This window comes from Ovis aries, chromosome 13 (genome assembly GCF_016772045.2).
Source record: "Ovis aries strain OAR_USU_Benz2616 breed Rambouillet chromosome 13, ARS-UI_Ramb_v3.0, whole genome shotgun sequence".
NCBI classification, from domain to species: domain Eukaryota; kingdom Metazoa; phylum Chordata; class Mammalia; order Artiodactyla; family Bovidae; genus Ovis; species Ovis aries.
In genome coordinates, this window is record NC_056066.1 from 75,175,797 (window position 1) to 75,464,154 (window position 288,358).

The 288,358-nt window shown below is 47.2% G+C and overlaps 5 protein-coding genes, 1 long non-coding RNA gene and 1 pseudogene across 8 annotated transcripts; 3 read left to right on the forward strand and 4 right to left on the reverse strand.

Moving 5' to 3' along the window:
* Positions 1-12,548: 12,548 nt before the first annotated feature.
* On the forward strand, positions 12,549-24,371 carry LOC121816281 (putative zinc finger protein 840). Its single transcript, XM_042230382.1, has 4 exons — positions 12,549-12,642; positions 15,774-15,900; positions 16,635-16,730; positions 21,902-24,371. Exons 1-4 carry the CDS (start codon positions 12,610-12,612, stop codon positions 23,155-23,157), a joined length of 1,512 nt encoding a protein of 503 aa, XP_042086316.1. The 5' UTR covers positions 12,549-12,609; the 3' UTR covers positions 23,158-24,371.
* Positions 24,372-31,778: 7,407 nt separating this feature from the next.
* Positions 31,779-36,936, reverse strand: LOC105609556 (thyrotropin-releasing hormone receptor-like; annotated as a pseudogene).
* Positions 36,937-47,382: 10,446 nt separating this feature from the next.
* OCSTAMP (osteoclast stimulatory transmembrane protein) lies at positions 47,383-54,742 on the reverse strand. 2 transcript variants are annotated; one of them, XM_042230224.2, is made up of 3 exons: positions 54,463-54,742; positions 50,559-51,564; positions 47,383-48,730 (listed from the first exon to the last, which is right to left on the reverse strand). In XM_042230224.2, the coding sequence occupies exons 1-3, from the start codon at positions 54,504-54,506 to the stop codon at positions 48,410-48,412; spliced, it is 1,371 nt and encodes a 456-aa protein (XP_042086158.1). In that variant the 5' UTR covers positions 54,507-54,742; the 3' UTR covers positions 47,383-48,409. The 2 variants fall into 2 exon arrangements, with proteins under 2 accessions (XP_042086158.1, XP_042086157.1); XM_042230223.2 differs by having other exon boundaries at positions 47,383-48,775; positions 54,463-54,734.
* A 5,372-nt stretch (positions 54,743-60,114) lies between these two features.
* Positions 60,115-146,766, reverse strand: SLC13A3 (solute carrier family 13 member 3). Of its 2 annotated transcripts, XM_027977271.2 has the most exons (13): positions 146,618-146,766; positions 118,439-118,704; positions 115,385-115,548; positions 97,242-97,308; positions 91,126-91,311; positions 87,744-87,869; positions 83,173-83,268; positions 82,136-82,240; positions 80,380-80,477; positions 75,929-76,041; positions 64,433-64,594; positions 63,181-63,318; positions 60,115-61,811 (listed from the first exon to the last, which is right to left on the reverse strand). In XM_027977271.2, exons 1-13 carry the CDS (start codon positions 146,726-146,728, stop codon positions 61,635-61,637), a joined length of 1,809 nt encoding a protein of 602 aa, XP_027833072.2. In that variant the 5' UTR covers positions 146,729-146,766; the 3' UTR covers positions 60,115-61,634. The 2 variants fall into 2 exon arrangements, with proteins under 2 accessions (XP_027833072.2, XP_042086159.1); XM_042230225.1 differs by lacking the exon at positions 87,744-87,869.
* A 113-nt stretch (positions 146,767-146,879) lies between these two features.
* On the forward strand, positions 146,880-148,631 carry LOC121816239 (uncharacterized). Its single transcript, XR_006055732.2, has 2 exons — positions 146,880-147,180; positions 148,349-148,631. It is a non-coding gene; the product is annotated as an uncharacterized LOC121816239 (long non-coding RNA).
* Positions 148,632-178,788: 30,157 nt separating this feature from the next.
* Positions 178,789-182,053, reverse strand: TP53RK (TP53 regulating kinase). Its single transcript, XM_004014619.5, has 2 exons — positions 181,751-182,053; positions 178,789-179,374 (listed from the first exon to the last, which is right to left on the reverse strand). Exons 1-2 carry the CDS (start codon positions 182,031-182,033, stop codon positions 178,896-178,898), a joined length of 762 nt encoding a protein of 253 aa, XP_004014668.1. The 5' UTR covers positions 182,034-182,053; the 3' UTR covers positions 178,789-178,895.
* A 3,975-nt stretch (positions 182,054-186,028) lies between these two features.
* On the forward strand, positions 186,029-201,259 carry SLC2A10 (solute carrier family 2 member 10). The gene is made up of 5 exons (XM_027977272.3): positions 186,029-186,130; positions 194,734-196,002; positions 196,543-196,665; positions 198,455-198,590; positions 199,110-201,259. The coding sequence occupies exons 1-5, from the start codon at positions 186,127-186,129 to the stop codon at positions 199,186-199,188; spliced, it is 1,611 nt and encodes a 536-aa protein (XP_027833073.2). The 5' UTR covers positions 186,029-186,126; the 3' UTR covers positions 199,189-201,259.
* The last annotated feature ends 87,099 nt before the right edge of the window (positions 201,260-288,358 follow it).

Below are 288,358 nucleotides of genomic sequence, written 5' to 3' on the forward strand. Positions count from 1 at the left end.
TTAATGATCTGAGAATCATTCATTGGAATTCTAAATAATATCTAGGTAGGTATTTCCTGGGTTAAAAACTGTTCCCTCCAGGTGACCTTAATAAGCTTCCCATCAGTAGTCAAAATATAAACTTGATTGCAAGACAGCAAAATCTGAGTTGGGATCATTTATGTAAAATATGAGAAAATATTCTTTCCCTAAGTTATATTTTCAAAAGGTTCAATCTACAAGGTTTCAAAAAAGAAAATGTAAGAAATGACTCTAATCTCACCACGCATTTGGAACTGAAGTATTGGGTTGGTCAAAACATTCTTTCATTTTTTAAGTACGAGTCTTGACTATACCATGTCTCTGCCCTTCCTACCCATCTAGTTGTGGCTCCTTCTTGAAATCTTTTAGAAGATCTTTTCTGCTAGTCTTCTGATCTTTCTCATCAATAGTTGCTCTTTAAACAGTTGTAATTTTGGTGTGCTCATGGGAGGAAGTGAACTCAGGGTCCTCCTACTCTGCCATCTGGGCCATGCCTCAGTGGTGGAGAGTCTTATATTTACTTTATACTTTTGTAATTTGTTTTATCTCATAAAGCAAAACCCAAATATCTAACAACTGAATGTTGTCGTTCAGTCACTAAATTGTGTCTGACTCTTTGTGACCCCATGGACTGCAGCACACCAGGCTTCCCTGTCCTTCACTATCTCCTGGAGATAAAAAGATCAGTGATAAAACTAAGTGTAAGATTAGCAAAAATATAAATACTGGTAGAACCCAGGGCTATAGAAAGTGATAGCAATGATTCATAAATGTACTAGAGTTCAGAATTCAAACTGGCAACTTACTTGAGTTTTATGCTTCAACATGTGGAACATACATAATTTAGATTCCTCTTTGAAAGAGTAATTCTGTGACTTTGAACACAGTATGCAGGAGACCTGGGCTCAATCCCTGCATTGGGAAGATCCCCTAGATGAGGCCATGGTAACCCACTCCAGTATTCTTGCCTGGAGAATCCCCATGGACAGAGGAGCCTGGCGGGCTACAGTCCATGGGGCTGCAAAGAGTTGGACATGACCGAGCAACTAAGCACACACACATGTACTGGTGATGAAATTCACAGAGGTTTATATACAAGTTAACAGACCGCTCCTTACGTTAACAAATGGATACAATGCAAGTTCCTTGTAATAAAATCGATGGATAAATCTAGTATGGCACTCTTAGTATTCAAGAAGCATCCAAATTAGTGTACTACTTATATTGAGCCACATATTAACTCGGGCTTCTCAGGTGGCTCAATGGTAAAGAATCTGCCTGCTAATGCAGGAGACTCAAGTTCAATCCCTGGGTCAGGATGAGCCCCTGGAGGAGGACATGGCAACCCACTCCAGTATTCTTGCCTGGAGAATCTCATGGACAGAGGAGCCTGCTGGGCTACAGTCCATGGGGTCACAAAGAGTCAGACACGACTGAGTGACGGAGCATGTATGCACATATTAACTCATCAAAATCTATGGCTGAAAGAAAAACATAGGTGTAAAACCCTTTGTCTATTGAGTGTAACTTCTTAGTGTACCGTTTAAATAGGCAATTCTTAGAGAAATTATTCAGTTCAAACAATGTCAGTGCCTTATTTTTAAAAATACTGATGTTGCTTTTATTTTTATTAACTTAACTTTATTTATTTATTTGGCAATGCCAAATAAGAGATCTTAGTTCCCCGACTGGGGATTGAACCTGTACCCCCCCCCCCCCAGCATTGGAAGCACAGAGTCTTAACCCACTGAACCATTAGGGAAGTCTCCTGATACTGCTTTTAAATAATAACCTTTGAAATGCGAGGCTGCACTTACTCTTCACCACTCTGCCACTTTCCAATCACATATTGCCACTCTATTTTTGTATTCCCTGACACATGCACAAACAGCTTGTGATTTATATTGTGCTGTGACAGAGATATTACTTTGCTGACTAAGGTTCATCTAGTCAAGGCTATGGTTTTTCCTGTGGTCATGTATGGATGTGAGAGTTGGACTGTGAAGAAGGCTGAGCACCTAAGAATTGATGCTTTTGAACTGTGGTGCTGGAGAAGACTCTGGAGAATCCCCTGGACTGCAAGATCCAACCAGTCCATTCTGAAGGAGATCAGCCCTGGGATTTCTTTGGAAGGAATGATGCTAAAGCTGAAACTTAGTACTTTGGCCACTCATGCAAAGAGTTGACTCATTGGAAAAGACTCTGATGCTGGGAGGAATTGGGGGCAGGAGGAGAAGGGGACAACTGAGGATGAGATGGCTGGATGGCATCATTGAGTCGATGGACATGAGTCTGAGTGAACTCTGGGAGTTGGCTATGGACAGGGAGGCCTGGCGTGCTGCGATTCATGAGGTCGCAAAGAGTCGGACATGACTGAGTGACTGAACTGAACTGAACTGAACTGTGACAGTCTAATTTCATTTTCTTTTTGTCTTTCCATTAGCCTGCCAACCAACTTTGGATTTTTCTCCTGAACTTCATGAATCCATGGGTGCCTTCTGACAGAGCTCACACTCGAGTGCATAGCAAAGATTTTACACACTAAGGCAAAGCCATGAGTGTGATAACTGTGGAACAGCATTCAGTCATCTCTCACACTTAATTCAACATAACAAAATTCTTCAGTAGAGAAATCATACAAATATAACGGGTATGCAAAGACCTTTAGACATCCATTTACTACTCACCAAAGCATTCATGCTTTAGAGCAACTCTTTGAATGTCATAACTGTGGCAATACTACTAGAGCTTCAGGGTTTATGCAGCATCAGAAAAAGGATACGGGATCGAAATGATACAAATGTGATGCATGTTACAAGGTCTTTAATTTTTATTCACTCCTTATTCAGCATCAGAGTTCACACTGGAGAGAAACCCTTTCAGTGTGATAGGTGTAGAAAGGCCTTCAGCCAAAAGTTAACCATGCAATGACATAAAGAAACTCATACTCTAGGGCAAAGCTTTGAATGTAGCAGGTGTGAGGACATCTTTGACAGTCATTCAAAGTTTATGGAACACTGGGCAACTCCCTGGGCAACGAGTACTGATCGGGCTAAGTTCAGTTCAGTTCAGTCACTCAGTCGTGTCCGACTCTTAGTGATCTCATGAATCGCAGCACGCCAGGCCTCCCTGTCCATCACCGACTCCTGGAGTTCACTCAGATTCACATCCATCGAGTCAGTGATGCCATCCAGCCATCTCTTACTCTGTCGTCCCCTTCTCCTCCTGTCCCCAATCCCTCCCAGCATCAGAGTCTTTTCCAATGAGTCAACTCTTCGCATGAGGTGGCCAAAGTATTGGAGTTTCAGCTTTAGCCTCATTCCTTCCAAAGAAATCCCAGGGCTGATCTCCTTTAGAATGGACTGGTTCAATCTCCTTGCAGTCTAAGGGACTCTCAAGAGTCTTCTCCAACACCACAGTTCAAAAGCATCAATTCTTCAGTGCTCAGCCTTCTTCACAGTCCAACTCTCACATCCATACATGACCACAGGAAAAACCATAGCCTTGACTAGATGGACCTCAGTCGGCAAAGTAATGTCTCTGCTTTTGAATATGCTATCTAGGTTGGTCATAACTTTTCTTCCAAGGAGTAAGCGTCTTTTAATTTCACTGATCGGGCTACGCATACTCAATCAACAGCATGCAAACGTGACAACTGTGAAAAGTCCTTTAGGTCTTACTCATACTTTAGGAGACATCAGAGAACTCATAGTGGAGAGAAACCCTTCAAATGTGCTGTATGTGAAAAGACCTTTAGCCAAGAAGAGGTCTTGAAATGGAATTAAAAAATTCACACTGGAGAGAAGCCTTTTCATTGTCAAGTATGTGGATGTAATTTTATCAGTAACTTTTAGCTTATCCAGCATGCAAGAATTCATATTGGAGAAAAACCACATAGATGGGACCAGTGTGGCAAGACCTTCAGAGCTGCATCTGTTCTTAGAATTTATAAAGTAAATTCCAGTTGAGCCATTTCAAATCCTGAAAGATGATGCTGTGAAAGTGCTGCACTCAATAGGCCAGCAAATTTGGAAAACTCAGCAGTGGCCACAGGACTGGAAAAAGTCAGTGTTCATTCCAATCCCAAAGAAAAGCAATGCCAAAGAATGCTCAAGCTACCACACAACTGCACTCATCTCACATGCTAGTAAAGTAATGCTCAAAATTCTCCAAGCCAGGCTTCAACAATATGTGAACTGTGAACTTCCAGATGTTCAATCTGGTTTTAGAAAAGGCAGAGGAACTAGAGATCAAATTGCCAACATCTGCTGGATCATCGAAAAAGCAAGAGAGTTCCAGAAAAACATCTATTTCTGCTTTATTGACTATGCCAAAGCCTTTGACTGTGTGGATCACAATTTCAAGAGATGGGAATACCAGACCACCTTACCTGCCTCTTGAGAAACCTATATGTAGGTCAGCAAGCAACAATTAGAACTGGACATGGAACAACAAACTGGTTCCAAATAGGAAAAGGAGTATGTCAAGGCTGTATATTGTCACCCTGCTTATTTAACTTATATGCAGAATACATCATGAGAAATGCTGAGCTGGAAGAAGCACAAGCTGGAATCAAGATTGCCGGGAGAAATATCAATAACCTCAGACATGTAGATGACACCACTCTTATGGCAGAAAGTGAAGAGGAACTAAAAGCCTCTTGATGAAAGTGAAAGAGGAGAGTGAAAAAGTTGGCTTAAAGCTCAACATTCAGAAAAAGAAGATCATGGCATCCAGTCCCATCACTTCATGGGAAATAGATGGAGAAACAGTGTCAGACTTTATATTTTTGGGCTCCAAAATCACTGCAGATGGTGATTGCAGTGATGAAATTAAAAGATGCTTACTCCTTGGAAGGAAAGTTATGACCAACCTAGATAGCATATTCAAAAGCAGAGACATTACTTTGCCAATAAAGATCCATCTAGTCAAGGCTATGGTTTTTCCAGTAGTCATGTATGGATGCAAGAGTTGGACTGTGAAGAAAGCTGAGCACCGAAGAATTGATGCTTTAGAACTGTAGTGTTGGAGAAGACTCTTGAGAGTCCCTTGGACTTCAAGGAGATCCAACCAGTCCATTCTAAAGGAGATCAGCCCTGGGTGTTCTTTGGAAGGAATGATGCTAAAGCTGAAACTCCAGTACTTTGGCCACCTCATGCGAAGAGTTGACTCATTGGAAAAGACTCTGATGCTGGGAGGGATTGGGGGCAGGAGGAGAAGGGGATGACAGAGGATGAGATGGCTGGATGGCATCACTGACTCGATGGACGTGAGTCTGAGTGAAGTACGGGAGTTGGTGATGCACAGGGAGGCCTGGCGTGCTGCGATTCATGGGGTCGCAAAGAGTCGGACACGACTGAGCGACTGAACTGAACTGAACTGAACTGAACTGAATTCACTTAGAAGTGAAACCTTTTGCTTGTGATCAGTGTGAAAAATCTTTAACAAGGAAAGTATACCATGTTCAACATCAGAAAATTCATAGGAAATAGAATTTCTAAAATCATGGTAATACTGAAAAGGCCTTTGGGTATTACATGGTCTTTATTAAATGTCTGAGAATTTATCCCGAGAAACCCTATTTATAGCTAAATAACTTTGCATGTTGATTATAAGATTCCATGCTTGTTCCTCAGAATGTACACAGCATGAAAAATCTTAGAATAAAACTAGCTTATGAAATTTAGCATTTTTTTTACAATGCAAGGAAACAGCATCATAGGATGACAGATTTAATATTTTCTCTTACTTTGATCATGATTCTTGGAAATATCCACTAGAAAAATGACTGAGAGGGTTCAGCCTAGGATTTGAAATAAGCCAAGGCATTGCTCTCATCATAGTCCCTACATTGAGAGTAGAAAGGGAGGAAGACTAATGTAATAAGAAAAATTAAATTTAGCTCATAATCTTATTTCAGTGGATGAATAAATTAGGTCAGGAACAAATCTTCAAAAATCGAGGCAACATGGTCAATGATAAAACGACTTATGAGAGAAAACTATATATCAAATCCAAGTGGGCATAAGTGATACGAACTCTTCCTAGGATTAAAACCAAAGAAAATTCCTATCTACAGAGACTAAAAGCCTTAACTGACTTGCTCCTTAAATCTGAAACTAAAATAGGGGTTGGTGATGGGTATTGACATCTGTAATAAAAATTAAAATGCTGAGAGTGACAAAATGTTTCTGCTGTCTTGTCTGAATGGATGTAATGCCTGTGATATCTGGGCTTGTGCAGTTATGTAGAGAAAAATGACATATTGCAACAGAAGGCTGTTGGACTTCAAAACCATTCTGAACGTGGAGAATCTATGGTCATGTTTTACTTGGAAGGAACTACATTTCTTAATGGATTAATAAGTAAACACAAAGCTTTTGAGCATCTGCTGCATGGTGGATTTCTGACACAAAGTCAGAATCCATCTCACATTGCTCTATGAATTCTTTCAACCATTAATGACAAAGTGCCCCTGTCCAGCTTAAGGCAGAGGGTATGGTTTAATAAGTTTCTCAGGCCTGATTCTAATGCACAGACAACAGGGGAATAGGACCTTAAGTTATTGTTTCTTCCCTGTCACTCCTCTCTCTGATATTATGATGGCTTTTCCAAAGAAAGGCCTTGCCAGGTGGCGCTAGTGGTAAAGAATCTGCCTGCCAGTGCAGCAGACACAAGAGATTTGAGTTCGATCCCTGGGACAGGAAGATCCCCTGGAGAAGGAAATGGCAAGCCACTCCAGTATTCTCGCCTGGAGAATCCCATGGACAGAGAAGCCTGGTGGGCTCCAGTTGATGTGGCTGCAAAGAGTCGCACATGACTGAGCACCCAAACAAAACATAACCTCCAAAGAAAATTTGGCTTTGGGTTTCCGGGTGAGCCTTGCATGCCCAACTCACTAACAGCCTAAAGAGGAAGATGCATGATTCTCCAAGTCACAGTTGAAGAGATCCTCAACTCTCTTGCCTCTGCAGGACCCATTCCACTTTGACTGAATTCAACTTGGAGGAGCTGAAACTAATTGCACTTGGCTAAAAAATATTTCAGAAATAGCCAAGAACACAGAAATGAGATTATAAACATGGTCATGAAGACAGATACATTACCGGCCTAGGTAACTCATGACTTCCTCAGTTAATGAGACCAAGGAAAGACTTAAGACTAATGCGTATCACGACACCTTCCCCATCTTTGTGTCCTTTGCTGCTGTTGTTTAGTCACTCAGTCGTGTGTGACTCTTTGTGACCCCACGGACTATAGCCCCCCAGGCTCCTCTGTCCATGAGATTTCCCAGGCAAGAATACTGGAGTGGGTTACCATTTCCTTCTTCAGGGGATCTTCCCAACCCAGAAGTCGAACTTGCATCTTCTGCACTGGCAGCTGGTTCTTTTACTGCTGAGCCACCAGGGAAGCCCCATCTTCAGTCCCTAAAATCCAGCAAATTAAGTGGCATATGTATAGTGATGACCCGATGGAAGAAAACTTCCATCGGTCCATCACTCCAACACCTGAATCCAAATGACAGGAAAGAAAACAAAAGAAGCTGAATATAACACTAAAGAAACTTGTTCTGAAAAGCTGGCATTCACAAATAGGCTATGAGTACATGAGTAATAGGCCCCTCATTTAAAAAAAATCAAAACTAACATTTTTCTCCTGTCCCCACATTGCCATGTTTGTTTGGGGTTTTTACAGACTGTAAGCCAGTCTCAGCCTCTGAATTAACCATTTGAACTTAATTGTTTAAGAGGTAAAGAAAAAGGCACTCATAAAATTTTGGTCATCCAAAGACATGATTGAGAAAATCCAGGTAAAAATCACCTTATGCTTTTAACTTTTAATATACCCTTTATGTTTAACATATGCTTTTAATTTAATGTATGTAAACTTTTTTAACATATCCATTTATAAATAATGGATTTATTATTTATTATACATATGGATATGTTTGCTACATTTAATATAAGGTTTTCAATACAAAAATGATAGTCATGAATGACATATTTATCTTGGAATATCTGATTATAATAGTATTATACACACATCCACTTTTCTTTAATTTTGTCATTTAATCTTTTATATTGGATACTTATGGTCACCCTTTTGAGGAGCTATTAAGCTCCAACAAAGTTGCTCTGGTCAGAGTGGGCTTGGCCTGTAGGAAGAATGGATTCAGATTCTAATTCCATCACAAAGAGTTGGGGTGTTGATGGTACAGAGGTAAACACAGCTGCCTTCTATCACAAAGAGTTGGGGACCTGTACTATCTCATCTAACTTATATGTTCTAAACATCTCATTTAAAAAATTGAAAAAGTATTGCTCTTGCTTCCAAGCAACAGGACCAAGATGATGAGATACAAAAGAACTACAGAGAGGGATCTTTGCAGGATGGAGGGCAGAATCCTGAGAATCAACTTCAATTTTCCAGCATTCTCCTACTCTAGCATCTGGTGTGTCTTTGTAACTTAAGTCAGAATTTACAGTATATGTTTGATTGTCTCTATTCCTGCGCCTCTGCCCTAGTCCCTGCCGCATTATATGTGGCTTGGACATCTGTAAGAATCACAGACTTCAAACTTGATCTGAGGAGTCCCTTTACACACTCTCTCTAGGAATGGCATAACCATCACCTAAACCGCAAACCCTTAGGCAACACTGAAGTAAGTCAGAAAGAGAAAAACAAACATTAATGCATATATGTGGAATCTAGAAAAAATGGCAGAGATGACCTTATTTGCAAAGTAAAAACAGAGACACAGATACAGAGAAGACACATATGGACACCAAGGGGAGGAAAGGGAGGTGGGATGGATTGGGAGATTGGGACTCACACACACACACTACTGTGTATAAAGCAGATCGCGAAAGAGAACACCCTGTGTAGCACAGGGAACTCTACGTACTAATGCACTGCGGTCACCAAAATGGGAAGGAAGTCCAAAAGGGAAGGGACATATGTAAACGTGTGGCTGATTCCCTTCACTGTACAGCGGAAACTAACACGACATTGTGAAGCAATTTTTACTCCAATAAAAACTAATTTAAAAATAAAGATGAGAAAACAGAGGTGAAAGTACCTAAGCCCCTAAGTGCTAAGTCGCTCAGTAGTGCTCAACTCTGCAGCTCCCACGGACAGTAGCCTGCCCAGGCTCCTCTGTCCATGGGGATTCTCCAGGCAAGAATACTGGAGTGGGTTTCCATGCCCTCCTCCAGGGGATCATCCCAACCCGAAAGATTGTGAATATTAAGGAGATGATCATGATTTCTGCCTCTGTAATTACAGTGTCAGAGTGTCTGGTGGCAACTGTCAAGATATCCAGCCCTGGGTTCAAAGACATTTGGGATATATCCCATCAGTACGACAACTGTCTGGCTGTATAATAAAAAAAAATAACCTGTTTGGATTTCTTGTCACTAAAATGAATTAACAACTGTATCTATACCAGTAGGATTTGAAGATGCTGAAATAAAATAATTCATACTAGTGCAATGGAGGGTGATAGGATACTCTCAAAATAATGTCCTTTGGGGGCACATTAAGCACTGTTCGCTGGAAGGAAAAGTTTTGTATAGAAAGAGAAAAGCCACAGTCTCTAGTCCATGAATGAAGTCTTGGAAGAGAGAACATATTTTTAAAAATCTGTGCAGCACGAAGTATGAAAAATAAGTGGGTCTCTAGTATTGGTGGTTGATGAGCCGGGCTAAGGAACAAATGTGTCCAGGTGAGGAAGGCTTAGAAATGTGAACTTATCCCAGGATTATGCCCTGAAGGGTGTGCCAAAGAGCTGTCTTTCAAGTTGGCCAGATCGGGAAGCCCTGTGCTGTCCTCCCGTGCTATGTGACCTTGGGCAAATAGCTTACTTCTCAAATCCTCCTTTTTGTCTCCAAAATAAGAATAGTGATTATTTTTAAAGGGTGACTGTGTCAGGGAATGAGATCATGAGTATCGAATGACTTAGCTAGGTTCTCAGGATCTGGCTAAAATGGCCATAAGGTACGTAAAAGGTACAACATCTTTACTTTCAAGCACAAGCTGGAATCAAGATTGCCAGGAGAAATATCAATAACCTCAGATATGCAGATGACACTACCCTTAAGGTAGAAAGCGAAGAGGAACTAAAGAGCCTCTTGATGAAAGTGAAAGAGGAGAGTGAAAAGCTTGGCTTAAAGCTCAACATTCAAAAAACTAAGATCATGGCATCCAGTCCCATCACTTCATGGCAAACAGATGGGATAACAATGGAAACAGTGAGAGACTTTATTTTCTTGGGCTCCAAAATCACTGCAGATGGTGACTGCAGCCATAAAAATAAAAGATGCTTGCTCCTTGGAAGAAAAGCTATGAACCTAGACAGCATATTAAAAAGCAGAGACAGTACTTTGCTGACAAAGGTCTGTCTGGTCAAAGCTATGGTTTTTCCAGTAGTCATGTATGGATGTGAGAGTTGGACCATAAGGAAAGCTAAGCGCTGAAGAATTGATGCTTTTGAACTGTGGTGTTGGAGAAGACTCTTGAGAGTCCCTTGGTCTGCAGAAGATCAAACCAGTCAATCCTGAGAAATCAGTCCTGAATATTCATTGGAAGGACTGATGCTGAAGCTGAAACTCCAATACTTTGGCCACCTGATGTGAAGAACTGACTCATCTGAAAAGACCCTGATGCTGAGAAAGATTGAAGGCAGGAGGAGAAGGGGACAACAGAGGATGGATGGATGGCATTACTGACTCAATGGACATGAGTTTGAGTAAGCTCCGGGAGTTGGGGATGGACAGGGAGGCCTGGCGTGCTGCAGTCCATGGGGTCACAAAGAGTCAGATACAACTGAGCGACTGAACTGAACTGATGAAAGTGTTAGTTGCTCAGTAGTGTGACTCTTTGTGACCCCATGGACTGTAGCCCATCAGGCTCTTCTGTTCATGGAATTCTCCAGGCAAGAATACTGGAGTGGGTAGCCATTCCCTTCTCCAGGGGATCTTCCCCACCCACAGATCAAAGTCAGGTCTCCTGCATTGCAGGCAGATTCTTTATTATCTGAGTAAGGGAAGCCCTTTACTTTCTTTTTTTTTTTTGTAAGTGACCAATCATTTTTTATTATATCATTTTTGGAATAGCCCTTTACTTTCAAAGCCAACTCTATTTGCTCAGCCACAAATGATGGCAGGAAACATATTCATATCACTCTAAGGTAGTTTCACATCTTCATTCTTTTTCTTTTTTTAAATGAGTAAATTTTTATTGTACTTTTATTTTCATTGTTAAGTCTCTCGGCCTTGCCATACAGCATGTGGGATCTTAGTTCCCCAGGCAGGACAAAACCTGTGCTCTCTGCATTAGCAGCATGGAGTCTTGACCACTGACCATCAGGGAAGTCCCCACATTCATTCTTAAAACAGACTAGTCCCCACATCCTCATTCTTAAAACAGACTCTTGCGAAGTTGTCAGTTGATTGAGAAACAAGGTTCTGATCTCAAAGATGCTCTCAGGCACGTCCTCTCCCCATGTGTTCTTTCTCTTTCCTCCTTTTGTGCCTGTGAATCAAGTGTTCCCTGCACGAGGGCCAGATAAGAAGTGAAGGAGCAGGGGGGCATCTCAGGGCTGGGTGCGGTCCGTGTGCTTAATCACACCTGCAAAGTCCCTTTTGCCACGTAAGGTAATATAGGATCCGGGAATCAGGATGTGGTCCTCTTGCCGCAGTGGTGATGATGGTCATTATCCTGTGGACCATACCCTGCATCATTTCCAGACCCTGTCTGGGGCAAGTGGCACATGGGATTCTCCTGTGCCTGCTACTGGTGATGGGCCATGGGGAAGAGGAGGTACTATCAGATACCATCTTCCTACCGAAAGCAGGTAACTGTCTCTCCTCCTCCATGCAGCTGCCTCATGTGGGGCAGGGGCACCAGGTGAGACACCCCCCTCATCTCAGAGATTCAAGCGGGAAGAGAATCAACCAGAGGATATGTTACATGACACAGTGGGGATACATGGTAGGGGGTGAATAAGACCACTAGGGAATTTCCAGCCTAAATCTTGACCTACACACCACATCCCCTAATCCTTTCTGTGTCTAACATACTCAAGATCAAAAGGGCTGAGAGTCCTGCAGGCAGTGATGGGCCTTGATTGGGAAATGAGAAGGTTCTGGGTGTGATGAGCTGGGCTTTATATAAGCAGGCCCTTGGTGCATGCCGGGCTTGCTGGCTGTGTGGGAGCTGATCTGTGTGGGACGGTGAGTTTGTGCTCTGTTGCACTGGGAAGCAGAGGACGTTTTGTGCACTGCACACCTGGGAAATAGAGCGGCACGCTCTGGCACATGGGCACAGGCCCCATACAGCTGCAGTTCCAGCTGCCGCAGGCTCACACGTGGGCTCCTTGTGGAGCCCGGGAGAAGAGGCGATGTGTCAGGCTGAGACTGGGAGGCTGTCCTGCATTCCTGGCTTCCTCTGTGTATATGGTTGAGGTGGTCGGGATTTGGGGTGGGGATGGGGGTTTGGACCTTTGGTCTCATGTACTTCTGCTCTCAGTTTTAAGGTGTGACCTCTCTGGAGTGTTTTGCCTTGAGAACGGAAGGAGGAGGAGGAAACATGGTTCTTTCATTTCTGAAGGTGATATCACAGGTGAATCAATCGCTTACTTCTGAATTCCTTCCTAAATACCAATTTACCGGCCTAATAATCCTTGGCTGTTTGGAGCCATAAGGGAGTCTGTTGCAGGTCTCTCCCCTGGCTTCTGGTGGGTGCCAGCTGTCCTGGGCTTTCCTTGGCTTGCGGGTGCCTCGCTGTGGTCTCTGCCTTTATCCTCTGATTGTCTTCTCCCTGGGTCTCTTCACACAGTTGTCCCTCAGTGCATGTCTGCCACTGTATCCAGATTTCCCCTCCCTAAACCATTGGATTAAGGCCCACCTGAAGCTCGTTTTAACCTGATGACTTCTGCAAAAACCCTATTTTCAAGTAAGGTCACATTCTGAGGTCTTGGGGGTCAGAACTTCCATGTACCGTTTTTGGTGGTCTGACTTTTTGTGACCCCATTGACTGTAGCCCGCCTGGCTCCTCTGTCCATAGGATTCTCTAGGCAAGAATACTGGAGTGGGTTGCCATTTCCTTTTTCAGGATCTTCCCGACCCAGGGATCAAACCCAGGTCTCCTGCACTGCACACAGATTCTTTACCATCTGAGCTACGAGGGAAGCCTGTCGTTCTGGGACCTATAAAGGCACAGGCTTCCCAAGTGGCTCAGTGGTAAAGAATCTGCCTGTCGATGCAGGAGCTACAGGAGATGTGAGTTCAATCCCTGGGTCGGGAAGATCCCCTGGAGGAGGAAATGGCAACCCACTCCAGTATTCTTGCCTGGAGAATCCGATGGATGGAGAACCTGGCCGGTTACAGTCCATGGGGTCGCAAAAGAGTCGGACATAACTGAGAGACTGAGCATGCACATGTGAATGCATAACAGCCCGACACAAAGAGCTAACAAGGATTCTTCTGGGAGAGAACTTCTCTTTCTGTTATGGTCATTCATTATTCAACTTCCTTTTTGCTTTTTAAAAAGCATTCACTTATTGGGCTGTGCTGGGTCTTAGTTGTGGCATGCAGGGTCTTTTTTAGTTGCTGCGTGTGAATTCTTAGTTGTAGCATATGGGATCAAGTACCCTGACCAGGGATGGATCCCGGACCTCTTGCGCTGGAAGCTGGGAGTTTCAGCCACTGTACCACCAGAGAAGTCCCTGGTTAGTCAAATTTTCAAGTCCAAATTGATGCGTTTTATCTGCCTTCATTTTTAAAGGATATCTTCACTGGGTATAGAACTCCAGATACACGGCCTCAATCAAATGCCCCGTTATTCCACTTTCCACTCTGGCTGGAACCCCACATTCTTACCAGCACCACGTGACCTTCAAAACTTCTGTTTGACTCAGTATCCCAGCAGCTGTTCTCACAAGTTTGGCCCTGTGGTCAGCTATGGACCCAAGGGAATTTTTCATATCAGTGTTTAAGGCTCCCTGTCTAGCACCCTGCCCTCCAAGCCCAGTTGTGTTGGAAGCTCCAAACTCTGGTATCCAACCCCTCCATCCAGCAAGGTCACTGCTCTCTACATGGGTTCTATGTCCTTACCCTGTGGCTCTAGAAACCCCATCAAAGAAAATGTCAGGATGATACATGCTTTTCCTCTGTCAAGGATCACAGCCCTTGAATACGTTGATTTCCAATATGTAAATGTAAGGGTATGTTTATTTATCTAGCTTTTCCTGCTCTTTCACAGAGAGAGGGTAACTAAAGCAACTACTCTATCATTGTTGCTGATGTTCAGTCACTAAAGTCTTGTCTGACTCTGCAACCCTGTGGACTACAGCACGCCAGGCTTCCCTGTCCTTCACCATCTCCTGGAGTTTGCTCAAACTCACGTCCATTGAATCAGTGATGCCACCCAACCATCTTGTCCCCTGTCATCCCCTTCTCCTTCTGCCTTCAATCTTTCCCAGCATCAGGGTCTTTTCTAATGAGCTGATTCTTCACATCAGGTGGCCAAAGTATTGGAGCCTCAGCATCAGTCCTTCCAATGAAAATTCAGGATTGATTTTCTTTAGGATGGACTGGTTTGATCTCCTTGCTGTCCAAGGGACTCTCAAGAGTCTTCTAGTTTTCTCTAACACCACAGTTTGAAAGCGTCAGTTCTTCGGTGTTCAGTCTTCTTTATGGTCCAACTCTCACATCTGTACTCTCACATCCAATTCTCACATCACTCCATCATGGACAGAACCAAAGGTGTCGGTTCTTTCATTTAAACCACAGGCCAAGCTGATTTCTGGAGAAGGCAATGGCACCCTACTCCAGCAGTTTTGCCTGGAGAATCCCATGGATGGAGGAGCCTGGTGGGCTGCTGTCCATGTGGTCGCAAAGAGGCGGACACGACTGAGTGACTTCACTTTCACTTTTCACTCTCATGCATTGGAGAAGGAAATGGCAACCCACTCCAGTGTTCTTGCCTGGAGAATCCCAGGGACGGCGGAGCCTGGTAGGCTGCCGTCTATGGGGTCGCACAGAGTCGGACACGACTGACGTGACTTAGCAGCAGGAGCAGCAAGCTGACTTCATTTTTGAAGGTCTGCCTTGATGCTTCGGCCCATATAATCTCAGTCCTTATCTGTCCACACTGTCTGACACTGAGCAAGTGACTGTATTAATCACGGTCCTCTGGAGAAACAGAACCATCAGGATCTCCATATTATCTATCTAAATAAATACAATGATTTATGATAAGGCTGAGAATAATGTGATTATGAAGGCAGAGAAGTCCCAACATCTGCAGTCAACTGGAGATCGGGAAAGCTGATGGTGTAAGTTCCAGGTCTGAAGTCTGGCAGGCTTGAAACTCAAGTAGAGGGGTGTTTCAGGAACAGACTGATGTCCTAGTCCAAAGGTCAGGACATTGTCCTTATCATCCCACCCGCCTGGGGCTCTGACTTGGAGGCCTGCAGTCATAATCCCACAGATGGTAGCTTCACCCCACTGACTCCTCAGCCAAACACATACACCAAAGGCATGTTTCTTAAGCTGTTACTTTTCCACGAGGATAGGTAATTTTGCCTTCCAAACTCTCTAAGGACAAAGTTTATTTCTTATAGTTTCTGTTGTGTGTGTGTGTGTTCATTCCTTGTTCTGCCTGCCTCCCTATTATGGACAACTTGAAAGTTGTCTACCAAGGGCCACTCAGAAGCATGTATACTTATACAGTATCAACTGTTATTTCAGGAGTCAGTGAAGTTTAGAGACGTGGCTGTGGTCTTTTCTCCGGACCAGTGGGCTCATCTGAGCCCTAAAAAGAGAGAGCTGTATCGGGATGTGATGCTGGATACCTGTGATCACCTTGTGTCATTGGGTAAGAAGATCTTTCCTTGTTAGTTTAAAATTGCCCAAGGTGGAATTTTCCCTTCCATGGGAATATCTGCAAAGGCCCTAGAAACATTTGGCTGAATTCAACTCGATGTTCCTCAGTAAGGTACTGGTGCTGTGTGATGATTAAGTTCAGTTCAGTTCAGTCATGTCCTACTCTTTGCGACCCCATGAATCGCAGCACGCCAGGCCTCCCTGTCCATCACCAACTCCCGTACTTCACTCAGACTCACGTCCATTGAGTCAGTGATGCCATCCAGCCATCTCATCCTCTGTCATCCCCTTCTCCTCCTGCCCCCAATCCCTCCCAGCATCAGAGTCTTTTCCAATGAGTCAACTCTTCACATGAGGTGGCCAAAGTACTGGAGTTTCAGCTTCAGCATCATTCCCTCCAAAGAAATCCCAGGGTTGATCTCCTTCAGAATGGACTGGTTGGATCTCCTTGTGATGATAGGAGAGGGCATTATCATTCAGTGATGATGGATTCTTCACATTCTCCACCGTCTTCCAAACGATCACACTTTTTTAAAAACATCATGCCTCTTAGGCTAGTGTCTGCCTAAGAAATACCTAAAAAAAAAAAGAGAGAAAAGAAACCTAAAAAAAAACCCAAAAAAACAGCTCCTGAAAGATTTTTGAGGTGATAATGAATCTCATTAGAAGTCTAGGTTGGATTTCTGTAATTACTACAGCAAGGTGAAGATCATTTATTTTTCTTAGGACACTGGGCTTACAAAGCAGAAGTGATGTCCTCTTTGAGGCAAGGGAAGGAGCCCTGGATACTGGAGAAAGAGGTGACGAGTGCTCCATGCCCAGGTAATTGACAAGGAACAAACATGTGGAGGCTGTCCCCACTCATACCCTAACTGGTCAGAGTGACCTGGACCCCCAAGGTGACGAGAAGCGAGCTCCCCAGAGAAATCCTATTCCTACCCCACATCCATTCTTCTCCCTGTACTCCCCTTGTTGATCTCTGGCCTTAGGATGCTAAATGGTGCGCTGGGAAACTTCTGAAACTTAAATGACCACACGAAGGGACAGAGGTATGAATAGCTAAACTGGTCAAATAATTTATCAGTGATTAGAATGGATGGGCTCAGAAGAGTGTCCTGAAAAGCTCCCCCATTTTTTTTCCCAAGAAAGAGTTAGGGAGATTGTCTTCTGTCTATATTCAGATAACAGGTTAATTAGATACTGAATAACAGATGAAAAAAGTAATCAAGGTTACCATCTAATTGGAGAGAAATGACAAGCCCATCACAAATAGAAAGTAGAAATTGCCAGAATGCAAGATGATCCAGAAATTTCAGAGAAACTCTAAATTTCAGTGTATAATAGAGAGCATAGCTCACTAACAGACCTCTGAAAGTCAAGGGACAAAAAGTTAAGTTTGCCCAGATGGTGATCTGGGCTTTGGACATCCTTAGAGCTGAGTAAGTTACTAAATGCTTCAAAAAATGCTAAATGCTTATAAGCCATAGACATTTTGGAAAGTGAGCCTGTAATCCAGGAAGAAATTAAAAGGTTTTTATAAGAACTGTTCACTAGGATTCCAAGTAATCCTGGGCTGTCTTTGTTTTTAAAAACTTAATAAGCTGACCCCCAACTTCTCTCCTACCCCCAAATTATCTATGCACATGAATCATCTTTTGAACTTTCACCTCTATTCCATCAATATGTTGGTCTGTCTTTATCTTTTGTCTGGCAAAGTGACAGGAGGGCTAGAAGTTTTAGGTACAGAGAACGGAGCCAATCATAGTGTTCAGTTTATAGTCAATAATCACTGTTGATTATTGAGAATTATATTATATGAGAATCCATTCTTTTGTGTTCCCTTCATCTGTAGCCTATGATTTCATTAATCTTCCTGTCCCATGACAACCAGTTTAATATCTTTTCTATGTTGTTAAATATGCAGACCTTTGTTATAAAATACACATCACTGTTTTACATATGGCATTTTAATTTAAATGGCATGCTGTAAAACTTTTCTTATTCCAGTTATCTTTGAGATCTCTACATGTTCAGTATACACATTTTCTTTTATAGTTCAGTGGCTTAACAGTGTTAAGTTTTGCTTAACAGTGGCTACATCTGTCCAACTCATTCTGATCAAAATCTCACATGTTCCTCTAAGAACCTGTGTAATAATTTCTCTGGGTCACAGGGCATCTCCAAACAACTTCACAAATATTCCCAGATTTTTTTCTGGACATCTGTTAACTGTATAAGCGTTAACATCTGTTAATTGTACAAGGTCCTCTTCCTGCGTCTTACCAATGCCTGGTAATAATCTGCATTTTAATTGTTCTATTTTGACAGTAAAATGTTACCTCCTTGCTTTAATTCTTCTTTCTTTAATAGTAAGATGAAGCTCCCATGATATTCTTGCTATCCACTCAGTATTCAGCTTTTCTGAATTGCCTCTTTGTATTCTTTGCCCATTTCTAATGGTTTTCTCTTTTCTTTGTTGGAAATTGAATTTTCTTTTATGTTTTAGATAATTTTTGCTTGGTTTAAGACATATGAAAACTTCCACCAATCTGTCATCTGCCTCTTGATTCTGAAGCTTTTCTTGACCAGAAATCTTCATTTTGATGTAATCGCATCCTTCACATTTTTTGCGGTAGTTTTTACTTAATATCTTTCTGTTGTTGTTTAAGAAGCCCATTCCATCCTAGGTAACACACATAGTTTCGTGTTAGCTTTGCGTGCGTGCTCAGTGGCTTCAGTCATGTCTGACTCTTTGTGACCCCGTGGACTGTAGCCCGCCAGTTTCCTCTGTCCACAGGATTCTCCACTCAAGAATACCAGAGTGGGTTGCCATTCCCTCCTCCAGGGGATCTTCCCAAACCAAGGATCGAACCTGCAACTCCTACATTGCAGGCAGATTCTTTTACCGCTGAGCCACTGGAGAAGCCCCTTGTTAACTTTTGAGGCTTAAAATTCATACTTAACATCTTTAATCTCTCTGGTTTTGAAAGAGGGGGATTTTTGTACACAGTGTAAGAAATCAATCAGCCCCATTTTTTTCCTGGATAGTGAGCCAGTTTTTATGACACTACCAACTCACCCATCCTGTCCTCACGGCCTTGTGATGCCGTCCTTATCGCATACAAGGCTGCTGCTTACTCGTTCAGTCGTGTCCAACCCTTTGCAACTCCATGGACTGTTGTTCGCCAGGCACCTCTGTCCATGGGACTTTTCAGGCAGGAATACTGGAGTGGGCTGCCTTTTGCTTCTCCAGGGACATATAAGGTATCTATACAGATAAGTCATCTTCTGAACTTGTTCTTTATCCCATTAATGTATTTGTCTGTTCTGTGTTAGTACCATATTCTTCCTATTGGTTTCCTAGGGAGTATTCATTCATACTTGGGAGGTATTCCCATTGGTTCTTTTGTCTAAAATCAGTTACCTAACCATGGACTGGATTCTTCCCCTGATGTTTGTACTGTATTTTAATACTTTTACTTGATACTTTAAAACTTTGCCTCCTCCTGCTTTGGTTCTTTTATTAAAACTATTCAACATAACATTGCTGCTAAGTCGCTTCAGTCGTGTCCGACTCTGTGCGACCCCATAGACGGCAGCCCACCAGGCTTCCCTATCCCTGGGATTCTCCAGGCAAGAACACTGGAGTGGGTTGCCATTTCCTTCTCCAACGCATGAAAGTGAAAAGTGAAAGTGAAGTCGCTCAGTCGTGTCCGACTCTTCGCAACCCCATGGACTGCAGCCTACCAGGCTCCTCCATCCATGGGATTTTCCAGGCAAGAGTACTGGAATGGGGTGCCATTGCCTTCTCTGCAACATAACACAGTAAAGGCCAATATTCAAAGTCTCAAAAATAACAATTATGACCATAACAAATATACATGACCTAATAGATGTGTGCAAAAATGAATGGTTTTATGAACTAAATTAAGTGGCTATGATAGTTTAAATTGTGTGCAGAGTCTTATAATGATTACTCATTTATGAATGATATGGGAAAAGACCATGTTTTTAAAAGAAATGCTTAAAACACAACTAAGTTTATATAAGTGTTATTAATTCAGTCAAATAAACTTTCTCAATAAGGAAAAAACTCAATAGAATACGAATACCAAGTCTGTAAGTCCATAAACATTTAAGCTTGCCATGCTTCAGATTAAACCCCTTTATCAGTATTAAACAAACTTACATATTTAGCATATAGGAATGGTCTCCGATTTTTTTTCCATTCCTTTGGTTAAATCCAAACTTTGTATGAGAGAAAATGTCTTTTTTTTTTTTTTTTTTTTTTTTTGCTTTCATTTTTGAAAGGGTTTTGCTGGGCATGAACTCTGGTTGACAGATTTTTGTTTTCTTTTAATACATTAAAGATTTTCCTTTTTTTTTTTTTGCTTGCAGTGTTCCAATGAAGAATCTGATGTACATGTACAGCATCTTTTTCCCCTCTGGCTGATTCTACAGTTTTCTCTGCATCACTGACTTTGAGCAGTTTGACAATGATGTCTTGGTGTGATTCTCCTCATGTTTCCTATGCTTGACTTCATTGGACTTCTTGGATCTGTGGGTTTATAAGTGTTCACTCGGCTTGGACATTTTTTTGCCATTACTTCTTTAAGTATTTTTCTCTCTGGTCCTTCTTTCTCCATTTCTCATCTCTTTTCAGAGATCCTAGTTGCCCATATATTAAGCCATTTGAAGTTGGCAAATCTTCTAACATTTTTATCCTTCTTTTGGGACTTATATTAATGGATGGTAATACTTCTCTTTGAATCCTGACTGTTCTAACTTTTGCGTTACATACTCTATTTCTTCATCATTTCCCCTCCGGGTTCTCCAACAAGGTTTCCCATGTTACTGTGTTGTCTTTGACTATATAATTTTGTCTTTGGCATACAATGTTTCTATACATGTGAATTATTAGGTTGAAATATTGTATTTCCAAACCAATTTTCACCACTAGATTTCATCTTACGGGGCAATGTCTTATGGTTTAGACATATCACTCGTGTGTGTCTTTAAACTGTTCCTCTGTATTCATACATTTTCTAATAACTTCAGTAGCATTTTAAAATCTAGAATGATAAAGTTAACAGAAACCCATGCTAGTTCTCCACCGTCAATTAACCTTCTTAATTGAAAATCTCCTAACAGTTAATCCATTTTATTTAGATTTCTTTATTACAAAAAAAAACCTAGAAATTATCTTTTTTTGTCAAATTGGGGGGGTCATAAGGTTGATAAAGTCTAGAGTGATTAAGATATGGAAAGTAATGATGAGCTCACGCAATGTAAGAACTTGAGTAGGTGTGGGTATACATAAACAATAAGGCTCCTTTTCATTTCTAAGAATCTATGTCTAGAATACATTTCAACAAATTAACAAAGATGTGTATATATGACTGTTCTTAGTGTTCTCAGAAATAACAAAATGAACAGAACTCAAATATCCAAGTAGAGCTCTGGCCCAATCAATAATAGCCCTGTCCTGTAGTAAAATGTTAAAGATTAATACAGTGGATAGACCAGGTTCATAGTTACTCACAGAGAGACCCTCTCCCAGTTTGTTGCTCAAAGGAAAGTATTTAAAGTCTAATTACTTTCATAAATTGCTGTATCTCTAGAGAGAAAATTTAAAGGACCTTAAGGAAAGTAAAACTTTAATCCTTGCTTAGAATCACCTGTGGCTGCTTTTAGAGTCTTTAAACGTTTCTGTTTTGGTGATTACAATGGCAACAAATCATTTTTCAGTTACAAAAATAAGTATTTCAAATTTAAAGAAATTTTTCATTGGATATATGTTGATCACTTAAATTATTCTTGCACTCGGAGAACACTTCTCTCGCGCTCCTCTCCTGGTAAGCTCCAGCTTCTCATCCCACCCCTCCCAAGTCCCCAGTCGCTGAACCCTTCTGTCCCCGCTCCCCCAACTAGCAGCCTCATTTGCTGTGATGCCTGGCTTTAATTTTATTTTTCTCCCTCTGTCTTCCCATTAGCATGTCAACCAGCATTGGTGGATTATCAGGCCCTTTATGAATCTATGAGTACCTTCAGGCAGAACCCTCACCAAACAAAATATCAAGAACTTTCGGTTTTCGTTCAGCATCATGAATGTGACGACTGCAGCATGGCATTCAGCTGTAGCTCACAGCTTGCTGAACACCAGCGGATCCACCAGGTAGAGAAAGCCCCCAGAGACGACGAAGAGGCAAAGGCCTTTAGGCATCGCGCGTCATTTACAAGGCTCCAGAGCGTCGACACTCTGGATAAACACTTTGAATGTGACCAATGCGGCGAAACCTTTAACAGAGCTTCCAAGTTCATTCAGCATCAGAGCACCCACAGCAGGCTGAAACCACACAAGTGTGACGTGTGTCCGCGGGCCTTCCAGTTCCTTTCATCCCTGATCACACATCAGAGATTTCATGCCGGCAAGAGCCCACGACTGGCTCAACATCAGAGAACTCCTGAACGAAACAAACTCTTTGTCTGCACGTTTTGTGGAAGGGCCTTTCACAGTTTCTCAGAAAAAATGCAACACCACAAAACTCATACTAGAAAGAAATATTACACATGTGATCACTGCAAAAAGGACTTCAACCCATACTCACAGTTTCTCTTACATCAAAGAGTTCACTCTGGAGAGAGACCCTACAAGTGTAATGATTGTGAAAAATCCTTTAAAAGCCAATCGAATCTTAACAAACATCAGAAAATTCATACTGGAGAGAAGCCCTTTTCATGTGATGAATGCGGGAAGACCTTCACCCAGCTCGTAGATCTTCAGCGTCATAAACAAATCCGCACTGGGGAGAAACTTTACAGCTGTGATCATTGTAAAAAGACCTTTATCCGTTTGTCATATCTAACGCGGCATCAAAGAACCCATGCTGGAGAGAGACCCTACAAGTGTAACGTTTGTGAAAAAACCTTTAAACATCAGTCAAATGTTATTAGACACCAGAAAAGACATTCTGAAGAGAGGCCAGAGACGCCCTTTCAATGCGATGGATGTGAAAAGACCTTTCGCTATTACTATGACCTTAACCAACATAAAAAAATTCATACTGGAGAGAAATCTTATAAATGTAGTGAATGTCAAAAGGCTTTTAACCATAGTTCAAATCTTAGTAAGCACATGAAAATCCATACTGGAGAGAAGCCCTTTGTATGTGACCAGTGTGGAAAAGCGTTCAGTCTAAATTCAAAACTGTCTCGACATCTGCAAACTCATGATAAAAAGAATCCCTGACTGCTTAGAAATCACTTACCTTTTACTAGAAATCGAAAATCTAAACCAAATAGATCAACGTGGGAAGGGTGTTAGCCAAAGTGCATTTCTTCTGCATGAATTCATCCTGTGTGGAATATTTTAGAAATTTAAATACAAGTTGAAGAAACGGGGAGATGCGATCAGAGACATATTTTCTGTATTTCACTGACTCAGTTCTTTGAGCAAAAGCAGCTAAACGGGCCCAAGCAGAATTCGAACCTGAAAACAGCAGTTCCTCTGATGGGACGTAGACTCATAGGCAGCTTGAGGGTGGAGTAACAAGAACAGACTCATTTTGCTGATTGTTCATTATCTGTTTTCACTGGATGAGTAAAATCCTAGTTTTAACAGAGGTGGCTCTCTATTTTGTATGGAGGGGATACAACTCTGATCCAGGTGTAAGTAAGGACCACAAAAGCCATTTCTTTGGAATTAAAACTTCAGAGAAGAAGAAACTTTGCCAGTGGACAATGAAAACAAAAGGTGGGTCACGATTTAAAAACCTAAGAGAAAGTTAAGAGGGAAGACATGAGAAATTTAAAGGCGGTGGGTCAGTGGGCTACAAGACAATGTTTCTGCTCCATGTCTAAATGGATAGAATTCATAGGCATCCAGCTTCCTGGAGTAGTTGGCACCATTCTTGAATGTACCCAGAGAACCAAGAGGAGACGGAGAGATGGCAACAATTCTATGACTTCGATTCAGGACTTGGAGAATCTATAGTAGTGTTATTCAAAATAAGTGGATTTCCTGTATTCCCTGATAAATAAGTCTCAAGTTTTCTAGGGCCTGCTAACACTGGTGGGAAATGTTCATACATTCAAGTCTTGTGTCAGAAATCTACACTTTTCTGAATCAGTTCCCATAATCATTGGTGGCAGCTTAGCCCTGTTCAGTCAAGTGGGGTTGGGTGTAGTCGAACACGTCTCTTTAGGACTGGTCTCAAGCCATAGAAATTGATGGAAAGACATTCAGTTTCTTCTTTGAGGGTCATTCTCGCATCTTTCTGACCTCCATTCTCGCATCTTTCTGACCTCCGCTTTCCCAGAGTATTATAGTGGCTGCCACATAGCTACATTGTTGTGTAATCATTGGAGGCAGCTCCTCATCCCATGTTAATTCCTTACGTGCTTTCTTTTTAATCTCTAAGAAAGGGTATGGACATAAGCTCACTTTTTGCAAATAACCTATAAAATTATGTGTCTGAGTTATATATACACAAAGAAAATGCAACTGAAGTAAGTTTAAAAGATGAGTATAAAATAAATGTGATCAATGCAATTATGAAAATGTAAAATGATTATTGGGGTAAGGAGGGGAAAATGGGGCAATTACTCCTTTGGTTTTTAAAATTCTGGTTTAAAGTCAAATTAAACGGGAACTATTCTATGTGTTTAAAATATATTAAGAATTTCCAACATGGCTCTTAACTCTGGAGTCTTTATTATAAGGAGGAAAGAAAGAAGCTTAACAGAACAGCTTGTTCTAAAAAGTCTAGTATTCCAAATTTGCTAACAGATTCAATAGAAACCTAGATTCCAATAAATGTCTTTCTTTGGGGTGGCGGGGAAGGGCTTCCCTGGTGGCTCAGAGGTTAAAGCATCTGCCTGCAATGTGGGAGACCCAGGTTTGGTCCCTGGAGAAGGAAATGGCAAATTTTTTGTAATATCTGTTGCCATGATTCCTGGGAATAATCACTATAAACCCTAAGTCTCTAATTACATGAAAAAGGAAAAAGTTAAAAAATAAAAACAGGAAATAGCCATTATGCAAAAGTTAGGCCATTCAAGACATTCTCATTGGAAAGTTTCAGCTGAAAAAATTTCCTATTGGATTTTAACATTAAAACCACATAAGATATTTTTACTGTTTAAGAAAATAATAAGAGTTGTTGGTATGATAAATGGAGAGCGAGCGAGAACTGCTTATATAGAGATTTAAAATGTCATCTAAACACTAACTTAGCGTGTACAACTTTTTCTTTTTGCTTTTAATAATTAATTCCTTATTTAAATTGAGTTTTCACTGTCACACATTTGAGGATAGAATCCAACAGGGTGTTGATGTGAGCTACCCCCTGGCCCCCAACGAAAGATACACTGAAGTCTTAACCCCCGCGTGCAGGAAAAACTCAGTTCTCCTGTGTTCTCCTTAACTTTCACACTACCACCACACTGACACTTCTCGAACCAGATATGTGGGGGGTTTTCCCACACCAAGCCATTCTGTGATATTGCTTGGGGGTCATAATTCAACCCAATTCTGACTATCTACCCGGGGATTGTGTCAGATTAAGGTTAAGGGCCCAAGTCCCAAAAGACTGCCCCTCATCCCTAACTTCAAATCCCAAGTTTAGGTGGTCACCTGTGCTTTGGTATGTTGGCTCTAAATCGGAAGTTCCTCTGACCACACCCCACTCCCTGCTGGAGTTTGCCTGAGCAATTTACAGAACTTGCTTGAGCAAGTTGCTAGAGCAACTCAGGTGAACAGCTTATTGTAAAAGGAAATTAGGGATATGGACAAACATTCAGATGGAAGAGATATGTAGGGCAAGGTATGTGGGAAGGAGCCTGGGGTTTCTGGGCCTGTCATTCACCCAGCAACTCCACTTGGAAGCTCTCCAAATCCCATTCTGTTGGGATTTTTATGGAGGCAGCATCATCATTTCTCCATTTCTATTTCTCCATTTCTCAAATCTCTTGAGATCCACTCCAAAACGTGGGAAGTAAATCCCTAAACAACTTACCTGGGATTTGTTCATCTTTAAAGTAGAGAACCAAGAGTGATGACTTCAAAGCTGGATAAGAAAGAATGAAGAATGGAATCATGAGACATCTAACACAGCAGCTCTTACTATTATTTACCAAGAAAATGGCCCTTTGATCCATCTGGTCCAAGAAGCACAGGAAACAACGCAGTGAGGGAATATCCACTTGTCAGAATTCTGGAATGATCATGTAGAACTTTTTATACTGAGAAAATGGAAGTAGTGGGCTTGCTTCCCTGGTGGCTTGGCAGTAAAGAATCTGCCTGCCAATGCAAGAGACTCAAGTTTGATCCCTGGGTCAGGAAGATCCCCTGGAGAAGGAAATGGCAACCCACTCCAGTATTCTTGCCTGGGAAATCCCATGGACAGAGGAGTCTGGCGGGCTACAGTCCATGGGTAGAAAAAGAGTCAGAGGTGACTTAGCAACCAAAGCAAAAAGGTAAGCGATGGTTTGCATATGGATGAGTCCTCAAGAAGTGCCTTTTTCTCTTTAACACATCTGCACCCTTCCTTTGCCCTTCCATTGCAATGCACATTTTTTCTTCTGAAAGTTGAACGGAGGCTTTCATGAATCACGATGATCAATCAATGGTCTTCGAATATGGTGTGATCACCCAGGTTTTGCTCACCCTGGAGAGGAAAATTCTGACCCCCAAACTCTTCTTTCAGGGATTCTTCTGTCTCTGCCTTAACATCCTAGGGAGAGGTTTCAGTTTAGAAATATGTTCTTCCAGGTGTGATTTCTGTCCTTGGGGCCTCCTGCTTTTTCCTTCACTGGGATGGTTTTCTTTCTACCAGGGCATAGCAGCCACATTTCCATCAGTTGGACTCTGCATTTGGACTCCCAGTGTTCAAGTGCCTGCTGAGCTGGACCTTTTCTAAAGTCCAATTAAGACTGCAGAGTGAGACAAAGCTGCAGGAGGCGGAACGAGCCTAGGAGCCTCGATTATACCTTGTGACCTAAGGAAAATAGGTCCAATGCTGTGATTATCAAAATACATAGTATAATTGCTTCCTAGGGCACACAGAAGGCAAGTCATCATGTCAGAAAAAACCCAGTGAGGGTAGGCAGGGGGGAATATATATTACAAAGATCATGCATGTGTGCTAGGTTGCTTCAGTCATGGGCAACTCTTTATGACCCCGTGGACTCCTGCCAGGCTCCTCTGTCCATGGGATTCTCTAGGCAAGAATACTGGAGTGGGTTGCCATGCCCTCCTGCAGGGGATCTTCCTGACCCAGGGATTGAGCCTGCATCTCCTGCATTGCCAGGTGGGTTCTTTGCCACCAGTGCCACCTGGGAAGCCCCACAAATAAAGCCCCACAAATAAAGCCCCACAGTGAGACTGGGAGTAAAACAGACCTCACTAAAACAGATTTTTAAACAGTTTTAAAGTTTATTCATTTACCAGGGAATAAATCACTTTAGCTCCCTGTAAACGAAGTTATAAAATGTGCTCCTAAAGGTGAGGTAATGCCAACTTCACAGCCTGATTGGGTGGACTGAGTGAGAGATCTAAAAGTCTTTATAACATTGATCGCAAGGGATACAAGTCCGGAATGTATTGTATTCTGGCTTGCTCCCTGCAACACGTGGGCTCTTATGTTCCCTGACCAGAGATCCAACCCAAGCCCCGGTGGCGGAAGTGTGGACTTAACTCCTGGACTGCCAGGGAAGTCCCATGCGCTTGCTTTTTACAAGCGCTATCTCGTTTTACCTCAGAACAACCCAATGAGGCAAATATTATTCCTAGGCTCACTTTTCAGATGAGAAAACATGATGAGTGTAAATAAGATGCCCTGGGAAGCAGTGCTCTACTGTGACAGGACCTGGTCTAAACACAAACACCGTGCTCTTAAAACCTCATGCGGCACAGCAGACATCACCCCAGCCCCCCAGCCCCCTGAAATCTTTTCCGGTCAAATCTGCTCCCTGGCCATTCCCGCCAACTGAAGCTCACATTTTTTTTCTTCCAATATATGCACAGTATAAAATAACTAATACAATGATTATAATATTTGTTTCTATAATAAATATTCCTTCCCAAAATAAATAAATAAATAAATATTCCTTCCCTTCCCTGCTGTTTTCCACTACTCTTCAACCCAGCCCAAAAGGCTGCAGATCTAAGTTGCATCAGTGGAACTTTGGGGACAAGATTTTAGCTATTTGTTTACTGGCTCAGTTGTGTCCGACTCTCTGCCACCCCATGGACTGCAGCACATAGGGCTTCCCTGCACATCACCTGGAGTTTGCTCAAACTCATGTCCATTGAGTCAGTGATGCCATCCAACCATCTCATCCTCTGTCGCTGCCCCCTTCTCCTCTTGCCTTCTTTGCTGCTCCTAAGTTGCTTCAGTCATGTCCGACTCTGTACAACCCCATAGACGGCAGCCCACCAGGCTCCCCTATCCTTGGGATTCTCTAGGCAAGAACACTGGAGTGGGTTGCCATTTCCTTCTCCAATGCATGAAAGTGAAAAGTCAAAGAGAAGTCGCTCAGTCGTGTCTGACTCTTCGCGACCCCATGGACTGCAGCCTACCAGGCTCCTCCATCCATGGGATTTTCCAGGCAAGAGTACTGGAGTGGGGTGCCATTGCCTTCTTGCCTTGCCTTCTTTAGCCATGTACAAACCTTGCACCTTCTCAGGGCACCTTCTTTTTTCAAAAGGGGGGGCTGCAGGGAGCGCCCGTCAGGAGGCCTGCAAGTCAGGAGCTCTGCCCCCTGTCGCCTTTCTCCCGACCATCGACCATAGGGGAACCCACCTCGGGGCGTCCCTGGAAAGGGATGCGGGCAGAGAGCGAGTCCACTATCCACGTACCAAGGCCAGCTCCGCCCAGCCCTTCGCCCCAGGCCCCGAGGGCTCAGAGCTCCCTGCCAACCCTTTAACTTGCGGGCGCACCCGCTTCGCCCGGGTGACCGCGGAAAGGCGGGTTCCGGACGCTGCAGGACTCTTTCCCCGGAACAGCCTACAGAACTGGAACGCGGACTCGGCAGAAAACTGGATAGCACGGTAGGTAGCTCATTGGCAACGCCGCGTGCGCAGAAGAGGCCGCCGAGCCGTCCTCCCCAGGGCTCCCCAAGGGGCGGTCCACGCTTTTCCGGACTACATTCTCCATAAGGCGCCGCGGCCGCCGCCCACAGCGGGGGCTCCTTAGAGGAGTTTCTGGGGTCATCACCCGGCTTGGGTGATTGCCCGGAACCATTAATACAAAAAGAAAAGGTGCCAATGAACTTCATCGAAGACTACAGATGAGAAGTGAAGATGACAGACGGTGAAATGTCCCCCCAAATGCAAGTGATTCCCCAGGCCTTATGCTTCTCTTAAACCTCTAGGAACATCAGAAGGCCTTCCCAGGTGGCGCTACAAGTAAAGAATCTGCCTGCCAACGTAGGAGACGTAAGAGATGCGGGTTCAATCCCTGTATCCGGAAGATCCCCTGGAGGAGGGCATAGCAGCCCACTTCTGTGTTTTTACCTGGAGAATCCCATGGATTCTAGCCTGGTGGGCTAGCTCAATAGGGTCGCACAGTCAGACAGGCAAAAGCGACTTAGCAGCAGCAGAAACACTAGAGGCTGATAGTCCCTTATTCTTCCTGCTGTTGTTCCCACTCAACATCAGAAAATGCACTGGGGAGTATGCCCACTGAGCATTTCACATGTGAGAAAGCCTTCTGCCATAGCCTGGATCTCATAGGGGAGCAATCAGAAAAATGTGTGTTGCATGGTTGCCTGGTTTAGTGGCTTGGAAAGAGTAGGATTGAAGCATTGAGTGCAGACAAGAATATTAGAGGAAAAAGAGGGAATTTATCAGTTCAGTTCAGTTCAGTGGCTCAGTCGTGTCCGACTCTTTGTGACCCCATGAATTGCAGCACGCCAGGCCTCCCTGTCCATCACCAACTCCCGGAGTTTACTCAAACTCATGTCTATCAGTTGGTGATGCCATCCAGCCATCTCATCCTCTGTCGTCCCCTTCTCCTCCTGCCCCCAATCCCCCCCCTGCATCAGGGTCTTTTCCAATGAGTCAACTCTTCACATGAGGTGGCCAAAGTATTGGAGTTTCAGCTTTAGCATCAGTCCTTCCAATGAACACCCAGGATTGATCTCCTTTAGAATGGACTGGTTGGATCTCCTTGCAGTCCAAGGGACTCGCAAGAGTCTTCTCCAACACCACAGTTCAAAAGTGTTAATGACCAGGAATCGATAAGAAGCCAGACAAGAAATTCAGGCAAGGCTTTATTGGGGCCCCTGCTGCAGCAGTGGGGAGTGAAGGCAGAGGACACAGGATAGATTCCTAGTTGGGGAGCTAGAAGTCCACATTCCTGTCAGCCAAAAAGCCAGCCTATAACAACAAGAGAAATATTGTAACAAATTCAATAATGACTTTTACCATTGTCCACACATAGTATTTTTTAAAGAAATAAAACATAAGACAAATCTATTAAGCATAATTCTGTTTTTTTACATATACACATTTAGATAAAGTTATGTACATAAAATACATATGATTGTGTAAATTTAGATAAAATTTAGAAAGATATTGCAAGAATGAGGGGGAAACAGGGAAAGGGGCTGGGGTCTTGAGTTCTATAGCTTCCTAGGTCTCCAACTCCACGCCTCAGGCCTGTCATCACAGAGCTCAGGGACTGGTCCTCGGAGGCGATGATTAGTCAGGGAGTCTAGGGGGAGGGGAGGGGAGAAGTAGGGGAGAGGTGGGAGAGGAGGGTAGATGGCTGGAGGGTAGATGGCTGGAGGGCAGATAGGAAAGAGAAGAAACCAATAAAAAGGCAGACGAGCAAGCAGATATTGGACAATGCAGTTGCCACTGTGGCCACTAGGTGGAGGTATTATCGCAGATCAGCGGCCATTGAGGGCAGGTGAACTTCGTTCCCGGGGCAGAAGGCTCCCGCTCCTGTTAATCTGGGTCGACTCCTCTGTGATGGATATCTATTATTGTTAGTTGTTTCGCTCTTTCATGTGTTGGAGAAGGAAATGGCAACCCACTCCAGTATTCTTGCCTGGAGAATCCCAGGGACGGAGGAGCCTAGTGGGCTGCCGTCTATGGGGTCACACGGAGTCGGACACGACTGAAGCGACTTAGCAGATCGCTTTTGTTTGGTCCTCCTGACATCTATACCACTTTTTCCTGATAACAAGCACTTCCATTTTTCTTTGGGGAACAACCCTATTCCCATTAAGGTCTACCATATACACTCACATAGGCTGTGCACTGCACAACTTCATGGGATCTGTCCATTTTAGACTGCTGGGTGGTGCCCACAGGAACCGAGCAGCACTCAGCCCACATAACCGTCAGTGTCAGCCATGGAATGATGGTCCAGTAAGCTACCCATCCTACTTCTGGTCTAGGTGGAGTTGATTCATTCTGATATGGATGCCATAAAGTCACTGCCCATTAACTCCTGCCGTGTGGATCCCTCGAGTTATCCTGGTTACGATTCTTTCCAGCTCCAACCAATTCCTTTCTGATTTCATTAGCCAGAGATACTTTCTGTTGCCAACAAAGAACTTAACAAGTCACAATCTGCACCTCAGCTCTTCCTCAAACTGGAAGCTAGATCTCAGCAACGGGTCTTGAGTATTAGGATTAAAATTTGTTTTTATTCATTATCTATTCATTTGTGGTTCAGCTGGTAAAGAATCTGCCTTCAATTGGGGAGACCTAGGTTCGATCCCAGGGTTGGGAGGATCCCCTGGAGAAAGGGAAAGGCTACCCACCCCAGTATTCTGGCCTGGAGAATCCCATGGACTATATAGTCCATGGGGTCATAAAGAGTCAGACACGATTGAGCAACTTTCATTTTCATTCATTCATTTATTCATATAATAAATATTTGGGAGCATCTCTTAGATTTGTATATTTATTGAATTTGTATATTTATTTAAATATTTGTATATTTATTGAAACTGTTTTACTAAATACAAAAATCTAGGCTGTCTGTGATGTAAATAGAGATCCCTAGGGTTGTGCAGTGCACAGCTCATGCACCTCTCCCGAGCAGCCCTGGACACCACTCTCTCCTCCAATCCCATGTCTCTGATGCATGGAGACCCCTTCACCTCAATAGGGGTAAATGGGGGGATCTCGCCGTGAAGTGGCAGGATCCCCTTTCTGTAAGGACATCATGCTCCCTGGTTTCTTCCAAGAGGCCAGTCTGTCCTGGGAACAGTCTCCGATGACCCTGTCATAAACAGGATTGGCCTCCTGGGGCGGGGGCTTGGGCCGGGCCAGGTGGCACTGAAACAGTCCATGGAAGGCCTCCCGGAAACGCTGGGACATGAGGGCATAGACGATGGGGTTGACGGCGCTGTTCACTGACGGCGCTGTTCACGTAGATGCAAAGGCGGCAGGAGAGAAGGAAGCCAAGGTTGAGGTAGGGCGGGCTCAGGAAGGAATTCACCACCACCAGGGCGCGGTAGGGCAGCCGCAGCAGAGCGAAAAGGACCACCACCACAGCCAGCATCTTGGTGACCTGCCGGGTGAGACAGGAAAACAAGAAATGCGTGGGTGCCAAGGGAGAATCCTGGCTTCCAGGTCTCTCTGTAACACAAGAGTGTCCGGGCCTGGCCAATCTGTGATTGCACGCATGTCCTCACTTCAACTCCATCCTCACCAAGAAAACCGCTCTGCATCCTTCTCTGCTCTGCTCAGGTCTTCGGAAACCTCCCAGCTCCAATCCACCTCCAAAGCCTTTGAATGGGCGGCTCCCACATACTGGATGCAAATTCACTCATCCACTGAGCTTCAGGCCCTTTCTCTATAGGATGGAGACACGGTACTGCTGTCATCATAGGTGGACACAAGGACTGAAGGAGTTCATGCCAGTAAAGAACGTAGAATAGTGCCAGCCATAGGAGAGATGCTTTTGTGGGTTTATTGTGGGTTTACTGCTGCTGTTGCTGCTGCTAACATAACCTCTACTACCACTATTGCAACTGTGTGAGGTTCAGAGCAGCAACAGCTGGGTTAGAATCCTTGCTCCACTGCAAACCAGCTGTTTGGCCTCGGACTGTCCCTCTCTCCAGCTACATCACTTCTCCCCAACACCCAGCCACATGCTTCTTTCCGGCTCTTTCACTCACCCTGCCCCCTCCCTTCTGATTCTCCGTCCTGCCTTTGCTCTTGGCCACCTGTTTGCCCCTCCCTGCTCCCTCCTCTTCACTTCCTAACTCTTCAGATCTCCGCAGCACTTCTCTCAAAGCACAGACTAAATGAAGCCTCCAAGAGGAGTGCTCGCTGGAAGGCGTTTCAAAAGATGCAGTTTCTAAATTCTGGAATGAAATCGCCACAAGGGGGCGTCTGTCAAGGGAGCCGGGACATCACTAACACTGAGGAGGCTAGCAGCGCCCACGAGCCCCGGACCCTGGAGTCCTCAGTGACCCCTCCAGAGACCAAACATGGTGGCAAACGTTATGAGCTTCAACTGCTCAAATAGTTCTTGAAGAGCTTAATGAGCTGCAACTGCTCAAATAGTCCTGTCACCGGTTCTGTGACCAGCAGACCCTGGATACATTCAATCAGCTCTGGGGAACAGGGGAGAGACAACTTTCTCATCAAGGCAGAAGCTAGCCTGGTTTTCCAGAGTACAATTACTTCTTAGAGTCTGTGAGTTTAGTTCCTCTCCTAAGAGGCTTGGCTCTGGCTGAGTCAATAAATTCATGTTATATAATATTCTCCAGGAACCATGAAAAATCACAGGAATCCCCTAGAAGGACTTGACTTCTGACTGTACCAAATTCAGATCCTGTTCCATTCTATTTTACGTTCACTTGGGTGAGAAATACCAGCAGTGCGGTGGGCCCTGGAGCCAGGTTTCCTGGGTTCAAATCTTGGTTCTGTCACTTACCAACTCTGTGACCTTGGGCAGCCTTTCTGTGACCCAGTTTCCTCTGAGATGATGACATGATACATCACGGAGTTGGTGTAAAAACTCAATGTTATAAAAATAAAACATAAATGCCCGAACAAAACAATAGCAATAGGTACCATATATTGAACACTTACTACACATCAGATTTATATTTATTACCATCCGCTGAGGTAGATAGACACTGTAATTATTTTTATTTTCCAGTGGAAGAAATCAAGTCTCAGCAAGGTGAAGTGACTTACCCAAAGCCACACAGCAAGACATTAACAAAGCTAGGGGTTAGAACCTAGGTCTAGAATACTCTTTTTACTTCTAGAAGTTTCACCTACAGCATAGGTCAGGCAGGATTTTGATCCCAGTCCTTCCGGGTTGAGCCTGAGAGCAGAAACAGTAGTAAATAAGTGTGAGGACAGAAGTTGCATTTGTCTGGAACCAAAACTTTCTATTTTAGGCTTGTTCAGCCCATGTCCTGCCACCTTCCCTCTAAAAACTACTTTGATCTAAGTTGTCTGCAAGCAGGATGGGCCAAAGGGGCTTTTTGGGGCAGTTGGAAGAGCCCCCCCCAACAGTGTGCCCATTCCAAGAGGGAGGGAGATGGCACAGATGGTTCTTGCCTGGCTCAGGAGTGATTCAGCCAGGACGAGGTGCCTCCGCCTCCCACACAAGCTGTGGGTCGGGGTGGCAGGCTGAAGATAAAGACCGGCTGGACCCAGAGAGCGGTCCTCCCACCTCTATTCCTGGAAACCCCTGTGGTATGGTGAAACTGCTGGAACAGGGGTGAAGATACAGGGATGGGTAGTTGGGTTCCTGCTCCCAGGTCCCCTGCCATGTCACCTCGGTCCCTCCCTTGTCCCCTCTGCCTATTGCCTTTTCCGTAAATTCAGGTAGTAAACCTCCCGAACAGGAGTGATTTCAGGAACCATCAGATAATCAGGCACACAGCAAGCACTCAGTAAATGCTGGATTCCTCCCCAGGATCCTTTCTCCTCTTGTGCTTTCAGACTGTCCACTGAAGCAGCTTTAGCACCAGAGGGTGTGGAATTGTCTTGGAAAGTCACTTCACCTCTCTGAGCCTCACTTTCCTCATCAGTAGAAGAAGGGGAATAATGGCTATGGTGGAGGGACTCACTGAGGAAGTATAAAAATAAATCGACATGAATTTAGCCTTTAGCGTCCGACTCTTCGCGACCCCATGGACTGTAGCCTGCCAGGCTCCCCTGTCCATGGGATTTTCCAGGCAAGAATACTGGAGTGGGTTGCCATTTCCTTCTGCAGGGGATCTTCCCGACCCAGGGATTGAACTTGGGTCTCCTGCACTGCAGGCAGACTCTTCACCACGTGAGCCATGAGGAAAGCCCAAGTTTGTGACATTGACTCTAAATGAATTATTCCATTTCTGCTGGCACTCCAAAGTGCTGCAGATTGCCCTTATCTCGTACAACAGGAGAGGAAACAAGCTCAGAAAGGCAGAAGTGATCTCTCCCAAAACAAGCCCAATAAGTGTCATGACCCGGATTTGAGCTTGACTCCAGAGGGCTTCCCTGGTGGCTCAGACCGTCAAGAATCTGCGTGCAATGCAGGAAACCTGGGTTCCATCCCTGGGTGGGGAAGCTCCCCGCCCTGCAGAAGGGAATGGCTCCCCACTGCAGTATTCTTGCGTAAAGAATTTGGACAGAGGCGCCTGGTGGGTTACAGTCCACGGGGTCGCAAAGTCGGACACGACTGAGCCACTAACCCTTTCACTACATTTTTGACTGCAGAAGGGCCCAAGGTGCCATCCACCCATCTGCTGCAGGCTCAGTACAGGGGTCTGAAAGAGGGGGGAGGAGGGCCCTACCTACTTCCGGGAGTTGAGGGCGCCACTCCTGCCGCGGGAAGACAAGCGCCCTTGGCCAGCGGGGCCGCCCTGGTGCACAGAGTCCCGGGTCACCAGGAGGCAGCGGCCCCGCGAAGAGGACGCGCGCTATGAGCGCGTAGCACACGGTGGCCAAGCCCAGGGGCAGCGCGTAGAAGAGCGCGAAGTCCAGGAAGCAGACAGGCAGGTAGAGGGAGCGCGGCACGCGGTAGCCTCACTGCACCTGCACGCCGTCGGCCTTACGCGGTCTCGCGCTTGTCCACCAGGAAGAGCCAGAGCACGCAGCAGGCGCCGGTGCCCAGCCACACCAGCGCCGCGATGCGCTTGGCCTGCGCCGCCGTGCACAGAGCCTGGGCGCTCAGAGGGCGGCAGATGGCGAGGTAGTGCTCCACCGTGAACGCGGTGATGGAGCCCGTGGACGCGTTGATGCCCACGTACTGCAGGTAGGTGATGCCCAGGCAGCCGGCGTGGCCGAAGATCCAAACCCGGGCGGAGGCCGCCTCGGTCACAGCGGGCACTCCAGCCGCCAGGAGCACCAGGAGGTTCGCAGTGGCCTGGCTCACCAGGTAACAGTTGGTGGACGTGACCATGTGGCGGCTCCGGGCCACCACCAGGACCACCATGGTGTTGCCCGCCACCCCCACGGCGCACACGAGGGGCACCAGGGTCAAGGTCACTGCCTGGACAGTCAGTGGGGGGCGGGGCATGAAGCCCGGGCCCGACGAGTTTGCGTGCTCAGAGTGCTCGGGGGCTTCTCCATGCGCCCCGGTCCGCGCTGCCCCGCGAAGGCTGCAGCGAGTTGGGGAATGACTCCAGGTGCAAAGGTGTCCTGGGAGAATCTCCCTGAAGGAAGCTGCGCGTCTCGGGGAGGAGGGGCGGGTCTAGCAGCTGTCTCCAGCTCAACTGGTTTCTCCAACTCCAGGTAGGGTCTCACTGCCCCCACCCGGGACGCTGGGAACTCGGAGGCATCAGGAATTAGGCTTGTGCTGCTCAGTTGGCGCGATCGCTCCCGGGGTGGGGTTGACTGCAGCAGAGCATTCTGGATTGTAGGGTCGCGCTCCAGCAGGGGGACCGGGCACCCGAATGCCGCGTCCTTCAGGACCAACTGCTGGAGCGCTCTCAGCTCCTACCTTTCCTCTCCAGGTCTGCAGGCTCAGGACTGTAGACTCGGGGATCCAGTCGATGAAGCTCGCGGTGCGCGGACTGACCGATCCTTTGCCTCTCTAACCTCTTCGCTCGGCTCTGCACAGGCAGGCTCCTCTACTGTTGCCTTGTCCTCTCCACTGATGCCACTTGGCTCATTCCGGTTGCCCCAGCTCGGCACCAGTTCTTTCCACCAGCTCCTGGCACCGCACGAGGTCAGATCGGGGACGGTGCGGTGGGGAACGGAAGTTGAAAAAGGAAAGGTGAGCCCTGCTCGCGCGCCCCTACCCTGGGCTTTGCGTCCTTCTTTCTCTACAGGAGCATCTCCTCTGGACCCGGAGGTGGGCGGCGGGATAGGGAGGAGTCGAAGACCCGCTGGCTTTCCAACACAGTTCCGGGATCCTATCCCATTCTCCCTGGCAGAAACCTCAGCCCTGCTCCTGACAAATGGGGAGCAGAGACCTAGAGCTGCGGGAAAGGAAAGCTACTTGCTTCTCTGTACTTGGGTTGCTCCTGTCTCCTCCTAAACCAGTGAAGTTGCTCAATCGTGTCCGACTCTGCGATCCCAACGACTGTAGCCTACCAGGCTCTTCCATTCATGGAATTTTCCAGGCAAGAGTACTGGAGTAGGTTGCCATTTCATTCTCTTGCTTACTTTTCCCAATTTTCTTTCCTTCCTTCTGAAGCTGAGCTGTAAATTCTTGGAGGGTGCCCCGCCCCACAAGAATCTCTCCCTTCCAGATGGTGCCATTCACAGGGCACAAACCTGTTAGGAATCTTAAGTTCTGTTCTTGCTGCTGAAAAGATGCTTAAGGATAGTTGAATGAATGAAAGGACTTGTCTCTTCACTAGAGGAAGCTCTTTGAAGGTGGGACCACACTAAGCTTCATAAGAGGCATAGAGGCTGCTTCCAGGGAGCCTAGCTTCCTGCCTGCCTCTAGCAGATGCTAACAGTTGTTTGCTGCTGAGGATCCGTCGATTATGCTCTCTAAAAATTATTTCTTCATCTGTGAAATAGAATAATAATGATAAAACACATCTCGGAGTGTCCTTGGGAGGCTCACATGATTGATGTGGGGAAAATCCATGTGAAACACTTAGCTGTGCTTGACTGTGGCAAGGGGCGAATATATGGGTAGTTACAGTTCTATCCCTGTCTCTCCATCTCTATCATCCATCTATCTATTGCTGTATCCCTCTCCTCCCCCTTCTTCTTCCCCTTCTTCTCTGAAGAGCTTGCTGTGTCTACAAATCTGATAAATGGACAAAGAAAGAACGAGAGGGAACTTGCCAGGGGAGTATTCTGGGGGCACCAGCCAAAATTCCATTGTCCCTGTTGTCAGTCTCTATCACAAATGATGACTAATGTGTATGAACCACCAGGTATTGCCTGGCGATGCTCTGTGTGCTCCCCAAATATGTAATTCTATACTCTCTGTGTCCTATGGGGAAAGTACTATTAGATCCCCACTCTGCCCTGTTCAAAGTTCTGACACACAATCCATGAGCTTTATAACACAGGTGGTTGCCAGATAATGATAACGGGACACAAGTGAACCAAACTGTCCTCAATTATCAGAAAGCAAAGACTATCCAAGTGGGAAGGGAAACCCACTCAATAATTTAACACATGTGCACTGATGGCCTTCTGTTATGTTAGAGCTGGGTTGTTGTTGTGAATAGCCAACTTAGAATTAGGCAAAGTGGGCATGATTGCTCCCCTTTTACAGATGTGGAAACAGGGTTTTAGAGAGATGAAGTGATCTACTTGGTGTTAATTGACAGTAGAGATAAAGTCGGTGTTGGAACCAGAACTAGCTGGTTCTAAACCTTCCACCAGACCCTGCCCTTTTGAAGGCATTTCAGTTAGGGGGCCACTGTGAACACAAAAAAACTTGGTCCCTGGCTTCCTAGCACTTATAGTGTAGTAAGGGAGGAAGGCAGGAAGCAAATAGATAATTACACGTGTCATAAGAGTTTTAAGATGCTACAGCAGTGTGAGTTGGAGAGCCATAGTTTTTTTTTTATCTTTTTATTTTAGGTTTTGACCACACCGTGTAGCAAGTGGGATCTCAGTTCCGCAACCAGTGACTGAACCCACACCCCCTGCGTTGGAAGCACAGAGTCCTAGTCGCTAGACCACCAGGGAAGTCATGGTAATGCAATCCCAAGAAAGTGACGTTTAAGCAGAGTTCCTGGTCATTCTGTTTGTCCATCATCAATTCTATCCCAAACAATTTAAGTTACTAGTTTTCTCTTCACCCAGGATCCACAAAAAATAAATTTTATATAGTATCTTAGTATACCTCTCACACTCACATGCACGCAACGAGCTGAAACGATTTTTACAAAATTACACTTGGGCTTACTAGGAGCAATGTGTGCTGGTATTTTCTATTCTATTTTATTTTTTAGAAAGACTGGTTGCCATCTGTTAATTTGGTTCCTGATCCACATTTTGTGGCCCATCCTTTGAAAAACATTTCAGCCAGTCTTGCTAGTCCCATCTCTCCTCCCAGTGATCAGGGTGGAAAGAAGTGAGAGACTAATTCTAGTTAATGAATCATGAAGGATTATTGCTGCAGTGGAGGGGGGTGCTCTGGGGAGGTTATATTCTTATATAACCAGCTCTAGTGGAAGGGAGGGGTGGGGCAGAGAAAGAGAGAGAGAGGGAGAGAGGGGAGGGAAGACTCTAGGAGAGTCACAGGAGGGACACACCGGGCCGTCTGCAGTCCAATGGTTGTGATGGTGCTACAAGAGGGAGCCTTCTTCCTCTCACTCCTGTAAATTGCTGCATGAAGAACCTCTGGTCTGAGACCTGAGCACAGGTGGGTGGTCTTGCTGTTTCACAGACTGCTCCCACCCTCTTTGATCAACAGGGAAGAGACAAGAGCCCCTGAGAGCTGATACTGCAGAGTTGCCCAGTCCTGGACCTGAGATTGGAACCCAGCACTTGAACTCACGTCTAGGATCACCTTGGCATTTCCAGGTGGGCAGTGAGGTGGGGCAGCAGAGTTGTTGGCCTTCTTACCTGGTACCTTTTCTTCCCGGCAGTCATCCCAAGGGTGGTCCTGTGGCAGCCAGCAGAGGGCGTCAGCTGCTGCCAGCTTTCCAGGTCCCTGGACCATTCACCGTCTCCGGCTGGAGACCCCAGGGCTCTCTCCCTCACCTCAGTCAAGGGAAATTAGCACCACCTCGCCCATCTGACTTGCTCTGAAGTCAGAGTAGGAGAAAGGTCAACATTCACATTTGTGACTCTGGGAAAAATCACATAATCCTCTCTGAACCTCAGGCTTCTCATCTGTAGACTTTGCTCATGCCAGAGGGCTCTTGGGATAGAAGACAGAAGGAGGTTCCAGCCCCGTGTTTTCCAGTCTCTAGGCCAAAGAGGAAGAGGCTCCTGAGGTAAAGTGTGGGACTGTCAGGAGAGCTGGAACTGGCCTTTACTCTGCTCCGTCCTTCTGGGCCGAGCACCCAGCAGGGAGCCCGGTGGGTGTCCTGAAAGGAGCTAAGCCTCAGACAAGCGATCTGACAACCTCCTCCTCATCATTTCTGTCCTTCATAAACATCAAACTTGTCTCCACTTTAGGGCCTTTGCACTTGCAGCTTTTCCTGTCTGGAATGTTCTTTCCTTTTGTTTTTGCAGGTCTGTCTCCTGCTTATCCTTCAGGCCTCAAATCAAAAGCTATCTCCTTAGAGAGGCTGTCCCTGGCCACCCCATCTAAGATTGCTGACCACCCTCTTTGTCTCCAGGTGAAATTATCTTGCTAACTTATTACCTTGCTTGTTGCCAGTCTTTCATCTAGGATGTAAGTTTCATAAGGAGCTTCATGTGTCCCTTTTACCACTGGATCACCAGACCTCAGCACAGGGCTTAATATACAGAGTTGTCCAATAAATATTCATTGAGTAAACGTAAGAAATGTTGGACATCTCAGGTGGTGCTAGTGGTAAAGAACTTGCCTGCCAGTGCAGGAGATGTAAGTCATGTGATTGTGACTTAATCCCTGGGTTGGGCAGATCCCCTGGAGGAGGGCAGGGCAACCCAGTATTCTTGCCTAGAGAATCCCATGAACAGAGGAGCCTGGTGGGCTGCAGTCCATAGGGTCACAAAGAGTCAGACACGACAGAAGTAACTTATCACAGCACAGCACACAGCACGTGAGATGTTGGTGAATTCTGTGCATTTGTAAAGCCTGGGCCAGACGCTTCTTTCCATGCGTATCTCACATGGATAGAGGAAAGCTCTGTTAGCTCCCACTGAAAGGAAGGGAAAACAACGTACAGAGAGACTTAGTGATTTGTTCAGTGTCACACAACTACTAACTAAGTGGTGGAGTCTGAACTCTGTTGTTTGTTAGCTGTGCGGCTTTGGGGAAAATAGTTAACCCCTCTGAATCTCAATTTCTTTGCCTCTAAACAAAGATGACAATACCATTGATCTCATACACTTCTGTGAGGTTTAAACCAGATGATGTACATGGGGGTTTTATAGAGTTTGGGGCACATCTGATGGTGTGCTGGAGCCAGCTCATGAGAGTCAGTTGCAGGCATCCATTCCTAGGTCCTCTTCCAGTGACAACATGTGGGTTGCTTGAAATCACATGGTAGGAGTATTTACACCATGGAAATCAGCAAACACTATATATGAGGGCTTTTTTTTTTTTTCTTAAAGAGCCAGTTGTTAAGCATTTACTAGCAAACTCCGCACACCCAGCAAACGCTAGCTATTATTATCTGTAATGCTCTCATTTTTATAGGGGCAAAAGTTCATGTAATACTTGGGAAATTTTTTTAAAATGTGTGGGTGAGTCACTGCCCATGCAAATGACAAGGCAGCTTTGTGAGAGCGGACGTGATGGGGGCTGGGTGTCGGGGAGACTAGCGTGCTCCTCGGGAATGAGGACAAACACCTTTGGGGAGTGGGTGGAAGAGTGGCCGGAGTGCGGCCAGCTCAGTGCAATTGCTGACTCACAGCTGAAAAATACCCCAGAGCTGAGGGCGTAGGGGTGCAGGGGGCAGATGGCAGGATTTCTGTTCTCCATCCTTGTGAAAACCCAACCACTGGGATGTGCCTTTGGATGTCAGTTCCATTAAAGGACGGATCAGAGGTGCTGGCTTGAAGCTCCATCTGTGTGTCCTCCCTCTGTAATGACATGTGACTGCAGGGAACCCGACTCACTGGGCTCGCCTTGAGTCCTGGCATTCAGATAAACACTTTGGTAGCAACATAGAGTGAAAGGGAAAGTAATTTTATTTTTAGTGGAGTTTCTGGAGAAAACCCCAAGGGGAGTAATACACCACAAAAATGTTTTTAATAATCCCCTTTTCTCATCTCTGTGTCTCAGTGTTTCATCCTCCAGGTAGCAACGTTATGAATATTTCCTCTTTCCCTCTTATTTCTAACCTGCCTGCCTCCCATCTGAAAAGTATCCATCTCTAGGGCAAATATGATACACAATCCATTCTTCTTCCTAATAGCCAATCAATCCTCCTTTTCAATGGGGTTTTCAACTGGGTAAAACCTTAACCCGTAGCATTCAGTAGAGCAGAGGAGACCAGAATGGAATAGATAGACTGCACTAGAATAGAACAGAACCAGATATGATTACATGGACTGCGACAGAATAGGACAGGAGAAAAACATCAAAGTGCATTGCACAAGTTAAGACTAAGCGTGGGGTCTTCCCTGGGGGTCCAGGTTTGATCTCTGGTCAGGAAACTAAGATCCTATTTGCTGTGGAGCAACCATGCCCACATGGGGCAAATATAGAGGCTGCGAGCTCTGGAGCCTGCGTGAGATGAATGAGTCCACGTGCCACAACCAAAGACCCTGTATGACACAAGGAAGATGCCGCAACGAAGACCTGACACAGACAAATGAATAAATAATTTTAAAAAACTGTTTTTCATTAAAATTTTATTTTAGTTTGTGTGTGCATGTGTGTGTATGTGTGTGTGTGTGTGTGTGTGTGTGTGTGTGTGTGTGTGTGTGTGTGCAGGCTCAGTTGCTTCAGTCATGTTCAACCGTTTGTGACCCCATGGACTGTAGCCCACCAGGCTCCTCTGTGCATGGGATTCTCCAGGCAAGAATACCGGAGTGGGTTGCCATTCCCTTCTCCAGGGGGTCTTCCCCACCCAGGGATCGAACCCGGGTCTCCTGCATTGCAGGTGGTTTCTTTACCACGGAGCCCCTGGGAAAGCCCGTGTGTGTGTATGTGTATGTGTGTAGTTGCAAAGAGACAGGTATTTTCTGTGTGGGCTGAGGTCAAAAAAGTTTCAAAGTCATTGTTTTGGCATGTCTTCTCAAAGTATAGTTTTTCAGTCTTTGGAAAACCGAAATCTGTTTCCCAGCCTTACAGATTGGATTCCAGTGTGATTGTGGTTCTCTCGCTAGTGGTAAAGAACCCGCCTGCCAATGCAGGAGATGTAAGAGACACGGGTTTAATCCCTGGGTCAGGAAGATCCTCTGGAGGAGGGCATGGCAACCCACTCCAGTACTCTTGCCTGGAGAATCCCATGGACAGAGGAGCCTGCTGGGTCAGAGTCCATGGGGTCGCACAGAATCAGACACCCCTGAGGTGATACAGCATACACGTGCAATTTGTGAGGTGAAAGTAGAGTTGCAGTTTCGTTGCTTCTATTTCTATTGGTAAGCAGTGTCCTGAAAGCCTGATCACCGTGTACAGCCATGCAAGGCAGGGATGCTCAGCCCTTCACCTGGGGATGCATCATTCATGTGGCCCGTGCTATGGACCGCTTCCCCTACAGGTGCGCCTGTGGTAGCCCTGCTGGAGGTGCAGGGATCTCAGTATTAGGGGACTAGTATTTTGGGAGTCGAAAGGCCAAGCCTGGGCATCCATGTTTTTGGGGGCCAAGTCTCCCACATGCAGCCTGGCTCTGGTTACAGAGGCACCTTTCTCATCTGTCTACACAGCTAAGAGAGTGCATCCTGAGATCCAGCAGTTTGAACCCTGCTTCCTGATTTCTTACCTTCCTGATTTATCCCAGAGCCAAGTTCCTTGGTTAAGGCAGCTCTGGACCCTCATTCCTGGACGTCCTTTCCTCTAGTACTTCCAACCTTTCATAAGGACTCATTCCCTGTGTTAAATATCTCCTGGCTTAAAATATCTAAGGAATTTTCTTTAATCTGTAATCAAACCCTAACTGAGAGGGCACCCAGTTCAGGTCACATTAGTCCTTTTCAAATTAGATCAAATTAGTTTCATATTTCTTTTTTTTTTTCCAAACTTCAAACTTTTTATTTTGTATTAGGGTATCAGTTCAATTCAGTCACTCAGTTACATCTGACTCTTTGCGACCCCATGGACTGAAGCACACCAGGCCTCCCTGTCCATCACCAACTCCCAGAGTACACTCAAATTCAGGTCCATCGAGTTGGTGATGCCATCCAACCATCTCTTCCTCTGTGGTCACCTTCTCCTCCTGCCTTCACTCTCTCCCAGCATCAGGGTCTTTTCCAATGAGTCAGTTCTTCACATCAGGTGGCCAAAGTATTGGAGTTTCAGCCTCAGCATCAGTCCTTCCAATGAATATTCAGGACTGATTTATTTTACGATTGACTGGTTTGATCTCCTTGCAGTCCAAGAAACACTCAAGAGTCTTCTCCAACACCACAGTTCAAAACATCAGTTCTTCAAAGTACTTAGCTTTCTTTATGGTCCAACTCTCACATCCATACATGACTACTGGAAAAACCATAGCTTTGACTAGACAGACCTTTGTTGGCAAAGTAATGTCTCTCTCTGCTTTTTAATATGCTGTCTAGGTTGGTCATAGCTTTTCTTCGAAGGAACAAGCGTCTTTTAATTTCATGGCTGCAGTCATCATCTGCAGTGATTTTGGAGCCCAAGAAAATAAAGTCTCTCACTGTTTCCATTGTTTTCCCATCTATTTGCCATGAGGGGATACCATGATCTTAGTTTTTTGAATGTTGAGTTTTAAGCCAGCCTTGAAGTCAGGCGTATACATGTAACCACACCCCACTCCCATCCAGGTTGGCACATAACACTGAATAGAGTTCCATGTGCTATACAGTAGGTTCTAGTTGGTTATCCATTTTGAATACAGGAGTGTGTACGTGACCTTATCTACCCATTACTCAGATTGCACACAAAGGAAGACCTAGAAACTGACTCAGAAGCAAGAAAACTTTTTTTTAGATGTTTAGGAGTGATGATGAACAGTTTGCATCTCCTATTTTGTTTTTTAAATCTGTTGTTATAAACAACAGCAAAAGACAACTCATGGCTTTATTTTATGGTACTTAATCAGGATGTGGGCTGCTGTCTATGGGGTCACAAAGAGTCGGACATGACTGAAGCGACTTAGCAGCAGCAGCAGCAGATCCGCTCTAGCCAGAATCTGGAGGGGAGTGGAGGGCATCAGGGGAGAGAGGAGTGCTTGGCTCTGGGGACCCCACAGCCCCACTTTCTCCTACTCTGCCAGCCTGGGACGACAGGCTGCCCACACTCCTTGGCTCACGGCCCCTCCCTCACAACAAAATCACCCAAACCTCTGCTCTGGCCATCATATCCCCTCTTCCCGACTCTGTCCTTCCTTCTCCCTCTTGTGATGACATTGCCCTCCCCAGCACACATTATATTTCAGGATAATCTCCCCATTTCAAGACACTTGACAGTCACATCTGCAAAACCCCTTTGGCCATGTCAGGTAACATACTCACAGGTTTTGAGGATTAGGGCGTGGACCGCTTTGGGGGGCGTTATTCTGTCCACCACATGCTTGGTCCTGAGGGAGCTGGCCTTGGCACGCAAAGCTGATGGCTGGAGTCTGATGCGATTCTCCCAAACATACTGGCTGTTCAAGTGGAGACACTTGGCTTGGGATGTGCTCTTACCGCTTAGCATCTTCCCGTTTGGCCACAAACTCAGCCTGCTTCCAGTGCCTGACCACCCCCTCCTTCAAGCCCCAGATCTTCAGGAAGGAGCTGAGACCAGAGAGAATGCAATTCTACCTCCTGGGACTTCCCTGGTGGTCCAGTGGCTAAGAGTCCGAGCTCCCAAGGTGGGTGGCCAGGCTTCAATCCCTGCAGGGAACTAGCTCCCACATACCTCAACTAAAGATCCCACGTGCAGCTAAGACCCAGTGCAGCCAAATAAGTGAACAAGCAAGTATTTTAAAACATTCTACCACCAGGTATCTGGCTGTGTACATAATCATTACTGAGCCCTTGCTCGGCTTCTGCTTGAGATGCTAGGAAAACTGTGGAAGACCAGACAGATAGCATGGAGTTTGCATGCTCGTGGGCATGTCATGAAACACACCTTCAAGTAAACAAACAAACAAAAGGAGAGAGCTAAATATACAAATGCATACGTAAGACAATAAAGGATATTGGTAGAATTATGTATAAAGATGATGGAACAATTTAATATGAAAGAGCAGGGGTCAGCAACCATTTTATTTAAAGAGCCAGGTGATAAATATTTCAGATTTCCTACACCATGTCTGAACTACTCATATTTCCCATCACAGCAAAGGAAGTCAGAGACTACTTAAATAAGTGTATCAAAAGTCCAATAAAACCTATTCATGGAAACAAACCTGATCTGGCCCACAGATTGGAGCTTGCTGACTCCTGCGATAGAGGAGGACTAGGTGGGATGGGACAATTTTAGGTAGAGTAGTCAGGGAAGTCTTCTCTGAGGAGGTGATACTTAAGCTAATGTCCCAGTGATGCAAAGAAGCTGGCCTTGATTGAAGCAAGAGTGTTCTAGGATGTGGGAATAGCAAGAATATCACCTTGAGGTGCAAACCAGCCTCTGGGGAGCTTAAGTCCATGCAAGCGAGGGAGAGGCTGACTCGGTCAAGAATTTGTAACACAGGCAGGAAAGAGATCTCAAAGGGATAACTTAGGAGAGTTTAATGAAGACACAGAGGTGGGGACTTGGTGAAGGGAAGGATGGGGACACCGCCAAAGACCTGTACCTGGTAGATTGGTACCTCTGGAAATGCAGCAGGGATTGCAGCCACGGGGCAGGGGTCACGCAGAGCAGGAACACGGGCCTCTGCCAGGAGGTCTCCCAGACTAACATCCTGACCTCTCTCCCCGCTCCCACGTTAGACCTCCTGCCAGCGCATACTGTTGGCTGAGCCCAACCAGAGGTCAGAGGTCAAGGGAGTGACAGAATCACTAAAGGTCAGATGCCTGGGAAAGAGAGCAGTGAGAGAAGGGCAGAAAATGACCTAGAGGGAAAGACAGGGAGTACCAAGCCCACAGGGTAAGGAGCTGCAACAGTATCATAATTTCGATAGGGATGAAGTGGCCATAAACTACAACTACCCATCAATTTGAATTTCAGATAAACAACAAATATGGGTCTCATGTAAGTATCTTCAGGATGTACTTATACAAAACCTGTATTGGTGTTTATCTGAAACTCAAATTGAACCAGGTATCATGTACATTTATTATTATTTTTTAAATTTTTATTTTTACTTTATTTTACTTTACATTACTGTATTGGTTTTGCCATACATTGACATGAATCCACCACGGGTGTACATGCGATCCCAAACATGAACATTTATTTGCAAAACTTGGCAACCCTAGTTTGGAAACCCCTGAAGGAACTGGAAGGAAAGGAATAACAATCTAATTTAGAATTTAATAAATAAAATATATTTATAAAACCGAGAAAATTTTAATGACTATAAATAAGTCTAGAGGATTCAGGAACACATAGATAAGTTCCAGGGAGAATTTCAGACACAATGAGGGTGCAAAGTCTCCAGCTACGGGGGACAGCAGCCAACGCAGTGGGCAGCCTGGACGGAAGCCCCCCGACTTGCCCAGAGGAAGCCTGTCTGCACCATGTATCATCCTTTTCTGTTTATCCAGGCCTTTGCTGCCCACCGTCTCACCCCATCCTTACTATGTTTCCATGAGCAAAGGAGGTCACATTAATTGTTGTTGCTGCTGCTGCTAAGTCGCTTCAGACGTGTCCGACTCTGTGTGACCCCATAGATGGCAGCCCACCAGGCTCCCCCGTCCCTGGGATTCTCCAGGCAAGAACACTGGAGTGGGTTGCCATTTCCTTCTCCAATGCATGAAAGTGAAAAGTGAAAGTGAAGTCACTGAGTCATGTCCAACTCTCAGCGACCTCATGGACTGCAGCCCACCAGGCTCCCCCGTCCCTGGGATTCTCCAGGCAAGAACACTGGAGTGGGTTGCCGTTTCCTTCTCCAATGCATGAAAGTAAAAAGTGAAAGTGAAGTCACTGAGTCATGTCCAGCTCTCAGCGACCTCATGGACTGCAGCCTACCAGGCTCCTCCGTCCATGGGATTTTCCAGGCGAGTACTGGAGTGGGGTGCCATTATGCAGTCCTTATTCAGATACAGAAACCAAAGCTCAGAGATGGGAAGCAATCTACCCAAGGTTACACAGGGAGGCAGAAGAGGTACCAAGGTTACAACTCAGGTCTGGGCGACGCCAAAGCTCTTTCCCCTCAGTCTCACTGCTCCGTGTCCTTCTAGGCATCCCGCAGGTCTGTCTACCTGTGCTGGGCGCTTGCTGCCAGCCTAGGGGTCAGGAGCAGGAGGAAGCATCTTGCGGCTGTGCTGGCTGGCCTCGGTGCCTGTCATATCTTCGCTGGAGGCGGGCATGAAGGTGGCGGACCCTTCTGGCCTCCTGGGTCCTGAAGAAGGAGGCAGCGATGCTGTGCCGCAAGCGGCGGGCATAGGTCTCCAGGAGGACCGTGGAGCAAGCCACGAGCTGCAGGGCACCTGCAGCCAGGAGTGCGGCCGTGTGCGGGCGCTGGGCGGGCAGCAGCGGGCAGCCAGGGGCAGTGAAGCGCAGCTCCCACTGGAAAGAGTTGTGGGCAGAGAGGTAAGGGTTCTCTGGAGGCGGCTGGTTGAAGAGGAAGGGGATGAAGCCCAGGACGGTGTACTTAGCCTTCAGAAAGGAGGGAAAGGTCAAGTCAGCAGACACCCCGGCCATTCCCTCCCCGACAAACAGATGCTTCTGGGGCTGGACGGGTCCAACTTTCCCTGCCTGCGTGTCTGCAAACTGGGCGCAGAAGTAACTCCTACTTCCTGGGCTTGAGGAGGGCCCAATGAGATCAGGAATCAGAAACAAGCTTTTTGCCCAATGAAAAGCACCAGACAAATGCTATTTTATTATTATTATTATTCTCTTTGCAGAGAATGCTTTAGAGAAAGCCAATTCATGCCTATGGGCATTTTTCTCTCCTTTGAGCCTTTAGTGCATACTTCAGACATTCTAATCCATCAAATAAACACAGTTGTATGAGGTTGATTCTATCAAGAGCCTCATTTAAAAGATGGGAACCTAAGGTCACACTGAGAGCTACATGCAACCCACCGAGGGATCAGTCCCAGCCAGAGTGGGTCCCAATGTCCTGCTTCTATTACTACGTATGTGTATGCTCAGTCATATCTGATTCTTGAGTGACCCCATGGACTGTAGACCACCAGGGTCCTCTGTCCATGGAATTTTCCAGGCAAGAATACTGGAGTGGGTTGCCATGCCCTCCTCCAGGGGATCTTCCCGACCCAGGGATCAAACTTACATCTCTTATGTTTCCTGCATTGGCAGGTGGGTTCTTACCACTAGCACCGCCTGGGAAGCCCATACAGAATAAGTATTCAATAAATATTAACTACTAATATTATTAGCTCAGAGTCTGATACTTTGGCATGTTTTACACAGTGGATTTCTGTGCGAGATCTCACCATTAAAAAGAAGATTTGTGGCCAAAGAAGATTAAAAATCACAAAACTAGATGAGATAGTAAATTTTTCCAATAGTAAATAGATGGTATTTTATATATCACTATTAAAATAGTAAATATTTCAGGCTTGGTAGGTCATACAATCCCTCTTGCAAATATTCAGCTTCATAGAACAGGCATAGACAATACATGGACATGGCTAATTTGAGTCCAATAAAACTCAATTTACAAACACAGCAAGCTGGCAGAATTGGCCTGTGGCTCTTGTTGGTGGACTCCTGATCTTGACCATTGGTAAGGTCACCTCTAGTCTATTATCTATAGATGTGAGCTATTAATAACAGCCACTATTTATTAAACATCTCCTATGTGGCATGGAGCCTACTAGATACTTCTAGAGACTACCACGTTTTAAGGCTCATGGTCATCTTGTAGGAGGATTGATCCAGTTTGTACACATGAGAAAAATGAGGCTGGGACATGCTGTCACACGTGAAGAGTGACTTTGGGGGGCAAGTTATTGTAAATGTCTCTGGGTATCAGTATCCAGAGTGATAAGGGGTGAAAACAGAACCCACTGCCTTAGTCTGTCCTGAGAATTAAATGCGTTTATCTGCCAAAGCCTCTGGATCTCATGCTTATCCAAGGACGAAGACTTGCAGGCAAGTAAAACTCCATTATGAGTCAAGGGTTTAACAAACCCTATCCTTTCCCTTAGGCTTCCCTGATGGCTCAGACTGTAAAGAGTCTGTCTGCAATGCAGGAGATGCAGGTTCGATCCCTGGGTCAGGAAGATCCCCTGGAGAAGGAAATGGCAACCCACCCCAGTATTCTTGCCTGGAGAATCCCATGGACAGAGGAGCCTGGTGGGCTACAGTCCACAGGGTTGCAAACAGTCTGACACGACTGAACGACTAAACAATAGCAGCAATCCTTTGCCTCAAGGAAATGACTCTGTTTACACCTTCCGGGCACAGCACTTACATCGTACTTGATGGTGAGCGTGACGGGCACAGCGGGCAGCTCCCGAGCCCAGCCCACGGCTGCCTGCGCCAGGAGGAAGGCCACGTGGTCCAGGGCCACCGTCACCGCCATGGCCAGCAGGAGCAGGGTGAACAGCCCCAGCCTCACCAGACAGCTCAGCAGTTCCGCCTGGGACAGCCTCGGCCGGGCTGCCCAGAGCAGCCAGGCTGGAGGGGAGGCCGTCAGGTGGGTGGCCCCGACTTCTGCCAGCCGCTGAGTCAGCTGCCGGGTGGCATAGATGTTATCAAACCGCAGGTCGGTCAGGTAGCAGTGGAGGTACCAGGCTGAGTCCAACAGGAGGCCCAGCATAAAGAGCCCAGTGACCACCCTCTGGGTCCCCAGTGCTACCACCCGGGCCGAGGACTCCAGGCTAGAGAAGTCCTCCAGGACCTGCTGGGTGACCCTGAGCACATGGAGCCGGAAAGCGGCGGCACTGTCACCCTGGGCCTGGAGCGTCAGGCCTTGGCTGCCCGCCTGGCCGTCAGGGCCCAGGGCCTGGGATCCTGTCTGCAGCCAGTGAGTGGTGTTGAGCAGACTCTCCAAGGAGCCCTCCGTGACGCACCTCAGCACCTGCCCAGCGGCACGCAGGTTGGCCAGGACATTGGGCACCACGGCGACGGTCAGGGTGGCGGTGCTCCAGGACAGAAGAAGCCGGCGCCCTTGCTCTGTGCCGAGCGTGGGCACACTGAGCGCAAACAGGCAGCGGGCGGGGGGCACCAGGACCAGCCCCAGGAAGGCCAGGAGGCCGCAGACAGTGGCCACTACGGCCGAGGGCCTGAGAGGATAAAGCAGCGAGGACGCCAGCCAGCAGTAGGTCAGACTCGCGGCAGCAAGGGCCAGGGCACCACACAGGAGGACCTGGGTCAGCAGCTGGCCACAGCTGGCTGGGATGGGCTTTGAGTAGGCAATCCAGGTGGCCTGCAGCAGGGCAAGGGCCTTGCGGAGCCCCAGGTACCAGTATCTCCACCTGCACAAAAGTAAATCGGGGGAACCTCTATCAGGAGGGTTGGAGGGTTGCCTGTTTGCCCAGGGGTCCTGTCCTAAAAACTCTTCAACTGTTAACAGGCTCCATCCTCTTAGCTATACAGGTGGGCACAGCTCCCAATTGGTGGGCCAATCAGAGTAACCCATCCCAAACCCACATGACCCAAGCTGAGCCAATCAGAGCCTTCCCAGGACTATTCTCACTGAGTTAGGAGGAAAAGAACCCAGATTACTGAGGATGTGTGTCTGGGCTGTTTATGTCTTGTGAGGGCAACCGGTACAGGGGACTGAAAGAGTCATGGAGAGAGAAGCACAGATGGAAGAGAAAATGCACAAGAGAGAAATAGGGAGAGGTGCTGGGTGTGTTAGTCACTGTCGTGTCCAGTTCTTTGCAACCTCATGGAGTATATAGCCCCACCAGGCTCCTCTGTCTATGGAATTCTCCAGGCAAGAATACTGAAGTGGGGAGCCATTCACTTCTCCAGGGGATCTTCCTGACTAGGGGATCGAACCCAGGTCTCCCACATTGCAGGCAGATTCTTTACCATCTGAGCCATCAAGGGAGTCCCAGGGAGGGGTGCTATTTCACTTGACTTCATAGTTTTGGTCAGCTCACTGTGTGACCCCGGACATTCCTTCTTTATAGACCTCTGTCTCCTCTATAATTTAGGGGATGGAGAGAGTGGACCAGCTGATCTGAGGAAAATTTCTCCTCTATTATACTCTTATTTATTCATTTGACAAACATTTGTTAAGCAGTTGTGCTAGTCATTGGAGAAGCAGGAATGAATAAAACAGAGGAGAATTTCTGACCTCATAGAGCTTCCTTTGAAGCGTGACAGCAGAGGAATAGTAAGGAGAGCTGGGTTCTGGATATGTTTTGTTGGAAAAACCAACATGACTGGCAGACTGATTGATTGGCTGTGGGTGGGAGAGAGAGAACAGAGTCAGCATGACAGGGAGGTTTTGTGCCTGACCAGCTGAAAGCCCTGAGGTGATGTTTCCTGAGATGGGAAACCTGTGGTTGAAACAGGCTTGAGTGGAGGGGGCAGAGGGGAAACTGAGACGCCGGTTCAGCCATTTGGCAGAACTGCCGTGTGTGATTAAAAACACAGTCTGGAATTCAGAGAAGAGATCAGGCAGGAGATAGAAAGTTGGGAGTCATGGACTGATAGATGGTCTTTAAAGATGGGGAAGATGAAATTCTTTAAGACCCTGTGTAGCCAGGAAGGAGAGAGCTCCAAGGACAGACCATCATGGCACTCCAGAGTTCATGGGCTGGGAGGTGAGGAGGGGATTGGGAGTGAAGGAGACTGAGAACCAGGCCAAGTGGGGCTTGGGAAGCCAGGTCAATGAAGTGTTTCAAGAAGAAGAGAGTGATCCAATGTGCCAAGTGCTGCTGGTGGGTCAAGAAAGATGAGGGCTGAGCAATGACCATTGGATTTAGCCACCTGGAGGTCACTGGTGATGTGGACAAGGGCAGCTTGGAGGCATGTTGGGCCAAAACCTAGCTAGAGTGGACTCATGGGAGACTGGACAGAGAAGAACGTGAGACATAAGTGTAGACAGCAGTTCCAGGTCATTTGTGCAGTAACGGTGCTGAGAAATTGTATAGTAGCTGATGTGGGAAATGGGACCAAGTTCATTTAAGTTAGAAAAAGTCTAGCATGTTGGTAGATGGAGGATCCAATCAAGAGTGGAGACAGTGATGAAGGGGCGGATCCCTGGAGTAATATCCTTCAGTGGGTGGCAGGGCATGGAAGCTAGGGCTGGTCTTAGAAAGGAGCAGGGGACTTTCATCCTAAGTAGTAGGTAGGATGGCAGAGAAAATGGGTACAGGTGATGATGAATGGACAGGCAAGGCGTAGGTGCATATGTATCAGCATCATCCGATCCACACAGAACAGAGCAATAGTTAAGTGTGTGACCTCCAGACTGCTTGGGTTCAAATCCCCACTTCACCACTCACCATCTGTGTGACCTTGGGCAAGTTTCTTTCTACCAGCCTCAGTTTTCTCATCTGTAAAATGGTACAACAGAAGTGGTACCTCACAGGGTCGTTTTGTGTCTGGCACATAGCAAGTACCACGTCAGCCATGATCTATCATGAGAGCATCAATTTCACCAATATAGGGACTTGGTCTCTCTTGATCACTGATATATGCCAAGTACCCAGAATAGTGTCTGATGTATAGTGGGTGCTCCGTAAATATTTGTAGGCTGTTACATGTTTGTTTCTGTTTGTTCAGGGTAGCAGGAAGCCAGATCAGCATTGACGGTGAGAATGCTGGAAGAGATGATGGAAATTTGAAGATGGACAAGAAGGTGTAAAATATTTGTCCAGGAGAGTCAGTGAGTAAATGAACTAGGGAAGTTATATACATGCTGGGCAGCGTTGAGGACCCACTTGAGGATAGGGATGATGAATTACGGTCTTCCCAGCCCCTGATGGCATTTTAATTTGGAACTAAGCTTTCTATTGTATAATTCATATTCAGAACATGATAGCTGTTAAAATGATAGCTAATCATTTAAATGATATTGGAATGGAAAACCAGTTCTAAGTCATATTGTGTACCATGGTGCATTGAATGTTGTAAAGGATAAGGAGTCAGTTGCCATTCACTGGGTGTTTACTCTGAGCCAAGCACGATGGCAAGCAGTAAGTGTGCATTTTCTCATTTAGCTCTCACAACGGTCTCACAGACATTATTATTACTCCCATTTCACAGCTTAGGAAAGTGAGACTTAAAGAGGTGAAGATTTCCCCGAGGTCACACTACCGGGGAACAGCAGAGCTTGCGACCTAGGCTCATACCCATCAGGCTTGTTGACTGTGTTCTTGCCTGTGGCCCCCAGTGTCCAAAGTCCCCAGACCTACCTGGTCCTGATGAGGTGTTCAAGTGTCCCCCTGGGGGGCCTCATGCTTCCTGAACAGCAGCAGATGTGGGCAGGCGGGCTCAGGCAGCGATGGCAGGTGGAGGGGAAGTGGGGGGAATTGCGTCCTCCAGGACTTGGGAAATCCTGTCACTTCTGCTTTTCTGCCCTTAATCAAGTGCTCCTGATGGCCTTGTCCCGCCCTGCTTGGGTCCACCTCCCAGGGGGTTGGGCAAGCTGCCTCATCCTCTTCTGGCCGGCAGGAGCTGCTGGAAGGTATGGGAGGAGGGAAATGGTCTTTTACAAGCAACACTACTAAACCTGATAGCAGGAAGGTAGAATTAGTCCCATTTCACAGAAGAGGAAACTGAGGCTCAGGGGAGCAATGCAGCTCATTGGTGGTGGTATTGGGGATAGACCTCAGCTCAGCTTCTCCTTTCCCTCCCACTGAACAGTTATGTGCCCCCAGAGGAGCCTGGTCCCTAGCTCTTAGCGGGTGGAAACCCACAGGAGACCACTGGACCTCTGCTATGATTCTTTCTGACCGTCAGTGGCTCTGGACCCTCTCTCAGCTCCCTTCCTGTCTTTATTCCAACGTGGACCTGGCTTTGAATCACAGCTTTGTCCCACCGCCACCCCCCACCCCCACCCAACCAGCTGTGTGACTTTGGGCAAGTGACCTCACCTCTCTGTCTCAGTTTCCTCCTCTTAACAGAGAGTGCTTATAAGAGCAGTTAGCATTTATTGAGCACTTGCTAAGGATGAGGCAAACTCCTAAGTAGCTTCTAATCATGCCCACAGAATTGCTTCTCCCAACAATGCTGTTATTTCCATTCTTCAGTTCAGAAAATTGATCCAGAGACTTAAGTCCCTCAATCCAGCCACTTAGCTAGTAATAGCTAGAGCCACAGTTTTTAGTCAGTAGTCTTGCTCCAGAATTTCCTGGTCAGCCCCTGGGCCCTACTGGTGAGGAGGGAAGAATTCACAAGATTCACACTGACCTTGGGATGCATCCGGCCCTGGCAAGAGTAGGCTATCAACATGAATTCCCTGTGCGGGGGCTCTACTGCAGTCACTGCCCTGCGGGTACACTTCCAGGCTTTCCTGAAAGCCAATCTCTCCCTGGAAAGCAGACACCCCTCCCCTGCCCCTCACCCGACCCAGGGTCTCTGTGCCCATCACTGCCAGCAGGACCATCTGCCCCAGGAGGCCTCTCCTGAGCCCCCAGCGCCCCACCCTGCAGGACAGACTGGTGCAGGGGGCACACCTAGGCGACATTCCAGACTCCCTGTCATTTCCCTTCTAAGGACATCGGCTGGGTCCCTTGCTCAGGCCTGAGGGAGGGCGTCCCACGGCTCAGATAAGGGAAGTGACATTCTCATAGTCATGCAATTGGGATGAGACACCTGCAGGCCTCAGAGGGCCGAACACCCTGCCCGGATCACAGCCTGGGAAGCCGGGCCACCGTCAAGTCTGCCAAGAGCTGGGGACCCAGAGTAGATCAAGAGCAGGAAATGCAGGCACCTGCAAGGCAAGCAGCAGGGTGAGCCCGATGGAAAGAGCGGTGAGCTGCCACGTGGAGACCCTTCGAGAAGCGTAGCTTCTACTCTGCTCCCTGAACAGTGTTGAAGCCCCTTGAAAATGAGGCCTAACATTACCAGAGTGGCTAGTTTTTCCAAAGAAGCCACTCATTCCCATTTTTATGGAAAGTCCCTCAATTTAAAAGCTAACTTTAAAAAAAAAAAAAAATGCAAGACCATGTGCAGGCCAATCTTGGTAGGTCTGTGGGCCCGTGTGAGGGTCGCTGGATCACAGGCTCTGCAGGAAACCTCAGCAGACCGGTGCAGGGGGCTGTCTTGCTGTTTCTCTGCTGCAGGGGCTCTGGGCTGGAGGCCATAGACCTGCACTGAGATGCCAGCTGTGCCTCTTAGTGTGCTGTGTGACCTTGGGAAAGACACTGTCCCTCTCTGAACTTTAATATATTCTGCTATGAAGAGAATACTAGTACCTACTTCTTAGGGTTGAGAATTCAATCTGATAATGTATGTACAGGGTCCGGTAAACAATATATAAACTTTCCAGGCCTGTTCCTTTCAACCTGGGCTAACAGCTTGGCCTGAGTGAGCCCCAGGCTTCTCAGATCAGATTGTACAGGCCTCTGCAATGCCCACTGGACCGGAGCCCTGGCCTGGGCCTCATCACAAAGGAAACTTCAGATCCTTGTGGTGGTTGGAAGGGAGAGTCTTGGGAAGACACTGTCATTTGTTTAGTTCTCACACTGGCATCAAGGAGCTGATTGATCAAGAAGCATGTTGGTCATCTTTCCAGGGCCTCTGGTGGACGCATAAAATCTGGGAGGATGGGAGCAAAGGGAGGGAAGGGGCAGAAGATATTTTTGGCTTTTTTCAGCAAATGTAGGCAGTCAATTCTGCCTATATAAGTGCTGGTCTGAGTTCAGGCCCACAGCATCCAGAAGGAGTGTCTGAATCATCAAAAACAGAATGAACTTTGTTGAGGGGAATTTCTGGGTAGAGGATTCAGAGCCATAAGACAGAACAGAAAGAGGAAGTGGTAAGCCTTCAGATCTAGAATCATAATCAGAAGTCCATAGACTATCAGAGTCATTGGGTTTTACAGCTTGTGGGTATAGTATGTTGCCACCATCCATCCCATTGGCTTGAGAAGGTAGAGAGGTGGCTAGATTCTTATCAAGTCGGCCGTGCTAGCCAAGAGAAACGATGTGAGTCACATACATAATTAAAAGATTTCTAATAGTCATACAAAACTGAAATTAATAAAATATTTTATCCAACCTACTACCTCCCAAGTATTATCCTTTCAACATGTAATCAATATAAAAAAGTATTGAGGACCTGGATGAGGTCCACCAAAGGATCCCCGTGCATCCTGGCTTCTGTTGGTATGATGGTAAATTTTATGTGTCAACTTGGTTGGGCCACAGTATCCAGATATTTGGTCAAATATTATTCCAGATCTTTCTGTGAAAGTGTTTCCAGATGAGATTTTACATTTAAATCAATGGAGTTTGAATAAAGCAGGTTGCTCTATCTCATGTGGTGGGCCTCATCTAATCAGTTGAAGGCCTGCAAGGAACAAAAGACTGACACCCCCTGACTCCCTTTAGACTTGAACTGAAACTCTTTCCATATATATGCATCTTGTTGGTTCCGGAGAACCCCGAACAATACAGCTGGGTTGGGGAGCCCCAGGAGAACTGAGAGAGAAAGGGGAGGAGGGAGATCCAGGGTGGCTACCTCCCTATGGGGTCACCAAGGACTGGATATGGCCCTGGACTAACGTTTCCAGCTCCAGGTCAGCATCTGTCCTTGAGCCCCAGGGCTGGAAGGTGCTTCTCCATGGCTGGTCCTATCGCCCGTCACCACCAGGGTCCATGCTTTCTCTTGTGGTTTCCATAAGCGACCATCTGCTCACACCTTGCAACTAGACCTTCTACTAAAATCTCCTCACATGAGCTAGTTTATGTGTAAATCTCTTTTGGAGACCCTGACTATGATGCCCATCTCTCAGAGAGGGAAACCAAAGTCCAAACAGACAAGGATCTGCTTAAGGTCATACAGATGATGTGGGTGGAGCCAGGTGTCCAATGCGGTTCATTGAACTTCTACCCAATGATTTTTATTCCCCTCCCCTCCATTTCCCATCAGGGTTTCCATTCCTCTGCCCACATGACTCTGCTCTTCCATTTGATGCTGAAATCTGTCCATTTCCTCCTCTCTCACTCTGCATCTCATCACTTCCACCTGTGGCCATGTTTCCCCAGTGTGAAATAACCCCCCCATTCTCCAGTGATGGCTTCCATCCCCGTGGTACCTCAAACAACACTGGCATGAATATCCTCTCATATTCTTCAGGGATCCAGGCAGTAATTCTGCTGCGATATAAGCCCAAGAATTGGATGGGCCGCAGGGAATGCCAATAGTGGCTCTCCTTGATAACTCCCAAGGTGCTTGCCAGGACGACAATGATAGTTTGCTGTCTTGCCAACAGAACAGGAGGGTTTCTGTGTCTTCCCATTTCACCATCACTCACTGTCTACTTTTCTAGTTTTTGCTAGTCTGATGGGTGCATTGTTGAGTCTTGGTTTAACTCGCACACATCTGATCACAAGCGATCTGAGCATCTCTTTAGAAACCTGCTGGCCACTTTCACGTCCCTTTTCAGAATGGCATGTTTGTGTCTTTCACTCAATTTTCTCTTGAGTGCCATGACGGAAGGCCTCCAAAGTTGGTGGCCAGTCATCTTCTCCCCTGTTTGTGGGTGACACGCCTTCCATCAAGGAGCAAAGTTATTTCCCTCCCATTGAACCAGGCTAACCCTGTGACCTGCTTTGACCAATAGAATGCATTGAAATTGATGTTTTGGACTCCCAAGCCCAGGCCTTAAGGGGCCTGTGGCTTCTGCTTTTGCCTTCTGAGAAGTCCGCTGTCATGTACAGCAGTCCAGGCTGAGCTCCTGAGAAGCCACATGACCCTTGAGGTGTCCAAAGCCACCATGGACATTCCAGCTCCAGCAAAACCCCCAGAGGAGTGGCCCCACCCACACCATGTACAGCAGAGAGAAAACCATACTGCTGAACTCTGACTAAATGCAGAAATGTGTTGCATTTTTAGGCCCTGAACTTTGGGCTGATTTGTTATGTAACCACTGGTAAGGGCCTGCTAAGTTTTTGTCTCTTTTGAGTTCTGGGTATTTCTTGTGAGTTACAGATGAGTTACTGGTATATTTCTAATGACTCTGTACCACCTCTGCCATCCCCCTTCCTCCCACAGTAAGGTGAGCACATGGCTGACTCCTCCTGGCCTTGGTCCAGTGCTGCTTCCTCAGAGAAGTCCTCCCTGACCACCCCAGCTAACATAGCCTCAGAGTAGGTTTGTTACACTGGCCAGTTCATTTTCTTCTTAGCCTATGTTATAACCCAGAGTCACCTTATTTGTTTACCTGCCTACTGCCTGTCTCCAGGGATACGTTCTATGTGGCTAGGGACAGTGAACTAGCATAAAATAGGTTCTAAATAAATACTGTTGGATGAATAAAAGGAAGAATAAATGAATAAAGAAATAAGCCAAAAAAACCCTGGGTCAAAGAGTAAGATTGTTTTGTCATAATTTCTAGCATAGATTTATTTATCAAATATTTACTGAGCACCTACCATGTGCCAGAAACTGTTCTAAGTGTTGGACGTACAGCACCGAACAAAAGAAAGTTTGCATTCTCATAGGTTTATATTCTAGAGGGTGAGAAAATTAATAAAAAAGAAAATAATACAGCTTCCTGACTAAATACTAAGAAAACTATAGCAGGGCAAGGGGTTAAAAAGTAATGGGGTAATATTTAGACCCGATGGTGAAGGAAGCCTCTCTGGGGAGGTGACATTTGAGCAGAGACCTGAATAAAGTGAGGAAACAGGCATATATTTGGGAGCAAAGTGTTCTAGGCAACGGGAAGAGCATGTGCAAAGGCCCTGAGGCAGGAGAGCTGGAGTGTGTGGCTGGAGTGGAGTGGAGAAGGGAGAGCAGTGAGGACATGAGGTCAATTCTGTGACACCCCAAGTTCCAGAATGTGGGGCTCTGCAGCCATAAAATGGCTACCAAGGCAGATGATTTCCAGGCCCAGGGTTGATTAACATTCTTTATTTTACAGCATTTTAAATCAGAAGTATTTGAAATCACTGTTCATCTGGTGATAAGCCCCTTGGGTTTCTCTGTGAATGAACTTCTCCCCTACCCCTTCCTATGGGAGGGCACCCCCCAGTCCCAGTGGGCTGTAACTGTGACTAAATCCTGAAGGAACCCCGTACAGGAAGGACGGGAGCCTCTTCTTCCTCCTCCCTGCCACTTCCAGGGAAAGGTCCATGACTCACACGTACTGTTCCAAGAACAAGTATAGTCCCCAGGGTACGGCTCCCCAGCGGAGCTGCTCGGGGAACCGCATTCCCCCGGAGGAGGCGTAGGAAGGGGGGCCGTGAGCTTTCTGGGCCCTCAGCTGAGCTGACGACTGGCTGCTGATTGCAGAGAGATTTCCTGAGTGCCTGTCGCGTCCAAATTGCACTGTTTCCGGGAGTTGGGGGTGCCGAGATGTTCCCGCTTGAAACATGGAAGGAGCACATCCTTCAGGACGGGCCCCACCAGCCCCCAGCTCAGGGGACATTATCCTTGTCTGTAGAAGAGGATTACGGGGTTTCCCTGCCTAAGACACTGGACGTTTTACAAGGCCTTGATTTCTCTTTTGACTTTTCTCTCTCCCCTGGAAAACGTGGCCCTTGCTAATCACACACGGTTACCACCTGGGATGGGGGCAGGGAGGCAAAAAGAGGCTCTGGGAATAAGAAGGCAGCCCATGTGGGAGGCGCCTGGCTGGAGGAGCCATGGACCACCTGTTAGGGGGGAACGGCCCACACTTGGCCTGGCCCTGGAACTGCGGCCACACTGATTCAGACTAATCAGGAAAATCTGAAAAAGCTTGGGTAGAAAGGTCTAGAATTCCCCCTTGTGTGCTCGGGAGCCCAGAGAAACAGCAAAGAGGCTCTGCTCAGTCTCCATGTCCTCAGGATGTCATCGGTCTCTCCCCTGTCTCCAGGGACTGAAAATAAACCTGGCTTCTAGGTATCAGCAAGGCTGATATTCAAACAACTGGTACAGAAAGGGCCCCCACCAAACAGAGCACACACCAGCTAGGAACAGCTGGAACAGCTGGACGGGGACATGGCAGCCCCAGCCTCTGGAAGGAAGGTGACCCCTAAAGGCAGGATGCTCTCTCCAGATGAACCTTGTGTCGTCAGTGAGGGATCCAGGGGATCTCCTGCCCCTGCTGTTCAAGCTAAATGCCATTCCGGATTGGCTTACTGTTGCTGAAACTGGGCTTTCCTGCATCCTAACCACAGATCAACTCAGAGATAAAGGAGCTTGTTTCTCAGGCAGCAGAACTGGGAGGAAGTGGCTCCCTGAACTGTGTGGGAGACGAGTAGGTATCCTAGATAACAAAACTGTGGACCCAAGTAGACCACTGGAAGTCACCCTTGCTTGCTGTGCACTGGATCACAGAGAAGAATTGCTTGATCTGCCTGTGGGGTCCCAGCAGCAGAGGATGGCAAAACCCCCGGGAGGGCCCAGCCCGAAGAGAGTTCCTGAGGGGGGCTCAGAGGGTCCGATATGTGCCGTTAGCCAAGCTGGATGGCAGTGCTGTGACGTTGGCTAAGTGGAGGTCGGCCCAGTCTGGGAAGGTGCCCAGCTGGAAGATGGTCTGTGCCCAAGTATTCATGGCCAAGCTGAGCAGCAGGACGCCCATCAGGTTCATCAGGAGTCCCGTCCGCACCTGCAAGGGAGCCCAGAGTGAGGCAGGGTTCTACTGGAGGCCCATTATACAGATGGGGAAACTGAGAGTCAGAAAGTCTTTCACCCAATATGGAACACCTGGGAGAGATGGAGGGGGAGCACAAACCCAAGACGGTTGATACCCAAGACCCTTCCATCTTTACACGCCCTAGGCTGACCCTCAAGGAGCTGAAAATGTCCCCTTTCGTTCAGTGGTTTCTAGGTGGCAGGCATTGTGACATGCAATTGTCATAGAGCAATGTCATTTACCCCAAAAGCAACCCTTTTAGGGTTGTTCTTATTATTATTCCCATTTTATAGAAGAGGAAAATGAGGCCCAGAGCAGTTGGCTCACCCCAGCATCACACAACTTGAAAACAACCTGCTTTGATCATTAAACATCCCCCTTGCTTTGCATTTCCTGTCTCCTTGGAGGCAGGCCTGTGTCTCCCCTACCTGGTACCACCCCCGCGCCTGGAACATGGAATGTGCTCAGCAAACACTTGTAAGGTGAATGAACCAAGGAAGGAATGAATGTCTGTCTCCCCAGGTCCCTGCTGCCTCTCTGCTCTGTCAGCTCTTCCTGCCGCTCACTCTTGTTTTCTCTCCCTTTGTCCTGCTGGGGTCTCCGTGCCTGGAGACCCTACATCGGCTAAGAACATTGAGCAGATCCCTCTCTCTGCAGCCCCTGAACTGCGCGGTGCAATCATCCGAGGCAGCCAGTGGAGGGAGAAGGGCAGTAGGAAGCAGGCCGAGGAAGAGGCTCAGCTTGGAGGAGAGCCTTGCTAAAAACTGGGATTCCGCCCACGACCGTTCTTGGCTTCTGTCTCCTCTCCAGGTGACCGGGCAATGACGTGCACCCCTATGTCCCTGGTGTGGTCAGCTGCTCCGTCTCCCCTAGAGATGCTGCCCGGCCCGGAGTGCTTGGCCAAACAAGTCAGAAGACGGTGGGGGTTGGGGGGGGGTGGCCCAGAGAGAGGGGAAGGCCCTCATCTCCGAGGCAAACTTTGGAAAGCAGCAGCCGAGTCCGCACTTCCTGAAATCACCTAAGCAATCATCCCACAGTGTTTGCTAGAAGTATCAATTCTGGTCCCACTCAGAATGACCTGTTCTGGAATTGGGGAGCGGGGGAGAGTGGGAGTTCTGCCTCGGTTACTTGCCTGCTCCTGGTCCGCCCACTCCTCGGGGCCTCTGCTGGAATACGCCTGCGGGGGAGAGCAGGAATCCTGCCCCAGTCCCTTGCCTGCCCCTGGTCCACCCACTGCTCAGGGCCTCTGCTGGAATACGCCTGTGGGGGAGAGCAGGAGTCCTGCCCCGGTCCCTTGCCCGCCCACTACTCGGGGCCTCTGCTGGAATACGCCTGCACTCACCATGTCTTTGACCAGCAAGTGTCCAGAGGCGAAGGCGATTGAGTTGGGGGGCGTCGACACTGGGAGCATGAAGGCGTAGGAGCAGCCGACGGTGCCAGGGATCATCAGGTACAGGGGGTGCACCCGCAGACGGATGGCCTGGGCCCGGCAGTCAGGGACGAGACCGAAACAGAGGCAGACAGAGAAACCACACGCGAGGTGGAGACGGGAGGAGAGTGAGGGACACGGCGAGAGATGGGGAGACGGGAGGAGAGCCAGAGATGTCCGGAGAGGGATGCACGGAGGGACAGAGAACAAGGGAAACAAACGAGAAGGTGAATTTAAAGGCACACGGAGAGAAGTGCAGCCAGAAATACAGACACGCAGGCCGAAGGAGAGACACACAGACAAGAAGAGGACCATACAGAGGGAGACAGGAGAACGTTCCTAGGTCAGCAACCTTCCAAGGTCCTGCGCAGGTTTATCAGGGAGGACGGGCAGGGGAAATTATTCTAGAACTCTCCCTCTCCACCTTGAGTGCGTATCAGAGTCACCTTGGAGGGCTGGTGGCCCCATCTCTCACAGAGTTGCTGAGTCAGCATGTGTGGGGTTTGTTTCGGCTGGGGGCGGGTGGGAGGCTGGTGGTGGCAAGAATTTGCATTTCTGACAAGATCCCAGATGATGCTGACGCTGCTGGTCCACATTTTGAGAATTTTGAAAATGTGCTGGGATCACATATTGAGAATCACAATTCTAAAACCTCATGCCCTCTGCCTGGTCCTTCTCAAATGGTCCAAACAAGTAGGTAGAGAGCAGGGATGCTGCTGAACATCCTACAATGCAGAGCTTCACATAGCAGAATTATCTGGCCCCAACTGTCCATGGTGCTGAGAACCTCTGCTTTAAAGGGAAGCTAGAGCTTTGCCTACCGTTAGAATTTCTGGTATCGTTATCTGTCTACTCAGATTTTCTACTTCTTCTTAGTCCATATTTGGTCATTTCTGTTTTCCTAGAAAACTCTTTATGTCACCACGGGTTGCTTTTCCCAAAGGAGGCCCTCTGGTGTGCTTTGAAAATATTTACTGTTTATGCATTTCTTAGAGAAAAAAAAAAGTATTAAAAAAATCATGGTTCTGACACTTTTATGCATTTTGGACAAGAATGATGACAATTGTGGCCCCCGTGGAGCTCCCAGGATCAAGGAAGAGACGGGTGAACCTGTGTTGGGGGGGGATGTTGCCCTCCCATCCCAGGACCCTGTAAGGACCCTCACCAGCTCTGCCAGGACGGGCAGAAAGATGATGATCGTGGCTGTGTTGCTGGCAAACTCGGTGAAGAAGGCGACCACCACGGTGATAAGCAGTACAGCCAGCACCGGGGGCACGTTCTCCAGGGGGTGCAGCTGCCCGCCGATCCACGCCGACAGCCCCGACTCCTGCGGAGGCAGGAAGCAAGAGCACCTCTTTACACCCAGCCTGCTGCCGCCTGCCACCCCCGAGCCTGGGCCACGTGGGAGGGGGTCAGGACTGGCTAAGAGTGATAACTACACTCTTTCACATACAGGTTGACTGAGGTTCAGAGAGGGTAGATCAGCTGCCCAAGGTCACATATTCAATCAGCCTCTCTGCTTCCCGAGCTGCCCTCTACTCCATACTCCACAGGCCCAGGGCCCAAACCCCCGGATCCTTCAAATAATCCATGTGGTTCTCCCAATAGTTCATTTGGTTTGGGTAGCCCTCATTTGAGTGGGAGAGGGAACCACTGGAACCTCCATGTTAAATCTTCTCATTCCTCCAATGATAGCTATCACTTCCAAAAATATTAACTTATTTATACAAAATATTCATTATTAAATTTTATAATTATTATGTATCAGTACATATTAAATATATAATATATGATATATATAATATATATGATATATTTATCATATATAATAGAAAACATGCATCAGCTAGAGGTCAAATACAACACAATTAATGTGTGAGTGCTCAGTTGCTAAGTCATGTCTGACTCTTTGCAACCCCAGACTATAGCCCACCAGGCTCCTCTGTCCATGGGACTCTCCAGGCAAGAAAACTGGAGCAGGTTGCCATTTTCTTCTCCAGGGCACCTCCCCAACTCAGGGATCGAACCCATGTCTCCTGCACTGCTGGCACATTCTTTACCACCAAGCCACCAGGGAAGCCCAGCACAATGAACAGGATTACCAACAATAAAGATGTTTATGATAATTATTACAATGATGGTACACAAACACTACCATTATTATTTGTATCATTATTCATTAGCATAAGAATCATTAACCGTTCAGCAAAGTAAATATTCCTTCCTGTGTTACAGAGAAGGAATCCTAACTTGGTGAAGTTTTTGTGACTTGCTCAGTGTCCCCAAAATACTAAGATGCGTTTTGCACTCAGGGCCACGGAGTCAGTATACTAACATTCTCCCGCAAAGCGCCCTGTCACCACGTACTCTCCAGTGGACACATCAGACTGTCACTGCGCCTCTTAATGAAGGGCAGTGCCCAGAGCTGACCACAGCTCTCCAGGGCAGTAAAGACAAGGTCGATTGTCGTCTCTCTGACTCCAGACTCCACCTGCCATCAATGCTGCGGAATTATCTCCAAGCTCTCTCGCTCTGCTGACTTCTCCAGGAACTACTCTACTTGCGGGTATTTAATAATGATACTCTCCCACTTCCGCCCTCTAGGCTTCAAATGTATCCTTAATAACCCAGAATCCAATGCACCTTCGTTAAGTCCCCAAAGCAAGAAAACGGATGTAAAATTGTGCTCGATGCTGCCCCCTGGTGGTGCCACGCGGCAATATAGGGATAAGGCTACAGCGGCGCCACCTGTAGGTCGTTTTGTTGACAAAGATAAAGCAGCTGGTGGCTCAGATGGTAAAGCGTCTGCCTGCAATGAGGGAGAACTGGGTTCGATCCCTGGGTTGGGAAGATCTCCTGGAGAAGGAAACGGCGACCCACTCCAGTACTCTTGCCTGGAAAATCCCACGGACTGAGGAGCCTGGTAGGCTACAGTCCCTGGGGTCGCAAAGAGTTGGACACGACTGAGTGACTTCACTTTCAGACTTAGGAGCGGATCAAGGCCAGGGTTGGGTTAGACCCCTAACACTTAGCCAAGCATATGTCTCAGTTCAGTTCAGTCAGTTCAGTTGCTCAGTCGTGTCCGACTCTTTGCAACCCCATGAATTGCAGCACGCCAGGCCTCCCTGTCCATCACCAACTCCCGGAGTTCACTCAGACTCACATCCATCGACTCAGTGATGCCATCCAGCCACCTCATCCTCTGTCGTCGCCTTCTCCTCCTGCCCCCAATCCCTCCCAGCATCAGAGTCTTTTCCAATGAGTCAACTCTTCGCATGAGGTGACCAAAGTATTGGAGTTTCAGCTTTAGCATCATTCCTTCCAAAGAAATCCCAGGGCTGATCTCCTTCAAAATGGACTGGTTGGATCTCCTTGTAGTCCAAGGGACTCGCAAGAGTCTTCTCCAACACCACAGTTCAAAAGCATCAGTTCTTCGGCGCTCAGCCTTCTTCACAGTCCAACTCTCGCATCCATACATGACCACAGGAAAAACCATAGCCTTGACTAGACGGACCTTAGTCGCCAAAGTAATGTCTCTGCTTTTGAATATGCTATCTAGGTTAGTCATAACTTTCCTTCCAAGGAGTAAGCGTCTTTTAATTTCATGGCTGCAATCACCATCTGCAGTGATTCTGGAGCCCCCCAAAATAAAGTCTGACACTGTTTCCACTGTTTCCCATCTATTTCCCATGAAGTGATGGGACCAAATGCCATGATCTTCGTTTTCTGAATGTTGAGCTTTAAGCCAACTTTTTCACTCTCCTCTTTCACTTTCATCAAGAGGCTTTTTAGCTCCTCTTCACTTTCTGTCTTAAGGGTGGTGTCATCTGCATATCTGAGGTTATTGATATTTCTCCCAGCAATCTTGATTCCAGCTTGTGCTTCTTCCAGTCCAGCGTTTCTCATGATGTACTCTGCATAGAAGTTAAATAGGCAGGGTGACAATATACAGCCTTGACGTACTCCTTTTCCTATTTGAAACCAGTCTGTTGTTCCATGTCCAGTTCTAACTGTTGCTTCCTGACCTGCACACAGATTTCTCAAGAGGCAGGTCAGGTGGTTTGGTATTCCCATCTCTTGAAGAATTTTCCACAGTTTATTGTGATCCACACCATCAAAGGCTTTGACATAGTCAATAAAGCAGAAATAGATGTTTTTCTGGAACTCTCTTGCTTTTTCGATGATCCAGCAGATGTTGGCAATTTGATCTCTGGTTCCTCTGCCTTTTCTAAAACCAGCTTGAACATCAGGAAGTTCATAGTTCACATATTATTGAAGCCTGGCTTGGAGAATTTTGAGCATTACTTTACTAGCGTGTGAGATGAGTGCAATTATGCAGTAGTTTGAGCATTCTTTGGCATGGCCTCTCTTTGGGATTGGAATGAAAACTGACCTTTTCCAGTCCTGTGGCCACTGCTGAGTTTTCCAAATTTGTTGGCATATTGAGTGCAGCACTTTCACAGCATCATCTTTCAGGATTTGAAATAGCTCCACTGGAATTCCATCACCTCCACTAGCTTTGCTCGTAGTGATGCTTTCTAAGGCCCACTTGACTTCACATTCCAGGATGTCTGGCTCTAGATGAGTGATCACACCATCGTGATTATCCGGGTCGTGAAGCTCTTTTTTGTACAGTTCTTCTGTGTATTCTTGCCACTCCACCTGCCATCAATGCTGCGGAATTATCTCCAAGCTCTCTCGCTCTGCTGACTTCTCCAGGAATTACTCTACTTGCGGGTATTTCATAATGATACTCTCCCGCTTCCGCCCTCCAGGCTTCAAATGTATCCTTAATAACCCAGAATCCAATGCACCTTCGTTAAGTCCCCAAAGCAGGAAAACGGATGTAAAATTGTGCTCGATGCTGCCCCCTGGTGGTGCCACGCGGCAATATCCAATAAGGCTACAGCGGCGCCACTTGTAGGTCGTTTTGTTGACAAAGATAAAGCAGTTGCAGGCTTAGGAGGGGATCAAGGCCAGGGTTGGGTTAGACCCCTAACACTTAGCCAAGTGCACATCTACCACAGCCCTTTTGTCAGTGCAATATCTTTTGGAAATAACACACTTCGCTTTATCAGAGAACAGGTATGCATTTCTTTTGTGAATAGAAAATTTGCTGTTTATCCAAAACTAAGCTTTCACCGTGGATTCTAGAATATAGTTTACTATTTTGATACAAATAAAATAAGTTATTTTATTTGTCCCTACACCATGACTTAAAAGTTATCTTCAAGGAATGAATAATAAATGCTTAAAGATAATTCCCTAGAAGAGACCTTATAAAAAGTAAGGTTCTTCTTTCACACCAGCACTGTTTGATAACCTAGAAATTATAGTGTATGGCAGAGTCCAGACCCTGGCTGCTCCTCTGGTGCAGGGAACCCTGCAGGGAAAAATGGGGCCACTAGTTTTTCTCAGAGGCCACGGCTCTGGCAAAGAGACCGACGGCAGTGTGTGTAATTAAATGGAGAAGGGCTGGGGAGAGGGAATATTAATGACTTGGATGAATGAGGAGCCAAGAGCTTCCCTGTAGCTGGGCCTCTGGGTGCCAGGCTTCCAGCCAACCTCCCCACAGCCACTCAGGGGCCTTGGCTCAGTTTCCATAGCCGGAGGGAGGTCTGGCAGCTTCGCGAGAGAGGAGACTCCCCACAACCAGGGGCTCTTGGGGGGACTCAAGGGGCTTCACCTGCCCTTTCCTGTTCCCTTAGGAATCCATGGAAACACACAACCACAAGGTTTTCCCAGGGACTCCAGGACCAGCAACTTGCAAGGGCAGAGGCGGCATGCCCAGGAGGTGAGGAGAAAGGGCTCTGGAATCAGATTAGACTTGTTCCCCCACCTTCATCCATTCTGCTGCGTCTTCCTCGGCAAGTAACTAAACCTTTCTGTGCCTCAGGTCCTTATCTGTAAACTGAGATGTGGTATTGCTTGTCCTCGGGGTTACAGACTCTCCCGGCTAGTTCAGCTGGTAGAGCGTGGAAGTCCTGATCCCAGCGTTGTGGGTTCGAGCTGCACATTGGGCAGCTGTTCTTCAACATTTGGGCTTCCCTTGTGGCTCAGTTGGTAAAGAATCTGCCTGCAATGTGGGAGACCTGGGTTTGATTCCTGGGTTGGGAAAGATCCCCTGGAGAAGGGAAAGGCTACCCACTTCAGTATTCTGGCCTGGAGAATTCCATGAACTGTACAGTCCATGGGGTCACAAAGAGTCGGACACGACTGAACAAATTTCACTTTAGGGGGTTATGGTTGGGAGAAAAGGAACTAATCTCTAAAGTTCTTATAAAAATGCTTGGGTACCAGGTAAGTGCCCCAAACATGCCATTGGCCATTAGTGGCATCCAGTCACGAGATACCAGCAGTGGTGGGACACTCAAGAAACTGCCTTGAGTAGTGGTTGTCAAACTGTTCCTTACAGCCCCCAGGGTGCCAAGAGGTGCCTCAGGCCACTGATGCAGTATGAGAGGGGAAGGCGGAGCTGGCAGGACGGTGACCCTTCTTTCTCCTCCTTTCTCACTTCTATGAGGTCCTTTCTTCCTGATTTCGCTGATATACAGAAGGAGCAGATCTTAAAGGAGGATATTATGGTAGAAATGAAATGTTTCAGGTTGAAATCTCCATAGAAAACCCTTGAAAAATCTCTTTAAAGGCCTCATAAAGACAGTAGGCTCAGCCGTGTGTGCACAACTCGACGTAAGAATTCTCAGGTAGGGACTTCCCTGCTGGTCCTGCGGTTAAGATGCAACTAAAGACCCTGCGTGCCACAACCAAAACCCAGTGCGGCCAAATGAAATAAATCAATAAAGTAATAAATATTTTACAGAAGACTGATACTAAAAAAATAGAATTCTTAAGTGGAGAGAGCCAGTGAACTTGATTAAAGGAAAAGAAGAAAAGACTCCACACACATGCCTGAGCCTTCAGACCACTGTACTGCTACCGGCTGTGTGGCATTGGGCAACCTAATGAATGTCTCTGCTCCTTGCTTTCTTCAAAGTACAGGTAAAAACAATTCCTATATATAAAAGTACCAAACAGGGCTTATATTACTTATTTAATTTAATAAACACTTAATACAGTGCTTATTCTAGGCTGAGAACTCTCCTCAGTACTTTGCTAACATTAGCTTATTAATCCTCAGAACAGCTCCACGAAGGAGTGGTGATGTGGGTGTCTGTTGTTCCAACTGTTTGTGACCCCATGGACTGTAGCCCGCCAGCCTCTTCTGTCCATGGGATTCTCCAGGCAAGAATACTGGAGTGGCTGCCGTGCCCTTCTCCAGGGAACAAACCTGTGTCTTCTGCATCTCCTACGCTGGCAGGCAGATTCTTTACCACTGTGCCACCCGGCAGGGATGTAGTAGTACAGTCATCCATATCTTATGGTTGAAGAAACTGAGGCACAAAGAGGTCGTGATATGCTCAAATAAGTGAAATGAGTTTGGAATTTTGCGCTCAGAATCTGGCTCTTACTTCATAAGGCTACCTCTCCAATAAAATGATAAAAACAGTAAGAACAGCAATAATAACAACTCTCCTGCAGAAAATGGGGGATTCAGGAGAATACACATGTTGCTACTTGCCTATAGGGTCTAACTCAGCAGTGGCCACAGGACTGGAAAAGGTCAGTTTTCATTCCAATCCCAAAGAAAGGCAATGCCAAAGAATGCTCAAACTACCGCACAATTGCACTCATCTCACACGCTAGTGAAGTAATGCTCAAAATTCTCCAAGCCAGGCTTCAGCAATACGTGAACTGTGAACTTCCAGATGTTCAAGCTGGTTTTAGAAAAGGCAGAGGAACCAGAGATCAAATTGCCAACATCTGCTGGATCATCGAAAAAGCAAAAGAGTTCCAGAAAAACATCTATTTCTGCTTTATTGACTATGTCAGGGCCTTTGATGGTGTGGATCACAATAAACTGTGGAAAATTCTGAGAGAGATGGGAATACCAGACCACCTTACCTGCCTCTTGAGAAACCTGTATGCAGGTCAGGAAGCAACAGTTAGAACTGGACATGGAACAACAGACTGGTTTCAAATAGGAAAAGGAGTATGTCAAGGCTGTATATTGTCACCCTGCTTATTTAACTTATATGCAGAGTACATCATGAGAAACGCTGGACTGGAAGAAACACAAGCTGGAATCAAGATTGCTGGGAGAAATATCAATAACCTCAGATATGCAGATGACTCCACCCTTATGGCAGAAAGTGAAGAGGAACTAAACAGCCTCTTGATGAAAGTGAAAGAGGAGAGTGAAAAAGTTGGCTTAAAGCTCAACATTCAGAAAACGAAGATCATGGCATTTGGTCCCATCACTTCATGGCAAATAGATGGGGAAACAATGGAAAAAGTGGCTGAGTTTATTTTTTGGGGCTCCAAAATCACTGCAGATGGTGATTGCAGCCATGAAATTAGAAGACGCTTACTCCTTGGAAGGAAAGTTATGAGCAACCTAGACAGCATATTCAAAAGCAGAGACATTACTTTGTCAACAAAGGTCCGTGTAGTCAAGGCTATGGTTTTTCCAGTGGTCATGTATGGATGTGAGAGTTGGACTATAAAGAAAGCTGAGTGCCGAAGAACTGATGCTTTTGAACTGTGGTGTTGGAGAAGTCTCTTGAGAGTCCCTTGGACTTCAGGGAAATCCAACCAGTCCATCCTAAAGGAGATCAGTCCTGGGTGTTCACTGGAAGGACTGATGTTGAAGCTGAAACTCCAGTACTTTGGCCACCTGATGAGAAGAGCTGACTCATTTGAAAAGACCCTGATGCTAGAAAAGATTGAGGGTAGGAGGAGAAGGGGATGACAGAGGATGAGATAGTTGGATGGCATCACCAACACAATGGACATGGGTTTGGGTGGACTCCAGGAGTTGGTGATGGACAGGGAGGCCTGGCGTGTTGCAGTTCATGGGGTTGCAAAGAGTTGGACATGACTGAGCGACTGAACTGAACTGATGATAGGGTCTGTTCCGCCCTGATTTAATACCAACTTGTATCACCTGAATATATTTGTAGATTGTTGTAGATAGAGATTAAACGAGATATGCATGAAGGTGCCAGAATTAGACCAATTTTTAATTCATGATACAATAAAACTATAACAACAATAAAAGTGGTGAGCCCTCTGCATTAGCCACCTGCCAGGTACTTGCCATCCATCATGTCATCCGTCCTCAGAACATCCCATTTTACAGGTCATGGCCAATAAATGCTTACTGAGAGAGCATGTTAAGTACCAGGACTTTTCCAGACGCCTAGAAGAGCGATGGAGAAGACAGATATGGTCCTTGCCCTCATGGAGCTTACATTCTAGTAAGAGAGACACCAATAAACAAATGAACAGGATTTCCTGCAGGGAGTGGAGGGGGGCGGCGAGTTGTTGTTTGCTGTGTTTAGTTGCTCTTTTGTGACCCCTGTGAACTGTAGTTGGCCAGGCTCCACTGTCAGTGGGATTTCCCAGGCGAGAATCCTGGAGTGGGTTGCCATTTCCTTCTCCAGGGTCGGGGGTGGTCTTCCCAACCCAGGGAGTGAACCTGCACCTCCTGCATTGGCAGCCAGATCGTTTACCACTGAGCCACCAGGGAAGCCCACAGCCTGAGGGGTAGCTATGGCTACAGGAAGTACTCAGGGTGATGAGAGAGGGGGGTGCTGTGTGTCGGGTGGAGGCTACCTTAGATATGGTGCCAGAGAGGGTTTCTCCGAGGATGTGACCTTGAAGCCGAGACCTGAGGGTAAGGACTCAGAGATCTCAGGGGAGAGCATTCGGCAGAGAGGAAGCAGGTGCAAAGGTCCTGGGGGTGCAAATGAGTTTAGTGTGGCCGAGGAGCAGGCCAGTGGGGCTGGAGAGGAGCCCTGAGGGGACAGAGATAAGAGCTGATGTCGGGGTGATGGGCGGGGGCTGTTCTCTGGAGGTCCAGGCTAACTTTCAGACTAGAGTCTAACTAGGTGGGGGAGGCATGGACAGGGGGCTGGGAGCGGGGCTGTTGTCTGGAGGTCCAGGCAAACCTTCAGACTAGAGTCTAACTATGTAGGGGAGGCACAGACAGCTTTGCAGCAGGAGGAGACTGGCGAGAGCATCAGGCAGGTTTAAGCAAGTTACTCAAGCTCAGCGCAAGCACTGGGGTCTGCTTCTAGCCCCTCAGAACCAGCAGGTGGGCATCTACACATCCAGGCTCCCTGTGGGCCTGGTCTGAGGGCCTCCAAGCCCCGGGAGGCCTGGCGGTGACCTGGCGAGGGCACTGGGCCAGGGCTGGGAAATAGGACGTGCCATGAGCACTCTGGTCCCTCCTGGGACAGGCCGCTTGGGGAGGGGATGGTGTGAGCAGGGGTTGGGGGAGGGGGCCGCTGTCACACAAAGTCTTTATTGCACAGAAACCCCGGCTGGCTGCCCAAGGCTGGGCCGGGAGCCAGACTGGCCTCCCCAGCATGCTCAGCGGTCCTGCAGCCCAGCTCCCACTGCGAGCCGGGCTTTGTCCACCACTCCGAGCACAGAGAAGTCTCTGGGGTGCAGGTCAGGCTCAGGGTGAGGCAAGGGCCATGTCCTCTCATTAAATGGCACCATTTCTACGAGTTGCTCAGGGCAAGAACCTCCACTTTTCCAATCCACTTAGTAACTGTCACAACTCTATGCGATGGGCACCATTACTGTGCCCATTTTACAGATTAGGAAATGGAGGCGCACAGCTCAGAGGTAGAGGACTAACTCCAACCCAGGTGGTCTGAGTCCACTGCCCATGCTTTCCACTTTTGCCCTGCACGGCCTCCTAAGACCTGGCTAACATGCCACTTCCTCCTGGAAGCCTTCCCTGCTATGTCCCAAGCAAGAGGCAGTAGTGAGAGGAGTCTGACAAGCTCAAATCCCAGCTCTGCCCCCTGTGAGCTGTGTTCCCTCATGCTCTGGAGCCCGTGTGCCACATTTGGAGAATTGGTGTGCTGCCACGGAAGATCCTGTGTGACACAGCTAAGGCCGGTGGCTCAGACGGTAAAGTGTCTGCCTGCAGTGCGGGAGACCTAAGTTCGATCCCTGGGTTGGGAATATCCCCTGGAGAAGGAAATAGCAACCCACTCCAGTACCCTTGCCTGGAAAATCCAATGGACAGAGGAGCCTGGTAGGCTACAGTCCATGTGGTTGCAAAGAGTTGGACATGACTGAATGACTTAAAAAAGACCCAACACAGCCAAATAAAAATAAATAAATAATATTTTTAAAATCCTGAATTTTAAAAAGTCAGCAATCTGAGAAGTAATTTCAGCTTTCTTTTACCTTAATTTCCGATTGACCCTTAACCGGCTGTGGTTTTGAAATCTGGGGGTAGGGTGGGGCCCAACTTCATGAGCTGTGGGTTCAAATACAACTCTGCCAGCTTTTGGTTGCACAAACATGGGCAACTTATTCAGCCTTGAGTTGCCTCTGTTTCATCTTTGAAAGGAGAATGACCACAACATCTACTTCAGCGGTGCCTTTGAAGATTAGCGGAGTCAATATTTGCATAGCGCTTCCCGCGGTGCCTGGCACTTGGGAAGTTCTCAAGAGTGAGTGTTAGGAGGCTGGACTCTGAAATCAGATGGACTAGAGTTTGAACCTCAGCACCCAAGCAGAGGGCAACTGCATGACATTAAGAGAGCTGCTTAATTTTCCCAGGCCTCAGTTTTCCTACCTGTAAAATGGGGATAAAAATATTCCCTAGCCCTGAGGGTCAGTGCGGCGATTTCATGAGCTAATAGGTTACTGCATGTTGGACACTGAGGCTGCGCTTCCACTGAGCAGGTCTGGCTGTGCTGAAAACGTGTGCCTCCCAAAATTGTTCTCTGTCAGTGCCTCGCTCACCTCAGTCTAGTCCTGGCTCTGCCTCCGTGCTCACAGAGCCCTTTCGGTTCAGTTCAGTTCAGTCGCTCAGTCGTGTCTGACTCTTTGTGACCCCATGAATTGCAGCACACCAGGCCTCCCTGTCCATCACCAACTCCCAGAGTTTACCTAATCTCATGTCCATCGAGTTGGTGATGCCATCCGGCCATCTCATCCTCTGTCATCCCCTTCTCCTCCTGCCCCTGATCCCTCCCAGCATCAGGGTCTTTCCCAATGAGTCAACTCTTTGCATGAGGTGGCCAAAGTATTGGAGTTTCACACAGCCCTTTAGAACCACATTAATAGTAACACTAAGTAGTTAATATTCATAATATCTGGGCTCTAGAGCCAAACTACCTGGCCTCTAATCCTGAGGACATAGCTGTGTGGCCTTAGGCAGGTTACTTTACCTCTCTGTGCCTCAGTTTCCTAATCTACAGAATGGGGATAATGGTGGCATCTACCTCCCAGGCTTGCTGGGAGGTTTAAATCCACTAATATGTGTAAAGCATGATGAACAGTGCCTGTGGCAGGGTCAGCCTGCTAGGGTCATCCTCTGTTCGCACAGGACCCTCGGGTCATGATATTAGTATTAGCAGTACTGGCACAATGCTCACTGCCAGCTCCTTGAGGTCCCACACTGTACCATTTTCCTCTCTCTCTGGGCAGCACCAGGCACGGCAGGGAGCTGTAATCATCCCCACGTGGGAGATGGGGCGTCTGTGCGGCCGGTGGGGCTCGCTCTGTCCCACGCCTGCAGCTGCCCCAGAACGGGCGCTTACCTCCCCGAGCTGCCGCATGCCCCTCTTACCTCGCAGCCTTTGGCCATGGCAAAGCCCCCTCCCAGGAGAAGGATGATGTTCCAGGGCACCGTATCCTGGGCCCTCTTCCACGTCAGCAAGGGTACTGTCTCTGTGTTGGGAGCTGGGCAGAGAGAAGGCACTCAGCTTGGGAGGGGATATCCAGCTCCTCCCACCATCCCACTACCCCGGGGCAGGGGAGGGACCCAACACACTCTCAGGACCCTCAACCGGAGGAGGGAACATCAGCCCCTGGAGCCCCATCTCCGTGGGGACACACAGGGGTCTCCAGGAAGCCACAGTCTGGCTTCAGCATCCCATTTAGGAGTTTCAGGGAAAAAAGACAGAAGCATCATGTTGGGGCATTTGCTCTACTCAGAATCTTCTGGAATTGCATAGTTCACATCCAGAACATCCTTTCAGTTCCTAACAGCCCTTCTGGGTAAGCGTTACTTTCACCCTCATTTACACGAGAAAAGGTCCTCTTTGTAACTGAAATGAGGCAAATTGTATTTCTTCAAAAGCAGAGGTGTCTGCAGTGGATGGAACAAGGGGCTGGTGAACGTCTGCTGAAAAGGGCTGGAGAGGCACTAATTCAGGCTCTGCAGGTTTCTGTTGTGGTCAGGCTGCCACGGAAGCACGGAAGCAGCCACAGCGACGGCAGACACACGTGGATGGGGCAGCGTTTCCACGAAATTCCATTTTCAAAGCAGGTGGCAGCCGGATTTGGCCCCCGGGTGGTAGTTTGTCATCCCTGCACTGAGAGCACCCTCCTGGACCTTGGTTTGCTGCAGGTCCCTGGAACATGACCTTGCCTCTCAGAGCCCCCATATCCTCAGCTGACCCCTGACACAATAATGGAAGCTGGTAGGTCCTTGTGGGCACTGATGAGGCAGTGATGGAGCTGTGGGCAGAGGGACATTTCGGTTCAGTTCACAGCTGCCTGGCACCTGGAAGTCACTCCATAAACACTTGTCAGATGATATATACAACACACGGAGCCCAGTGCCTGGCACCAAGTAAGCTCCCTGGAACCGGGCCTTCTCACTGCGGGCTGCCAGCAGCCTCCCTGGAGGAGGATGGGTCTGACCCATTCAAGGTTCCCCCGCTGCCAGGACAGTCCCTGGTTAAACACTTTTTGATATTTTTGTTTCCCCTTTTTTCTGTTTTTCAAAATTTTATAGCATGGTTATCTAAAACAAAAGTTTCTAACTGGATAATAAAGGCAATCCAAAGCTACTTAATAAAGCTCCTCTACTTAACAGTCCATGGGGTCACAAAGAGTTGGACATGACTGAAGCGACTTAGCACATATGAGATGCACGCAGCCCATGGGTGAATACATGTGGTCCTGATGTCACACACCACCAGTGGATTCACGGGCCAAACCCAAGTATGAGTAAGCCCAGAGCTGGAAGAGGCAGCTGGAGACATCCGGTGGCCCAGCCCCTGGCCTTTAGGTGATAAAATAGTATTTCACTAAAGGCAATGGCAACCCACTCCAGAACTTTTGCCTGGAAAACCCCATGGGCAGAGGAGCCTGGTAGGCTGCAGTCCATGGAGTCGCTATGAGTCGGACGCAGCTGAACGACTTCACTTTCACTTTTCACTTTCTGCATTGGAGAAGGAAATGGCAATCCACTCCAGTGTTCTTGCCTGGAGAATCCCAGGGACAGAGGAGCCTGGTGGGCTGCCGTCTATGGGGTCGCACAGAGTCGGACACGACTGAAGCGACTTAGCAGTAGCAGCAAAGAGGCACCCAAGGTCTGAAAAAGTGACCCACCTAGAAGGTAAGGGTTGTACAAGCAGAAGGAGGAGGCCCTGAGGATGAGTTTAAGGGAGTTAAGATAATGAGGTTAAGTGAGTTAAGTGGTGAGAGTTTATAAAACTGCTCGCCATATGGTGAAATTAATTAATGTCAGCTGTTATGGCCTTTATTATCTTCCCACCCAACCATGCCCTTGGCACCATTTCTTATAAACGCAGCCTTTGACTGAATTTCTCACTTCCGGCTCTACATTATACTCTCTGCCTTCTAGAGCAGGAGCTGAAGGCACAGACTTTGAGGTTGAACTAGAATTCACTCCCGGCTCTGCCATTAAGCTGTGTGACTGGAGCCAAGTGCCTCTACCTCTCTGAGCTTCAGAGGTCTCATCTGCCAAAGGGAGCAGTAGTACCTCCCCGGAGACCAATTCGGACGATGACCTGGGCCGTGTGTGCAACGGGCTCAGCACGGGGTGTGGGCCGGAGTGAGTCCTTGGTCATTTCATCAGCAAGTGTATACTGGGGACCTACCCTAGCCCCTGAGGATATGGAAGTGGCCAAAACAGGAAAAAAAAACCAAAAAACCCTCCTGTTGGAAAACTTACATGTTGGGAAATTTTATGCGCTATGGAAAGAAAAAAGAAAATATAGGAAAGAGACTGAGAGTGCAGAAGAGGAGCGCTTTTCTAGATGGTGCAGTCAGAGAAGGCTTCTTCTCTGGAAAGGTGACCTTAGGACAGAGTTTGGAGAGAGTGATGGAGTGAGCCATTCGGATGTCTGGAGGAAGAGCCTGTTGGGCAGAGAGGGAGCGGAAGCGATCATCATCACCCACACCACGGTCATCCTCTTTCTCCACTTCAACAACACCATCCACAGCAGCCTCCTCCTCGCCTTCCTCCGCCTCTTCATCGTCACCCACATCACCGTCGCCAGCCACAAGCGCAGTGCACAGCACCCAGCAGGCGGAGCCTCAGTGCTTGGGGAGCAGTCATAGAGGGAGCCGCAAGTACCACTGAGACCCGCAGAGGAATGGGAGGCAGTGGGCAAGATGAAGAAAGTCAAGCTTGGCTTGGATGTCTGGGGTCCACCTCCCGTCTCTTTTTAACTGGCGGTGCGACCTTAATCAAGTCACTTTCTCTCCATGAGCACTGACGGACCACTCTCTAAGGCGGTGTGGAAGGCATGGGTGTCGAGTCCTGGAGTCAACGCTTTAGGAGAGTAGCAGAAAGTGTGTGGGACTCGATGCTTCGAGGGACAGAAACCGGGGGCAGGAAGTAGGAGGAGCAGCGGGAGTAGGTACTGGGTGGGAGTGGGTGTTCTCAGGGGGACCACTCTACCGGGGAACAGAAGCTAGAATTAGGCAGGAGCGCTAATGAGGTAGAAGTTACACAGATGCCAAAGCTCAGAAACAGGAGAAACTCTGAAAACAAAAAAGTTAAAAAAGTGAAAGTGTTAGACCATCAGTCGTGTCGAACTCTTTGGGACCCCATGGACTGTAGCCTACCAGGCTCCTCTGTCCATGGAATTCTCCAGGCAAGAATCCTGGAGTGGGTTGCCATCCCCTTTTTTCCAGGGGATCTTCCCAATCCAGGGATCGAACCTGGGTCTCCTGAACTGTAGGCGGATTCTCTACCATCTGAGCTACCAAGAAACTCTGAACAGATCAAGAAATGATACAGGGAGTGGATGGTGAGGAAAGCCAGCTGGAAGCAAGACAGAGAAGCAGGGATGAAGAGAACAGTGGCAGAGCCTCAAAGCCCACAGTCTAAGCCACCTGACCCCAGGCTTGGGGTCCATTTCTGCCAGAGTAAACTCCACACATGCAGACCTCCACTCCTCCTGGAAACAGGAGCTGCCACTGGAATACGTGTTTCTTCCCCCAACAATAGGGGTTAGATCACAACCCCTATTTCCTGACCTCTGGCCTGGAGCTCATCCCACAGCCTCGGAGGGTGACCGGCCAGCAGCGGCCTCTGTCACCGGGAGCAGATGTTAGCACCTTCTTCTGCAGACACCAGCTGAAACCCCCGTGGGGTCACAATCTGGAGGTCTGAAGCCAGCCTACAGACGCTTTGGTTTGGGTGCTCAGTGATTTCCTGAGGCTGGAATTGAACGCCTGGGTCTAGGTTTGCCGCAGTCCCCTGCTTCCTGCCTGTCTAGAACCCAGCAGGAGATTTCCATCTCCGGCTCCTTAGGCTCTTGCTTTGGGCCCAGAGTTTTTCTGGGCAGAGCCGAGGCTATTATAGAGGCACTTACATGACTAAAGAAAATAAGTGTCCACAAATTTCTTCTTCAAGAAATAAAGATTTTATTTGTGGACACTGAAATCTGAATTTCATGTCATGTTCACGAATCAGAAATATATATATATATATATATATATATATATATATATATATATATATATATATTCTTTTCAACCATTTAAAAAATGTGAAAGCCATTATTCTGAGTTCAGGGACTGTACAGAAACAGCCACCAGCTGGGTTTGACCCAGAGACTCTAATTGCTAACCCTTGCCCTGGACTATCACCTCTGGCACCTCTGTACCCAGACCTGGTAAAAGCTCAGACAGGGAGAAGGAAGCAGTGGGATCGTGCGTTTGTACAATGAGGCTGTCAGTCTCAGGAGGGTCCCGCCTTCAGGCCACTGATCACCACGCTCCAGGCCACCGATGCCCTGGCCTTGCCCACCTTACCTTTAAAGTCAAACCACCACTTGAGGGACGGCTTTTGTGACGGGAAGAAGAACAAGATGGTGACAACGGACACGCCGGTGACAGCGTCAGAAATAAACCTGCAAGGACAAGGCATCTCAGAAGGCCAAGGCTTGGCAGCTTTGCAGCTGAGGATCTGTGGCAGGGGCTTAGGCCCACTGGGAGGGGACGCTGTTGGAGGCCAACGATTGCTCTGCACTGCGCTCGGCAAGCGAGCTGCCTGTGGATGCGAACGCTCTTTATCCACAGCTCCCTGGGACGTTTAGACTCTGCTGGAGCCAAACCAATATTTATCCTCCCACTTCAAGGACCCTAGGAAGAGGGATTTGATCAAGGAGGGGAGAATCTGAGAGCTGCCAAAGGCTGGAGTCTGTGGAATCCCTATGCATCACTATAACTGGGGCTCCTGTGAAGCCCTGAGTGTATTTGTTCAGTTCCTGTTTGCACTCCTCCTGGGGTGGGCAGCTTAGCACACAAAGATGCAACCCAGAGATGAAGCTCACATCAGCAGAGCCCACCTCACAGCCCCTTGAAACCTCCCTGCCACCTTCCAAGAATCCACAATGTGTCCGGGGGGGATATCAACCCCACCGAAGTCTCAGAGACAGTCCTCAGGGGCAGGTATCTTCCCTTTCAAATAAGGAATCTGAGTCTCAGAGAACAGCAGCAACTTGCTCAGGGCCAGACCATGGTCTGTAGAAGAGATGACTTTGAACGCAGATATTTCTGGCTCTGAGTTCAATAAAGCACAGAGCCAAATGCCAACAAAGGCGCTTTCAGCCCACACATTTGGGAAGAAGAGTATTCAAATTGCCAAGAAACTGGGAAAGATGGTCAGTATCAAAGTAACAGAGAAACACAGATGAAAACACGTGCTAACAGACAAGTAAAACGTGAAAAGGCTGACAATATCTAATGGGGATGTTGAGAAACACAGGCTATTGGTGGAAAAATAAACTTTCTGAAGGGGGAGTGGGGGAGCTGGCAGTACGTTTCAAAACTTTACGTGTGAATACCCCTTGATCCAGTTCTTGTACGTCTAGGAATTTATCTTCAGGGAATAACTGGGCTCTTGTACACAGATTATGTACCAGGATGTTCATTACTGATAAGAACAAAAAAAGGGGGGGGGATTTTTAGTAGGGACATGTTTAAATAAATTGTGTATTATCATATGTATAATGAAGTACCCCTTGCTTGTTTTAAAAAAAGACAAAAAATAACATCAACTGTTATGTTTGACACGGAAATTCAACTGAGATACCTTGTAAACTAAAAAAAAAAAAAAAAAGCAAGTTTTTGGCACTTTCCTGCTGGTCCAGTGGTTAAGAATCCACCTGCAGGGGACATGTGTTCCATTGCAGTCCAGGAATATCCCACATGCCGCGGGGCAACTGAGCACCTAACAGGTGCTCAATAAAAGTTGACTGATTGAATAATGGAATGAATGAATGAGCCACGTGCTCAGGGCTGCACAGTTTGTAGTGGCGGAACTGGCATTCGAACCCAGTTTTGTCTGATTCCAAAGGCAGAGCTCTTATCACACGAGAACCCAGATATTTTATCATCCAAACCTAAGCTCTTCTGAGAGCAAAAGAAGGAACTGGTAATAACCACACGGGATGAGAGGCGGAAGCCTAGCCCAGCTCTCCCCAGCGGCTCTGCCTCCTTAGCTCCGGGGGGCCCAGCCCTTAGGCTCCCCTACTGGACTCCATCCCACGGGTCCCCAGAGTCTCACCCAGGGGTGAAGAGGCTGGCCCAGCCAGGGATGAACTTCGGGTCCCGGGAGAAGAGAAGGATGGCGAACACGCAGAAAAGGATGAACACGGCCTGTTCGGCAAACCTGCGACGCAGAGATGTGAACACCGGGGTGACCCTGGGCTTTGGCCTGACAGCAGCAAGGGAAGGCCTGGGGCGGGGGCCCACTGGGTGCGGGTGTGGCTACGCCTAGGCCCTGCCTCTGAGAGCCGGAAGTAGTGGTTCACTGCCTCGGCGGGAGGTCCGAGACTGAGGGACGGGGAGTGCCGGGTGTAACCGGTTCCTTTCCTGGGGCTTCCATGTGCCCCCAGCATCCTTCCTAAGCATCAGGCCCACCTCCCTGCAAACACGTCATATCATTCCCAGGGTCCTAGGGACAATCCAGAGAGAGAAAGAAAGCGAGACACGGACAGAGTCAGAAAACCAGAGAGAAAGGCAACTGATGGGAACAGAGAGGTAGGCAAAAGAGGGGAACAGTCAGATATCCAGAGTGGGGCAGATACAGAGAGCGACAAACACGGAGAGAGGGGCAGACAGAGGCAAAAGAGAGACCCCCCAAATGTTGGAGTTAAATATCTACCCAGTGTGCCCATTTCACAGATCAGGAAGCAGCGCCCAGAGAGGGTTAGTGCTTTGCCCAAGGCCACACAGGAAGTTAGTAGCAGAGTCAGACCTGTGTGTGGGCCTGCTGACTCTTGGTTATTTTCACGTTAACATGCACTGAACGAGGTGCTGGGAGCCACCTGAGGCAGGGATCAGGAGGGAAAGCGGGCCCTAGGCAGGGAGGCGACATGTCCCCACTCCAAGCCTGAGAGGTTTGCTGGTCCTCGGGGTATCGACCCCAGTGCCAGGGCAAGAGGCTGACTGTGTTAAGTCATCTCCCTACCCTCCGTCTCCAGGCTCCCAGGCTTTTGGTCTTGAAATTCCCTCTGGACTCAGTCCCCAAGAGGTAGCTCTCCTGAAAGTCTAGCGCCCAGTTCTTTTCCCACCCCAAGCGAGGATCTCTGCGCCACGTACTTGATGGGCCCCAGGCTCTGGAATTCCTCCCGAATCGTGTCTCGAGCCCTATTTTCTGCATCAGTTCTGAGCTCAGATTTCTTCTTCCTCCAGCCCCTGAAACAGAAAGCGGGGAAGTTAGCAGTGGCCAGTGCAGTCTAAAACACCTCAGCAACCCACCTCCATCTAGCCAGGCCTCTTTGCCTCTGTTTTGGAGACTCTGTGACAGCCTGCTGGGTGGTCACCCTGCCTTCTTGTTCCCTTTCTAAAACCTGTTCTGCCCACCTATAGCCTGGATGGTCTTTTAAAAATGTGAATCTGATCATTTGGCTCCCAGGCTTAAAATCTTTTTTGGGGTCAAACAGACTCAGGAATAAACCATACACACCAGGGAAATAAAATACAAAGTCCAGAAATAGACCCCACCATAAATGGGGATTTAGTCTATGATAAAGTTGGTGCCCCAGCTTGTTGTAGGAAAGATGACCTATTCAGTCAATGATGTAAGTCATACAGATCAATGGAATCTAATAGAGCGTCCAGAAATAAACCCACAGTTCTACGGTCAATTGATTTCTGATAAAGGTACCAATACCATTCAACGGGGAAAGAACAGTCTTTCATCAAACGGTCTTAAGACGACTGGATGCGTATGTGCGAGCTCAGTTGCTCGGTCCTGTCTGACTCTTTAGAGACCCCATGGACTACAGCCCACCAGGCTCCTCTGTCCAAGGGATTCTCCAGGCAAGAATACTGGAGTGGGTTGCCATTTCCTCCTCCAGGGAATCTTCCTGACCCAGGGATCGAACCCTCATCTCCTGCCTTGGCAGGCAGATTCTTTACCACTGAGCCACCTGGGAAGGCCCAAGACAACTGGACAGCCACATGCAAAAGGATGAACGTGGAGCCCCCTACCTCTTGGTACACACAAAATTTAACTCAAAATGGTTCAAAGACCTAAACATAAGAAGAGGGAGACCTATAAAATTTTTAGAAGAAAACATAGAGATAAATTCTCATGGCCTCAGATTAGGCACATATTTCTTAGATATGACATGAAAAGCACAAGCAAACAAAAATAAACTGACTTCATTAAAATTAAAAATGTTTGTGTGTCAGGAAAAGGTATCGAGACAACTCGATGGTTATCTGGAACAACAAAAAATGCTGACTCCAAATCTGTAGCCCAAAGTTGCATCCTTACACTGCACCCTAAAGGACAAGCTCCAAATAGATGAAAAGATGTAAACATACAAAATACAAAAATACTAGAAGAAAACATGGGACTGTTCTTTCATAACTCTATAATGGGAAGGAAGACCTTTCTAACTGCAATTGAAAATTTAGAAGCCACATGAGATAAAATCGATAATTTCACCTCATAAAATGCTTCTAAAAATTTATGCACAGAAGAAAGCATGATAAGCAAAGTGAAAAATCAGGAAAAAAAAGTTGTAACTCATACTCAAAATAAGCACTAATCTTTCAATAAAGAGAAAATACTAGAAATCAATAAAACCAAGACCAGCAATCAAGTTTTTAAATGTACAAAGTGTATAAACACACAGTTAAACAATTCACAGGAGAGGAAATACCAGGGTCTCATATGAATATATGAGGGTTTCATATGAATATATGAGGGTTTCATATGAATATATGAAAAGTTTTCATCTTACCCCTTAGTATGAAAAATTCTTCAAAATTACTCCTAAAGTAAATGCAAATTATTTTTCTCTTATCAGATTGGCAAAAATCCACCTTGCTGCATGGAAACAGATGCTCTCAAATATTGTATTTATTTTTTATTTTTTTGGCCGCACCTTAGAGGACACAGGATCATAGTTCCCTGATCTGGGATTGAACCCAGGCCTCCTGTATTGGGAGCACAGAGTCTTAACCACTGAATCACCAGAGAAGTCCCTTATATATTATAAGTAGGGGAATGTGTGTGCTTAGTTGCTCAGTTGTGTCTGACTCTTTGCGACCCCATGGACTGCAGCCCACTAGGCTCCTCTGTCCATGGGGATTGCCCAGACGAGAATAATGGAGTGGGTTGCCTCCTGTTGGTTGGTTCCTCCTCCAGGTAATCTTCCCAACCCAGGGATCAAACCCCTGTCTCCTACTTGGCAGGCAGATTCTTTTCCACTGAAAGTGAAAGTTGCTCAATTGTGTCCGACTCTTGCGACCCTATGGACTATACAGTCTATGGAATTCTCCAGGTCAGAATACTGGAGTGGGTAGCCTTTCCCTTCTCCAGGGTATCTTCCCAACCCTGGGATCAAACCCATGTCTCCCACATTGCAGGCAGATTCTTTACCAGCTAAGCCACAAGGAAAGCCCAAGAATCCTGGAGTGGGTAGCCTACCCTTCTCTAGCAGATCTTCCTGACACTGGAATCAAACTGGGGTTTCCTGCATTGCAAGTGGATTCTTTACCAACTGAGTTATCAGGGAAGCTGTATTCCACTGAACCACCCAGGAAACCCAGACTTCATTTTTATCCCCTATCTACAAGTGAAAATTGTAGAAATTAAAGAGGTAAAGCCTCAGGGAGGGGACAGAGTCGCTCAAAGTCACGCAGAACCATGATGTGAAATCTGGTTTATCTGAGTCCAATGTCTGGGCTTGCTTCTCTGGACTAAGCCGGGCTTTGAACCCCAAGTTTCTGCTCTGACAGGTCAAGAAACACCACAGTCAGAGCTTTTCTATTCTCAAGGGGTTTTCATATCTCTTTGATCTTGAATAGCTCTTACTGGTCCCATTTTACAGATGAGAAAAATTAAGGCCCAGAGAGGTGAGGAAACTGAGTCAGAGAATGACTTTATGACATGCCTGCTACTCCAGCCCTGAGCTGAAGCTCCTATGTGAGTATTTTCCCAGACCCACACATTCATAAAGGAAATCAGTCCTGGAAGGATTCATTGGAAGGATTGATGCTGAAGTTGAAACTCCAATACTTTGGCCACCTGATGTGAAGAACTGACTCCTTGGAAAAGACCCTGATGCTGGGGAAGATTGAAGGCAGGAAGAGAAGGGCACAACAGAGGATGAGATGGTTGGAGGGCATCACTGACTCAATGGACATGAGTTTGAGTAAACTCCGGAAGTTGGTGACGGACAGGGAGGCCTGGTGTGCTGCAGTCCACGGGGTCGCAAAGAGTCGGACACGACTGAGCAACTGAACTGAAGTGAACTGACACATTCGTAACTCCCTTCACAAATGTTCCTATGTTCACGTGCCATGGGCTCCAACTAGATTTAGCATTTTAATTAAAGGCAGATATTTAAATAGAAAGCTTTCTATCACTGCCATAAATAGCAAACAAGAATCACCTGTCAACCCATAAAAAGAAAGAAAGTACCCATAAAAATAAAGACATGAAAGCAAAGCAACATTATTACATCTGGCTGGATACCACTGCTGGCTTAAGTCTCTGGGCCTGAGACTCGCTCTTCCTGTTTTAAAAGGATGATTTGGAAATGTTCAGTTCAGTTCAGTTCAATTGCTCAGTCGTGTCCGACTCTTTGCGACCCCATGAATCGCAGCATGCCAGGCCTCCCTGTCTATCACCAACTCCCGGAGTTCACTCAGACTCACGTCCATCGAGTCAGTGATGCCATCCAGCCATCTCATCCTCTGTCATCCCCTTCTCCTCCTGCTCTCAATCCCTCCCAGCATCAGAGTCTTTTCCAAGGAGTCAGTTCTTCACATCAGGTGGCCAAAGTATTGGAGTTTCAGCTTAACATCATTCCTTCCAAAGAAATCCCAGGGCTGATCTCCTTCAGAGTGGACAGGTTAGATCTCCTTGCAGTCCAAGGGACTCACAAGAGTCTTCTCCAACACCACAGTTCAAAAGCATCAATTCTTTGGCACTCAGCTTTCTTCACAGTCCAACTCTCGCATTCATACATGACCACTGGAAAAACCATAGCCTTGACTAGACGGACCTTTGTTGGCTAAGTAACATCTCTGCTTTTGAATATACTATCTAGGTTGGTCATAACTTTTCTTCCAAGGAGTAAGTGTCTTTTAATTTCATGGCTGCAGTCACCATCTGCAGTGATTTTGGAGCCCCCCAAAATAAAATCTGACACTGTTTCCACTGTTTCCCCATCTATTTCCCATGAACTGATGGGACCAGATGCCTAGAGAGATGTTAAAGTTTTTCCCCACCTTACTGAGACTTTCTCCCCAGCATAAGCAGCATTGATAAAGGAATATTTTTCTCACTATCAGAGTCAGTGTTATTTGATACCTTGTCCTCAGGCTGCCCCAAATTACCTCCTGTACTGAGGCCCCGTGAAATGAGAAACACTGAACAGCGTTTCCTGTGGTGTGAGTGTGGACCTGACTTAAGGAATAATACAATTCGTGATTATTGATGGTGGGTGGCATTCACCCAGGGCCTGAGCTCAGCAGGCAAGATCCCACACCACCTGTAATCCCCACCCCCTGGGAGGCCAGGATGACTACGGGCACTATATCCGACTGGAAACTGGAAGGACTTAGGAGGGTCACTCGCAAGGGAGCGGGAAGCTGGGACCCCAGCCCGGTTCCATCTGCTGCAAAGCTCAAGTTAAGTGCCCGGGTACCTCAGGGTTATCCCTCCATAGAGGAAGGAGATCCAGAGCCAGCCCACCAACAGGAACAGCAGCATGAGAGGAAAGGCGAAGATGAACCAGGAGCCGAAGTTCACCACGTCGCACTGTGGGAAGAAACTGGAGAAAAGAGAGAGGTGAGAGCCCGCCAGCGTCAGCCAGACGGATGGATGGACACATCCCTACAGAGGAAAACTGAAGGAAGTATGCTCGGTATTCACAGGGGCGCTGAAGCGCTTCAGATTTTTCCCCACTGTATTTTCTGAGTAATATATTGTGTTGCCCAAAAAGTTCATTCCATTTTTTCATGGTCTGGAAAAAACAACCCCAAACAAACTTTTTGGCCAACCCAATATAAAGTTCCTATATCAGGTGTGATCAGAATAAACCAATACGATGTACTTGGGGAGGGAAGACCAAGGCGAACACTCAGGGCAGCCATTTCCCTGTCTCACCACATGCCCTGCTGGAAAATCAGAACCTCCTATAAACCCCACATTCCTTTCAAATACCTCCCTTCCCGATGAGAAGGCCCAGGCTTATGCAATTAAACGTTGTATACGTTTTGCATGTAATTTGCATGCCCTTTACTCAGAACCCTTCATGTTGGATATTTTTACTTAAAGTTCCAGCATTTTCTCCCTAATCTCTTTTCAAGGCTTGCTCACATCAGAGTGAATAGGCAGCCTGAAAACCCTCTGACAGCAAATGCCCTCCCATGTCCCCCGTCTCTCAACTCTGGACCAGCCCCTGAGGGCCTCAGTACTCCCATCTTTCCTGTCCATCCCTGTGGACAGCCTCCAGCAAGAACTAACACTGAACACCCTGCTTTGTCCTCCTAGCTGACTGACCCTTTGCTGGCACTTCCTGCTAACCGAGGAGACAAATGGGTCATCCTGGATGGTCCCCATATCTGAAGCAGAACCATCTTGGCTTCTGGTTTTCAGTCTCACAGCCAGGCTTTGCTCAAAGAATGGAGATGAAAAGACACCAAAGGTTTGCAATGGGGGCTGGAATCAACTGGGAAAAGACCAATGCCTGGCCCCCATGCCCAACCTCTGAAATCAGCATCTCTGCAGCTGAGACCCAAGCATATGTTTTTTCACCTTTCCTGGAGACTCTAAACACACCCATGGCTGAGAATCACTGTTTTTTACAGATCTGCCTCTTGAGAAACCTATATGCAGGTCAGGAAGAAACAGAACTGGACATGGAAAAACAGATTGGTTCCAAATAGGAAAAGGAGTATGTCAAGGCTGTATATTGTCACCCTGCTTATTTAACTTATATGCAGAGTACATCATGAGAAACGCTGGGCTGGAAGAAGCACAAGCTGGTATCAAGATTGCCGGGAGAAATATCAATAACCTCAGATATGCAGATGACACCACCCTTATGGCAGAAAGTGAAGAGGAGCTAAAAAGCCTCTTGATGAAAGTGAAAGAGGAGAGTGAAAAAGTTGGTTTGAAGCTCAACATTCAGAAAACTAAGATCATGGCACCCGGTCCCATCACTTCATGGGAAATAGATGGGGAAACAGTGGAAACAGTGTCAGACTTTATTTTGGGGGGGCTCCAAAATCACTGTAGATGGTGATTGCAGCCATGAAATTAAAAGACGCTTACTCCTTGGAAGGAAAGTTATGACCAACCTAGATAGCATATTAAAAAGCAGAGATATTACTTTGCCAACAAAGGTCCATCTAGTCAAGGCTATGGTTTTTCCTGTGGTCATGTATGGATATGAGAGTTGGACTGTGAAGAAAGCTGAGCGCTGAAGAATTGATGTTTTTGAACTGTGGTGTTGGAGAAGACTCTTGCGAGTCCCTTGGACTGCAGCGAGATCCAACCTGTCCATCCTAAAGGAGACCACCCCTGGGTGTTCATTGGAAGGACTGATGCTGATTCTGAAACTCCAATACTTTGGCCACCTCATGCGAAGAGTTGACTCATTGGAAAAGACCCTGATGCTGGGAGGGATTGGGGGCAGAAGGAGAAGGGGATGACAGAGGATGAGATGGCTGGATGACATCACCTACTCGATGAACATGAGTTTGAGTGAACTCTGGGAGTTGGTGATGGACAGGGAGGCCTGGTGTGCTGTGATTCATGGTGTTGCAAAGAGTTGAATATGACTGAGTGACTGAACTGAACTGAAAATCAAAGGATTTGAGAACCTGAGAATATGGTAGAGAGTTAAGGTTTTAAAATCAGCTTGTGAGGTAAGACATGGGTGCACTTAAGTTTTCTCATGAAAATAACTTTGAATACCCACAAGTATAGAACTGACTTACGTACATCAAACCCACTCTCAGGAAGACCAATGCAGTTAGCTTTTCCTCCATCATCCCTATAAATCCTTGATTCTTTGGCTGAATACCAGATAAAGACGTCAGCCAGCACATGGAGCCATGTTGAATATCATGTTGTTCTGTTGTTTTGTTAAATGCTTACATTTGGATTCACATGGATTAATTTAATATATGAAACATTTCCACAGTAACAAAACCTTAGAAACCCCACCTCTCAGAATCTTGGAATCTGAAAGTACTTAGAATCTTGAAATACAAGGATTTTTAACATCTTCAGACGAAGAGGTTTGGAAAAAATGGAATTGATGTCAAACCATCAGAGAATCCATCTCTTTGATTCTCACACCCTGACAAATGGCCACTCAACCTCTGTCTGAACAGGTTCGGTGATGGGGAGATTTTACTTGGCAGAGTCCACTCCACTGCTGGCCCATGTGCCTGGCTGCAAGGCTTCTCAGAGGACATCACAGCCACACACCAGTACCTCCTACTGGGGTTGGTTTTAGAAGGAGATGTCACGTCATGTCACCCCTCTGCTCTCAGCTCTCCTCTGACTCTCCTGACAGTGCCTGCCCTGGTCTTCTTACCTTAGCCCCTTCTGCACCCCAGCCCGGCCAGTCTTTGGGCTGCTTCCCACCTTTGTACAGGCTATTCCTTCTGTCTGAGGTGCTCTTCCCTCCTGCGTCCACAAAGTTCACCCCATCACTTCTGGGTCTCTGCTCAAATGTCACCATATTAGAGGGATGGCACAATACCGACCAACCTAGATAAAACAGCGCCCACTCCTCTTACCTCTGCCCCCTTCTTCTGCTCGATTTTATTTCATAACGGATCACGCCAACATATTATATATTCCCTTGCTTTTCCCTTTATTGTTTGTCTCTCCCACCAGAATGGAAGTTCCCCAGAGCAGGGATTTTGCTGGGCTTTGGGCATCGCTGGGTCCCCAGAGCCTGGACAATGGTAGACACCCAAGACACATCCCTGGATGTTGGGTGAAGGAGGAGGAGAGGAGTAGAACAGGCAGAAGCCCCAGTGCCGGGGACGGGGAGCACTCGCTCTTACCTCTTGAGCTGGCCGAGCAGGATGAGGTTGGGGGCTGTGCCCGTGAGGGTGGCGGTGCCCCCGATGCTGGCCGAGTAGGGGATGGAGATGAGGAAGCCCTTCCAGATGTTCCTGCGATATTCCTCCTCCTTCTTGGAGGTAGGGTGGAGATCCGTTGGAGCCTCTGCCTCCTCAGGGCAGTCTTTGCTTTAAACAAACCCAAAGAGAAGCCATTCAGAATTCCTGGCCTTGTGGAGAAACACACTGCCCGGGATGGGAGAGCTAGAAGGCAATTGGCATGGGAATCAAACACTTCTAAAAATGTGCAACCCTTCAGCTTAAGCGTTCTACTCTAAGAAGTTGTCCTAAACTAATACTTGGTATTAAATATAACTTAAATGGAAAACTTCATTTAAATATCCATCAAAAAAGGATTGGCTAGATTAAGACGATCCTGTTTCTAGATGGAATACCAAAGCAGTTAATAAAAATGGTGATTTAGATGGGTATTTATTCAGATGAAAGATGCCCATTATATAAAGTGAAAAGGTAGGTAACAGCACTACTTACTTCTTTTATTTTAAAAATATACACATATTTCATGAATATATGAGTATTAAGAAAAGTCTAGAATGATATACACAAAGTTGCTTTGGGGACTTTCGCGGGGATGGAATTACATATTCCCCCCCCCCCTTTTACTTTTTATTTGTATTTTCTGGGTTATTTTCCTGGTACCTTTGTGGAGTTTGGGAAATAATATAGTCAAAAATTGTTAATTATATAATTAAAAGATAATGATGCTGACACAAATTTATTGAGGTGAAAAGACATCCACTACACTCAGTTAGCTGAGGTAATAGGTTATAAAATGCATGTATAGCATGGTCAGTGATTTTGTTAAAAATACACACACACACACACACACACACACACACATAGATAAATGGTCTAGAATAGTATTCACTTAACTCTTCTAGTCTATCTTTGGGAGTGAGGTGCTGAGTACATTTTTGTTTTTGTTTAAGAGTTCTTTTTCTTTTATCTGTGCAACTATAAAATGTTTATTAGTGGATGAAATTAAGAATTATCTTTGTGTAAAAATCAATTTTTTTTTAAGAATGTAAGACACTTCAACTATCTTGGGGCTTTAATCACTAACATGAAGGGCCATTTCTCCAGTGGGTGGTGAGGATGTGATCTGGGGTCTAAAAGGAAGACAAGGGCTGGAAGCAGCTGGAGACAGATGCCATGCTTGGTTATCCAGGGTGAGAGGCCCAGTCAGGGACCTGTGGGCTCCCTCGGACCTGGGGCTCCAACCAGACTGAGCCTCACAGGAGACTAAGAGCAGAAAGTGTTCTTCTCGTGCACCCCCTTCCTAGTTTGGATGGAAAACTGAGGCCCAGAGTGGGGCTTGAGGAACATAGGGAAAACCATTAGACCATTCAGGTATGACCTAAGTCAAATCCCTTCCGATTATACAGTGGAAGTGACAGATAGATTCAAAGGATTAGATATGACAGATAGAGTGCCCAATGAACTATGGATGGAGATTCGTGACATTGTACAGGCGGCAGTGATCAAGACCATCCCCAAGAAAAAGAAATTCGAAAGGCAAAATCATTGCCTGAGGATAGCTGTGAAAAGAAGACAGTTCAGTTCAGTTCAGTTCATTTCAGTCGCTCAGTCGTGTCCGATGCTTTGCGACCCCATGAATTGCAGCATGCAGGCCTCCCTGTCCATCACCATCTCCCGGAGTTCACTCAAACTCATGTCCATCGAGTCGGTGATGCCATCCAGCCATCTCATCCTCTGTCATCCCCTTCTCCTCCTACCCCCAATCCCTCCCAGCATCAGAGTCTTTTCCAATGAGTCAACTCTTCGCATGAGGTAGCCAAAGTATTGGAGTTTCAGCTTTAGCGTCATTCCTTCCAAAGAACACCCAGGACTGATCTCCTTTAGAATGGACTGGTTGGATCTCCTTGCAGTCCAAGGGACTCTTAAGAGGCTTCTCCAACACCACAGTTCAGTTTGACTCCTGGGAGGGGTGGCGGCTGAGAAGAGCAACCCTATGTCCAAGGAGCGGTGACTGCGTGGGTGCAGGAGGGCCAAGAGGAGCTACTCCATGTTCAAGGTCAGGAGGGGCGGCCATGAGGACATACCCCTTGTCCAAGGTAAGGAGCAGCAGCTGCGCTTTGCTGGAGCAGCCATGAAGAGATACTCCATGTCCAAGGTAAGAGAAACCTAAGTAAGATGATAGGTGTTGCAAAAAGGCATCAGAGGGCAGACACACTGAAACCATAATCACAGAAAAGAAGACAAGCTAAAGGCAAATGAAAAAAGGGAAGATATAAGCATCTGAATCCAGAGTTCCAAAGAATAGCAAGGAGAGATAAGAAAGCCTTCCTCAGTGATCAATGCAAAGAAACAGAGGAAAATAATAGGATGGGAAAGACTAGATCTCTTCAGGAAAATTAGATATGCCAAGGGAACATTTCATGCAAAGATGGACACAATAAAGGACAGAAATATTATGGACCTAACCTTGTAAGAAAAGTTATGATCAACCTAGATAGCATATTCAAAAGCAGAGACATTACTTTGCTGACTAAGGTCCGTCTAGTCAAGGCTATGGTTTTTCCAGTGGTCATGTATGGATGTGAGAGTTGGACTGTGAAGAAGGCTGAGCACTGAAGAATTGATGCTTTTGAACTGTGGTGTTGGAGAAGACTCTTGCAAGTCCCTTGGACTGCAAGGAGATCCAACCAGTCCATTCTGAAGGAGATCAGCCCTGGGTGTTCTTTGGAAGGAATGATGCTAAAGCTGAAACTCCAGTACCTCATGTGAAGAGTTGACTAATTGGAAAAGACTCTGATGCTGGGAGGGATTGGGGGCAGGAGGAGAAGGGGATGACAGAGGATGAGATGGCTGGATGGCATCACGGACTCGATGGATGTGAGTCTGAGTGAACTCTGGGAGTTGGTGATGGACAGGGAGGCCTGGCGTGCTGCGATTCATGGGGTTGCAAAGAGTTGGACACAACTGAGCGACTGAACTGAATTGAACTGAACTGAACAGAAGCAGAAGATATTAAGAAGAGGTGGCAAGAATACACATAAGAACTATATAGAAAAGATCTTCATGACCCAGATAACCACGATGGTGTGATCACTCACCTGGAGTCAGACATCCTAGAGTCCGAAGTCAAGTGGACCTTAGGAAGTATCACTACAAACCAAGCTAGTGGAGGTGATGGAACTCCAGCTGAGCTATTTCAAATTCTAAAAGGTAATGCTGTGAAAGTGCTGTACTCAATATGCCTGCAAATTTGGAAAACTCAGCAGTGGCCATAGGACTGGAAAAGGTCAGTTTTCATTCCAATCCCTAAGAAAGGCAATGCCAAAGAATGCTCAAACTACCTCACAATTGCACTCATCTCACACGCTAGTAAAGTAATGCTCAAAATTCTCCAAGACAGGCTTCAACAATACATGAACCATGAAAATGCAGATGTTCAAGCTGGATTTAGAAAAGGCAGGGGCACCAGAGATCAAATTGCCAACATCCATTGGATCATCGAAAAAGCAAGAGAGTTCCAGAAAAACATCTATTTCTGCTTTATTGACTATGCCAAAGCCTTTGACTGTGTGGATCACAGCAAACTGGAAAATTCTTCAACAGATGGGAATACCAGACCACCTTATGTGCCTCCTGAGAAATCTGTATGCAGGTCAAGAAGCAACGGTTAAACTGCAACAACGGACTGGTTCCAAATTGGGAAAGGAATACCTCAAGGCTGTATGTTGTCACCCTGCTTATTTAACATCTATGCAGAGTATAGCATGTGAAATGCAGGGCCGGGTGAAGCATGAGCTGGAATCAAGATTGCTGGGAGAAATAGCAATAACCTCATATATGCAAATGATACCACCTTTATAGCAGAAAGTGGAGAAGAACTAAAGAGCCTCTTGATGAAAGTGAAAGACGAGAGTGAAAAAGTTGGCTTAAAGCTCAACATTCCAAAAACTAAGATCATGGCACCTGGTCCCATCATTTCATGGCAAATAGATGGGGAAGCAATGGAAACAGTGTCAGACTTTATTTTGGGGGCTCCAAAATCACTGTAGGTGGTGATTGCAGCCATGAAATTAAAAGATGCTTACTCCTTGGAAGGAAAGCTATGACCAACCTAGATAGCATATTAAAAAGCAGAGACATTACTTTGCAAACAAAGGTCCGTCTGGTCAAGGCTATGGTTTTTCCAGTGGTCATGTATGAATGTGAGTTGGACTATAAAGAAAGCTGAGTCCTGAAGGATTAATGCTTTTGTACTGTGGTGTTGGAGAAGACTCTTGAGAGTACCTTGGACTGCAGGGAGATCCAATCAGTCCATCCTAAAGGAAATCAGTCCTGGATATTCTTTGGAAGAACTGATGCTGAAGCTGAAACTCCAATACTTTGGCCAATTGATGCAAAGAACTAACTCATTTGAAAAGACCCTAATGCTGGGAAAGATTGAAGGCAGGAGGAGAAGGGGACGACAGAGGATGCAATGGTTGGATGGCATCACCAACTCGATGGACATGAGTTTTAGCAAGCTCTAAGAGTTGGTGATGGACAGGGAAGCCTGGTAATCTGCAGTCCATGGGGTCTCAAAGAGTCAGACACGATTGAGCAACTGAACTGAACTGAACTGAGAGTGGGGCTGGGGTCTGCAACCAATGGACACAAGAGTTCCAGAGGGTAGGGATCAGTGCTTTTCCAACAGACTCAGCACAAGCTCTGCCTGGGTAGATGGTTAAAACAGATACCCAGGTTGCAAGGTGGTGAGTGGTGGGGCCAACTACAGAACCGTATCTCAAAGGTGGACTCAAAGCCCCCAAACATGGTGCCAGGGAGGAGCACAGGCCTCAGGATAAGACAAACTGATGTAAAATCATGCCCCTATCTGCTAGACCCTTCATCCGTTCCCATCTCATTCAAAGTAAAAACTACATCAATGGCCTGTGGGGTCCCACAGGCTCTGTCCCCAGCCAGTGCCCTCCTGCCACACAAGCAATCTCTGTGAGCCCATCTCCAGCCACACTAGCATCCCGGCTGCCTTGAACTCTCAGGGCTTTGTACCTGCTGGCTCCTCTGCTAAGAATACTCTTCCCACAGATTCCCCAGGACCCTTCACCTTCCCCCGGTGTTTGCCCAAGAATGACCTTCTTAGTGAGGTCTTCCCTGACACACATTTAAATACTGCCCTTTCCCTCCCCCAACCCCCTCCCTAGCCTGCTTTCCAATGCTTTGTTCTCCTGTTCATTGCCATGTGCCTGACAGTACCTGGCTCATGGGAAGTTCTCTATAAATTTGCTGAATGAAGGAAACAGACCTGACTGATGCCCAGCAATGATGCCTTGAGCAAGTCACCTTACTCCCTGCTGTTTGCTTCATTATCATGAAATTGAGATAACGATACCATTAATAACAAGCATTACCATCTGTGCACGGAAGGCCTAACAAGCGGCTTTATCTACATGATCTCATTTAATCTCAAAAACAACCCGCAAAAAGAACACAGATGGGTTCTGACATCATGTCCAGCTGGTAGGTGAAACTGAGTTTCAGAGAGGGGGAGTGATGTGTGCAAACCAACAGAGCTGGTAAGTGGCAAAGCCAGGGTTCAAAGTCAAGTCTGCTTGACCCCAAGCACCCAGGTCTTATATCCTCGCTGCTGTATACAAAAAATACCAAGACTAACTGTGCCATCAGTGTCCAGATGCTTCCTGAGTCACACAGGTGTGAAGGGCTGCTACTGTCTCGGGATCTTTTGTCTTCAGACAAAGCTTTAGCTTGGCCCGGTACACCCTCTCCTCCTTGACGATCGTGTGGTTTGCGCCTCCTGCTCTTCTGGTCCTTCCTTCCAGACCCTTCACCTCAGCAGACCTTTAGGGGCTTACTGTACTCCCCTGCCCATCCCATGTTTTCTTTTTTCAAGGAGGCTGGAGCTCAGGGAGAAGTGGTGGTAACTTAGGCATTGGGTCATTGGGAGAAGAATGGGGGGTGGGGATTGCCTGCAGCATGGAATTCTTGTTCATCCTCTCCTTGGATCAAGCATGGGCTCCTCTATGAATTTCACCAGGAGAACTCACTCTTCTGTGCCAGCAATGAATTGCATCTCCGTGGGCACAGTGTGCAAGCCGTTTTTCCGCACAGCAGCTAGGAGAAAAGAGCATGAGGTCTTTAGTGGGATGTAGCAGGTGGGACAGAAGCGTCCCCTTCTGGTGTAGTCAATCAAGAGTACTTCCTCAGGTCCCAGCCTATACTAGTCATTGGACTAAAAAAAAAGACACTCAAAATTCCATCCTTCTACCCAACTTGTTCCTATAAGGAGAGGGCTTCAGGCCTGGGGGCAGGAAGTTAGCTGCAAGGCAGCTGGACAAGCCATAACTCAAGCCTAGGCTAACCTCGACTGTTATTGTCAAGGGGATGTTTGGGAAAGACTGGCTACGTGTGGTAATGGATCAGCAATGGGATGGGTGACCCCAATCTGCCACTCATTCAAAACACATCTATTGAGCACCTACTGTGTACTATTGACCATCAGCTTGGGGTACACAGTGAATAATATAGGACAATGTCCTTGCTCCCACAAAAGCACTATTCTAGAGAGGATGACTGACAATAATCAAGAAAGAAAACTTCGGGTGTCAGGGAACGTTTAATTTTAAGGAATCCTATATGTTGTTTTCTGTTTCTCAGGGGCCTTCTGTTCCTTATCAGTTCCTGGAAAACAGGAATGAGCAGAGCTGCACGCAGTTCTCAGGACTGAGGTCATGACCTTTCAGTAACCTTTTACTTTTCTATAAAACTACTTAGTCATGTTCCTATTTTCGATACACGGGTTGTCTTCAGGCGCTGTGATGATTGTTATTCCCCTAGTTACTGTTGTTACGGCCCCATGACGATTGGCATTCCCTTGGTTACTGTTGTCATGCATCTGCTTTCCATGGTTTTGCTCAACTTTATATTTTTCTGCCTAAAGCTTCCGTGTATAACAATATATATGCACACGCCACCATGATTAAAGCACCCTTGTTCCACTAGAGACTTGGGTCCCCCAAGTCCTTCTTTTCTTCGTCTTCTTTTCATCGACTCCTGTCCCCAGGTTCTGGTCTGTCAAGACCAAAATAAGTGGCGCCCGAACAGGGACCTGGAGTACTCCCTTGGCAAGCTGGTGGAGTGACTGTGGACCCACTGAGGTCGGTAAGTGTGGGGTAACGGGACAAACGGCTGGACAGCCCCACCGCTTTTCAACTTTGCTTCATCATTTATTTAAAGTTCAAGGACTCTCGGTTTCATGTCAGTGAATAGAGGCTTGTCTCCAAATGGTAACTGAACATAATCCCTGGTTCCCTGATGAAGGTAGTTTTGATTTAGAGATTTGGAACCAGGTTAAACAGAATGTTGAATGAGCTGCAAGATGGGGAAAAAATATTCCAATAAATTTCTGGCCGTTATGGGCCCTCATTAAAGCTGTAATTTTGCCATTTCAAGGAAATTCTAGCCCCCCCCCCCCCCAATATTTGACAACAGGCAGAACACTTGTTACATGAATATGAATTAGATGATGAAACTTTACAAAAGGCCCAATTAGAACAACATAAAATATTTCAGAATTTTCCCACCAGCACTGCTCTGGTTGCCCCAAGTGCTCCTCCTCCTCTTGCAACGGGCGCCAAACCGAAAGTCCTCTCAACTCAAGGACAAGATGACTCTGATAATGACTCTTCCGAGGCTGACAATACTTTCCTTGATGATAATGATAAGCCTTTAACTTGTACTCGTATTTATGAGAAAACACTATCTACTCATTCTCCTTCACGACGAAGGCTTTCTGGATTGCTGGCTTTACAATCTCGAATCTCTGAGGCTGATGACTTTTCTGCGTTTCCTGTTTTAAAAAATCCTTATGCTCAAGGCCAAATTATACCTCAACATCAATACATTGATTTTTCTCACATGCAACAGATGAAAAAAGTTGTAACTATGTACAGCCCTCATTCTTCCTTTACTAAGGAACTTTTAAATGCTATGGCATCTTCTGTCGGAAATTTTGTTCCTTATGATTGGCGACTTTTGATAAAGGCTCTTCTTAAGCCAGGAGAATATCTTCAAAGGACAATGTGGTTTCAGGATGTAGCCCGAGATCATGCCAATTCTAATGCTGGCGCTCCCCAAAACCAAATTACTTTTGAAATGTTAACCAGTACAAGGCAGTTTGATGTGGTGAAAGCCCAAATACAATGCCCTCCCTTATTACATGAGCAATTGAAAGAAGTTGCCCTTGAAGCTTGGGATCAAATGACTCCTCAGGGAGAACCTAAAGGCAGCTACACAAAAATATTTCAAGGACCTAATGAAGCCTATGCTGTTTTTTTTAACTAGATTGGAAGTTGCTATTTCCCATAGTGTTATTGGAGAAGAAGCCAAAAGGCAACTAGGAAAACTGCTTGCTTATGAGAATGCAAATCAGAAATGTCAAAGAGCTATCTCTCCAATCCGTGAGACTGGGGCTATTATCGACTATTTGAAGGCTTGTCGCAATTTAGGACCAGAAACTGAAAAAATGCAAATGCTAGCTGAAACAATGGCTTCTGCCTTTAAGAAGGAGAATGAAAGATGTTTTGCATGTGGAGATAAAACACATTTAAAAAAGGATTGCCCTAAAAAGCACACACAAAAAATTAAAACTGTTGAAAAACCCCCAGAAATTTGCCCTCGTTGCCCTAAGGGGATACATTGGGCCAGGGAATGTCAGTCTAAATATGATGTTGAAGGAAAGCCTATTTTGGGAAACTCCAAGCTGGGGACTCCTCAGGTCCCCATCAACAAAAACCAGGGGCAAACTTCATCTTTTCCCTCAAACCCTCAACATCTGGCAGTGCTGCCATTGATATACCAGGCCTAAATGATTTTCTCCTTTTTCCTCAAGCAGTCCCTTTTAGAATACCTACCAGACTTTTTGGACCCCTATCCCCACAAACCTTCAGTCTTTTACTTGGCCAATCTAGTCTGACTTCTAAAGGAATTACTGTTCACCCTGGAGTAATTGATTCAGATTATAAGGGAGAAATTAAAATTATGATGTCATCTCAGATATTATGGCAATTTAAAAAGGGAGATAAAATTGCTCAATTACTTCTTTTACCTTACATTTCTATTAACTCCTCTGATGGTATGTGGACAGATGGATTTGGCAGTACAGATCAAAAATTATCCTTATGGACATCAATTATATCTGAATATACCTGACCAAATATAAATATCAAAATTAATGGCAAAAAATTTTCTGGTCTTCTTGATACTGGATCTGATATTACTATTATCTCCAAACATTTATGGTCCAAATCTCGGCCTATCCAGAGAATTTCTTGCCAGATTGCAGGAGTTTCTCAAACCAAAGTACAAGAGGTTTATCAAAGTGTCCAAATACATCCATGTGAGGGACCAGAAGGCCAGCCCACAACATGATAACCTTATGTGAAAGATGCACCCCTTAATTTAATAGGAAGAGATTTACTTATGCAATGACAAGCTCAAACATGTATTCCACATTTTTCCTAGGGGCCACTGCTCACTTAACAAACAATGCAATTATTAAAATTACTTGAAAAGTGACAAGCCTATTTGGGCAGAGCAGTGGCCCCTTATAAAAGAGAAACTAGAGGCTGCTGAGGAACTTATCTATACACAATTGAAATAGAAACATATTGAGGAATCTTGTTCTCCTTGGAATTCTCCCATTTTTGTAATAAAAAAGAGATCTAGCAAATGGCATCTCTTAACAGACCTTAGAAAAGTTAATGCATCTATGAAACCTATGGGTACATTACAACCAGGAATTCCATCACCTACCATTATTCCTCAAACTGGCATATTATTATTATAAATTTACAGGATTGCTTTTTTACTATACCTTTACACACTCTAGACTGAGAAAGATTTGCCTTCTCTTTTCCTTTTCCTAATCACATTGGGCCTCATAAATGATATCAATGGACTGTATTGCCTCAAGAAATAATTAATTCTCCCACCATGTGTTAATATTATGTAGCCAAAGCCCTTGAACCTGTGGGAAAACAATTTCCTGACTTTCCTATTATTCATTATATGGATGATATATTGTTTTTGGCTCCATCTGTTTTAGAGACTCAACATATGTTTGATATAGCTCAACGATGCTTAAAAGACTCTGGATTAATTATTGCCCCTGAAAAAATTCAAACCTCTACACCTTACCATTACTTAGGATCTATTGTTAATAGACAACATATTACTCCCCAACTAACACAAATTCGTATTGATAAATTATCAACCTTGAATGATTTTCAAAAACTTTTAGGTGATATAAACTGGATTAGACCCTCTTTGGGCATTGCAAATTATCAACTGACTAATTTATTTAATACTTTGAAAGGAGATCCTGATTTAAATAGCCCTCATTCACTTTCACAAGAGACACGAGAGGAATTCTGTTTAGTACAAAATAAATTACAAAAATAATTTCTTACTCGTATTAGGCTTGAATTGCCTTTAAAGTTATTTAAACTCCCCTCTCTCCGTTCTCCCACCAGACTTCTTGCCCAACAAGAACACCCAGTATAATGGATCTATATGGCAAAACCAATACAATATTGTAAAGTAAAAATAAATAAATAAATAAATAAAATCTGAAAAAAAAAAATAACCGATCTATACCCATTTTAGAGGGACAAAGTCATGCCCTATCTTTATTTAATCACTCTAATAATTATCAATGGGAGAAATAGAACTAAGACTTTGATTGGCTCCAATCCCCATAAAATTGTATTACCTATTAATGAAACTCAATTTGAAAATGCATTACAAACTTCTACCAATTTCCAAATAGCCTTCTTAGACTATTTCATTTCATTATCCTTCTAATAAATTTGAAATTTCTTCAAAAATACTGAATTTATTATCTCTCACATTGTTACATCCCAACCTATACCTCAAGCTGATGTTTTCTATATAGATGGGACTAAAAACTCTAAAGCCTCATTTGGGTGTCTCAAAAAATATAAGGTCTTTTATACTAAATTTCATTCTGCTCAACAAAATGAATTATATGCTCTTATTCAGGTTATTCACCTACATCCTTACCCTATTAATATAGTTTCTGATTCTTCATATTCAGTTTTTGTATTAAAAATTATAGAAACTTCTACCATAAATTCTAATCAATCTATTATTCAACAACTTTTTCTTGAATCACAATCCATTATTATATATTACTCGTATTTGAGCACATTCTGGCCTTCTCGGTCCAATGACTCATGGTAATGAACAAACTGATAAACTTGTTTCTTTTCTACTCCCAAAGAACAACATGCTCTATTCCATAATAATGCTGGCTCCTTATACCAGATTTGGAAAATTCCATACTGCCATGCTAAAGAAATCATTAATAATTGCTCTATTTGTAGACCCCAACACCTTCGACCCATTTCACAAGGTATCAATCCTCGAGAATTACAACCCAATGAATTATGGCAAATGGATGTGACTCAATGCCCTGAGCTTTCTCCATCTTCTTTTTTACATGTCTGTATTGATACAAATCTTCTTCTATATGGGCCACACCTTTTTGAGGCAAAGCTACACAACTTGTTATAACCCACCTGTTAGCTTGCTTTGCAGTAATGGGAACACCTAGTTCCCTAAAAACAGACAATGGTCCTGCTTATATCTCTAACCAATTCAAAAAAATTTTACAATCTTTTTTTTAATCAAACATATTATAGGCATTCCTTATAATCCACAAGCATAAGACATAGTTGAACAGCACATCACACACTGAAACTACAAATAAAAAAATTTAAAAAGGGGGAATGCACAGGAACAATTCTATCTTCCCTATCCAGAGCAGACTTTACTAGATTCCAACAAAAAGACTCTGATGCTGGGAGAGATTGGGGGCAGGAGGAGAAGAGGACAACAGAGGACGAGATGGCTGGATGGCATCACCGACTCGATGCACGTGAGTTTGAGTGAACTCTGGGAGTTGGTGATAGACAGGGAGGCCTGGCATGCTGCAATTCATGGGGTCACAAAGAATTGGACACGACTGAGCGAGTGAACTGAACTGAACACAAGATATTCTTTAATCCTATAACTATTGTTAATAGAGCTTTATTTGTTTTAAACTTTTTAAACTTACCACAAGGAGATATCTTGACAAGAGCGGAAAAACATTTTGAGGAATTGAAGGACACTTCTCTTCCTCTGCCCATTTGGTATGAAGACGGGCTAACTAAACAATGGAAATCTGGGAAATTAATCTTACAGGAAAAGGGGTATGCTTGTATTTCTCCAGATGGATCCAACGAACTCACCTGGCTCCCTCTTCAGAAGATCTGCCCCAAGGGAGGCTCTGGCATTCAAAATAAAGATGAAACCAAAAAACCCGCAGAGGGAAGAAATTCCAATACAGGCCATGGCGGCTCTGAAAATCTCCAAGAAGACCAAAACATTCGGGTTGCGATGAAAGTGGTGGAGAAAGTAAAACTGGGCGAAGCAATGGAAGTGACTGCAGAGTGGGGAGGAGGAGCAGGTAGACTCGTGATCAGGTCAACAGACGAGACAGATGAGCCGATGGCATGTGAGCTGAGACCTCAAGGATTAAAAGGAGTCAATCATACGAAGAGTTGTGGGAAGAGGGACTGGGGCAACAGGAACAGCAAATGCAAAGGCCCTGAGGTGAGCGTGTGTCTGGTATGTTGAGAAGCAGAAGGAAGACCAGTGGGGCTGGAGGGGCCTGATGGAGAGGGAGATTAGGAGGAGGTGGGAGATGGGGCAGGGGCTGGGGTAGCAGAAAGTGGTCTGGATCACACAGAGGTCTTGGGGCTCACCGTAAGAATTTTAGCTTCTCCTCTGAGCCAGTTGGGAGTGGAGGCAGGGGAGAGGTTGAGCAGAGGAGAGTCAGAAAAGGATATGACTTCATTTCTAAAGAATCCCTTGCTTGACAGGTCAGCCTCCCCACAGGAGAAAACTGAAGAGATTAAAATTTCCTGCAGCTGAAACCATCACCAAGAGCAAAAGATCCATCCCTGGGCATTGGAAGTGTGATTAATAACTGAACACATGGGTTCAGGGGTCAAGTCTCCATCAGTTGCTTTGTGACATTAGGTCAGTGTGGTTCTCAGCTAGGGTTGATGCTGCTTCCAAGGGATACTGGACAATGTCTGGAGAAATTTTTGATTGTAGCAACGGGGATGAAGGTGGTGGGGGTGCTACTGGTACCTAATGGTCAGAGGTCGGGGATGCTGCTAAACATCTTGTAGTACATAAGTCACCCCCACAAGAAAGAATTTTCCCATCTAAGATGTCAAATAGTGCCAAAGTTAAGAAACTGGCTTAGATAAATCCCTTAATCTCCTTGAACTTCTTTAATCCATAAAAGTAATAATTCCCCTGGGGTTATCAAGAGAATTAAAGAATTGATTTATTTGCTATAGACAGAATATTTTCATTCCTTCCCACCCCCTTCCAAATTCAAATGTTGAAACCAAATCCCCAGTCTGAGGGTGGTGTTAAGAGGTAGTGCTTTGGGAGGTGACTAGGTCATGAGGGTGGAGCCCTCATCAATGGGATTAGCGCCCTTATAAAAGACCTCACAGAACTCCCTTGCCACTTCTACCACGTGACTACACAGCCAGATGATAGCCAGGCGGTCTGTGAACCAGGAAACAGGCCCCCAACAGATGCTGGATCTGCTGGTGCCTTGATCTTGGACTTTGCAGCCTCCAGAATAGGGAGACATAAGTACTCAGCCTGTGGTATTTTTGTTGTAGCAGCATGAACAACTGAAACACCATTTAAAGCAAGGACCAGCAAACTTCTTCTGCAGAAGGCCAGGCAGTAAATATTTTCGGCTTTGGGGGCCATATGATGTCTGTTATAACTACTCAAATCTGCCATGGTATCATGAAAGCAGCCCTAGATAATACGGAAATGAATAAGTGTGACTAAACCTTTATTTTTGGACACTGAAGATTTCACATAATCTTCACATGTCATAAAATCTTCTGCTTGATTTATACAACTATTTAAAAACATAAGAGCTATGCTTAGCTCACAGGCTAGATGAAAAACAAGTGGCAGGCTAGATTTGGTACACCCAAGTTTGCCAGCCCCTGAGTTTAAAAATTTAACAGGAATCTGAGCACTAGTGAGGAAATGTGGGTTACTATTACGAAAGTACAAGAAAATGGCCCCTGGAGTCTGGAACTGGTCTGACCCAGCTACGACACAGCATCCTCTTGTTGGACCTAGATAATCTTACACATCACTGACTCCAGTTACTCTGAGACTGATAAAATGAGCCAGACTGAGAACACTGTGATCTTGTTTAAGCACAAAGCCACTTGCCACCCACAAAATGCCAAGCATCCCCTTCTCTTGCTAAAGAAATGGCTACTTCTTACCTAATCACAGAATTGTCCACAGGTTTGTTTTCCTTTTACTGTTCGCTTTGTTTTCGGCTGAGCTGGGTCATCCTTGCAGTGCGTGGGCTTAGTTGCCCTGCGACATGGGGGATCTTCGTTTCCGACCAGGGATCGAACCCATATCTCCAGTATTGCAAGGTGGATTCTTAGCCACTGGACCACCAGTTTCTGACAGCACCCAACCTAAAGCAAACCCTGCTTCCTTAGGTCCCCATCCCCACCCCAAATGCTTCAACCAAAGTCTGAATAGTGGGAGGTTCTTTCTAATATCTCTGAGTTCTTTGTCACTGCCCACGGTGTGTATGTTTCCTCACTGCAGCAATGATAACAAACTCAGCCTGTTTACCTACAAATGCGCTTTGGCCACTTTGGACAAAGGAGGAAGGGTCTAGATTGCAGCTCTGGCCCTTTCCCTGTCTGACCTCAGGGGCTTGGGGAAGTCTCTTCCCTTCTCCACTCTGGGCTGTTCTTTTCCTGCTGGTACGAGGGAGCAGGGTTCCACCGTGGCCGACTGTCGTTTTTACTGTGCCTAAGGCTGGGGTCTGAAGGGTAAATTCAGATCGTCTCACCCTGGGCCATGGGGAAAGGGCCTCAGGGCTCCCATGGTGGGAGCTCACATTCAAATGCAACGCCTGAGGCTGGAGGCCAGGGCACTAAAGCAGGAAGTGAATGGTTGTTCATAGGACACTGATGCTGGGGTGGTGGTGGGATGCAGAGTCACTCCCTGGAGGCTGACCAGACAGGGAAAACTCTGACCCAGTGACTCCCAGCGGCCACCCATCCCTCACTCACTCTGTACTCTTCTTAACTTGGTCAGGAACAGCTGTCCTGCAGCATCAGATACTTGCAAAGCTCACCAGCATCTCAGGTATAACCACAGCCTGTCCTCCTCAGCCCTGGATGAACATTAGAATGTCCTGAGAAAGCCCAGGTCCCACTCTGGAGGTTCTGGTTTAGAGGCTCTGGGACCTCAGTATTTTTTGAAAGCTCTACAGCTGGTTCTGTTGTGCAGCCAGGATTGAGAAAGCGTCCTTGAATTTAGAGATGTGGAACTGATGTCTCCAGTGGCTGTCCATGACCCTACGGGGTAGGGGGTTGTGTGTGCTCACCAGTTTGCCAGAGTCCCTACCTGGCCCCTTTCTCATCCCTGGAACCTGGTCGTTGCCAGCATCAGATCTGGAGAGCCGGATATAAAACCCTAGGGCTGCAGACAAGGCATGCATGCATGCTAAGTCGCTTCAGTCTTGCAAAGTTGACTCTTTGCAACCCCATGGACTGTAGCCCGCCAGGCTCCTCTGTCCATGGGATTCTCCAGGCAAGAACATCGGAGCAGGTTGCCATTCCCTCCTCCAGGGGATTTTCCTGACCCAGGGATCGAAACTGGGTCTCCTGCATTGTGGGCAGATTCTTTACCGTCTGTGCCACCAGGGAAGCCCACAGACAAAGCAGAGGAGGATATTCACACAGACACACAGACACACACACACGACTGTAAACAGTACTTATTGGTAGCAATTAAGATTAGGAAGGAGAGACTTTACTTTTTCTTTATGCAAATTAGTTCCATTCCATTAGTAATGTGAAACAGTTTGATACCAAGTATTATTTCCCTCTAATAACGATGCCTTTAACACAGCTATTGACTGTGCCAATCACAATCAACTGTGGAAAATTCTGAAAGAGATGGGAATACCAGACCAGCTGACCTGCCTGTATGCAGGTCAGGAAGCAACAGTTAGAACTGAACATGGAACAACAGACTGGTTCCAAATAGGAAAAGGAGTATGTCAAGGCTGTATATTGTCACCCTGCTTATTTAACTTTTATGCAGAGTACATTATGAGAAACGCTGGACTGGAAGAAGCACAAGCTAGAATCAAGATTGCCGGGAGAAATATCAATAACCTCAGATATGCAGATGACATCACCCTTATGGCAGAAAGTGAAGAGGAACTAAAGAGCCTCTTGATGAAAGTGAAATTGGAGAGTGAAAAAGTTGGCTTAAAGCTCAACATTCAGAAAACGAAGATCACAGCATCCAGTCCCATCACTTCATGGGAAATAGATGGAGAAACAGTGGAAACAGTGGCCAACTTTATTTTGGGGGCTCCAAAATCACTGCAGATGGTGACTGCAGCCTTGAAAGTAGAAGATGCTTGCTCCTTGGAAGGAAAGTTGTGAGCAACCTAGATAGCATATTAAAAAGCAGAGACATTACTTTGTCAACAAAGGTCCATCTAGTCAAGGCTATGGTTTTTCCTGTGGTCATGTATGGATGTGAGAGTTGGACTGTGAAGAAAGCTGAGCACCGAAGAATTGATGCTTTTGAACTGTGGTTTTGGAGAAGACTTGAGAGTCCCCTGAACTGCAAGGAGATCCAACCAGTCCATCCTAAAGGAGATCAGTCCTGGGTGTTGATTGGTAGGACTGATGTTGAAGCTGAAACTCCAATACTTTGGCTACATGATGCAAAGAGCTGACTCATTTGAAAAGACCCTGATGCTGGGAAAGATTGAAGGAGGAGGAGAAGGGGACGACAGAGGATGAGATGGCTGGATGGCATCACCGACTCAATGGACATGGGTTTGGGGGGACTCTGGGAGTTGGTGATGGGCAGGGAGGCCTGGCATGCTGCAGTTCATGGGGTCGCAAAGAGTTGGACATGACTGAGCGACTGAACTGAATAACGATGATGATAAGGTCAATGAAGATGAAGTAGAAAAAAAAAAATTGGAAAACCAAGGTGCTACTCAGCCCTTCATCCCTTTGCTTCCTGTGACCACGGTGACTCACATGACCACATGAAAACAGGCCAAAGTCTCCAAAGATTGTAACTTCCCTGGGTCCAGAAATCACTGGCTGGTTAGGAGCTTGGTGCTTATGTAAGGTCTTATTCAAATAATAACAATCCCGGAGCTGGTATCAGGAAGGGGGAGCTGAACATTCACATTTGTAATCTTACAGCAGTTGGGAACAACCTGGGAGAGCTGGGCAGGGTTATTACCTTCCTCTTTACACCTAGGGAAACAGGCCTGGACAGATAGGGTAAGGTCGGGATTGAGATGACCCATTGGGTCATCATAATGACCCAATTGAATTTTGGGGGCAGAGTTTTTAATGGCAGAGTCGGGCTTGTTCCCAGGACTGTTGATTTGCCACCCCTGAGTCTTGCCCCATCTCCAAAGGCATCTACCTGGCTCAAACCTAGAACATCTAACTATAATGTAACCTCCCCAGCATGACTGAAATATTCTTGAAGTGAAAGGCTCTTAGGAAAGAGTTCTTGCGTCAAATTTGGAAAAGAGCACCCCAGGGAGAACAAAGACCCCCAGGGTAGGTAGGTTTACACCTGTTCATTTATTTAACACTCACAACCACTTGGGCAGTAAGGATTTATATCTCCATTTTATATATTAGGAAACTGAGGCTTAGAGCAATTCAGTAACTGGTTTGTTTATTAATTGATAGATTCCACACATTTATTGATCACCTACTACATGCCAAACAGTGTTCTAGGTGAACAATACCATAGTTCACAGCAAGGAAAAGGATGGACAGAAGCTCCCTTGGAACTTGGAGTTCATGGAGATGGGTAATCAACAAATAAATCCTTCTCACTTAGGAGTCATGGGAAACTTCAATCTGAATCAAGGTGTAAGGTCTTATTACCCACTCTTTTTGATTCTTGGAACCCTTATACTGGTTTTTATATAATGGCAACTATGTAACTGCCACGTATTACCCACGTCTGTGTGCCAGGATCTCAATTCTCATGTACGCTTCACAATGATATACACAAAATGGGAGGTTTTGTCCTCATTTTATAGATGAGGACAGAGCCTTGGGAAGAGGCCCCTCTCCCAGCCTCATGAATGAAGAGGGAAGGAGAGGGCAGTGCTTAGCTCAGCCGACAAGACTGCTTTTGAAATGATGGCATCTTTGTCATTCCTAAAGGAAAGACATAGGTGGCAAGCCAGCTTTTTTTCTTTCTTTTTAGTTAATTTATTTGGCTGTGCTGGGTCTTAGTTGCGGCTCGAGGGATCTTTAATTGCAGCATGTGGGATCTAGCTCCCTGACCAAGGATTGAACCCAGGATCGAACTGCATTGGGAGCATAGTCTTAGCTACTGAACTACCAGGGAGGTCCCGAGCCAGCCTTCTCTGGGCAGAAAAAAGGAGAGGAAAGCATTGTAGAGTCTAGGTTCAAAAGCCTGGTGGTCCCCTTATTGGCTGAGGGGCTTTGGGCAAATACTTCACCATTCTGTGCATCAGTTTTGCCCTCTGTGAAATGGGCCACCCCTTCAGGGATGAAGTGCAGGATCTAATCGGAGCATGCATTGTAGCAGGATGCTGGAGAAACCACCACCCATGCGGCCCTGATCCCCCAGGCAGTGCAAGGAGCCAAGTGTGTAACAGAACTTCAGAGAAGCAGCGGGGCTGCCCTCCAAGACTGAGGACCCCCAGGGTCTTGTCCAGCGAGCCCTGCCCTGCCCCAGGTCTATCTCATCCTGGCACGTGCCTGTAAGCACAGATTCCAGATTCAGACAAAACTCGGCAACTAACGCACCATGTTGCTTTGGGCAAATCATTTTGCCTCTCTGACCCTCAGTCTCTTCATCTTTAAAATGGGGATGATCTTCTTCATAGTACGGTTATGAAGATTAAATGAGGGAATGGGTCTGAAAAATTTAGCACAGGCACAGGGCGTCTTTAGAAAATGGCAGCTCACATCACCCTCACTGTTGCTGCTCTAGGTTCCCCTCAGGGACCTTGAGCCTCCAGGAGCCTCCACCCTGGCCTGGCCCCTGACCAGAGTCTCCACTCCGTCTACCCCTGCCCTCTCCTCCTGCCACCGGGACAGAACACAGAAAGTGGATGAAAGGGAATGAATGTCTCTTTGCCCTGGAATTACCTGGTTTAGGTCTGAGGGCTGATCATTAACCAGTCCCTGCTCTCTGATCCCACCGCCTATGAAAGCAGGTGTCTGCTCCCGCCCCCCGCCGGGTCTCCTGCCTCCCAACATCCTGCAGAGTAGGGGAAGAGACTCTGGATCTGACACTGTGTGTGACCTTGGGCAAGCCCCTTCCCCTTCCTGAGTCTCAGGTTTTGCTTATTCTTTCACATAACTGGCTTTCACACTTTTTTCCCCCTTTGCCACTAAACTCTTGGGGGAGGGGGGAAGACTTCTGTGGGAGGCAGATTAACAGAAGAGGACAGACTGTAAAGTCGAGCAGACTGGATTCAAAATACCGGAGCTGCTGTTTTGAAACCACGTGACCTTGGGGACTACAATCAACCACTTTTTCAGTTTCTCCCTCCTTTTCCACTCTTCTAAATGAGGTCAATGCTAGTTCCATGTCATTCAAGGGTAAGGCCCTAAGATGAGACCTATTTAGCACGAAGTAAGTGCTCAACAAACATCAGAGACAGTTACTTGGAAGCTCAGGGTATAACGTATTATAAAGAGGGAGCAGCTGGTTTGAAATGATAGAAGGAGCAGAGTTAACTACTTGCTGCCACCCCAGTGACTATGAGGCAGTCTCTTGGAGCCCCAGGACTCAGGGGAAACAGTTTGAAAACTGACAAAGCCAATACTGAAATTGACCCCACAGACTGTAACTTGTCAAGCTCCTCTGTCCATGGGATTCTCCGGGCAATAATACTGGAGAGGGTAGCCATGCACTTCTCCAGGGGATCTTCCCAACCCAGGGATCGAACCTGGTCTCCTGCATTGCAGGCAGATTCTTTACTGTCTGAGCCATTACTAGGCATCTGCTAGGGAATACTCAAGATCTGCACACTGTGGTCCACAGGCTGAATCCTGCCTGTTGCCTGCCAGCTATGGTTTTAAGTGGATGGAAAAAAAATCGGTAGAAGAATAATGTTTTGTGATGTAAAAATTATACAAGGTTTTAATTTCAGCACCCACAAGCAAAATTTCATTGGACCACAGCCACACCCACTCATTTACATATCATCTATGGATGGTTTCTCCCTGCAAGGGCAGAGTTTGAGTGGTTGTGACAGAGTGGCCAGCAAAGGGTTAAATATGTTACCGTCTTGTCATTTACAGAAAGAGTTTGCTGACCCCTGCCATAGAACATCTCTTCCTGCCCACATGGAAGACTTTGACCTTGTATAGATCACGGCTTTGCCACTTCATCAACAATGTGATTGATTCTGGACATACCATGTCACCTCTCTGAACCTCCCCTGTAAAGGACATAACTATTTCTAGCATTCAGGGCTGTCGTGAAAAGAAAATAAGCAAGACCCTTGATTGCATGACGGAGAAATGCCCGTATCACAGTAAGTGAGATGAACTCAGATGGTGTGTGCCTGTGTACTCAGTCACTCAGTCGTGTCCAACTCTGCAACCACAGAGACTGTAGCCCCCAGTCTCCTGGAATTTTCCAGGCAAGAATACTGGTGTGGGTTGCCATGCCCTCCAGGGATCGAATCTATGTCTCCTGCGGCTTCTGCATTGGCAGGCAGATTCTTTACCACTCAGCCTCCTGGGAAGCCAACTTAGATGGTACATGAATCAGAGTTTAGATTTTTAACAGATAGGTAATTATCTTCATGCATATTCGAAAAAATAGCACACACAAGGGTCACGGTTTCATAGATAAGTCTTGTTGTGTTTGTTGGGGTAAATGATCGAAAGGTACTGCGGCAGACCCACCATCTCAGCTCTCAACACACACCTTCCATCTTTGGGTCCCAGGTAGCATCTGTCATCTGCAGCATCCTATTCACATCTCAGCCAGACGGAGTAGGAAGCAGGCAGGGAAGGACCAGAAGCTGCACACACCATTCCTACTCATACCCCATTGGCTAATCGTGATCACATGACCATATCTAACTGCGAGGGAAGCTGAGACATTCAGCCTTTTCTCTGCACAGTCATGTGCCAAGGTGGGGGTTCTATTATTAAAACTGCAAAGGAAGAATTGAGATTGCAATCTCTGCCCTCTTATATATCAATTTAAAAACCTCCTTGAAACACATCTGCATAAACATCTGAGTTAAATCTGAGTTAAATTCACCCATTCCAGTCCATCTTAGTTCACTGATTCCTAGAGTGTTGATGTTCACTCTTGTCATCTCCTGATAAACGGGGAAACAGTGAAAACGGTGGCTGACTTTATTTTTCTGGGCTCCAAAATCACTGCAGATGCTGACTGCAGCCATGAAATAAAAAGACACTTACTCCTTGGAAGGAAAGTTGTGACCAACCTAGACAGCATATTAAAAAGCAGAGGCATTACTTTGCCAACAAAGGTCCATCTAATAAAGGCTATGGTTTTTCCAGTGGTCATGTATGGATGTGAGAGTTGGACTATAAAGAAAGCTGAGTGCCGAAAAATTGATGCTTTTGAACTGTGGTGTTGGAGAAGACTCTTGAGAGTCCCCTGGACTGCAAGGAGATCCAACCAGTTCATCCTAAAGGAGATCAGTCCTGGATGTTCATTGGACTGATGCTAAAGCTGAAACTCCAATACTTTGGCCACCTGATGTGAAAAGCTGACTCATTTGAAAAGACTCTGATGCTGGGAAAGATTGAGGGCAGGAGGAGAAGGGGACGACAGAGGATGAGATGGTTGGATGGCATCACTGACTCAATGGACATGGGTTTGTGAGGACTCCGGGACTTGGTGATGGACAGGGAGGCCTGGCGTGCTGCAGTTCATGGGGTCACAAAGAGTTGGACACGACTGAGCAACTAAACTGAACTGTGTAAACAAAAAGAAAGACGTTTTAAAGCAGACAGGATATGGCAGCCATTTTGAAATTAGGAAGGGAAGACCAAGGGAATCACAGAGAAGCCAGTGAACAGTCTTGACATCCCTGTGTCTGTGAAATGACCTGGCACTGCCCTTCTCTGACAAGGAAGATAACCCTTTGTTCTTTAAGTCACTTGCAGACAGGCATCCTCTTATCTGCAACCAAAAGAATTCTCACTGATGCTGCTGATTCCACGGGGAAGGGAGTGGGCTCTGTAGCCAGGCTGCCTGGGTGCAAAGCTGTGCTCTGCCATTTGCATGCTGTGTGACTCAGAGAAGTCAGTTCTCCTCTCTGAGCCCTCATTTAGTCATTTAAAGATATGGCAGCCACTTGTGTTTTGTCACCTTTAGAACACAATTTCTGAGATTTAACTGAGTCTAATTCCTCAGCTCACAGTAGGTTCTCATTCTGTGTTGCACGAGGCCACTCTTATTTATTTATTAATTTGGTCCCTTTTATCCCCATTTCCCAATTCTGTCCTTTTCAAAGCAACCCCTCTGATGCATTGAATGTGTAGCTTTTCCTTTGTTTATGTTCTTGCAAAATGTTCTGTCTTTTCTAAGTATTTTTAATTTACATAATGGTGTTGTGTTCTCTTGGGTCAGCCCAAACATTTGTTTGCGTTTTTCCATGAGGTGTTACAGGTTTCCCTGATAGTTCAGTTGGTAAAGAATCTGCCTGCAATGCAGGAGACCCCGGTCCAGTTGCTGTGTCGGGAAGATACCCTAGAGAAGGGATAGGCTACCCACTCCAGGATCCTTGAGTTTTGATGTGGCTCAGCTGGTGAAGAATCCGCCTGCAATGTGGGAGACATGGGTTCGATCCCTGGGTTGGAAAGATCCCCTGGAGAAGGGAAAGGCTACCAACTCCAGTATGCTGGCCTGGAGAATTCCATGGACTGTATAGTCATGGGGTCGCAAAGAGTCGGACACGACAGAGCGACTTTCACTTTCACTTTCATAAGGTGTTACAGAAAGCCCAGCGAACTTTTGGGCCAAACCAATATGACTCATTCTGGCTTTCCCAATCACAGCTAGGTTTTACAAGATTTATATAAATATGCGTGAATGCTAAGTTGCTTCGGTCGTGTCCGACTCTTTGTAACCCTTTGGACTGTAGCCCGCCAGGCTCCTCTGTCCATGGGATTCTCTAGGCAAGAGTATTGGAGTGGGTTGCCATGCACTCTTCCAGGGGATCTTCTCAACCCAGAGATCAAACCCACATTCCCTGTGGTTCCTGCATTTCAAGCGTATTCTTGACTGTTGAGCCAATGGAGAAGGCTTATATAACTTTATATGCCTCTGAATCTTTCCTCCAGAAAGCAGTTTGGTGCTCAGTGAGGGTGCTCTCCACAACCTACCTCCTCCATTACTGGCGGTGGTGGCTGTATCTGAACCCTGGCCTTGACCCAGCATACCATAGGGATTGCTGCGCCAAAGATGGTCACATGACATGAGCCTCCTTCTGGACTTTTGGTACTTGCATTCAGGGTTAAATTTCTGCATTCCAGGGTATATGAACCCTTAATTTTATTAAATATTTGCAGAATGCCCTTAGGAAAGGCTGATTGTTCACACTCTGTAGCAGCAAAGAGAGTTCCAGCGGCCCCCATTCCTGCCAACATTGGGCACTCTCCAGCCTTCTTATTTTTGCCAATCTCACTGAAGTACATTTCGTTGTTGTTTCAGTTTACATAGTACCTACTTCATAAGGGTGTTTTGAGAGGCCAAGGAGGTAATGTACGTAAAGTGTTTAACTCATTGCTTAGTACATAGTAAATGCTCAATAAATGCACTTTTTACAAACGGTACTGTGGTTTGATTTAGCTAATCCTCAGTTATTCTCATTATTAAACTTGGCACATAGTAGGTGCTCAATAAGTGCATCCCCTCTGCCTTCCCCGACATGGCTTGATCATTCCCACTCCCACTCTCCTACCCTGGTGGAGTTGCTCCCAGTCCCTTCCCACAGACTTACCCGCAGTCTCTTCACTCTCCCAGCTGAGGTCCTTATGAGAATCCCTGTGGCCGAAGAGACTCTTCAAGATGGCATTGGCGATGGGCAGCATCATGGCGGTAGAGGCAGTGTTGCTCAACCACATGGACAGAAACGAGGTGGTCGCCATCATCCCCAGGATGAGCCTGGGAACAGAGGGAGTTAGGGGCAGATCTAGAACCGGGGCCCCTGGTCCCAGTTTGCATCCCACTTGTCTACAGATGGAAAGTCAAGGCCCAGTGAGGATAAGCCAGTGACCAGTGGAAACCAAATCTGCTCAGCATGCTTATTCTAGCTCTTAAGGAAATTGACTAGCTGTAGGTAAGTGAACTGACCTCAGGTACCCAAGGTAAAATAGTTCCAGAGGGGAACCAACCTTAAATTTTCTCTCCTTTGCCCCCAAATCCTCAATAGCACCCATCGCAGAAAAAAAGATGCCTTGACACCAAGATTTTTCACTATTTTACCCTCAACAGTCTTTCCAGCCTCCTCTCCTTCATCCCTTCTTCCCAGGCACCCCTCTCAGGCTCTGCTGAATTTCTCATCAGCCCCCAAACATGCCTACTGATGCCCGGACTGCCTGCCATCACTTGGTCCTTCCCACCAATAGGAATCCAAATTTAGTGGGGTTTTTTCCTTTACATTGAACTCTTAATCCACCTGGAATTTATTTAGATGTATAGACAGCATATTAAAAAGCAGAGACATTACTTTGTCAACAAAGGTCCGTGTGGTCAAGGCTATGGTTTTCCAGTGGTCATGTATGGATGTGAGAGTTGGACTATAAAGAAAGCTGAGTGCCGAAGAACTGATGCTTTTGAACTGTGGTGTTGGAGAAGACTCTTGAGAGTCCCTTGGACTGCAAGGAGATCCAACCAGTCCATCCTAAAGGAGATCAGTCCTGGGTATTCACTGGAAGGACTGATGTTGAAGCTGAAACTCCAATACTTTGGCCACCTGATGCAAAGAGCTGACTCATTTGAAAAGACCCCATTGCTGGGAAAAATTGAGGGCAGGAGGAGAAGGAGACAACAGAGGATGAGATGGTTGGATGACATCACCGACTCAATGGACATGAGTTTGGGTAAACTCTGGGAGTTGGTGATGGACAGGGAGGCCTGGTGTGCTGGTTCATGGGGTCGCAAAGAGTCGGACACGACTGAGCGACTAAACTAAACTGATAAAGCAAAGTCAGATCTAAGAAGATTTTTTCTAATGAATCAATTATACCAATATCTACCATTTATTGAATCCTTCCCTTCCCCACAGATCTAGATTTCTTCCAGATTATTTATTATGTGTTTTAAAAATCTGCTTCTGAACTAGTGTCATACTGTTTTCATTGTTATAACTTTAAAACCCTGAATATTCATTGGAAGGACTGTTACTGAAGCTCCAATACTTTGGCCACCTGATATGAGGAGCCGACTCATTGGAAAAGACCCTGATGCTGGGAGAGACTGAGGGCAGGAGGAGAAAGGACGACAGAGCTTGAGATAGTTGGATGGCATCACCAGTTCAATGAACATGAGTTTGGGCAAACTTGGGAGATAGTAAAGGACAAGAGAGCCTGGCGTGCAGCAGTCCATGGGGTCTCAAAGAGCTGGGCAAAACTTAGTGACTGAACAACAACAAACCCTAAAACGCATTTGACAGTAGCCTCAGCCTCTCTTCAGTGTCAGATATAACCTCCTCTAGGAGGAAGTCACCTGGGCGGCATCCAGCTTCTCAGCCTCATTTGCTCCCCACGTGGCAACCAAGAGGAATTTTTTAAAAATGCCAATCTAGTCATGTCAATCCCCAGCTTAGAATTCTTTAAAGCAGAGATTCATAGACAGAGGGGCCATGGATATAATTCAGGACGGAAATGATGGGAGTAAATGAAGCTCTACTTTACTAAGATCTAATATTCCCTCATAGGTTAGTTGGTAAAGAGTCCGCCTGCAATGCAGGAGACCTGGGTTCAATTCCTGGGTTGGGAAGATCCCCTGGAGAAGGGAAAGGCTACCCATTCCAGTATTCTGGCCTGGAGAATTCCATGGGCTATATAGTCCATGGGGTCCCAAAAAGTCAGACACGACTGAGCAACTTTCACTTTCACTTTCACTTCAATAGAAATTGAATATTTCCTTCAGTGATTAATGAAAACAATAAAGTTCAGTATTATTAGAAGGGACTTGGTTACAGCCTCAAAACTACAATTACTAGGTTGTCACTAGATCTCATCGTTTATTGTGTTAATAAAGAAGTTCATATGGTATTCTCTCAGAAATTTTTTTCTATCACGAATTTGTGTGGTTTTAAAACATTATTTGGATAAGTTCATTTTGCTGTGATTGTTGTTGTTTTAAGTCCTACATGTGCTTTATGCATTTAAATAACATTACTGGGAAGGAAGCCTTAAGATGCAGCAAACTGCAAAAAAAAAAAAAAAAAAAAAAAGAACAACAACTTCATTTTAAAGGCCATTCAGTTCTCTTAAAATGAAAGCCTGAATCCTATCCAAGAGTCCTGAGGCCCCGCACGAATGGACCCTATCTCCTTGTCTCTCCAAGGCCATCTTTCCATCCACTTCCCACCCACTGGGTCACCTTGGCTGGTAAATAGAAAATCAGGATGACAGAGCCAGTACTTACTGTGCAGACTCTCATATCATTATTTTATAGGCAGAGAGAGGTCACTCCCAGAACAGGAAAGGTAGGATTCAGCCCCAAGTCACCTGAGTCAAACTGCTAACACGGCCCCTCTCTAAACCTACTGGACACGAATCCCTGGGGTGAGGTCTGCGAACCAATGTTTCAACTGACTCCCAAGTGATTCTTATGTAATTTTGAGAACTGCCCAAGAGCCTAGCACTGTGTCTGGCACACAGAGCGGGGCTCACTAAATATTTGGGGAATGAATGAACAAGTGGATGGTGGGACATGATGAGTTTGTCACTCCGGATGATCAGAGCAGGAAGGGTGGGGCTGGGCTCTGAGAATGGGGTCCCTCTGCCTCCCCACCCCTGGGCTGGACCCCATTACCTGGCCTTACCTGGCTGGCTGGACCCCGGTGAGCATCAGGACCTTGAGGGCAATTCTCCGGTGCAGGTTCCACTCCTCGATGGCGCTGGCCATGATCAGACCGCTGAGGAAGAGGAAGTTGGTGTCCAGGAAGTACTGGGCGCAGACCTTGTTGGAGGGCAGGATGCCCAAGAAGGGGAAGAGGACGATGGGCAGCAGGGCCGTCACCGAGAGGGGCAGGGCCTCGGTGCACCAGTACACCGCCATGAGCAGGATGACAAACAGGCAGCGACCTTCCTGCAGCGGGGAGATGCAAGCTTAGGAGGGTCAGCAGAGCTTGGGGTGGCGGGGACAGAGGAGGTCCTGGTGCAAGGCCCATCCCTGAGGCACATTCCTTGGGGAGGCAGTGGAGAGGGTACGCGCCCAAAGCTCAGACCTTGACCAGGTGGTGTCACCGATCTGAGCCTCATTTTACTCAACTATAAAGTGGGGGAGCCATACCTGTCATTTTATAGGACTGTGCGAAGGTCACTTGAAATACCCCCATTGTCTTTGAAGCAGTCCCTGAGATGAGCACGAGAGTGAAAGTGGTTTGGGGGACTTCCCTGGCGGTCCAGTGGTTAAGACTCAGTGTTTCCACCACAGGGGGCACAGGTTTGATCCCTGGTGGGGGAGCTAAGGTCTTTCACGCCACATGGCACAGCCAAAAAGAGAGAGTGTGTGAAAGTGAAAGTAGTTTGCTTGATGGGCAATCCTAGAGAGCTCTGAAAGGGCACTGAGGAAGTGAAATAGAGAAGGAAGCCAAGATGCCGTCTTAACGAGACGGTTACCACTGTGGGCAGGTGGGGTGCGATCTTGATCAGGACCCCTGAAGAAAGGGTAGATCAGGCCTCAGTCCCCCCGGGAGGCAAGGAAGCTGCCAACTCTTGGTCATCATTGGTTGAGGGTTGCTTGTGGGAGCGTTAACTCCCCAGCACTCGGGCCTGCCCTGTGCAGCAGCTGGAGAACATGCTCCTGCCGAGCATCCTGGGTTCAGTAAGAAGCTGCTGGCCTGTGCAGGATGGTGAGTGCCAAAGGGGATGCAGAGAGAGCAGCAGAGGCTACTGCTGCACCCATACACGGCATTTAGCACCATGTCCAATACCTGGTACACACTCTATGAAGAGTGACAATAGTTACTGATATTTATTGGGTTATTGGTCTTCCCAGGTGGCTCAGTGGTAAAGAATCCACCTGCCAGTGTAGGAGATGCAGGTTCGATTCCTGGGTGGGGAAGATCCACTGGAGGAGGAAACAGCAACCCACTCCAGTATTCTTGCCTGGAGAATCCCATGGACAGAGGAGCCTGGTGGACTATAGTCCACGGTATTGCAAAGCAGTCAGACATGATTTAGTGACTAAACAACAGCAACAACCTTGGGTTATTAAGTACCAGGTGTTGTTTATTCCTCACAAAATCCCAGTGAAGTAGGTGCAATTAATATGACCATTTGATGGATTGGCAATTTAAGATGCAAGGAGGTCACTAGCGAGGCAATGACTGTGAACCAAAGCAGTCTGCCTCCAGAGCCAACTCTCTTAACCAAATTGTCAGCTGATTACTAGAATCTAGGACAGCCTGACAATGCAATTTCAAAGATCCAAAGCAAAACAGATTGAGGCTGATTCAAACGCAGTCTATTCCAGAGACATCCTCACAGACACTCGGAAATAATGTTTCACCAACGAGTTAGGCATCTCTTAGCACGGTCAAGTTGACTGATGAAATTAACCTGAAAGCAGATGTTTATACCTTACTGGTTTTCTCCTCCACTAGAATGTAAACTCTAGGAGGGCTGGGATTGTGTCCCTGAAGCCAAGAGCAGTGTCTGGAACTTTTAGTAGGAACCCAAAGTATTTCTTGACGTGACTAATACTTGTAACTCAGAGACAATGCTCACAGTACTTACAACTCACTGTCTTCCATTCCGCAAACATTACTCCTGACCAGACTGGGAGTTGAGACTAGGAAAATGACTGAGATATTGTCATGCACTTTTACCAGCAAATCTGTGCCAATCACAGGACCATTTTCAATAGTTCTTCTCAAGCTCAAGTGACCTTATCAGACTCTACCCACCCAGTATTCCTCAAGTGGTGTGCTGGGAAATGTTTAACAACTGACTCTCTGAAAAACTGCAGCTATGTGTGTGTAAAAGTTCTTAATTACTATTCAATTCAGCTAAGAATTCACTCAAGTCATCGATCAATGAGTTTAGTTCCACTATGAATGTGTGTGTGCTAAGTTATGTCTAGCTGTTTGCAACTCCATGGATTATAGCCCACCAGGCTCCTCTGTCTAGGAATTTTCCAGGCAAGAAGACTGGAGAGGGTTGCCATTTCCTACCAGGGCATCTTCCAGACCCAGGGATTGAACCCGTATCTCCTGCATTGGCAGGCAAATTCTTTACCACTAGTGCCACCTGGAATGTTAGTTATATTTTCCTTTATATTAATTATTAAGACAAAATGGACTCAATGACTAGTCCATTTATCAATGGTGTGTCTTCTTTATTGAATCAAATGATGGTTTTCAAATACTGGAGGAGGGGACTTCCCTGACGGTTCAGTGGTTACAACTTTGCCTTCCAGTGCAGGGGGGTGCGGGTTTGTTCCCTGGTTGGAGAGCCAAGATCCCACGTGCTTCATGGTCAAAAAACCAAATCATAAGGCAGAAGCAATATTGTAATAAACTCAATAAAGACTTTAAAAAAATGATCCACATGAAAAAACGTTGGACCAAAAGTTCCTCATTTTTTGTGCTATTCATAATGTCACAGCTATAGACAATACATTTTAAGTGTGATCTGCATTTTTAAATTTTCCCATCACCTTAAGACTAGACAAGCACCCAAACAATAAGCCAAGCCCTGATTTGTAGTGTTTACTGATTTCTGTGAGATGAGTGCAATTGTGCAGTAGTTTGAGCATTCTTTTGCATTGCCTTTCTTTGGAATTGGAATGAAAACTGACCTTTTCCAGTCCTGTGGCCACTGCTGAGTTGGAAGGAATGATGCTAAAGCTGAAGCTCCAGTACTTTGGCCACCTCATGCGAAGAGTTGACTCATTGGAAAAGATGGGAGGGATTGGGGGCAGGAGGAGAAGGGGACGACCGAGGATGAGATGGCTGGATGGCATCATGGACTCGATGACCGTGAGTCTGAGTGAACTCCGGGAGTTGGTGATGGACAGGGAGGCCTGGCGTGCTGTGATTCATGGGGTCGCAAAGAGCTGAACACGACTGAGCGACTGAACTGAACTAAACTGAACTGATTTCTGTGGTGTGAATACCTCCACATGGCTGATTTCAAGCCACCAACTTACATCACTGGGCACAGAATGCTCAGAGATGGACAGTATAACAACACTATACAGTATTTCCACTGCACATTTAGAGGTGAATGATAGTAGAAGTAGATAACCATAGGTGTGAATAACATCAAGACCTTACAAAATAGTAACACAACTAGGAAGTAATGAGCTTTGACTATATACTACCTTTGTTTTGATACATTTTATTTAATACCAGTTCATAAAATTTCACCTTAAATAGGTCAACAACTATGTTCAACAACCAGCTAGCAAAATTCATGAAAATCTAGCCATTGGGTCTCGTGAGCCAGAAGTACACAGGCTCCAGTCACTGTTGTGGGCCTCCAAGCAGAAGAACAAACATGGAAAGCCCCCAAGGAGTCAAGGTCATTCTGGTGCAAACTTGATATTCTTCAACCCATGTGTGGTATCATGCTCCATCATGCATCCATCGTTTAAAAATAATACAACTGTTTGCTGTCAAAGCTTGCTGCTGGCTTTGGAAGATACGCCACATCTATCCTGATTTATATACCACCTGACAGGCCAATAGGTATTTGAAAAAGATATCAAGCAAATACCATAGGCTGGGTGGCTTAAACAGTAGACAATTATTTTTCACAGTTCTGGAGACCAGAAGCTCTGAGGTCCAGGTGTCAGCAGATTTGGGGAGAACTCTGTTTGTGACTTATAGATGGCTGTCTTCTCCTTACGTCCTTACTTGGTCCTTCTTTGGTGCCAGGCATAGAGAAACATGCTTTCTTCTAATAAGAGCTATAATTTCATTCCCAGGCTTCCCAGGTGGCGCTAGTGGATAAAGAACCCACGGGCCAAGGCAGGAGACCAAAGAGTTTTGGGTTCGATCCCTGGGTCAGGAAGATCCCCTGGAGGAGGAAATGGCAACCCACTCCAGTATTCTTGCCTGGGAAATCCCATGGACAGAGGAGCCTGGCAGGCTATGGCCCATAGGGTCGCAAAGAGTCAGACACGACTGAAGTGACTTAGCACATAGCACAATTCCATCCCCACCCTCATGAACTGATCTAATCTTACAGCTTCAAAAGGATACTAAATAGATAGTATGAACCACTTGATACCAATAAATTTGATAACTTGGAGGAAATAGAAAACTTCTTGGAAAACATAACTTATTCAATTATTAGAGAAAGAAATAGAAAAACTATTTCATTGACTTTGAAAGAAATGGAATCAATCATTAAAAATCCCCCTGCAAAAAAACAAAAAATAATTCTAAGCCCTGCTGGCTTCAATGGTAATTCTACCAAATGTTTAAGGACTAAATAATATCTATCTTACCCAAATCCTTCCAGAGAATAGAGGGGAAAAAGGAGCACCTCTCAATCCATTTTGTGAGGCCAGAGTAACCCTGTTACCTGGGTTATCCTGACAAAGGTATGAAGCAAATGGAAAAGAATATTATAATAGTTGAGGTCACTTGGAAAATTTGAGCTCTGAGAAGCTCTGTTTAGAACTGCCTTCTCAATCCTGCCTCCCATCAGTATGCAGCAGAATAATTATAGTAATAATGACAACCACCAACATGTTTTGAGTATTTATTAAATTCCAGGCATTTGACATGTATTAATTCATTTAACGAGAGGCCCTATTATTTTTCAGAGGGGATTACAGAAGACATTGGTTTAGTCATGCGTGTGAAGCTATGACCCAGATAATTCGGTCCCATGGTGGTGTTGCAATTCGTGAACGGCACATCTAAACAGAAATTCTAATTTTTAAACTCTTTTCCCTTAAACATTTAAAGGACTCCGAGTATAACGAGAGCTAACAAGTGCTTACAACTGGCCAGGTACTTTTCCTAGTAATTTACATGCATTAGCTTTTTCCATTCCATAGCTCCTTTTGGAGGCAGGTATTATTAATATCCATTTTACTGATGGGACAACTGAGGCAAAGGGGGTAAGCCAGGTATCTTGCCCTAAGTTAGTGAGGCAGACCCAGGATTTGAACTCAAGGTGGCCTGACTCCAGAGTTTGCGCTCTGTACTGCTTCACATCTCTGCATGATCCGCGGCTGCCCTTGCCAGATTCCTGCTCTAGATCTCTAGCATCCGTGGAATCTCTCAAATTCCTAGATCAAAAGAACCCCTCTGAAGCTCACTGGCCTGGCCTTGCCATCTGTGTCCCTCCATCACGTCTCATCGGTGCTCCCACTGTCCCCAGAGAAGATGCTTTTAATGACTATCAGGTCCCCTCCCAATTTCCCCATTCCAGAAGCCTCACCCTTCCATTTTGTCTTCTCTAGAGCATGATCTAACTGGAAGCTATCATCCTTTATATGAGAGCAACCACCACCAGCACCATAGTAAGGCTACTAAGAACCAACATTTACTGAGAACGTACTACGGGCCAGACACCATTCCGACTACTGTCCCTGCATGATCTCAGTTTAGTTGTGACTGTCACAACCGCCTTATGAAGTAGGCCCCAGGCTTATCTCCGTTTTACAGATAAGGAAACTGAAGCACAGGGTGGTTAAGTAACCTGACCAGCATTACAAAGGCTCCCAGGTGGCACTAGCGGTAAAGAACCTGCCTGCCAATGTAGCAGGCATAAGAGACGCAGGTTCGATCCCTGGGTTGGAAAGATCTCCTGGAGAAGGGCATGGTGAAAACTGACCATTCTACCTTCTATGCAGAGATCATGCATGTGCATTCAAGTAGCTGGAGGATTTTAATTATTAATACTTCTCAAGAGTGATGGGGAAAGTCATGGTCTTCAGGACCACGTGGGTTATAGGGGAAGAACGTCCCCTATACATTTTTAGAGCAACAACTGGCGAGAAAAACAAACATGACTTTTAAAATATTAGCTTTATGAGCTACAGTTAACACACAATAAAATGTATCTATTGTAAGTGTACAGTCTGTGTTTCAACAAATATATGAACCCACGCAATCACCATCCCAATCAAGACACAGAACATTTCCAGTAAAGAAATGTGGAAAATATGTACAATGGAATACGACTCAGCAGCAATATGTATGGACCTAGACATGAGCATACTAAGTGAAATAAGTCAGAAAGGCAAATATCATATGATATAACTTATATGCAGAATCTAAAAATATGATACAAATGAACTTATGAAACAGAAACAGACTCACAGACATGGACCACAAACTACCATATATGAAAACAGAGGGCCTGCTATACAGCACAGGGAACTATAGTCAGTATTTTATAATAAATTATAATGGGAATGAACCTGAAAAAGAATATATATATATATACAATTGAATCACTTCAATGTACACCAGAAACTTGCAAAACACTGTAAATCAACTATAGCTCAAAAAAAAGAGACACAGAACATTTCCATCCCCCCAGAGAGTGCCCCTCAGCCCCTTTCAGGTCAGTCCTCAGGACCCCTTCAAAACATGGCTATGATTTCCATCACTATACCTTTTTTCCTCCTCTTCTGGGAATTTACTTAAATGCTCAGTGTAGTGCCTGTGGTTCATCCATGAGGCTGCGTGTGTTTGCAGTTTGCTCTTTTTCATAGCTGCATAGTATTCAGTTCTGTAAATATACCACTCTTTCTCTGAGATCTTCTTGCTTATGGAAACTGGAGTGTTTCTAATTTGGGATTATTGTAAATAGACCTGCTGTAAATATTTGAGCACTTCTGCTTCAGGAGTGACATCTTCCCAGTCCTTTAGTGCAATAAATTCTGCACATTATATGATGGGAGGGGGTGTTGGTAAATTCTGGGATGCCTGGGTGGCCTTTCAAAGGCTTTTGAGTCCCAGGCCTGGATTCTCTCTCTCCCTTTCCCCTCTTTTCTCCCTCCCTCTGTTTCTCTAGCTCTGTCCCACTTTCTCTTCCCTCTCTGGGTGCTCTTGCTAGGAGGTCAACATCCATCTTTTGTGGAGAAATGACTCCAGATCCAGCACGTGTCAGCCAGAGGGGGTAACCCAAGGGAAATGGCAGGAACCGGGAAGTCGATCGTTGGCCCTCACGGGGCTTGGGCAGTAAGTGGGTCAACAGTGTTTTATTGCCTCGCTGGTTAGGAATTGGAGCAGGGCCGAGGTGACCCCAAGTAGCTCCCCTGCCTGGGCTGAGCTTCCTGTGGGCAAACTGGATTCAGAACTGCCAGCTGAGTGCCAGGCATCTGGTGAGGAATTAATAAGTACTGCTGCCCCTCACCCCCACCCCTCCACCCCTGCAGTCCTCTAGGCCAGAGCTGAGTTCCAGAGAGCTAAAGTCTGCCAGGAGGCCTGGAGATAGGACCAGAGAGCTGGTCTGTAGACGCTAAGCTGTGGGCTCTCAGCGATTCAGCCAGCCAAGCCGGTTCCCACCTCCAGGGCTTTGCACCTGCTGCCTCCTCTGCCCGGCCTTCAGCCTTGATATCTGCCTACCTCACTCCTCCTTGTTCAGCCTCATCTCAAAGGTCACCTCTTCATGGACCACACTACTGTCCACGATCTGATCCCACAACCCAGCCTCATTCTTGTCAAGCACTTTCCAATGACTGGAGAATTTATTCATTCACTTATCTTTAGCTCTCTTCCCACCAGACCTCAAACTCCACGCAAACAGCGTTCTTGTCTGTGTTTGCTCACCTCTCTCTTCAGGGCCTCAGTGGACATTTGTTAAATGAATGATTGTGTGTGTGTGTGTGTGTGTGTGTGTGTGTGTGTGTTTAGTCAATCAGTTGCGTCCGACTCTTTGGACTGTAGCCTGCCAGGCTGCTCTGTCCATGGGATTTCCCAGGCAAGGATACTGGAGTGATTGCCATTTCCTCCTTCAGGGGATCTTCCCGACCCAGGGATCGAACCCATGTCTCCTGGTCTCCTGTGCTGCAGGCAGATTTTTTACCCACTGAGCCACTGGGGAAGCCCAAATGAATGACTAAATGCTCTAAATCAGGCATCACAAACTCAAGTGCAAGGAATGATTTGATGAGTGAAGTGGGCTAGCCTAAGAAAAATCACTTAATTTTCTGGAGTCTGATTTGCACTTCTGACAGTGCTGTGGGTACAGGCAACCGATCTTTCAACACAGGAGAAAAATCACCAAGTTTGCTGATAAATTACAGCTGGCACTGGGCTTTCGTGTCATGGGTACAACAGGGAGAAGTGGGGACTCTGGTGAAGTGGGGCGTATAGGCCCCTTGAAAACAGCAACTGCCGCTCAGCTCCTGACTGTTGCCATGGGGCCCAGGATGCCAGCTCTGGTTTTTCAAGAGAGGCTTTAAATTGTGCTTTTATGTGACATTTCATAGTTTCAAATTATTTGCTCATTAAAATGAAAGTACGGGCCAAAATAACCCCCCAAATAACCCATGTCTGTAAAAGGCATCAGACCCATGGTCACCAATGTATGACGTCTCGTCTAAATGGTCTTAATGGGTGGAAAGTCCCAGAAAAGAGCTCACATGCACACAATCCTGATCTAATGTCAAGTTGTTGATGGATTACTAGGAATCACAGGATGCTCTGTGAGAAGTCCCTGTTCTGTTTAAAAAGCCTCATTTTACAGGGACAGAGACTGAGGTCACAGGAGAAGCCACACGGAGCACAAGAGCAGATCTCACGGTTCCTGGTCCAAATAGTGGATCAGGGAGCGGGGTCCAGTGGGGTTGGTTTTACTCCGGCACACAGCACATCTGAGCCACCTCTACCTCTGGGCCCCCTGTTCAGTGAACTCAGACCAGCCACCTAGCCACAGGGAGAGTCAGTCTGCGTGTCTGCCAAATGGAATCTTCCTTCGATTCCCTCAAGGGCAGGTTTGGGTAACAGCTAGTGTCACATGAGCCCAAGGCTCTGTTCCTTTGAATTTTAACCTCTGGAGTCCAGAGGTCGGGGGAGGTGTCTGCTCTTGCAAGCTCACTTTCTGGGTCATCTCAAGAGTCATCAGTATGCCCCTCGGGCACCCTGTTCAGTCTGGATGTTCTGCTTCAGGAAGGGGAATTTGCTGAGATGGCACGGGGTAGACGGAGGTGTAGCTCAAGGTGAAACATTGCTCACAGCCCCAGCCTGCGCCCTCTGCCAGCAGAAGCTGCCGTGACTCAGCTAAAACTCTCAGGGGGGATTACCCGAAGGAGACTGCAGTCCGAGAAGACTAGGGTGAGAAGCCAGAAGGCTGGTCCTAACTATGAAAGCTGATTGACCCCAGAGGCCAGCATCTGGAAGGACTTGATGCGGATGTGGTTGGGGGATGGATGAAATGGAAAGTGGTCAGATTTCTTTTTCAGAAGGGAAAAGAATGCCAAGGAAATCTCTAGAACTGTCCAAATATACCCGCTCTGGGCCACTGGTGGCTGTGTAAGTTTGAATTCATTAAAATTAAGTGAAATTTAGAATTCCAGGTTCTCAGTCACACAAGCCACATGCCAAGTGCTCCACAGTTACATAAGACGAGTGTCTACCATTCTGGACAGAGCAGATCTAGAACATTCCCATCACTGCAGAAGTTCTCCTGGACAGAGTCATTCTAGAGGTTCAGGTCCGAGGGCCAGGAAACCTAGGTGTAGTGCTTTTGCCCCTGGATTCTTGTGTCACGTCACTGAGTTCATCCATCTGCAAACTGGGAATAATAATAACGGTGCAATACCTACATCCTAGAGGATCCCATGAGAAAGAATGCACGTAAACGCATTCTGAAATGCGTACTTAACAGGTAGAGCAGGAGTGAGATTACAAATGAATTTCTTCATTTTTCCAAATTTCAACTATATATGTACATTTTTTTAAAATAGACATTCCCTGAATACATATGTAATGTATCTACAAAATGCTGACGTTGCATCCTCTTTTCTGAGAATTAGGAAATACTTCATTGTGCAGAAATTTGAGGCCAGCCTGATTTCTTCCCCCTTACAACTCATCAAATTTTTTGCCTGAATATCCATAACATTATTTGGTTTAATCCTCAATTCATTCATGTTGCCATGGCATAGCTCAGAGTTGATGAGTCTCTATACATTTTTTTTTAACTTGGAGACAGAAAATTTGCATATGTTTTAAATTAATTTGACTTCAGAGTCATTTAATTAATTAATCCTCTAGAATTAGAGGTAAACTAATTTCTACTATTAAAGATTCCAATATTGTTTTCTGCTTTATTTGATTTCTTTTTCTTCTTCAGCAACACCAATTATGCAGAAGTTGGATTTCCTTTGTCTTCCATATTGACCACTTTTCTTTCGTCCTTTCTTACTCTTTCTTACTTAATTTTGTTCCATCTTCTTTAGCCTGTGTAACAAGTTCTTGATTTTGTTTTTAATAGTTTACATTTTGCTGTTTCCAGTAAAGCTTGTATAACAGTGTGGCTTCACTTTTCTCTGTCACCCACTTTCATTTCTCTTCTGACACTGCTTTTCTCAACTCCATCTACTTTTTATTCTCTTCTTTGAACCTTTTATTTCTTATCTTGAGATTTATTTTAGGAAGGTCATCATTTCTTTATTTTTTTTGTGTGTATTTTACAGAGAAATGTCAGTTCAGTAGTTTCTCTGACTTCATAACACAACTCTTCCAGTATTTTTCTTTATTTTTCATTTGATGTTCTATTTCCTCTTATTTCTCACACAACCTTTTTGTAGGTCCCATGCTGGCTGCTTATCACAGATATTTGTTAAAGGAAAGTGTGTGGACAGGAGCTGGAAGGAAGCTGGGGCGGGCAGGTAACCCTGTGGATTATCTTAGATCCTTTGTCACCAGTGCTGCCCTGAAATATATTAATATCTCTACTCTAAGCAATAGACTTGGAGTGGAGATTAAGTATAAAGACCTAAGAATATCACAGTTCTTCAGTGTCTCCTTGAGTAAGTCTCTGACTCACTGAGAGAGAAAATGAGAACCCTTAGAACCAAACGGCGGATTGCTATCTATCCTTTCTCTCACCTGCCGCTTTAACACCCTACTTCTTGCCAAGGGTCTTCAAGTCTCTTCATCCGGTTCATCTGAGCTCTGAACTGTCACATACATCTCAGTGACTCTCCCTTCCCCTGTGCATGCTTCAGGCTTTGCCAGGATTAGGAAGGGTTCATAGAGTTGAAAAATCCTCCTGAGGACTTCTACCTCCTGTTCAGGAGCTGCAGAAGCACATGCCACTCTTGGTTCCCTTCTGCACTTTGGTCCAAATCCCACAATCCTTGTCACCTTCACAAACAGAGTGGGATTGTGGTCTGCCCTTCTTTTATCAGATATGGCAATTTCTTCTCCTTTGTTGCTTTTTGTTACTTTTTCCAGACTGCTTCAGAAAGGTGAATGGAATAGAAAAGTCTGGACTCCACCATCGTAGTAATTTTGTCCTCAGAAAGTACTATATCTCCTTTTGCTGATCTGTCTTTTCTAATCTTCCTATAATAAACATGCATAGTAGAAACAGTACTGGGCTTCTCAGGTAATACTAGTGGTAAAGAACCTGCCTGCCAATGCAGGAGACGTAGGAGACACAGGTTCCATCCCTGGGTTGGGAAGATCCCCTGGAGGAGGGCATGGCAACCCACTCTGGGATTCTTGCTTGGAGAATCCCATAGGCAGGGGAGCCTGGGGTCACAAAGAGTCGGACATGACTGAAGTGACTTAGCATGCACGCACAGAAATAGTATTGGCTTTGGAATCAGACAAGCCGGAACACTAAATGCAATCCTTCCACACTCTAGCTATGTGATCTAGTTATTTAACTGCCCTCACCATCAGTTTCCTTTTGTGCTATAGGCACATAATAATGGTCTCTACCTTGGAGAGTGATTTATTTCATATGAAATGACCACTGACATGGGAATGCTCAGTAAATTTGAGCTATTGTTACACTGCAATAACAATACAAGTGTAGGGGTTTTCCTGGTGGCTCAGGTAAAGAATCCATCTACCAATACAGGAGACACAGGTTCGATCCCTGATCTGGAAGATCCCACATGCCGTGGAGCAAAGAAGCCTGTGCACCACAACTATTGAGCCTGTGCTCTAGAGCCTGGGAGCCGCAGCTACGGAGCCCACGTGCCGCAACTACATAAGCCTGGGTGTCCTGGAGCCCCCGTTCCATAAAAAGAGAAGCCACCACAATGAGAAGCCCATGCACTGCAGCTCGAGAGTGGCCCCCACTTGCTACAACTAGATAAAAGCCCACACAGCGAGGAACACCCAGCAGAGCCAAAAATAAATAAAGTTATTTAAAAAATAATAATACAAGTTTAATTTCTTAAAGTGAAAGTGAAAAATTGCTCAGCTGTGTCTGACTCTTTGCAACCCCATGGACTATACAGTCCATGGAATTCTCCAGGCCAGAATACTGGAGTGGTTAGCCATTCCCTTCTCCAGGGGATCTTCCCAATGCAGGGATCAAACCCAGATCTCCCACATTGCAGGCAGATTCTTTTACCAGCTGAGCCACAAGGGAAGCCCAAATTTCTTAAAGCTGAGTTTCAAATAAACTATTTTTAAATCTTTAAATAAATCCTAAAATGTCCGAGCTAGAATTAACTTGAGATTACTTAATCTAGCGGTTCTCAATAGGAGATGACTCTGACCTCCAGGGGACAAAGGGAACATTTTTGGGTGATTGGAGGGGATGATGCCAGTGGCATCTAGTGGGCAGAGGCTGTTAAACATCCTGCAGTGCCAAGGACAGCCCCCCACAGCAGAAAATGACTTGTTTCCAATAGGAGCAAAGTCACCATTGCTGAGGCTGAGAAACTCTGGTCTAATTTAACCCTTAGTACAATGACTGCCCAGAGAAGGACAGTGTCTCGCCTGAGGTCACACAGCGAGGCAGATGTAAGGATTTGTTTTACCCCGTTTCGTGGAAAGATCATTGCACTCTGAGGTCAATCAGGCAGCAGAAGTTGGGAGCTGGGCTGGAATGACGGTGAGGCGGGTACATGACCCTGACAGTGAGTCCCTCCTGAAACTTTTTTCCCGGGGTGCTTCACCTGGCTGTCCCTAGTCCTGGCCCCGGCTGGGAGCAACAGTTGGGCCCGGGTCCTCATAGTCCCTCACCAGCCCAATTCATGACAGCCTGACCCAGACATTTCCGACAGAAAGGCTTGTAATCCGCCCACTGAAGAAATCCCAGCTTCTCAGGCTCAGCTGGTCTGTAAGTACGGGGATTAAAGTCTGCAGGCGAAACACGCAGAGGTGACAACGAGAAGGAAGAAAGTGCCAGGTCAGGCAGTTAATTTTTGAGCTGGGGGAATGATTTCCAGACAGACACAAGGCAACTTGTCCCCCATTGCCCCCAAGCCTGCCCCCCTCACCCAGGAAAAGAAAGAAAGAGCACTGGGTTCTCTGAGTCCCGGGGCGGGAGCTGTTCGGAAACCGCGTCCACCCCACCACCCCCTCCCCTGCCCCACATCCAGCTTCCTGCTGGGTTGCGTTTTTGTCAAGGCACTGGGCTGTGAGCGAGGCGCCATGCCAGGCCCTTTGGGAAGCAGGATCAGGACCAGGTGCTCACAGTGGTGCCCTCCTGCTGCCTACTAGAGGCCCATTCCACAGGAATGTCCAGGGCCAGGGCTGTGCGAAGCCCTCAACTCTAGAATGGTGCTCAAAACCTGAGGCCACTCGGGGCTGGAAACATTGGCTCAGGCACCCACGGCTGGTGTGAGGGACCTTGGGCAGGTTCGGACCTCAGCTTGCTCATAGATAACATAGGAACTATAGCATCACAGTGCACCTAGAAAATGACCAGCCCCTGAGAAGCAGGAGCCATCGGGATCAACAGAAAGAACAGTGGACAGGGAATTAGTTAGGAGATGGGGGTGCTGAAATCAGAGCCCAACGTCAAGAAGCAGAGGCACTTGAGCTGCGAGCTTGGCATCTAGCAGTAGAGGGCCTGGGTTTGAATCCTGCCTCTACTGCTTCCTAGAACAAGTGACTTGTTGTGCCTCAGTTTCCTCATCTGTAAAATGGGGATGATGATAATGATAATAAGAATTTCAACCTCACAGAGTTACTGTTACAAGGATTAAATGCAGGGAATGTAGGTTGAGTGCTGGGAGCAGTGCGTGGCAGATTAAGTTATAAAACGTTACCTCCTACTGACGGAATCTGTTACTTCTACCCATTTCTTGCTTTCTATACTAGTGGTTTCATCCCAATGATCCCCAAGGCACTTCCAGTCTGCACTTCATGTGCGGATGAAGGCAATGGATGCTGGGTAGATATTGACCCCAAAAGGAAGGGAGTTTGGAGCACACACAGCAGACCCAGGCAAAGGACCCAGCAAGACAAGAGACAAGACAAGAGAAACTCTCTCTGCTGAGGCCAAGAGGCATGAGCCTCCACCTGAAAAGAGGGAATTACGTAAGGCAGCTGGGGCTCAGGGTGACGAGGCCCAAAGGGGTCCCAGACTCCCAGGTGCAAATACTGGTTCACCACCTCCAAGCTTTGACCTTTGGGCTGATCAGTGGCCTTTCTGAGCCTCCGCATCCCCATCCATAAATCAGGGTGCTTGTTCGCCATCCTGACAGAGCTGGGCAGGAAGTCAAAGGGAACGCGGGTGGACGTGGCATGTTTGGAAGCCCTGCCAGGCTGGCTGCATCTCTCCCTGCGATCTCCTGAGCAGCTGCCGCTGTGACCTCAGAGCACCAGCACTTTTATTTGAGATGGCTGCCCGCACTGGGCACTTAAGACGTGCCAGGCATGGTGCCCGTGGACTCTCTCATTCAACCTATCCACAGCCCCACGAGGCAGTAATGACCGCTGTCCCCGGGTTACGTGTGGCACAGTGAGCTTGAGCAACTGGCCCAAGTTCACACTGCCTCCATTGTGAGTGGCAGGTGATAGTAATGAAGCTATCGCTCACTGAGGGCTCACTGTGACCCGGGCTGAGCCTTGCCCTGGACACGCTGAGCTCCCCTGCTCGGCTCACGGCCCTGCTTAGAAAGCAGAAGTCGGAGGCTCAGGGAGGTTCGGCCACTTCTTCACCCACGTGTATGTCTCTAGCAAGGGGCGGAGCGTGATTTCAGCGTGGTGGTCTGAGCCCAGGGCCCTGGGCTCAGGGAAGAGAATTACTGTAATGATGGTAACAGTCAGCGTTTACTGACTCACTGTGTGAAGGTGCTGGGTTAAGCCCTTGAAACTTAACGTGAATGTTGCTCCTCCCACATTTGGGTAGGTTTTATGAAGGAAAACGGAAGGACAGATATTCAACAGAAAAGCACTTCAGAGGTCTTTTCACATCCTTTCTGGGTTTGTTCAGTCCTGAGGATAAGCCTGGCTGATCTCAGAGTTATCTACCTTCTGGAGGAGACTGAGGCCTGGAGGGTGAAGCCTGAAACTGGCTCAGGGTGACTCAGCAGGAAATATGTAAGACAGCCCAGATTTCCAGCTAAGGCTCCCTCCTAACTTCTCCTCAGCCCCCAGACAATCCGAGACAGCAGTTAGAAGCTCCCTGTGTCCATTTGGGCCTAAGACTCAACGGGGGAAACAGGAGAAATGGGAGGGAGAGACTTGCCCCAGAAGACCTCCAAGGCTAGCCACCCCATCCTTCTACTCCTCCACTTGAACGGACTGTGTTAGCCCCTGGACTTATTAGCAGACGTCACGAGTTCAGGTCCTTCGAACCATTCATGAGAAGTGTTCAAGGGGCAGCTCACACCCCACTGCCCCCTCCAAGCCTCACTAATCATTCATGAGCCAGGCAGGCGGGTGGGGGCGGAGTAGCAGCTGCCCAGTGACCCTCTGCTGCCTGTGGTCCCTCACTTCTTAGGGCTCAGGGGCTATGGGCTTCGGTGTTAGAAGGAGAATGGCAAGGGAACTTTCACCGGGATTTTTCTTTGAATAAGCACTATCTCATTTAAAATCCCAGCAACTCCTAGGAGATCAGTTTTTCCCCATTTTATAGGGAGGAGCCCTCCAAAGAACTCCCCCAGCGGCCTGACTCAGCCAGACGACTGAGAACTGTTGGAACAAGTTCTTCCCAAAAAGAGGCCAAGTGACTGTGTGACCTCAGGCAGCGCCTTCCTCTCTGTGGGCCTCAGTCTCCCCATGTGTCCCAAGGGCCCTTCAGTCCCCAACACAGGTGGTGGGTGTGTCAAAGGCCCCCTCAGGGCTTCTCCACCTCCCCCTGCTCCTGGCAGCTGTCCCACACCTTCGGAGGCCTGTACTAACAGGAGGCCTCTCTTGGGCTGAAATGAAACCCAGCCTGAAGGCATTATGGTGGGATCTGCCTTTAAATGCCACCTACGCCCTTCACCCGAGTTTCTCTGTGATCAAGGGGTCAGTGGTCAGATTCCTGGAAGGGCTGCCATGAGGACCCAGGAAGACCATTTGCTATTTCTGAACATCCCCCATGCCCTCACCTCAGGATCTTTGCACTTACTATCTCCTCATCTGGAATGCTCTTCCTTTATGTGCACTCAGGGCGTGTTCCTTCACCTCCTTCAACTCTTTGCTCCAGTGTCTTCTCCTTCAGGTACTTGTTCAAATGTTCCCTTTTCTGAATCTTTCTGACTCTAAAATTGCACTTACCCCATTCCTGGCTCCCTGCCTTCTGTGATTTTATTCTCCATAGTACTGATCATCATTTGACATACTATAGATCTTACCTTGGAGAAGGGAATGGCAACCCATTCCAGGATTCTTGCTTGGAGAATCCCATGGACAGAGGAGCCTGGCGGGCTCTTTGAACTCCATGGGGTTGCAAAGGGTCAGATAAGACCGAGTGACTAACACACACACACAGACACATAGATCTTATCTATTTATGTGTTTGCTTTTTTAAAAAAATGTCTACCCCTCTAGAATGTCAGCTCCACAAGTAAACGGATTTGTGACTATTTGGTTCATTGCCGTGTTCTCCTAGACTAGTAGCTGGTATACAGTAGGTGCTCAATTAATACTTTTAAATGTAAGGATCACTCGTGGACAGCGCCTGGCACACAAGAAACACTAAAGAAATATTTGCACTGATTCCATATTCATTCTACACATATTTATTAAGCACCTTGTTTGCCAAGCGCTGGGGATATACTGGTTAACCAGACAGGAAGGACCCTTATTTGTACCTTACCATTTGCAGGTACTTATTTCACTCTTTACAAAGTGCTTAGTTTCCCTGGTCCTCAGCATGGCCCCGTGAGGCGAGTGGATGCACAAGACAGATGGGGAGACCAAGGATGGCAGGGGAAGTGCCTTGCTCCGCCCACCCCCCACCCCACGAGCAAGTTCTTGGCAGGGATCCATCCTGGATCAGCTATGGGCCCACCACTTAGCCTAACTTCTCTCAGGCACTGAGGTCTTCCTGCCCCCGACATTTTAAGTCTCTACCATTTACCATTGTCCCACCTCCTCTCTGGTCCAGCTCGCTCTGCCCCAGGCCTCCTGGGAGTCAATGCAGGGGATGATGGGAAAGCTGACCCCTGCTGCTGAGGCCTGAGCTATGACGTTCACAAGCCCCTCTTGACAATGACTCTCCGCTGCCCATAATCCTTCACTTCTTAGGCCTCTGGGGCCCTAGGCTTCAGAGTTGGAGTAAGAATGGCAAGGGAACCTTCACTGGGATTTTTTTTTTTTCTGAATAAGCACTATCTCATTTAAAATTCCAGAAGCTCCTAGGAGATCGGCTTTCCCCCATTTTATAGTGGAGGAATTGGAGGCTCAGAGAACCCAACAACCTACACAGAGAGTAAAGGGAAGAAGCCAAGAGGATGCAGAAGCAAGTCTCATCCCCTATAAAGTACTTCCAGACCCCTAGATCCACAGGCTCATTTGTAATATAAATAACAATACTACTACTATTACTGTTATACCTGATGCAAACAGCCAACTCATTGGAAAAGACCCTGATGCTGGGAAAGATTGAAGGCAGGAGGAGAAGGGGATGACAGAGGACGAGATGGTTGGATGGCATCACCCATGCAATGGACATGAACTTGGGCAAACTCCGGGAGGTGGTGAGGGGGGAAACCTGGCATGCTGCAGTCCACGGGGTCAGAAAAGAACTGGACACGACTTGGCGACTGAATAACAATGACAACAACAGTTCTTTAACTAGTGCCTCTTATGAGCAGGAGCAGCCCAGAGTATTTCAGGTATCAAAACCAATCTTCACAACCCCCCTCTGAGGTAGATCCTATTGGTGTCCTCACACAGAGGAGGAAACTGAGGCACAGAGAGGCTAAGTAACTTACCCAAGGTCACACAGGAAGTGGGGGAGCCAGCGTGGAGTCCGGGAGATCTGGTGCTACAGTTCATACTCTTATGATGTTGCCCCCTCCCCTTCAGAGTGATTCTGGACAAATCAGCCCAGTGACTCTGGGCAGACCGTTTGTTCAGGGGAGGAAAGTCAAGGTCTGAAGGAGGTCCAGATCCCATAGAAAAACCAGATCAGGAGCAGGAAACTAAGCCAGGTATCCCGGATTGATGGGTAGTTTAGTGGGGGTAGGAAGGGCCTCTCAGGACTGCCTCAGTTTCCCCAAGAAGTGAGAGCTGGGCTGCAGGCAGGGCCATGCATTAGGCCTCTGCTGGCTCCCCCAGGCCTGGACATCCCACGTTCTGGTCTCAGATGTCAACACAGCAGAGCCCATTTCCAAGACTCGTGTCTCAGGAAACTGCTCACACTTCTGTTTCTCGGACTCCATGCTGTCAAACGCTAGGCTCAGGCACCAGGAGAAGTTTTGCTGAGTCCCAGCCCTTTTGAGAGGAATCCAAGGGGGCTCCAGATGGGGCAGAAAATGGCTTAAAGGAGCAGGGAGCTGTTTCCTCCCTTTTCCCGCACTCCAGGCTGCCGGGGGCCAGCCAGCAAAGCGGCTCGTCATGCGAGAAAGGTGGACTGTCATGTGGAGCCAAGGGGACAATCGGGGCTGTGGGTGGCAGCGAACAAGGGCCGCTCTTGTTATTTCTCCCGATCACGGGAAAGGAGGCTGGTCCCGCCCGCTGAGAGCCAGGAGGGCAAAGGGGACCATCAGCTGCACGCAGCAGAGCCTGGAGCAGGGTTCACAGGCCCTGGAAGGCCCTTCTTGCCTGGAAGGCCCTCCATCTCCAAGGGGGCTCCACCCTGGGAGGCTTTCTGCAGTCAGGCTGTGAGTCCACAGGCAAGCCCTTCCCCTCTTTGGCCCTCAGTGTTCCTGACAGAAAATGGGACCTGATCACACCCGCCTCATGGGCCTGCTGGGAGAGGATGCCAAGCAGATGCACTGGGCAGGGGCTTCCAGCCTTGGCACCATTGACGTTTGGGGCCTGAGAGCTCTTCGTTGTGGGGGCAATCCTGTGCACTGTAGGGCGATTAGCAGCATCCCTAGATGCCGGTAGCATCTCCATCGAGCTGTGACAATCAAAAATGTTTTCAGGCCTTGCCGAATGTCTCCTGGAGAACAAAATGCTTCAGAACCCTGCTTTAAAGGACTCCCCAGAGCCCAGGACACAGGAGGTGGTTTAGCCATGAAGCCAGCCAGCATTTGTTGAGCCCTTTACAACTATCATCACCTGTTATCGTACCCATTTATGGATGAGGAACTTGAGCACAGAGAAGTTATGCAACTGGCCTGAGGTCACACAGCATATTAAAAAACTAGAATTTGCACCCAAGCACCCAAATCCAAGCTCCTACATATCATATTTGACAATTCATGTTAGTTCCTATCTTCAGGGCTCCCAAGACCCCAAAACCTCCAAACTCCCACTCCAGTGTCAGGATGACAGGTCTCTCCACTGGGAAGCCTTTTTACTGTAATCCTTGCCCCTTTCCCCTTGCCTCCACTGAACCAAGAAGGAATGTGGGCTTTCAACAGGCAGACGTAGGCTCGAATGGCAGCCTGACTACTCATTCAGTGAGTGTGAGGTGCTAGGCAAGTGTCTTCATCTCTCTGAGCCTCAGGCTTCTTGTCTGTAAAATGGGTCCATCTCCCTTGTGTCACACAGCGGCTAAAAGCATAAACTCTGGAGCTAGAATGCCAGGTCAGAATCCCAGCTGTGCCACTTCCAAACCATGGGAGCTAGGGCAAGTGACTGAACAATTCTGTGACTCAGTTTCCCCATCTGTGAATGTGGACAATAATAGCACCTGTGCTACAGAGCTGGGATGAGCATACATGAGCTAGCCTGTCTCAAGTGCGTTGAACCATGCCTGACACTTCATAAATGCTAGACAGGTGTTGGCTATGGCTCTCAAGGGGCCTCCTGGGGGACAGAGGAGAGGGCATGAATAAGGCATGTGCCCTGGGACATCAGCAACCTTAAATTCACATCCTGAGCCTTCCAGGGACTGGCACATTCCTGCTGGAGAGCTTAACATGGCTGAAATCAAATCCCTCTCTCTGGTCCAGACCAAGAGAGGGCTTCGCAGGAGAGGAAAGGAAAAGGAACTGGGCAGAGTAGCCACTGGGCTACCAGAAGGGGCACGCTGGCCTCGCCAGCCTTTTTCCAATGTCTTTATTGAGCTGGGCATCACTGTTCTGTCCTGTGTATCAGTCCTCCTGACTCCCCTTGCCCCCAGCACAGGCTCCTTTCCATTGGCTGCCCCTCCCCTTGTGAATTTCATGAACAAATAGATAGAGTCAAGCGCCTAGTACCCCTATTTTGCAGATAATAGCAATAGCCACAATTCTTTACCAAATATCTATGTTGCATCAGGCACTGCCAAGCCTTCCGAGCAGGTGGGTGTCGTTATGCCCACTTATCAGATGAGGAAATTGAGGCTTGCCAGAGATGGCTTGGCCTTGTGCATCTCTCTCATCCCTGGTGCATCTCAGCTGGAGGGAGCCGTTGGGACACACCTGTGTCATTTGTTTCAGGTCTGGTCTAGCTAGGGTGCTCACTCTGCATCCTCAAGGTCTGGGGGGGCGGTGTCTCACAATCCTGCTCATCAGTCCAGAGGGCACTGCCCAGCTGAGTCAGGTCAGGAAACACAATCTTGCTCCCCATCCCCTCATCAGGAATTGTGTCGGTCTGTTTACACACCTGGCAGGATCTCCAGGAAAGTGGAAAGTTGGCTAGGCCTCAGAGGAGCGGTTCCAAGGCCAAGGGGTCTGTGTGGGCAACGGGTCAAACCTGGCAGGAGAGCATGGAGGGGGCACAGATGAGGGTTCTGGGACCACCTGGCTGGGAAGGGTGGGAAGGTCCTTCCTTGTGCCCTCTGGGCCTCAGTTTTCCCCGCTGAAAAAGGAAAGGGCTGGAAACACTGATTTAAGCTTAGCTCTTCTACAAATTAGTAGCAGTCTAGGAGTTTAGCAAGTACAAGTGTTCAGAAATCAGAGCTACCTGGCTCAAATGCAAATTCATTCATTGGCTAGTTTACTGAGTACCTACTATGTGTCAGACTCTGTTCTAGCCGCTGGGGATGCTGAGGGAACCAGAAAGACACAGGCCTTGCCCTTATATCACTCATAGTCTCGTGGAGGAGGCAGGTGGTGAACAAATAATGAACATTGCAGGTTGGAATGAATGCCACGAAGGAAATAAAACAGGACACTGTTTTAGAGAGTGTTTTGTACAGTGAGGAGGGCAAGTGTTATTGAGAAGAGGTAATCAAGGAGGTCTTCTTGGAGGAAGTGCCTTTGGAGCTAAGACCTGAATGACCAGACAGATCCACCTGTGGAAGATCAGGGGCAAGGGTGTCCCAGGCAGCGAGAACAAGTGCAAATGTCCTGAGGCAGGAACAAGTTTAGCAGGTTTAAAGAACCAAAGGAAGGCCTATAAGGCTGGACCACAAGTGAGAGAAGAGAAGAATATGGGAGATTGTAACAACCATGTTTTCCAGTTTCTGAATGTGATGCTCTGGCATCTTGGGACCTTGCTAACACTGGAGAGTCTGCCCCTCCCATTCCTAGAGATAGTAAACAACTCACCTGTGTGTCGGCTCTTTAAATGTAAACCAGACAATCCCAGGCCCACACTCCCAGCCATCTCCTTTCTTGGACTCTCTCACTCCAGGCCACTATCTGCCTGCCCTCATCACCCAGGGCCAGGGACCAGACAACCAGGGACAGCCTCTCTGTCCCAGAGCCCACTGAAATCATTTGAACCAGCCAACTCTAAGCCTGCTTACTCTGACTTGCCCGTTCCTTAAATACATAACACATTGCCAGATAGTGACGAAGACCATGAAGCAAAATAAGGCAGGGAAGAGAGTGTAAAGGGATTTTTATTTTCTATGTTAGATAGGGTGGCCAGGGAAGGCCTTTGAGGAGGTTCATCTTTGAACTAAGATGAATGAAGTGTGGGAGCAAGGCTTGCAGACACATCTGGGGGAAGAGCAGTTCATAGCGGAAGGAACAGTAGATGCAAAGGCCCCTCAGGCAGGTGTGCACGTGTTTAGTTGCTCAGTCGTGTCCGACTCTTAGTGACCTTCTGGACTGTAGCCTGCCAGGCTCCTCTGTCTATGGGATTTTCCAGGCAAGAATACTGGAGTGGGTTGCCATGACCTCCTCCAGGGGATCTTCCTGACCAAGGGATCAAACCTGAGTCTCTTGGGTCTCCTGCCTTGGCAGGTGGGTTCTTTACCACTGTGCCACCTGGGAAGCTGGTAAAGGCCCTGGGGTGAGAGCAATCTTGGGATATTTAAGGAACACCAAGAAGGCCAGGGTGGCTGGCACAGAGGGAGAGAGGGGGCCAGCTTCTAGTAAGTAATCAATAAGTATGAGGTGTTCTTATCCTTTCTTGAGGGCTTACTATAATCTGAATAGAAATATGGGAGCTTGACGTCTACTTCCCTTCACCCCTCATCTAGAAGGTAGGCTTCAGAGATTAAATGAAATGTAATGAACTAAAATGTGAAAGGCATGTAAACCAGTCTGGGGCAGATGAGGAAAACACTTGGCAATTATTACTGTTATCAGCTCCCACCCTGTTTTGACACAGCCTGGGACAATTTCTGTATCCTAACTGAATTAAATCTCACAGTAGCCGTTCAGGGACCCGTGAGTCTTCCCCACTTCACAAGTGAGGAAAACGAGGCTCAGAAATGGGACGTCTCCTGCCCAAGCCCCTTATCTCACAGTCTGAGAGCTAACACCCAAACCCAAGTCTTCCCAACTCCAAGGCCCATGCTCTTTCATCCTCTTACTTCTGAGTCTCAGCTTCCTCATCTGCAAAATGGGAGAGTTAAAACATACCTTGAGGGCTGAATGAAAAAGTAAGAAGTTATGATGCCAGTACAACATATGATTTCACCAGGCCCAAGGAATAACCAGGGCGGGAAGGTGATATAATGGATGTGTTATCACTAAAGAGACTGAGGCCCAGAGAAGTCAAACGACTTGCCTAAGGTCACAGACCAGGGATGTGGAATGAGAATCCAGTTCTGAATCCAAAGTTTCAAAACTGGGAAGGAAAGGTCCATTTTCTTGGTCATCCACCTGAACACCCCCTACTCAAGGATTAGGTGGATGCAAAACAGTGGGCCTCTGACTTCATAGGTGTGACTACCAACCCTGAACAAGACTGCTGCAAGCCAGACAACGCCTTCATGCAAGCTGGGGAGAGGGGCTCTTCCTCAGGGGGGTCTGGCCCTGCACCGGGATGCCAGGTTCGCAGGTGGAGTGCGGGTGGATTCGGTCTCATTTTGCCTCCTCCCTTCTCTCTGTGCGCTGCACAGCCTGCACAACACTCTGGAGCGTCCTGCCCAGACACTTTTATTCCCATTGTACGTTACATTAAGAAACATGTTAGTCACTAACACCCAAGAATATGGCAATAATATATCATGATAAGTATATGCATGTAACAGGAGCTTTGAGTGTGCTGATATAGAGACTTGAGGGAGGCTAAAATCAGTGAAGTCAGATTATTTTGCCAACAAAGGTCTGTCTAGTCAATGCTATGTTCTTTCCAGTAGTCACGTATGGATGTGATAGTTGGACTGGAAAGAAGGTTGAGCGCCGAAAAATTGATGCTTTTGAACTGTGGTTTTGGAGAAGACTCTTGAGAGTCCCTTGGATTGCAAGGAGATCCAACCAGTCCATCCTAATGGAGATCAGTCCTGGGTGTTCATTGGAAGGACTGATGTTGAAGCTGAGACTCCAGTACTTTGGCCGCCTGATGCAAAGAACTGACTCATTTGAAAAGTCCCTGATGCCGGGAAAGATTGAAGGCAGGAGGAGAAGGGGACGACAGAGGATGAGATGGTTGGATGGCATCAGCGACTCAACGGACATGAGTTTGAGCAAACTCTGGGAGTTGGTGATGGACAGAGAGGCCTGGCGTGCTGCAGGCCATGGGGCTGCAGAGTCGACACGACTGAGCAACTGAACAACAACAAAAGATCTCCTGAGAAGCCAGACCTGCCGCCTGGGAGGAGGCCCTGCCCGGAGTCCCCCCGCTCCTACATGCCGCCACCTCCTCCTCAAAGCATCCTTAGAAAGAGCCACCTGTGAGTACCCACTGGAAGCACTCTTGATGGCCAGATGGTCAGTCCAGCAAGATTTGCTTTTAGCAAGTTGGGAAAGGAGGTGAGATTCTCTGCAAATACATGGGGCTGGTGCTTATTTGCAGGCTTGATTTAATACTCTCCTCTGTCTGCCCTAGCCGCCCAAGGCCAGTCCTCTAACACCCAGCTCCCAGGATGGCCATTCTTAGAAAACTGTGAGGCAGTCCCTCTGGCAGCATCCTGACTTCCTCAGTCTCTGGCACTCTTTGGGGTAAGAGCCATGATCCCCGTGGCCCTGGAAATTGCAGCCACTGCATTCCAGAAGGGCATCCCACTCCTTTTCACCCCTGCTGACAGTGTTCCAAGCCAGGAGGACATAATGTAAGAATTGTTCCCATCCCCCGCCCCCAGCCCCTGGCTCTACCCCTCAGATTAACCCCAGCCTCCCTGCAGCCTCCCTCACCAGTCGCCAGGGGACAGGTGCGTGATAAGCAACCCTTACAATCATACAGACTTCTGGAACATCAGAGCAGCGATGCTGGATACCTTATCAAGCTGGAAAAGCAGGGCCCAGTGAGGGGCAAATGGCCAACGCCAAGGATCTCAAACTTCTTCCCTGATATCAACAACTTTGCAAAAGTTTTTGGGATACGAACCCTATAACGGGCACTGGCGGTTCCAGAATTTCTAGGCGAGGGAGGCCTAGAAGCAGCAGCCTGATGTTAGGGGTGAGGGTGGACACCGAGCACGCTTGCCTTGAAGCTTCATTTGCACAGAAAGCACACTGTTTTATACTGCCAGCCTTTGTCTGGAGAGGTTATCACAGGGTTAAACCGGTGAAGATTACAGGAATTGCTTTGAAACCATGTGTGCATAGCAAACCCACTCTGTTTGCTTTATGTGTATGTCATAGACCAACAAACGCCACAAATTTCTCTGCTCACTATTCTCTAAGGATGCTTTTATTCACCTTCTACACTAGATTAAGAAACATGTCACTTATTAACATCCAAGAATATGATAATAATACAATGTGATAAACGTATACATATAACATGGAGGAAGAGAGGGCTTCGAGTGTGCTGATAGAGACTTCAGGGAGGCTAAGATCTCCCAAGAAGCCAGAGCTGCCTCCTGGGAGGAGGGCCTGATTTATTAGCCAGTTAAAAAGACAGTGAGATCTAGAGCCACACAGGGTCCCCACTGGGGATCTGGAGGGAACCAGGAGAGGTTCTCACTCAATTAGAACTAAAGAAAGAGTATAAAGTGAAGTGGTCAGACACAGACAATGCATGCTGGCTTTGTACAGGTTGTGTGACCTTGGACAAGTCACCTAACCTTGCTGAGCTTCCATTTCTTCACCTGTTCCATGCTAATAGCAGTTGGCTCCCTGCTGATGTGGATATTACATAGGACAACACCTGACAATCTCAGCGCAGAAGAATGAAGCACTCAGTGAAACACCTCATCAATCAGACATGCGCTGTTATCTATCCACACTGGGGATCATATGGAAGTGGGTTCACTGTGAAGCTAATGAAGTTTTTAAAGGTTCAAAGCCACTCCCAAGCCGTGTACTAAATTCTGTACTTGTAAACCTGTATGCTTTTTCTTAAACAAAGCCCCTCAATCAGTACAAGTTTCCAGCCCCATAAACACTTGGACCTGCCCCTGGGTTCATTGCAGAGCGGAGCTTTCAGAACCCTCTGCAGAGGAGAGAAATCCTGTGTGTTTCATCACTTCTTCCTCAGAACTCCGCCTGGGACCCCCCAGACCCATCCTGCCTTCCACCAACGATGCTTCACAAAGTGAGACAACGTCTTCGCTCAGACCCTCACAGCAAGTGTTGGAAGCTAGCAGGGCAATCCTCCACCTTACAGACAAGCAAAAGGAGACCCAAAGAGGAAAGGAGATTGGTGCAAGGTCCTGAAGTTAGCAAGTGGCCAGGGATGGGACAGCTTTTAAATAAGCAACCTAATCCTTACACCAGCATTTACTGTTTTTCTCTCGCATGTCAAGAAAGTCTAATTGCTAGGATAATTCCACACCAAAGCATTTGTCCTGGATCTTTCGACACCATCTTCTTAGTATCACTTCCTCACCCCTTCCTCCAGGCAGCCCTCTCTGAACACTTCTCCCGGCTCCCCTGGTCTCACAAAATTATACCCTCTCTTTACTTTTATTTTTATGAACATTTAATGTTTCATTGACGGCAATTAAATACCTTATTGTTGGACGGTATCACCAACTCAATGCATGTGTTTGAGCAAACTCAGCGAGACAGTAAAGGACAAGGGGAGCCTGGTGTGCTGCAGTCCACGGGGTTGCAAAGAGACAGACACGACTGAGCAATTGAACAGTATCTCATTGAGGGACAGTGAAACAACTTCCTGGAGGTAGAAGCCTTGTCTAACAGGCCTCATAGCTAACCTTGATGCCCTGAATGTGCTGGGCACAGGTGAGGGACCCACTGGGGAACCTGCGATACCATCTCCTTTTCCCACTGGTGATGAATTTTGTCGTGACACTTCTGACCTCAATCTGCAGCCTTTGATCTTCTATGGATTACTTTCTTTGAGAGTCTAGAAACAACCTAGGTTCTGGATTCTTATAAGCCAGGGATTGATCCCACTCAGCTGCCTGTTGTGTGACTGTGAGCGAGACACTTCTCTCCCAGCCTCACTTTTCTCCTCTGGAAAATAAGGCAAATAACCCTCCCCACTCAGAGGGGCATTTTCAGCCTGGATTAAGTCAGATGCTGCACATAGGCAAAGTTTAGCGCTGCCCCTTGCCCCTGGTGCTCAGATGGTAAAGAATCTGACTGCACTGCAGGAAATGTGGGTTTGGTCTCTAGGTCGGGAAGATCCCCTGGAGGAGGGCATGGCAACCCACTCCAGTGTTCTTGCCTGGAGAATTTCATGGACAGAGGAGGCTGGTGGGCTGCAGTCCATGGGGTTGCAGAGTAGGACACGACTGTGTGACTTTCACTTCACACTTGCTCCCAGTAAGCATTTCTTAAATCTTGGCTGTCTCCGATGGAGACAGTGCAGTGTGGTCTTCGGCACTTACTGGGTACCAGGCTCAGTTCAAAGAGATTAACATATATTGCCTCTTTTTAATATTCACCACTGTCCAATGGATCCGTATGATCATTTCCCCTGAGTTTACAAATGAACAAGCTGAAGTTCAGAGAGGCTAAGCCCCAGGTGACACAGCTTGCCACTCGTTAAGCTTGAAGCTTGCCAAGCATCAAGTTTCTTGTGATTATCAAGTGAAATGAGCACACAGTCAGAGCTCGATAGAGAGGATCATTCCTGCAGAAATGACCAGATCCAGAGGGCTACTGGGACCCGGGCTCCCAGGAGCAACAGCAGCTGGGAAGGGGGAATTGTGTCCACAGCAGCGCAAGGCAGGGAAAGCGAGGGAACGCAGGGGGTGGGGTCTGGTGAAATCTAGACTGGGACCTCTGCGGTATTCCGTCTCCGAGGGAGGACAGGGTCCTGACTGTGGCGCGGCCGCCCAGGGCGGGCGGAATGGGGGGAGCCGCCCAGGAGAGGCGGCGTTACCTTGGGCGGGAGGGCGAAGACCACCGGCAGCAGCACGAGCGGTGTGAACAGCAGCACCAGCAACCGCCGCGCGCTCCACACCTTCTTGGCCACTGTCGCCAGCGCCGCCATCTGTGCGATCGCCCCGCGGAGCGGGCCAGCCCGGGACTGCCGGCGCCGGCCTCGGCTCCGGGTTTATAGCCTGGGGGGAGGGTCTGGGGAGGGGACTGCGCTCGGGGACCCGCCCCCCCGCCCTACGCGCGCCTTCCGGGGAAAAGGGTGGTGCCTGCGCCCCTGGGACTGGGCGAAAGAGGCCCGGAAAAGTTAGGAAAAGTTGGACCCAAGGACCAGGGAAGCGTACTCCAGCCCAGAAGACCGCGTAGCCGCCTGACTTTCCAGCTATGTGGCCCGAGGCTTCACGATTCCGTACTTGCCTGTGAAAAGGGCCACAGCAGACAATCTGAGGACTGAATCACTTACTAGCCTTAACTGGATTCGTACACCGTCTCTGCCGCGTACTAGTTGCGTGGGCTTGACGTTGGCCTCTGGGGGTGATGATAGTATCAGTCGGAACTACACAAGAGGTCTGTTGGGAGTTCTTGCAGTTGATACTGTTTCACTTATTTTTCTTCCGATGTGGGTCAGTCATCTGTAGGTCGGAGTCTGTGTGTTTGTATCACTTGTCGAGTCTGACTCTTTGGGACCCGACAGACTGTAGTCCGACCGTCAGGCTCCTCTGTCCATAGAATTCTCCAGGCAAGAATACTGGAGTGGGTAGCCATTCCCTCCTCCAGGGGATCTTCCTGACCCAGGGATTGAACCAGTGTCTCCTACTTTACAGGTTGCCTGGAGGAGTCTTTTTGTTCCTTCAGGATAAGTGGAGGGGAAGACAGTCCTGGGTTGTACGGCAGTTGCATTCTTCATTTTTTTTTTTTTTTAAAGACACTGCCAAATTTCCAAACTGTTAGCACTATATTACATTTCTGTTAGCAATGGATGAGTGATCCAGTTTCTCCATGTCCTTGCCAACACTGGACTTGTATTTTTTTTTTTTTTATTTTAGCCACACTGATGGGGGTGTAGAGAAATCTTGTGGTTTTAATTTGCATTTTCTTAATGGCTAATGATATTTAACATCTTTTCATGTGCTTATTTGTCATTTGTATATCTTCTTTGGGGAAAACTATCTCTTCCTGTTGTTTGCCATTTTCTCACTGGACTGTTTTTTCTGCTGTTGAGTTTTGAGAGTGCTTTATATAGCCTAAATACTGGTCTTATGTTAGATATGTTGTTTGCAAAAATTTTCTCCCAATCTATAGCCTGGCTTTTCATTCTTGCTACCAGATCTTTCACAGAGCAAACACTTGTAATTTTGGTGGAGTCAAAATGATGAAATTTTCCCTTTTTTGTATCATGCCTTCAGTGTCAAACTCTTTGCATAGCCCTAAATCCTGAAGATTTTCTCAGATTTTTTTCTAGGTGTTTGATAAGTTATAGTTTTATGTTTTATATTTAAGACCATGAGTTAATTTTTATATCAGGCACAAGGCTTAGGTTGAGGTTTTTATTTGATTAATTTTTGCCTATCGTTGACCAATTTGCTGCAGCACCATTTGTTTAAAAAGTTATCTTTATTCCATTGAATTCCCTTTACACTTTTGTCAAAACTCAATCGGGCATATTTGGTGGATCTATCTCTGGGGTCCCTATTCTGTTCCATTGATCTAACTGTCTATCCCTTTACCAATGCAGGTTTCCCCAACGGCTCAAGGGGGAAAGAATCCACCTGCAATGCAAGAGACCCAGGAGACTTGGGTTTGATCCCTGGGTTAGGAAGATCCCCTGGAGGAGGAAATGGCAACCCACTCCAGTATTCTTGCCTGGGAAATTCTTTGGACAGAGGAGCCTAGACATGACTTAGTGACTAAACAACAACAACATCTGCAGTTTTGAGCAAAGTAAGTGGTATTCTAATTTTTTCAGGATCCATATGCTCACTGATAGTATATTGAAATAAAGTTGAATTTTGAATGTTTATACCCTAAATCTTGTTCAATTCATTTATTAGTTTTAGAAGTGGTTTTTTTTTGGTCACATCTTTGAGACTTTCTATATAGACAATCATGTCATCTACAAATTGTAAGGCCGGACCCCGGGGCCATGAAAGGCCGCCCCTCCTCTCTCCCACCGGAGGGGGACGTCCCTAACGGAAGGAGCCTCCCAGATCCCGGGAACCAATGACAGCACACTTCACCAGCTAAAGCCGCCCCACCCCAGCCACTTAGAAGGACCTGTCAGCCCGTGACGCCTTGGCCTTGGCAACCTATCCGAACCCCCATTCACTAACCGTACCTTTTTTGGGCGATCTAGCCTGACCACCCCCCACGACGAACGTATATAACCCACTCCCCAGCACAGTCCAGGCACGGACTTCCTCGACCTGCCTCGCTCCGGTCCGGGAACCCTGCCCAGGAGCGCTTCCCATTAAAGCCTGTTAGACACTCTTTTGGTGTCCTGGTCGTTTTTACCTAACATTTGGCTCCCAACGTGGGGCCCGAGGCGAGGGCCCATCCCACGACGAGTGGAATTTGCGGCCCCCCTCGGGTCTGGCCCGCGCCGGACCAGGTGACCCTGTCACCCCTCCGGGACCATTCAACTGTCTGGCAGGATACAGGGTAAGTTCCATGGGTCAGGTTTGAGGGGCTGTTGTTCCCATGGCAATTATTCCTAGCATGTCTCATACCTTTAAATCGCAGCCACGTCCGGACCCCTCCTCCGCAGGCCAGGCCTGCTATTCCTCGGCGCCAGTCAACTCGGAGACGTCCGTCTTGGCTGAGTGGCCTTCTCCTCACCTCGCTGGGTTGACGGCCCGTTCGGGGATGCCTGACTGGACTGCTCCCAGCCCCACTAACCATTGGTCCAGGACCTTCGTTTCATATTCGCCATGGGGGCGGCTGCCTCCAGGGCCGACCAACCCTGGTCCACACCGCTAGAATGTTTACTCGCCAACCTCAGAACTCTACATATCTCTGGAGAAATTCGCTCCAAACGCTTAACCTTCCTCTGTTCTGAGGCATGGCCCCAATATTCTTTAGATAATGGCTCACAATGGCCGCCAACCAGAACTTTCGATTTTAACATCCTCCGTGACTTAGATAATCACTGCTGGAGGATGGGAAAATGGTCTGGGGTACCCTACGTACAGGCTTTCTGGCTGTTGCGCTCCCGTCCCACCCTATATACCCACTGTTCCCCTTCTGAAATTCTCCTAACCATGGCCCTTCCTAGCCCTACACCAACTCCCCCTGTATCGCCCTCACCAACTTCCTCCATATCCACTCCTCCCCTCATCGTCCTCACAGCCCAGCCCTCCTGTGACTAAGCCGCCTCTATATCCACCCCCTCCTTTGTGCCCTACCTCACCAACCTCCCCCACGCCAACTTCCCCTCTATCGCCCTCACCAACTCGCTCCATATCCTGCCCTCCCTCATCGTCCTCACAGCCCAGCTCTCCTGTGACTACGCCTCTCACCGCTCCCTTGGCTCCGCGTCAATATCCACCCCTTCCTCCGTGCCCACCCCTTTCAGCTCACACACAAGGTCCCAAATCGCTCCCAATCTGCCGCCAGCTCCCCTGCCCCCTCTCCGCCAGGTGGCTGGCTCAAAGGGTCTCGCCCATGCCCACGTGCCCTTTTCACTCCATCTTGCCCACATTTAACAACGGCTAGGCTCCTACTCGGCCAACCCCTCTAACTACATCAATAACTTCACCCAGCTGCCTCGGTCTTACGCCCTCACCTGGCAGGACATATTCGTCATTCTAGGGTCCACCACTACCCCAAAGGAGAGAAAGGCCATTTGGGCCGCAGCAAAAGTGGTGGCTGACCAAAAACATCTAGCTAACCCAGCAGACCCAGCGTGGCCGCCTGGAGCGGCTGCTGTTCCAGATGTAGACCCAGACTGGGACTATCAGGAGGGACAGAGAGGAAGAGCCAACATTTGGTGCATGGTAAAATGCCTATTGGAGGGAATGGAGACCACCTCCCTCAAGGTAGTAAACCTACTTAAGCTAGATGAAGTAACCCAGGGCCCCGATGAGAACCCGGCAGCCTTTCTTAACAGACTGACAGAGGCTCTCACCGCCTATACCCGGATTGCCCCAGATTCTCCGGCGGGGGTCACCACCCTAGCCAACCGTTTTATATCCCAATCAGCTTCAGACATTTAAAAAAAAAAAAAACTTTCCAAGGCTAAGGATGGGCCTCAGACCCCCCTCCAAGACCTGGTAAAAATGGCCTTTAAGGTTTATAACACCCGAGAGGAAGCCGCCGAAGCTAGCTGCAAGGCAAGGCTTAAACAAAAAGCCAAACTCCAGGCTAACCTCCTTGAGAGACACACCCAGGCACTGATAGCAGCCCTGCGGCCGGCCACGGGACAGAAGGTGGGTCCCCAGAAGCCACCGCCGGGAGCCTGCTTCAAATGCGGTCATGAGGGCCGCTGGGCCCACCAATGCCCAAACCCCCGGCTCCCGACAAAGTCCTGCCCTCTTTGCAAACAGCCAGGACATTGGGCGAGTGATTGTCCTCGGGCGACTCAGGCCCCGGCCTTACCGGGCCGAGGTCTGGGCTCCCAAAAGGACATTTCCTCCCCACACCCCGCCTTGGAACTTCTCTCCTTTGATGAAGATTGACGGCGCCCAGACTCGGGGACCCTCATAACCCAAGTAGAGCCCAGAGTAATGCTTCAAGTGGTGGGTAAGTCTATCAATTTCTTGATAGATACGGGGGGCTACTTACTCGGTCCTTCCCTCCTTTGGGGGCACCTTGCCTCCTTCCCAGGTCTCGGTGGTGGGTATAGACGGCACGTCTTCACAACCCCGGCAGACTGGGCCACAGCCCTGTCAGCTTGATCACTTCTTGTTTGCACACTCTTTTCTTATAATCCCGACATGCCCCACTCTCCTGCTGGGGCGGGACATTTTAGCTAAGCTTAGGGCCACCATTCACCTACCTCTCTCACTTTCCCAATCTCTCACCTTTCCCCTTCTCCTCCTCTGCTCCCCTGAGGCTCCAGTTGTTGACCCTAGCATCTGGGACACCAAAATCCTTCTGGTAACAACTCATCACACCCCCGTCCTGATTAAACTACGTGATCCTTCCTGCTTCCCAAGCCGCCCTCAATTCCCCATCTCTCAGACTCACCTATGTGGTCTTAAACCAATCATAGACCATCTCTTAGGCCAGGGCCTCCTAGTCCCCACGGCCTCGCCCTACAATACCCCCATTCTCCCGGTACGGAAAGCTGCTAGCGGCTACCGACTGGTCCAGGACCTTTGACTGATAAACGAGGCCATGATCCCTGCCCATCCGATTGTCCCCAATCCTTATACCTTGCTTTCTGACATCCCTAGCAGTACGACTCACTTTACTGTCATAGACCTTAAAGATGCCTTTTTCACTATCCCCTTACATCCAGACTGCCAGTTCCTCTTTGCTTTCACATGGACCGACCCAGAAACCCGACAGTCCTCCCAGCTAACGTGGACAGTCCTCCCTCAAGGGTTTAGAGACAGCCCCCATTTTTTTGGCCAGGCTCTAGCCGGGGATCTGGCTATGTGCCCTTTGGCCCCTACTGTCCTCTTACACTATGTGGATGACCTTCTGTTCTGCAGCCCCTCACAAGCTCTTTCTCAGACACATACCACTATTCTTCTTACTTCCTTAGCTCTAAAGGATACTGAGCATCTCAACAAAAGGCCCAACTCACCCAGACCTCTGTAACTTACCTAGGTCTAAAGACTACCCCGATAACCAAGGCTCTAACTGCTGACAGACTCAGCCTTCTCCGAGACCTCTGCCCCTCTTCCACTGGAGAACAAATCTTGTCCTTTTGGGGGTTAACAGGATTCTTCCGGCACTGGGTCCCCAACTATGCTTCGCTGGCTAAACCCCTCTACGCAGCCGCAAAAGACACCCCTACTGGACCACTCTCTTCAGAGACAGAAGTCCAGAAGGCTTTCTACAACCTTCACTCAGCTTTGCTGTCCTCTTCCCCGCTCTTCCTGCCCAATCCCAACCTCCCCTATCACCTGTACACTGATTTAAAAAAAGTGGGCATAGCCTTTGGAGCCCTCATACAGCCTGCGGGCCCTGAAATGCTGCCAGTGACATTTATCTCTGAACAGTTAGACCCCACCACCCGGGGATGGTTCCCTTGCCTACGTGCCCTGGCAGCAGCAGCTTCTCTATACGCAGATGCAAAAAAGCTAATTCTAGATCAACCCCTAACTATATTCTCACCACACCGCCTGGCTGACCTCCTGGCTTCCAAATTCCTGTCAGACCTTAGCGACTCTCGGCTCCAACAATTCCGCCTGGTCTTTCTGGATAACCCCCAGGTTACTTTGGGCTGCAGCTCCCAGCTAAACCCTCTATCTTCTCTCCCCTCACTTCCAACCTGTCCTTCAGGCAAAGACACAGGACCTCACTCATGCATAGAGGTCCTGGACACTCTTACCCAACCGCCCCCAAACCTTTTTGCTACTCCGATACAAAACCCAGACTTGACGCTAGTTGTAGATGGCAGTTCAAAACAAGACCCTAACGGTCATTGGGCTGCTGTGTATGCAGTTGTGACCACCAATGACATCCTCGAGGCTCGCCCGCTGCCAGAGGGAACCACCTCCCAAAAAGCAGAACTAACAGTGCTCACTAGAGCCTTACACCTGGCAACAGGAAAACGGGTTAACATCTGTACTGACTCCAAATATGCCTTTCTGATTGCACATTCTCATTCAGCTATTTGGAGAGAGAGGTGATTCCTCACCACCAAGGGATCACCCATCTCTAATGCCCCCTAATCACCAAGCTCCTGGAGGCCATCTCACAGCCCACCCAGGTAGCCATCCTTCACTGCAAAGGACATCAGACGACTCACGCCACGGTTTCCCTAGGCAACAATAAGGCTGACCAGGTGGCCCGACAGATAGCCTTACAACAGGGGCCTCTGCCCATACTATTTCTCAGGACCTCCCTTACACCTAACTACTCAAAGGCCAAGCCTATACTATTTCTCAGGACCTCCCTTACACCTAACTACTCAAAGGCCAAAATGGAGGCCCTCCTCTCACAGGAGGGCACTTCCAAACACCCCTCGGGATGGATCACGCTCCACGACAAACTAATCCTACCCAAAAAACAGGCAATGTCCATTATCACCCAGATCCATGACTCTACACATTGGGCCCCACACACTCTTGACCTTCCTTAGCCCTCTCTTTTCCCCGTTACATCTCCGACCTACCATTCAGGCAGTCCATCGTCGCTGCCTAATCTGTGCCAAGACCTCTCCTCAAGGAGGACTCAGGCTGCCACAAGAAACTCACCAGTTGAGGGGACACCTGCCAGGAGAGGATTGGCAGATAGACTTTACCCACATGCCTAGATATCGGACCTTCCGGTATATGCTGGTCTGTGTTGACACTTTTTCTGGATAGGTGGGAGCATTCCTCACTGCCCGGGAGACAACCGATACCGTCGCCCACACTCTCTTAACACACCTCATTCCACAGTTTGGGTTCCCCAACTCCATCCAGTCTGATAACGGGCCCGCCTTTGTTTCTCAAATCACTCAGCAAATAGGCGAGGGTTTAAACATTTCTTGGCACTGACATGTCCCATACAGGCCTCAGTCATTAGGCTAGGTAGAACGGGCTAACGGCATCCTCAAGGCTCATCTGACCAGATTAACGGCAGAACTTCGTCTCTCCTGGGTCGATCTCCTGCCAGAAGCCCTGACCCGCATACGGACAACTCCTTATGCTAAGACGGGTTTGACACCTTTTGAACTGCTGTACGGTAGGCCATATCTGCTGATTAAGCTTCCGGATTCCCCAGCCCCGCTTCTGGGGACTTACTTGCCCTATTTCACCCTCCTGAGGTCCCTACTTAGAGAACATGCTGACCGTGTCCTCCCACAACCTGTCAGAGATCACGCCCAGGCGATCCCGTCCCCCGCTTTGGCACCAGGAGATCACGTTCTCCTAAAGACGCTGACCCCTTAACCCCTCCAGCCCCAGTGGAATAAAGCAGCCAGACTGTGGGGACATGAGCCGTGGTATCACATCATATGCCTCAAGCGGGCTCCACTACACGGCCTGCCTTCTCCCAAACCCCTGGAGACTTACACCTCTAAAATCTCGGGACCTACCAAGATCACCATTACTAAGACACCCTTGCCTCCTGCCAGTGAGTGACACGCCCCGTCCAATGCTTGTCTGGCCTCATTCACTGTGGCTGTTGCCAATCACAACTCTGGCCATACTCTTCGCCATTGGACTGGCTGTCACGGCCCCCCGGGACTGGCCGCTCACACTTCGACTTTCACTGGCCCTTGCTTACCTTATTATCTGTTCACTACTCCTGGGGTGCTATTCCTTTGGGGCAGCCTGACCTGGCCATATGTCTCTCACCCTAGCCTGCCTTGAGGACTTTATCCTGACCCTATTACAGGACCTTTAGCTGGCTACCCCAATTATTGACTGTGACTCTTTCTTTCAGGCAATTTCTGATCTACACTTACAGGGGACCTTCCTCCTTTTTACAGAATCACCCCAATCTTCCTTACTCCCTACCTGACCATTCTGCCACCGCAGGCAGTGGAAGACCAGATCCAACCAACCCGCCACCACCGGAGGGCACTGGCTGCAGCTCCCCTGCTCCTCGGGGGAGGTTTATCCATGGCCTTAGGACTGCAGGAGGGAGGATTGGGATCAGCCACGCACTTCTACTATAAGCTGTCCACAGACCTCAATCGAGACCTGGACAAGATAGCAAATTCCCTAATGGCATAACAAACCCAGATAACCTCTCTGGCAGCAGTGGCTCTCCAAAATCGAAGGGCCCTAGACCTGCTAGAAGAAGCTGAAGTTGAACGGTTCTGTGAAGACCTACAAGACCTTTTAGAACTAACACCCAAAAAAGATGTCCTTTTCATTATAGGGGACTGGAATGCAAAAGTAGGAAGTCGAGAAACACCTGGAGTAACAGGCAAATTTGGCCTTGGAATACGGAATAAAGCAGGGCAAAGACTAATAGAGTTTTGCCAAGAAAATGCACTGGTCATAGCAAACACCCTCTTCCAACAACACAAGAGAAGACTCTACACATGGACATCACCAGATGGTCAACACCGAAATCAGATTGATTATATTCTCTGCAGCAAAAGATGGAGAAGCTCTATAGAGTCAACAAAAACAATACCAGGAGCTGACTGTGGCTCAGGTCATGAACTCCTTATTACCAAATTCAGACTTAAATTGAAGAAAGCAGGGAAAAAAGCTAGACCATTCAGGTATGACCTAAATCAAATCCCTTATGATTATACAGTGGAAGTGAGAGATAGATTTAAGGGCCTAGATCTGATAGAGTGCCTGATGAACTATGGAATGAGGTTCGTGACGTTGTACAAGAGATAGGGATCAAGACCATCCCCATGGAAAAGAAATGCAAAAAAGCAAAATGGCTCTCTGGGGAAGCCTTACAAATAGCTGTGAAAAGAAGAGAAGCGAAAAGCCAAAGAGAAAAGGAAAGATATAAGCATCTGAATGCAGAGTTCCAAAGAATAGCAAGAAGAGATAAGAAGGCCTTCTTCAGCAATCAATGCAAAGAAATAAAGGAAAAGAACAGAATGGGAAATACTAGAGATCTCTTCAAGAAAATTAGAGATCCCAAGGGAACATTTCATGCAAAGATGGGCTCGATAAAGGACAGAAATGGTATGGACCTAACAGACGCAGAAGATATTAAGAAGAGATGGCAAGAATACACAGAAGAACTGTACAAAAAAGATCTTCAGGACCCAGATAATCACAATGGTGTGATCACTCATCTAGAGCCAGACATCCTGGAATGTGAATCAAGTGGGCCTTAGAAAGCATCACTACCAACAAAGCTAGTGGAGGTAATGGAATTCCAGTTGAGCTATTTCAAATCCTGAAAGATGATGCTGTGAAAGTGCTGCACTCAGTATGCCAGCAAATTTGGAAAACTCAGCAGTGGCCACAGGACTGGAAAAGGTCAGTTTTCATTCTAATCCCAAAGAAAGGCAATGCAAAAGAATGCTCAAACTACCGCACAATTGCACTCATCTCACACGCTAGCAAAGTGATGCTCAAAATTCTCCAAGCCAGGCTTCAGCAATACATGAACTGTGAACTTCCTGATGTTCAAGCTGGTTTTAGAAAAGGCAGAGGAACCAGAGATCAAATTGCCAACATCCACTGGATCATGGAAAAAGCAAGAGAGTTCCAGAAAAACATCTATTTCTGCTTTATTGACTATGCCAAAGCCTTTGACTGTGTGGATCACAATAAACTGTGGAAAATTCTGAGAGAGATGGGAATACCAGACCACCTGACCTGCCTCTTGAGAAACCTGTATGCAGGTCAGGAAGCAACAGTTAGAACTGGACATGGAACAACAGACTGCTTCCAAATAGGAAAAGGAGTACGTCAAGGCTGTATATTGTCACCCTGCTTATTTAACTTCTATGCAGAGTACATCATGAGAAACGCTGGACTGGAAGAAACACAAGCTGGAATCAAGATTGCCGGGAGAAATATCAATAACCTCAGATATGCAGATGACACCACCCTTATGGCAGAAAGTGAAGAGGAACTAAATAGCCTCTTGATGAAAGTGAAAGAGGAGAGCAAAAAAGTTGGCTTAAAGCTCAACATTCAGAAAACTAAGATCATGGCATCCGGTCCCATCACTTCATGGGGAATAGATGGGGAAACAGTGGAAACAGTGTCAGTCTTTATTTTGGGGGGTTCCAAAATCACTGCAGATGGTGATTGCAGCCATGAAATTAAAAGACGCTTACTCCTTGGAAGGAAAGTTATGATCAACCTAGATAGCATATTCAAAAGCAAAGACATTACTTTGTCAACAAAGGTCCATCTAGTCAAGGCTATGGTTTTCCAGTAATCATGTATGGATGTGAGAGTTGGACTGTGAAGAAGGCTGAGCGCCGAAGAATTGATGCTTTTGAACTGTGGTTTTGGAGAAGACTCTTGAGAGTCCCTTGGACTGCAAGGAGATCCAACCAGTCCATTCTGAAGGAGATCAGCCCTGGGGTTTCTTTGGAAGGAATGATGCTATAGCTGAAACTTCAGTACTTTGGCCACCTCATGCGAAGAGTTGACTCATTGGAAAAGACTCTGATGCTGGGAGGGGTTGGGGGCAGGAGGAGAAGGGGATGACAGAGGATGAGATGGCTGGATGGCATCACTGACTCGATGGACATGAGTCTTGAGTGAACTCTGGGAGTTGGTGATGGACAGGGAGGCCTGGCGTGCTGCGATTCATGGGGTCACAAAGAGTCGGACACAACTGAGCAACTGAACTGAACTGAACTAGACCTGCTAACAGCTGAAAAAGGGGGAACCTGTCAGTTCCTAAGGAAAGACTGTTGTTTTTTCATTAATGCCTCGGGGATAGTTCAGAACAAGGTCCAAGACCTGAGAGAGAGCATCAGACTTGGACAGGCCGAGTCAGACGGTTTCAATTTCTCGGGATGGTGGAGGTCATCTTGGGCAAGACGGCTTCTCCCGCTTCTTGGACCCCTCACAGCCTTGCTCCTCATCCCATCGATAGGACCTTGTATTTTTCAGATCATCCTCCAGAAGGTCAGGGAGCTGACCCCGACGGCTACTGGACAGATGTTGATGGTGGCCGCATACTCCAGACTCCCGTCCAGAGACCCTGAGGCCCCCTAAAGGTCACCGGGATCCAGCCACGACCCTCAGCCCCAGTGACGCCCCAGTTCAGCAGGAAGTAGCCAGAAGTGATGATGGCACCCCTTATCCTATCAAAAGGGACAGAATGTAAGGCCAAACCCTGGGGCCATGATGGGCCGCCCCTTCTCTCGCCCGCCGGAGGGGGAAGTCCCTAACGGAAGGAGCCTCCCAGATCCCAGGGACCAATGACAGCACACTTTGCCAGCTAAAGCCGCCGGGCCCCAGCCATGTAGAAGGACCTGTCAGCCCACGACGCCTCGGCCTGGCAACCTATCCGAACCCCCGTTCACTAACCATACCTTTTTTGGGCGATCTAGCCTGATCACCCCCCACAACCAACGTATATAACCCACTCCCCAGCACAGTCCGGGCGCGGACTTCCTTGACCTGCCTCATTCAGGTCCAGGAACCCCGCCCGGGAGCGCTTCCTATTAAAGCCTGTTAGACACTCTTTTGGTGTCCTGGTCGTCTTTTACCTAACACAAATAAGAACTGGTTTATTTTTTCCTTTCAAATCTGTAAGAAACAGGGCTATTTCAATTATCTACTTTATACTGAGTGCACTGCGATAGTTTATATTGAGTTGGCCAGAAAGTTCTTTAGGGTTTTTCTGTAAGACGTCATGGAATTTTCTGAGGAGGTGTTCTGTTTCTTGTAAATTGTTAAATGTTTGCATGTGGAGTTTTGAGTACTCCGTTTTGATATCTGCAGGTTCTATAGTGATATCCTTGATTCCTTCATCCATTCCTGATTAATTCATTTGGTAACTTGCATCTTTTCTCTCTCTTTTTATCAGCCTTACTTGAGATTTTTCAATTTAATCCTCTTTTTAAAGAACTAATTCTGTGAGGCTGTTTTTTGTTTTCAGTTTCATTGATTTCAGGTCTTATATTTCTTTTTCCCATCCTTCTGCTCATTCTTCTTTTTCTAGGACGTTGAAGTGTGGGGAGCGTAGATTATAGAGATTTTTTTCCTCTTTTCAAAAGTATAAAATTTAATGATAAACATTCCCCCTCTCTACACTGGTTTAGCTATATCCCACAAATTTTATGTGATGTATTTTCATTCAATTCAATGTATATTTTATTTTCCATTGCAATATCTTTTTTGACCCATGGATTATTCACAAGTGAGGAATTAGTTTCTAAGTGTTTGGAGATTTTTGTACTATCTTTCTGTTCAGTTCAGTTCAGTCGTTCAGTCTTGTCTGACTCTTCGTAACCCCATGGACCACAGCATGTCAAGCCTTCCTGTCCATCACCAACTCCCGGAGTCTGCTCAAACTCATATCCATTGAGTCAGTGATGCCATCCAACCATCCCATCCGTTGTTGTCCCCTTCTCCTCCTGCCTTCAATCTTTCCCTGCATCAGGGTCTTTTCAAATGAGTCAGCTCTTCACATCAGGTGGCCAAAGTATTGGAGTTTCAGCTAAACATCAGTCCTTTTAATGAACACTCAGGACCAATCTCCCTTATGGTTGGATCTCCTTACAGTCCAAGAGACTCTCAAGAGTCTTCTCTCAACACCACAGTTCAAAAGCATCAATTCTTCAGTACTCAGCTTTCTTTATAGTCCAACTCTCACATCCATACACAACTACTGGAAAAACCATAGCCTTCACAAGATGGACCTTTGTCGGCAAAGTAATGCCTCTGCTTTTTAATATGCTGTCTAGGCTGGTCATAACTTTCCTTCCAAAGAGTAAGCATGTCTTAATTTCATGGCTGCAGTCACCATCTGCAGTGATTTTGGAGCCCCCCAAAATAAAGTCAGCCACTGTTTCCCCATCTATTTGCCATGAAGTGATGGGACTGGATGTCATGATCTTAGTTTTCTGAATGTTGAGTTTTAAATCAACTTTTTGACTCTCCTCTTTCACTTTCATCAAGAGGCTTTTTAGTTCCTCTTCACTTTCTGCCATAAGGGTGGTGTCATCTGCATATCTGAGGTTATTGATATTTCTCCTGGCAATCTTGATTCCAGCTTGTGCTTCATCCAGTCCAGTGTTTCTCATGATGTACTCTGCATAGAAGTTAAATAAGCAGGGTGACAATATACAGCCTTGACGCACTCCTTTTCCTATTTGGAGCCAGCCTGTTATTTCACGTCCAGTTCTAACTGTTGCTTCCTGACCTGCATACAGGTTTCTCAAGAGGCAGGTCAGGTGGTATGGTATTTCCATCTCTTTCAGAATTTTCCACAGTTTATTGTGATCCACACAGTCAAAGGCTTTGGCATAGTCAATAAAGCAGAAATAGATGTTTTTCTGGAACTCTCTTGCTTTTTCCATGATCCAGTGGATGTTGGCAATTTGATCTCTGGTTCCTCTGCCTTTTCTAAAACCAGCTTGAACATCTGGAAGTTTATGGTTCACGTATTGCTGAAGCCTGGCTTGGAGAATTTTGAACATTACTTTACTAGTGTATGAGATGAGTGCAATTGTGCAGTAGTCTGGGCATTCTTTTGCATTGCCTTTCTTTGGGATTGGAATGAAAACTGACCTTTTCCAGTCCTGTGGCCACTGCTGAGTTTTCCAAATTTGCTGGCATACTGAGTGCAGCACTTTCACAGTGTCAACTTTTAGGAATTGAAATAGCTCAACTGGAATTCCATCACTTCTACTAGCTTTGTTTGTAGTGATGCTTCCTAAGGTCCACTTGACTTCACATTCCAGGATGTCTGGCTCTAGGTGAGTGATCACACCATCATGATTATCTGGGTCGTGATGTGGTCCACTAGAGAAGGGAATGGCAAACCACTTCAGTATTCTTGTCTTGAGAACCCCACGAACAGTATGAAAAGGCAAAAAGATAGGACACTGAAAGATGAACTCTCCAGGTCAGTAGGTGCCCAATATACTACTGAAGATCAGTGGAGAAATAACTCCAGAAAGAATGAAGAGACAGAGCCAAAGCAAAAACAATACCCAGTTGTGGATGTGACTGTTGATAGAAGCAAGGTCCGATGCTGTAAAGAACAATATTGCATAGGAACCTGGAATGTTAGGTCCGTGAATCAAGGCAAATTGGAAATGGTCAAACAAGAGATGACAAGAGTGAACGTTGAATCAGCAAACTAAAATGGACTGGAATGGGTGAATTTAACTCAGATGACCATTATATTTACTACGGTGGGGAATAATCCCTTAGAAGAAATGGAGTAGCCATGATAGTCAACAAAAGAGTCCGAAATGCAGTACTTGGATGCAATCTCAAAAAGAAAGAATGATTGCTGATCATTTCCAAGGCAAACCATTCAATATCACGGTAATCCAAGTCTATGCTCTAACCAGTAATGCTGAAGAAGCTGAAGCTGAACGGTTCTATGAAGAGCTACAAGACCTTTTAGAACTAACACCCAAAAAGATGTCCTTTTCATTACAGAGTACTGGAATGCAAAAGTAGGAAGTTAAGAAACACCTGGAGTAACAGGCAAATTTGGCCTTGGACTACAGAATGAAGCAGGGCAAAGGCTAATAGAGTTTTGCCAGGAGAATGCACTGGTCATAGCAAACACCCTCTTTCAACAACAGAAGAGAAGACTCTACACATGGACATCACCAGATGGCCAACACCGAAATCAGACTGATTATATTCTTTGCAGCCAAAGATGGAGAAGCTCTATATAGTCAGTAAAAACAAGGAGCAGACTATGGCTCAGATCATGAACTCCTTATTGCCAAATTCAGACTTAAGTTGAACAAAGTAGGGAAAACCACTAGACCATTCAGGTATGACCTAAATAAAATCCCTTATGATTATACAGTGGATGTAAGAAATAGATTTAAGGGACTGGATCTGATAGAGAGAGTGCCTGATGAACTATGGACAGAGGTTTGTGATGCTTTAGAACTGTGGTGTTGGAGAAGACTCTTGAGAGTCCCTTGCACTACGAGGAGATCCAACCAGTCCATCCTAAAGGAGATCAGTCCTGGGTGTTCATTGGAAGCACAGATGTTGAAGCAGAAACTTCAATACTTTGGCCACTTGATGCGAAGAGCTGACTCACTGGAAAATACCCTGATGCTGGGAAAGATTGAGGACAGGAGGAGAAGGGGACGACAGAGGATGAGATGGTTGGATGGCATCACCGACTCAATGGACATGGGTTTGAGTGGACTCTGGGAGCTGGTGATGGACAGGGAGGCCTGGCGTGCTGCGGTTCATGGGGTTGCAGAGAGTGGGACACAACAGAGTGACTGAAGTGAACTTTCAATATGCATATATCATTATATTTGAAATGAACTTCTTATAGACAACATACAGTTGGGTCAAGCTTTAAAAACACCTACTCTGCTAGGGCCTGTCTTTTAATTAGTGTTTTTAGGCCATTTACATTTAACATAATCATTGATATATTAGGACTTAAATCCGCCACTCTGTTTTCTATATGTTCTCTATTTCTCTATCTTTTTTATTTCTCTATTTCTTATTTCCTCTGCCTTTTGGTGGATTATTTGAACATTTTTTAGAATTCCATTTTGATTTTTATATAGTGATTTTGAGTGCATTTATTAGTATAGGTTGTTTAGTGTTCATTCTAGGTATTACATTGTACATACATAACTTAGCACAGACTCAGTTCAGTTCAGTTCAGTCGCTCAGTCATGTCTGACTCTTTGTGAGCCCATGGACTGCAGAACACCAGGCTTCCCTGTCCATAACCAACTCCCGGAGTTTACTCAAATCCGTGTCCATTGAGTCGGTGATGCCATCCAACCATCTCATCTTCTGTCGTCCCCTTCTCCTCCTGCCTCCAGTCTTTCCAAGCATCAGGGTCTTTTCCAACGAGTCAGTTCTTTGCATCAGGCAGCCAAAGTATTGGAGTTTCAGCTTCAGCATCAGTCCTTCCAATGAATATTCAGGACATGAACAGTATGAAAAGGCAAAAAAGAATCATATCAGGCAATGCCATAATTTTGGCTTCAACCATTAAACATAACTTAGAAAAGCCAAGAAGAAAAAGAGCTTATTGCAGTTACCTATATTTTTTGTTTGCTGTGTACTTTCTCCTTCCTGATATTCAAATATTCCTTTGTTTATCATTTCCTTTTGGTTTTGAGAACTTTTAGTCATTCTTTTAGAGTAGGCAACAAACCCTCTTAGTTTTTCTTCATCTGAGAAGCTTGTGACTTCCCCTTTATTCCTAAAATATTTTCACTGGATATAGGATTTTGAATTGACAGCCCTTTTCTTTCAGCACTTGAAAAATGTTATGCCCCTTTTTTCTGGACTTCATGAATGTTGGTGAGAAATTTGCTGTCATCTGAATTGTTTTTCCTCTAGAGGTGAAATGTCATTTCTCTCTCACTGCTTTCAAGATATTTGTCTTTAGTTTTCAGAAGTTTGACTTCTGAAGAGTTAAACTTTCATGCATTGGTGTAAGTTTCTTTTGGACTTCCCTGGTAGTTCAGACGGTAAAGAATCCACTTGGGATGTGGGAGACCCGGGTTCTATCCCTGGGTTGGGAAGATCCCCTGGAGGAGGGCATAGCAATCCAGTATTTTTGCCTAGCGAAAAGTTTCTTTCAGTTATTTTGTCTGGCATTAACTCAGCCTCTGGACTCTGTAGATTTATTCTTTTACCAAAGTTGAGAAGTTTTCAGCTATTATCTCTTTGAACACTTTTATACTCCTTGCTGTTTTTTCTCTCTTTTCAGAACTCCAATGACACAGATGTTAGACTGTTTGTTACAATCCCACAGATTCTTAAGGCTCTGTTCATTTTCAGTCTATTTTCTCTCTGCCATTCAGATAATGTAATTTCTATAGTTCTATCTAAGAGTTTTTAAAAAGCATGATGTTCTAAAAATATGAATAAGAATTAAAGTAAACTCCATGGGATCAGGACTTCTGTAATGATCTTGGTGTAAAAGTTTTCATAAGTTTCATCCACAATGAATTTGTATCTACTTTGTCTACTGTTTAATATGCTTGAACCATTCAAAAGAATCAGACTTACTGACATTTACAATTGCCGTTTATTTTGTTCAAGAGAATTTAATAAAATTAGTGATCTATGTCAAATGTGCAAGGGATATTGGCTTTCTTATTTATCAATGAATAACAGCCAGCATTCACTGGTACTTACTCTGTGCCAGGCCCTATTCTAAAAGATTTATATGATTTAACTCATTAAACACAAAATGACTTTATGCGACAGATCCTAATATATTCCCATTTTGCAGAGGAAGAAACTGTGGTACACAGAGCTTGAGCAACTTATCAAACAACACACGGTTATTAAGGGGGACTCAAATCCCAGTAGTCTCCATGCCTAAGCACAACATAGTAATGACTCAAGTGTATGTTTTATTAGCTACGTTTCATCATACGTGTTCATTAGATATGAGACATATGACTTCTACACTGAACACTGAAGTAAAATAGCACCCAATCCCCTCAAATATTGTAAGACCTGTCAACAATTTGAGTATATTTAGTCACGAAGTGGTTTCTCAGTACTCAGTACCACCCGGTAACAAGGACCACCGACACTCTTATAACCTAAAATCTGACACAGTGGTTCTCAACCCTGGCTGCAGAGTGAATCACCTGGGAAACTTAAAATGCTGATGCCAGGCCCTGCCCTTAGAGACTCTGACTTAATTGTCTGGGATGTGGCCCGAACACCAGAATTTTTAAGAGCTCCCAGCAGATTCTAATATGCAGTTAGGGTTGAGAGGCACTTTTGGAACAACTCCACTGCTTTCCAGCTCCCCACATCCCTAAAAGCTAGTCCCTCTTTGCTCAGATTCTGGTAGAATCATTTCCCTGATGCAAAATCTCAGTTGGTATCTGTCACTTCACGTCTAGAGACTTCAATCCAGTTCTTATGGCCCTCCTAAAAGAAAGAAAGTCAAGTCACTCAGTCATGTCTGACTCTTCGTGACCCCATGGACTGTAGCCTGTCAGGCTCCTCCATACATGGGACTTTCCAGGCAAGAATACTGGAGTGGGTTGCCATTTCTTTCTCCAGGGGATCTTCCTGACCCAGGGATGGAACTCAGGTCTTCTTCATTGCAGGTAGACTCTTTACCATCTGAGCCACCAGGGAATCAGGTATGGCTCACCAAGGAATGGCCCTCCTGAGTTCTACTGAATTTTGCATCTTTACATCTCCAGGGCCCAGGCACGGTCTGTGGTAGACATTCTGTTAATGTTTACTAAATTAATATTTGAATACCAGACTTGGTTTTCCTCATCAGCAAACTTGGCATCCAAACCTTTCATTATTCCTTTTATTCAAGAAATATCGCATATACTAGGCTATGAATACAGCAATGAATAAGACCAACATTTTTAAATCTCTGCATACACAGAACTTATATTTGGTTGAGGGGAGGGGAGGTGGAGTTGGAGGGGACACATAATAAACAAATGAGTAGAACATATGATAGCAAAAAGAAAAGGAGACAACCAGGGCTACGGAGGAAAACGAAGCCAGAGAGAGAGATGGAGAGTGATGGAGTGGGGTGCCATTTTGGATAAGGTGGTCAGGGAAGCCCTGGATGATTAGGTGACCAAGCGCCCTAAGTTAAGCAGAGACCCAAGGAACGTAAGCAACTGGGACCCTCTGGGAATGTGAAGGAAGGATTCCAAGAGGAAGGAAAAACCAAGAGCAATGGCTCCAAGGCAGGAACAAGCAAGACCTGGCTTAGAGCCATCAGGGAACTGGGGTGCAGAGCCAGTGACAAGACCACAGAGCATCTTGAAAGACTGAAGGAGGACTTTGCATTCTACACTGAATGACAAGGGGGGGGGGCATTGCAGGGACTTGAGCAGAGTAACAGATTCTGCTTTCATTATGTTAACAACAGATTTAGTTGGATATAACTGACATAGCATACAATCCATCCATTTAAAGCCAACAGGTCAATAGGTTTTAGTATACTCACAAAGGTGTGCAATCATTACTATAACCGATTTTAGAACTTTCTCATCATCCTAAAAAGAAACCCCATGCCTAATAATAGTCTCAATCACCCCCCAACCTCCAAAGCCCTAGATAACCATAACCATTGATCTACTTACTTTCTGTCTTTCTAGACTTGCCTGTTCTGGACACTCTGCATAAATGGAATCATACAATATGCGGTTCTCTGTGCCTGACTTCTTTCACTTAGCATGATTTTGTTCAAGGTTCTCCCCCATTGTAGCATGCATCAGTACTTCTCCCCTTTTTGCAACCAAATAATGTTCCGTTGTATGAATATATCACATTCTATTTATCCATGCATCAGTTGATGGATACTTTGGGGCTAGTATGAATAACACTGCTAAGAACATTTGTGTACAGGTTTTTATGTGTCTCTGTCTTCAGATCTCTGAAGATGAGACAGAAAGGAGCTGTTGTTGAGACCAAATGAGGTGGTGGAATGTTTCTCAACAGGAGAGAGGCAGACCCATGAGGAAACACAGATCATTTTATGTTGCACTAGATAGCTCTGCTGGTAAAGAACCTGCCTGCCAAAGCAGGAGATGCAAGAGATGCAGGTTCGATCCCTGTGTTGGGAAGATCCCCTGGAGGAGAGCATGGAAACCCACTCCAGTATTCTCGCCTGGAAAATCCCACAGACAGAGGAACCTGGTGGGCTACAGTCCATGGGATCAGACACGATTGAGCATGCACACACACAGATGGTATTTAAATAACATTTAATCCCACAGAGTGAAAGTTATTTCCTGTGTCAACTTTCTTTAACTCTTCATTACCCCACAGAGAGGGTCTCCACTGGGTGTTAGTCTCCCATTAACTCCTCATCACTTGGTAACTCCCCCATTAACTCCTCATCACTTGGTAACTCCCTTTCTAACAGCCTGAGAAGACTTCAGGACCAGGGACTTTGACATCTTGCTGCACTTTGACATCTTGCTGCACTTTGACAGCATTGGTATCTTTTTATTTTATTCTTCTAATTACTTTTGACTTAAAGCAAGTGACTGTTTTTTAATTAAGGCCAATGATTTCTTTTTGATGAAGGCCATTCTTAAAGTTTTATTGAATTTATTACAATATTGCTTCTGTTTTATATTTTGTGTTTTTGGCCCCGAGGCCCACTGGACCACCGGGGAAGTCCCTAAAGCCCATGACTTTAAAATATTCCTCCTTTTAAGCTACATCTATTGAAGTTTACAATGTGAAGCAATTCAAAGAAAAATACTAAGTAATTCTGGAGACTGCATGGTTATGGCAAAATTCCAAAAATTAGATGCAAACATCTGAAATTTTGGAAGCCAAGACAAGACATGAGAAAGGCCCAGATAGAGGTGCAGTGTTCACTTCCTACCCAGGTCATTCTGCCGTGATTCCCATAAACCCTAGGCCAAGGTATTTCCCAATGGACCCTTGCAGGCTGTGATGAAACCTTCTCCCATGTCCTTTCAGGTTGGAGACCTGACCTTGAGCCAGTCCAATAGTCGGCTTCATCAAAGGTGCTAGCCAGGTTAGCACCAGATGGTCTTGGATGGACTGCAAAGCCCTACAGGGAGCACTTTGGACATTTGAGGACTGGATGTGGGAGGATGGGGTGCTCCAAACTGGAAAAACTAGTCCTAGGGATTTGGACCAGCTGACTTCATAGAAACTCAGGTCCATTCCCCAAACCCTGGGTGGAAGCTGTTGGGACAGGGTATACTGGACCCAGTGTCCCTGGACAGGCTCCCTTATTCTGAAACCAGCTAAGGGATTAAGAGTACAAATATTTTCTATTAGAGCAGATGTTTCAATCTGGTGGCTCAAATGTATTAATAATAATAGCATACAGTCCATGGAATTCTCCAGGTCAGAATACTGGAGTGGGTAGCCTTTCCCTTCTCCAGGGGATCTTCCCAACCCAGGGAACAAACCCAGGTCTCCCACATTGCAGGTGGATTTTTTTACCAGCTGAGCCACAAGGGATAATACCAGATACATATCCTGCACTTACTATGTGCAGGGCACAGTTTGCAGCACTTTATATGTATTTACTTTTTTTTTTTTAATCTCTGTAGTTTTTTTTTTTTTTACTTTATAATATTGTATTGGTTTTGCCATACATTGACATGAATCCGCCATAGGTGTACATGTGTTCCCCATCCTGAACCCCCCTCCCTCCTCCCTCTCCATACCATCCCTGGGTCATCCCAGTGCACCAGCCCTGAGCATCCTGTATCATGCATCGAACCTGGACTAGAGATTCGTTTCACATGTTAATATACATGTTTCAATGCCATTCTCCCAAATCATCCCACCTTCGTCCTCTCCCACAGAGTCCACAAGACTGTTCTATACATCTGTGTCTCTCTTGCTGTCTCACATACAGGGTTATCGTTACCATCTTTCTAATCCATATATATGCATTATTATACTGTATTGGTGTTTTTCTTTCTGGCTTACTTCACTCTGTACAATATGTATTTACTTTTTAAAAATCCTTTCAATAATCTGTTTCCATTACCTTATTGAGTCTGTGGGCTTCCCTGGTGGCTCAAACGGTAAAGCGCCTGCCTGCAGTGCAGGAGACCTGGGTTCAATCCCTGGGTTGGGAAGATCCCCTGGAGAAGGAAATGACAACCCACTCCAGTACTCTTGCCTGGAAAATTCCATGGATTGAGGAGCCTGGTGGGCTATACAGTCCATGGGGTTGCACAGAGTCAGACACGACTGAGCGACTTCACTTTCTTTCTTTTCTTTGAGTCTGTGACCTTGCATTAGATAAAGCTACATTCAAATTCTGGCTATTCCACTTGCTGGTTGTGCAACCCTGGGCAAGACATTTAATTCCATGGGGCTTCGGTTTCCTCCTCTAAAATGAGAACAAAAATTGTATATAACTCATAAGGATGTGGAGAGAATTATTAGGCGAGTGTATAGCACAGAACTTGCACATAAGCAGATAACAACCTCTGTAGCAAATAAATATATATGTAAACACACTGTTATAGTCATCAGGTGAGTTACTAAGGGGCCTGCTGTGTGCCAAGCACTGTGCTGGGCACTCACACGAATGACTGAGTCCTGCTGAGTACTTCAACTCCATGTCCTACCCGCCTTCCCTTCAACCACTAGGTGCCACCCTCTTTCTGACCTTCTTCCTCCTCCTTGAGCATGCCAAGTCCTTGCACTGACTGCTCCCTCTGACTGCATGTCTCTTCCCCCACTCCTTCCTACCATCCCTCATAGTGGCCGCTTCCTTCTCCTCACTCAGGTCTCAATTCAGACGTCACCTTCTCAGTGGGGCCTCCGTGACTACCTAATTTAGTGAAACACAGCATTCCTCAACTTGCCAACACTTCCTCTGTATAAAATCCTCTGTGCTGTTTCCCTCACAGCATGACTCACCATTTGAAATTCTTCCTAGATGAAGCCCCGTGAGAACAAGGAGTCCAGATCGCATCCTGCCACAGTCCCCGCGCCTGGGACACAGCAGAGACTCAGTCAACTGCTGAATAGTTGAACATGCTTTAAATCACTGTATTGTATTACTGTGAACATCAACCAAAATCACGCCTATCACTCATTCAACAAATATGAATCGAGTGCATCCTATGTACCAGGCATCACTCTGGGTGCTGGGACAATAGCAGGGATCAAATGAAACAAAAGTGTCTGCTCTCACAGAGCATTTGTTTTGGCAGCTCTGTAGCAAGATGCATGCGTGAAATACGCAGCATTATGTTCAGCATCACGTGATGTTTAGCACTATGAAGAAATATAAAGTGGGAGAGGGGAGAGTCTTCTGAGGGGCGTATGGGCACCAGTCTCCCACTTTGCCCGCACAGAAGGGCCTCTCAGTGCACCCCCCCTTCCCCTCATTGAGCCCCGTGGTACCATGGTCAGCATCTCAGTGGGACATCTTGATCGAAGCCTCTGCATCTCCAAGAGCAATATTGGCTTTGAAGCTAGGCCCAGCAGGTGGGGTCGAGGCTGGGGTTGGGATAAGTCAGCCCTTGAGATGCCCTGGAGGGAGGGGGTCACGCGGCTTGACCTCTCAGGGCCTTTCCTCACTGTGGGGAAAGTGGCAGGCGATGGACTCCCCTGGCCTGGAGCTGCAACCAACCCTGGATTCTGGGCCATCCCTTGACCCCCTCTATCTCAGGCAGAGAGCCAAGGTTTACAAACATCCAGAGGCCTTTGATCGGCACCAAACCCCCCGAGGGTTCTGACTGTTTTTTGTTCTAAGCCACAGGCCAGGACCCTACTCTGCTTTGCATCCAGCAGGGAAGACTGTGGGTAGTTGGGGTGTGTGTGTGTGTGTGTGTGTGTGTGTGTTTGACATAGTGGTAGGCAAGTGCACATGGCTCCTTGATTTTTTTTTCTCCAACATCTAGGCTGGGCTTGTATGAGGGAATTCAATTCAGTAAATGTTTACTGAGCACCCACTACCTTCCATGCACCATTGCAAAAACCAGGGCTGAAGCAACAAAGCAAACACCACCTTGGCCCCCAGGGTGGCCAAGAGGCAAACGAGCAAGTGAATGGAAATGGGAGCAGGTGCTTGTGAATGGGCTGGAGACAAAGCTGGGGAGGCAATGGGGTACCTTCTGCACAGGATCCTCCCGGAAGACCAAGTGGAGTCTGGGAGAGATTGGAAGGAAGCGAAGGCGGTGGCCACGTAAGGATGTATGAGGAACAGTGTGGCAGGCAAAGGGAAAACCAAGTACAGTGGCCCCGAGTCATTGGAAGACAGTTCCAATTGGATGAACTCCGTGACTGACCCAAAGTGAGAAGAGGGGGTCAGAAAGGTAAGAGGGTGAGGGTGGGGGCAGGTGGGTCTCTGGCCCTGAGGAAGGTGGCAACCCTGGAGTGTTTTGGACAGTAGAATGAATGACATGATAGGGATCAGTCTTGAACAGGATTCCCTAGGCTGCTGTGTGGGAACAAGACCAAAGGGGATGAGGCAGAAGCAGGGAGTGTGGTGAGGAGACGGCCAGAGTGGTTCAAACGAAACAGCAGAAGGTCCAAGTAATAGGATGTAGGTTTTGTGGTGGGGGTGGGGTGCGCTGGGTGGGGTGGAGGAGCTAACTTCTGTGTTCTCATGAACAGGACTTACTTTTGCTAGTCATTGTATATTCATAATTTCTGGCAGATCCCCTGAAGAAGTGAATGGCTACCCACTTAATACTCTTGCCTGGAGAATTTCATGGACAGAGGAGCCTGGCAGGCTACTCTGGGATTGGGCTACTCTGCAAACCATAGGATTGCAAGGAGTTGGACACAACTGAGTGACTAACACTTTCACTTTTTTTTTTCCCCAAGAGAAAGATTCATTTATTGTAAGTGTGCATGCAGTTGGATGAAGTTTTACAACAAATCCACCCAAGTAACCAGAGTCAAGATGGCGAAATGGAACTTACCCCTCCCCCTGAGAAGGCCCCAGAAGCCTGTTCCATGTCTCTGCCCCTCCTCCAAGGGGAGCCACTCTCCCAGCTTCCTGATTATATTCTGGAAGTAAAGCTAAGAGGATTCACTGCTGGGTTGGGGAACGGGGTGTGAGGGTGAGAGAGAGGTGTCAAGGGGAGTCATTTCCTATGATGGGGAAGCTGGGTGGGAGCAGAGACCAAGGGCTGGAACCAGGAGTTTGTGTTTGAACAGACTGCATTTGGAGCTGCTTGTGCAATCCCTGGAAAAAGATAGAGACCGGCTTATCTGGGGGCTTCAAATTCAATACTTACAGGAATGAGCAGCACGAGGGGGAGAAGGTCTGCGAGTAAGAAATGTTTCACTCTCTTCTTAACTGCATCGTGAGAAGAGCAAGATGAGCATGGGGCTAAATCGTGACCAGCAGCCAGCCTCAGAGCCAAGGGGCAACAGGGCAGGGTGGGGACTGGGGTAAGCTGGGAAGCACAAGCCCTCCCCCCCTCACAAGGGGAAGTGCTGGAATGCGGGTCCAGTGTGGCCGGATCTCCTGACGATGTTTCCAGAGAAGTCAGATATCTGGATGTTGCTATGAAACCATCCTAATCATTTAACACTGGCAACCAAAAAAAACAAATACTCCACGGACCCATCAAACATGGCTACAAGTACAACAACCAGTCTGATCCCGATAAGAACCTTCATTTTACAGATGGGGAAACGGAGGGCCAGAGAAGTCTGGGATTTTTTCCTAAATTCAGAGAGGAAGTTAGTGGAGAGATGGGCCAGGCGCTGAGTGGGCCGGATCTCAGGCCACTGGTTTAACCTCGTTCACCACTGCATTTAAAAGCAGGCATTGTTCACACAGCGGGCAGCTGCACAGGCACCCATGCCAGGCTGCGCAACATGGCTGGGCTGCTGCGCTGCTGAGTCTTGTGGGCAAAGCAAGTGCCCAGGTCCAGTCTTGTACCACCTGGCTCCTGGGCACCACTGCCCCTTTCGGGAACTGCCATGGCCACCAGGAGCCGAGCAAAGGCACTGAGACAACAGGAGGCAACATCAACAGTACAGAGGAGAAAAAGCAAAGCAAGTCGCAGCAGCTGAAAAAGACTTTCCAAAAATATGGTGCTCTTGGCGGGTCACTGCACACTGGAATCTCATTAATCTCCTTGGGCATGTTTTACATGGTTGTTTCAAGTAGTGCGGGCATGTCGGCTGTCCTGCTTAAACTCGGATTTAAAGAGTCACTGGTCCAGTCAAGCACGAGCGCCTTCATGGTAGTGTAGGCCATCCACTCACACACATCCAGGATCAGCATTACCTTAGTTTCCTGGCCCTTGACTGTCAGATATTTTCAAAAAGTGAGAATTTTTAAATTCCCTCCAGCTGCAAAGCCTTGATGAACTCTTCATTTGCAGAGCTACTTCTTTTAAATAACACATTTTGGATTGGCTTTATTCATAGGATGTACATTTTGCGGTGGGTGGGGGGGCAAGGGCTAATTGTTGTGTTCTTGTGAACAGGATTTCCTTTTGCTAGTAAAAATTCAGGGTTTCAAATCATTGTAATTTGGTGGGGGGGAGGGCTTTATTATTTTTGGTAATGCTCTTCATCACAGGGCTTGTCTGCATAATTGAAAATGTCAGCAAAACACCACCGATGAGTTGTCATCTCAAACAAAACTGTCACCTAGGAAATGTTCTTCCGGAAGACCATCACTGAGCGTCTGCCTGCAAAAGCCTTGGGGTTTTAGTCTTTGCTCAAGTTCTTAACGGACAGTGGTTCATCAAGCTGGTTTTTAAAATTCTCTTTCCTCCAGTATTTGTTGTCAGGTTGCCTGCAGCTTAGCGTGCAATATTGTGCAAAACAGCTACCAGTGCTCCAATTAATGAAGCAGAATTTAAGGATTCACAATACGTAATCAGGATCTCAATTAGCATCAACACTTTGACATTCATTACACTCGTTTGGGGGGAAAGAAAAATATTTCTGGTATGTTTCATTAATCCCCCAAACACCTTCAAATCTGGACATGATGGGGCCTGCCTCAGCTGTTTTTTCCCAAATTTCATTAAAGTAGGTCAGAATCATTTGTCTCTGTTCAGGTAAATTAGGAAACTTAGTTCAATACTAATGGCATCAGTTGGCTTTGGACACCTGAGTCCTCAGAGCAATCTGGACACTGCACTTACATGGAAAGCTGAGGCAACTTTGGCCTGAGTCCATCTCAGACTTCAGACATTCCAGAACTACCGTCACAAAGTTTACACTGTGTTGCTACTTATATTTTTTGAGTTAAAATTACATATGTTAAGAAAAAAAAAAGATTTTGCGTCATTCTCTAAAAAAGGAAAATTACTAGCAGTTGCTGTAAATGGGAGACAACTGTGAAATAAGAATACAAGCCCAGGAGGGACTGAACCAGTTTATCAGCTAAAGGGGGTGTGACCTGAGGCCCCCTGTTCTCTGTGAGGGACATTCCTTAAGAATAGAAATCCAAGCATACAGACCCAAATTGAGACTTTCTCTTGAAATAATCAGGAGCAGGCAAAGGAAAAGGAATTCCTCCCGTGGGCTTCAGCATCAGTGACCGCTGTGACCAGGTTCCTGCAGGGCACCTATTAAGGTAACCAGTTTGCCCTGCCACCATGCATGAGGGCTTGTGTTTATCTTTTCTGGCTCCCAGATTTATTTTTATTTTGGGGGGCTTGATTAAAACTACATTTGGGACAATCAGAAAACTAAAGGAACTATAAACTGATCTGATAAACTATAACCTGGTTTTACTGAGATCTGACTATTGACAGTTTCCTAGTTAGCCCTTAAAAAACCCATGTCAATCAGTTATTTCAGTTAACTTTTGTAAGAATCTTTGTGGGACAAATTCTCCACTTTCAAGATCTCTAAAGCAGATCCATTATACTGCCCTCTTAAAGCAATTAAAGTGAAAGTGGCAGTCGCTCAGTAGAGTCTGACTCTTTGCGACCCCAACGACTATACAGCCCATGGAATTCTCCAGGCCAGAATACCGGAGTGGGTAGCCTTTTCCCTTCTCCAGAGCATCTTCCCAACCCAGGGACTGAACCCAGGTCTCCCGCATTGTGGGCAGATTCTTTACCAGCTGAGCCACAAGGGAAGCCCAAGGATACTGGGGTGGGTAGTCTATCCCTTCTCCAGCGGATCTTCCTGACCCAGGAATCGAACCGGGCTCTCCTGCATTGCGGGTGGATTCTTTACCAACTGAGCTATCACCAAAAGGTTTTAAATGGCATCATCGACTCAGTGGACATGAATCTGAGCAAACTTCAGGAGACAATGACAGATAGGGAAGCCTGGTGTGCTGCAGTCCACGGGGTTGCAAAGAGTTGGATATGACTTAGTGACTGAACAACAATAGGTTTTAACAATTTAAAGTTGGAGCTGCCTTTCTGGGGCCAAATTCAAAGGACACATGTACACAGCAGAGCCAGACGGTGACGCCAGTGCCAGGTAATTCCTCTCGAGGACAGGACTGGTCCTTTTGTATTGCTGTCTTTATGTAAACAGTTGGCTTTGGGTTCCTAACCACCTTCCACAAGGAGCCTCCCTACCATTCAGATCCCAAGTAATGCCTCTGAAAAAAAAGCCAACAGGAATTCCCACAGGTTTAAGGGCTTAAATCTCAAACTTTGATTCTGTGTTTGGAGAAATGGGAGTGGACTGAAAGGGCAAGGAGGAAAACAAATTACCATACCAAACAGCGATTTGTTCAAGGCATAGTTCTCGTCTAAGGCCCGACTCCTGCGGCCAGTGGTCAAAACACAAGATAACTGGAGAGGTGAAAGTAAGGTGTTAGTCGCTCAGTCGTGTCCGACTCTTTGGAACGCCATGGGCTCTAGCCTGCCAGGCTCCTCTGTCCATGGAATTTACTGGGCACGAATACTAGAGTGGGTTGTCATTTCCTTCTGAGGAGAGGAAGTTAAAAGATAAGGGAACTAGAGCATTACGTGAATTCTTCAGCAAAGTATACAAATCACTTGTAAATTTACATTGTTTTCACGGAACTAGGGGAATAAAACTGATGATCCATTTAAAAAATGTAATAAATAAATAAAAGCAGACTGTTGATAGGGGTGTGTTGGGGTCAGAACTTAGAATTCTCATACTCCTCTCACCTATAAGAAGCAAAATCTTCCCCCAGAGCAAACTTCAAAGGTTTTCTCTAATGTCTTATTGGCCAGAAAAAGGTCACTCACCCACCCCTATCTCAGGGACTGATCTTAGCTTTCCTGGAACCACCTGCACCTAGTAAATACCTGGACAAATTGAGGCTCTGTCCAAAAGGATTAAGGGGGTTGGCTTTTTAGGAGGCAACAATGTCTGGCACAATTTCTACCATACAGGCTGATGACTCTGGGCCAGGCATTTCATGGGAAGATCAGGAAATGGATGCTGCAGGGCGAGGGCAGAAACGGTCATGAATTTGTTCTGCCCCTTTTACAGTGAGGAAGGGAGGCTGGAAGGGCAGGCAGTTTTTCTTTGCATCCAGAAAGACAGAAACTGCGACCTCTGGTGGCAAAGGAGAGCCACTCCACTGGGTTCAGGGAAAGGGGAATTGAGTCCTTTGGAATTGCAGGGCCCTGAACTCAGGACACAAGAGGAGAGTCCTAGTTCCCAAAAAGAGGGTTGGGGGCAGGCCCTTATAAGGACATGGGCACTCATTCAGGGTCTCCGTTAGTTGGTGACGGCAGGGTTAGGAGTTAAGGATGAGTGCAAGGCCAGAGCAGTACTTGCCTAGGGCCCCCAAGACACAGTAACTGAGACAAATATTCTAATGCAATATTTTAAACAAATCAACCTGGCAAATTATGGGCCACAACCAGGCGCCTGTTTAAACAAAATCGTATGGGAAGTGGCATCAGGATCCAGGCTGACGCCTCAGTTACAGCAGAGACTACAGCCCACGGGCCTCACCAGTGTGCTCATCTCCTCGAGGGCAGCTCAGACGGTTCAGGAGCACGCCTGCATGGGGCACTCACCAGGCCAGGCTTGGGTAACTGCATTCCGTGGCCCACGGACTGGCCAGTTCTCCAGATGTGGCCTGTGCCCTTTTTGCTGGACACCTCTATGTCAGCACCTTGCCCTGATCTGCCACTCACTCACTGTGTGACCTGGAGCAAGGCTGAGTTTCTCTGCCTCACTGCCTTCCCTTGAAGACGGGGCAATGTACACAAAGAACCTAACTGCTCAATACAGTTAACTGATGTTGCAAATGGGAGCTTGGATCCCAGCTCTGTCGCTTACTGCGACCCTAGCACATCATACTTACGTTGCTCAGTATTTCCTTATCTGTATAATGGAGGTTTGAACCCCTGTCTGGGGGGCGTGGGGATTCCAGGGGGAATTCACACAAGGCTGCTGGTGCTGTTGGCTCACTGATGCAAAGCACAGGCTGTCCCCACGTGGACAACGAGGGAGCTGGGATCGCAGAGGGTTCCCTAGCCTAGCCTCTGTGAGACACTGAACTAGGAGAATCCACTGATCCCCTAGGAAGGCTTGTTCACCCTTGTTTCCCAGCCTGGAAAACGGACTGAGGAAGAAGATGGAAGCTCCTCCTGGGAACAGGTAGACATCTCTCCAGTCTCTGGTTATCTCCTTCTCCCCACCTGCAGAGGCCAGTTTTTGCCTCCCTGTTGCTGCTGACACCTCCCCCAGCTGCTGGCCAGCGTGTCACATGGCTTACCATCCACCCATCGACCATCATCACAGGCTCAACCTTCTCGCTGCTCTCTTGCCTTCACTCTGACTCCGTATAGTCTTTCCTCTACTGATGCCATCCTTTCACAACACAAACCAGATGTTCCGTTTAAAACCTCCTGAGTTGCATTAAGAAGAAAAACCCAAGCTCATTACCAGGCCAGGAATGACCCAGCACTTACCCACTTCTCGATTTCACTTCCCACTTCTCCTTGCTCAGCTACCAACCAGTCCCACTGGCCTTGCTGTCCCTCGAGCAAGTTCCTCCTTCACCAACCTGGTACACCATGCTCCATCTGCCATCTCTTGGTTCTCCGGCGCATCTCAGCACCAACGTCACTTCATCGGAGGCTTCTCTGACCACTCCTGCCCCTCCCCCCGCAACGTGCATTCCTCCCAGGCACTTGGGATCTCAGCATCCTTTACAGCCCTCATCACTGTCTGAAACTGTCTCAGGTACTTAGTTTGTTTCCCGAGTGGTTCACGCCCCTTCTGTGTCTCCGGTGCCTGGCACACAGCGAATACTAGGTATCTGCTGATGTAACGCCTGCACACATGGGTCAACCATTCCCTCCACGAGGCAGAGATTAGCCATAGTAGCTGTACAGTACAGGAGGAAACTGGGGAATGAGCCTGCAGTCTTGTTGAGAATATTCATTGAAAAAATTATGGCCAGCCTCTGTGGCCTTGGAATTCTTTGAAAAACACTGTGATATAATGCCAATACATAACGTAATAATTTAAAGACATGTCATAGCCAGCATCTCATTTCTTAAAGGGTCAGTGGAGTTAAGCAGCATTTTTCTTCTTTTTTTTTTTTTTACCATACTCTCAAAAAGAACTGTATTTTACACCAAAACCTAGTATGTACTGTTGTCTATATACACATTTGAAACAAGTTTCATAAAACAATATTAACAATACTACAGATAATGCACTTTAATATTTTCTAATCTCTGATGCCATTTCTGTTTTTAATATGCTGATTGCATCCCACTATACTGGTTTCAAGAGGAATATGTCATGAACACAACAACAAAAAAGGCTGGGTTACAGAGCTGATAAAGATACACTGACACCAACTGAGGCGCTGTCCTTGTCTCACCAGAAGTGCTGAAATGTGGTTCAGTGTGGTTCACTGGTTCAGTATGTGGTTCAGCGTTTTGTAACGTCAGGCCCTTCAACCTGAGGTGTATGCCTTACAACTGTGGAGAAAGCCTGAGATTTATTCTGAATGCCCAGTTCTGCCAGACATATACAGAGTAAGTGAGAACAGCCAATGGCAGGTGATAATGTCTAACAAGCACGATCACAGCTCTTAAAATTACCCGACCATCTTTATTTAGGTAGAACCTCATACTCATAGCCTTCCTTCAAACTACTGTGAACAGTTTCCTGCCTGTGGTTGTCGCACGGAGAATTCTTCTAGCCCACCATGGATCTCTTTCTCCCTCTGAGGCGCACCTCATCTAATTTTTTTAACACTGGTTTGGACTTTCTGGAGGAGGTGGAGTAGCTCTTCAGAAAGGCTTCAAACACAGTCTCAGTGTTGGGATGGGTGCTGAGGAAGGCCTTCTCCAGCACGTACAGGTCAACTCCCTTGTCTTCTGGAAGTGCTGAAACGAAGCTCAGCCCAAAGTCTATAAGCACAATGTTCAGCTGCTCCAGAGGGGGTTTCAGGAGCATGTTGGATGTGGTGAGATCACCATGAATGAGGTCTTCGTCGTGCATTCGAGCCAAAACCTGCCCGATGGTCCTGGCTAAGCCCAGGAGACTTTGGGAAGATTTTTCAGTCTCCAGAGTGGATTCAATATAATCTCGAACAGTCACTGAGCCTTCGATTTCTTCCATAAATAAGCAGTTGGAAGCATAGTCCACAAAAAAGACAACTGGGGCACATATTCCTGTAACCAAGATATAAGGGGTCATTGAATTAGATACCTTTTTTTTCTTAATAGTAAGCTTAATTTTCTAGCTCAGTCAGAAAAATTTTCCAGTGTGTATCTGCATATTTTGGGAAAAAGATTTAGGAATGCTGCAGAATGGTACAGCTTTTCTTCTCTGGAAGTTTCTCCTGCCAGACTATGCTTAGACCACCACAGCAAGGTCAGCACAGCCAAAGCTCCCTCCTCCCTTCTACCCACTGTGATTGAACTTCATTTGTCATATTTGGGCTTCCCTGGTAGCTCAGCTGATAAAGAATCCACCTGCAATGCAGGACACCCCAGTTCAATTCCTGGGTCCAGAGGAGAAGGGATAGGCTACCCACTCAAGTGTTCTTGGGTTTCCCTGGTGACTCAGCTGGTAACAAACCCGCTGGCAACATGGGAGACCTGGTTTTGATCCCTGGGCTGGGAAGATCCCTTGGAGAAGGGAACAGGCTACCCACTCCAGTATTTTGGCCTGAAGAATTCCATGGACTACAGTTCATGGGGTCGCAAAGAGTCAGACACAATTGAGCGACTTTCACTTTCCCTGTCATACTTCTTCCCTAAAATACAAATCAAAGTAAACAGTCAGAAGGGTAAGCACCATTAGTTATATGTTCAAACATATGAAAGCAGTTTCCTGACAGGGACAGAAGCAGGAGAGCAAGCAGCATGCTGGCTTAGAGATGCACCTTTACAGGGAGGAAAGAGAGTGAAGTTGCTCAGTCGTGTCCAACTCTTTGTGACCCCATGGACTGTAGCCTACCAGGCTTCTCCGTCCATGGGATTCTCCAGGCAAGAATACTGGAGTGGGTTACCATTTCCTTCTCCAGGGGATCTTCGCGACCCAGGGATCGAACCAGGGACTCCCTCCTTGGAGGCAGACGCTTTAACCTCTGAGCCACCAGGAATACAGAGAGGAAGGACAAGTTCAAATCCCAGCTTCCTTCCTTTAACTGTGTATCTTTAAAGTCACATGTATTTCTCTAAGCCTCCATTTCTGCTTCTATAACATGAGATCAGTACTACCAATAATCCAATAACTTCACTGAATTTGAAGATTCAATGACTCTTTACTGAATGTCAATCACACTCAAGACACTTCAAGATACTAGAGACAAATGTGTAGAAATACAGCAGGAAACAAAACAACCGGGATCCCTGATTAAGAGAACTCAGCTGCTGGAAAGGGTGAAAATAGGAAATACGAATGAATGTGTAACTTTGCAAATCCAAGCAAGGGCAGAGACAGTGTGCTTGTTGGCACCTGAATTTCTTCCAGATCTCCCAGCACCTAACAATGTCTTGGTGTACAGTAGATGCCTAAAAAATTACCAATGAAAGAAACAAAGGTGAAAGTGTAAAAGTGAAATGCCAGTGTTTCTGAGTCAAAGGGATAGGGGGCGAAAGCCTTACTAACTGTGTAACTTTGAGGAAGTTACTTCCCCCCTCTGAACTTTGTTTCTCAACAGAGGCAAAGGTTTACCGTCATGGTGCAAAATAGTGTTTAGTCAAAGCTATGGTTTTTCCAGTAGTCGTGTACGGATGTGAGAGCTGGACTATAAAGAAAGCTAAGCGCCAAAGAATTGATGCTTTTGAACTGTGGTGTTGGAGAAGACTCTTGGATCCGGAGATCCAACCAGTCCATCTTAAAGGAAATCAGTCCTGAATATTCACTGGAAGGACTGATGCTGAAGCTGAAACTCCAACACTTTGGCCACCTGATGTGAAGAACTGACTCATTTGAAGACGCTGATACTGGGAAAGACTGAAGGCAGGAGGAGAAGGGGACAACAGAGAAAGAGGTGGTTGGAAGGCATCACGGATTCGATGGACATGAGTTTGAGCAAGCTCCGGGAGTTGGTGATGGACAGGGAAGCCTGGCGTGCTGCAGTCCATGGAGTCGCAGAGACAGGACTGAACTGAACTAGACTGTGTGAACCCAGAGACCCTGGCTCCTGGGCAAGTACTTGTAACTACATCTGCTTCTTGAAAGTAACTAACAGCGATCGAAAGTTGGGATTGTACAGATGGGGAAACTGAGGCTCGGGGCAGTTAAAAGACACGTTCAACGTTGAGTAAAGGTGGCAGAGTCGGAACTGAACCAGGCGCCAAGAGCTCCGGGACAAATGCTCGTCGCTACAACGTCAAGTGGCTTCTTAAGAGTTAATGAAAGGAAAAGGATGAAAGGATGACATTTCTTAATGGAAAGCCGTGAAGAAGGTACAAACGGAGAAACTGAGTCAAATCTCGCTCGCCCCCAACCCCGCAGCGCAGGGGAGCCCCTCACCTGCGTCGCCCGAGCCCCGGAGCCTCGGGGGTCCCCCGCGTCCCCAAGCTGGGCCGTCTTACCTGCGCGGCGACAGCGGAGCAACGCCCGGGCCTCCTGCACCGTCCGCCGCCGGCTGAGCCGCGCTTCCAGCGTCGGGTGCCGGTAGCCTTTGGGGAAGCGGTGCTTCACCACGGCCGCGCGACCCTGAAAGCGGCCGCGGAACACGCGCGCCTCGGCGCCCTGCTTCACCAGCTCCAGGCCGCTCAGGAAGCGGCTGCTCCGCTCCCGGGCTGCGGCCAGCGCTTCGGCCGCGGGCGCCAGCTCCTCGTTCAGCTTAGCGGCAGCAGCGCCGGCCGCCGCCATGTTCGCGTTTCCGCGTAGCCGCTCGGAGCCCTTCGGCCGCCTCCGGAAACTGTCGGGGCTGCTTCGGCTCGCTCCGAAAGTACTCGGACCTCCTCGGCCTCTCTAATGCCGACCCTTTTGCCTCGTGGAAGTGGTTTCTCCTCTCTTCGGCTCTTTTCTAAGCCTCCTGGTCCCGCCACTCGGCTCCTCGGCTATTTCCGTAAACCCTCGGCTGCTCTCGGTGAGCTCTTTCCACTCCTCGGCTCTTTCCGGAAACCCTTCGTGACTCTTGCGGTTGGCTTTGGTGGCGCTGTCTCTCAGCTCTTCGGCTATTTCCGGAAAGCTTCGGCGTCTCCCTGAAAAAACGTCTCTTGGAATCTGCTCTCAGGAATCTGTCTGGATCCTGGGAAGTTGCACTTCACAGTCCCTGCGTTTCATTCATACACAGGGAAGGTAACCTTTTCAAACATCAGATCCTTTGTTTTGTACTAATGTGGTTTCCAGCACCCTTCATCAGTTCAGCCTACTTGAAGCCCCTATAGAACCAATTCTATTTGGTTTGGAAAACCCAATTTCCCAAGTTCGTAGTTTCATTATCATAATTCTTAGTGTCCATATGGTCATCTCCATGGTTACCAAATCTGTCTGAACTGCTCTGTATGGTTGTTAGCATAACTGAGGCCATCTTGGGTCTGTACAGTTCCTTTTGTCCTGCTCACCCTACCTATGGCTGTTCTGTGTAGTAAATAAATATCTTCTCTGTCATCAGTGATTTTTAGGTCCAGGTGGCCTCTATGCTTTGTTAGCCTCCAAACGATGAAGACCTTTGCTGACGTACTCTTGGTTCCTGCAAAAACTAGTTACCCATTCATAACTTGACTTAGGAATGCACTTCCTGTTTCCAAGGATGTACCCCTAAACCCTAGGTTAACTATAAAATTGTCCCAATGGCCTCTTGAAGGTTCAAAGTGCAGCTGCAAATGCTTCTGGATCTCTGTCCACTTGAATCTACCCTGTAAGTTATCTTATAATAAACTTTTCTGTTGATTATATGGAGCTGCCTGCCTTGTTTTCCATTCTCAAGATACCTTTTCAGTTTGGTGGGCACTTTTTGTTTCCTCCAATTTCCAACACCCTCTTTTGGAAAAATCCATTGTGCAAACATATTTAAAAGTCCCAGGCTTGCTATAGTCAGACTGGTTCTGACTTTTACCATAGGAAATCTAGTTTAAAATCTTTCAGTGAAAAACAAACAAACAAACAAAAAAATAAAATAAAATCTTTCAGTGGCTCCCTGTTGTGCTTCAGACAAAGACCCATGAGGTCCTGCATGGGGCCCTATGTCCCTCTTGCAGATTCATCTCCCACCAAACTCCCCTTTGCTCTGGGATCTTCAACACGTTTGCCTTCTTTCAGTCTCATTCTTGCCAGGCTCCCTCTTGCCATGGGGCCTTTGCACCTGCTATTTCCTACATCAGAAGTGCTCTTCCTTCTCTTGGTTGCCTAAACTCATCTAGGCATCTTTCCATTTCCAGCTCAAATGTTACTTCCTCAGGAAGCCCTCCCTGACTTCTCATAGGAGGGAAAACCCAACTTAATAATTCCTGGAGTCCCTATGAATCTCTCTTTTGTGTTGCCTTTTTGTTTGCTTACATAACTATTTGATTAGTGGCAGGATTTAGTTCTCCACAGATTGTTAATCTGAGGGCTTTAGTTCCTCCCTGGCTATTGCCTAGAGGCCACCCTCAATTCTTGCCACACTGGCCTCTCCACTGGGCAACTCATAACACAGCAGGTGGCTTCATCAGAGTGAGTAAGTGATCAGAAGAGGTTGCGCAAGATGGAAATCACCATCTTTTATAACCGGAGTACACTTTTGCTTATTCTCTTTGTTAGAAATGAGTTACTAGCTCCTGCCTTGCCTCAAGGTAAGCCATTTTTTAAAATAATGTTTACTCTTTAAATTTTTGTATTTATTTATTATCATTTTTGGTGGCTGTGCTGGGTCTTCATCGCTGCACGTGGGCCTTCGCTAGCTGCAGTGTTGCGGAGTGGCAGCTACTCTCTACTTGCGGTGTGTGGGCTTCTCATTGCAGTGGCTTCCCTTGTGGTGGTTTCTCCTGTGGTGGAGAACGGGCTTTAGAGCACATGGGCTCAGGAGCCATGGGTCGTGGGCTTGCAGTTTGCCCCATGGCATGTGGAATCTTCCCAGACCAGAGATTGAGCCCAAGTTCCCCGCGTTGGTACGTGTGCTCCCAGCCACTGGACCACCAGGAAAGTCCAAGGGAAGTCATTTTTGAAGACGCCTACCAAAATGCCCAGTTAGAACTTTTTCTTTCTCATTTGGGAAAGAAATGAGTGAAGAGAGATTCTCTATTCTCTAGAAGAGAGAGAACCCGACAGCAGACTTGCAAACATCCTCCTGACATAATGCAAGCCATGAAGATCAGACTTCCTGCCTTTTTTCATCATATAATTTCTACAAGTTATCTCAGGAATGGAACAGCCTAGGCTTTTCTGTACATCTCCTGGTGACAACTCCAGATATGCATGTGAAAGAGGAACTGTCATGTGGCAAAAACCAAGAGGCCTCCTTGGGCTCTTCTCCATGCCAGAAAGGCAGTAGAGCTTGATGGAAAGAGGGTGGTTTTCCCCCATGAGCTTGACTTCAAACTCAGCTATATACTAGCGTGTGTCCTTAAGCACTATTGATTTCCTGTATTGTTTATGATGCAAATTACTTCAATTCCCTTTGCCTCAGTTTCCGCATTCATAAAATGCTCCTCTCCCTGTCCATCTGCCCTTATCGAGTCTGTCCGACAACTTTTCTCCAGCCCCACTGCTATCACTTTAGTCCACATCAATGTCACCTTTTCACCCTGCAACAGCCTCTAAAGGGCCCCCTGTTTCCACTCCTGCTCCCTATAGCCTGCTAGAACCGCCCAATTATTTCTATGTCAGTTGGAATAAAGTCTCATCCTGATCTTGGCCTCCCAAGGACTTAAATGATCTGGGTTTGCCAACACTTACCCTGGACCCTGGGCTTCCCAGGTGGCACTGGTGGTGAACAACCCACCTGCCAATGAAGGAGACATAAAAGCCTCAACTTCAATCCCTGGGTCGAGAAGATCCACTGGAGGAGGGCATGGCAACCTACTTCAGTATTCTTGCCTGGACAATCCCCATGGACAGAGGAGCCTGGCTGGCTACAGTTCATACGGTGGTGAAGAGCAGGACAGACACTGAAGCGACTTAGCATGCATGAACCTTAGACACTATCTCCCCTGTGCTCCAGAAACTCTGGCTTCATTTGTTTTTATGCTGCACAAGCTCTTCCCTGCAGGGTCTTTGCCTTTGGTCTACTTTCTGTCTGGAAGCCGCGATCTTAGCTCAAAAATTCCCTCCCCTCCAACTCCCTCCCACCCCCCAGCTAAAGCAGCCACCTGTGGCTGCCTAACCCAGCACCCTAGCTTAATTCTCTGTCTGGCCTTCATCACTAGATGGTATTTCTCTGGTTCTTTTGGCTATTTATCTTTCTGCTTCCCACACCAGAAAGTAAACTCCACAGGAACAGAACGAACTGTCTTTCTGGTTCTCCCAGCCCATCCTGGAGAGGTAGGAGAGTGCCTGAAGGCAGGTGGGAGGTGTCCAAACCTAATTGTTTGATGAATGGAAAATGAATCCGTGTGAGCCGGAGCGGCTGAAGTGGGTGTGTGTGTCAGTGTGGACGCATGAGTGTGTGTGTGTGAGTGCACACACACACACGCTCGCTGGAGAGGCCAAACTAGCATGGATCGCAGTGATTCTGACTCCTTTCTTCTAGGAGGACAAATTGTGGGCTCCCCACCCGCAACTGGGATGACGGTGGGTGGGGTCCCAGCCGGGCCGGGCGAGACTAGCGACGCCCAGAGCGCACCACCGTCCCGCCCCCCGAGCACAGGGGCCCTGAGCTGGCCGACGTGGCGGCGGCGCTGCAGGCGGACAGGCGGGGAGGGAGGGACGGAGGCGGGCCTGAAAGTTTGTCCGGCTGCGGCTGCCGAGGCGGGGACTCGGCTGGGGCGATGCACACCCAGTCCCCCAGCGCTCCCGGCTCTCCTCGGGAGCCCTGGTCGCCATGGGTAAGTCGCGATCTGTGCTGCGGGCAGAGGGGTGCTTTGGCCGGGAAGCCCCGAAACCCCATCCTTGCGCGCGCGCACCCTCTGCCCGCCGCTGCCGTGCCCAGACCAGATACCGCCCACTCGGGTGGCCGCCGGGACAGCAGGCCTTGGCTGGGGGCTGGGAAGGGACTTGGGCCCACTTCCTTCCACGATCCTTTCTGCCCAGAAAAAAAAGTTACCTGAGAGGGCTCCTTAACTTGATACCAGAAGCTTATTCCGGGGTCCTACCCTCTCCTGACCGCTTGAAGCCTTGCAGTGTCCCACGAATGAGTGAAATTGCTCCTATTCTGCAGACGAAGAGGCTCCGAAAGGAGCAAACTCATTCATGGATTCGCTGAGCACTTCTCTCCAGGCACTGCTCTAGGCTTGGGATGCTGCTCTACACAAAACAGACAAAAACCTCTGCTGTCAGATGCCTAATAGACGCGAGATAGAGAAAAGTGGGGCGGGGGTGTGGGGGTCGGTGGATGATTAGGAAACTTCTTTGTTGCTCCGGGGGACTAAGGTTTGTGTTTTTCTCTCTGGATTCAGAAGCCTCAAAAGGTCAATCATTGATCCATCTACTACCTGGCAGACATTGATTTGGGGGTTGGGGCTTAGTGGACTTGTATGTAGATTTGGGGGTCAGAAAGATGAGTGGGGAGGGGGGTGGGGGGTGGGGTGGTTCCAGCCCTCATTCTCCCATTTCCCAGGTGCATCCTGATCTAGGACAGGGTAGTTAACTTCTCTGACCTAAATTTCCGCATCTCCAAAACAGTCACCAGGAAACACCCCCCCACAGGGAATGTGAATGACATGAGAATATGAACTTAAATACTCCAGATACCACTTGCACATGGTAAATGATCCGTTAACATGAGATTTTTTTTTTTTTTTTAATCATACCCAACATCGGAACTCTGGAATCAGACTACTCAAGTTCAGAATCTGCTCCATGACTTGATAAACTCTCACCCTAGGCAAATGTCTTGGGAAATAGATGGGGAAACAGTGGAAATAGTGTCAGACTTTATTTTTGGGGGGCTCCAAAATCACTGCAGATGGTGATTGCAGCCATGAAATTAAAAGATGCTTACTCCTTGGAAGAAAAGTTATGACCAACCTAGATAGCATATTGAAAAGCAGAGACATTACTTTGCCAACAAAGGTCCATCTAGTCAAGGCTATGGTTTTTCCAGTGGTCATGTATGGATGCAAGAGTTGGACTGTGAAGAAAGCTGAGCCCTGAAGAATTGATGCTTTTGAACTGTGGTGCTGGAGAAGACTCTTGAGAGTCCCTTGGACTGCAAGGAGATCCAAGCAGTCCATTCTAAAGGAGATCAGCCCTGGGTGTTCTTTGGAAGTAATGATGCTAAAGCTGAAACTCCAGTACTTTGGCCACCTCATGCGAAGAGTTGACTCATTGGAAAAGACTCTGATGTTGGGAGGGATTGGGGGCAGGAGGAAAAGGGGACGACAGAGGATGAGATGGCTGGATGGCATCACCGACTTGATGGACGTGAGTCTGAGTGAACTCCGGGAGATGGTGATGGACAGGGAGGCCTGGTGTGCTGCGATTCATGGGGTCGCAAAGAGTTGGACACGACTGAACAACTGAACTGAGGCAAATGTCTTTACTTCTCTGTGCCTCAGTTGCTTCATCTGTAAAATGGGAAAGGCACCAGTGTCTAACACAGGGTTAATGCAGGAAGTAAGGCAGCTGCTACAGGTATGGCTTCTGGGAAAGGAGGTGAGCTGGCTATAGTATCAACAACAGTCTCACTTATATCACCTGTCGTTGGGACTCTTGGAAGCCAGCAGTCTGGGTGAAGATATTTGCATGGGTCAGTCTCACCCCTGGTTTTTCCCTGGAGTTGCAAGGGAAGCCACAGCAGGTCTCTGGCCAGGGAGGGGTCCAGTTCATTGTGCCTCTGGGTGAGATGCTGTCTAGTGTCACCCACTGAAGGCGCCCTGCGACTTGCGGCTGGTAACATGTGCAGCCATGACCTGGGGTTTTCCTCTCCACCTGCCCCTTGATTCTCTCCCCTGGGAAGCTCTGCTTTCAAGAACTGAGGGACTTCATCCAGCGTGAGCCAGTTTCACATACTATAGTTAGACAGACAATCCATAGAAAGGGAGTTGTTTAGTCGCTCAGTCTTGACTGACTCTTTTGAGACCCCGTGGACGGTAGCCCACCAGGCTCCTCTGTCCATGGGATTTCCCAGGCAAGCATACCGGAGTGTGTTGTCATTTTCTCCCCCAGGGGATGACCTGGGGATCGAACCCAGGTCTCTTGTACCTCCTCCATTGCAGACAGATTGTTTACCTGCTGAACCATCTACTGCCTAAACTCAGGCGGTGCTGTCATAATTTGGAGGCCAGGATTTACTCCACTTCCCGTCCATGGCCATTTCCAGACCCTGAATCCACCAAGATGCTCAAGAGCCCAAATCCTTTCTGTCTGGGTCCCCTCTGTCCTGAATTCACTCATTCATTCAATCATGTGTTTGCTCAACCAGTATTTACTGAGTGTCTACTGTATGCCAGGAACTGTCCCCAGCGTCAGGAGACAACTGAGAATGCACAAAGAACTCCTGCCCCTTTAGGGCTGACATTCTGGTTGTTGAGCCCCCCAAATATGTAAAATGTATAGTTATTTCAGATGATGACAAGTACCACGGAGGAAAACAAGCAGGAAAGTGGAATATGCAGTATTGGATGCCATGGGAGCTTGCAGTTTTAAGCAGAGCACCAGGGAAGCCTCATGAAAAGGTGATGCTTGAGCAGGACCAGCGGGAAGCAGGGCTGGGGTTGCTGAAATGGAGGGAAAGGGCTTTCCCAGCAGAGGTGAGACCTGGTAAAAAGCTTTGACTTGAGATGGGCGTGGAGTGAGGAGGAACCGCAGGGAGGCTGGTGTGGCAGGAGCTCCGTGAGAGGGGGCAGGTCCTGTAGGGCCTTGAAGGTCACTGTCAGGACTTCGGCTTTTTTCACAGCGAAAGAGGAGCCGTGGAGGGCTTTGGGCAGAATGATGTGGCCTGACTTGGGCTATCATAGGATCTCTCTGGCTGCTCTAGAGCATTAAACTAACTTCAAACGTATCTGACACAGTCCTTGGAATGGGATGTGGAGTTACTGCCCTGGATCCTGACTCAATCTTTCATTCATTCAGTAGAAGCTTTAATTGGCCCATCTATGGCAACCCACTCCAGTACTCTTGCCTGGTAAATTCCGTGGACTGAGGAGCCTAGCTGCAAAGAGTCGGACACGACTGAGTGACTTCACTCACTCACTCAGGTTTCAGAGTGGGGCTGGAGCCTAGAGACACAGACACTCATCATGTCCCATTTAACAAGGAAAACACATCAATTTCACAATTACCTGGTGTGAGCAAATGCAAAAGAAAGCATAATTGGCTGGAAGTGAAAAATATGACTTGGAAAGTTGAGGAAGATGAACAGGAATTAGAGTTTCTGTCAAACTAGCTTAACCAGGAAAAAAAAAAAAAGGTACTTATTTATTGGTCCCAGAAAAATTCACAGCTTCAGGCATGGTCGGATCTAGGAGCTCGGGCAGTGTAGTCAGGATTCCCTGCTAGGGAAAGATGACCCTCAGCTGCTCCAAGCGGTAAACTACCAGCTCAGACCCCAAATAAGCAACCACCCTGGGCTGGACTGTCTCTCACTGGCTTAGGGTCAGCCACATGGCATTCACCACTGCCCAAGGCCAGAGAACCTGCTAGGTAGTCAGATCTGGATCATGGACACTATGTGAGCTAGGTGATGGGGGCTGGAGGTAGGGAGGTCAAGTCTGCCCAGATCCAGAGATTGAGAGATGAAGACAGGAGAGGCGAAGGCAGCTCCCCACAGAGCATGGGGTACTGAGGCCAAATCACAGATGTGTATTGCCAGAGCCCCTCAGGGAGGTGAACTGGGACTGAGCAGGATGAGTGAGCATGTGGGGAAGAGAGGTCGGGAAGAGAGGGACCAGGTCGTGTAGAGGGCAGGGCAGCATGAAACGCTATGATGTGTGCTGGAAACAAGTGTTTGCAGGGTGTGTCGGAGGGGTGGGAGTAGGGGTGGAGAGGAGAGGTGGCCAAGGAGGTGGGCTGGGGCCACCAGCTTGTGCAGGGACTGGGAGGTCATGCTAATGAGTTAAGACTTAATAGAGCAGGTGGTGGGAGCCTTAGAAAGCTTAAATACATGGGTTTGGGAGTCAGATGGGACAGCGTTTGAGTCCTGATCCTGTTGCTTGCCAGCTGTGAGAACACTTTGTTTCTCACAGAACATTTAGAATCTGAGCCTTAGTTTCCCCATCTGTCAAATGGGGGTAATGGGAGCAGTACCACCTCGAGTTGTCACCAAGGTGACTTGAGAGAAGGCACCTGGAGTCTTTGCAGAGATCTTCCTTTATTGCTGTTCTGCTCTTACCACTGAGACCTGAGTCTGTCCTTCAGCATTTTCCGGTGGAACCTGTGGACAGTTAGCTTTGCCCCTGGGGCCTTTGGCTGGGTTCCCATTCACCTCCAGAAGAACCCAGGACATGGCAGAAAAGTTCTGTGTTTGCATGGGATTGCCTCACATAGCCTGGATGAACCTTCCCTTCTGGCAGTGAACTCTAGAAACTGAGGGAGGTGGGGCAGAAGGGGGTGACAAGGGGCAGGACCTGGGCAGCATGGTCCCCCCACAGGGTGTTGGTTGATGGTCATGAAGAGGAAGGACTAGGCCAGCCAGGGAATGGTAGGGGGTTGATTCCTGGGGGGCAGAGGTGATGGGGAGAAAAATGAGCTGGGTGGGGGGAGGTGATTCCTCCACCCATGAAAGTCCTCTCCCCACCCCTGCACAAAAATTGCCTAACATAGATGGGGTGAGGCAGAAGTGAGAAAACAGTGAAATTTTATTCTGCCAAGGTTTTATACTGGAGTGCCTAAGGGTACAGATTGTGGAACCAGACTGCCAGGCTTTGAATCTCAACAAGCTACTTACCATTAACGCTCTTCATCTTAGACAAGTCATTTCGTGTCTCTGATAATCAGTTTGTATGTGCCTGCTTAGCTGCTCAGCGGTGTCCTACTCTTTGTGACCCTGTGGACTGTAGCCCGCCAGGCTCTTCCGTCCATGGGGATTCTCCAGGCAAGAAGACTGCAGTGGGTTGCCATTCACTGCTCCAGGGGACCTTCCCAATCAAACCCAGGTCTCCTGCGTCTCCCACACTGGCAGGCGGATTTTTTACCATTAGCACCACCTGAGAAGCACGGGGATCAGTGTACTCCTTCATAAATAACACAAAAGCCCACCTCATAAAGTTGTCGTGAGAATTAAATGAGCTAGTCCGCTAAAAGGGCTCAAAGCAGTGCCTGGTCCAGAGCAAATACTCCATAAATCTGACTACAATGTTATAAATGTTCTTGTCAGGTCCAGGGTAGGGGGTGGGTGAGACAGATATGTCTGGACTACTCTAGATGCTTCCAGAAATATTTGTTTAAATATGTGAGTTAAAAATTAAGAGCCACCTGTTTAGCTGCTCTGCCAGTACAGTAGCTGCTGGCCACATGTGGCTATTTTTACACTTAATTAAAATTAAATAAGATTAAAACAGCAGTTCCTCAGTTACACTGGCCACATTTTAAGAGTTTGATTTTTTTAGAAAAGGCGCCTAGAATCCACTGAAAGGGAAGTTCGTCAATGTCCTCCTGATCTGGCCCCTACCTACATCTCCTACCTCATCACCTATTACTCTCAGCCACTCCGGCCTCCTTGCTCAATAGGCAGTGATTAAAAGCCTGAACTCTTTAGTCACATCCACTTTGCCACTTACTTGCTGTGTGAGCATGAAAAAGTTTCTTCACCTCTCTGTGCCTTGGAGGATGGTGCTAATAATGGTAGATGTTAAGGTTGTTGTAAGAATTAAATGAGTAAATACATGTAAAGCCCTTAAAACAGAGCCTAGTACTTAGTACCGTAGGAGTATTAGCTATTCATAGTTATTTTTCAAACATGCCCCAAACTGTCCAGTTTCAGAGCCTTTGTTTCTGCTACTCTCTTGTCTAGAATGTTCTTCTCCCATACTTGACATGGCTTTCACCCTCACTTCGTCTGCTCAAGTTTTCCCTCTTCAGAGATACCTCAGCTGGCTGGCTGCCCTATTTAAAACAGAACCCCTCCATCACTCTCAGCTCCCTTTCAGCTCAGCCCAGTCGCTCAGTCATGTCTGACTCCTTGCGACCGCATGGTCTGCAGCACACCAGGCTTCCCTGTTCATCACCAACTCCCGGAGCTTGCTCAAACTCATGTCCATTGTGTTGGTGATGCCATCCAACCATCTCTTCCTCTGTTGTCCCCTTCTCCCCCTGACTTCAGTCTTTCCTGGCATTACCTGCTGTTGTTTTTTTTTTTTTTAATGAGACCTATCACCTATTCATTTATTATCTGCCTTTTTCTACTAGAATGTTGGGTCCTTGAAAACACCGCTGTATTGCCAGCCCCAAGAACACAGCCTAGTGTGCTGTAGATGCCAGATAATTTTTTGAATGATTGGATGGATGAGTGAATGGATCGGTGTGTGTGTGTGTATCTGGGTAAATAGTGAATAGACTACAGTGATGGGTGGATGAATATATTTTCGGATAGATGGATCAATAAATGGATGGGTGTTTGGGTGAATTAAGGGGTGGAATGTGAAGTCAAGTGGGCCTTAGAAAGCATCACTATGAACAAAGCTAGTGGAGGTGATGGAATTCCAGTAGAGCTATTTCAAATCCTGAAAGATGATGCTGTGAAAGTGCTGCACTCAATATGCCAACAAATTTGGAAAACTCAGCAGTAGTCACAGGACTGGAAAAGGTCAGTTTTCATTCTAATCCCAAAGAAAGGCAAAGCAAAAGAGTGTTCAAACTACCGCACAATTGCACTCATCTCACATGCTAGTAAAGTAATGCTCAAAATTCTCCAAGCCAGGCTTCAGCAATACGTGAACCATGAACTTCCTGATGTTCAAGGTGGTTTTAGAAAAGGCAGAGGAACCAGAGATCAAATTGCCAACATCCGCTGGATCACGGAAAAAGCAAGAGAGTTCCAGAAAAACATCTATTTCTGCTTTATTGACTATGCCAAAGCCTTTGACTGTGTGGATCACAATAAACTGCGGAAAATTTTGAAAGAGGTGGGAATACCAGACCACCTGACCTGCCTCTTGAGAAACCTGTATGCAGGCCAGGAAGCAACAGTTAGAATTGGACATGGAACAACAGACTGGTTCCAAATAGGAAAAGGAGTATGTCAAGGCTATATATTGTCACCCTGCTTGTTTAACTTATATGCAGAGTACATCATGAGAAACGCTGGACTGGAAGAAACAGAAGCTGGAATTAAGATTGTTGCGAGAAATATCAATAACCTCAGATATGCAGATGACTCCACCCTTATGGCAGAAAGTGAAGAGGAACTAAAAAGCCTCTGGATGAAAGTAAAAGAGGAGAGTGAAAAAGTTGGCTTAAAGCTCAACATTCAGAAAACAAAAATCATGGCATCCAGTCCCATCACTCCATGGGAAATAGATGGAGAAATAGTGGAAACAGTGTCAGTCTTTATTTTTGGGGGCTCCAAAATCACTGCAGATGGTGACTGCAGCCATGAAATTAAAAGACGCTTACTCCTTGGAAGAAAAGTTATGACCAACCTAGATAGTATATTCAAAAGCAGAGTTTGCCGACTAAGGTCCATTTGGTCAAGGCTATGGTTTTTCTAGTAGTCATATACAGATGTGAAAGTTGGACCGTGAAGAAGGCTGAGCATTGAAGAATTGATGCTTTTGAATTGTGGTGTTGGAGAAGACTCTTGAGAGTCCCTTGGACTGCAAGGAGATCCAAGCAGTCCATTCTGAAGGAGATCAACCCTGGGATTTCTTTGGAAGGAATGATGCTAAAGCTGAAACTCCAGTATTTTGGCCACCTCATGCGAAGAGTTGACTCACTGGAAAAGACTTTGATGCTGGGAGGGATTGGGGGCAGGAGGAGAAGGGGACGACCGAGGATGAGATGGCTGGATGGCATCACGGACTCAATGGACGTGAGTCTGAGTGAACTCCGGGAGTTGGTGATGGGCAGGGAGGCTTGGCGTGCTGCGATTCATGGGGTCGCAAAGAGTCAGACACGACTGAGAGACTGAACTGAACTGAATGGGCCAATGAATGGAAGAATATGTGGTGGATGAAATAGGTGGATGGATGGAGGAGTGGATGATGAAGGGATGGGTAAATTGATCAATAACTGGATGAACAGATGGAGTGGATGGATGGATGGGTAGATGGATGGAAGGAAGGATGGAGGGAGAGATGGATGAAGAAAGAAGTGGGTGAAGGGATGGATGAAGGAAGGATGGATGAAGGATGAAGGAAGAAGTGGACTCATGCGTATGCGCATGTGTGGGTATATGGACAGAATAGATGGATACATAGAGGGATACACAGACAGATGAGTGAATAGATGGAGAGATGGAGGGCTGGACAGATGGATAGGGACAGACGGATGGATGGTTGGATGCTCTGGCATGGAAACATTCTGCATCCGCCCTGTCACTTTTGTTTTTCAGGCCGACCTTCACTCCTCCTGCCCCTGTGTGCCTCGGTGTCCTTGCTGGGTGGCCTGACCTTTGGCTATGAACTGGCAGTCATATCGGGGGCCCTGCTGCCGCTGCAGCTTGATTTCGGGCTGAGCTGCTCACAGCAGGAGCTCCTGGTGGGCAGCCTGCTCGTGGGGGCTCTCCTGGCCTCCCTGGTGGGGGGCTGCCTCATCGACCACTATGGCCGGAAGCAAGCCATCCTCGGGAGCAACTTGGTGCTGTTGGCAGGCAGCCTGAGCCTGGGCCTGGCCAGCTCCCTGGCCTGGCTCCTCCTGGGCCGCTCGGTGGCTGGCTTTGCCATCTCCCTCTCCTCCATGGCCTGCTGCATCCACGTGTCCGAGCTGGCGGGCCCACGGCAGCGGGGAGTGTTGGTGGCCCTCTACGAGGCAGGCATCACCGTGGGCGTCCTGCTCTCCTACGCACTCAACTACGCGCTGGCCGGCGCCCCCGGGGGATGGAGGCACATGTTTGGCTGGGCCGCTGCGCCCGCTCTCCTGCAGTCTCTCAGCCTCCTCTTCCTCCCCGCTGGTACAGTCGGGGCTGCAGGCCATAAGGACCTCATCCCGCTGCAGGGAGGCGAAGCCACGAAACTGGACCCGGGGAGGCCGAGATACACCTTTGTGGACCTCTTCAGGGCCCGGGATAACATGCGGGGCCGGACGATCGTGGGGCTGGGGCTTGTGCTTTTCCAGCAGCTGACCGGGCAGCCCAACGTGCTCGCCTATGCCTCCACCATCTTCCAGTCGGTCGGCTTCCGGGGAGGCTCCTCTGCTGTGCTGGCCTCCGTGGGGCTCGGGGCGGTGAAAGTGGCGGCCACCCTGATGGCCATGGGGCTGGTGGAGCGAGCCGGCCGCAGGGCGCTGCTGCTCGCCGGCTGTGCCCTCATGGCCCTGTCAGTCAGCGGCCTCGGCCTCGTCAGCTTTGCTGTGCCCCTGCACTCAGGCCCAGCTTGCCTGGCCATGCCCAACGCCACCAGACTGTCGGGGCTCCCTGGAGACTCCAGCCTGCCCAGGGGCTTGGCTCCACCGCTGCTGCCCACGACGGACCAGAGCCCCAGGCCGCCAGTCTTGTCAGCCTCTGAGAAGACCAGGCCTCCTCCTGGAGCCGAGGACCCTACAGCGCTAAGCCTCACTCCCCCTGCAGGCCTTTCTCCCGCCCCCGAGCACGCCCTGCTGCACTGGACCGCGCTGGTCTGCATGATGGTCTTTGTGAGCGCCTTCTCCATTGGCTTTGGACCCGGTAAGTGGGAATCTTCTGCAGGTAACTTGGAAGCCTTCTGCCCCTCCTAGCGGAAAGCCTGGGGACTGAACCTGTCAGGGACTCAGAGGGACCAGAGGTGGCTGGACCGTGAGAATGATGAGCTCAGACTCCAGGGCTCCTTGCTTCCTTGAAGCTACTTCTTCCAAGCGCAGGAGCCTAATTTGTGTCTGTCATGTTTTCTTCCTTATAAAGACCCCAAATCTTTTAAGCTTCATAAAGTCAGAATGTGCCCCTGGATAGCTCACTCAGAAGGGTTGACTGGAAAGGAATTTAATAAATAGGGTGACCAACCATCCCAGTTTGCCTAGGACACTGAAAGTCTGGGGTCCCAGGAGACCAACGGGTCGCTGGTCCTTCTAAAGGGAATCTTATGGCCACGTGGGTGAAACAGCAGGGAGAAATGAGTGTCAGGGGCCTGACCCTGCACTGAGTCCCATTGTTGGGGGACTGCCTGCTGCACTGTGGGTTCCAGGCCCTGGGTCCTGGCTACTAGGCATCCTCTCTGCCCTCCTGTCCTAGTGACCTGGCTTGTCCTCAGTGAGATTTACCCGGTGGAGATCCGAGGGAGGGCCTTTGCCTTCTGCAACAGCTTCAACTGGGCCGCCAACCTCTTCATCAGCCTCTCGTTCCTTGACCTCATCGGTGAGTCCTCAGACCTAATTCCCTGGCCCAAGATCCAGAAACAACTGCCTCCAAACAGAGCCCAGGCTTCCATATCATCTGGGTATAAGTGACAGAAAATCCCATGCAAACCAGTTGATGAGCAAAAGGTAATGTTTTTGTCTTAAGTCATGAGAAGAGGAGGGTAGTAGCTGTCTTTAACCATGACTGATCCAGAAGCTTCAACAAAACTGTGGGCCCGCCTTCATAACTCTCTTGGCTCTGCCTTCCATGCTGTGAGCTTCATTCTGGGGTAGACCCACTGCGTGGCTACAAAGATGACCACAAGTGGGGTTCTTCATCTTGGCAGCCCCCCGGGGAGGAGAGCCTGTCTTTTCCAATGGCTCTCACTCAAGTCCTGGGACTGACTCTCATTGGCCCAGCAAGATCATGTGCCCATCACTGAACCATCACTGGAAGGCTGCAGTATTCTGACGCCCAGGCCTTGGGCCACATACACAGTCTGAACAGCATGGGGTGTTAGATACCCCACTGCATGGACTGAGAGTTGGGGGAGGGTTCCCCAAAGGAAAACTGAGGCGCTAGTGAAAGAATGAGAGGGGCAGAGAGACAAGGACAACAGGAGATACGACCTGCGAAGTTTCTACTTCATTCCAGGCCCCGTTGGTTGGCAGCAGGGGGTGGGGGTGGGGAGAATTGGCTTTATTGACAACCTGGGAGTTGAGGCTGAAGGGGGGATAGAGCTAAAGCATCCAGTTCTCCTCGGTCCAGGAAGCCATCCCTGATTGGTGGTGGGGGGATGAGTTTGTTCTCAAACCCAGAGTTTGTTCTCCAGGTAGGGAGTACAGAGATTGGGAGCCCTGAGTGTGGGCCTTTGCTCTCTGCCCGCATCAAGACAAGTCCATTCTCCCCTAGTAACTGAAAGTTTCCACTCTACAGCAGAGGACTTTCCATTGAGTGACATCTTCTCTTCCTACCTAGCATTCAGACCCAGTCTGAATGAGAATTATATGGGCCCAGAACACCAGTGGGGGTGTCTGAGATACAGAGGATACTCATGACTCAAGGCCAGAGGTCATCGGGGCCCAGATGTGGGGGGGCACTCCTCCCTCAAGGCAAGTTCTGAGAATTTAGTTATTTTCCCACTTCCTGCAGCCAAGGGTTTCCCCTTCAAAGGAGGAGCCCTTGGGGGCTGTGGAAAATACTGGTGGACGAACCTGTCCACAGTGCCTGTCTCCCACATCCAGTCTTTGGGAATTTACATTTCTCACTAGTGCCTCAGTTTTCAAGCATCCCTTTTATGTGGAATGAATGAGAGAGAAGAGAGGAAGGAAGGGAGAGAGAGGAGGAAGGAAGCAAGGGGAAGAAGGGCTTCTTAGAATTGTTTCATAGCCTATCATCCTCACCTCACAGACTGGGAAATACATCCTTCCCAAGTCTAGCCAGGTAATCAGAAGACTAGAACTCAGTCCTCCTCGCAGCCCAACACTCTCTGCTGGTATAAGGACTGAGTGGAGGTCAAGCTTCCCAGGTGGCTCAGAGATAAAGAATCCGCCTGCCGACACAGGAGACACAGACTCAGTCCCAGATGTTTTGTGGATTTGGGTCCTGGCCCTTTCCCTGCCTCTGGGACAACTAGTCCCACTCTTGCTTTATGGTACTTTTATCTGACAGTGTATTGGTCATTCTGCAAATTTACCGTCTGGAGAATCTGTTCAGGGTAAACTGATTTTCAGTGTTTCCCCTGGAACACTGGTCAACCAGCTGGCCCAGGCTAAGCTCCGCCCACATTCCACCCTATTGTTCCCAGGTGCCATTGGCTTGTCCTGGACCTTCCTGCTCTATGGGCTGACTGCTGTCTTCGGCCTGGGCTTCATCTATTTATTTGTCCCAGAAACAAAAGGCCAGTCGTTGGCAGACATAGACCAGCAATTCCAGAAGAAATGGTAAGGTGGTCAGGGCTGGCCAAGGGGGAAGAGTGACCTCAGACCGGCTTCGGGATTTAGTCCTTACACTTGGCCTTTGCAGAAGAGTGTTTTCCTTCTCTTCTTATTGTTCTTACTGCCTGGACACAATCACTTCTGTCCTATCTTTGTATACGAGCTCTTCTCCTTGAGTGGGATGGGAAAAACGGGACTAGAAGGCGGTGATGTGGGAGAGGCTGGTTGGGCATGATGTCACTTCCCAGCAGGAGTGACAGGAGCTAGGCTTTGTATTTAGGAGGGTCAGCCTGGCTGTGATGGGGAGATCTGGCTGTAGAGGGCACAGGTGGACCCAGGAAGACCAGGCGGAACAGCTGGGCCGTTCAAAAGATGGAAAGGTACATTAAGGCAGAAAGCAGGAAGGGTCAGGTAGGAGTGGGGTGGGGATGGGATGGGGACCCCAGGCATGGTCCACTCCCATCACCCCCAGGGAAGGCCGCCAGGCCCTGCCAACCTCTGACCCCACTGCTCTCTGCACTGCAGGTTCCCCCTGAGCTTTGGCCACAGGCAGAGCTCGGCTGGCATCCAGTACAGTCGTATCGAGGTCTCTGCAGCCTCCTGAGGGGGTCCATCTGGAAGGTGCTGGAACCATGGCTTTAACAGACAGTCTTCAGCTTCCTGCTTGCCTGGGCCCCAGAACACAAATGCTAGATGGTCCTTCAAGACTCGCCCCTGCCCCAGAAGAGGTCTGTTTTGCTGGGGGAAAAGGGATGAAAGTCTGAGAGCTGCAGTCTTCATTTTGAGTCTCAGGCTCAGAGGGTTCCTGAGGCGCTGCCTTCCTGCCTCAGTTTCCCCACTGACTCCGCACATCGCTGCAGTAATGACATGATGAGAGCATCTCACGGTCACTCTGCTGCTTCGTGGGCTTTCTCAAAGAATCTCAAAGGTACCACCCTGGCAGGAAGTCACTCCTGGAATCGCCCCTAAATCCAGCAAAGGATACTTTATTATCTGCTCTCTTTCTCCATCTGGCTGGGACTTTTGGGGGGGAACACTTGCTTTTTGGTACTCAGATCTCATTTTGTTCAACCCCTCCAATTCCCTTGCCCAGAACACTTGTCATTCACCAGCGACTCAGGTGGTTGGTAGGAGGCTCGAGTTCTAGCCCTGACTGTAGGTGTTCTCGCTGTCTGACCGTGGGCCTCAGCTTCCCTTGTGTGTACGACGGGAGATCTGAACCAGGTGGTTCTTAAGATCTCTTCAGAAGCCAATGAGTCAGAATTTTAAATGCTGGCAATACCACAGATAATCAGCATGGGCCCTGCTTTCAAGTTGCTAGTCATCCCTTTAGGGGAGATAAGTTTTAATTAGGGGAAAGGTGAAGAATTCCAGAGTTGTGTGCCCTGAAATCCAAGGGCCATCACAGTGCAGGTTATGCGCTCCAAGAGCAGTGTCCAGGATGGCACGGGAGGACTTTGCAGAAAGGGGATAGGTCTGAAAGCTAACAAACCCGGCTATCAGTGTGGCCTCCACCTCTTGGCAGCTACTGACCTTGAGCAAGTAACGACTCCCTCAAGCCTCAGTTTCCACGTCTGTAGAATGGAGTTGACTTTCCCCCTAAGGGTGTATTTAACCTCTGTCTCCCATCAGGAGTGTCTTCAACTAGTCCCATTCAGCTGATGAGGGTGAATGGGGTTTCTCTTTACCCTCAATACCTAGGTCCCTACCTTTGGGACGTTGTAAAGGATCACCCCCCACTGCCCCAGGCCACAAGGGTTGAGTCAAATGGAGACAGAGCAAATAGCTCCACCCCACAGGACTCTGGCCCCTCCTGAGTCCTCCTCTCATTTCTAGAGACTTCCTTTAGAGCACTGGAGCTGGCTTGTGCTGGCTTGTGAAAGCTGATTGTTAAATTTTCAGACTCTTGCAAGATCACTATTAAACACAGTTGCTAAAAAATTAAATTATTTAAATGTACTTAAATAAATTATCTTAAAAACCAAGGTAATGTATACTCTAAGCTCATCACTTCCTCATTTTACTGCATTTTGCTTTTGTCTGTGCTCTTAAGGTGATTTACAGCTACTGTATCACAAGAGGAGCATGGGGAAGGGGCACTGCCCACCCCTGGCTGATTCTGCATTCGTGATGTGTTGGTCACCTGAAACATCCACGGGGAGTGTCTTTACATCAGAGAGACTGAGGAACAGGACAGATCAGGGCTTGATGTATTGTTTTGTTGCTTTTCCAGTCTCAACAATGTGATCGATAAAATGTTAATAATGTAAATTAAACTTGACAATTTGTTGTGTCTGTAGTCGATACATTGTGAATGGCACCAAAAAATGGAGGGATTATTATCCAGTTCAGCCAACAGGTGACTCATGTCACCAGTGAAGGAGTCTGGACACACATCTTCCTTGTTTTACTTCCATCTTACTTATGACCATGAGCAAAAATTTCAGCTAGCATTCGTATCACAAGGGCACACATGCTTCAGCGATGTGAGCGACTTCCTTACTGAGGTGCGTTGCTGTCAACCATTTCTTTACGGTCGGATTTTGTGAAATCATGGCTAAACTGCAGCGACAATTGGTTTTGGGATCCAGAGTTTGACAAGAAAATCAGTGAAAACATTTCTGAGAGAATTAGTTAGCTAGCTGGAGTTGACAATAAAGAGTATTTACAATGAAGTGTTTATTATTATTTGTAGATTTGTCAGGTTTGTGCAATAGTACATCCTTTATCCCAGTAAAGCACACATTTTTTTTTTCCCCCTAAAGAGCAATTATTACCAGTCCACTAGCAGCATTTACCCGGCCACCATTGCTTACAGCTGCTGTTTTGGATCCTTCAGACCTGATTTTCCCTGCAGCAGCCCCAACCTTCTTAGTTCTCCTTTCTCTGTCAGCCTAAGGGGATTCTTTTCCAGCCTTAGGGTGGGTTCTCCTCTGTTTTGATCAGGGTCATAAACTCATAGATCAGGCAGGGGATGTATTGCATGTGCGAAGGCCCAGAGGTAAGACTGAGATTCCTTCTTGGAGGAATGCGAAGGTGTGAGTGAGTGAAGGGCGGAGTGATGCAGAAGATGAGGAAGAGGTCAGCAGGGGTTAGATCATGAAGGCACTTCCAGAAAACAAGCATTTCCGACTTTCTTCTAAGTGTTCTGAGGAGCCACTGGAGAACTTTGACAATGGAATGGCATGATCAGACTTAATGGTATAAAATACCCTTTATGGGTGATGTTGGTGAATACAAAAAAAAAAAGAATGTCAGTTACAGAAATAGAAACCGTAAAGATACTATGGAAGTAATCCAGTCCCACTGGACTTGATTCTTTTGCAATACTGGCAACAACCGATGGCTTTGAACTTAAGGCCTCCTCTGTGTTGAAACGGGGGCTTAGCAAGTGAGAGAGGTGTTCATGACATGGCAGCACCATCCTAAGCTTGTGTCTGGATTGAAAGAACAGTGGTGTGATTCAACACATTTACATGTTTGTGAACCAACGAAAACCATTTCCAATGCCATGGGCACTATGCTTCCCAGTCTTTGGTTGATGTACTGCTAGAGTGAAATGATCAAGGAAGTCTTAAGCACCAAGAAAGAGAAAGGGTGCCTTCAGTTCAGTTCAGTTCAGTTCAGTCACTCAGTCGTGTCCAAATCTTTGCGACACCATGAATCGCAGCACGCCAGGCCTCCCTGTCCATCACCAACTCCCGGAGTTCACTCAGACTCGTCCATCGAATCAGTGATGCCATCCAGCCATCTCATCCTCGGTCATCCCCTTCTCCTCCTGCCCCCAATCCCTCCCAGCATCAGAGTCTTTTCCAATGAATTAGCTCTTCACATGAGGTGGCCAAAGTACTGAAGTTTCAGCTTTAGCATCATTCCTTCCAAAGAACACCCAGGGCTGATCTCCTTCAGAATGGACTGGTTGGATCTCCTTGCAGTCCAAGGGACTTTCAAGAGTCTTCTCCAACACCACAGTTCAAAAGCATCAATACTTTGGCACTCAGCATTCTTCACAGTCCAACTCTCACATCTATACATGATGACAGGAAAAACCATAGCCTTGACTAGACGGACCTTTGTTGGCAAAGTAATGTCTCTCCTTTTGAATATGCTATCTAGGTTGGTCATTAAGTTACTAAGGTAACTTTACCTTAGTTACTCCCTAATCAGACCCTGCTGGAGAGGAGCATTGGCAGTGTCAGCCTGGAACCATGGAGATAAGAGCAAGGTCCCCACAGCAAGTGTCCTTCAAGGAGGACTGAAGGGATGGGGGGATGGGTCCTCCAGCAGAGAAGGCTGTGCACATCCACCCACTATCTCCCTGCTGCTTTGAGGGGCTGCTTATTCATGAGACAAGATGTGAAACCAATCACAGCCCATGCCTGAGGTCATGGGTCATGAGACTTGGGAGGGGAATCTCCATTTCTCCTTTGTGGATAAGGAAACCAAGGCTTACAAGGAAGATGACTGACCCTCTCTAGCTTTAGCATCCTCTTGGATGACACCTCAGCATGGCCTCTCTGGGTCCCTGTACCTGCCATTCTATCAGCCTCCTGTTCCACCCCAAGCCTGGTCAGCCTCAAACCCTACTCAGTCTTAATGTTTTATATCAAACACCCCACATCCTGGTCACCATGTGCTAACATTTCTTCTAATACTTGGATGCTCCCCCTGGCAATAACTCTCTGACCTCACTGAGATCTCTGATCTCTAAATGCTGATCCCTGACTCCAGTACTTTTCCAGAATCCATCAAGAGGCTCATGGGCTTCACTGTCTTTCTTGTCAAATCTAGATCCCACATCCCAGCCTTAGGACGAATCCCTGCAAACACCGTCTTATAGATTAGCCATGTTGATACTGGATTAATGTACACACCCGCTGCACGTGGGCAGAAAATGCACACGCCAGCCAGCCTGACAAGCAGGTTTCACTGGAAGCCCAGGAACTCAAAGCCTCGCACTCACCCTCCAAATGCTCCGACACAGCAAAGGAAATGCTCAGTGAGTGGAAAAGGCAACCGACAGAATGGAAGAAAATTTCTGCAAACTCTAAATCTGATAAGGAGTTAATCTCCAAAGTATATAAGGAACTCAACTCAATAGCAAAAAAGCACATAATCGAATTTAAAACTGGGTGCTGGACCTGAATAGACATTTTCTTCCAAACACATACAAATGGTCAACAGGTACGTGGCAAAACCACTATCAAAACCACAATAAGACCACACCGGTGAGGATGAGCATAACAAAAAAGAAGAGATAATAAACGTCAGGAAGATGTAGAGCAAAGGGAACCTGCACCATTGGTGGGGATGGCAAACCGTTGCAGCCACTACAGAAATCAGTGTGGCGGTTCCTCAGAAAGTTAAAAGATCTATCACGTGAGCATCCACCCCTAGGTACATGTTTGAAGAAACTGAAGTCAGTATCCCCAAGAGGTATCTGCATACCAGGTCCACTGTAGTATTGCTCACAGCAGCCAAGCTCTGGAAACTACCACGGATGTTGACTTTGGCCATGTGACTTGCTCTGGCCAATAGGATGTGGGCTGAAGCTACACCGTGTCAGTTCCCAGCCTTGACATTAAGAGGCAGTGGGTGTCTCCTCTCTCTCCTCAGGGAACTTTCTACATCCACCATAACAACAGGGTACCCCAGCCCATCTAGCCTGGGCCCCAGAAGGAGAAATCTGGTACAGCCTGCAGTGGGGCTGTGCCAGCCAACTCACAAGTCTGAAAGTGAGAAAGGAGTGCTAACTTGTGATTCTGGGATTGCTTATCGCACAGCAAATAGTGACTAATACAGAATCCACCCAGATAGTAAGTGCTTTTAACCTCACCCACAGGGTATACAATTGCCATGACTGAAAGCCCTAAAATAAAATAATAATAATGACAGCAATAATAATAGTAATACAGTCTTTGCTTGCAAAAATACGAAATACTGAAAAATATTGAGAAAAATAAAACCCACCCAAGCCCTACTACTCAAACATAATCACTAATGTGTGTCCATGTGTGGTCACATCAGTCGTGTCTGACTCTCTGCGACCCTACGGACTGTAGCCTGCCAGGCTCCTCTGTCCGTGGGGATTCTCCAGGCAAGGATACTGGAGTGGGTTGCCATGCCCTCTTTCAGGGGATCGTGCCCACCCAGGGATTGAACCTGTGCCTCTTATGGCTCTCTCATTGGCAGGTGGGTTCTTTACCACTAGCACCACCTGGGAAGCCCCAAATCACTAACATCTTGGTGTACATCCATCTAACCTCGTATCTCTGATGACAGCTGAAGCACCTTAGGAAGAGAGATAACAGGCAACCTCATCCTCCGAAATGTTCAGATTAAGACCTTGGAGGCATCCTTGGCTCCTCTTTTTCTCTCTCACATCCGGTCTGTCAGCGCATCCTGACAGAATCCCATCTTTCTGATCACCTCCTCCATCACCATCGCCACCCCACCCCCACCTCTCTCCAGGAAGATTGCAAGTGCATCTCAGGCCTTCTTCCTTCTGGTCCTGCCCTCTCGTCTGCCCTCCACGCAGCGGCCAGAAGGAACCTTTCCAAACCTAAGTCGGTCCACGCCACCCTTCTGATCTGATCGCCCCACAGTTCCTCCTCTTACTCAGCAGAGCACCGACCACCACCTCTCAGGCCCTCCATGCAGGGCCACCCTTTCCTCTCAGACCTCATCTTTTCTCCATTGCTTCTAACCCATCTGGCCAACTCCGCCTTCCATTCTTGGCTCCTTCTGCACCCTGGTAGGAACATGCACGCAGCAGATACTTGGACTGCTCAGCTCCTAGCTTCCTTCCATCTGTTATTGCCAAGCTGCCTTCCCCGGAAGGCCTTCGCTGGCTACCACAGCTACACTTGCACACTCACATGTGCACACGCACACGCACAACACACGTGTGTACACACAGCTACACTTGCACGCTCGCATGCGCGCACACACACTGACACTTCACATTCTCCCTTCCCTACATCCTCACTTCTCCTTGGCCCTTTCCAGTCTCCAACAGACTGCAGCTCATGTATTTGTTCATTTATTATCCATATCTCCTGTGAGAATATACGTGCCACAAAGGCAGGGTATTTTGACTGCCTACCTCTATACTTCCTGTGTCTAGAACAGCTCGTAAGGGGACACTCAGTGTTTACCACATGAATGAATGAAGGAATGAATGAGTGATGGATGAGTGACTGTAAAGTGCCTAGAGTGTTGCAGATATAGAATAAAGCGTATTTGTTAGTGCCAGAGACTTAAAAGAAAAATGCTTTCTTCCTCTTATATGTAGATGCTATAAAAAGTTGATATAAAATTTTTAATGGAGTATAAATATTTAAAGTCATAAAGGTCACACTGGTAGAATAATAATATAAGCAATAATATCACTAATAAAAACAAGGGACTAAAAGGAAAGAAAGGACAGTGGAAGGAATGCAGATGGCCAAAATTCCTCACCTCTCTCATCACTAGACATTGTCTAGGACTGATAATTTAAGAAAAGCACTGTGTTTATTTTTCTAAAGAAGAGGCCTCAGTACTCTAAAAACAGGTCCTAAAGTGTATTCTATTTGGCCCAACCATTGCTTTTAACTTTTCTGAGTTAGTACCAGCTTTTGAAATTTGGGCCGTTTTCACATTCAGCCTTGTCTTTAAAGAGATCTGGGCTTGCACTCTGAAGTCTAGCCAGCAGGTGGCGAAGGGCAGCAGCCTTTCTCTTCAGATGTGGCTTTTAACCCACAGTTGGCTGCGGACCCACCTAGCTTTTCATTCCTGGTATAGTTTTATGGTAACAACCTTAAAGGAAGGAAGGCAGGCAAGGAAGAAGGGAAAGAAGAAGACAAAATTTTAACAATTGTTATCTCACAGATGTGGGGCCTGGGAGTGTTGGAAAGATGAGCTACTCCCTGATTTGAACCTTTTAAGCTCTGTCTTCAATATATTCATGTAAATTCAGGTATGCATGTCTTGTTTCAATAATGAAGGGATTGCTGCTGCTGCTGCTGCTGCTGCTAAGTTGCTTCAGTAATGTCCGACTCTGTGCAACCCCAGAGACAGCAGCCCACCGGGCTCCCCCGTCCCTGGGATTCTCCAGGCAAGAACACTGGAGTGGGTTGCCATTTCCTTCTCCAAAGCATGAAAGTGAAAAGTGAAAATGAAGTCATTCAGTCATGTCTGACTCTTCGCCACCCCATGGACTGCAGCCTACCAGGCTCCTCCGTCCATGGGATTTTCCAGGCAAGAGTACTGGAGTGGGGTGCCATTGCCTTCTCCAATGAAAGGACTAGTTGGGTTTTTAAAAAATCATTGAAGAATGAATTTTTACATTAGGAAAATCTCAAAGCACTGAAAAATCTAAAGATCAAAAATAAAACTGCCCATGTCCTGCCAGTTACTAACCACATGTTGGTGTATGGTCACTGAACCTGTTACTTATGATGACAGCTAGTTTAAAATGGAGACAGACAACACTCTTGGTAGACACTTCCACATCACTGAGACCATACTCTATCTAAAACGTGCTGCCATATACCTTTGTAGCCCATCAGGCATTGACAGAAGGCTGAGTTCATGTACATATTGCCTTCACTGGTGTTAAAACCTGTATCAGCCGTTTCACTGTCTGGCTTTTCCTATACTTTGGAACGTATAGAAAATCGAATTATGTGCATACCAAGTCAGCATTCCAGTTTTCCTGGCAAAGACTGATTTCTGCCAGTGGAAACAGAGTGTTCTCATTTTCCTTCTTCCCCCCATCAACCTCTGATTTTCTGGTTTCTCTGTGAGCATATTTTCGCCCTGGATCTGGCACTGTGAAGTTGCTAAGTTCTTCCAGATTTGGGATCTGATGCCATCCTAAATCTCCGGGTTTGACAGGCGAGGTCGGTGGTCACTGAGATACGATCCAGAAGGCTCGCTCTGAGGTCATCTCTCAATCAGATGTCAACCCCTGAAGTGGGGGGAATTTGGCAGCCATCCTGCCTTTGGACGCCAGCTTTCACTGCCTTCTCCCTGAAATACATCTGGCACGACACTGGGCACAAAATAAGTGCTCACTACATCCTTGACAGTTGGAACCAACTCAGGTAGCTCTTGGCAGGAGATAGAATTTTTGCTCCAAATCAACTCTTCACTGCCCTCCTTACCAATATTTCCAGATCTGAACAGCATTTAAAGCATCAGTGTGCATGCTCAGTCATGTCCAATTCCTTGCAACCCTATGGACTGCAGCCCACCAGCCTCCTCTGTCCATGGAATTTCCCAGGCAAGAATACTGGAGTGGGCTGCCGTTGCCTTCTCTAGGGGATCTTCCCCATCCAGGAATCAAACCTGCATCTCCGGCTTTGGCAGGCGGATTCATTACCACTGGCCACCTGGGAAGCCCATAAAAGTACCAGTGGCCATTCTAAATTCTCGAATGCCACTGCGGCTTCATTTTTGAAGATATTTACAATGTGACCCCCGTGTTAGCACCTGCGACTTCCAGCCTTCCAGAGTCACCCTCTCTCACACCTGATCTGAAGCTCCATTCCTTACGGTGGTCCTGCCTGCCATCACTGTCTCTTTGAACTTGCTCCAGGGGCAGACACATTCGAGCACATTGAAAGCGAGGAAGCCAGCAGTTGCAATCATCAACCCTATTTCGTCTCCCTCCAGGCACTCAAGCACAATGAGTGGGAAGGTTCTTTACCTGGCCCCGCGGGATCTATCCCACAGACTCCCTAGCTTTTCCGCTCACCCGTAGACAATGATAAATAACAATATAAGAACAATAAAACACCTTCCAGTTATTTCCAAGGGTAACAGTCTGTGTGTGTTCAGTCACTCAGTCATGTCCAACTCTTTGCCACCTCATGGACTGTAGTCTGCCAGGCTTCTCTACCCATGGAATTATCCAGGCAAGAATCCTGAAGTGGGTCCCATTTCCTACTCCAGGGGACCTTTCTGACCCAGGAATCGGACCCGTGTCTCTTGTGTCTCCTGCATTAGCAGGCGGATTCTTAACCACTCTAGTGCCACCTGGGACGCTAAGTGACAGTCTAAAATCAGTAATTAACATGTCATGTCAAAATTCCCGATTTCATTCATGTTACATCTTCCCCTTCCCCACACTTTCTTCCCCTTCCCCACCTCCCCCAGACACCAAAGAGGTGAGAGGCAAAAAAGGCCTTACCTGGCTGGCACTGTTAGGACATGGTGTTGTGCCTTCTGGACTCAGCTGGTGTTGGCAGTGGTTTGCAGTGGGGTGTGCATGTGTGCGTGGGGTTTCTTGGCCATTCCCCCACCGGGAACCTGTGAACTCACTTCCTTGGAGGCAGATCCTTGGGGTTCCATGGTCCAGTCCCTGCCCTCAGATCTCTCACCTTTCCAGGTGGTCCTGCCACTGAGAACCCAAGGGATCACAGGCTTCTGTGGGATTCAGAACCAGTCCTCGGGAAAATTCACACCTTTGACCCCCTTGGGCCACTTCCTGCTGTTGTTTGCTGTAATCCATTTCCTATGGAGGCTGAGCGGCTACTGTCTAAAACTTGTAGACTGTTGGAGGCCTGGATGTGTCCAGGAGACTCAGGGCAAAATTCCAGGTGGTTCCCCCACATCACTCTAACTTTTCTATAGGTGAGGAGCTGCCAGCAAAGAGAGCCTGGCTGAGGATGAGGCCAAGACATAATGTGGCAGGGTGACGATAAGGAGAGAAATAGATTTCTAATGACATTGTTTGAGCATCTCACATCCGAATTCAGACCCACTCATGAACTTTTTCATGACTGTAAAATCCCCTTTTGTTCTTTTAAACCCGTTTACATTTTTTTTTTCTTTCCTTGCAATCAATAGACCTGACTGATACAGAAAGAGGAGCATCTGTCTCCCAGGAGGGGAAATGATTAAGCATTTAATCTGAGACATGCCTAATCTTAAATGTCTCCTTAGCACAACTCACAGCAAGAATCTCATCAAGTCATTCATTCATTCAGCAAGTATTTCTGGGCTTCCCTGGTGGCTCAAGTGGTAAAGAATTAACCTGCTAATGCAGGAGACATGGGTTCGATCCCTGGTCAGGAAGATCCCACATGCCACGGAGCAACTGAGCCTGTGTGCCACACCACAACGGCTTAACCTGTGCTCTGGAGCCCGGGAGCCGCTACTACTGAGCCCGTGGCCCCAGCTATTGAAATCCATGCACTCTACAGCCAACGCTCTGCAACGAGAAGCCACGCAATGAGAAGCCCGCACAGCAATGAAGACCCAGCACAGGCAAAAATAGATAAATAAAATTATTTTTTAAAAACCAAGTATTTCTGAAGCACGTGGATTTCCCTGACAACCGCCTCCCACCCCCCCCGAACCAAGTTAAGTATTATTATCCATATTTTATCAGTAAGGAAATGCAAGTGTCAGCAAGGACATGAAACTTGCCTGATGTCTCACACTGGGATGTCAGAGCTGGGTCTGGACCCCATGAACTTTCCCATCAGGTTTCACTGACTGCTCTGTGAGGCTGCTTATTGGATCACATTTCAGAAGGGAGCTTCTGGAGGTGCAGGGCACAGGTTGTGCCATCCCCAGGCAGTTGACCAAGGCCATCGATTGAGGCGGGGTAGGCAGCAGGCTCTCTGCCCTGAGAGAGCCTTTGGATTATGCCCATGTGACTCAGTGAGTCCGAGTCAGCCTGGAGTCTTTCACGGGACTTAACACCATACATCCAGTAGGTGCTCAGGAGTAGTTTATCCAGTGAAGGAAATAATAGGGAAAAATGCCCATCTCTGCAACTAGTGCCAGTGCTGATTCAAAGTGGTGCAGATTGGCCCTGGGAAGCACCACGTGTGTGTCTGCGTGCTAAGTTGCTTCAGTCATGTCCGACTCTTTGCAACCCCATGCGCTGCAGCCCGCCAGGCCCCTCTGTTCCTGGGATTCTCCAGGCAAGAACACTGGAGTGGGTTGCCATGCGCTCCTCCAGGGGATCTTCCTGACCCAAGGATCAACCTTGTGTCTCCTGCAGCTCCTACATCGCAGGTGGATTCTTTACCCTTGAGCCATCAGGGAAGCCCGAGAAGGACCACATACACACGCAATTGTATGTCTAAGAATTTTCCCACACGTACATTTGCACATCAGGGCTCCAGTGCAAGGCTGGGCGGACTGCACTGTCCAACATGAGGGGGTCACTTTTTTACATCATGGAGGATGGGAGTGAGAGGCAGATAACTTTTCACCATCTACCTTTTTGTATTAAATGAAATTTTTTCCTTTTACCATAGTCATGTAAATCTTACTCCAATGAAAAACTTGATGTCACGACTGAGATGGTGCATTTAAATTACTGAATACACTGCTTGGCACAGCAGTCATTATTACTATTGCTGCAATTTTTAAAGATGTACTGTTTGAACATCCTACAGTGTTATTACACCATAGAGACTCACGAGGGCTCGCCAAGCACCTATTAAAGAAGTGTTTTCATAGCTGTGGCCCTTGGGGGCTCTAACTTTAAGAACACAGGGGTGGTGGGGAAAAACACCCTGGGGGTCTCCTGTAAGTGATGAGGGCGATTCTTGGCTCCATCTTGGTCCCGTCGGCCAACCCCGTCAGTGGAATTCGAGGGCATCCTGAGCACATCCATAAGAGGAATCAGGGTGAGGATCCATTCCCTGTAGGTGGTGGGGAGGAGAGCTGGCAAAGCCAGACTGAGCAAGGGAGTGTTTGTATTCTTGGACCTCAGTTTTCTCATCTATGCGATGGGGACAGTAAATCCCACCTTGCGGGGCTGTTGCAAGGATCAAGCAGGGACTCCTAGAGATCAAAAGAGGCCTGAACTAGTTCTCTCTGTAGTGAAAAATTGAAAAGAAAAAAAGAGAGAGAAAGAAAAAATAAAGCCCCAAACAGGGTTACCAAAATCGAAGTCACTTTTACTGAGGTTAGATTTTAAAACTCATGCCTTGAACACACACACACACACACACACACACACGTAAAAGCTGATGCCAGGACCTGCAGCAGACAGACTGCTGTCCTCCCTTCCTCCTGATCGAGCGAACTCCCACTTTGTTCCAGCACAGAGCATATGGCAGTGTGCTCAAGGGAGAGATGCTCCCGCTGGTCCCAGGAGGACAACTGTAATTGATGTAAACCATCCCCCTTTGCCAGTGATTGGTTTATAGGTGGACAGATGCCCTGGTTCTGGCCAATGAGAAGTAAGTGCATGTCTCCTGGAGGCTTCTGGGAGAGATTTTCCTGTGTAATAAGAGACAGACCCTTGAGAAACTTCTCTACCTCTCCTCCTACCTTTGAACATAGTCAGAATGTCTGGACTTGCAGCATCCATCTTGCAACCACACAGCAAAGCCCAGGGGATGCAGGGATCCCCATCCTTCTGTTTGACATAATTGAGGCTGAGTGAACCAAACTTCAGTTCAGTTCAGTTCAGTCACTCAGTCGTGTGCGACTCTTGGCGACCCCATGAATCGCAGCACACCAGGCCTCCCTGTTCATCACCATCTCCCGGAGTTCACTCAGACTCACGTCCATCGAGTCCATGATGCCATCCAGCCATCTCATCCTCGGTCGTCCCCTTTTCCTCCTGCCCCCAATCCCTCCCAGCATCAGAGTCTTTTCCAATGAGTCAACTCTTCGCATGAGGTGGCCAAAGTACTGAAGCTTCAGCTTCAGCATCATTCCTTGCAAAGAAATCCCAGGGTTGATCTCCTTCAGAATGGACTGGTTGGATCTCCTTGCAGTCCAAGGGACTCTCCAGAGTCTTCTCCAACACCACAGTTCAAAAGCATCAATTCTTCGGTGCTCAGCCTTCTTCACATCCATACATGAACCAAACTTGGAACCATTTAATTCGAGACTACTTGTTACACGACGCACTTTCTAGAAAATACAGTTCAAATCTCTCCTAGATGATCGCTTACTTGCAGCCAAAGCACATCTGATGATACAGGGCTTGTGTGAACTCCGTGAGGCACCTGCCAAAAGCTTCTTTGGCAGAACCTGAGAACTGCATATCTAAGAAGCTCAGAGTGGGTTGTGCTCTCCTCCAGGGGATCTTCCCAACCAGGGATCGAACCTGCTTCTCCTATGTCTCCTGCATTGGCAGGCGGGTTCTTACCACTAGCACCACCTGGGGAGCCCCGGATGGAGGATAATCGCTTTGCACTGTTGTGGGTTTCTGCCATACAACTATGCGACTCAGCCGTAAGTGTATAACATATATCCCCTCCCTCTTGAGCCTTCCTCCCATCCCCCTTCCCACCCGCCACATCTGTTTTCTTCTCACCGTTGTATCTCTGCTTCCAAGCATGGGACCTGGCACACAGTAGGTCCTCAACAAATACTGATATTTGCTGAATACAATACCTGGATGACTAGCAGCAGTTACACACACTGCAAAGTTGTGAGGATTTAATGGGATAATTTTGTAAACCATCTGGCACAGTGCATGGCCCTTAAGTGTTAGTCGCTCAGTGGTGTCTGACTCTTTGTGACCCCATGGACTGGGGCTTGCCCGGGTCTTCTGTCCATGGGATTCTCCAGGCAAGAATACTGGAGCGGATTGCCATTTCCTTCTCCAGGAGATCTTCCTGACCCAGGGATCGAACCCGGTCTCCTGCATTGCAGGCAGACTTTTTATCTTGTGAGCCATCAGGGAAGCTCGCCCAGCCCTTCATCCGCACTCAACATGTGAAGGTCACTAATCGAGGCCACCCTCCCGGGGGCAGGGTGGAGCGGAGCTGGCAGTGAGAACCTTCCTCTATTCTAATCTCTGATTGTCTGAGGTCCAGGCTTTGGGGATAGGAAGAGCTTCTCTCCCCAGGAACCGAGGAGGTAAAGAATCCCCCGCCCTGACCCCTAGCTGGACTCCCCAACCTTTGAGCACTTTCTGAGCCAATCTTGTGGCTCTCTCTGCTCCAGCCCGGGAGGAGCCCAGGGAGACTTGGATCCCACTCTATTTTCCTTGCCCCCACACTGGAGAATGGGAGGCCCATGGGCCAGGGAATGGAGCGAGTTTTTGTTTTGCTAGCTGTCCCCGGCCCCTGTAGGGGGGGACACGGACGCCTCCACACCTCTGGGGATTCTCCAGCTCAGCCAAGCTCTGCGGCCTCCCTCATTCACCCACACCCACCGGGGGCCTGTTTGCCAGATTCTTTTCACCACTTTTCTTTCTCTACATAACTCTGACCCTTTCTGCTATTGTTTTTCTAGGTTAACTGAATACGTGCTCTTTGCCGTGGAGGCCTGCGGACCACGCCAAGCACAACAGGCCCAGCATGAAGTGGGCCTGGGAGGCCCGGCCCACCTCGGCAGCCTGGGGCCCGCTCAGGCAGGGGCAGGGGATGTCTCTAGGGGACCAGGGATGTGAGCTCACCTCGCATGGGCAGCTGCCAACTGGGGTGGGAGGCAGGAGGGAGGAGGGCGTCTTATCTGCTTTTCAACGTATTTTTCTTAATAGAGCAGATAATCCCCAAATTATTCTTTTTTAAAAAATTAAAAAAAAGAGAATCTTTTGGCTGTACCGCACAGCATGTGGGGGTCTTTGTTCCTTGACCAGGGATCAAACCCACGCCCCCAGCATTGGCAGCATGGAGCCTTAACCACTGGACCACCAGGGTTTTTGTTCCTGTTTAGTTGCTCAGTCATGTCCAGCTCTTTATGATCCCATGGACTGTAGCCTGCCAGGCTCCTCTGTCCACGGAAGTCCTCCCCAGTTATTCTTTAGGAATCATGTTGATATTTTCTGAAGAAGAAAATCTGTAGCAAGGTGTTGGGGGTAATAATAGAAACCAAGGGTGCAGTTGTTCTCAACTGAGGGGCATCTGTGCCCCCAGGAGACATTGGTCACTGTCCAGAGACCTTTGGGTTGCTGTGATCTTTGGGTGGGGTGTTGCTGGCATCTACTGAGTAGAAGCCAGGGATGCTGCTAAACTTCTTACAGTGCACAGGACAGCTCTCACAAGAGAGAATTACCCGACCCAGAATGTCAACAGGGCTGAGGCCAAACAACCCAGATTTCTCACGATCCCATTGTATGGATGAGCTGGCTGAGGTCCAGAGCAGTTATGTAATACATTCAGTGACACACAGGAAGGAAGGATCAGGACAAGGTTTCAGCCAGAAAGCCTGCCTCTGCTACCCTCCTGTCCCTCCCACTACTAGATCACATGATGCTTGCTCCTTGGAAGAAAAGCTATGACCAACCTAGACAGCATATTAAAAAGCAGAGACATTGCCAACAAAGGTCCATCTAGTCAAAGCTACGGTTTTTCCAATAGTCATGTATGGATGTGAGAGCTGGACTATAAAGAAAGCTGAGCGCCAAAGAATTGATGCTTTTGAACTATGGTATTGGAGAAGACTCTTGAGAGTCCCTTGGACTGCAAGGAGATCCAACCAGTTCATCCTAAAGGAAATCAGTCCTGAATATTCATTGGAAGGACTGATGCTGAAGCTGAAACTCCAATACTTTGGCCACCTGATGTGAAGAGCAGACTCATTGGAAAAGACCCTGATGCTGGGAAAGATTGAAGGTGGGAGGAGAAGGGGACGATAGTGGCTGAGATGGTTGGATGGCATCGCGGACTCAATGGACATGACTTTGAGTAAACTCTGGGAGTTGGTGATGGACAGGAAGGCCTGGCGTGCTGCAGTCCTTGGGGTGGAAACGAGTCAGACGCAACTGAGGGACTGAACTAAACTGAACTGGGGTGATGGCATGTGAAGGAGCTTGGAGGAGGGGCTCATTCCGGGCGACGTGGGAGCTGGGAGAGAGAGGGGTGAGAAGCGGAGGGTGGAGTCCGGGGACCTACCACAGACGGGGGAGGCACTGGGAAATTTGGAATCTCAGAGGATGGCCAAGTCTGTCATGATCCCTCTTCTCATTCACTTTTACCTGCTTCCAAATTTCCATGGGGCACCTCCAAACGCGCCACTTGGGGCGGATCTTGGGAGCTGAGCTGCAGTATCCAGTAGCCAGCAGAGGGCGCAAGAGGTCCTTTGCTGCCTTTCCGCTTAAAAAGCTTTTTCATTATAAAGGAATAGGTGTGCCTTAAAGAGAATGTGGCCAAAACAAAAAAAAGTAGAACAAAGAACTCTAAACTGCCCCTAGTCCCACCTCCAGGGGCAGCTAAAATTTAAATCATACTTTCTTCTTTTTCTCAAGCCAAGTTGTTTATGATTTCTCTTTTGTTAGTTTTTCAACACAGGTGTGATCACCCCCAGAGGCTTGATTCTATGGCCTGGGTTTTCACCCAAGGTCACATCTGAAGTTTTTTCCCAACTGTCTAACAAGCTCTCCGTACCACCTGTAGTCCCTGAGCGGCAGCGTTGGAGGGGGAGGGGTGCAGGCGTCCATCTGACAATTGGGTTTTAAGTGCCAACTGTGTGCCAAGCTGTGTTTGTGCACAGTGGGGGGGGATGGAGGCCAAGGTCTGGGGACATACTCGGGATCCCTTCATATCTGGAGCAGTGCAGGGGGGTGGGGTAAGAGGGAACCCCCAGGGTGATGTGATGGGGACTCTGGGGTGGTGGTCCCGGAACCTCTCCTCAGAGGATGGGACCTTCAAGCTGAGACCTGGAAGATGACAAGCAGTCAGCTGGCAAAGAAGCAGGGGTGAGTCAAGTGATTCTGTCAGGAGCATGCCTGGCACATTCGGAGACTAGGCTGGGAAGGGGGCGACTGGCTGGGGGCTGGGCGGAGAGAGGAGAGCGGGCAGCCGCCAGACCAGGAGAGCCCCCGGGAGGACCACGGAGGGGAGGTCCATCTTCATCCAAAGAGCAGTGGGATGTCTCGGGGTTTTCTGCACAGTGGGTGACAGGCTCTTTGCATTTTTTTCCCTTGGGGATGGGGGAGCTGCCGGAGGAGAGGAGCCAGGAAGCTACCGCAGACACCCAGCAAGAAAGGACTTTGGTCGGGAGAGCGAACAGAGAGCAGATTCATCCAGAGCAGGACTTTCCTTTCCCAGCGGCGCTAGTGCTGAAGAATCCGCCTGCCAATGCAGGAGACCCAAGCGACGCGCTTTCCATCCCTGGGTCAGGAAGAGCCCCTGGAGTAGGGAATGGTTAACCAGTATGCTTGCCTGGAAAATTCCATGGACAGAGGAGCCTTGCCGGCTATAGTCGTAGGATCGCACGGCTGAGTGCACACGCACAGAAACGTTTTCTTAAAAATCTAAACAAAAGTACAGAAAATGGTAAGATCGACCCCACGACCACCCCTCTGACCCCCAACCCCCCTGGTCCATCTACCCTCATTGATGGACCCACCCCACCCACCGCACTGGGTGATTTCGAAGCAAACCACAGATGCCACGTCATTTTACCTGTGGACATTTCATAAATATCACCAAAATGAGAATTTTTAAAAATGTCACCTTGAGACCGTTAACATGACTTCAAAAATTACCCATGATTCTATGCTGCTGCTGTTAAGTTGCTTCAGTCGTGTCCAATCTATGTGACCCCATAGACGGCAGCCCACCAGGCTTCTCCATCCCTGGGTTTCTCCAGGCAAGAACACTGGAGTGGATTCCCATTTCCTTCTCCAATGCATGCATGCATGCTAAGTCGCTTGGGTCGTGTCCGACTTTGTGCGACCCCATGGACGGCAGCCCACCAGGCTCCTCTGTCCACAGGATTCTCCAGGCACGAATACTGGAGTGGGTTGCCATTTCCTTCTCCACCATGATTCCATAGCGTCACCCTAAATCTAGTGTTCAAATATTCCTGATAGTCTAAATTAGCTTTATAGTTTATTTGTTCAAACAAGCATCCAAAGAAGGTACAGATATTGTGAATGGCTAATCTGCCATGGGCTTCCCAGGTGGTGTAGTGGTAAAGAATCTGTCTGCCGATGCAGAAGACGCAAGAGACGCAGGTTCAATTCTTAGATCAGGAAGATCCTCCAGAGTAGGAAATGACAACCCATTCCAGTATTCTTGCCTGGAACATTCCGTGGACAGAGGAGGCTGGTGGCCGGTCCATGGAGTTGCAAAGAGTCAGACATGACTGACCACACGCACATACAACCTGCCCCTTAAACCTTTTAATCTACAGGTTCCCCCTTTTTCTTTATGTGTTTTTTTGGGGGGCGGGGGAAAGCTGGGATTCAAAGACTAAGAAGGAGCTGGACATGGGAAGAATCAGGTTTAACTCTTTTACTTAAAACTGCAGTCATTCCCCTTTCCATGCTTGCTTCCTTTCTCACCTTCCAACATAGATTTTTATTTCTGAAATTAAATTGTTCAGTTGTGTCTGACTCTTTGCAGCCCCGTGGACTGCAGGCTGCCAGGCTCCTCTGTCCGTGGAATTTTCCAGGCAAGAATACTGGAGTGGGTTGCCATTTCCTTCTCCAGGGGATCTTCCTGACCCAGGGATCGATCCCATGTCTCTTGTGTCCCCTGCATTGGCAGGCAGGATTCTTGACCACGGCGCCACCTGGGAAGCTCATTAATTGGATTTATTGCTTATGTCTTTTCATTGGAATGCCAGCTCCGTGAGGACTGTTCTGTTTGCCAGGGATCCCTCAATGCTTAAAACAGGGTCCGGCGCACAATAGGGGCCTAATAAATTTTTCTTGAGTGAATGAAAGTTGCGCTCAGAGGCAGCTTCAGATTTCGTGTCAACAGTGAGTTCCCAGCAACCACGAGGAATCAATCAGAACAGGCAAAGGAGATAAACCCAAAGCTACGGGGATTCAGCAAGAGGAGACTACGGATTTGTCAAAGAGGTTCCAGCTGAAAACCCTTTCAGTGGGCTTCTAAATCGGACTGAATTGGCTTCAACCCCAGGTCCACCACTATATAAACTGTATGATCTTGGACAAATCCAACGTCCTCTCTGAGCCTCAGTTTCTACATCTGGAAAATAGGGAAAAACAATAGGTGCCTCCCAGGGTCATTGAAAGAATTAACAAGATAACGTATGTTAAGAGTTCCAAGGGCCACGGGAAGAAGAGGGATTGAGGCCATTACATTTCATCTTTAAGTTGACTTACCATGGGTCTCGTCTACACTGGAAGGTATATGAGGTCATCACAAAGCTACTGGGAAACCAGGGAGCTAGGTAGGAGGAGTAGGGGTCACTTTGGGGCCTGGGCACTCTCTGTCCCCTCTCACTGCTGCATGGTCCCCCTCCCCTGACTCCTTCTGGTCATTCGAGTTTCAGATCCAACATCAGCTCCCTGAACGGGTCTTCCCTGGTCGCTGTGTTAGAAGTAGCCTCTCCCCTCCTCTCCCCCCTCTCCTTGCCTCATCACCGATTGATTTCTATCATAGTGCCCATCACCACCTGTAAGTCATCATTGCTTTGCTGTCTTCTTTATTGTCTGTCTTACCCTCCACCAGCCATGCCTCCCCACCAAATGAGACCATAAAAGCCTTTTCTGTGGGGAGGGGCAGGGCTGTGCTGGGTCTTCATTGTGGCACGCAGCTTTCTCCAGTTGCAGCTCGTGAGCGTCCCTAGTTGTGGCACGTGGGCTTAGTTGCCTTGCAGCACGTGGGATCTAAGACCCCGGACCAGGGATCAAACCCTCATCCCCTGCATTGGAAGGTGGATTCTTAACCACTGGACCGCCAGGGAAGTCCCTCGATCACAAACTCCTTGAGAATGGGCTCTCACCGGTTTTTCTTCACCACCTGCATCCCCAGCACCTAAAACAGTGTTTGTCCCATAGCAGCACTCAAGACACAGGTGCTGAATGGCCAAATGAATGAGTGAGTGAGTGGCTTAGGACGATGGGAACAACCCGTGGAGGGAAAGCATGGGAGGAAGGGAGGCTGAGAGGCTGTCCCCCCAGGAGAGGGATTTTGGAGTTTCAGACCACGGTGGGTGGAAGTGTAGAAACAGATCCCCAGGAAATACCAAGCCTCCTGCAATATTACTGGTTTTTAAACATGGCCTTAATGTGATTTTGGCATATTGGGAGTAATAAAAGTGTAGGCGATGTCTGCTCAGAACACACTCCCCGATTCAATTTCCACTCTGCTCGTGAGCATGTTGCTAAATTGGCTGGTCCCCTGGGTTAAGAACTCAGATTCCTCGTCTGCTAGAAGCGAAAGGCCCTGGGAAGTGATCTACTGCAGAGCTTTCCACTTCCTTCGATGGCAGCCCACGATAAAGAGCTACATGGGAACCCGGTACCTGCTCCCGCACACAGGAACCTGGAAGTCAGAGGAGACGCGCTCACCCTTCCTCACGCTCAGCTAGTCACACTCTGCTATTTTCTATTTTTGAAATAGTGGTCCCAACCCCCAACTTGATTGTGTGACTCATTTAATGGGTTTCAGCTCACAGTTTGAAAATCAGCAGACCTAATGCCTTCAGCTTACAGATGGGAAACTGAGGCATACCCAAGGTGGATCAGTGACCTTCCTAAAACAACAGGAAGTTAGTGGTAGAGCTCAGGGCTTCCTGGGTGGCACTAGGGGTAAGGAACCCGCCTGCCAATGCACGAAATATAAGAGACATAGGTTCGATCCCTGGGTCTGGAAGATCCCCTGGAAGAGGGCATGGCCGCCCACTCCAGTGTTCTTGCCTACAGAATCCCGTGGACAGAGGAGCCTGGCAGGTTACCATCCATGGGGTTGCACAGAGTCAGACATGACTGAAATGACTTAGCACACGTGCATTTCAGGGTAAAGGAACTTCCACTTTCCTTCCAGAGTGGATGTCTGGGAGCCTGGGGGTCCAGGGGAGAGCAGAGAGCCTGGAAACAGAGGAAATCCAGCGTGGAGAAGAGCGATTTTGCTGTGGTGTCCTATGAGCCCCACTAAATACCCTTTCCACACCTGCCCTGCTAAGCCAGCGTCCACGTCAGCACGCTGTCAGATTGCCTTCAAGATGCTATTGCCAGCCGGCAAGATGGTGTTCATTTGCAGGTTTCCTTGTTGTCCATTCCATCCCCCACAGTACCGAAAATATAGTCTGCACGAGAGGGAGGACTTAACCGCATGGTTGGCTGCTGTGCCTCCAGCACCCAGAAAGGTGTCTGGCACATAGTAGGTGCTCAATAAATCTTTATCAACTGACTATGAGAATAAATGGAGCAGCTGGCAGCGGGCATCCTGGTTTTGAGGAAAGCAAATCTCAGACCACATCCATTTTACACAAATTGTTACTTATCAACAGGCAGAAGAAAATAGCCGTACAAGCCGACCTGGAAGCTTAATGGACTGCCGGATCCTTGTCCTTTTTGAGGCTCAGAAAACGCTTTGCACAAAAGGTTCACGGGGGCAAAGGCAGCAATATTCCAGCAGAAGGATTTGTCTGACATCCACAGGGGTCAGAACCAAAGTCACTCAGGGATCTGACCTAGGATAGCAAAGGGTACCACTCCCTAGATCAGCTCTGTCCAATAGCACTTGCAACAAATGGATCTTCTACTCTGTTCCATCCAGGACATTAGCCCCCAGCCGTATGGCTATTGAGCACTTGAAACTCAAGCTGATGTGACTGAATTGAACTGAATTTTCGATTTTATTTAAACTTGGGTTAGTTTACAATGAAGTTGAAATACCCACCCCGAGGCTTGTAGCTATTTTATCAGATATCACAGACCTAAACCGTTAAACCCTGTTCATGCAAGTGGAGGGAGCTGCTGTAAAATATTTTCTGCCCCCTCCTTTCCTTGAGTAGCCCTAAAGTCACTGAAGAGAACACATTGTAACATCCACTTTGTTACTCATCAGCCACGACTTTCACCAATTCCATTTACATCTAATGTTCATTGTATCAATTAGTGAAGTCTCTGGTATTGACCAAACATCAAAGTCATTGCCTCTGGAGTATGGTCTCTCTGATGCCTTGCTAGGGGATCACCCACAGAGAGTGAATTATTGATTAAAACAACTGATCACCATGAAAACGGTGGTTGAAATGAACAGTGTCAGCCCTCCATATCCCACAGGTTCCGCATCTGCAAGTTCAGCGAAATTCAGGGAGCAGACCTAATCTACCATCCAAGGATGGATGAACCTGTGGATATGGAGAACTGACTCTGGGACTTAAGCATCTGGGGATTTTGGTATCCACAGCGAGTCCTGGAACCAGTCCCCCAAGGATACCCAGGGATGACTGCCCATCTATGTGCCCCATCTCTGCAGAAGAAAAAGAAACACTAAATGCATTTTAATGTAATTACCCTTGGTGACGAGTCATGAAGGGCCTGAGAGGGGGGATAATGGGAGAAGGTTGTGGTTAAACCCAGCTTCCCGAGCAGGTGATTTTTGAAGTTCAAGACTGAGAAGGAGAGAGCCAGAGGAGGGCCATGGGAGAAAGCATTGCAGAGGCAACTGCGCACAGGGCAGGGGGTTGTCCTCGGTCGGTTTGAGGAATAGGAACAAAGACGAGTGTGGAAAATTAGTGAGCAGCCAGAACTTTCTGGCCGTGCCGTGATAACAGGGATTCATTCCAGATTTTGTTTTGGCATCCTTCACTGGAGACACTGGCAGATACTGGGTTAAGCAAAGCTCAGAAGAAGCCGGAGACTTCCAGTTGAAATGAAATCCTCTGTACAGGCTTTCTGCTATGCGATCCAATTCAGTATCGATATTCTCATTTAAAAAATACTAATTTCCATTAGATTGAGGCCAGAATGCCCCGGGAAGCCTAGTGTGGTTTGCCAATTGATTCACAGAATGAAATCTTATCTAAAATCTTTTTATTTTATGCTATTAAGGACACAGGAGGGAGCAGCGAGTAAAAAGTTTCCCAGGCAGGTTAATGCACAGGGTCAACTGAAAGTGGCCCCAGGGCTGTCTTAAAAAGATTGTCATTTGTGATTTCTCACTATTTTGTTTCCCGCTACCAGTAATTGAAAAAAATTTTTTTCTTCCCTTCGGGGGAGGTTAATGGATTGACACCTCCTTATCAGCACCTCAGATCTTTATTGGCAATTTCTTCCCGGGGCTGGCATCACTCCCAGGTGCCCTTGGAGGGAGTGAGGCGGTCAGCATGGTTTGCTCACACTGGTCTCTGCTTCTCCTCCTGCCTCTGGGAAGCGGGGCAGGGGGCATCGAGGGAAGGAGGGGGTGCTGCCCACAGTTCTGAGACCACAGGCCTCTTCAGCACTGACCATGTGATAACCCAGGGAAGGACAGATTTGAAGGGATGCTCAGGTCTCACGGGAAGTCATCCACTGCGCCGATGCAGAACTGATCAGGAGGAGAAAACCATCAGCTTTCCATGGGCCAGAAAGGGGGAGATGTCTTCCCTCCTTCTCTTTGGCTCTTCCTTTAATGATAATAAAGGGTTTTTATTTCCATGATGAGACTTCCCTGGTGGCTTAGCAATAAAGAATCCACCTGCAATGCAGGAAACATGGGTTCGATCCTTGGGTCTAGAAAATCGACCCACTCCAGCATTCTTGCCTGGAAAATCCCATGGACAAAGGAACCTGGTGGGCTATAGTCCATGGTGGTCACAAAAGCTGAACATGATTTAGTGACTAAACCTCCACCATTTCCATCATACAAGTTCTGTGCTCTCATTAGATAGAACACAGAAAGCACAGCAAATATCCACCCCTTTTTCTCTCTGCTCCAGCCTCACTGACCCCCGGCAAGTTTTATGCACTTGCTGTTCCCTCCACTTAGAACCTTCTTCCTCCAAACATCCTCACTCCCTCCTCTCCTCCCCATCTTTGTTCAGCTGTCACCTTTTCTCACTGAGGCTTTCCATCACCGTGCTTGAACTCAAGACCCCCATCCCCAGCCTAGCACTCCTTGTCCCCCTGTCCGGTTCTATTTGGTTCTCCCAGGTACATGCCAAGCCCCACCCTGCTCTGCATTTTACTTACTTAGGTGTTTATTGTCTGTCTCTGTCCATCAAGAATTTTTGCAACTTGTTAAGCACTGTTTTCTTTTTCAGTGCGTATAATAGTATCTGGGACCTAGTAGATGCTCAATAAACATTTGTCAATGAATGAAACAGAGAGGTTGGGAAAAAATCACCCACACTTCTCATTCATAGTCAACCACTGGTGGTATTTTGGTGCATTTGCTTCCTAATTTTTTTGGCATATATAGGCTTTTGTTTTCATTTCTACAGTGGAGTCATTGTGTACACCAGGGTTAGAGTATCAAGAAAAATGCCTCTGGAGAGAAACCAGAAATGCCCATGAAAGCTGCTAATTGCTCCCAAATGATTTTGTCTACACAGGAAGTAGCTGGTTTGCTTTTGAAAGGTTTGTTGCATGGAAATTACGTATCCTGAGTTGCCAGAGAGTGACGCTAAGGGGGAGATGCTCTCAGGAGTACTGGGACCCAGAGTCTCTGCCCCCACCAGCATCTCACCCCTCATTTCACACTCAATTCATGGCATAAATTAGAGGAACTGCCTGTACTGTGTAAATAAATTTTTTCTTTACTATTTATTTTATTGAAGTATAGTTGATTCACAATATCATGTTAGTACAACATATGTACGTATATTCTGTTTGACATTCTTTACAAGTTACTAGAGACTATTGAGTGTAGTTCCCTGTTCATACAGCAGGTCCTTGGTGGTTATCTGTTTTTTATAGTGCGCATATGTGCATCTCAACCTCCTAACACCCTCCCCCTTTTCCCTTGCTGACCGTGTTTGTTTTCTGTGTATGTGAGTCTCTTTCTGATACATGAACCCCAACATTCACAGCAGCACTATTTACACTAGCCAAGACACGCAAGCACCCAAAATGCCTGTCGACAGATGAACGGATAAAGCTATGGCACGTTTATACAATGGAATACTACTCAGCCATAAAAAAGAATGAAATAATGTCATTTGCAGCAACATGGATGGCATACTAAGTGAAATAACATACTAAGTGAAATAACCTACTAAGTGAAATAACGCAGACAAATACAAACATCACATTATTGTTTATAAGTGGAATCTAAAAAAACAAACAAGATACTAACGAACTTATTTGCCAACCAGAAAAGTCTCTTTCCTTTTTAAATGTTTTTGATCAAGAGACTATATAGGTGGCTTTACTTGCAATTGATGGACATGCATGCAGCTCCCCTATGTACAGCTCTAATTTCAAATTGTGCTTTTTCACTTCATGATACTGTATTCGTTTCCTATGTTCTTGCAAACTTGTCATGCCTATCATCTCTAAAGGCTGCGTAATCTGCACTCAGGATATGCCCTCATCAATGTCTTGTTCAGCCCATCCTGTATTCTTGTACATTTTTTCCCTGTACCCTGCCCAGCTTTATAAATAGAAACCTCCCTTCAAAGGGCCCTCTTTAATTCTGTCCCCATTTCTTCCTCAGACCCCGGCTGATACAGATCTCTCTTAGTTTACATACCCTCAGCGTTACAAGCCAAGATTGCAAACTAGTGGCCCTCGCGGGCTGAATTTGGGTGTCACTCTTGCTCAGCTGATCTGTGCCACCATTAGTCATCAGGAGAGCTCACGTAACTAGATGTCCACATGGAAGTTTAGATCTGGCCACACACAGCTGCCCCTCACAACATCTCTCAGCCATCAGGGAGGAGCTGTGACGTCTGTTGCCTTTTTAGGAGCTTGACCCCAAGCTCTCCACGAACTAACCCTCCCATCTAAAACCGCCTTTCCTATTGACGTTACCTGCCTGGCTCCACTAGGCATTGAGTTTATGACCTCTCAAGTCTTCCAGACTTCACCTGCCTTTAACCATGGGCCTGCTTGTGAGAGAAACCAGAACTAGGATCCCATTCTCGGGTTTAGGGGGAGAGCTCGGATGGCAGTCAATATTGGAGGAAATGGACCAGCAGTGATGGTCCAGGAGCTCGGCGGCTGCAGTGGGTGTGGAGGCAGCAGGCAGGCTATGTATAGATCGGATCAAGCTGGAGAGATTGTGCTTTGATCTCCAGAGAAGCTAGTTAGATTTGGGAATAGCGGCCTCAGTAATTTGCCAGCGGTAAGAGCTGAGAGGCAACATGAGAGCTTCTCACTGAAGTCTCTCTCTGCAATATGAGTTCAGATGGAATCAAAGAATTAGAAGGCTCTGCACTAGAGGCCACCTTTGCCTTCCTCTCTGGGGTTTGTGATGGAGCTCTGGGACCCAGTAAGAGTGAGAAGATCAAGGCCCTTGACCTTCTAATAAGATGATGCTGTAAATTTCCCTCCAATTTGCTTATTAAGCTCACACTTATCCAAGAGCAAGGTTAGGCCTGGAGAGAGCTCCTTTCATGATCAATGAGCTGAGAAAGCCCTCTGGAAGATTCCCAACACACACACACACACATACAAAGATCCCAAAACCCAGCATAAGAGAGAACGTAGAGAGAGCATGGAGAGTTAGGGCAAAGAATCCCAATTCAGGGGCTTCCCAGGTGGCAGCAGTGGTAAAGAACCCACCTCCCAATGCAGGAGATGCGAGACATGTGGGTTTGATCCCTGGGTCGGGAAGATCCTCTGGAGGAGGGCATGGAAACCCACTCCAGTATTCTTGCCTGAAGAATCCCGTGGACAGAGGAGCCTGGCGGGCTACAGTCCATAGGGTCACACAGGGTTGGACACAACTGAAGTGAACTTAGCCTGCACACATGCACCCCAGTTCAGTCTGGGGGTTACCCCACCTAAGAGGTCTCACTGTGCTGGTCCCGAGCTGGCACCCATGATATTCTCACATCGACAGTTCGGGAAAGTTCAGTTTTGCAAGCACCAGAGGGACAATTTTCAGACTTGGGGTCTGCAATATGATCGGATGATCCATTAACATCTGGGAGTTGGACAGACTTCAAATCCAGCCCGTCTCCCAAAGCTCGGTGTCTTTAGCAATGAGAGTAACCTCTCTGCGCTGGCTTTACTCATCTGTAACAGATGCCGGTCGTCGCCGCTGAGTTCTTGCTGCACAAAGCAGAGGGCCAGCAGCACAGCATCACCTGGGAGCTCGTAGAAATGCAGGACCTGGGGCCCCACCCCAGGCCAGAAACCGTGTTTCCACAAGATCTCCAAGTGATTCATGTGCATGATACATCTTGAGAGGTACTGACTGAGCTTTTATGAGGACATGCAATTAATTCATTGATTCGACACACTTCTTGAGCACTTAGTCTGTGCCAGGCTCTACAGCAAACACTGGGAATTCACCAGGGAACGTGATCCACAAATCCTGACTCTTCTGGAATTTAATTGCTACGGAGGGAGACCAACAGGCCAGGAAGTGAAGCAGTGCTCCTGGATGGGGCTTGGCAAGAAAGATTATGATGCTGGAGAGAATGACAAGAAGGTGGCAGCTGAGCATGAGCCTGAGGGAGGTGAGGAAAGGGGCGTATCACAGCTGACCTGAGAAAGTACCTGCAGAGACGCCTCAGCAGAAGCCATGCTTCCTGCGTTTGAAAGAGCAGAGTGGCTGAAAAGAAGAGAAGGTGCCAGAAGATGAGTTGGGAGAGACGAGAGGACGGGGCAGGTAATGGGTGGCTTCCCTAGTGGCTCAGAGGGAAAGCGTCTGTCTTCAATGTGGGAGACCCGGGTTCGATCCCTGGGTTGGGAAGATCCCCTGGAGAAGGAAATGGCAGCCCACTCCGATATTCTTGCCTGGAAAATTCCATGGACGCGGATCCTGTTAGGCTACGGTCCATGGCATTGCAAAGAGTCGGACACTACTGATCGACTTCACTTACTTAGGAGTCACTGAAGACGGTGGCTTCTCCTTCAGCAAGCAGGGTCCCCTCCACCACCACCAGCAGGAGGAGAAAGAAGGGGTAGCAGATGGTGAGTAGGCAACCAAGGGTGACACTGTTGTTGGCATTTTCCCCGTTATCCAGGTGGTGTGGAAGCAAGTTGGAGGTTTCAGCCTGGACATCCCTTCTCTAGAATTCCTTCTCGGACTGCCCACACTGGAGGGGAGGGATTGTAGCCATCTGAGTGCCCACAGGCTTCTGAAAGCTCTTGGGTGTGTCTGGGATGGGGAACTGGCCAGTCTTATTCGCGATCATATCTCAGAGCTGAGCACAGTGCTTGGCACCTACGAGATGCTTAATAAATGCTTTGTCAGCTAAAGGAATGAGTGTATACAAAGACCCGGGGGTGTGGACGGGCGGGTGTGCTCAGAAAGGGTGAGAAGGTGGCTGGAGAGGAGTGGCAGGGTGTTGTTAGACGCCAACACCTGAGCTTTGTCCCTTCCAGGTGTCCTGAAGCCTGACATCCAGGAACAAGGCAAGGGCCCCGGCCGGCTTTGGTCACACAGCTGGGACACGTGACCCAGAGGCCGCAGGGACTCGGGGCCGAGAAATCCTGGCCTTTTGTGCCGAGCGTGGTGAGGCTTCTGCCGCTGGCCACCTTACGCTTGGGCCCAGGCTCCTCCACAGTTTTCTCCCCAGCAGCAGTGCTCGGCTCTGGGAGCTGGAGCAGAGTCCCGTGGAGAGCCACGTGGCAGCCCTCAGAAAGTAACAGTGCGCACGCTCTCAGATGGGCATCCTGCCCCACGGCAGAAGCCCAGAGCAGGGATTCTCAACCAGGACAGTCCTGCGCCCGGGGGACACCTCGGCAACGCCTGGAGACGTTATTTACAGTCTTCACTTATTTATGCGGCCGTGTCAGGCAGTTAGGTGCACAGGATCCTTTCCTTGCAGGCAGACGCTCTAGTTGTGTCATGTGGGCTCCCGATCACGTGGGCTTCAGTAGTTGCCAGAGGAGGGCTTAGTTGCTCTGAGGCACATGGAATCTTGGTTCCCCTACCAGGATTGAACCCCTGTCTGCTGCATTAGAAGGCGGGTGCTTAACCATTGGACCACCAGGGAAGTCCCTGGAGACATATTTGATTGCCACACCTAGGGGCGCACTACTGGCATCTAATGGGTAGAGGACAAGGAGGCTGCTAAATGCCCTACACTGCACACAGTCATCCACATCAGAGAATTATCTGGTCAATAGTTATTATTGTTTCCTAAGGAGCTTTTGAGGAGGGCATGGCAACCCACTCCAGTATTCGTGCCTGGAGAATCTCCATGGACAGAGGAGCCTGGTGGGCTACAGTCCATGGGGTCACAAAGAGTCAGACATGACTGAACAACTGAGCACAGCACAGCATAAAGGAGCCTTTAGGGGCATTTTTCCTAAATGCCCACCCCCAAGAAATGTTAATACCACAGGGACACTCTGTGTACTGTATCTGTCTATGTGCTGTAGGTATAGCTGTGCTTTATACATAAGCAGAGGTAAGTGTTTTAAGTGTCCATTGACAGGTGAACAGATAAACAAAATGTGGTCTAGACCTACAATGGAATATACTACTCAGCCTTAAAAAGGAAGGGAATCTGGACACAGGTTACAACATGGATGAACCTGGAAGATGTTATGCGAAATGAAACAAGCCAGTCACAAAAAGACAGGTGCTTTATGATTCCACTTGTAGAAAGTACCTATGTGCATGCGTGCTAAGTTGTCAGCCGTGTCTGACTCTTTGTGATCCTACGGATTGTAGCCCGCCAGGCTCCTCTGTCCATGGGATTCTCCAGGCAAGAATACTGGAGTGCGTTGACGTGCCCTCCTCCTGGGGATCTTCCCCATCCAGGGATCGACACTGTGTCTCCTGCAACTGATGCATTGCAGGCGGATTCTCTACTTCTGAGCCACTGAGGAAGCCCATAGGAGGTACCTAGAGCTGTCAGATTCATAGAGACAGAGAGTAGAAGGGGCTGAGGGGAGGGCGAATGGGGAGTTATTGTTTAATGGGACTAGAGTTTCAGTTTCACCAGATGAAAAGGGTTCTGGGAGATGGATGGTGATGATGGTAGTACAATAACGTGATGGACTTAATACTACTGAACCATATGCTGTAAAACAGTGGAAATGGTAAATTGATGCCATGTGTATTTTAGCACAAACTTTTAAGAGTTCTGTATTGCCAGCCCCACAGCAATCGATTCTTATCCCCTGGGGGACAGTGGGACACCTGTTAAGAATGCATAGTTGAGCAGGTCCTTGTATAGGACACACACGTTTGCACGTACATGGCAGCGCAGCTCACACAGGACACACACATTTCCATTACATGGCAGAGCAGCTGGAGGAGATGGGACCTGGGTGTTCCTCCCTGGTGACTGGGGGAGGATGGTGACTGCCCGGCCATGCAGGGTGGAGGTGCTGATGGAAAGATGCTTGTGTTCAGAGACAGCCTGTCACAGGTGCTCCACAATCATCCCCTCCAGGTTTTCAGAAAATCCATTTTCAGCCAGAATGTCTCTTTGCTCTCTCGAGCTGACGACTCAATGACCATTTCAAGGCAACTGCTTTCCTGGATGCTAGGACTTTCAGAGGAAGGATTAAAGAACAGGTCACGAACCATGTGAGTTCTGCCGGCTGCTTGGGAATTAGCCAGGTGAATGAGGCAAGGAGAGCACGGGGCACATAGATCATGAACCATCAGGGACCTTTCAGAAATTCTCGGTGACTGAGCAGGAGGCCAAAACGAGACATAAGATGAGGGCAGAGATGTAGGCAGGGGCCAGACCATGAAGGCGCTTGGTCACCTGGCGAGTGAGGAGGTCGGTAGGTTTATGGGATGGATCATATAACTTCTGGCATACCATTGTAAGGACTAAAATTTTCCCGGAAGGAGATGGGAGCCACTGATGGGTTTGAGCAGAGGCAGCACATAGTCTGGGCTCTCCAGGTGGCACTAGCGGTAAAGAACCCACCTGCCAGTGCAGGAGACATAAGAGACGTGGGTTCGATCCCTGGGTCGGGAAGATCCCCGCAGGAGGGCATGGCAACCCACTCCAGTATTCTTGCCTGGAGAATCCCATGCACAGAGGAGCCTGGCGGGCTATGGTCCATAGGGTTGCAAAGAGTTGGACATGACTGAAGCGACTTAGCATGCACGCACAGCACGTAGTCTGACTTAGGTTTTAACGGAAAGGAGGTGCCACTGATACTCGCCCCTGAAACTCAGCCAGACCATGCAACAGATTGAGGTCTGTTACTTCTTCTCCGGAGTAGTTTCTAAGATGAGAATTCAGCCTGTCACCCCCAAATACAGCAGGCCATTAGCCCCCCATCTTAATCAGATCTCGCCTATCTTATTAAGCAATTTGGGGCCGTTTCTAGAGAAGATTTTGTTCTTTCCCTAAATCTCTGGCTGCTTCATTTAGACCTGGTGTTTAGGTGGAATGCAATTAACACATTCCAAACCTGGTTTCCCCTGAAATCCAATCAATTGTAACTCGTTTTTAAATCACGCCGCTTTCTCTAATTGGGAGCTGCAGCCTCCACAGAATAGCGATTTAAGTCAATTATTGCATCGCCTGCATGAAAATTGCGCTATTTATGTTGGCAGCTCCCCCACATTACTGATGAGCTTCCTCCAGCTAATGGAATAATGAAAACACAAAACAGATTTACTGTTCTTAATAAGAGAGAGAGATAATGAAGGCAAATTAAAATGGAAGCTCAGATCTGCGTAGAGTACAGGTAATGCAGTTTCTTCTTTTAAATTAACACTCGAATTCTCAAATGCTGATGGCGAGCGGTGGAGAGGAACTCAAAATTCTATTAGACACAAGTGTACCACTTGGGTTTGGTTTGGGAGATGGTGGTCTTCCTTTGCACTTCCTGGAGTTTAGTTATGGGACGCTGTTAGGAGCTGAGCCCCCTGGTGCCCCATTCCCCCATTTTCACCCCTACACCTCCATTTATTAGAATAAACTCACTTTCTGCCAACCACCGGGCTTTTCTTGTTACATGCATTCAGTTATCTGCTGTTGCTGCTGCTAAGTCGCTTCAGTCGTGTCCGACTCTGTGCAACCCTATAGACAGCAGCCCACCAGGCTCCCCCGTTCCTGGGATTCTCCAGGCAAGAACACTGGAGTGGTTGCCATTTCCTTCTCCAATGCATGAAAGTGAAAAGTGAAAGTGAAGTCGCTCAGTCGTGTCCAACTCTTAGCAACCCCATGGACTGCAGCCTACCAGGCTCCTCCGTCCATGGGATTTTCCAGGCAAGAGTACTGGAGTGGGGTACCATTGCCTTCTCCAATTCAGTAATCTAATCCTCCCCAAATTCTACGAGCTTGGTGGTGTTATTATCATCGTTTTACATTAGAGGAACAGGGAGTTAAATCATGGATCTAAGGTTTAAAGCTGCACGTGAATCCATATCAGAGTTTCTCAGCTTTGGGGCCCAAATTGTCATCTGGGGCCAGATAACTCTTTATAGGGGGATGGATGGTTGTTCTGTGCATTTTAGCATTCCTGTCTCCACCCACTAGATGCCAGTGGTACCCCTGTCCCCCAGTTGTGACAACCAAAATGTCTCCAGACATAGCCAGATATTCTCTGGAGGGTGATACCATCCCTGGTTGAAACCCACTGGTCTAGAATCTGGGTGTTCACCCACCACTCAGGTAGCCTCTCTTGCCAGGAAGGGCAAGGAACGTGGGGTTGGGATTTGGGAGACTGATCATGCTTCACAGTGGGATCCAGAAGAAATCATGACCCCTCACTGGGCCTGGTTCCCTGACTTGTCAAATGGGGTTAATAACACCAGGACCTGGAATCTGGCTTGGCTGAAGAAGTTTGGCCAAGGTCTTAGAAGGTCTGGTCAAATGAGAAGCAGCAAGCCAAGGGGAGGATAGAGAAAAAAGGACCAGAGAGATGCCAGGGGCCAGGAAAGCTAGTTGGAGGGTCCAGACTGGCAAGAGGTAGGGCCAGGGACTTCCCTGGTGGTCCAATGGCTGACTCCGAGCTTCCAATGCAGGGCGCCCGGGTGGGTTCCATCTCTGATCAGGGACCTAGATCTCCCATGCTGCAGCAAAGATCGTGCCACAACTGCAACCCAGTGTGGCCAAATAAATAAATAAATGTTTTTAAAAAAGAGGTAAGGCCAGAGGAGGGGCCAGCAGCCAGCATAGGCAGAGCCCGACTCTGGAAGGCTGGGAGAGTTGGACCCTCCGCCACCCCTCTTCCCTGCCGCCCACCCCACCCTGCCTCCCTCTCCCACCTCCTCTGTGCCAGGCACTTAGCATCATAGACTCAGTTATTGTTGTTTAGGTGCTAAGTTGTGTCTGATTCTTTTGCGACCCCAAGAACTGTAGCCAGCCAGGCTCCTCTGTCCATGAAATTTCCCAGGCAAGAATACTGGATTGGGTTGCCATTTCCTTCTCTGGGGATCTCCCCAACCCAGGGATCAAACTCGCATCTCCTGCACTGGCAGGTGGATTCTTTACCACTGAGCCACCATAGACGCAGTTGCTCCTGCACTTTCATTGTGCGCTTTCTCATCTCCTAGGGCAGGTGGGTCTGAGGGACACCTTAGAGGTTATCAGAATCACAACAGATCCCAGTAGACATGGAAATGAGAGCAATGCGTGTGAAGCACCATGCTAAACCCTTCACGTGCTTTGTGCCAATGCCACGAGGTCTTCCCAATGGCTCTTGTGTTTTTTTTCAAGTTCACTCAATCCTTTTCTCTTTCTTGTTTCCTTTTCTGGCTGTGCTGCACGACATATAGGATCTTGGTTCCCTGACCGGGAATTGAACCCTCGCTCTCTGCAGTGGAAGCTCTGAGTCTTAGCCACTAGACTGCCAGAAAAGTCCCTGGATCTGTATTCTTATCACTACTAGCCCAGTGGGATGGCCTACTGCTAAGCGTCCCAGAAGATGAGGAGAGGCAAGAGGGTCCTTTGAGGCCAAAGAAAAAGAAAAGAGAAGGGGTGGGGGACGTTTGCTGGTGCCAGCTGTCATTTACTGAGTGCATCCTCTATACCAGGCCTTATCCTAAGGCCTTAAATGGTTTCACTTGTTTACTCCTTACCATAACTTTTAATCTCCATTTCAGAGCTAGAGGTTAAGCCAGTTGCCAAATCTGCACAGCTAATAAGTGGTCGAGCTATGATATGAACCCATATGGCCTGGTTCCAGAGTCTGTGCCCCTAAATCTGCCCATTAGAGCTGTTGGCTGCAAAGTGCACCTGGGAAGTTAGGGGTAATCTTATCAAAGGTCTTGTGTCCTGATCATGGTGTGAGTGACTGGGGCTTCCTGCCTGAGTGGGAATTGGATGTCTCATCAAGAGGGGGCTGTGGACCAGTAAGAACCGCCTCCCATGACTTGAGCCATCCCCGGCCACCAAACATTGGTACAAGACTTGGATGGGGGCACCCAAAAGGACTAAATTTGGTTTTCCCTACAGTTCACTGACATGCATGTGGCTTGGAGACCAAAGGGAAGTGCTTAGCAAAACACAGCAAAAATTTACCTGAGTTTGTGGACCAAGAATAATCCAAGGACAACACTCAGTCAGTAAGAAAGAGGCCCAGCGTGGGGGGTGGCAAGGAGCAGATACTTAGCTTCTTCCCAAGTTCCTTACTACCCCACCCAACCTCAGCTTGGCTGACCCTGTGGCTGGGGTTAGTTTTGGGGTAGCTTTGCAGACTTCTGACTGCCCCCACCCCTCACTTGCTGCAGACCACTCTCCCTTAGTGACTTCTCTTTCCTTTCAGAGGCCCATGCTTAGCTGTGTGACCTTGGGCAGGTTGCTCGACCTCTCTGAGCCTCCACTTCCTGGGGGGTTGGTCGGGATCTGTGGACTCCCAGCTCTAAAGCTCTAGGAATCTGCACTCTGCCCCCCTGGCCATCCTCTCTTCTCCTCTTTTCCTCCCCGCTCCTCCTCCTATGCTGTTTTCCTTGCACCTCTGCACACACCTCTGAGACTCTGTCTAGATCACGATTGCCCAGGGATGAGGGGCAGGATAGCATAGAGAAGACCCTCTGTTTTTCTAAGAGGTTCAGGCTAGATACGGGGGTGCTCAGCTTGCCTTTTCCAGAACTTTCTAGCACAGGTAGCTCAGCTGACATCTGGTTGACAAGCTAAATATTTATGGAGCTCCTAAGATTTCCCGCCATGTTAAGCCCATTGCTTTATCTCCCGTCTGCACAGAGCCCTTCTCTGTTCACCTTGGGTCAGGCATTTCCCAGAATCCTCTGGGTTTCAGGCAGCATCTCTCAGGAGGGTGATGAAACCACGTCCGGCTCTAATCACTTCCAGTAATAATAATAGTTCCCGACATTGTATAAGATTTCTCAAAGCCCCTTTGCACACGTTATCTCACTTGCTTCTCACAATAACCCTGAGACTTGGACCTTCTTTTGAGTCCTGTTTTAGAGAGCACTGTTAAGCCACCTGCCTCCGAGCTCCCAGCCAGTGTGGGGCAGAGGCATCACAGCCCCTCGCGGGCCATCTTCAGTGACCAAGGGCCGCTCACCCAGGTTCAGCTCATCTGTTGGACCTGGAACAAGAGTATAAATGGAGGCCCAGGGACTTCCCTGGCAGTCCAGTGGTCAAGACCCAGCATTTCCAATGCCAGGGACACAGGTTCAATCCCTGGCCAGGGAACTAAGATCCTACGTGCCCCTTGGCACAGCCAAAAAATAAACAATACTGTAAAGTTAAAAGTTTTAAAAAATAACTGGAGACCTTAAGCTTCATATGCAAAAGGTATGAATAAACCTAAGAATGTTTTTTTTTTTTTTTCTTTCTCCTCCTACCTTGACAAACATATCTGGAAGGCCAGGTTTGAATTTAGCGATCTCACACTCCTTGGCGTTTCACACTGGAATGTGCTAGAAACCATAGTATACATGGCTTTTTCAGTTTCATGAGCCAATAATTCTTCTTTATGCTTAAGCCACTTACGTTTTTGTCACTTATGACTAGAAGACCTGCTAATATATCGCTGTGGAAGACAGACTGGCGGGCAGGAAGGTGGCTCAGTTGTACCTTTTGAATTGTGAAGGTCAGAGGCCCACAGTAATTTATAACCAGACCTTTTAGATAAAGAAATAGTGATAGAAAGTTAAATCAAAGAATTTATACCAGAAGATGCATAAATCTCTGAACGACACACATATACACTATATCTTCTTTTTAAAAAAAAATTATTTTTAGATTTCATATTTAGGTCTATGATCCATTTTGAGTTAACCTTTTGTATATGGTGCAAGGTATGACCAGTTGCTGTTTTTTTGCATAGAAGTATTCAAATTTTCCTGGAGAAGGCAATGGCACCCCACTCCAGTACTCTTGCCTGGAAAATCCCATGGACGGAGGAGCCTGGTAGGCTGCAGTCCATGGGGTCACTAAGAGTTGGACACGACTGAGCGACTTCACTTTGACTTTTCACTTTCATGCATTGGAGAAGGAAATGGCAACCCACTCCAGTATTCTTACCTAGAGAATCCCAGGGACAGGGGAGCCTGGTGGGCTGCCATCTATGGGGTCACACAGAGTTGGACACTACTGAAGCGACTTAGCAGCAGCAGCATTCAAATTTTCAAGAGTTATTTTTCTTTCTGCACCTCTCAGCATGTAGGATCCTCGTTCTCCAACCAGGGATCAAACCTGTACCACCAGCATTGGAAGGTGAAGTCTTAACCACTGGATGGCCAGGCTACTTCTATCACACCTTTTTAAGATAAGAAAATAATTCAGAAATAGTGTGGGCACCTTGAAATTCTCAGCCACCACTTACTCTCACGAACAATCACAGCTCATCTGATTCCATCCCTTTATTATACAAGTGAGGAAATGAAGGCTCAGAGAGAGGAAGTGATTTGCTCAAATTCTCACAGCTCCTGAACAGCAAGAATCACTCATCAAATCAGCAAGTATTTATTGATAACATAGCACATCCAAGATCTTATGGGAAGCACTGGGATACCACGGGGCAGACATAACAGAAGATACCACTGTGGCCCACCATCTGTTTTTGCAAATAAAGTTTTATTGACACATAACACCGTTCATTGGTTATGTATCATCTGTTGCTGTTTGTGTTTTGCAGTGGGGCTGTTCAATAGCCACAACAGAGACTACGTATCATGAGAGGGTTGGGCTTACCTTGGGTTCTGACCACCTACAAGTTGATACCCCATGCTCAAAGCTTCCACCATCCTTATTGGAAGACAAAGACCCTTGGGTCAGCAGGGCAGGCATTCCGGCTCCTCTCTCCCCTTAGAAGAGGCCAGGGCAGCAATCTTGACTTCAGAATCTTTATTGGAAAATAAACACTGTTAATGTACAAGAAATCCATCCAAGGGTCCAGTCAAAACATCCCCGTGTGGGATTGATGCCATTCTAATGGACTCCAGATGTCCCCTGGCCCCGGTGTCCTGGTGACCTGAAGGAGGGAGGAAGACCCTGGGAGGGAGACACATAGCAGGTTCGGAACCCAAAGAGGCATCTTTATCACCCCAATTTCTTCCTAGTGGGGAAGTTTGGGGGGACTCCCTCACCCCGCCCTGCTCACCAGACCCAGTTGCTCTCTGCTCTCAGTGGTCCTGACAGCCCCCTTCTCTTGTGTTTATTCACCTGGCCAAAGGAGATAGCCAGGGTTAGGGTTCTACTTGGAATGAGAGCTGGGGGTGACTTCCCGAGGCCAGGCCAAGCTAGAATCTCTGCCAAAGCCAGCCAGTGCAGCAGAGAGAATTGTGGAAGGAGCCAGCTGTAAGGGGTGGGGAGTGAGTTATGGATGGAGGAGGCCAGAGATACATATCAGAGCCTGGAAAGGAAGACACCAATTTGGGGGGTGGGGGGCGGCGGTGGAAAGGCAACCGCAGAAATGGCTCTATGTATTATGATTTTAAAGACAACCATTCAAAAGCATCACTTAAATACCTTTTCATTCACTTTTCCATTTAAATACCTGAGTTGGCCCCCAACTCTCTCCCTCTCAGGCCTCACTTCCTGCCACCCCGCCCATCAGTCAAGGGGCTCCAGCCACACTTAGTCTGCTTACTATTCCTCCAACAAGACGAGGATCGTCCTGACTCCAGGCCTTTGCAGCTCCAGGCCTTGTCTGTATTTGAGGATGACTTGCTTTATTCAGATGTCCTCCTCCAGCAATGCTTTCCCTGTCCACTTGCCTCCTTCCCATCTGATTCTTCTATCTCTTAAATTGTTTCACTTTTTTTCCAAAGCACTTCTCTAGCTGCTATCAGATTCAGATGGTGTATTTCATTGTCTGTTTATTCGTTTATTTTTCCACGTCTCTCTCTGCTAGGTTCTACGTGCCACCTGGGGACTATGTCTCATTCACTGCCTTGTCTCCAGCACTTAGATCAGGGCCTGCATTCTCAAGGCACTCAGTCAATATTTCTTGAACAGGACTTCCTGGGGGTCCAGTTGTTAAGAATCCGCCTGCCAGCAATGGAGAAACAGACATAGAGAACAGACTTATGGACACGGGGAGAGGGGAGGAGAGGGTGAGATGTATGGAGAGAGTAACATGGAAGCTTATGTTACCATATGTAAACTAGATAGCCAATGGGAATTTGCTGTATGTCCCAGGGAACTCAAACAGGGGCTGTGTATCAACCTAGAGGGGTGGGATGGGGGGAGAGACGGGAGGGAGGTTCAAGAGGGAGGGGACATAGGTACACCTATGGCTGATTCGTGTTGATGTTTGGCAGAAAACAACAAGATTCTGTAAAGCAATTATCATTCAATTAAATAATAATAATGAAAAAAAGAATCCACCCGCCAAGGCAGGAGATACAGGTTTGATCCCTGGTCCAGGAAGATCCCATATGCTGTGGGGCAACTAAGCCCCCCATGGCCACAACTACTGAAGCCGGTGCACCTCGAGCCCAGGCTCCTCAGCAAGAGAAGCCCCTGCAGTGAGAAGCCCGCAGACTACAATGGAGAGTAAGCCTGGCTCGCTGCAACTCGAGAAAGCTCGCGTGCAGCAACAAAGACCAAGCACAGCCAAAAATAAAAAATAAATAAAATGATAAAAATTATTTCTTGAGCAACTTCTGTGCTCATACCATCCTTTTGGTTAAAAATATATATATATATATATATATATTTTATATATATATATATATATTTTGTGTGTGTGTGGACCATTTTTTAAGTCTTTATTGAGTGGGTGACAATCCTGCTTCCATTTCACGTTTTGGTTTTTTTGTCCTGAGGCATGTGGGATCTCAGCTCCCTGACCAGGGATCAAGCCCACAGCCCCTGCACTGGAATTGTGGAGTCTCAACCACGGGGCCGCCAGGGATGTCCCTGCGCTAATGCATTCTTGATGTAAAAATAGTTAAATAGCCCACCAGATGACACTTGTGCCCTTGGGAGGGTTGAGCCACCCCCAACCTGGTTCTGGGACTGCCCCAGGGCCCCAAGCCCCTGGAGTCAGGAGCAGACAGCCATGCCTCTCTGTGATGCAGTCATGTCTGATCCCAAGGGCTGAGAGCTGGGAGCCTGTCTCATGCACTCTGGTTGGCCTTCCTCTCACCCCTTGGCTGCCAGAGGATGACCACTGGAGAGGGCTCAGTAGCAACCAAGGCAGTAACAGTAATTCAGGCTGATAGCTCAGAGCCCTCATTAAGCCTCACGATAACCCTGGAGAGGAGGTTGCAACCATCACTATCCTGTTAGCAGAAGAGGAAACGGAGGCCCAGAGAAGTTAAATGCTTGCCCATGGTCCTGTGCCCAGCAAGCAGAGGAGCTGAAGGTGGAAAACCACAGTCATCCTTTTTAGGAATTTGGTCTAGGTCTGCTGCTGCTGCTAAATCGCTTCAGTCATGTCCGACTCTGTGCGACCCCATAGACGGCAGCCCACCAGGCTCCCCCATCCCTGGGATTCTCCAGGCAAGAACACTGGAGTGGGTTGCCATTTCCTTCTCCAGTGCATGAAAGTGAAAAGTGAAAGTGAAGTCGCTCAGTCGTGTCCGACCCTCAGCGACCCCATGGACTGCAGCCTACCAGGCTCCTCCGTCCACGGGATTTTCCAGGCAAGAGTACTGGAGTGGGTGCCATCGCCTTTTCCTGGTCTAGGTCTGCTTGGGGCCAAAGCCGGCATCCTTGTCTTTACAACAGGGAGCTCTAGTGTGCTCTGGAGTCCAGGAGAGTTAAGTAGTTTCCATCATCAGTGTGGTTCTGAAGGGGAAAGAAGCCAGAGAGGAGAATTACCTTTGGGCATCGGAGAGCGAGAAAGGATCCCACTAATGGGATGACCCAGTATCTAGGGTCCTGCTCCACCAGTCGCCTCTTAGGGTGGCCTTCCATCCTCCCCTCCCGTTGGAATCAAGGTTTGTGAGACTGCAAGAAAGAGCCCTGTGCACTCTCACCAGACCTCCCTCCCTGAGAGAACACAAACGCCCAGTGACTGGTGTGAATTTCTCATGATGTACACAATCCAGGATTGGCTCCATCAGCCAGAGGGAAGCAAAGACTTCTAGCAATCTAGTGCTAAAAGGGGACTTAAAAACCATCTATCCATTCTCCCTTTCTTTCACTCTGCCCCACCCTCACTGATGTTCTTGGAGCACACAGGGCTCCCTCCCACCCCAGGGCCTTTGCATTTTCTGGGCCTTCTGTATGGAACAACAGTCTATCTCTTTCCTATCAGACAAAAAAAAAAAGTCAGCTTCTCAGTAAGGCCTTTTTTTAGTGTTCCTTCATTTTTTTTAACGTGGACCACTTTCCAAGTCTACATTGAATTTATTACAGTACTGTCTCTGTTCCGAGTCTTGGCTTCTTGGCTGCTGGGCATAAAGGACTCTAACTCCCTGACCAGGGATTGAACTCGCACCCCCTGCACTAGAAGGCAAAGTCTCAACCACTGGACCACGAGTGGAGTCCCATCAGTAACACCGTCTTTCCCATTACAAACTCACACCTCCCACTGGCCCTTCTACTCCTCTTCCTCACTTTATGTTTTCTCATAGGACTTTCACATCCTGTGTGTGTGTGTGTGTGTGTGTGTGTGTGTGTGTGTGTATGAAGTCACTTCAATTGTGCCCGACTCTTTGCAACCCTATGGACTGTAGCCTTCCAGGCTTGTCTATCCATGGGATTCTCCAGGCAAGAACGCTGGAGTGGGTTGCTGTGCCCTCCTCCAGGAGATCTTCCCGACCCAGGGATCGAACCTGAGTCTCTTATATCTCCTGCCTTGGCAGGTGGATTCTTTACAATTAGCACCACCTGGGAAGCCCATTCACATCCTGATATACATGTTATCTACTTATTTTCATGTGTATGACCTTCCTCCCATTCTCTGGGATGTCAGCTTCATGGGAGTAAGTGTTCCTGTCTGTTTATCCAGTGCCAGGTACATAAGAGGTGCCCAATATACATTCATTGAATAAATCTATGTTCAAGAGCATCCCATTTTACAGGTGAGGAAGTTGAGGACCAGCAGAGGGACGGACTTGATCAAGCCATGAGATCTGAATAGGTGTCCTCAGGTTGCTGGAAAAAATTGCCACAAAGTTGGTGGCATAAAACAAAGCCATTTATTCTGTCACAGTTCTGGAGGCCAGAAATACGAAGCTGAGGTGTTGGAAGGGGCTCTTCTCCCTCTGAAGGCTCTCAGTGGAGGATCCTTCTTGTCACTTCAGCTTCTGGGGCCTCGGCATCCTTGCCTCGCAGCTGCATACCCGCCTCAGTCTCTGCCTCTGTCGTCACATGGCTCTCTGCCCTGGGTCTCTGGGTTCATCTCCTCCTTCTTGTAAGGACACCAGTCATTGGATTTAGAGTCCCCACCCGCCCCCCCGACCAGCTCTGGGATCAGCTCACCTCGAGATCCTTAACAATTACAAATCTGCAAAGAGCCTGTTCCAAATAGGGTCACATTCTGAAGTTATGAGTGGACATGAATTCGGGAGGATGCTGTTCAACCACTACGCTGGTGGAGCTGACAAGGACCCGGGTCTCCCCCCAACCATGTTCCCTAGGGGCGTCACCCAGGTCTCCCACAATCACATCCCCTCGGGGTTTCACCAGCGGCTCAGCTAAGAGAAGCTGGGTTGGCAGCCGGCGGCTGTGGCTGTCAGTCTCCCGTGAACTTGTCAAGACGGAGAGGGAAAAAATAAACTCTGGGGTTAATGAAAGCAACGAGATGATCTGGGCTGATCCCCGTAATCCCCTGCTCTGAGCTCAGCTTTCCATCATCAGTCGAGGGTTCTTTTTTTACCCCCTTCTTTTTCAGAGTTTCCCCAGAGAAGCAAACCTTCCAAATTTAATAAACTTCCCCTGCCCCCAGCTTTCCCTGAAATAATGTAACAGCAGATGATTTTCAAATGTCTGTCCTGACCCCATGATTGATGAATCCCAACGAGCAAAAAATGAAGGGGAGGGGGACATGGTGACGAGGGGATGAGATTGCACCAGTGTGTGTTTTTAAATAATTTTAGTCATGCATTTGGCTGTGCTGGGTCTTTGCTGCTGTGTGCAGGCTTTCTCTAGGTGCGGGGAGCGGGGGCCACTCTCCAGTTGCGGTGCACGGGCTTCTCACTGCGACGGCTTCTCTGGTTGCGGGGCACAGGCTCTAGGGTGCGCATCAGTTCAGTCGCTCAGTCGTGTCTGACTCTTTGCAATCCCATGGGCTGCAGCACATCAGGCTTCCCTGTCCATCACCAACTCCCGGAGCCTACTCAAGCTCATATCCATCATGTCAGTGATCCCACACAACCATCTCATCCTCTGTTATCCCCTTCTCCTCCTGCCTTTAGTGTTTCCCAGCATCAGGGTCTTTTCCAATGAGTCAACTCTTCACATCAAGTGGCCAAAGTATTGGAGTTTCTGCTTCAGCATCAGTCCTTCCAATGAATATTCAAGACTAATTTCCTTTAGGATGGACTGGTTGGATCTCCTTACAGTCCAAGGGACTCTCAAGAGTCTTCTCCAACTCCATAATTCAAAAGCATCAATTCATTGCCACTCAGCTTTCTTTATAGTCCAACTCTCACATCGATACATGACTACTGGAAAAACCATAGCTTTGACTAGATGGATCTTTGTTGGCAAAGTAAGTTCAGTTCAGTTCAAATAATGTCTCTGCTTTTTAATATGCTGTCTAGGTTGGTCATAGCTTTTCTTCCAAGGAGCAAGCGTCTTTTAATTTCATGGCTGCAGTCACCATCTGCAGTGATTTTATTTCCCAAAATAAAGTCTCTCACTGTTTCCATTGTTTCCCCATCTATTTCCCATGAAGTGATGGGACCAGATGCCATGATCTTATTTTTCAGAATGTTGAGTTTTAAGCCAGTTTTTTCACTCTCCTCTTCCACTTTCATCAAGAGGCTCTTTAGTTCTTCTTCACTTTCTGCCATAAGGGTGGTGCCATCTGCATATCTGAGTTTATTGATATTTCTCCCGGCAATCTTGATTTCAGCTTGTGCTTCATCCAGCCCAGCGTTTCTCATGATGTACTCTGCATATAAGTTAAATAAGCAGGGTGACAATATACAGCCTTGATGTACTCCTTTCCCTATTTGGAATCAGTCTGTTGGTCCATGTCCAGTTCTAACTGTTGCTTCTTGACCTGCATCCAGATTTCTTAGGAGGTAGATCAGGTAGCCTGGTACAGTCAAAGGCTTTGGCATAGTCAATAAAGAAAAAGTAGATGTTTTTCTGAAACTCTCTTGCTTTTTCCAACTCTCTTGCTTGATCCAACGGATGTTGGCAATTTGATCTCTGGTCCCTCTGCCTTTTCTAAAGGCAGCTTGAACATCTGGAAGTTTACAGTTCACATACGGTTGAAGCCTGGCTTGGAGAATTTTGAGCATTTCTTTGCTGGCGTGTGAGATGAATGCAATTGTGCAGTAGTTTGAACATTCTTTGGCATTGCCTTTCTTTGGGATTGGAATGAAAACTGACCTTTTCCAGTCCTGCGGCCACTGCAGAGTTTTCCAGATTTCTAGGGTGTGCGGGCTTCAGTAAATGCAGCTCCCAGGCTCTAGAGCACAGGCTCAGTAACTGTCTCTCATGGGCTTAGTTGCTCCGTGGCACGTGGCATCTTCTCAGATCAGGGATCGAATCCGTATCTCCGACATTGGCAGGTAGATTCTTTAGCCACCAGGGAAGCCCTGGTTGTGTGTTTGAGTCTCTGCACGACTGCTGTGAGTGACAGTGGGAGGGGTCAGCAGAGAGGTGTGTGTGTACAAGAGTGCCAGGTGGCGTGAGGGGGGTCAGGGCTGAGCGTGAGTGAGCCATGTGTGGGCAGCTGGTGCTGGTAAGTGTGTAGATGTGACTGAGTAGAAACGAGCACATGTGGGTGCACACGCATGCTTGTGATTGTGTGTGCACGCTCATGTGCGTGAGTGCATGTCAGAGAGAATGTGGGCAAGTACGTCAGAGTATGTGTGTCCAGGCAAAGGATGCACGTGTCCATGTGTGAGTGTGTGTGCTTACGTGTCCATAGGCTAACATAAGCGCAGGTCTGCAGGGTGTATGTGGGCCTGTGGGACTGTGGGTGTGAGCGTGTGATGGAGAAGCTGTGTAAGGCTGACAACATAGCAACCACAGTCAACACCACCATATCGCATCCTTGAGAGCTGCCAAGAGAGTAATGCGTGAATGTTCTCACCAGAAAAACAGCAACAACAAACTGGAATTATGTAGGATGAGAGCTGTGTTAATTAACCTTACTGTGGTAAGCATGTCACAGTGCATGTGTGATGAAATCATCCGTACACAGTGTCATATGCAAATTATATCCCAACAAAGCTACAGAAAGATGTGTGGGACCAAGAAAAGGATTCATGTAACCGTGAACATCATGCTAATATTAAAAAATAACTCCCAGCTCCCCACACAGTCTGCCCCCTCCCACATGTCCTCTCTGAACTCACCTCGTACCACTCCACTCCCCCGTTCCCTCTCCTCCAGCCACACCAGGCTCCTTGAACACAGCAGGCTCACGTTTGCCTCAGGACCTTTGCACTTGCTGTTTTTCTTGCCTGGAATACTCACCCTCCAGAAACTCACATGACTTCCTCCCTCACCTTTTCCTGGCTCTGCTCTAATGCCATCTGATCAGAGTCTCCAGCTGTGACCACCATTGTCATCCGCCAGCTGTCCCAACCTCCTGTCCCGGGGGTGGAGCAGAAGCACAGAAGGACAGGAGAAGGGAGTGAAAGGGCGGCCAGAGGTGAGCGGTGAGTTGGTGACTATTAGGAAAACTTCGCTGGCTTGACAAGCAATCCCAGGTCGCGTAAAATTCTTTGTTGTCAAATCTTGGAAGGGAAGTTTTTTAGACTGTTTGGCTGGAGAGGAATTTAGAAACCATATAGCTTCATGCTTCTTAAATGATTTGTGGTTGTGAACTAGTATTAAGCCTCTCTGGATAAAAAGTGACAAAAATATAAAACTTCAAACCGGCTTAAACCAAAAAGCAAATCTGTTGGCTCATGTAACTATAACATCCAGAAGTGAAACTGGCTTTCAGCTTGGCTGGATCCAGGGACTTACTTGTGTAGTCAGGAATGGTCCCCCTCCATCCCTCAGCTCTGTTTTCCTTTGTGTTGGATTCAGACCCAGGGGGCTGTCTTGGCCTGGGTGTCTCGAGTGATTTTGGGCTTTCATTTAGCTTAGCAACCTGAGTTCATATGCTTGCAGAAACAATTCTAGGATGACACCCACTGCCCTGACTTGAACCCTCTGCTCAGGCCAGAAAGACGGCTCGATGCACAGGGTGTAGAAAGCACTTAATACTTTTGCTGACCAGCACGTGCTCTGCTGTGCTGTTCTCAGTCACTCAGTCGTATCTGATTCTTTGTGACCCTGTGGAGTGTAGCCCACCAGGCTCCTCTAGGCAAGAAAACAGGAGTGGGTTGCCATTCCTTCTTTAGGGAATCTTCCCCATGCAAGGATCGAACCTGCGTTTCCTGAATCTCCTGCATCGGCGGGTGGATTCTTTACCACTGAGTCACTTGGCAAGGCCAGATACCTGTGCAGTGTTAAGTGGACTCTACCACAATGGTAGATCGTATTTTCTTGGACTCCAAAATCACTGCAGACAGTGACTGCAGCCATGAAATTAAGAGATGTTTGCTCCTTGGAAGGAAAGCTATAATGAACCTTGACAGTATATTGAAAAGCAGAGCCATCACTTTGCTGACAAAGGTCTGTCTAGTCAAAGCTGTGGTTTCTCTAGCAGTCATGTATAGATGTGAGAGTAGGATTAAGTGCTGAGGCCCTCATGCTTTTGAATTGTGGTGGAGAAGCTCTTGAGAGTCCCTTGGACCACACGGAGATCAAACCAATCAATCCTAGAGGAAATCAACCTTGAGTATTCATTGGAAGGACTGATGCTAAAGCTGAAGTTCCAATACTTTGGCCACTTGATGCAGAGAGCCAACTCATTGGAAAAGACACTGGTGCTGGGAAAGATTGAAGGCAAAAGGAGAAGGGGGCGGCAGAGGATGAGATGGTTGGATGGCATCACTAACTCAATGAATATGAATCTGAGCAAACTTGGAGAGATAGTGAAGGGCAGGGAAGCCTGGTGTGCTGTAATCCATGGGGTCACAAAGAGCTGGACAGAGCTTAGCAACTGAAAGACAACAACCACAATAAAAAAATTACCTCCAAATGCCAATGCATTCCTTATTTGTTTACATTCAGTTGAGTCGCATTTTTACCTCTTAAAACCACAACTTCATGGTAGCACTAGATATCTGCTTTTGACGTATATCTGTCCTGTGTCCCCTCCCCTCATGGGCTCCACTGGCACCTGACCAAGCATCTGGATGAAGGTTTTAGCAGGTGCCAACGAGCTTAGCGCTTCTGGGTGTCACGGCGTGAGTTCACCCAGGCTCTTGGTAGAGAGTTCAAATCCAAAGGCAGGCTCCTGTGGTGGAACAACCTGAGAGTGAGCTGGCTTCCCCACAAATCCATAATAGCTTCATTCAACAAGCAGCACTTCCTGAGGTCCACGTCCTCCCCCTGGGAGTGGCGAGCCTGGGCACCCTGGTCTACAGGAGCCTCCGGGGTGCCCCCATCCCAGAGGAGCGGCCCCGCCTCCCCTACAAGGAAGCAGACTGCGGCAGGCCAGACAGCCATCCCACTCACCCCTCTGCTCGGCCCTAAATGCTTCCCCACCCAGATTTTTATCCCTGGGGGTAATTACATGTGATTTCCTGGTGACAGATGCTGTCAGATTCTGAGACCCTGGTGGGACAGACCGTTGGGCCTCCCCACTCCCTCCCTCCTCACCTTGTCTGGCTCCCTTCCTTCGCCTCTCGACCTCCAAGTGGTTATTAAAGTAATAAGCAGCATTTCTGATCCAGCTGCAACATTTCTGACAGATCTCGTCGCCATCCTAGACAGGGGACTTCCCCTCTCCCTCCAGGGGCTGGAGAGATCTACCCCAGATGGCCTCCTCTCCGATTTCTCTAGCTCTAGGTCGTCCGCTCAGTGGTTCACGCAGCCGTGCGTTCATTCTGGCCACTGCAATCTCGCTGGCCTCATTTCCTATCTCTTTTACTTGATGGTGGGCCCCATCACACTTACTCCTTTCTGCTCCTCTGATGTGCCCATCTTTCCCCTCCTTGCCCTTCGCACGCCAGCCCCCCAGCCCCCCAGCCCTTGCACTGGCCTTGCTCTCTGCCCGGAACTTTTTTCCTTCAGAGCTTCCCACGGCTGCCTTGTCTTCATCCTCCAGATCTACGTTATCAGAGAAACCTTGCTTGACCATCCAGACCAAGACAGTCTTCGTCCATCAGACACTTTCTGAATCATGGTACTGTTTAACTCTTTGCGGCATCAGCATTTTCTGTTGATTTTCTTGGTGATATACTGATGGGCTTCTTTCTGGTCTGTGATCCATTCCAGTCAGAGGAAATAAGGGTCAGAGGAAGCCTGGTCAGTTTGTTCCTGGAGACCAAAGCCACTTCTGGCCCCAAGGGGGTCCTCAAAATCTTTGAATGTCTGATTTGGTCTCCACAGGAGCAGACACCGTGACGGGAATTCAAGTGCAAGAAGTGTATTTGGGAAGAATGGGAAACACCACTAACTGAGTGGGGAAGTGACGTGGGAAGGAAGACGGCCCCTGCAGCAGGTGGCATCAAGCAGGTTTCCACCTTGGGCAACTGGAGCCTAATCCCATTGGGATGCTCGGGGCAACCATGGAGAACACGCACCTCAGTTACCCTCCCCTGGGGAGTGAGCAAGCTGGAGTAATCTCCAAACTCTAATCAGTCATTAGCTGAGTGTTGCTCTTGGGAGGGGAGGGAGTGTTAATTTCTTGGTACCTCCTACCTGCCACATGCAGGGCAGAACTCATCACAAAGGCTCATGGAAGCCCTCAGGCAAAGAATACAGATGTTGGCACCTGCAAAGTCGGTCTGGGGTATACTGAATAAAGACCAGATGGACCCAGGCAGAGGGTGGCGGGCTGATGGTGTCTGCTTGGTGAATAAATGAATGAACAGAAAAATATCATCATTCATTAACTTCATAAGCCTGAATACTTACAGAATATATAAAGCCCCGGCGACAGTGATGATTTAAACAGACACGGTTCTTGGCCTGATGGAGCTGGTAGTCTGGGAAGGGAAATGAGATAGACTAGCAAAAAACAGACTTCACTGTTTAATTTCAACTATGACACAGGCACTAAGGAGATGGGGAAGGGAGGGTGGGGCTCTGAATGTCTGTAAAGTAGAGACCTGGGGAGGATCTGCGGCATGATGGAGGGATCTTCCTGAGCGGGTCACAATGAACCTGAACTATTAACTTGAAAGAACAGCATTTGCACAGAGGGAACAGCATTATGAAGGCTCTGAGACAGAAGGGTGATTTGTTTGAGAATTACATCATTTGGCAAATTCTGTCTTCAGTGGCCTGTCTCAAATCTCCACTAGGTATTAGCAGCTAATGAGCATCTCAGATTAATGTGTTCCCCCCAGAAATGTTTTTCTGATCCCAAACTTACTTCTCCCAAAAAAGTTTTTCCCATCCCAATCCTTCCCACCATTGGGTTCTTGCACTCTCCCCAATTACTCAAATGTCACCTTGACACAGAAGAACCCTCTGATCACTAATATGAACATGAAGGAGTATTCTACCCCATTTTGTTTCTTCATCACTGGTATCACCACTTGACCAATTGTTTGTGCTTTGATTATCATCTGCCTCACTGAAATGTCAGATTCTCGAGAGGACAAATGTTTCTCTGTTTCCTTTAGATATCTCTGCCCCTAAAATAGTACATGGTTCAACTAATATCTGTTTAAATAAATGAATATCTGAACAAAAAATGAGTGAATGATTCTATCTCCACTACCAGACTATGTGCTACATGAAAACTAGGACTGTGTCTGACTTTTAGCTTAGGCTGCAAGAACCAAAATTCCCAGCCAGCAGTGGCTTAAGCACCCAAGACATGCAATTGTATCATTTAACAAGATTTCAGGAGCAGTCATGCTCAACCAGGGGTGATTTTGCCCATCACGGGACATTTGATAATATCTATGGAGACTATTTTTTTTTTTTTATTGTCATGACTGGGATGTGAAATCTACTGAATGGAGACCAGGAATGCCGCTAAACATTCTATAGTACACAGGACAGCTCCCCACAACAAAGAATTATCTGCTCCACATGAGGTGGAGAAACTGACCTAAATGAAAATTTCAGGGTCTAAATGGTTTCAGAGTTTGTTCAATAGTTCATCAATGGCAGGACTTTGTGTCCCTGTGATTTTCTAGAGTTTTCCCTCCTGGTTATAATGTGGTTGCCATAGCTCTGAGCATCACACTCATCATCCCAATCATTCCAAAGAGAAACAAATATCTCTCTTGCTCTCTCTCTCCATCTCTTTCTGAAAAATCATTCATTATATGTCCAACCTTGGGTCACGTGTCCACCCCTAGTCCAACTGTCCAATGAAGACTGAGTTACTGTGATGGGCTTGGATCAACTGACTCATCCTCTGGGACAGGACCCTGTGCCTGGGATCAAAATCAGGGTTATATGAGCAATAAAGAAGGGGAATGGCTGTTGGATAGTCAAGTCAAAGGGAAATGTCCATCATTGAAAATAATTTCATTGTTTACTTTTTATTCCTGCTGCTGCTGCTAAGTCACATCAGTCACGTCCGATTCTTTGCAACCCCATGGACTGCAGCCCACCAGACTCCTCTGTCTATGAGATTCTCCAGGCAAGAATACTGGAATGGGTTGCCATTTCCTCTTCCATTCTTAATGCTCCTACCACCCAAACCGAAAATCAACAAACAAGTAGAAAATGCCTTGCTCTTCCAGTTATTGCCCACCTAGAGTTCTACTTTTGCCAACCTAGCCCCACTTCCTCAGTTTGCTGGAGAAAAGAAGGCAACTCTCCCCACTGTTCCCCATCAGGTCACGATGGGTCCTAGGTTTGCCTTTGAACCCAGATCAATCAGACACCCCTTTCCAATATTCCCTCAGTGAAATGCCCCTTCTTCTTCCTGCCAGAAGTCTCTTGCTGGCTGGACAGCTCTAAGCTGCTGGTAGCAGTGGGACAAACATCCAAGTTCACTGAAGAGGCCTGACCTCAGGAAGGCAGGTGGGTGTTAAGCAGCCTGAGCCCGTCCATCCGCAAATGCCAGACAGCTGTGCACATCTTTGGGGTGGAGATGAAAAACAGATACTTAATGTATCTGGTTAGAAATGAGGATTTTCTGGTTTGGTTATGCCTGTCATTTCGAATGTGTCTCTTCTATTATTTACAGCATTTGTGCACCTGACCTTGTCAATTTCATCCCCAGAAGCAACTTGGCGAACCATCTTCACAATCCAACCAGAGGTGCAGGGGAGCTCTCTGCCCAGACTCAACCTCTCAAGCCTTTGTTGAGAGACAAGTCTGGGTAAAGATGCGCATGTAGGGAAAGATTTGGGAAGCTGTAGACACCGCTTCTCAACTCGGGGCAGAGCCAAAGCAAGCTGGTTTCTTGATTTCGCCGTCCTTTACCTTCACCCCCAAGTCTGTGGATGGCCCCAACACCCAACCCATTCCAAGTCTCTCAGTCTCGAGGTTATCCTTTCCTTCTCTCATACTGTACATCCTTTCCATCCATAAATCCTATTGGCTCTTAATAAAGTTTATTCCCCAAATGCATCTACTTGCTGGTACTTCCCTAGCCCTCACTCTGGTCCAAACCATCATCATCTCTAAAGTACTGCAACTGCCATCTCATTGGTGTTCTTATTTCTATTCTTACCCCCCTTTAAAGCCAGTCTCTACAGAGCAGCCTGAAAGATCTTTCAAAAAAGAAATCAAGTCAGGGGACTTCCTTGGTGGTCCAGTGGTTAAGGCTTTGCCTTCTAAAGCAGGGAGTCTGGGTTCAATCCCAGGTCAGGGAGCTAAAATCCCACATGCCTGGGGCTGAAACACCAAAACATAGAACAGAAGCAATATTGTAACAAATTCGATAAAGCCTTTAAAAATGGTTCACATCAAAAAGAAAAAAAATCTTAAAAAAAAAAAAAGAAGAAATCACGTCAGGTCCCTACCTTGCCTCAAATCCACCAATGACTAATTATTGCCCTTAGAATAAAATCCAAATTCCTGGCAATGACTTCTAAGCCCTGTGTGATTGGTTCCCCAGAAACTTCTGTTCCAGCCATGAGAGCTCCTTTCTGCTCCCTGAGCACTGCAAACTGAGTCCCACCTCCTAGCCACAGAGGATGCCTTCCTCACACAGGAAAGACACAGTGCTGGGACCCAACTCTCAGACTTCCCTTGCCACGGCTCACTCCTTGTCACTCACATCTTCACTTCAGTGCCATATCCTGAAAGCCTTCCTGAGCATCCAGTCTATGCGGCCAACTCACTTCATCAGTCACCATGACACCATCCCATTCTGTTTGTTGATTACTTGGTGAGTACTTTCCTCCCTCCATTTGACTGTGCCCTCTGTGAGAACAGGAGCCATTTCTAACTCTTTTGACACTATTTTCCGAGTCTAGAATGGTACCTGGAACACAGTAGAGGCTCAGTAAATTGTTGCTGTTCAGTCACTTCGTTGTGTCCGACTCTTTGCAGCCCCATGAACGGCAGCGTCCCAGGCTTGATTGCTAGTGGCCTTTTCGCCAGAGAGTTATCCTGATGTACTGGGCCCCCAGGACCCCTGCCCTCTCTGAGTCTCCCCAAGCCTTGGCTGTCTGCTGCTGCTGCTAAAGTTGCTTCAGTCGTGTCCGACTCTGTGCAACCCCATAGACAGCAGCTCGCCAGGCTCCCCATCCCCTTGGCTGTCTAGGAACCTCCAAAAGGGAAGCAAACACCCTGGGAATGCCCTGCTCTCAACTAGACTCTAAGCGCATTGGGACAAAGCCTGGACTAGATCTAACTCCATCTTCGCCTGGATTAGTGCTGGATACACGGTGGATGGAGAATTCTGTCTCTACCTCAGAACAGTACTGAGTCCCAAGACAAGCTTGGCTCTTTATTCTTGGCAAAGTCAAAACAGCACAGCATCTGCCCCAGAGTACAACCTCTCTGACGTGGCACTTCCACTTCTAGGACACAGATGTGAGGCACACACGTGTGAGGCAAACTGCTTTGGGGCGGGGGAGGGGGGTGTTTCCTGCGGCATCAGCAGTCCTGGGGGAAACCTGGAATTTAACCCAAAAGCTCCTTTTTACAGGAATGGCTGCATGTTCCATAGTCCTCCCAGCAGTAGGAAACACTCTAAGTTGATTTTTTTTAAGATTTTTTTTTGATGTGGGCCATTTTTAAAGTCTTTATTGAAGTAGTTAAAATACTACTTCTGTTATAGGTTTTGATTTTTTTGGCCACAAGGCATGTGGGATCACAGCTCCTTGACCAGGGATCGAACCTGCATCCTCTACGCTGGAAGATGAAGTCTTCACCACCGGACCACAAGGGAAATGCCTCTGAGTTGATTTAAAAGACACAAAAGTGTTTGGATGCTGTGTTCTTTCTTGAATGCCTACCATGTGTCAGGCACTGTGCTAAATATATGGTATGTAACGGGGAGCAATGAGGACAGAAATCTGTGCTCAAGCTGAGGAAGACAAGCAGAAAAACTAAATCAAAGCAAGAATAGGGCAGATGGGGATAAGGGCAATGGAGAGAAATTAAAAATTAAACAGGCCAGGGTCAGGGGATTGCCTAGCTGTCTCCGAAGTCTCTTGGAGATGAGGGTCCTGGGAAGAGGGGGTTATGAGGGTCTGGGCTTCTTGGGGTGTCTGATGGAGCCAAGGGGTCAAAGACAGATTAGTTCTGATGGTTTTGAGGCAGATAAAGGTGAACAGTGGGTGTGGAGGGGAGGGGAGGAAGGGGTCTTGCTGAGAAAGTATGGAGCCTCCAGCACCCGCCCCCCATGCAAGCTGACAGAATGAGGTCCAGGGGGGCAGGTCACATGGGCCTCCTTCACTGCCCCTCCAAATCCATCCTGGAGGACGAGCCAGGGGGTAAATCTGAGCACTCCCTTCCCCCAGCTTCCTGTGGGTTCAACCAGTGAGAAGCCCCAGCAGGAGCTGGACACAGAGAAGCAGAGTGAGCGCAGGGTCTCTCTCCCCCTGCTCCCTGCCGGGCACAGTCTCTCTCCATGCATCTCTCTCTGGGTTCAGGGGCTCCTCCTTTCCTGAATCCCTTCTGGCCTGGAGAGGTGAAGGCTCCCATGGCTGGTACCCCAAGTGCAGAGCACCGTCTGCAGGGTTCTCCCTGCCTCCCCCCACGCCTTTGTAAATATTTCATTCACTGAACTCTCCTCTGTGGCCTAGACTGAATGCTCCATCTGTTTCCCACAGGATCCTGATGGACACACGGTGGAGTCTCTTAGCTATAAGAAGTAAAATTACCCGTAGGCAGGCACAGAGACTTCCAGACTGGAAACAAAGCATCTCCAGGCCCCCGGGACCCCCAGGAGCTTGGAAACAGCCCGCACTCTCCAGACTGGCAGAGCTGATCGAGGTCCCTCTTGGAGAATCTGAGTGGACTTCAGGGATGGTCTGACTTGAGACAGGCCCAGGACATGTTGAAACACCAGGTTCTAGAACCTTCTTGGGAAAGGAGCCTGTGAGAAGCATCCTCCTCTGCCAGGCTGCCTGTCTTTCTCCAACACTTGGTGCACCATTGGAAACAGACAAGATGGAGGAGACCAGCCGTGCACCAAAATCTTCGGAGCTCTCACTTTCCCAATTTTCTGATAACCTCTGTGCAAGAAAGCTAGCATTTCATAAAATCACAGCTATTTGCCATTCATTTCCTAAAATTCCAAATGTCCATTTTTCTGATTAAAGTTCATTCACCTTTCTACAGCAGGCAACCATTCTAGTGTGTTCAAGATGTATTTTGGTGGAATTCCCTGGGGGGTTCCCGTGGTTAAGAATCTGCCTTGCAATGCAGGGGATGTGGGTTCAATCCCTGGTCAGGGGACCAAGATCCCATGTGCTGCAGGGCAGTTAAGCCCATGGGCCACAACTAGAGTCCATGTACTGCAAGGAGAGATTCCGCATGATGAGGGAAAATCCCTCATTCCAAAAGTAAGACCTTATCCAGCCAAAAAAAAAAAAAAAAGATGCATTTTGGGTTTGCATGTGCCCATATACAAACTGAAGTATTTGGGGATACATACATGCTTTTACCTTCTGTAAATGGTAAAGTGCTACACACTAGGACTAGGTTCTTAGGATGCATTCATGCTGTACTGTATATGCTTCAGCCATTGCTCAGAACTGCAAGCTGCTGCTGCTGCTGCTAAGTCGCTTCAGTCGTGTCCGACTCTGTGCGACCCCATAGACGGCAGCCCACCAGGCTCCCCCGTCCCTGGGATTCTCCAGGCAAGAACACTGGAGTAGGTTGCCATTTCCTTCTCCAATGCATGAAAGTGAAAAGTGAAAGTGAAGTCGCTCAGTCATGTCCGACTCTTCCCGACCCCATGGACTGCAGCCCACCAGGCTCCTCTGTCCATGGGATTTTCCAGGCAAGAGTACTGCAGTGGGGTGCCATTGCCTTCTCCAATGCATGAAAGTGAAAAGTGAAAGTGAAGTTGCTCAGTCATGTCCGACTCCTAGCGACCCCATGGACTGCAGCCCACCAGGCTCCTCCGTCCATGGGATTTTCCAGGCAAGAGCACTGCTGCAAGAGGGCCTCCATATTTTATCCATCTACTCCCTCAGTAATGAACACCCCGGTAAACTCTTCTCACCACCACCACTGATGCTGGAATGATGTCCTTTGGGAGGTCCTTTTATGACCTTCATGAGAGCTTGTCTTGAATTAATACCTGGGAGAGGATTACCTCTACTAACGCAGCAGTGCCTGCCTGTCTGCTCTTTAGAAAAACTGCATCAGATTACCCTCCCGCAGAATATTTTTGCTTTACCCAGTTTTTATTACTTTCTACATTTTGAGTTTCCACAGGTAGGAATACCAATGTCCAAGGTCCTTTTTGGTGGCTTTTTCCTTCTTGTTCACACACAATTTCCCTCTTTGTCCTTTTCAAAGCTCTTCATCTCAAGCTCTGTTTTGTTGGGCCCCAGGACCTGAGTGCTTCCTAATTTTACATGCTGCCTTTCGGACTCAAAACTCGTGCCTTCTAATCCCACTGATCAGGATTTATGTCAATGCCCATGGCTCATGCATGTCCATTGTCAAGATGGGATAATTCCTGTTGATGGATTCTTCAAAACAACAGCCTTTTGCCAGCAGAGGAAAAAACAACTGACTAAGAAATGTAATGAAGCTGTTGTTTATGCCTGCTCAGAATCCATTCCTTTTTCTGGCCTTAGAAGCCCAGTTTTCATCTGGGAAATCCATCCTTCTCCTCTTCCTAGTCTGTGAGGATCCATCTCTCCCTGGATCCAAGTCCTGGCCAATCAGAGTATCCCACACTCCTGGCCACCGTGATTGGTTGAGCAAGGGCAACTGACCCACACCATCTCACAAAATTTAAACCCAGGATATTACATGGAACTTTTTAGGAAAAGGTACTCTATTTCTCCTGAGGTGTCTAAGTTTGCAGAATGAAACATGGAACCGCTGGAAGCCACCTTAGCCATAATATGTAGAAAGCCTGCTCAAAAGGGAAACAGCTGACAGAGAGAGACAGACACAAAGAATTGAAAATTCATTATGACATTGTTGTCTTCTGAGCTACTAGATTCAGCCACGCCTGAAACCTGCATGCCTCTGTTTGTTGTTTTTTTTTTTTTCCCCAGATACATGATCTAATAAAGTCCCTGTTTCGAAGAAGATAACTTGAGTTGGATTTCTATCACGTACAGCTGAAAAGTGCCTAATACAGTGAGTGACAGGCAGTTTACCCCAGTACCTATTGGAAAAAAAAAAAAAAAAACTACCCCTCAATTACCTATTAGCCTTAGCCCCTGCCCACCTCTTGAAGCTCGTAGTTTACCTGGCTTTCTCACACACACTCTGCCTCCTGGCTATTCCCGGAGCACCACAGCTCGTCCTCCATCAGACCTTTGCGTTTGCTATTCTCTCTAACGCGAGTGCCCCACTGCCCGATTGTCACCTCCCCATTTCCTTGTCAGGCTTCAGGACTCAGCTAGGATGGGGACTCCTATCTAGATGCTCTCCCGTCACCCTGCTTTCCAGCCTGGCACAGCCGTCCCACATATGTGATGCCTTTCTGTGTACTGAGTCCTTTACATCATTCCCACTTGTTTCCCTTGGTACCATGATGCTGTTGTTCCCTCACCATAACTGATGTTTAGAACAATGGTTTCTGGAAGATGCTCCATAAACTAACAAAGGAAGGGAATTTGGCAGGGAGGGCGGAGGTAGGGAAAAAAAGAGGAAGGAAGGAAGGAACAGAGGAAGAAAAGAAAGGAAGAGAGGAAATGAGGGTGGTGGAGGATGGATTCAAACAAATGTTCTAGGTTTAAGAAACAGCCATTCCTTTCTTCTTCACACACTCAGACTTGGTCCAGAACCAAACTCAGAAAATATCAGAGCCTTTGAAATCCCATCTCAGAATGTCCCTCTGGCCCGTCACTTAATTAAATGACCCCATAATGAAATTTCTCCCCACTGAATCTATATTTAATAATTAATTGACCTCTTCAGCCCAGCCATGCTTGGAGTCTCATCAATTATGCATCTTTCCCTTCTGCACTCAACATTCACCTCCTGGGAAAGTAGGACCCAGACAGGAGAGGCTCAGAGTGGCTGGAGCCTAAAAGGGCCCCTCTGAGGGGAGACGGTCCCCAAAATGCTGATCTGTTGGAGAGATATGGGGTGGAGGTTTGGGGGCAAAGACAGTCTTGGGCCTGAAACTTATTCTATCTGAGGGGCCCTCTTTATTAAGAAGAAGACAAAATTACTGATACAAAATCTCATACAAACTGAAATATTTAGAAAAAAATAAATCAAAAACAATTACTTTTTAAAAAGCTGGCACAAGCCACAAAATTCAGAAATAAAAAGCAATATCATTAATTAACTTCCTGGTATGCTTTGAGAGGGCTTGCCAGGTGGCTCAGTGGTAAAGAATCCACCTGCCAAGAAGGAGACGTGGGTTCAATCCCAGGGTCGGGAAGATCCCCTGGAGAAGGAAATGACAACCCACTCCAGTACTCTTGCCTGGGGAATCCCATGGACAGAGGAGCCTGGCAGGCTAAAGTCATGGGGTCACAAGAGTTCAGACACAACTTAGCGACTAAACCACTACCGCCACCACCAAAGAGAAGAGGAAGGTGACTCAACCTTTCCTCTAGAAAAGTTGACCAAGAAAAAAAAAAAAAAACCAATTGACAATTTTTAGAAAAATTTCCCTTGGCCTGGTAATCCATGATCGGCGATGTCACATCCAGTGTTAGCTTGCTACAGCTGTCATAACGACGTACCACAGACTAGGTGATTTAAACAACAGAAATTCATGGTCTCGCAGTTCTGGAGGGTGGAAGTCTGAGAGCAAGGTGTCAACAGGGTTGGCTTCTACCGAGGTCTCTCTCCTTGGCTCAGAGACGGCTGTCTTCTCCCTGGGTCTTCACACGATCTTCTCTCTGTGCCCGCATCATCTCCACCCCGTCTAACGACATTAGTCATGTTGGATTAGAACCCGCCCTGAGGACCTCATTTAGACTTAATGACCTTCTTAAAGACCCATCTCCAAATACAGTCACATTCTGAGGTACCGGCGGCTAGGACTTCAACACAGGAACTTGGGGGAAGGACGCAATTCAGCCCACGACACACTTTGGCAGGACAGTTGTCAAATTTGGGGAAAACACTCTCAAGTTTCTTTCCTACACAAGCTAAAACATTTCAAGGCATTTCAAGTTTTCTAAGCCCAGTGTCTCAGCTCCAATACCGTCTAACTGATGACTCTCATCAACCAGTCTGTCGATGCCATCCATCCTTGTGTTGTGACGATGTCCCTGGGGCCACCGTGAGCAAGAGGAATTTTCTGGGAAGCCATTCTCACACCTGGAGGTCAAGCAATGACTTAACTATGCAGAGATGTCTGTGAGCCACACAAAACATCTCATGGGGCCAACTGAACGCAAACCCAACCAAACTTCCCTTTGGCCAGCCCCCTAGGGCTGTCCCAACACAGTGATCTTGAGAAATAGTAGTTAAAATAGCACATTTTTGCAGATTTCACAAACATGTGGTTCCATGGACATGGTGTTAGGGCTCTTCCCAGAGTTTCAGAAGATGCCCGGGTGAGTGACTCGGGCCCTGAAGTTCAAGCTTCATTAACTTCACAGGAAATCTGCCTCCGGGGTGGGTGGTCTGTGTTCTGAGCATCCCTTCTCCAGCCCCTCAGAGTCCTGGCCAGGCCAGAGTTCCAAAGAGAAAAGCAAATGGGGCTTTTTGTGAGTGTGATGAGGCGTGTATTTGTTTCCTAGCATCACTGTAACAAACTACCACAAACTCAGTGACTTAAACAATATGAACTTATTCAGCCACAGTTTTGAAAACAAGAAATCTGCCATCCACGTGTTGGCAGGTCCGCACTTGCTCTGAAGATTCTAGGTGAGAACCTGCCGTGTCTCTTCCAGCTTCCAGTGGCCCCTGGCAGACACTGGCTTTGGCTAGCACTCCAGTCCCTGCCTCCGTCTTTACCTGCCCTTCCTGATGTCTTTTCTGTCTCTTATAAGGATACCTGCCATTGGGTTGGGCCAACTCAAACCCAGGAAGACCTTATCTTGAGAGCTTTACTGTAGTTACATCTGCAAAGACCTCTATTTCAAATAAGGACACATTCATAGGGTCAGGATTTTGACATATCATTTGGGGGGGACACTATTCAATCCACTATAGGGGGTCACCAATGCCCTCACCAGGCACGGCCTTTAAAGAATCCCTAGGCTCCAGGGATTTCATTGGAAAGACCACCCACTCAAGACTGAAATCCCACTATTATCACTCTACTTCAGGCTCAACTTGATTTCAGCACATCCATCCATCACCCACGGGTGAAGCCTCTGAAAGCAAATGCGTGGGAGACAGGTTTCTCTCCAACACAGCAGAGTTGCCCAAACTTCAATCATCTTCTCAACTTCTGGGATGAATTTCATGTCCACAAACCACTTAATGTTCTACTATTCACTTAATGTTTTTTCCTCAAATGGGTCTATTTTTAAAACTTCACACCCATGAAGGGGTTTGACATGCTCCTTCTGGTTTTGGCTCACATCATATACATTCACATCATTAGAACTCACAGGTAGGGATCGCTAGCTTTGTGCCAGGGGGTCTCTAAGCCCTGGTTAATTAATCCTCACAGCAACTCTGAAAGGAAGGAATTTTTTATTATCATCCCATTTCACAGTTGAGAAACTGAGGTATGGAAAGGGTAGGTAACTTGAACCAGGTAATACAGGGAAAATGGGGCGCAGCTTTGTTTCATTCACTGCTGTTTCCCAAGAGCCTTGAGCAGTGCCTGACACAGTAGGCACACAGTAGGCATTTTATTGTGGAATGCTGTCCCAGTGTGGCAGGATCAGCACATATAGGGAAACAGAGTATGAAATGAGGGCAGAAAAGTGTCCTGGTACAGGACCTGTGGGGGCTATAGACCTTGGTAGGGATCAGAATTGTATTCTTGAGCAATAGGAAATTAATGGAGGACTCTAGGTCGCAAGAAACAAGTTCTGATTTTTTTTCTATTTTGATTGACTATGATTTCTTTAAAAAAAAACTTTTTTAAGTAGAGGGTAATTACAATATTCAGTTCAGTCACTCAGTCGTGTCCGACTCTTTGTGACCCCATGAACTGCAGCACGCCAGGCCTCCCTATCCATTGCCATATTATTAGAAGATAATTACAATCTTCCCTCATAGCTCAGTCAGGAAAGAATCTGCCTGCTATGAAGGAGACCCAGGTTCGATTCCTGGGTTGGGAAGATCCCCTGGCGAAAGAAATGGCAACCCACTCCAGTGTTCTTGCTTGGAGTATCCCACGGACAGAGGAGCCTGGCGGGCTACAGTCCATGGGGTCACAGGAGTTGGACCCGACTTAGTGACTAAACCAACACCACACTATTGTGATGGTTTCTGCCATAGGTATATATGTGTCCCCTCCCTCTTGAACTACCCCCCCACCACCAGCCTCCTCATTCCACCCCTCTAGGTTGTCACAGAGCACCTGTGGTGGGTTCCCTGCTTCACACACCATCTCCCACTGGCTTATCTATTTTACATACCTAATGTACAAGCTCTGATTTCGAAAAGATTGCTCTGGCTGCCGCAGAGTGATGCTGCTGCAGGTGAAAATTTGGCAAAGAGTCTGACACCGAGAATGTGTGTTCTAATCAACTGGCCTGAGAGCAGCTGAGTGAGGAGGTGTTTGGAGAGGCGGGGGATGGGACCAAGAGGTCCTCCTTATCCACCAGGCCATGGCCCTGCTGAGGAGGGCCTTGCACTGGGCCTTCTGAAATTACATCTAAATGAGCTTTCCACTTAGTCCCAGGGCTTCCCTGATAGCTCAGTTGGTAAAGAACCCGCCTGTATTGCAGGAGAACGCAGTTTGATTCCTGGGTCAGGAAGATCCCCAGCAGAAGGGAAAAGCTACCCACTTCAGTATTTTGGCCTGGAGAATTCAGTCCATGGAGAATATAGTCCACGGACTACGCAGCCCATGGGTTCACAAAGAGTCGGATATGACTGAATGACGTTTACTTCACTTCACTTCGTCCCATGGACCGAGGAGCAAGTAGCTGATAGGAAGCCGAGATTCACCTCCTACAGAGAAGCAGCTCATCATCCAGCCGGACCCTTGACCACATTACTGGCCACCCTGTCTGCAGGGCTCTTAAGAACTATCATTGTACAGGTCAGTCCTATAAGCGTCTTTAGGAAAAGCACAATTTGATTGCGCTTTGATTGGTAATGGGCTGGGGGGGCGGGGTCAGGTACGGGTGGTATTGGAGGGTGGGGTTTGGGTTGTGAGGAGGTTCAAAAGGGTTGATGCAGTCAATGTCTATTTAAAATGGGATAGAATTTCAACACCCTGCTTCCGCATTTCCTGTGCATACCTGGTGTAGGACTAAAAATGAAGCGGAGGGGGGTCACTCAACGTCACTGAGGGTCCCTTGGGGACAGTCCTGGACTCGGAGTCCCTGGGGAGCTCCGACTTGCTGGGCGTCCTTGGCTGCGAGGTTGGTCTCACCTGGCTTCAGTCTCCCGCATTAAGCGAGACCCTGGGTGCGACAGAGGGGTTGCGGTTCCCCTCCCCGCCCCCAGCCCGCGCCTTTCACCCCTGCGCGCTCTCTCCGTCACCCCCTCCCCCAGGCTGGAACACCCCTAAGAGACGGCTGCGGTAATGACCCTCGACAGCTGCGCTCCCACTAAGCAGCCGCCCCTCCCCGGGCCCCCGCCCTCCACCCTGTCGCCTCCCGAGACAGGTTCGCACCTGCTCGGGGCCATTTCTCATCAATTAGGCCTTGGCAGCGCTTGAATGCGGCCAGGCGAGGGCGCGTCCCGGCGGCCCCTCCGCGCGCCGCCCCCGGCGGCCCGGCGCACGCAGATGGCAGCCCGGGCGCAGCTGCCCGCCGGGCTCGCGGGGGCCACAATCGGCCCAGTGTTCGCTGCCCCCAGGTTGGGCAGGGGGCCGGGCACACCTGCGCGGCGCAGATGGTGCTGCCTGCGGCAGCAGGCACCGAGGACCCTCCAGGGACCCGGAGGCGGGACGAAAGCGGGGGTGGGGGTGGGGGTGGGAGTGGGGGGGAGTGGGAGGGGTAGGGGAGGTATGGGGCGGGGAGGGGGGTGTCCTGTGGGACCAAGCCAAGCCCCCGTCCGTCCCTTCCCCATGCCATGCCCTGCGCCCCTGGCCCGGTGGCCTCCCCAGCCCCCCTCGCTGCAAAAAAGAGTGAGTCCCTTTTGGTAACCTAAATACTCAACAATAGGGGATAGACTAAAAAATGTGCTGTGGTTTCTGCAAAGCCCTGACATGCAGCCGTGAAAAAAACATATTACAGAAGGGACGCAAGTCTTGAAGCAGTATGTTCAGTATACTGGATCCAAGATTGGATTCTGGTTTGCTTCATTGCTTTGGAGCTCTGCAAAACTGCTGAGATCACCTCTTCCAGCATCAGTTTTCTCATCTGTAGAATGGAATAATAATAGGACTGTTGCAAGAGTTAAATGAGACTGTGGGTTGAAAGGGCCCAGCATAAGACATAGCTAAGTACTTAGTATTTTTTATTTCTTATAAAAATAACACATACTCATTGTTAGGAATTCACACTTTATCAAACTATATAAGATTCCAAGTTAAAGTATCATCCTTTCACCTCTGCCTGAAATATCCATTAGTAATGGTTTACTGTTTGGCTCCAGGATTTTTTCTGCATTATATCTACATTATATGTATAATATACATATGTGCTGTGTGTGCTCAGGCTCGTCTGACTCTTTGCAACCCCATGGACTGAAGCCCACCAGGCTCCTCTGTCCATGGAATTTTCCAGGCAAGAACACTGGAGTAGGTTGCCATTCTCTTCTCCAGGGGATTGTCCAACCTGAGTCTCCTGCATTGGTAGGCAGATTCTTTATCACCAGCGCCACCTGGGAAGCCCCCTATATGTGCACATAGACTCCCAAATCAAATGAGAAGCAGTTTAATTTAGTAATTAAAATCTGAAACTCTGTGGCCAGACTGCAGTCAAAAAACCTGACTCTGTTGCTTGTCTGCTGTGTGTCCCTAGGAAAATCACTCAACTTTTCAGGGCCCCAATTTCCTCATCTAGAGCATTGCAGGAAGGCTGTGAGATTAATTGAGCTAATGTACACAAAACATTTCAAACAATGCAAATAGAAATATTAGCTTTATTGTAGATACTGTTTGGTAAGTTCTTTTCTTAATATTTTTCTGGTCCAGCAATCGATTGTTAAAGCAATAGAATTCTTTAAACAGCTGTAGAATATGCCATCCGATGATAGACCATCACAGACTTAAGCAGTCCTCTTTGTGGCTAGCTGGTAAAGAATCTGCCTGCAATGCAGGAGACCCTGGTTCAATTCCTGGGTCAGGAAGACCCACTGGAGAAAGGATAGGCTACCCACTCCAGTATTCTTGGGCTTCCCTTGTGGCTCAGCTGGTAAAAAAAATCCACCTGCAATTCGGGAGACCTGGGTTCAGTCTCTGGGTTGGGAAGATCCCCTGGAGAAGAGAAAGGCTACCCACTCCAGTATTCTGGCCTGGAGAATTTCGTGGACTACAGTCCATGGGGTCACAAAGAGTCAGACACGACTAAGCAACTTTCACTTTCAGTGGAAGGGACTTTGGGTTTGGTTCCCTAGTGTTACAGTAAACACCACTGAATGCACATCTTTATGCCCTGGAGTGAGATTTTTTGTAGTTTCAGGTCCTAAAGGTGGTTTTGCAGAGTTAGACTCTCCTGGGCTGGGACTAGGGAGAGGCAATCAAACCACTCCACTCAGGCACAAAATTTTAAGGGGACACCAAAAAGAACCGTAACCAAGATACATCAGACGTTAATGCAACAGTTCTTAAAAAATGAATGCTAAAAACAGGCCACGATGAGCAAAATATCACAATTTTACAGATGGGATCTGGCAGTGCCATACTGAACTACACTGAAGCCTGTGGCCAAAGAAAATGCATGCCTCTATAACCAGAATTTTGTATATTCTTTAAGGGTAATTTTTTTCCAGAATATTTTTAAAATTTATTTTATTGAAGTATAGTTGATGTACAATGCTATGTTAATTTATATTGTACAACAATGTGATTCAGTTCTACATATAAATGCATTCTTTTTCATATTCCTTGCCATTATGGTTTATCCCAAGATATTGAATATAGTTCCCTGCGCTACACATCCATTCTATATAAAATAGTTTGCATCTGCTCATCCCAGACTTCAAATCCATCCTGCCTCTACCCATCTCTCCGCTTGGCCACCTAAAGTCTATTCTCTGTGAGTCCATTTCTGTTTCATCGGTAAGTTCGTTTTTGTCATATTTTAGATTCCACATATCAGTCATATCATATAGTATTTATCTTTCTGACTTAACATGATAATCTCTAGGTCCATACATATGGCTACCAATGGCATTATTTCATTCTTTCTTTGTGGCTGAGTAGCATTCATTGTATGTACGTACCACATCTTTAGCCATTCATATGCTGATGGACATTTAAGTTGATTTCATGTCTTGGCTATTGTGGATAGTGCTGTTATGAACATAGAGGTGCATGTATCTTTTCTAATTAGAGTTTTTTCCCAAATATTTGCCCAGGAGTGGGATTGCTTTTTTCCCAGAATACTAAAGTAGTTGGAAAAAAATATTGTAAAGTTGAAAAGTAGGCGTATTAAACAAAACAGCATTATTTTATGTTTAAATATTTTACTGATATCAGACAGAATTTGTATCAGTTTTACTTTCCTGGCTTTAACGGAAGTAAACTCATCACTAGTGTTTTCAAAGTCTACTTCTAGAAAGAAATTAACCATGAAAAAAATTACATAAAAATGTGTTTATCAGGGATGCACATTTTTTCTCTTGCCACAGGCTCTAAAATGACTCAAGAAGGTTCTGGATGTTGTAAATTTGTCATCCCAAGGGGTTAAAACCATTGTCATTCCCACTGACAAGGGACTTCGTTTTTCAGACATCTTTGGGCATTAAGCTGCTTCCAGCAGACAGTCATTATCTCCACATTAGGCCCTTGTCTGAGAGGACCCCGGAGCTGGCTTACCTACCGGGGCTGGCTTTCTGTCCTCATTCACTGCCGAGGAAAACCCAGACAGCCCTACCAGCGCCTGGGAGGGCTCAGGTTACATCAGGCTCTGAGAGCAGCCTTATCACAGATCTGCAAAGGCCCTGCGTGCACGGTGCTCTCAGGAAGACCTTTCAACTCCAGGGCAAACTCTAAAAACCCTGCAGCTGCCTCGGGGGCAGTGAATGCAGTTCCGGAATTGACTAGATCTGGGACCCTGGCTGAAATAATCTCATGAATGTTCCCTCACCTGTGGCCAGCAAGAGGGGCTCTGCTCCTTCCCTTCTTCACTCCCTCTACAGACACCCCGAGCCTCGCTGCTCTGAGCGGCCCTGAGTCAAGCCCTAGGACCAGGGCGGTCTCTGGAGTGCAGAGCGGCAGACAGCTGCTGCTGCTGCTGCTGCTGCTAAGTCACTTCAGTCGTGTCTGACTCTGTGCGACCCCATAGACGGCAGCCCACCAGGCTCCCCCGTCCCTGGGATTCTCCAGGCAAGAATACTGGAGTGGGATGCCATTTCCTTCTCCAAGGCATGAAAGTGAAAAGTAAAAGGGAAGTCGCTCAGTTGTGCCTGACTCTTAGCGACCCCATGGACTGCAGCCCACCAGGCTCCTCTGTCCATGGATTTTCCAGGCAAGAGTACTGGAGTGGGGTGCCATTGCCTTCTAACAGTAGTAGTTGTAATAGTAATAATGATGATGGTGATGATGAGGACAGAGTATTTATCGCAACTAGGACTGTTCCAAGTGCTTTATACACATTAACTCAGTAGGTCCTGATCAGGATCAAATACTTTTCTGTACTGTCTAGTTCCATTTTACAGATGAAGAAACTGAGGCATAGTGGGGCTTAGTCACTTGCCTGAGTTTCTGAAGATGGTAAGTGGCAAAGCTGAAAAATGAACCCACGGGTCTGGCCCCAGAGTCTACTACACTGTGATCTTCTATTCCTCCTTTTCCTCCCTTAGTTTTCCACATCTCGGAAAAACAGCAGCACTCAAAAGAAGAAAAAAAGAGAGAAAGAAAGGAAGGAAGGAGGGAAGGGAGGGAGGGAGAGAAAGAGGAAGGAAAGAGATTCAGCCACCAATTTTATTCCACTCTTTGCGAATCTTTTTCAAAACCACCTACTCATCACTCAGATATCAGAGACGCCTGACAGCTGAGTTTCCCAGAAGCGTCACAGGCATGCAGTTTATTTGAGAAGCCTGAGGCAAAGGGAAGCAGGGAAGGGGACAGGGGACAGCCACTACCCATCCCTTATCAAACCAGCAGCCACATGGGTGACCACGGTTTCATTCCTCAGACAAACCCTGGGAAACGGTGCAGATTACACGCCCCAGAGTTATTCTGCCCAAGGGGAGGGAGCTAGAGTGTTTATACATTAATTCCTGAGTCACCGCTTGAGAGTTGTCACAGTGTTAGATCCTGGGTACTTCTTCTCGTTGGCAGCAAAGCTTTCTAGTTTCAGGGAAAGAAGCTCCCAGGCCGAGATGTCCATACTGGCAGTTAGAAGTTATTAGAGCCTCCAGGGACCATTTTCCTTGTCTATCCCCTACTCCTTCTCCTTTCTCTCCATACGATGTTATGGACTGAATGTTTGCAACCGCCACCCAAACTAATATGCTGAAATATAACACCCTATGTGATGATATTTGGAGGTGGAACATTTGGGAGGTGATTAGATCATGAGGCTGGAGCCCTCATGAATGGGATTAGTGCCCTTATAAAAGGGGACCGGAGAACTTGAATAGAATTTGCATGCTACTGTTGTGTGAACATAGTATAAATCTTAATTGTGTTGAATTGGTTCATAGTGCTCTTCTGGTCTCCTGTATCCTTCTGCTTCTCTGTACATTCATCCTATTAATTTGCGAGAGTTGGATATTGAAACTCCAACTAAAAATCTTATTTATCTACTAAAAAATAATTGTAATATATAGTGGAGCTGTATGTAACTTTGTTCTGTATTTTTTTAAGTCTCCTATAAATGCGTTATCATACTTTCATAATTTAAAAAAAGAAAATTACTGACCGAAAAAAACAAGTAAATAAAAGGGGACCCAGAGAGCTCCCTTGCTTGCTGTCTCTGACAAGTGAGGATCCAACAAGCAGTTGGCAGTGTGCCACTCGGAAGAGGGTTCTTACCAGAGTCTGATCATGCTAATCCCCTGATCTCAGGCTTCCAGCCTGCAGGACTGTGAGAAATCAATTTTTAAAAAATTGTTTATGTTTAGTTTTTTGCTTGCAACCGGTCTTTGTTGCTGCATGGTGGCTTTCTCTAGTTGCAGCAAGCGGGGGAGGGAAGCTGCTTCTCATCGCAGTACACAGGCTTCTCGTTGAAGTAGGTTCTCTTGTAGTTCACGACCTCTAGAATGTGGGCTCAGAAGCTGTGGGACATGGCTTTAGTTGCTCTGCAGCATACGGAATCTTCCCGGACCAGGGACCAAACCCGTGTCCCCTGCACTGGCAGATGGATTCTTCACCACTGCACCACCGGAAAAGTCCAGAAATCAATTTCTCTTGTTTTAAAGCCACCCAGTCTGTGGAACTTTCAGACTAAGATAGAAGACAGAGAAGAGAAGGAAGCCAACATAGAGTGTGTAACCAAGGAGGTGATCGCTGCAGGCAGCCAGTTTCATCTCACTGGGGCTGTCCGGATGTGGGGGTGGGGGGCTGCACCGGACAGGTGCCTCCTGCCGGGAGAGGGAGCGCAGGTATTTATCCTCCAGTCCCCACCTGTCATTGGGCCAGCTGCTTCTTCAAGCATTAACTCCTCCGTCCTCTGGCTTGCCCTGCATGCAGGCCAAGCATGCTCCTGGGGGCCAGAAAAAGAGCCTCAGGCTGGAGGTTGGCAGGTGTTTGCAGTGAGCATTCTCTGGTGAAAGGAGGGCAGTGCGAGGGGACGTAGGTGAGGCACGGCCGTGGCTGCTCCAAGTCACTAGCTTAGAGGGAGAAGCGGGTGGTGGCCCTGCTATTTGCCTAGCATCGTGCTGAGTGCAATCGACCTTGTGCAATTTCACTGCAAAACCTTCTCATGTAGCCCCATAGGTGGACGAGAAAGGCAAACTTTAGGGAACGTAGGGCTTTGCCTGAAACCGCATACCCAGTTAAACATGGCAGATTCATGATTCAAACCAGGTCTGTTTGATTTACCAGACCCAATATTTTCCCCCTCAGTCCATCCCTCTGGCTTTCTCTGCATCTCTGAGATTCGTGAGCCTCAGCATTCAGGCCCATCAGGGTAATATGTTCCAAAGCTCTTATGAGTGCCGAAGTGAATAAAATGCTAATCCTCATCAATAGATTAAACTGAGAAATGCTTAAACCAGAGATCTGTCTGCAATAAAAGCAATTGGGTTGTTTCTTTGTAATTTGACTGCTCACATGAGCCCAGGAACCTGCCTTATAGCTTTACAAATCTGTGATAATTTCCTTCAACTTTTCCATTTTATTGCTGCCATTAAAATCCCGTTGTGTTCTTAAAACAGGAAAAAAAATGATTAAAACAGATGTGGCTCTTAAAGTTACAATATGAATTTTACAACCTAGGGTTTTATGGTACTGAGAGAAATTTCAGCCACCAGGGTCAGAGGCAAGAAAAATGGGACCGGATTTCTGAAATGGGTTTGGGGAGGGGGAACGAGTCAGGGCACGGGGGTTCAGAATGACAAAGACAACCAACAGAGCTAATTTCCTGACGTTTACTTCTCTCTCCAAACTCTCGGGACCAACTACAGGATGTCACATTTGCAGCTTGCACCCCAAGTTTAGTCTCTGTAGCTACCAAGTTTTGATTAAACCACTTTCCCTCACTCCAGCCTTCCTGCCAAGCATCTCTTTTCAAATCATACTTTCCACTTAAATAGTCTGCAGGGATCTTTGTTTTGTTTATGGAGGCAGCATTTTGTCATAAAAAGAGCATTGAGACACGAGTTCTAGACCCAAATCTTCAACAACTTCATTGTGTGACTTGGGCAAATCACTGAACTCTCGTGCTTCAGTTTCTTTGTCCACAAAACCAAAGACTGTACCAGGTCTCCAGTTTCTCTCCCAGCTCCGCAGTTTCCTGACCTCGTCCAAAGGATCATGGTTTCCAACACAAAGAACACTCTGAATATTTGTTGCCTGGAGAAATAAGTGAATTCCTAAATTCTTCTTTATTTCTCTTTTTAGAAAAATGAAGGGGTTATAGACTTCTACTAACAATCAAAAACAGAATTAAAACCACCATGAGATTGGTTTTCCTTTTTTGTAAAAAAAATAAGTTATCAGCCTGGCAATGAAAGAGAAATCGGGATTCCTCTATACAGCTGAGTCGGATTGTAATGGTATGTGTGTGCTTAGTCGCTCAGTCATTCTGATTCTTTGTGACCTTATGGACTGTAGCTCACCAGGCTCCTCTGTCCGTGCGGATTCTGCAGGCAAGAATACTGGAGTGGGTTGCTATACCCTCCTCCAGGGGATCTTCCTGACCCAGGGATTGAACCCAGGTCTCCCATATTGAAATTAAAACACACTTTCTCCTTGGAAGGAAAGTTATGATCAACCTAGACAGCATATTAAAAAGCAGAGACATTACTTTGTCAACAAACATCCGTCTAGTCAAGGCTATGGTTTTTCCAGTGGTCATGTATGGATGTGAGAGTTGGACTCTAAAGAAAGCTGAGCACCGAAGAACTGATGCTTTTGAACTGTGGTGTTGGAGAAGACTCTTGAGAGTCCCCTGGACTGAAAGGAAATCCAACCAGTTCGTCCTAAAGGAGATCTGTCCCAGGTGTTCATTGGAAGGACTGATGCTAAAGCTGAAACTCCAATACTTTGGCCACCTGATGCAAAGAGCTGACTCATTTGAAAAGACCCTGATGCTGGGAAAGATTGAGGGCAGGAGGAGAAGGGGGCAACAGAGGATGAGATGGTTGGATGGCATCACTGACTCAGTGGACATAGGTTTGGGTGGACTCCGGGTGTTGGTGATGGATAGGGAGGCCTGGCGGGCTGTGGTTCATGGAGTTGCAAAGAGTTAGACATGACTGAGTGACTGAACTGAACTCCCGCATTGTAAGCAGATTCTTTACCATCTGAGCCACTAGGGAAGCCAAAAGTGGTGTAATGCTTATTATCAAAATGTTAAACGGGCATATCCTTTGATCAGCAATTTCATTCTCAGGAGTTTATCTTAAGGAAATGATCAGAAAAACATAGCATGAAGAAATGCCCACAGTAAAAAGTCTAGGTAAAGAGAAAAAAAGAATATAAACAACTCATGTGCTGTAAAAACCTGAAAAGATTTCTCTATTGGAAAAATAATCTGAATCCTTTTCAGATTTTATATATATATTTATTCTATATAGAATATATATAATATATATATATACAGGGGCTTCCCAGGTGACACTAGTGGTGAAGAATCCACCTGCCAGTACAAGAGATACAAGAAACATGAATTCGATCCATGGGTCAGGATGATCCCCTGGAGAAGGGAATGGCAGCCCACTCCAATATTATTGCCTGGAAAATCCCATGGACAGAGAAGTCTGGCAGGCTACAGCCCACGGAGTCACAAAGAGCCAGATATGACGGCACACTCATTTCCTAGTATTCATATATACTCTGATATATACATGTATATATGTGTAGATGTACATATATGTATATATCAGAATCACTTTGCTGTACACTTGAAACATTGTAAATCAACTATGTATCAACAAATTATTTTATAAAACCTTGTATTTCACATGTGTTTAATTACGTATTCAAGTTTCATTCAAGTTGCCCCACAACCTGAGTGTCAAGTCCATGAAGGCTATTTTCTTAGTACCTAAACCAAGCCTGGTGTAGAGAAGGTGCAAAAACCATGAATGGTGACTTGAGTGGATGAATAAAATATGCAAATATGTATATGTAAATACATATGCAGATATGTATATAGATATGCAGATATGTATATGTATATACAAGAGTAATCTGTTGCAGTGTAGTTTATAATAGTGAAAGTTTGTTTAGATGTAATACAGTATATTTTCATGTATATTTGTCATTCTGTAAATACTCCATTTTGCTATTGAAATGTTTACCTTTTTCTTGTCCATTTCTAGGAGCTCTTTGTAGGTTAGAAATATTATGTCTTTGCCTGTACGTTTTGTTGTAAATGTCTCCTCATGCTCTCCTGAGTGTATATAAACATTCTCTCAAGTATTATCCAAATGTCATGCTATTTTCTCACATTTAGATACTTGATCCACCTAGAATTGATTCATGTATAGTACAAGGTAGAGTCTAACCTACCTCCTTATAAATGGATGGCAATCACGCTCTCTGAAACCTTACAGCAGTACTATTGTAAAATAAAACATCCTGTTTCTACTGAATTGAAATGCCATCAAAGTATTTTTTTCCGTATATACTTAGATTCTTTTCTGGAAGTTACAATTTCCTACAAATCTTTTTGTTTATTCTTAACATTTTTCTTTCACTAGTTTTCTCATAATATAGCCAGGTTCTCAAAAGGAAATAAACGTCCCACTCAAGCAAGAGGACACGGAAGGGGTTAATACACGACTTGCCAAGGGAGGGACAGGGTCTATGGACGCCAACAAGGGATAAAGCAGTACAGGGCTACTAGGGAGCTGCCGCGATCTTGAGACCTTAAAGGAGGCAGAGGAATGCTGGAACCAGCTTGCACTGGCTAGCAAGAACCAGTAATCAGCATCTCTTTTGAGCTACGCATGACTTCGCATGGGTAACTTGAAATCAGCCATGGTGGGAATATTTTACACCAAGAAATTGGCAAATGCTATAAATCAGAGCTCCTCATCCCCAGAGTCGACTCTTCAGTGCTTAGCAGCACACCACCGGGAGAAGTGTTGCCTGGAACCGGGAGAGTAGACTTGTCTGGAGCAGCCTGTCTATGAGGAACTTTGATCTCCACTAGGACACAGCCCAATCACCACAGCCCAGCGGGGAAGAAGCGGGGAAAAGTATGCTGATCTCCACCTTGCATCCCTTCATACCTCTCTACCCTTGCAGTGCCTCCCACTACGGAAACCCCAGCAGATGTAAGGGAGCTGGAGACACAGTCTGAGAGATCAACTTCTAGGGGCATGGAGCAAAGGGTGGAAATGGAAATATCCAGATGGAAATGTTCTCCCAAGACAATCTGGTAGGACAGCTTGTCTAATCCATCCCCACCCTGATCCTCATTTTCAAAAACATCTTGGAGATTCTTACCCATGTCCCTAAAGACCTTGTTGAGATAAGGATTGGAATTTTATACAACTTAATGATTAATTTGGGAAGGATTGAAGCTTTGGGAAATTAAATCTTCTCATGCAGGGACATGGAATGTCTTTCTTTGGATGCCATTTATTTAGGATTTTGTTTCTTATTCTTTAATTAAATCTTAAAGTCCTTTCGATATGGGTCTTGTGTTATATTTTTATTGCTAAATTTCATCATATTTTATAGTTTTGATCACTGATATGAGTGAAATCATTTTTTACCTTCCTTGTTCACTAAATTCATACTTAATAAAAAGAAAAGCTATGGATTTGCTCATCTTTAAAACATATCAGAGCAATTTATAAATTACCATTTACAAATACCAAATACTCAAGTGAATGCTATTTTAAAAAATAACCTCTTTTGAATTTTCTGCACTTACAATGATATGATCTGCCCCCTAAAAAAGACAATTTTGCCTCCTTATTTTGAATATTTACACTACTTATTCCATTTTTATATAATTACATTAGCTAATTATATAACTAGCTAAAACTCTTCAATATCAGTAGAGGCAGTGACCTTCCTGCCATATGTCTCATTTTACTGGGCCTGATTCATGTTCCATGGTATCTTAATAAGTCCACTGTTAGGTTGTCATAATTAATTTTATTCTATTTCTGTAGCTTCTTTTTATCCTTGGTTTTACTTAGAGTTTTTCCTAGGAACAGCTGTGGAATTTTATCAAATGCCAATCCAGCATTTTTTAAAATATAAAAATGGTTTTCCTCTCTTAATTTGCTAATGTAATGATGTAATAAATTATATTGTCAGCTCTTCTAATGAGCTATTCCTGCTTCTGAAAAGGATGTTATTTTCCCATGATATATTATGCCTTTTAATATGCCATTGAATTCTATTTGCTGATATTGTATTCAGATTTTTAGTATCTCTATTCACAAGTGAATACAATCTAGGGTTTTCCTAACTGTACTGGGAATGACAAATCTTGGCATTAAGGTTGTTCTTTGCTTTGATAAATGACTTAGGACCTTTGCATCAGTTTCTACTGAAATGCTTTGAATAACATTTTGGTAAATTTTTAACAACTTCATTTTTTCCTATGGTTTGCCTTTTAACATTTCTGACCTCTTCTTGAGTCAATTTTGGTCATTTATATTTAGATTTAAAAAATCACTTATTTCCTCTAGATTTTCCATGTTTTTGCCCATGGTGTTTCCATTTTCCAAGCCATTTTCTTAAAATAATTTTACTTTCTTCTTCATCTGTAATTATATTTTTCTCTCATACTTGATGCATATTATTTTCTTTATTTTTCTTCCAGAAGGCTCACAAAGGATTTATCTAGTTCTCCCCTTCTTCTTGACCCTCTCTTGCTCTAAAGAACTTTGTTTGGCTTTGTGTTCTGACTGTAATAGTGTATGGAGTGATAGGAAGGGTTTTGGATGCCAGTACACATTCTGCCACTTGCAAATGGGGGACCTTGACAAATCATTTCACTTTTATGAGCCTCAGGCTCCTTATGTTCCCATGTCCCAGCGTTGCTCCCTGAGGTCATCCATTGTATGAAATGATAAATTTTGATCGAGTTTCCGTCATTTGCAACTCAGAGACCTGAGTAACTCTGAGGGGTACCCTATGAATTAAACTGCAGTTGATTTTTTTGGTCCAAAGGACCCCCTCTATCTGCTTGCACAGCCTCCAATCCCTCTACCGTTGTGTCCCTAATCCCAGGATACGGTAATTGCCTCTCCTCTTGTCTGTCTCTCCCCTAAGACTGCAGCTACTAGAGACCAGAAATCTTTTTCATTTCTGTGTTCTCCTCGTCCAGCTTAGAGTCCAGAACCAACAGTTACTGGGAGCCTACAGTGTTAGCCCATCCCTAACTGTAATGTGTGTGTTCCTTACTCATTGCGCAGATAGCTGACCACATACACCTCTACGAGGAACTCCCCGTGCCCCTCATACTTCAGAGTCCCCATTTTACCTGCCCTTAATGCTCTGTATGTTTCCTTAACACCATCCAACACACCTGTTAATCACACACCTGTCTAGTGCCACATGGGAGCAAGGACACCATCCCGGTGGTTCTCAGCTGTGTCCTCACCCCTGGAACAGGACCCGACCCTCCCTGTATGCGTACTCAGTCACTTAGTCATGTTCAACTCTTTGAGATTCCCTGGACTATAGCATATCAGGCTCCTCTGTCCGTGGAACTGGACCAGCAAGAATACTGGAGTGGGTTGCCATTTTCTTCTCCAGGGGTGGGGGCGGTCTCCCTGACCCAGGGATTAAAGACATGTCTCCTGTGTCTCCTACGTTGCAGGCTGATTCTTTACCATTGAGCCACCAGGAAAGCTCCACTAGGAAATCCATAAATATTTACTGACTGGATGAATGAATGAGATCAACCAATTTGTGCTCAGATCTGGAGGATTCTAGTGGGTTAATGATCAGTTCCCCTCAGATTGCAAACTTATTTATATGTCATCAAAGTGTTAGTTGCTCAATCATGTCTGACTCTTTTGAACCCACAAAGCTCCTCTGTCCATGGGATTTTCCAGGCAAGAATACTGGAGTGGGTAACCATTCCCTTCTCCAGAGGATCTTCCCAACCTAGGGATCGAACCCGTGTCTCCTGCATTGCAGGCAGATTTTTACTGTCTGAGTCACCAGGGAAGCTCCAGACACCTCCCAAACCTTCACCTGGAGCTGGAACACTGAGCACCAGAGCAGGATGACCGCTCACCTGGTCTGGATTAACATGAGGACACCTTCCACACCCATCCCACTCTGGGCTGCCTGCCCTCCTAAAGCTGAGGCTATGTTTCCTATTTGTATAAAAATCTCTCTCTAACCTCTGCTCTTAACTCCCCTGAAAATGTCACCCCATCTGCCTTTAAAGGAGTAATAGGTGAAGTCGCTCAGTCGTGTCTGACTCTTTGTGATCCCACGGACAGTAGCCTACCAGCCTCTGCCGTCCATGGGATTTTCCAAGCAACTACTGGAGTGGGCTGCCATTTCCTTCTCCAAAACGAGTAATAAAGATAATACAAACAAGGATGATAGGAATTCTCTGGTGATCAAGTCCCTACTTGGGGAACTAAGATCCCACAAGCCACATGGCATGACCAAAATAATAAAAAAAGGATGATAATAACAAGTGTTTATCATGTGCCAAGCACTTAGCACACTTCAGTTCATCTAATCTTCTCCCACAAATTCTATAAGGTGGAGGTACAATTATTGCCCCCATTTCAGAGACAAGGAAACTGAGGCCCAGATAGGTTAAATCAGTTATTCACGGTCACACAGCTGGGAAGCGATGGAGCCAGACAGTCTGACCCCAGAAAAACCTCACATAACCACTAAACTATATAATAATGACTTCCCTACATTTTTCACGGTGACTCACAGCAAAAAATACTCTTTCTCTCATGACCCAGTTCACACATATGCATTCACCCACAAGAAAGATTGAGACAGAAGTTTCTCAAAGCAGTACTTACTTTCATTACGTGTCACGCATTCTCTCTCCTAAGAGAATAGATGATGGGAAAGATCCAGGGCAACTAATAGGTGGTACATGTCCAGTAGGTTAAAAATTAGGTCCATGTCACGTTTGAATGGGCGACACTGCTTTCTGTTGTTGTTTTACATCAGAATTCGACAGCTCCTCTTTAGCCGATGAGACCTGTGTCAGACTTCCAACCTACACAACTAAAACGATAATAAATCCGTGTCGTTTTCAGTCACTAAGTGTGTGACCATTCGTTACAGAAGCAGCAGGACACTAACCCAACTAATAAGACTCCTTCGGTTCTTAGTCGCCTCTGGGAAACGGGAATGATCAGTTGAAGCACAGGAATGAAAGGGTATGGAATGGAAAGAATACATTGTGTGAGTTTGGAACTACGTGACTGCACGGTTTTAACATAAACAAACTGTTTTGACTATTTGGGAATTCCTTTTAAGTCTCCCCGAAACGCAGACTAGAAAGCCATTGATCCCCTCCAGTCCCCCTGGCAAACATCAGGTAATGTTGCCTTCATATAGCATGAAGCCCCTTTGCTCCAGCTCTTCCAGTCTGACTTTCCTTTGAGAAAAACTTTCCCACTCTTGGGCTTCCCTCATAGCTCAGTTGGTAAAGAATCCACCTGCAATGCAGGAGACCCTGGGTTGATTTCTGGGTTGGGAAGACCTGCTGCAGAAGGGATAGGCTACCCACTCCAGTATTCTTGGGCTTCCCTTGTGGCTCGGCTGGTAAAGAATCTGCCCACAATGCAGGAGGCCGGGGTTCGATCCCTGGGTTGGGAAGATCCGCTGGAGGGGCAGCCCACTCCAGTATTCTGGCCTGGAGAATTCCATGGGGTCGCAAAGAGTTGGACACAACTGAGTGACCTTCACTTCCCACTCTTACTCTCTGTCTACATGATTTTTGTAGGTCCAGTCCCTAGTGTTGGGCTTCCCTGGTGGCTCAGATGGTAGAGAATCCACCTGCGATGCAGGAGACCTGGGTTTGATCCTGGGTTGGGAAGATCCCCTGGAGAAGGGAATGGCAATCCACTCTGGTATTCTTGCTTGGAGAATCCCCGTGGACAGAGGAGCTTGGTGGGCTACAGTCCATGGGGTCGCAAAGAGTTGGACACAGTGGAGTGACTAAGCGCAGCACAGCACAATCCCTAGTGCCGGGGTGAGCACGTGACCCAGGCTGAGCCCATCACAGCCTTGTTCATCCGGGCACAGTGACTGTTCGGGTGTGGGAGGTGGCTCCAGAGCGGTTACTCTTCCCCACTGCACTATACCTGGCTAGGTGCTGCACTTAGTTACCCAGTCATGTCCACGGACTGTAGCCTGCCAGGCTCTTTGTGACCCCATGGTGGCAAATGTCTCCCGCATTGCAGGTGTATTCCTTACCATCTGAGCCACCAGGGAAGCTAGGTGGCAGTGAGAATTAAATGAGAGCAGACTTGCCAGGTGCTTAGTACAGGGCATGGCACAATAAATTCCAAGCTCCATAAATGATGCTTTTCTGACTTTACACACTCTTCTGCCGCCTCTGTCCATGCATTACTTTACTTGTGACACACCCAGCTACATGCTTCTGGAGGCCTGGCATCCATTGATCTAACTCTGGAGAAAGACTGAAGTCAGTCTGTTCCTCACAACAGCTCTGGAGGAGAAAGTCCCACAGGTCTCATCCTAGAGGTGGCTAAACCATGTCTCTAAAAACCTTGGCAGGGCCAGAAAACTGTGCCCTAGTCCCAGGCAGACAACCCAGAGAACTCAAGTTCAGAGTTGAAGAGTTCAAATCCAGGGCAGTTCATGAATGTTCCTGGACCCCAAAGAGTAATCCGAGAAATTGTTTGTATCAGCAAAGAATGACTTAACTCTTGGCAAATTCTAGTAGACAGCCTCTCTTCTGATTTCTAGAGGCCTTCCAAAGAAAAGAAACAGTTTAGGTTTGCTCTGCTCTGTGGTTGACTGGAGACTCCCTCCCTCTGTGGTGTAGGGGACCCGTGGGTGAGGTCTCAGCTCCCAGGAACAGCGGGAGGGAACATTTACGGAGTGCAAGCCAGACAGTTGGTTTCTCTGGCCAAGGGGGCCTCTGAGTCAACTTCAGAGACCATCAAAGGGTGGAAGGGTCTTCAACACTGATCCCAGGATCTCGACTCTGAACTGCACCTACCAATCGACAAGGCTGGTCTCCTCACCACCCCAATCCAACCTGTTCCCTCTCCCACCATCTTGCTTTCCACACATGGAGGCAGCTGCCTGGGATGCCCAACCTGCCGTGACTAAACAAATCTATTTCAGCTTTCAATACCCAGGTAAAGTGCTACATCCATCCCATGGAGACTGCCCTGAACACCACAGTTCAACACAAACTTAATTTTTTTTAATTTATTTATTTGGCTATGGTGAGTCTTCTCTAGCTGCATGTGGGCTTTCTCCAGCTGCAGAGAATGGAGCTGCTTTTTGTTCCCATGCGCAGGCTTCTCGCTGCGGCGGTCTCCCTTGCTGGAGAGCACAGGCTCCAGGTGTACCAGCATCAGCGGCTGCAGCGCTCGGGCTCAGTAGTTGTGGCCCATGGGCTCGGTTGCTCCGCAGTGTGAGGGATCTTCCCAGACGAGGGATCGAACTGGTGTCCTTTGCACTGCAAGGCTGATTCTTAACCACTGGACCTCCAGGAAAGCCCCCAACATAAACTTTTATTTCTTTCCATCAGCCTGCTATACTACTTCTTCATTCATTAATCCAGCAAATCATTTTAAAGCAAGCAGTTCTCAAGGCTGCTGGTCTCATGAACCCTGTAGACTCCTGAGAATGATAGAGGACTCCAAAGAACACTTGTGTTCCGTCTATTGGTTTTTACTGTATTAGAAATCAAAACCAGGACATGTTTAGAATGCACATTAATGTATGTGCAAGGAACAATAACAAGGCCAGTCCACGTTAATATCGGGCGATGACATCATCATACATCATGTGACCCGGGAAATCTCCACTCGACACTTGTGAGAGAATGAGAGGGAAAAAGGCAAATAGCATCTTATTATCATTATATCAAAACAAAAGTAAGTTTTGATCTTACGGATTCGCTGCAGGTTTGGGGGAGCCCAGGGCCCAAGAAGCACAGTTTAAGCATTAGAATACTTAGAGGTACTGAGGTCTCCCTGTCCCTCCAGAAGCCTTCTTATCTTTTATCTATCATTGCCTTTTTGGTGTAACTTCAGTATTTATATTATGGGTTCTGGTTAGCATTTTGAAAAATCAAATAAGATAGGAAAGGGGGGAAAAGGGACAGGAAGGAAATTTTAGTGTGTAAAAATGGATAAAAGTGAGTTTTCATTACTTCCCATGAGGCTGTGTATCTGAAATGAATGAGAACCATAAAATCAACCAAGAGTAGGATACCTGTGTGTAGATTCTAGATACAATGTTATGCATTGTTCATACATTTGATACAGCCAAAACTGCATTCAGATATCAATATATCTATACAGATTGAGATATGAATGGGAATACAGATATGGTGATGAATGTCGGTATGTACTTGTTACCATCAGTGGGTGATTGTAAAATTTTGAAAACTAGTCTACAACAAGACCTCTTGTAGAGGTTCCTCAGTGTAAGGCAGTGTTTAGCAGAGTGTGGGGGCCTTTCTCCGTGGTGGTATGGGAAATGATGTTTTGGTTGCAAACTGCATGTGAGTATGCTATGTAACACTTTATCACACAGTGGGATTTGCCGGGCAAGAGTACTAGAGTGGGTTGCCATTGCCTTCTCTGAGTGATAGTGTTAATAATCCCCGTCCAATTATCTTTCAACTATTCTATTACAGCCAGGAGAAAGTCTCACTTGAAGGTAAGGATGCATCTAACACGGATGCTCTCTTGCATGCATGTTCAATTGTGTCCAAGTGTAGTCCTACAGAGAGAGGAGCCTGCTGGGCTATAGTCCGTGGGGTCACAAAGAGTCCTCTGTCCATGAGATTATCCCAACAAGAATACTGGAGTGGATTGTCATTTCCTCCTTCAGGGGACCTTCCCAACCCAGGGATAGAACCTGCCTCTCCTGTGTCTCCTGCATTGACAGGCAGAATTTTTAGCTCTGCCCCACCTGGGAAGCCCCACTTTCAACATTAACACATACTCCCCCTTCATAATTGAAGCAGCTTCAGGTTCAGAGTTCTCAGCGCATCACAGCATCTAGCTGAGATTGAACAACATTGTTTTGGTTTCATTAAAAAATAAGTAAATGTAGGTACATACACATAAAGTATTAGAGTTACTGTCTGTGTTATAGTGATGCTGGTTTTCCATTCTGAGATGTAACATTTCATATTTAAATAAATTTATTGCTGTAATAAAATGAATTTATTTAAATAGCTTTCAGAAAGTAATGTTGCAGGTGGTGTGCATATCTGGTGAAAAGTGCCAGATGAAGGTGGCTACTGAGTGGTTGAAGTTCCAGAAATACTCATCGACTTGGAAAGAGCACTAGATGGAGTTAGACATATGTAGGTTCAAATTCTGACTCCACCATTGGCTTTGTGATCCAGCCAGTCTGGGACTCATTACTCCTTTGGGCTTTAGAAGTTTTCAAGGATCAAAGACATCCCAGGGTGAATTAAGATGACTTCAGGTGAGAGAAATATCCTTGTAATTAATTCTGTGCTACACTGTGTGCTAAATAAACAATCCATGGGCATTATCTCATTTCAGACTCACAGCTACCTTGGTACAAGGACACTATTTCTACAGCTGAGAAGAGAAAGGCAGAGGAAGTGCAATGATCTGCTAAGGTCACACGGCTGGAACGCGCAGGAGCAGGTACTTGAACTCAAGTCTATCTAGTGCACTAGCCACTGGGGTCCTGGAAAACTTGCCCAACATCTTGGATTCAGTTACAGAAGCAGGAGTGGCCATCTGGTAAGGGCCCCCTCTAATCACCCTCCTCTTTCTGCCTCTTCCTCTACAGATGCTACTGAACATGGTGGGAAAAGTCGAGATCATTTTAATTTCTTCTGCTATAGCCATAATTTATTTTTACTTGCTTTGTAATTTACATCTGGGGGGAAAAAAAGCAGGCCTTTTATTTTCCCCTAGGTCTAAGAGACTAAGATCAATGAAGTCATTGTCATTGAGTTAAACATTAAGAGGCTGGTTTGTCAATTCAAACTCAAGGTTACATTAAAAAAACATTTAGTTGAATTGAATTTTATGAGGACAAGAATATGCATAAATCTGATAGAAAAGATTTCTTCCCATCCACCCTGCTTATATTTACATTTTTGAAGTCTTCAAGGTCTGACTTACAACAACAGTTTTCACCTTTATTTAGATAATCAACTGTTGTGGCTGGTTCAAGGCTTTGTATTTTGAAGGACTCGCATTCATAGTTCAAAGTTTCTATTACAAGTGAATGGCTTCTGATTGGAGGTTTAATTTTATTCAAAATTAAATAAGAGAATTTTGGAATCATCATTGCGATTCCTTTCAACAAACCAATGATCTTAGTTTCAAATTTGAATACCCTCATCCCCGGGCATAACTTTTACATCGGGTCATCTTACAGGGGGAGGAGCATTCAGGCACAGGTAATAGCAAGGGCCAAGATCTTGAGATGAGAGTGACCTCCCCGCTGCCCCCCACCCCCCAGTTTCCAAGGAGAAGCTTCAGAGCCTCCAGAGCCAAGGGAATGGGATCAGATGGGATCAGAGAGGTGACGGGAGTCGGGAAGGAGAGACCATTCAGGGTTTGTGCTCCATGGAAGGACTTTAGCCCTCCTGCCCCAGTGCCTCAGTGGTAAAAGAATCCGCCTGCCGAGGCAAGAGATGCGGCTTTGATCCCTGGGTCAAGAATATCCCCTGGAGAAGGAAATGGCAACTCACTCCGGTATCCTTGCCAGTCCCATGGACAGAGGAGCTATATTCCTTGGGGTCACAAAGAGTTGGACAAGACTGATCACATCCACATCTAATTTCAGGTAAGGACTTTGGCTTTACTCTGCATAGGATGGGAAGCAATTGAAGGGTTCTGTGCAGAGAAACAGGATGCTCTGTCTTAGGTTTCAATAAGACCACTCAGGAAATGGTAATGATACTAGGTCTGGAAGGAGGACTAGCTGAGGATTCTATACAATAAGCCATGTGAGAGATGATGTTGGCCTGGGTGAGACCAAGAGTCGGTTCGGGCCACGCAGTTTGAAATGCCCACTAGACATATAATAGCGGATGTTGACAAGACAGCAGGGGACTGAGTCTAGAATGCAGGGGAAAGGCTGGGCTGGAGGCAAAACAGAGGGAGCTGTCATCACGAAGACTCTATCTGAAGCCTGAAAAGTGTTTACCGAATGACTGAAGGCTGTCGAGGGAAGAAGTTTCCATTGAAAAGGAAATTTGAGTGCTAAAAAGCTAGAGCATCTCAAGAAATTGGGGAGTGTTTCCAGCCCAGACAGAGAAAGAACGCACAAAATATCACCCAGCTGGGACCCCAGCCTGAGGATAGAGGCTGCACAGAGGCATGGCTATTGACTGAGTGCTTCTGTCCCCCCAGAATTCTTAGGTTGACATCGTATTCCCCGCGGTGATGGTATTAGGATGTGGGCCTTTGAGGGTGGGTTAGGATTAGTGCCCTCATAAAGAAGGCCCCACAAAGCTCCCTTGCCTTTCTGCCACGTGAGGTCACGTCAAAAGGGCACCAGCTGTGAACCAGGAAGCCGGTCCTCACCAGACATGGCGTCTGCTGGCGCCATAATCTTGGAACTGCCCGCCTCCAGGATTGTGAGAAATAAATTTCTGTTGTTTATAAGCTGCCGGGTTCCTGGTATTTTGTTAGAGCAGCCCGAACAGACTAACACAGACACCCAAGCCAGGGCAAACCACGAGGCCTGGTTACAAAATGACACCAGACGTGTTGTAACTGAATCACAGGCCACTGTCTCTTCTCTGAAGTATTTTCCCCAAGACTCTGCCTGCTTCTGGCTTTCCCATCCCTCTCGTGGTTAATTGTTTAATAGCCACAGATTCCTCCATTCTGGCTCGCACAGCCCTTGACAATGTGACTGGTGCTTCTCCCATCCGGTGGTGGTGGTGGTTTAGTTGCTAAGTTGTGTCTGGCTCTTGTGACCCCATGGACTGTAGCCCACCAGGCTCCTCTGTCCAGGGGATTTTCCAGCAAGAATGCTGGAGTGGGTCATCATTTCCTTCTCCAGGGACTCTGGACCCAGGGATCGAACCCCAGAATCCTGCCTTGCTGGTGGTCTCCTGTACTGCAGGTGGATTCCTTACCGAATGAGCCACCAGGGAAGTGAGGTCTATTTCTCCACCCCTTTGAATCTGAGCTTGACTTTGTGACTTGGTTTAACCAGCATGATGTGGGGTTCCAGAGTGTGTTCTTAAGAGACCTTGAAGCTTCTGCCTTCACCTTCTTAGAATCTTGAGACCACCACATAAGGTGGTGTGTCTAAACCTCCTGGGGGATGAGACCCTCTGTGGAAGAGGACCAAGGTGTCCCAGACAACAGCCAGCGAGACAGAGGAGGGAGTCTATTTGCAGCCCTTTCAGCCTCAACCTATCTCCCAGCTCTGCAGACACATTGGTGAGCCCTGGCCCATCAGGAGAGAGACTGCTCATCCAAGCAGAACCACAAGATGTCACATCCAGAGTCACCCAGCCTATCAGCAGCAAAATCTGTGTTCCCAACGACTTTGCCTGAGTTTTCTCCTTCTATGAGTACACACTCCCCTGACCCCCAGTGAAACAGGATAAGAAGAAAGTATCTGAAAAATGCTTTTTAAGCGGCTTCACCGTCTCTCTTCCTGACTCGCAGCCCTGCTCCCAGGTCATCCTTGGAAAACTCAAAATGTCTAAGACGATAAAAGTTTCCAAACTTCCCCAGCCGATGGGACTTTGATCTCAGTGTTTCCCACATTTTGCAATGATTTGCCTTTTGAGACGCCCCGAATTCTCTCGCCTGACAAGCTAGCAAGAGCCAGACCATCTCTCAGGAGGGCTGATGTTAGCCCGAGAAAAGAAAACACCACTGTGTATTTCGCAAATACCAGTCACATTCAAATGTCCCAATTTTTGTTTCAGTTATTTAAATAATCCAGTCAATTAACTTCTTAATTTGAAGTTTTTATTTATTATTAGAGTAAATTTAAGCCTCTCCACCCCTCAGAGGAAAAAACAAAAACCCCACATCTTTAATCCATTTGCTTCCATCACCCATGCATTGCATTTGTAGGGGGAACAATATAGTTACAGTTCCATGGTTTCCTTTTTCTGTTATTGCTTAGCTGCTAAGGGACTCAGGGAAGCCCGGTTTCCTTTTTTTACACTTGATAGAATATTGTATGCGCTTTCCTGGTGGCTCAGACAGTAAAGAATCTGCCTGGAATGCAGGAGACCTGGGTTCAATCCCTGGGTCTGGAAGATCCCCTGGAGAAGGGGGATCTTCCAATATTCTTGCCTGGAGAATTTCATGGACCAAGGAGCTTGGTGGGCTACCGTCCCTGGAGTTGCAAACAGTTGGACACAACTGAGTGACTAACACTCACTTCCCAGGGATCAGCAAACTTTCCTCTGTAAAGGGCCTAATAAATCTTTTACGCTTTGCAGAACAGATGGTCTCTGTTGCAACGACTTGAGTCTGCCACTGTGATCACAAAAGCAGTCACAAGCAATCCATCAGGGAATGGGTGTGGCCATGTTCCAATGAAAACGTTTTGCAAAAATGGGTGGCCCGCGGGCCACAGTGTGCAGATTTCCTGTATATGCTTGTAAGTATGCAATTTAGCGGCATGGTAAGGAGCTGAGGCTGAGAGTTTAGTACCAAACCTGTGTTTCAGTTTGAATTGTTCCAATACAAGTTATAGAAATCTGATTTCACAAATCATATAACCACTCTCTGCCCCAATTTCTTCATCTGTACAATGGGAACAGTATGACTAGATCCTATGTCAACAGTATTAAATGGGCTAAAGTGGGTCACTCACTCAGCCCCTTCACTGGACGTGGCAGCACCTGCAAACAGTAGCTGCTGTGATGACTTGTTACCTTGAGCCAGGCTTTTTGTTTGTCTTCCATCCGTCGGCACGTTAGTCCGTTGAGTAAATATACTTTAATCTTTTTCATTATTTCTCCCAGACTGTCTACTTTAAAAATCATTCAACGCCTTTGAAGAGTGGAGGATGAAGGGGAGAAATTGATTTGAATTTGGGACCACATGTCTGAGTAACTCTGTGTGTTTGAGTGACGGATGGTGGTGTTTAAAGACATCATCAACAGTGAAACATTAGTGCTCAGGAAGACTTTTCTTCCCCTCCCTCTATCAAGGACATGTCTACTAAAAAAAGTGACTGCCTTACAGAATTCTTTGAGCTTGAGTTGGGTTAGATAGGCTCTTCATTGAAAGTAAGAGAAACTTAAATTCCGGATGGTCCAGGGAAGTTCTTCAGTGGGGTTCTTCTAAACCAAACAAAGGAATTTGTTATAAGGAATCAGGGATGTTCTATGGATTCCAAAGCCCAAACATGCAGGCCACATCAGCAATCCAAGATAAGAATGGAAAGATACTGGGGCCAAGATAAGGGCATCTCTTCCTCTGGGGCAATATGGTATCTCCTCCCTGCAATGACTGCAGAGAAAGGTACACCTGGATAGTATCCTTTAAATCTCGTTCTATGTGCAGCCTCCTTCATTGGATCCAAGACTACAGAGTTCTTATTATCAGGTGGGGGCAAGGAATGACAGAGAGAATAAGAGAAAAGAAGGCATCTGTGTCTTCACTTCCCACCATGGTTTTGGGCCAGGAGACCTACATCAGACAGGTTAGGAGGAGCCTGAGATAAGAGGGGCCCCTGCCTCAATTTTTCATGTAAGACTGAAAATGGATCCCCTCTCTGGCTTCCTCTGGCTGACTTGTCTATACCCAGGGATGTCACATTGGAAGTGAACTTGGAGCAGCAAATTGGTGAGGCCAAGGACAACCTTGGCTTTCTGCTTTGCCCTGCTGTTCTTGGTTCCCGACATAAGGAAGGGTGAGACCTGGCGTTCCCTGTGGCTTATAAATTGGGACTCAGGAGGCAGCTAAATCTAAATTTACCACATGGTACCTAGGGTGGCGAAGGCAGCATGGCTTGCTGCAGAGGCTGGGATGCAGCTGGACTGCCTGGGCATGATAAAATTATGGGAGCGCGGTTCACGGTGGGAGATGGGGGTAAAAGGAAGCACCGCGGCCATTTGCAGGGGGAGAACATTGGCTCAAAGAGCCCCAAGGTGAAGGAGAACACAAGTTAATAGTGAGGTTCTGGCCGAGTTGAGGAAAAACAGATATCCTGTTCCATCAGCCATCAGCTTTCACTGTGGAGGCCCTGGGGCCTCCAGGGACCCGAAGAGTCACAACAGCAGGCTGTGGATGCAAGGACATCTTCCCTTTGGACCACCTGCACTCACACTGCCTCTGAGCACCTGGAGATCATCTCAGCAGGCTAGACACAGAAATAGGGGACCTGGGACTAAAATAGTACAATTTAAATATATGTAATAGGAAAACAAAATTGGTTAATGCCCCTCACACCTCAACAGTAGAGGTCTCCTCTATTTGAAGATCAGTTTTCAGGGACTTGGAAGAACGAAATGGTTGATGGGAACATAAAGATTTACCTAACATTTCCATGTTTGTATTGAACATTGATAGAACTGGGTGGAGGCAGAAGGAGGTGGGAGTCAGGATTGGGTATGAGCAGAACGGGGTGTCCATTGCACTGTTGACAGAAATATGGAAATTCACAAGAAGCACTCATTGTACAAATTACAAGATGTATTCCACGCATGATGTGTGCTGAGCTTAGTCTCTTAGTCATGTCTACTCTTTGCGACCCCTTGAACTGTAGCCTACCAGGCTCCTCTGTGTATGGGATTTCCCAGGCAAGAGTACTGGAGTGGGTTGTCATTTCCTTCTCCAGGCAATTTTCCCAACCCAGAAATGGAACCATGTCTCCTGCATTGCAGGCAGGTCCTTTACCACTGAGGCACCAGGAAAGCCCCATTTCAAGCGTATGACTAGGTAATAAAGAAAACAAAATATAAAAAAAAAAGAAAAAAGGGACCTGAGTAGCTCAACAGCTGAGCATTACCTAGAAGAAGTATTTGAATCACTAGATTAGAGTCTTTTTTTATAAGATAGCGTCTAAAATTTTTTTCTTTAATGTAATATTTAAGAAGTCAGCAAAGTTTTTCTATAAAGGGCTAGAGTGTAAATATTTCACTTTCCAAGTTATACGGACTCCACCATTAATACTCTATTCTGCTGTTGTATGCAGCAAACAGCCTTGGGCAGTTGTAAACAAATGGACATGGCCACGTTCCAACAAGACTTTATGGACACTAAAATTTGAATTTCATATAATTTTCAAGGGTCATGAAATAGTCTTTTCATTTTTTTTTAACCATTTCAAAACCACAAAAACCATACCTAGCTTGAAGGTCTTACAGAAACCGCAAAAAGTTATATATAAAATATGTTATAAAGTGCAAGAATAAAAAACCTGTGAACTCGGCATCCAACGTAACTCTCAAAATATTACTCACACCATCGAGTCTCTACTCCCTTCTCCAATCCCACTGCCTCCCTCTACCCTGCCCCCAAGAGGACCACATTCTCAGTTTTGTGTTTACCTTCCAGTTTTTTCTTTCACAGTTTTATCAAATATGTATGTTTCCCTAAGCAACATGTGTAAAAACTTCGCTTATGGGGGAGCTTTCTAAAAATAATATTATATCGTCTATAATTTAAAGGGACTGGCTTTTCAGATGTGACATTTTATTGCTAAGATTTATCCATGTTGTTCCATGCAGCTGCGGTTCCCTCATCCTCACTACACCAGGGGTCCCCAACCTCTGTGCTCTATTGCCTGATGACCTGAGGTGGAGTTGATGTAATATTAATAGAAATCAAGCGCACAGTAAATGGAATGCGCTTGAATCATCCTAAAAACATCTCATCCGTGGAAAAATTGTCTCCCACAAAACCGGTCCCTGGTGCCAAAAAGATTGGGGACCACTGCACTAAATAACATTTTAACCAAATAGAGATGAGAGTAAGTTTCTTTCCATGGAAGAGGGCTCACGAGAAACCAGTCAATCAGAAAATAAAATCGCCCTGTATATCCACCACCTAGACGTGTCAGCGTTGTTTCCTCCTTCACTCACTGCTATTTTTCCCTTTCCAGCAGGCATATGAGCAAATACGGCCACCCCCAAACCTCCAGCTCCTATATCCTCCCTCCTGACCTTGGTGGAGGAGGCTGCCCTGTACGTTGAGGGATGTTTAGCAGCACCCCTGGCCTCCACCCACTAGATGGCAGTAGCACCCCCGAGTTGTGACAACCAAAAAATGCGTCCAGGCAATGCCATAGAGGACAGTGTCAATCCAGGTGAGACCTGCTGCACAGCGCACGCACAAGGACTTGTTTTAAGCTTGAGTAATAGCAGAGACCCACTCGTGTTTGAATGTCACATGTTCTGATTCTCCGGAGGACAAATCTGACTGTTCGGCCTGAAACTGGAGAGGCAACAGTGGCCAAAGGTGGCGCGAGGTTTGGGGGGAGTCACATGGTAAACACTTGGCCTCGGGGACTTGCCCACAGGTCACTGGGGGCTGTTCTCCATGAATAGGATCGTGGGCTGGGTTAGATAACCTCTCGGGTGTGGATTATACCGGTTCATTTTATCAGTAAGTATTCAAGCTCGTATTTTGTCAACAGAATTTAATGCAGGGAATTGATTATGAAGGTGTTGGAAGGGCTGGAGGAAGGAGATGGAGGATGTGAGGTTACTGGAATCCACAGGCATGGTGCCTCTGAGTCTGCTGCTGACAGGAACGAGCTGCCCGGGTAGGGTCAGAAGCCGCATGTCACTCTGCCGTCTCTGTCACCGGTCAAAGGAATCACCAGGAGCAGGGGAAATGGCCTCTTCCCTCTCCCACCTTCCATTAACTCCACAGTGCCACCAGAACCACAGGAAGCCAGCTAACAAAGGAAGTTGAAAGTGTAGTTTGCAGCTGTCTAGTCCCTGCAGTGGAGGAGAAAGGGGAGCGTGGACACATGGAGCTGGGAGTCAACCTACTTAGCCTGCGCATGCTGCCCAGCCTGCAGCATG

What these genes read in the sequence shown, in the direction of transcription:
- LOC121816281 (XM_042230382.1), top strand. Translation starts at nt 12,610, where the DNA reads ATGGTTCTTTCATTTCTGAAGGTGATATCACAG. An exon ending in TTCTGAAGGTGATATCACAG is followed by an intron (nt 12,643 to 15,773) that starts GTGAATCAATCG and finishes CTGTTATTTCAG; the next exon opens with GAGTCAGTGAAGTTTAGAGA. An exon ending in GACGAGTGCTCCATGCCCAG is followed by an intron (nt 16,731 to 21,901) that starts GTAATTGACAAG and finishes TCTTCCCATTAG; the next exon opens with CATGTCAACCAGCATTGGTG.
- OCSTAMP (XM_042230223.2), bottom strand. Translation starts at nt 54,506, where the DNA reads ATGAGGCCCCCCAGGGGGACACTTGAACACCTCATCAGGACCAG. An exon ending in GAACACCTCATCAGGACCAG is followed by an intron (nt 51,565 to 54,462) that starts GTAGGTCTGGGG and finishes ACTTTTGTGCAG; the next exon opens with GTGGAGATACTGGTACCTGG. An exon ending in CGCTCACCATCAAGTACGAT is followed by an intron (nt 48,776 to 50,558) that starts GTAAGTGCTGTG and finishes TCCTTTCTGAAG; the next exon opens with GCTAAGTACACCGTCCTGGG.
- SLC13A3 (XM_027977271.2), bottom strand. Translation starts at nt 146,728, where the DNA reads ATGGCGGCGCTGGCGACAGTGGCCAAGAAGGTGTGGAGCGCGCGGCGG. An exon ending in GCCAGCCTCTTCACCCCTGG is followed by an intron (nt 80,478 to 82,135) that starts GTGAGACTCTGG and finishes TTGTCCTTGCAG; the next exon opens with GTTTATTTCTGACGCTGTCA. An exon ending in TGCCCGTCCTGGCAGAGCTG is followed by an intron (nt 63,319 to 64,432) that starts GTGAGGGTCCTT and finishes TGCCGGGCCCAG; the next exon opens with GCCATCCGTCTGCGGGTGCA.
- TP53RK (XM_004014619.5), bottom strand. Translation starts at nt 182,033, where the DNA reads ATGGCGGCGGCCGGCGCTGCTGCCGCTAAGCTGAACGAGGAGCTGGCG. An exon ending in GCTCCGCTGTCGCCGCGCAG is followed by an intron (nt 179,375 to 181,750) that starts GTAAGACGGCCC and finishes TCTTGGTTACAG; the next exon opens with GAATATGTGCCCCAGTTGTC.
- SLC2A10 (XM_027977272.3), top strand. An exon ending in CTCCATTGGCTTTGGACCCG is followed by an intron (nt 196,003 to 196,542) that starts GTAAGTGGGAAT and finishes CTCCTGTCCTAG; the next exon opens with TGACCTGGCTTGTCCTCAGT. An exon ending in CAGCAATTCCAGAAGAAATG is followed by an intron (nt 198,591 to 199,109) that starts GTAAGGTGGTCA and finishes TCTGCACTGCAG; the next exon opens with GTTCCCCCTGAGCTTTGGCC.